The 282613-nt window shown below is 51.1% G+C and overlaps 5 protein-coding genes across 13 annotated transcripts in view; 3 read left to right on the forward strand and 2 right to left on the reverse strand.

The window, feature by feature from the left end:
* The first annotated feature begins 7600 nt into the window (after positions 1–7600).
* On the forward strand, positions 7601–19459 carry CENPS (centromere protein S). The gene is made up of 5 exons (XM_066375039.1): positions 7601–7730; positions 12347–12470; positions 13136–13169; positions 16651–16717; positions 19009–19459. The coding sequence occupies exons 1-5, from the start codon at positions 7677–7679 to the stop codon at positions 19147–19149; spliced, it is 420 nt and encodes a 139-aa protein (XP_066231136.1). The 5' UTR covers positions 7601–7676; the 3' UTR covers positions 19150–19459.
* CORT (cortistatin) lies at positions 7664–23506 on the forward strand. Its single transcript, XM_066375040.1, has 4 exons — positions 7664–7730; positions 16651–16717; positions 21699–21954; positions 23076–23506. The coding sequence occupies exons 3-4, from the start codon at positions 21808–21810 to the stop codon at positions 23295–23297; spliced, it is 369 nt and encodes a 122-aa protein (XP_066231137.1). The 5' UTR covers positions 7664–7730; positions 16651–16717; positions 21699–21807; the 3' UTR covers positions 23298–23506.
* Positions 23507–29774: 6268 nt separating this feature from the next.
* DFFA (DNA fragmentation factor subunit alpha) lies at positions 29775–43147 on the reverse strand. The gene is made up of 6 exons (XM_066375042.1): positions 42955–43147; positions 40375–40536; positions 37973–38115; positions 33807–33996; positions 33435–33586; positions 29775–32698 (listed from the first exon to the last, which is right to left on the reverse strand). The coding sequence occupies exons 1-6, from the start codon at positions 43088–43090 to the stop codon at positions 32480–32482; spliced, it is 1002 nt and encodes a 333-aa protein (XP_066231139.1). The 5' UTR covers positions 43091–43147; the 3' UTR covers positions 29775–32479.
* A 1559-nt stretch (positions 43148–44706) lies between these two features.
* PEX14 (peroxisomal biogenesis factor 14) lies at positions 44707–180290 on the forward strand. Its single transcript, XM_066375043.1, has 9 exons — positions 44707–44797; positions 66820–66867; positions 102544–102628; positions 154814–154942; positions 170267–170358; positions 173541–173643; positions 174745–174842; positions 177508–177599; positions 179095–180290. The coding sequence occupies exons 1-9, from the start codon at positions 44762–44764 to the stop codon at positions 179540–179542; spliced, it is 1131 nt and encodes a 376-aa protein (XP_066231140.1). The 5' UTR covers positions 44707–44761; the 3' UTR covers positions 179543–180290.
* Positions 180291–185813: 5523 nt separating this feature from the next.
* The window catches only part of CASZ1 (castor zinc finger 1), a 150602-nt gene continuing 53802 nt past the window's right edge, over positions 185814–282613 (reverse strand). For 5 of the 9 annotated variants that reach the window (XM_066375046.1, XM_066375047.1, XM_066375048.1 and 2 more), the window contains exons 3-22: positions 253817–253869; positions 241852–241890; positions 213099–213581; positions 209004–209838; positions 207903–207971; positions 206224–206314; positions 205290–205454; positions 204149–204321; positions 203047–203897; positions 200539–200674; positions 200239–200302; positions 198784–198938; positions 198523–198645; positions 197224–197562; positions 195517–195715; positions 194536–194707; positions 192481–192632; positions 192209–192350; positions 191291–191578; positions 185814–189365 (exon numbers count right to left, since the gene is read on the reverse strand). In XM_066375046.1, the coding sequence (XP_066231143.1) occupies positions 188254–189365; positions 191291–191578; positions 192209–192350; positions 192481–192632; positions 194536–194707; positions 195517–195715; positions 197224–197562; positions 198523–198645; positions 198784–198938; positions 200239–200302; positions 200539–200674; positions 203047–203897; positions 204149–204321; positions 205290–205454; positions 206224–206314; positions 207903–207971; positions 209004–209838; positions 213099–213581; positions 241852–241867 (5565 nt within the window). In that variant the 5' untranslated portion in view covers positions 241868–241890; positions 253817–253869 and the 3' untranslated portion in view covers positions 185814–188253. Of the gene's footprint in view, positions 189366–191290; positions 191579–192208; positions 192351–192480; positions 192633–194535; positions 194708–195516; positions 195716–197223; positions 197563–198522; positions 198646–198783; positions 198939–200238; positions 200303–200538; positions 200675–203046; positions 203898–204148; positions 204322–205289; positions 205455–206223; positions 206315–207902; positions 207972–209003; positions 209839–213098; positions 213582–241851; positions 241891–242321; positions 242458–247350; positions 247464–253816; positions 253870–282613 lie in introns of those variants that run through there. The other 4 variants (XM_066375052.1, XM_066375044.1, XM_066375045.1 and 1 more) reach the window with 4 other exon arrangements.

The following is a 282613-nucleotide window of genomic DNA, read 5'->3' on the forward strand; positions in this document are numbered from 1 at the left end:
CTTAACTTTGGGAAGCTTCCCTGAAGGGGGCCTAATAGTGGAGCAGACAGCTTCCATGTCTCTAATCTGGCCTCTGACGCCTTTGAGAACAATGCAGGGGGCAGGAGCCCTGAACTGGGAGGTGACCCTTTCACTCAGTGATCAGCCTGTTAAACTCTCAGCCTGGACGGGACACATAGACCTGCCCCAGTTGCCCCTCCCACCTCACCTGCAAGCTGAAGAGGAACTGAGTCATTGCTCATGATTCAGTATTCTTTTTAAGGGTCGTTAACCTCTGATGCCGTTTTTCTCAATTACCACAGGGACCACTTGCTCTGAGGCGTGCAGATGCCTCAGTGGATGGAGAGGGGTTCTGTCCACTGCCACGTCTGTCCTGTCTGGCCTCACCGCCGCAGGAACAGTCTGGTGGCTGTTCCAGGAAAGGGCCTCCCTCAGCAGGGATTGTAGGCCGCATGCTTTGAGAAGAGTGAGTTCCTTCAAAAAGAAACAACAGAAATGGGAGGCTAGATGTCAAAAGGACCTAACAATCGGGTGGGACCAGAACTTCTGGCCCCTGCTTTCCACTCCAGAAGCTGTGAATGGTTGGCTGGGTTCCAATCCCAGCCCCTCTCCTTACCAGCTCTATAACTTTGGGTGAATTATTTACTATCTTTGGTCTCAGTTTTCTCATTTGTAAAATGGGGATAATCAATGGTCCCTGCCTCCGTAAGGCTACTTTGAGGATTCGCCCAGTAAAACTAGACCAGTGATAAGCACCTCTCTAGGTAGCAGTTAATATGACCATTTCAGGGTGTGCCTGTCCCCGAAGTAGTGATATTTCTGAGAATCAGGAACCAGGTGTTAGGTCACATCAGCCAGAGGTGACTTCACTGCAAACCTGCCCTCCAGAGTTCCCTGGGGGCCTCTGTGCAGTAGCTGTAGGTTAAGACGGGTGGAGGTCAGGAGGCCAGCGCAGCTGAGCCAGCTGGACGCATCCCCATCCTGCTCTCCAGGGAGCCAGCAGAAGCCAGGCTGACTCAGTGGGTTGGGGTCTGGAACTGGCCACACAGCCCGTGTTTCTGACCAGCTCCCAGCTGATGCCGGACGCTGGCCGTCCTACCACAGGGAAGTGCTGGAACAGGGAATCATTCTTTTTGCAAAAAGACACCCGAGCTCAAATCCTAACTCTACTGTCGTCTGGCATTGTCACCTTGGGCAAGTTATTTAAGTCCTCTGAGTTTCCATTTCTTCATCTGGGAAACAGGGTTAATAGCTGCTTCCTTAGGCTAGTGTGACAATAAATGAAGTTCTATAAAGTGCTTTGCACAGCATCTGACACAGTAGGGCTTAATAAACAGAAGCTATTTTCATTGTTACTGTAACAATCCTCTGCCTGGTTCTTGGCAGGGCCACTTTTTTTTTTTTTTTTTTTTTAACTATATATGCTTTTTTGTGACCTTTAAATTTCACATGCTATGACTTTTGAAAAATGTATCCATATCCTAACCAGGTGGTAGCGCAGTGGATAGAGCGTTGGACTGGGATGCGGAAGACCCAGGTTCGAGACCCCAAGGTCGCCAGCTTCAGCGCGGGCTCATCTGGTTTGAGCAAAGCTCACCAGCTTGGACCCAAGGTTGCTGACTTGAGCAAGGGGTTACTCGGTCTGCTGAAGACCCATGGTCAAGGCACATATGAGAAAGCAATCAATGAACAACTAAGGTGTCGCAATGAAAAAACTGATGATTGATGCTTCTCATCTCTCTCTGTTCCTGTCTGTCTGTCCCTATCTATCCCTCTCTCTGACTCTCTCTCTCTCTGTCTCTGTAAAAAGAAAAAAGAAAAACGTATCCATAAAAAAGCTCCCTGCGTTAACTCTGTGCAGCGGCCAGGCCCGCTGATTGGGGACCTGGGCTCTGCGGCCGGTCTGCTGGGGCCCCCATCTACACTCCACCACTGATTTGCTGTGACCTCACACACTGCTTAACCTCAGGTAACCGTAGCTGTCTCACCGAGCCCTTGTGAGGATTCAAATAGCATGCGCCACACTGTGACTACCATGGAGGGTTTACTGCTGACCACCCACCTTCTGCTGAACAGGAGGTAGTCGGACGCTTGTGGAAGTGGATAGAGGTGGACGGAGACGGGTTCCGTCCGTCCACTGCCACGTCCTGCCCAGCCTAACTGCCGCAGGGGCAATCTGGTAGCTGTTCCAGGACAGGGCCTCCCTTAGCAGGAATTGTAGGTCTCATGACGTCAGACACTCCCTTCTGCTCTATGTGGGACACAAAAGATTTGTAAAGACATGGATAAGACAGAACAGACAGGATTTCTCAACAAAGGGACTATAGGCAAAGGACTTGCAGGTGTTACACATTCTTTGAGGCAGACATGGAGCCCATCTCTTCAGGAGGGACAGAGAGCTTCAGAATACGTACACACGGTCAACACATAATGACGATGTTCAGGTCAATGACAGACCACATATATGTCAGTTGTATACTATATAGCCCAGGTGGGTAGTAGGCTGTACCATCTAGGTTTGTGTAGGTGCTTCTGTTATGTTTTCACAATGACAAAAATCACGTAGCAACACATTTCTCAGCGTGTACCCCTCAGCCCTGGGTAGATAGATAGCTCCACCTCACATTACCCCCAGTTTGCAGATGAAGCTCATGGATGTTAAGTAACTTGTCCAAGGTCACATAGCTCCTGAAGTAGAAGTGGAATTTGAACCCCAGCACTCGGGTGCCAAAGCCTATGCACTTAATCATTAGACTGTCTTACTGCTCAGGGGTGCCAGCTTAATCCCAGGGTTGCTAGCTCGATTCCAAGGGTGGTGGCTTGACCCTGAGGTCCCCAGTTCAAGGTGTATAATTCATGTACTCATCTGCATCTTTATTGTAGACCTACTATGTGTCAAGCAAAGCGCCGGGTACCATTTGTCCAGTGGTGAGAGAAGTCAAAAGTCCTGGCCTCATGAACTTGTAAAATACATATAACAACAATAACAGCAACGAATACATATAACAGCTAACGAAGATGGGGTTTTGAATTGGCATTTTACAGTGCAATTTTAGGGAAAATAAATAATGGCTGCTATTGAACTAAATGTGTGTGGTGCACTATTCAGTGCAGCCAAAGAGGATCCAGGAAATCCACAAATGTCCCTGTCTTGTCTATGGTGGGAGCGAGATTAAGAGCATGGGCTCAGAAGCTAGGCTGCTCATCCTCAAATCTGGGCTCTACCACTTCCTAGCAGTTTTACCTCAGGCAAAGTTCTCTCATCTTTGTGACCCCACTCCCTCATATATAAAAGGGGAGGGCTGATAGTCCTTCTTCTGAGAGTCCCCAAGATATAAAATGGACACCTCTAGAACAAAGCCAGGAGCAAGTAAGCACTCAGGGTTAACTGCAATGATCACCCGCGGCAGGGCCGCCTTGTTCCACGGCACAGCTCAGTGCTGACATCTAGTGGCCAGTGTTCATAATTCGCTTTTCATCTGGGAAAAGTACTTTCAATCAATTACACTCATTTTCTGTAATGTTAACACTTCAGCCCTTGGCAATTTTCTTCAGACTCTAAAGTGCGTGGATAGTCTACAAGTGTCACTAGGATAATGTTTTCTCACTCTGGGTAGTAACTTCTCTAAAATGAGATAACATGGGCCTGACCAGGTGGTGGCGCAGTGTATAGAGCCTCGGACTGGGATGCAGAGGACCCAGGTTCGAGACCGAGGTCTCCAGCTTGAGCGCAGCTCATCTGGTTTGAGCAAAAGCCCACCAGCTTGAACCCAAGGTTACTGGCTCCAGCAAGGGGTTGCTCCGTCTGCTGAAGGGCCGCGGTCAAGGCACATATGAGAAAGCAATCAATGAACAACTAAGGTGTTGCAACGCGCAATGAAAAACTAATGATTGATGCTTCTCATCTCTCTCCATTCCTGTCTGTCTGTCCCTGTCTATTCCTCTCTCTGACTCATTGTCTCTGTAAAAAATAATAATAATAATAAAATGAGATAACATGGGAGGCACAAACATAGAAACAGCCTGGGAAATCATTGTAACTATTTCTTGGGCACTTACGTGAGCAATTCAACCTCACAGTGACTCTGTGAGGTTGGTACTATGATTTGCACTTTATGAATGAGGGGACTGGGGACTGAGGACTGCAGAGGTTCTGTGACTTGCTCAAGGTCACAAAGCTTGTGTGGGAAGCTGGGCTCTGAACCCGAGATCTGGCCCTAGGGCCGGAGCTCCTCATTCCATCACCACCCATTCCATCCCTCCCAGCCCACCTTTTATCCTGCTGCAAGCCTGGGATCACCCAACCAGCTTGCCATTGGAGACCAGACAGCTGCCAGGGTTAGGGAGTAGGGTGGGCTACAGGGGGGCAGAGTGGGCCCAGGGGCCATGGACTAGGGAAATACTACCAGAGGTCTGTCGTGTGTGGCACTGAGGACGTCCCAGGAGACTGGACGGTGGCACAATGGATAAAGTGTCAACCGGGGTGCCAGGGGTGCCAGCTTAATCCTAGGGTTGCTGGCTCGATTCCAAGGGTGGTGGCTTGACCCTGAGGTACCCAGTTCAAGCCCCAGTCAGGGTACGTATGAGAAGCAATCAATGGGTGCACCACAACTAGTGAAACAATGAGTTGATGCTTCTCTCCTTCTCCCTTCCTCACTCTCTATATCTCTCTCTCTCAAAAAAAAAAAAAAGAAAAAAAAAGTTTACTACATGCCAGGCAGGTGGTGTCTGAGTGACAGCCCCTACAGTGAGAGTGGACTTCTAAATTTTCAGGAGTACTAAAAACCAGAAGGTAGATAAACTTGGGCTTAAATAAATTATATTAAAAACAAAGGTGATGAATGACCCTTACCAGTGGTGGCACAGAGGATAGTGTCTCAACCTGGGTCGCTGAGGTCCCAGGTGCGGAACCCCAAGATCACTGGCTTGAGCACAGGCTCATCAGCTGGAGTGTGGGGTCTCTAGCTTGAGTGTGGGATCATAGGCATGACCTCATGGTCTCTGGCTTAAACCCAAAGGTTGCTGGCTTGAAACCCAAGGTCACTGGCTTGAAGTCCAAGGTTGCTGGCTTGAACAAGGGGTCACTGGCTCAGTTGAAGCCCCCCAGTCAAGGCAGATATGAGAAGCAATCAATGAACAACTAAAGTGCTGCAACTATGAGTTGATGCCTCTCATCTCTTTCCCTTCTTGTCTGTCTCTCGCTGAAAACAAAAACAAAGATGATGAAAAGTCAAAACTCATCACTTTTTCTTTTTAAATATATATATTTATTTATTATTATTATTATTATTTTTTGTATTTTTCTGAAGCTGGAAACGGGGAGAGACAGTCAGACAGACTCCCGCATGTGCCCGACCGGGATCCACCCGGCACGCCCGCCGGGGCAACACTCTGCCCACCAGGGGGCGATGCTCTGCCCCTCCGGGGCGTCGCTCTGCCGCGACCAGAGCCACTCTAGCACCTGGGGCAGAGGCCAAGGAGCCATCCCGAGCGCCGGGGCTATCTTTGCTCCAATGGAGCCTTGGCTGCGGGAGGGGAAGAGAGAGACAGAGAGGAAGGAGGGGGGCGGGGGGTGGAGAAGCAAATGGGTGTTTCTCCTATGTGCCCTGGCCGGGAATCGAACCTGGGTCCCCCGCACGCCAGGGCGACGCTCTACCACTGAGCCAACCGGCTAGGGCCTAAAAATATTTTTAAATTATTAATTTTAGAGAGGAGAGAGAGAGAAAATGGGGGGAGGAGCAGAAAGCATCAACTCCCATATGTGCCTTGACCAGGCAAGCCCAGAGTTTCGAACCAGCAACTTTAGCATTCCAGGTCGATATTTTATCCACTGTACCGCCACAGGTCAGGCAAAACTCATCATTTTTTAATTATGTTACTACATTGTACATTTTAATCTATATTGTTTTTTTTTTATTTTAAAATTCATTTTAGAGAGAAGAGAGAAAGGGGGAGAGAGAGACAGAGAGGGAGAGAGAGAGGAGAGAGAGACAGAGAGAGAAGGTGGGGAGGACCTGGAAGCATCAACTCCCATATGTGCCTGGACCAGGCAAGCCCAGGGTTTCGAACCGGCGACCTCAGCATTTCCAGGTCGACGCTTTATCCACTGCACCATCACAGGTCAGGCTAATCTATATTCTTGATCTTATTTACATCTATCATGTCTGTATGGTGGATGCAGCATCCCTTCCCAATTCTGAGTTCCATAACTCCACAGTGGTAGGTTGAAATCAGCAATGATGGAAGTATTTACACCAGAGAAATCGGCAAGTGCTACAAATCAGGGTTTGATTTGTTGTTGACTGTCTACTTAAGGATGTCATGGGGAAAGTGTTATTTATACAGATTAGAGTTGAATGTGTACCTTGTCTGGAGCCTTTACACTGTGAATAGCATAAAACATCTAGGCAATATTGTTCCAATACTTGAACACTATTATTTGATTCAGCAAAGAAGCTCCTTGCTCATGTTATTGAGATGTGAGTGAGGCTCCAAAAGAATGAAGTTGGGAAGGTAGAAAAGAGGTTTGGAAGCAGCGACAATCCAAGGTTGAGTTTCATTGTTTCTCTCTACTTCTTAAACATAAAGGGAAATCAGTTGGTTCATATCAAAACTATACTCTTTTGTCAATGGCAATGAGGTGAGCACTTATTCGCTGAACGGGATAGTAATCAAGCCTTTACCCCTGGTCTGATTTTGTGACACTACTGTTGGCGGCCAAATTATAAAAACGGCAGTGGATTTTGCAGGGTACATGGAAGTTAGAGATGTATGGAAGTTACAATAAAGAATGTTGCGGGACCATGGCCGGTGGCACTGTGGCAAGTCCTCCCCGAGCGCTGAGGTTGTCTGCTCAATCCTGGGGGTTGGTTGCCAGCTGGGTGGGGAAGTCATAGGTTGGAGCCCTGGTTAGGGGTATGAGAAACAATCAATGGATGCACGATTAAGTGGAACAACGAATTGATGCTTCTCTCTCTCTCTGTCTCCCTTCTCTCTCAAGTTAAAAAAAGGAATATTGGCCCTGGCCGGTTGGCTCAGTGGTGGAGCATCTGCCTGGCGTGCAGGAGTCCCGGGTTCGATTCCCAGCCAGGGCACACAGGAGAAGCGCCCATCTGCTTCTCCACCCCTCCCCCTCTCCTTCCTCTCTGTCTCTCTCTTCCCCTCCTGCAGCCAAGGTTCCATTGAGGCAAAGTTGGCCCGGGCGCTGAGGATGGCTGCATGGCCTCTGCCTCAGGCACTAGAATGGTTCTGGTTGCAACAGAGCGACGTCCTGGATGGGCAGAGCATCACTCCCTGGTGGGCATGCGGGAGTCTGTCTGCCTTCCCGTATCCAACTTCAGAAAAATACAAAAAAAAAAAAAAAAAGAAAAAGAATATTGCGGAACAATTTTGCACACACACACTCTTTCCCAGCGCTGGTGTTAACCACTGTGCCAGGCACTGAGCTGGGTCTGGGGTCTATAGGGAGTTTGGCAGCCGAGGAGGTGCAGCAGACCAACGACTAAGTCCCTTCCCAGAGAGGCCGCCAGGGGACGCGTGCACGCGCGACGTAGCTTGGTGCTTCGAGCTTTGTCCCTCCGCGCGGCCCGTCGCCCGGCGCCTCGGCGGGAAAATCTGACTGCCGTCGCGGACGCCTTCTTAGTGCATCCGTGGGCGGTTCTGGGTCGGCAGTTGTGATGGAGACGGTGGAAGAGGAAGTTGAGGATCAGGAGCGGTTCTCTTATGAGCAGGTACAGGAAAGCCGCGTCCCGGCCAGGGCTGGGGGAGGACGACGTGGAGTTTCTAGAGAGGAAAACCCCGGAGTCCTTGGCCAGGCCTCGCCTGGGTGTCCGCCGCCCGGGGCCGGAGGGCGCCCGCGCATGCGCCCGCATGGCTGCCGCGCGGGGGGCGCGGAGGGTGGGGGCTGCGAGGCGGTTTCTACGGTAACGCGGGGAGGAGAGAGTCCCCTCGCAGGGCGGCGCGCGCGCGCGCGGGGCTGACCGCCCCGGCTGGCCTTCGGGCCCTGAGACAGCCTCAGTCTCCCTTCTCGGACAGGGTTGTGAGCGAGGGACGTGAGCACTAAGGGATCCGGGCAAAGCGCTTGGCACGTGCCCGGTGCGTGGCCCGAGCCCTGACACTGGCCACTGGAAGCGGCGGCCTCGGGGCTCCGCGCCGTCCGAGGCCAGAGGCCACCCCTTCGGGGGTCGCGTTCGCGTTGCGGCGCCGCAGCTTGAAGGGTGGCGTTGGCTTTGCCAGACCCGGTTTCCTTTTTTTTTCTTCATTATTTCTTTTTAGAGATAGAGAGAGAGGGGTAAAGAGATAGAACAGGGGGAGGAGCAGGAAGCATCAACTCCCATATGTGCCTTGACCAGGCAAGCCCAGGGTTTTGAACCGGTGACCTCAGCATTCCAGGTCCACTGTCACCACAGGTCTTGGTGGCCTGTCAGGCCAGACCCAGTTTCCTTACGGGGAAAGCCGGAGTAGTAAGAATCAGTGGCGGTCGGGCGGCCGTGGGTGGACTCCCTCCCTGTCATCGGCCCCGGGAAGGAGTGCGGAGTGGCGGCGTCCTGAGCACGGCGCCGCAGGGAGGTGCGGGCAGAACCGGCGACCGCCTCCGAGAGGAGTTGCTGAAGGGACACGGGGGTGAGCTCGGTGCGCGGGGGTTTCCTTCCCGCGGAGCAGGAATTTCGGATGCTTTTACTCACCCCTTCCTTTTATTTGGAGAAGCCTCAGGAAAAGTTGCCAGACTAGTGTCCTCCTCACCCAGAGACCCTTCATCTCGTCACTGGCTGTTAACTTTTTGCTGTATTTGCTTTCTTGCTCCTTTTTATCTGAATTACTTAAGAATTAATTGCAAGTATCTTGACATTTCACCTTCACATTTATTTTATTTTATTTTTTTCTGAAGTTGGAAACGGGGAGGCAGTGAGACAGACTCCCCGCATGCGCCCGACCGGGGTCCACCCGGCATGCCCACCAGGGGGCGATGTTCTGTCCCTCTGGGGCGTCGCTCTGTTGCAACCAGAGCCATTATAGCACCTGAGGCAGAGGCCATAGAGCCATCCTCAGCGCCCGGGCCAACTTTGCTCCAGTGGAGCCTTGACTGCTGGAGGGAAGAGAGAGACAGAGAGGAAGGAGAGGGGGAGGGGTGGAGAAGCAGATGGGCGCTTCTCCTGTGTGCCCTGGCCGGGAATCGAATCCGGGACTCCTGCACGCCAGGCTGTGCTCTACCACTGAGCCAACTGGCCAGGGTCACCTTCACATCTTAATACTTTAGTATGCATCTCCCAACAGTAAGGACATGTTCTGATGTAATCTCAGGTATTACACTCAGAAAATTTAATATTAATTAAATTCTGTTATCATTAGATAACATTCCGTTGGTATTCAGATTTCCCCAGTTGTCCCAAAGGTGTTTCTTTTGGTGGTCTTTTAAAAAAAATTTTTTTTAATCGATTTTATAGAGAGAAGGGCAGGGAACAAGAAGTAGATGCTTCACTCTAGCTGATCCTTGGTTGCTTGTTGTATGTGTCTTGATCTGGCAAACCCAAGGTTTTGAACTGGGACCTCAGCATTCCACGTTGGCGCTCTATCCACTGTGCCACCACAGGCCAGGCTAATGGTCTTTTAAAAAAACGTTTCATTTATTGATTGATTTTAGAGAGAGAGAGGGAAAGAGAGACATTGATTTGTTGTCCTGACCAGTGATTAAACCCACAACCTTGTCCCAACTGAGCTACCTTTTTTTTTTTTTTAAGTGAGAGAGATAGAGAGAGGGACAGACAGAAAGGGAGAGAGATGAGAAGCATCATCAACTCTTAGTTGCGGCATTTTAATTGTTCATTGATTGATTTCTCATATGTGCCATGACTGGGGGTTCCAGCTGAGCCAGCGGCCCCGGACTTCAAGCCAGTGACCTTTGGGCTCGAGCCAGCGACCATGGGGTCATGTTTATGAGCCCGCGCTCAAGCCAGTGACTTCCAGGTTTTGAACCTGGGTTTTCAGCATCCGAGGTCTATGGTCTATCCACTGTGCCACTGCTTGGTCAGGCTGAGCTGTCTTTTTGTGGTCTTTTCCCTTCACCCAGGACCCAATCAAGGATCATGCATTGTATTCAGTAGTTCTGTCCCTTTGGTATTCATTCCCTGGAACAGTTTTCCCGCTCTTGTCTTTCATGACACCGATGGTTTTAAAGAGTCCATTCATGGCAAAGGTGTAGTGGGAGAGAAGCTTGTGGAAATGAGGGGTTCTCCTTTCTCTTCGTATTCTGAGACCCTGGTACCAAGCCTGGTTGTCAATAAACAATAAATGCTTACTGATTAAATGAATAAGACCACAAAGATGGGCTGAGAAAATTTTAATTTTATTATTAAAATTATTGGGGTGACATTGGTTAATAAAATTATATGTTTCAAGTGTACAGTTCTATGCTACATCATCTGTATATTGCATTCTGTGCCCACCACCCAAAGTCAGGTCATCTGTCATCATATATTGGACCCCCTTTTTTTTTTTTTTTTTGTATTTTTCTGAAGCTGGAAACGGGGAGAGACAGTCGGACAGACTCCCGCATGCGCCCAACCGGGATCCACCCGGCACGCCCACCAGGGGTGATGCTCTGCCCACCAGGGGGGGGGCGATGCTCTGCCCCTCCGGGGCATTGCTCTGCGGTGACCAGAGCCACTCTAGCGCCTGGGGCAGAGGCCAAGGAGCCATCCCCAGCACCCGGGCCATCTTTGCTCCAATGGAGCCTTGGCTGCGGGAGGGGAAGAGAGAGACAGAGAGGAAGGAGGGGGTGGGGGTGGAGAAGCAAATGGGCGCTTCTCCTATGTGCCCTGGCCGGGAATCGAACCCGGGTCCCCCGCACGCCAGGCCAACGCTCTACCGCTGAGCCAACCGGCCAGGGCGATTGGACCCCCTTTAATACCTCCCCACCTTCCGGGCTGAGAAATTGGAGCCTCATCTGTGCAGTGGTGTGCAGCCTGAGGATCATTCATTCCAGCGGAGCCGTTCTTGGCAGTCAATGGACAGTACGGAACAGAACTGATGGGGTCCTGTCATTGAGTTTACAGTGTAGTGATTTAGCCTCTCCACGTCTGGCACTGAAGAAGGCTCTGAGCCCATTCCAGGGCCTGGGAAGGAGGCGGGACAAAGAAAGCTGCTTGGAGCATTCAGAAGGATCCCTGTCCCATTTTTTCACCCTTGACCCCACCGCACAGATACCTAAAAAAGATACCCCCCCCCCATTTTTTTGATTTGTTGATTGAGTGAGAGAGCAAGAGAGAAACATTGCTCCGTTTCTGTATGTGCCCTGACCAGGAATGGATGGAACCGGCAACCTTTATGTATTGGGATAATGCCCTAACCAACTGAGCTCTCTGGCCAGGGCAACCTTGGAGAGTCTTTATCCCTTCCAGGGCGATGCTCCCTTTGTGTCCTCCGCCCCAAACCTCAGTTTACCTAGTCTTGTGAGGTCTGAGACTAAGGAAGGAAGAGGCCTCACTTACCTACCTGTCCCTGACCCTGGGGTTCTAGACTTGTACTCTTGCAGCTCCCCTGCTGTGAACACTCTCTGTCTTGGGTTCAGCTGTCACCGTGTCCCACCCAGCTGTGGCTCCAGCACAGAGATGGAGCGGACACAAGTTTGTTGCCAGGAGACGGAGAGAGACCTTGGCTTAGCTTGTTTTGCTTCTCTGCCCCTCTGTGTGGGGAAGAGAGGTGTTTTCCAGTATGCAGAGGGTGGCTGAGGAGCTGTGAGGGTCTCTGGGGGGGGGGAGCTAGCCAACCAGCACTCATGTGAGGGTTCCTTGGAGGGAAGCTAGCCAACTAGCACTCAAAGGAGCATCGGACGTGCCCTGGTGAGCCTTTCCGGCCTTGTCTTGAGCACTCATCCTTTGTCACATGCAGGCGTGGGGCTGCAGGGACTTGCAGGGGGGGAGGTGCGGTCCTCTTTCATTTACTTGATTAACCCTTGTCCAGGCAAATAATCCCTGTCTGGTTTTTCGTTGTGTTCCCCAAGCCCCGCCTGTGCCTTGACTCAGTAGGAACTAGGTGTGTGTTTGTAGACTGAGTCAAGTCACGCAGGTACTTTGTAAGTGCCACCTGACTCCTCTCCCCCCTGACCTGCCATAGCAATTCTTTATCTTTACTTGACCTAAATCATAACCATTAACTGGGAAGTAATGTTTCTACAAGTCACAATCCAGAGGGCCTCATTAATTTATTAGTATACTTGAAAAGTCACGGAGCCATTATGCAAAGTGCTGCAGGAATTGGGCTGAGCGGACCCTCTTTTTGGTCTTAGTTCTTTAAGCTGTGAATAGCTCTTACTGCAACCTCCCCAAGCAGTGTTTTGCTTTTGCTTCAGAGGCTGAAGGCTGCCGTCCACTACACTGTGGGCTGTCTTTGTGAGGAGGTCGCCTCGGACCAGGGGGTGCAGTTCAGTAGACAGACCATCGCGGCGATTTCGGAGGTCACGTTCCGACAGTGTGGTATGAAACCCTGGCCTCCCTGCTTGTGTATCAGAGTCCTAAGGCTGATCTTGCCTGGAGGAAACGTGTGGGTGGGTGCTGAGGAGTGTGTCACCACCAGATACAGCGTTACCCTGGACACTGTTCACCAAACAGTTCTTTTCTTTGCTGTCAGATCTGGATATTTTATGAAAGAATCATTTTTTTCTATTATACTAACACTGGGCATTAGCACTTTTATTGTGTTTTAAACTGCCTGGAACATTAGACATTAAATTTTTTATTTCATTGCTTTATAACATTTTTATATTACCCATGGTTTATTTGACAGCTGAGCTTGTGGCATGGATATTTGCTTGACTTCACAGGAAATTAATGACCTCACAAGCCCTAACTTGTAGCAAAATGTGAAGTTAAGGGATCATCTCCAGGAATGAAAGGTGTAGCCACAACTACCAGGAAGCTTGTAATGAAGGGTCAAGGGCGCCAGAAGGACAGGGCAGTTGGAAGGACGAAGAGGTTGCAGTGAATTCATAGGACTATGGCGGCCTGAGGGGCCTCCCCTCGCCTTGTAAAGGGTTTGCTGTATCTCACTACCCACGGTAGAAACTAAGATGTCACTTTTCCTCCTCCCGAAATAAGACCGAGATGAAGGTGACTGAAGCACATTTCTTTTTCTTTTTCAGAGAATTTTGCCAAAGACCTTGAAATGTTTGCAAGGTGAGTAAAGAACTTGATTATCTGCTGCTGTGTCTGTTTACATTCTATTGATTCTCTCCATCTGGTGGGATATTTCAGGAGAGCTGGAGCTATTCATTTTTTTTTTCTTTTTTGTATTTTGTGGAGGCTCCTCTCTCATCACGATTCAACAAGAATATAACATCTGCTGTAATCATATCCATTCAGACTTGATTTGACATTTTTTTGAAGTTTTGCAAGTAGTTTGTTAAGAGAACTGACGTTATTCAGTTCCAGGTTAAAAAGGCACGAATCATGTCTCTAGGACTCTGAATGTGCGCAGCGTGTGTGCTTTTAAGACCATTTCTGCGGGATGGTGTGATGCGAGGGCCTGGTCCCTGCACCCCCGGGAGCTGGGCTGCACTGAGCCCAGCGGTGATTGCTGGCAGGTGGCCGCATAATGACAGCACGAGTCCACGTCCACATCGGGCTCGCATTCGCCACGTTTGTTCAGAGCTAGAGGTGCACTCCTTGAAAAGTGGGCGATTTGCTTTCAGCTGGTAGAGCTTCAGTTTTTACAGGTGATTTATGCTCATCTCTTCAATTAGTCCCTCAGGTAATTGGAAACAATTGCGATGGATTGCTTTTATGAGGCAGTCGGAATGACTAAGGCCTGAAAGGGCTGAAGCTTTCTAATTTGCTGCCACTTCTGACTTGGTGCCAGCCTCTCCCATACCCCATACTTTTCCCACCTTGCTCTTAGCAGCTCTTGGTTTCTAGGGTGAAGATTTGTGAATGAATTAAAGCAGCAGGTTCTCAGAGGGCAGGCTCCAAATCTTTCCTGTTCCTGTGTAGATGAGTCCCTAAAAACTGTTAGCATCTTTGGCCAAAAGGGATGAGATAATATTACGGGATACCAAAAGCTCATAGGGTCTGTTCATTGTTGGTTCAGGCGGTCGCCCCTTATGCGTGGCCTGTTGTCCCCCACCTGTGCTGTGTCTCCTGTGACACACACTGACCACCTTTACTTGCCATTTCTTTCTTTTTTGAAAATATAACTTTTTGTTTGTTTGTTTTTTACAAAGGGAGACACAAAGGTGTAAATGAATAGCAAATGATTATTTGATCTGAATGTAAACTTTTACCACTAAAGAGCAGGGTTTCTCCATGTCAGCACTGTTGCCCTGTGGATGGCACAATCCTTTGCTGTGGTGGGGACTGTTGTGGGCACTGCCAGGTGTTGGTCAGCCTCTCTGGCCTCTGCCTGCAGTGCATGCATGCCCCAGTTGTGACTTCTTTATTAATTTTTTTTTTTTAGATTTTATTTATCCATTTTATTTATTTTTTTATTTTTTTTAAATTTATTTATTTTTGTATTTTTCTGAAGCTGGAAACGGGGATAGACAGTCAGACAGGCTCCCGCTTGCACCCGACTGGGATCCACCCAGCATGCCCACCAGGGGGGATGCTCTGTCCGGGGCGTCGCTCTGCCGTGACCAGAGCCACTCTAGCACCTGGGGCAGAGGCCAAGGAGCCATCCCCAGCGCCTGGGCCATCTTTGCTCCAATGGAGCCTCGCTGCGGGAGGGGAAGAGAGAGATAGAGAGGAAGGAGAGGGGGAGGGGTGGAGAAGCAGATGGGCGCTTCTCCTGTGTGCCCTGGCCGGGAATTGAACCCGGAACTTCTGCACGCCAGGCCGACGCTTTACCACTGAGCCAACCGGCCAGGGCCTATTTATCCATTTTAGAGAGAGGAGACAGAAAGAGACAGAGAGAGAGAAAGGGGGAGGAGCAGAAAACATCAACTCCCATATGTGCCTTAGCTAGGCAAGCCCAGCGTTTTGAACCAGTGACCTCAGCATTCCAGGTCGACGCTTTACCCACTGCGCCACCACAGGTCAGGCCAGTTGTGACTTCTTGTTGCCAGTTCTGTGGTCACTGTGGGAAAAGACAGTGAACATTTTAAAATGCTTCTGCAAAAAATGTTAGAAATAAAAATGGAATTAGAAATACCTAGCATTTTAATTGTTGAGCTTTGAGTTCCTTTGGGTTATTTTTTATTTTTTCATTTATTGATTTTTAGAGTGAGAGGAAGGAGAAGAGAGAGAGAGAGAAAGACAGAAACACTGATCTGTTCCTGTGTGTGCCCTGACCAGGGGTCGAACCTGTAACCTTGGTGTATTGGGTTGATGCTCTAACAAACTGAGCTATCCAGCCAGGGCCCTCGGATTTTTATAATTACATTCAAATGTTGATTTTCTTTCCTTGGTCCTGGGGGAAAGTGGTGTGCAAGTGTCACTTTGTGCATTCCACAAGGCAGGGCATCATCTTCTAGATAAGAGATCCTGTGTGAAGGCTGCTAGCTGCTGTTCTCTGGGGGAGGCGGCGGAGGCCTTCACTCCCTGGGAGGGATGCCACACTTCTGCCCTGTTCGCAGGTGTGCAGAACATCGATCTGTTCCTGTATGTGCCCAGACCGGGGATCGAACCAGCAACCTCTGTGCTGCCAGATGAAGCTCCAACTGACTGAGCTAGCCAGCCCCGGCTATAAATTTTTTTAAAAGATTTTATTTATTGATCTTACACAGAGGAGATTTTACAGAGAAGAAGGGCAGAACAAGAAGTATCAACTCATAGTTGTTTCACTTTAGTTGTCATATGTGCCTTGGCCAGGCAAGCCCAGGGTTTTGAACTGGTGGTCTCAGCGTTCCAGGTCAATGTTCTATCCACTGTGCCATCACAGGCCAGGCAGCTGGGCATAAGTGAATTTGATTAAGATCATTGGGTCTATAATCTTCATACATCAGGATAGTTAACTCTTTCATGGGCCCGCACAAAATTTCTGGTGGACTGATCCGTGGACCAGCAGTTGAAAAACACTGCTCTAACCAACTGAGCTATCTGGCCAGGGCTGTGTGCTTTTTTCTTTAATTCAACAGACTCTTGTTGAGGGAGTGCATTACCGCCTGTTGGGAAGTGGAACATTAGGAGACATCTGCATATAAGCTTCTTCCTCTAAGTTAGCCCTTGGAGAGTATCATCAGGATCTTGGTCTGAGTGAAGCCATGCCTCCTGGACATTCTCTTTATTCTTCTATTTCCTGTATCTTTTAAGCAGAGGTGATCCTTATATTGTAAGACTGCATGGTTTTCTCTTCTCTCTAAAGGTATACAGTGACCTTGCTTTTTCTGTGGTGTTTGCTGTGACCATGGTGACCAGGCAAGTTCCTTTAGAAGGCCTGGTGCCTCTGACTCGTTGCTGTGCTTGTGATCTTTAGGCCCCCTTGGCCCTCAGTGGAGGCGGACAGATGGGCTTCTGCCTTTCTCTCAGTCTCTTTATTTAATTGGTGTCTTGGCTAGTCACTTTATTCATTTTTGTGTCACTGTTGCTTAATAACCTTAATCTGAAAAGATGGGCTATGTAGAGATCCTTGCTAGCCTGAAGTCTGACCATGAACTTTTGTGTTTCATCAAAACTTTAACTGATACCAAACATTTTGGTGAATTGTTTCTGCCCTTTCCTGCAGACATGCGAAAAGAAGCACAATTAACACGGAAGACGTGAAGCTCTTAGCCAGGAGGAGTAATTCACTGGTGAGAGATGAATTTCCTTCTTCGCTCCCCTTTCCCATCAGAATACATTATTCCCAATTAATCACTTGCAACCATGAAGTGATTCCCCAGGGCACCTTGCATTAAAAACGAGAGATGGTTGAACCATTCAGACCTGCCCGTAATTTATAGTCTTTCTTTCATTAAGATGGATCTTGCCAAGCCAATTTGAAATTTTCTAATCAGCACTCTCTGGATTTCATAGTTTGCCTTTTTGTAATATCTTAAAACTTTGGTCCCATGTTTCATTTACAGCATGATGTCAGAGACGGGTCACCGGCTAGAGTGTATAGGGGGAGTTTTATTGTGGCGCCCACAGTCTTCCTGAGAGGCCAGATGTGCAAGGAGTGTCTGTCTGTATCACAGGACGGATAGGAAACAGTCTCAGCTTTTCGGAGGAGTCTAGAAGTCATCTTGACCAAGCCCTCGTTTTACAGGTGATGCTGTGATCATCCCAACCTAGAGGCTGTGGCCGATGGCAGATCTAGGACACCAGTGAGACTTCCTGACTTAGTCTGACCCTAGCAATTAGAATAATTTCTGTTCCTCGCTGTAATGTGAGCCCCACAGGGGCCGGGTTTTTTTTTTTTGTCTCTTCTCTGCTCTATTGGCTGTGCCTAGAATAGCGCTGGGCACACAATAAGTGCTCAATAAGTAATTGTTGAATGAATTTCTATAGCAATTGACCAATTACAGGGGGTTTTTATAGACATTTAACCTATATTATGTAAACCTAACAACCACCCTATGAGAATTTTTTTTAAATAAAAATTCTTTTTACATTTTATTTATTCATTTTTAGTGAGAGAGGAGAAAGAGGGGTGGGAGAGAGAAAAAGAAAGAGAGAGAAAGAGAAGGGGGGAGGAGCTGGAAGCATCAACTCCCATATGTGCTTTGGCCAAGCAAGCCCACAGTTTCGAACCGGTGATCTCAGCACTTCCAGGTTGATGCTTTATCCATTGCGCCACCACAGGTCAGGCAGGGATTTTTAACAACATGACTTATTAGCTAATTTTACAGACCAGGCAACTAGAGTTGGTAACTTTCCAAAGTTAAATTTGAAGCTCTCTGGTTGCCAGTTAAACCTTGACCTTCTAACCCTGAAATAGTGCTGTTTCTACGAGGCTCGTTTTGGCTTTGCTCTTCTAACATCCTTTCTCCAAAGTTTAAGTCAAGGTTAAGGGTGATATGATCCCTAAGTATAATAGCTAAGGTGCTGGCAGTACTGCGTATTGGTGGGAAAAAGAGTTCTCTCTTTGTAAATTCTCTGTCATAACTGTTACTTGGTCAGCCGCGGTGAGCAGTTTCTGCCTTTGGCAAAGGAATAGTCCATGCACATCCTCCTAGAGTATTTTTGTTTTTTTTTTTTGTTTGTTTGTTTGTTTGTTTTTTACAGAGGCAGAGATAGACAGGGACAGACAGACAGAAACGGAGAGAGATGAGAAGCATCAATCATTCGTTTTTCGTTGCGCGTTGCGACTTCTTAGTTGTTCATTGATTGCTTTCTCATATGTGCCTTGACCATGGGCCTTCAGCAGACCGAGTAACCCCTTGCTGGAGCCAGCGACCTTGGGTCCAAGCTGGTGAGCTTTTTTGCTCAAGCCAGATGAACCCGCGCTCAAGCTGGCGACCTCGGGGTCTCGAACCTGGGTCCTTCCGCATCCCAGTCTGACGCTCTATCTACTGCGCCACCACCTGGTCAGGCCTCCTAGAGTATTTTTGAAAAGTTATCTGCTAATTGTGTATTTGTTTACTTCAGAATACTGCTTTTATTTTGGGCTCTTATTTTTTCTCATCTGACAGAAACTTATTAATGAAGACACACAGTTTAATTTGTGACTTTGACAAAATGCTCCCTAAAGGCACGGACCATGTCTTATTTACCTTGTGTCCCTAGTATGTGCTACGTAGTAGTTGCTCAATAATTTTTAGTTGGATAAATTCAAGGGGATAGTGATCAGATTTATACTTTGTAAAGTATATTTGTGATTGGCATGCCTTCTGCAAGCTCCAAAGTTTAATTCATTGATTACTCAGAAAACTCCTTCCTGTTTGGTAGCATATGTGAGCAGCGGTTAGTTGACTTGTAGTTGATTCCAGCTACCAGGAAAAAAATCAAGCTCTAGTTCATTCTAAGGCATGTGACCCAGGCTCTTCCACTCAAATTCTTTGTGTGGGAGTGTTTGGTAAAGGGTGTGGATTTGTTTTTCTCCTAGGCTTACAAGATGGCTTTACCATGAGATAAAAATACAAATTAAAAAAATTTTTTGTAGCAAAAATACATCACGGAGAAAAATGAAGAGATTGCTCAGTTTAACATCGAACGAAAAGCAAAGAAGAAACAGAGGCTAGAGCATGAAAACAAAGATTCAGCGGGGCCGGCAGAGGCTGGTGGAGGGGAGAGTGAGAACTGAGCAGCCCCTGCCCCCCGTGGTGGGGACACAGCCCTCAGCAGATGGAGCCACCGCAGACGCATGTGGCTACGGAGAGGATCTGAAGGGAAAAGTGGGGATTGAAAATAAGGGGGGGGGGGTGGCAGGGAGGCTTTCTGTGCTGTATTCTCCCAAGTCCTTGACTGCAAGAGCTGGAGAACTGGACACTCTTAAGTAAAATATTCCCATGTCTTACTGAAGCATGTGGAAGAGGCTTGTGTTTGAACAGTGTATATGGGAAGTTATGTCTATTGCAGTTAATAAAATTGTGTTCACAGTTAAATGTGGTTAATTTTTTTTCCAAGCAAAAATCATCGTTATTTATTCTTTTTTAATTTTTTATTTATTCATTTTAGAGAGGAGAGGGAGAGACAGAGAGAGAGAGAGAGAGAGAAAGGAGAGACAGAGAGAGAGAGAAGGGGGGAGGAGCTGGAAGCATCAACTCCCATATGTGCCTTGACCAGGCAAGCCCAGGGTTTTGAACCAGCGACCTCAGCATTTCCAGGTGGACGCTTTATCCACTGCGCCACCACAGGTCAGGCTCTTTATTCTTTCATATAGTTTTTCAGGCTGACAATTCCTGAAAGATGAATAACACTATATTTACTTAGTTCTTTTGATAACCAGTGGTTTTAAACCTATGTCACTTGTGATCACCAGATAAAAAGGTTGGTGTTGGGGAATGGTCCTCTTCACTCTGAAAGGTGATGGCCCCTAGAAACACAGCTGATGAGGTTTTCCTCAGGCTGTTCTGTGATTAAACTGCAGCTCTGCCAGGAAGCTGTTTTGCTTGAGAGGGAAACCTGCTCTGTGACAATGCCAGACATGTCAGAGACCTGGACTAGGGGTCTCCAGGGTCCATAGGGAGGAGCTCTTCTTTACACTGTGGGGGGAGTGGGGCTGAGGACATCTCAGGAACAGGTGTAACGTGTATTCCACTTGTGCTGGGCGTTTTATGTGGTCTTCCTGGGTTCGGACGACAGTTCTGTGGGGCAGGCACTGTTCTCTTACCCCCATTTAATAGACGAGGAAACGGCACAGAGTTCAATGAAATGGCAGAGCCAGGATTTTATTCGAGCCCTCACCTAAGAAATGCTGCCCCTGCCTTGAAAACAGCCAGGAACAAGAGAACACAAAGCCTCCCTCAGACGACCCTCCTTGTCACACGTACCGCACTGAAATGGACTGAACTTTCATTTGTGGGGTATGTGCCCTGTCCTTGGTGAGGCCGTCACGGTGCTGTCGGGTGGGTGGCGCGGGTCCTTTGTCCATGTGAGGTGCCGGGAACGTTTAATGAGGCCATCAGATAAAATCTGCAGAACATACTAAGGATATCAGACGCTGGCTGAGCCGCCATGACTTTCTCATCTGCAAATATATCCAAAATTGTAATACCATTTGTGGGGGCGATATTGGGCAACGTGCATTGTGTGAGCCGTGAGTCCTCAGGCCTGGGCGATTTTACCTAGAATCGTGAACGGTCACCCTGTGATGAGACGAAATCTAAGATGGAACTTACCCTGTGAGGGAACGTGAACCAGGCCTTTGCACACCTGAACATGTCACGTTCACGCCTGAAAAGAGCTGTCAGTTTGCTGGCCGCTCTACCTCCACTGAGAACCTGGCCTCTAGTAGGTTTGAGGCAGGCGCTGCCGATGTTGGTAGCTCTCCCAGTTGGGGGCAGAAGGGCTGTGCATTTGTTTGTATGTGTGATTCTGCAAGTGGGACCTGTGAGGAGAAGCCGGGAGGTGGCACAGAGGACGTCCTGGTCTGCACTTAGTGGTGGTGCCATCCTCAGGAGAGGAAGCCCAGGAACTGCACAGGGGCAGGCCCTTCAGTGAGCAGTATGTTTTACACCTGCCACTCACACAAAAGAAACAGTGTTATCCTTCCTCCTTGTGATGCACTCTTCATTTCGGTTTCATTTTTAAAAAGTGCTCGTGTATGACCCACTAGTGAGCATTTTGAGAGACGCTGGACTTGCGCCTGGCTGCTCTGGTGTCAGTGTCCCCCAGGCGACGCGTTAGAATGGCGGGGACCTTGGCTCCTCCCCGCCCCGCAGCAGGATCTGCATTTTCACCTTGGGTTTAGTAAGGCGGTTCGGGTTCACATGGCAGTGAGAAGGCCTGGGCAGCAGAACAGGGCCCACCCAGCCGGGCCGGGGAAAGGTCCCTCCGGACGTCCTCGCGGTGCTGTGAGGCCAGGGGGTGCTCGCAGCGGCTCCCCTTGCCCCCTGCTTTCCTCCGTCCCTAGCAGCTGCCGTCACGCTCTGCCACAGGCAGAGTTTCCGACTGTAAGCTCCCTATTATCCGAGGCTGAATTCGTAACTGAAATCACTGGGTTCGTTGCCATGCTTCCTGCTCTCAATAGGCGTGATTGCAGGGCAGCGGGGCTCCTTCAGAAGCGGTACACACGAACTGCCAAGGAAGAACAGGTCTGCTCAGAACGCAGGCGGAGACCTGCGACTTCAATGAAGGGCTAGGTCCCGTCCAGAAGCGCTTTTGTGGGCCCTGATTGCCCGGATTACACAGGTGTGCAGACAAAAGAACCAGCTGCAGGTGGAGCTAAACCCCCTCCCCGCAAGTCTCCAAAGAAGGGACCCACGTCCACAAAACACTGATTCCAGGGAGGCCGAGAACGATGAGCAACCGCAGAGCCAGCGAGGAGTGCCGGTCCGCCCGCAGGATGCCGCCGCCCCTGCTACTGCTGCTGCTGCTGTTGCTCTCCGGGGCCAGCGCGGCCCTTCCCCTGGAGCGTGGCCTCGGTGGCCACGACAGCCGCAGCGGGGTGAGTAGTCCCCGCCTCGGCCCACTCTCTGGCTGTCTGCCTGGCCTATTTGGCCATGCCTGTGGCCTCCCCAGCATCCCTGTGGCCACGCGAGCAGGACAGGGAACTTCAGAGTGCTCCTTTATAGTGTTCCCATTCCTGTTTTCCTTTCGTTGACCCAGCCTGCGATGTTAGAAAGTTCTGGAACTCGGGTGGAGCTGCTTGCTGGCAGCCTCTGTCTGCCGGTCTTTGAACGTGATGGGGTCGTACCAGTCAGTCTGTTGCTGTGCCATCATGGAGCTCACTGCAGTGCGCCTTACACACGCACTTCTAGCATCCTGATTTGTATACATAGCACGCCTTCTCACTGGCCTGGGTTTCATTGTGAGAACTCGTGACTTCATGAGGTGATTTATCTATTTTTCTTTTTTTTCCATTTTGAAAAAGTTCCAAGAAGAGTACATAAAGTTGACCATTAAAAATGGATTTTTCTCTGAAATTACGAGATGAGTTTCAGACAAGTCATTTATCATCAGATAACTGCTCCTAGAAGCTTTCTAAGGAGTTTGAAAGACCGGAATATAATATCTCAATCTGATCTGTCTTAAGCAATTTGTGAACAGCCGGGAGTAAGACCAGAGATGGGAAAACCCGTGCTCAATTAGCCTGAGCCACCCTGGGGCTTCTTAGCTGCCAGTCACTTATCAGGGAAAATGATAGATCTCCTGACTTTTTTAGACTAAGGACCTCGACAAAGATTATGGGCAAAATTGAGATGCAGAGGTTGCTGGTTCGATCCCCGGTCAGGGCAGATACGGGAACAGATAAATGTTCCTGTCTCTCTCTCTCTCTCTCTCCCCCCCTTCCTCTCTCTAAAATCCATAAAATAAACATTAAAAAAAAAGTTATGGGCAAAATAAACACAGTCTTTTTCCTTCCCTGATTGAAAATTCTCAACTTTTCCTTTTCTCTGATTAGAGCAATGCCATTTAAGGTGTTCCTTTAACTTTCTCATCCTTTGAATGGATGTGTGATTTATTGTTCTGGGGCGTTTTGTTTTGTTTTGTTTTGTTGTTGTTGAAGGAATTAAGGCTGGCTGAACCAGATGGTTGATTTCTTTGTCCTCTGTTTCTCTGTAAAAGCATATGCAGGAAGTGGCAGAAGTAAAGAAAAACAGCTTGTTGCCTTTCCTGGCTTGGTGGTACCAGTGGACCTCCTCCCAGGCCAATGCAGTACCCTTCCCAGGAGGGCAAGCCAGGGGCGTGTCCAAACGGCAGGAAGGCCCGCCCCCTCAGCAGGCCACACGCCCAGATAAAGCGCCCTGCAAGAACTTCTTCTGGAAGACCTTCTCCTCCTGCAAGTAAAACTCGACCTACGAGGACTCTGCAAGGAAATGTAACGAGGGAGCCAAATAAAATGTATAAAGCAGCCGTGACCTTTCTTCTTTATGCAGTTGTCTTCTCTTTCCTGTGTAATTTGAAAAGTATTTTTTGTTTAAACTCGCCACGCCCAACAAGGAGTGTCTTGAGTAATCTGGAATGCAAAGTGAATACTTTTGATAGATGGTTGTGGGTTTTGCTCTATTGTACTCGGGGTGATCACGGGGCTTTCCCTCCGCCTTCATAATGTGCTTGGCAGTTGTCTGGCCTTGTCTTCCCTTCTTTGATTTAAAATAGCTAAAGGCTACATATTTAGGAGTTCAGGATAACATCTTATTTCAGTTTATATTGACATAGATTGTCTAACTTAAAAAATAGTTTCCTACTATTAAAAGCAAGGTGTTAACACTGCTCAAAGAGAAAAATGATTATTCTTCATGATTTGCAAAAATTAAACACAAATGCCATGCTGTTAAACATATCCTGCTGACATGTTCATAAAAGTTATATTCGAACCTGCTGTTACACACACACTAGTTTTTGATTAGTAAGTTAATGATTTGTTAGAATTCTTTTCATGGGTAGGTGCTTCACGTTTATTTCAAATCAAAAGCAGTGAACAGTGTCGTTGCCCAGCTGTATATAGCTTGTCTGCCTCAACTTCCGACCCAAGGACCTGCAGTCATGGGATCCAGACCTTGTTTTGAGACAGGTGCATATGTGTTGATACATATTACATAACTGTTATATTTCCCCATTCCTCAATAATTTCCCACAGACGTGACCGTGAGTGATGGTTTAAACTGCAGTGGTAGTCAACCTGGTCCCTACTGCCCACTAGTGGGCGTTCCAGCTTTCATGGTGGGCAGTAGCAGAGCAACCAAAGTATAAATAAAAAGATAGATTGAGGCCCTGACCGATTGGCTCAGTGGTAGAGCGTCGGCCTGGCGTGCGGAAGTCCCGGGTTCGATTCCCGGCCAGGACACACAGGAGAAGCGCCCATCTGCTTCCCCACCCCTTCCCCTCTCCTTCCTCTCTGTCTCTCTCTTCCCCTCCCGCAGCCGAGGCTCCATTGGAGCAATGATGGCCCAGGTGCTGGGGATGGCTCCTTGGCCTCTGCCCCAGGCGCTAGAGTGGCTCTGGTCGCAACAGAGCAACGCCCCAGAGGGGCAGAGCATCGCCCCTGGTGGGCAGAGCGCTGGTGGGCGTGCCGGGTGGATCCTGGTTGGGCGCATGAGGGAGTCTGTCTGACTGTCTCTCCCCGTTTCCAGCTTCAGAAAAATAAAAAAAAAAAAAAAAAAAAAAAAAAAAGATTGAACTATAGTAAGTTGTTTTATAAAGATTGATTCTGCCAAATTTAGCGAAAATCCGACATAAAGAACTTGGTAAGTAATTATTATTATATGCTTTAACTTGCTGTAACTCTGCTTTATAAATTTTATAAAGTAAAGTTACTTCCCTACTTTATAAATCACCATTACTGTGGAACCAGTGGGCAGTTAGAAAATTTTACTACTAACAGAGATACAAAAGTGGGTGGTAGGTATAAAAAGGTTGACTACCCCTGGTTTAAAGGATGGGGGGAATTCCTATTCTGTGATTTAATGCACAACTCTTGAGCCCCATGTGGACCGGGATTTTCGTCGGCTCAAATGAAGTTAGGAATAAACCAGTCACTTAGTTTCAAAATCTTAATGAGACTTTTGATTCTCCCCCATAACACTGAAATCCTTGCTTGATTATACATGTTTATAACTTCTGAATCACAGATGCTAAAAAGATAACTTGCATGGTGAGGTTTTTAATATTATTTTCAAATTTCTATTTATTGATTTTACAGAGAGGAAGGGAGAGGGAGAGAAACATCACTTTGTTGTTCCACTTATTTATGCATTCATTGGTTGATTCTTGTATGTGCCCTCACCAGGGATTGAACCCGCAACTTTGGTGTAGCGGGACGATGCTCTAACCAACGTGGTGAGGTTTTTAGCTGCTAAACTCAGAGATTCATACCTGGAGTTACGGAAAGTTTCTGAGGGTCAGGCCTAATATTGGGCAAACAGGCAAAGGCCGGCTGGAGGACACTGATACTCTCTTCTCTGGCTCTGGGGCCAGGGTGGCGGATAGTCTCATGGAGTCTGACTGCTGACCGTTCTGTTCTGTTTTCCGCCAAGCTGAGCTCATATCCATAATTACTAGCCGAGTAAAAGGATAATGTGATAGAAGAACCTTCATAGTATCCACATTGCCAAAGACAGCAGCTTTAGGAGACTGGTAATTGGGTCAGCGTGCTGGAGGAAGAGGTCTGCCCGAAAGCGCAGCTAACCTTCAGAACTCGAACACTTTTTCTAGAAGAAAAGCACAGCCATTGTTCAGTTTCGACGGAGGTCACATGTACCCAGTCCTTAAGATTGGGATGTTAAGTTTGAACTAAGTAACATCTGAAGGATAATGAGGCTACACTAATGATTCTGCCAGGCAATCCATCATGTCTCAGCCTACCCTAGTTCGGGGGAATTAATACAATGTTAACCGACATGGACTGCATGTTAGACGAGATTAATATGCTCATGGTTAATAAATTAGAGTAACATGGGTAATTAGGGTAATTTCCTACCATCGGGTTTTTGGTGGACTTTAAAGTCTACCTTTCTATGGAGTTCAATGTCGTCCAGTGTGTAGAGCTGGGATGTCAGCACCTGGACAGCGTCTAATTCATTTTCTTGTGTCTATTTTCAGCACTTAGGATCAGAATAGATCCTTAACTGCTGAGGAAGAATTGTGACAAGCATTCGGCAGAAATCCCTTCCCGCTATTCATATTTCAGGGCTGAGAGCAAACCGTCCCAGGCTGTAGGAAACGGGGCAGTAAGCTCACGGGAGGTAATTAACCACCGGCTAAAGGGATAGACCACATTGAATGGGAGTAGCTTCTTCCGTGGAGATAGGGATTCCATTTTGAACAAGTCAAAGTCAGGAGAGGAAAAGCAGCTTAGGTAATAGAAAGGAAACTTCTGTTTCTAGGCTAGAAAGGAAGAGGCAAAGGACTAGCCGAGCCACCCACTATTTTGTTTTTCTGAACCCTGACAAAAATGCTAATTTAGCCTTTTAGTCCTGTGGTCAAAAATACATGTGTTTGTCTTTTTTTTTTTTTTTTTTATGTATGTGTGACAGAGATAGAGACAGAAAGAGAGAGATGGACAGATGGGGACAGATAGGAAGGGAGAGTGATAAGAAGCATCAATTATTTGTTGTAGCACCTTAGTTGTTCATTGATTGCTTTCTCATATGTGCCTTGACGGGGGGGGGGGGGGCTGCAGCAGACCAAGTGACCCCTTCCTCAAGCCAGCAACCTTGAGCTCAAGCTCGTGAGCCTTGCTCAAACCAGATGAGCCTGCGCTCAAGCTGGCAACCTCAGGGTTTGGAACGTGGGTCCTTTGCATCCCAGTCTGATGCTCCATCTACTGCACCACCGCCTGGTCAAAACACGTGTGTTTGTCTTGTTAAAATAATTACAAACTGGAGAAAAGCTAGAATTTTTTGGTTATAGTTCTTGTAATAGGTACTGGAAAACACTGAGGAAAATCCAGCGTCTTTGCATTAACCTGTTGGTTTACTTTCATGTAATTATGCAAGTGTTACCCAATGTAATTCAAGCAAATACCCAACTTGCAATCTGAAAATTCAGTGTACCTCCTGGGGAATGAGTCTAAGTCCCCTCATTGGAAGCTTTCAAATAGGACGGAGGACCCCACAGTCAGCTGTGTAGAGGATTCAGGCAGTGGATGGTGTTCAGACTAGAACATTTTCAAGGTCCGTAAAAACCTCAAGTAATAAAAAACATGACCATAATAAAAAACATGAACAAAGTAATTTAAGACAAAACTCTACAGATAAAATGTTGAAAAACCCCAAACAAAAAAAAACAACAACAACAAAAAGGAAATTAAATAGCTAACCTATCTGGTTAGCAAAGGCACACTAATAATTCTTGTATTAATGCAGGGTTGTTTTTTTTCTTTTCCCTTTTTGCAGACAACTATTATGTTATTCCCTTCTCTCTGGAAAATGAAAAATCCATTAGTTTTTTCCTTTCGCTTTTACCCAGAAATTAAAGGTTGGTAAGTGGTAATTAGCACAGCTCCTGTCAGAGCCAATTGCCTAATGGGGACCGACATTTGACTTGAGTCGAAAAGAAAGGAATATGGCTAATGTGGAGTTCATCAGTCGCAGCTGCCTTCTCTGCCATTCTTTTCTCCTGCTGGGAGAACAGGCACATGCTCTCGCTCCTATTTTTAGACAGATTGCTGTGCTGCTGCTGTGGTATCTGAGAAGGCCCGGAGGCACCGAGGTGGAGGGAAGGTAATAGTTACCGGGGGCAATGTAATGTGTTTGCAATGGCCCTCACTGCACATTTGTGCTCCAGTTTGTAGACTAAGGTCTTTGTCCTAGAGACCCAGAGATGGGCATGCCTCCTAAGGACACATCCTTACCTTTTTCCCACCCTCATCTCCCTGTTCCCCGGGAAATGAAAGGGACCCACTCTGTCATCTGCTATGCTAGAGGCTGTGCGCCTTCTCACACATCATTTAATTCTTTTAACCTTGGGGCCTTATGCTCACCTTACATTGTTTGGAAACTAAGGTCCCAAAAGGTTAAACTGAGCGTGGGTTGTGTCGCACTCCAAACCCGGGGTACCTTTCCCATCATCCTATGAGCCAAGATGCTTGGTGAGTTTGTTTCAAGTGCAGAATACCAGCAGCCAGGCTAGTCAACTAAAGCTCTGCTGTGTATTTGACAAAAATAATTTAAGAAAAACATTTTTTAATTCAGTGGAGAAAGATGGAGATATTGATAGGCTTGGTGACTAGAGATGGCCTTCTGTAACCTCCTTTTTTTTTTTTAAAAGAGATTTTATTATTTATTTATTTTACAGAGACAGAGAGAGAGTCACAGAGAGGGACAGATAGGGACAGACAGACAGGAACGAAGAGAGATGAGAAACATCAATCATTAGTTTTTCGTTGCGACACCTTAGTTGTTCACTGATTGCTTTCTCATGTGCCTTGACCGCAGGCCTTCAGCAGACCGAGTAACCCCTTGCTTGAGCCAGTGACCTTGGGTCCAAGCTGGTGAGCTTTGCTTAAACCAGATGAGCCCGCACTCAAGCTGGCAATCTCGGGGTCTTGAACCTGGGTCCTCTGCATCCCAGTCCGACGCTCCATCCACTGTGCCACTGCCTAGTCAGGCTGTAGCCTCCTTCTTATCTTGCTAACTGTACAGTGTTTACAAGGCTGACCGACTCCATCCTCTACCAGGACCATGACTACAGTTAGAATATTTTGCAGCCTGAGCTGTGGTGGCACAGTGGATAAAGTGTTGACTTGGAACACTGAGGTTACCGGTTCAAAATCCTGCACTTGTCTGGTCAAGGCACATATGGGAGTTGATGCTTCCTGCTCCTCCCCTCTCTCTCTCTCTCTCTTACACACACACACACACACACACACACTTTCCTCTCTAAAATGAATTAAAAAAATGAAGGAATATTTTGCAATTATGTTGTGGACATAGTTAAGCTTTTTCTGGTGGAAGTTACTCCAACTTATTACTTTGGCATAGCAAAACCAGTGATCTGGATGTAGAATTGACAAGTGTGTGGGCCTAAAAGAAAATACAAGTGGAAGGAGCACTGGAATTAGAACCAGGAGCCATGCCTTTGAGTCCTGGGCCCCCCTACCTGGGACATGAGACAAGTCACTGAACCTGGCTGAGCAAGCTCGGCTCAGGCATGAAATGACATAACTGAGGAGGGACAATAAACGAATGCTTCCTTTCCTCCTCCCCCCCTTTCCCCTCCTCCTCTCTGTCTCTCTAAAAATCAGTCTGTCAATCAATAAAAAAGTAAGCCCTGGCTGGATAGTTCAGTTGGTTGGAGTGTCATGAAGGGCAGAGGTTGCCAGTTTGATCCCCAGTCAGGGCACATACTGGATGATGTTTCTATGTCCTTGCCTCTCTCTAAACATAAATAAAACAATAAAAATAAAATAAAATAAAGTAAAAAAAAGAGGTGATGAGCCCGCCTTGCCCAGCTCACTCAGGTTTGTGAGGTGCCCACGTGGTAGGTGCTAGCACGTAGCAGACCGCAGAGTGCCACGGAGACCCTCAGCTGGCACTGCTGCCCCTTCGGGGGCGTTTTGAAAATGTGTGGGGAAGCTTTTAGCTGTCAGTACCTGAAGGTTGCTTGAAAGAAAATAAAATGGGATAGATGTTATTTTCTTCAGAATGTCACTGAGAGGGGAAATCCCGTTACAGAGGGCAGCGCTGCGTGTGGTATTTGAGTTGACAATCACTACCCGCCCGTGCCTGGCTGACTCTGTCAAATGCCTGGCAATTCAGTGTCTAAGCACAAGCATCTCACATCTCCACAGTGCTGTCCTACAGTGTCCAAACAGAGACATACTGAGATACATGCCATTTTATTAGAAATTATTTTCCTTTTGTTTCTTCTGAAATGTTACATTTGGGGTACTGTATCAGTGCTTTTGAAAGTATTAGTGTATGTAGGTTATTAGCCCTGGCTTTCATTTCAAGATAATTAAGGAGGCATAACAAAATATTCTATTAGATATACACACATCAGCATGGATAAACCTTAAGAAGGTATCCTGAGTAAAAATAAAAACCCAGCTAGTTGCAGTATTTCACCATTTAGAAGAAATTTTAAGACGATTAAGACGCGATCTTGTTCTAGACACAGACTGTATGGTAATCAGTGGAAATCCAAGTCTTGATGTTAAAATGCATCAGAGGGGTTTGCAGACACCCCTCCAGGGGATACTTTTTATGTAAAGCTTTAAAATATTGTTGACAGAATGTGCACACATAGTAAAAGTATAAAAATTTGGTTAGAATAAACAACTTTAGCATAAAGGAAGAAAGGGAGGAATATGAGACCAGATCTGTAATATTTAATTTTTAAAGAACTTCTAAAGCAAATCCTTAACCAGTAGCTCAGTTGGTTAGTGTTGTCTTGATATGCCTAAGTTGAGGGTTCAATTCCTGGTCAGGGCACATACAAGAACCAACCGATGAATGCATAACTAAGTGGAACAACAAATCAGTATTTTTCTCTCTTCCTCCCTTCCTCTCTAAAAAAAAAAAAAAAATCTGGCCCTGGCCGGTTGGCTCAGTGGTAGAGCATCGGCCTGGCGTGCAGGAGTCCCCGGTTCGATTCCCGGCCAGGGCACACAGGAGAAGCGCTCATCTGCTTCTCCACCCCTCTCCTTCTCCTTCTCCTTCCTCTCTGTCTCTCTCTTCCCCTCCCGCAGCCAAGGCTCCATGGAGCAAAGTTTGCCTGGGCTCTTGGGATGGCTCTGTGGCCTCTGCCTCAGGCGCTAGAGTGGCTCTGGTTGCGGCAGACGTCCCAAGATGGGCAGAGCATCGCCCCCTGGTGGGCATGTCGGGTGGATCCCGGTCAGGCGCATGCGGGAGTCTGTCTGACTGCCTCCCCGTTTCCAACTTCGGAAAAAAATACAAAAAAAAAAAAAAAAAAAAAAAAAAAAAAAAAATCTGAAGCAAATACTTTTTCACAGTACCACTTGTTCAATATCGGTGATTTGTTATATAACATTATGCTTCTTCCATTTGCTCTGTACTTTACTGTATAAGTGAAATATTTAATTCTTAAAAGTCTTGTGAACAAAATTTCACAGGCCCACCCTGGCAAGATAGCTTGGTTGGTCAGAGCATCGTCCCAAAGAACAGGTTTGCTGGTTCAATCCCCAGTCAGTGCCCATACAGGAACAGACATGTTCTGTCTCACTCTCTTTCCCTTCCTCTTGATCTAAAATCAATACAATAAACATTAAAAAAAAAATTTCACAGGCAGGCCTGCCAGTATTTTCATCTGGGGACAGAGTGACATGACTGTGACTAAGTATGTTCTAAAGGAGCAATTGAAGACAAAAATAAAGTTGTGTTTTGATGAAAAAAAAAAACTATTAAAAAAGAAATGTCGGGGCTAATGAGTGAGAGTCAGGAGTGTAAGGCATTAGTAGAGGGTGCTGAGCACCCCGAGCCCTCCTGAAAGCCCACGGGAGAAGGAAACGTCTCCTTTCTGTTGTTTTCTGCACCCACCGTGGCCCTAGGACATACTGTTATGTTTGTTTGTTTTTAAAAATTATTTTATTTATTCATTCATTTTAGAGAAGGCAAAGAGAGAGATAGAGAGGGAAGGGGGGGGAGGAGCAGGAAGCATCAACTCCCACAGGTGCCTTGACTGGACAAGCCCAGGGACTTGAACCGGCGACCTCAGCATTTCAGGTCGACACTTGATCCATTGCGCCACCACAGGTCAGGCCTGCTATGTTTCTTTACTTAATAATTATCCAGTAACTTTCCCTCTCTTTTATTTCTTCTATTTTCTAAGCATGCTTTGAAAAAAAAACAAGTAAGTCAATAATAACCCATTCTCTTTTCCCTGCAAGGAGACTGTATTGTAGATTACAAAACCTGAAGAGGGAGTTTGCATGGAAACAGGAGGTGTGCAAACCAGAAGTCTCTGCCTTGTACCCAGAGACTTGGGAGTTGTATCGCATGCAACTGGATTTAATGACTTTCTATACCCCCTGCTGATAAGACATATTAGAAAACTGAAAAGAGTTTCAGATATAATTTCACAATACTGAATTAGATATTAGAAATGGTGAGACCCTCCCTATGTCCCTATGGTCTGCAAACTTAATATGTGCCTTACAACAAACAAAAAAGTTCATTAACTTGAGAAATAAGTTTGTGGCCATGGTCAACACTAGGATGTCACCTCTACCATGATTTGTTTAAATTCTGTCTTTAGAGCAGGATCGAGTCTGAAATACCACAGTTTCCTTCACAATTATTGATACTTTGAAACAGAGAACATAAGAACATGTACTCAAGAGCGGGCAGGATATTACTGGTGCAGCTACATCATTCACAATGGGTGGCAGGGCAGATGCTGAGATCCGGAACAGCTTTGCTGGCGATGGCATGGCGCCAGCCTTCCCGCCTGCCCCGGACAAGGTGCTCTGGGGCAGGGGCAGCGTAGTGTCTGGGTAGCTGGAGAGGCGGAAGGGGTTTATTGATAACAAAAACCGAGGTCACGGGGTTCTCTTTGGCATATGTACACTACAGCTCTGTGGGGTCTTGTCTGGCTCGCTTGGGGTTCTGCAGCTCTTGGGGCAGGGGACTCCTCCGTGCGGAAATGCTCCTGAGAGAATGCAGACTCTGCACCTGCTGGAGGCGCCGGCCCAGCTCCTGACCGCAGGCCTGCTGAACAGTTCCCGTCTTCTCTGTGTCCCAGTTCAGAGCAGCGGCCAGAGCTCTGGGGTCTTCCCTGGTAACCAGCTGCGGTGAGAACGAGACCCACTGAGAAGCCCACCTCTGGTGCCCCCACTGCGCCACGGGCTCCTTTGAGGAGTGAAGGCAGGCGATGCCAGGTTATTCTGTCCCTGTCGAAAGGCCGGGCTTCATATTAAACTGCCACGGGCCTTATCAGACGGCACAGAGAAAGGCTCCTTGGAAAGAAGCGTACTTGGGGCAACTATAAAGTCCTCCACTTACAGGAAGTTTAGCCACGGTCAAGTCAATACAATTTCCTTCCCTTGTAGCTACAATGGGAGGGACTGGGGACAGGGACAAAGATGAATAAGAAGTCGCCCTCACTGTGATGGGTTCTCTCCATCCAGCTTCTAGTTCCCTGGCCTCAGAGCCAGCACACGATGATCCCCTCAAGTGTGCCTGTCACTGTGATAGCTTTTGGGCCTTGACTCCAGCCGCTGACGGGGCCAGAAGCCACGTCAGAAGCTGGAGCCCTGCTCTTCCTCCCCGTTAGGCTCGGTCATTCATTACCCACTTTGGATCAGAACATAACGTCTGATGGTCTGTGCAAGTGCACCTGTTCTGATTTAGATGGCGTGGGATGTTTGCAAATGCTTTGGCTTAAAACAGGCAAATTGGCGGCTAAGACTCAGAATCTGCAGAGGTGAAATAAATCCCACACGGGCCTCTGCAGGGCTATGCTACACCCACACCGCCGGGGGGCGCTGTTCTCTGCCGTTCAGGGTCCCTGGTTCTCGCCCACCTCCAAATCCCGACTAGACAAGCTCAGCTCTGGGGCAGGCTTCTCCCTCAGTACAGCGAGGACCTGGCTTGGAAGGGCCATTTCAGAGGGGCCATCTCCGCTCAGACCCGCGTCGACGGCGTCCCTCTCGTCATTGAAGCCGGCTCTGGAATCTGTAAAGCAGACGTGACATGAGATCAGCACTGCATACACCCACAACCACACACACCACCAGCCATAGGAATCTTGTGGGCAAGACAGGCACATGTCATTCAGGACGCTGGCCACGGTGGCTGTGCCGTTTCTGACTTTGTTACACATCTATCTGGCCCTCTCTCAAGGATAGGCCCCCCCGGCACCGAATCCCTGAGTGACACCAGCTGCGAGGCCTACCTGGCTGCTTGGAAAAGACGCTGCCCTCCTTCTCCAGGGCCTGGAGGTAGAGCTCCAGCAGCTGCCTGGACTGCCGGGCTTCCTCCCGCTGGTCGAGTGCCCGCTGCAGGGTGTCCTGGAGGCCCTGGACTGTGCTGCAGCTCTGGCACAGCTCCCGGGCCAGGTCTGAACAGGGCACATCGATGAGCACCTGACGAACAAACATGGACTTTGAGACACCCAGAGGTCCTTTCCAAGCATGGTGGTCCCTCTCTCAAATCCATCGGTTTCACAGATGCCTTTAATCTAGTTTCCAAAGTCACTCAGAGGCTGCACAAGAGTCAAGAGAGGGGCATGCAGTTTGTTCAGTTTTCCTCTGGTGGAAAACTAGGAAAATGATGCCCTAGAGCAGGGGTAGTCAACCTTTTTATACCTACCGCCCACTTTTGTATCTCTGTCAGTAGTAAAATTTTCTAACCGCCCACTGGTTCCACAGTAATGGTGATTTATAAAGTAGGGAAGTAACTTTATAAAATTTATAAAGCAGAGTTACAGCAAGTTAAAGCATATAATAATAATTACTTACCAAGTACTTTATGTCAGATTTTCGCTAAGTTTGGCAGAATCAATCTTTATAAAACAACTTACTATAGTTCAATCTATCTTTTTATTTATACTTTGGTTGCTCCGCTACCGCCACCATGAAAGCTAGAACGCCTACTAGTGAACGGTAGAGACCAGGTTGACTATCACTGCCCTAGAGCCTCATTAAAAAGTAAGCACAATCCTGATGTTAAAACACCCAACTGTACAGAATACAAAGGAGGTATGTGATTATACAATAAATCAATATGAGGTGGCTTTAAGCAAAAGTTTCTCTATTTTAACCTTAAAAATTTTATTATACATGTTCATAGTTTTAGAAGACTCTATTTTAAAAGATAAACTATACTAAGCTTTTAAATAGCATATCCTATCTTAAATAAGAAATACCACTTATTATACCCTAAATCTGCTGTAAGGATAATGTTAAAATTTTTTTTTTAAATTTATTGACTTAAGCAAGAGAGGGAGAGAGAAGCAGAGAGAGAATATACTCAATTCAATTTGTTGTTCCACTTATTGATTCTTGTATGTGCCCTGATTGGGAATCAAACCTTCAGCCTTGCAGTATCGGGCCAACACTTGAACCAACTGAGCTACCCAGCCAGGGCACCTATAAAGATAATATATATATGTATACACACACACACACACACACACACACACACACACACACGTATTTATTTATTTTTAGCAAGAGAGTGTGTGTGAGATAGAAAGAGAGGGGGAAAGGGACAGATAGGGACAGACGGAAAGGGAGAGAGATGAGAAGCATCAATTCTTTGTTGCTGTGCCTACTTGTTCATTGATTGCTTCTCATATGTGCCTTGATGGGGCTCCACCAGAGTGAGTGACCCCTTGCTCAAACCAGCAACCTTGGGCTCAAGCCAGCAAACTTCGGCTTAAGCCAGCAACCTTCGGCTTCAGCCAGCAACCTTCGGCTTCAAGCCAGTGACCTTTGGGCTCAAGCCAGCAACCATGGGGTCATGTCTATGATCCCATGCTCAAGCCGGCTACCTGCGCTCAAGCTGGTCAGCCCACATTCAAGCCAGATGAACCCATGCTCAAGCCGGTGACCTCAGGGTCTTGAACCTGGGTCGTCAGTATCCCAGTCTGACGCTCTATCTGCTGCGCCACTGCTTGGTCAGACTATAAGATTAATTTTTAAGAAGGCTCATTCTTTTGGCATATACTAGATTAAAAAAAGTCTTCGTAAAAGAAAGATCCAATTGTTCAACTTCTTGGGAAGTTACTAAACTTGCCTCATTTTCATCATCTGTAAAATGGGCTAATACTCATACCTACCTCATAAGGTTTGTACCTCCTGAATTTCTTCCCTTCTCTCATACCTGCTCTTCCTGCCCGCAGTCCTGGCTGTGCTGGTGCCTTTCCTGTACTGTACCTGCGCGGCCAGCCTCGGTAAGTACCCTGTGAGCGTCCTAAACTTCTCTGCGGACCCCAGCTTCAGGGCTTACACTCACTCATATTCTGACGTCCCTTTTTGTAAGGCCCACAGTGCTTCCCTTATTCTAAGGGTACACTGTAATATTGTAGTCTGTTGGGATTGGATGGGATCTCACAACCCCTTCCTGTTTCTTTAAAAAATAAAAATGAAAAAACCCTGAAGCTTGCTCTGGCCTTCCCTGTGCCTGAGACACTCTGTCCACCACTTCCCAAGGCAGGCTCCATCCTGACCTTCAGCTCCCAACTTCATCGTCACCTCCTGGAAACCAGCTACTGTTAAATAATTTTTTAAAAAATTTATTCACTTTAGAGAAGAGAGAGAGAGAGAGAGAGAGAAGGGGGAAGGGGAGGAGCAGGAAGCATCAACTCCCATATGTGCCTTGACCAGGCAAGCCCAGGGTTTTGAACCGGCAACCTCAGTGTTCCAGGTTGATGCTTTATCCACTGCCCACCACAGGTCAGGCACCTGCCACTGTTGATCAACTGTACTCCTACACAGTCTGTGGACGAGCAAGTGTGCAAAAGGACACTGGCATCTAAGTTTTCTCTGTAGTGCTGTCTGGAAGAGACTGATGACAGCCCGAAAGTCTACCAGTGGGGCAGACTCGTTAAACAAACCACGGCACGAGCGTGACCTGGAGACGGCAGTGGTGTGGAAGAACCAGGATGTCTGTTATCTACTGATCCAGATATTCTACAAACACTTCTTTAAAAACACAGTAGATATGCTTCCATCTGTGCAATACAGGGGAGGAGGAGGAAAAATACGTGTGTGTTTGTACATAAAATATGTCTGGACTAGGGGAAACTGACAGGTTGGTTATCTCTAGGAGGGGGAGGCTGGGTGCTGAGGGGTGAGAGCAGACTTTCCTGTATATCTGGCCCCCTCACTCCAAACAGCCCGATTGAGATGTAATTTCCATATCACACAATTCACCCGTACAAAGTGCACAGTTCAGTGGGTTTTAGCATACTCAAGAGTTCTGAGATCATCAGCACAATCATTCTAGAATATTTTCACGACCCCAAAGAAACCCTGTACCTACTGGCAGTCCCTCCCTACTTCCCCCCAAAGCTCCCCACCAACCCGAGCCCGAGGCAACCACTAATCTACTTCCTGTCGCTATAGGTTGGTGTAGTCTGGCCTTTTCATTATAAAGTGCAGTAATAAACTATGTGGCCTTTCGCGTCTGGCTTCTTCCCCTCAGCATAATGTTTTCAAGGTTTACTCATCCACGTTGCAGGGTGTATGAATACTTCATCACTTTTCATGGCTGAATAATATTCCATTAGATGGCTAGATCACATTTATTTATCAGTTGATGGCATTTGGGCTGTGCCCACATTTTGGCTACCTGGATATCCATGTTTCTATACCTCTTGGATTTTTAAACATGTGAATTTATTCATATTATTTATTCAAAATAAGTATATAAGTTATGTTTACAAAATAAGCAGAAGGCCACCTCCTTGAAGGGGACCTTCCGTTTTTGTATTTTTTTTGGAATGGGACCTCCTGCCTCTCCCAAACTGAAGTGGCCATCACTGCCAGCACACTGCTCAGTGTCCCACACTTCTAGTGTGGCCTGCCTCCCTTCATCGAAATTCGACTTTTGTCAGAGCAGAGTCTGTGCTGCCTTGTTCACCACCGGACTCCCCGCATGCAGGGGCATGCCAGACACGGCACAGGGGCTCAATAAATAGTTTTCTGAATAAACACATACTATTTTATCACGACATCATCGGAGACGTGATGCAGGCAGAGAAGCCGGGTTACTGGCTCAAAGTCAGAGCGATGGAGCAGGGAGTTAACGGAGCTACTCCAACTCCACGCTCTCGGCTAGAGCATCCTTGAACCCCAGACCAGGCCAAAGTGGGTCTAGGTCAGGCCAGGGCATCTGTATTTTTTAAAAGCTCCACAGGTGACTCTGAAGCAAGGTGAGGATTGAAAAATTCCTATTCCAGGTGAAAGAATTAGAAAATGAAGAATCTTGGTTGTCATTTAAGAAATATTTAAAAATGAGTAAAAATGAAAGTTATTATGGCAAGACACAGGGCCACCAAGAACCTGCAGAGGCGGCAGAGGCCAGAGGGGTGGCTGCGAGTTACGGAGGGCTCACCTGGAGGTCCTCCTCCGACAGCAGGACGATGCTGGACAGGTCCTCCCTCAGCTGCCTGGCCACGTTCTTCCACTTCAGCCCTGCCGCGCTGTCTGTTTCATCTACATCCACGGACTCCTGGGAAATCCAGGCGGTGCCGCCATCTGACGTACAGGCAGGGGAGAAGGCCCGTCATGTTCAGATAATCCTGAAGAACTGTTTCACCTCCTCTCCCCGTGTACACAGCCGTCTCAGTTGTCGGCACATCCTTCTGGCTGACCATTTAAATTTAGGATAATTCCAATGGACAAGGAAGTACCTTTTCTCAAGGATTTATGGGAAAGCCAATTCCCAACCAGGACCTTATTTTCCCCTCTTCTTCTATCTTTATTTCTGTATGTACTATTTTTTTTTTTTTCGTGAGAGAGAGAGAGGGTGAGAGAGAGAAAGGGAGATGAGAAGCATCAACTTGTAGTTGCAGCACTTTAGTTGGTCATTGATTGCTTTCTTACATGTGCCTTAACTGAGGGCTGCAGCTGAGCCAGTGACCCTTTGCTCAAGCCAGCGACCTTGGGCTCAAGCCAGTGACCTTTGGGCTCAAGGCAGCGACCATGGGGTCATGTCTGATCCCATGCTCAAGCTGGTGAGCCCGCGCTCAAGCAGGATCATCTGTGCTCAAGCCAGCAACCTCGGGGTTTTGAACCTGGGACCTCAGTGTCCCAGGTTGATGCTCTATCCACTGCGCCACAATTGGTCAGGCAACTTTTTTTTTTTCAATTTTTTTTTAAAAAGAGGAAGGAAGAGAGACAGAGAGAGGGAGAAACATCAATTTGTTGTTCCACTTATTCATGCTGTCATTGGTTGATTCTTGTATGTGCCCTGACCGGGGAATGAACCCACAACCTTGGCATGTCAGGACAACACTCTAACCAACCAAGCTACCCAGCCAGGGCCTATAACTACCCTTTATTCTTTTATGGAAAGAAGCTACTTAAACTCGATGTGTGGTCATACTACCCAGGATCCTACCACACTTCCCTTTAGCTTAGTTTTTGTGTCTCTGGGTGTGTTCTGTTTTTGTATATAAAACATTCCTTCAGCCCTGGCCAGTTGGCTCAGTGGTAGAGCGTCGGCCTGGCGTGCAGAAGTCCCGGGTTCGATTCCCGGCCAGGGCACACAGGAGAAGCGCCCATCTGTTTCTCCACCCCCTCTCCTTCCTCTCTGTTTCTCTCTTCCCCTCCCGCAACCAAGGCTCCATTGGAGCAAAGATGGCCCGGGCGCTGGGGATGGCTCCTTGGCCTTTGCCCCAGGCGCTAGAGTGGCTCTGGTTGCAACAGAGCGACGCCCCGGAGGGGCAGAGCATCGCCCCCTGGTGGGCAGAGCGTCGCCCCTGGTGGGCGTGCCAGGTGGATCCCGGTGGGGCGCACGCAGGAGTCTGTCTGACTGTCTCTCCCTGTTTCCAGCTTCAGAAAAATACAAACAAAAAAAACCCCCAAAAAACAAAAAACAAACAAACAAAAAAAAAACATTCCTTCTCTCCAGCACATCTATGCTCATGGTCTTACCCTTGACTGCAAGAGCTGTGGCCACTGCTGTCCCTGGGACTGAGCACAAAGGTAGCTGGATGAGCCACTGCTAAAGGCTTAGTCCTCAATTTAGTGGCATGAGGACCTTCCTTAAGACACTTCTTTAGCTCTTTGATCTGTGCTCATCAATATTAGTTTCCTTTGCATTTCAGGGATGATGGTGACAGGTAACATCAATTGAGCCCTTACTCGGTGACAGATAAGATCTAAATGCTTTCTATCAGTGCTTCTCAACTGGCAGGGATTTTGCCCCCTCACCCCAGAGACATTTGAAGCAGTTTTGGCTGTCACAATTGGGGTGAGGACATACTACTGGCATACACAGAGGGCAGAGGCCAGGGATGCTGCTAAGCTTTCTACAATGCACGGGACTGCCCCACAACAACTCTCCAGCCGAAAATGTCAGTAGTATTGTGAAGAAACCCTCGTTTGACATATACTATGCCTTCTATTCTTATAACAACCCTAGGAGACAAGTACCATAATTGTTATCTCTGTAAGGTAAGGAGAAGTTAGGTAATTTCACCAAGGTCACACAGCTAGCCGACGGCAGAGCCAGGATTCAGATGGGGCAGCCTGATTCTTCCTGTGGTGTTGCTCTCTGCCATGCTGCAGATTAGTTGCCGCCAGTCCGTGAATTATTTGAGAACTGGGCCTATGTCTCATTCATCTCTACCCCTAGACTGAGCACTATACATAGCATACAGAAGGTGCTCATAAACATCTGTTGCATCAATGCTTAAACAGCCAAATAGTAATCAGGTGTCCGAGCAGTGAAATGAATCAAGATGGATGCTGTATTGCACAGATCATTTTAGTCATGGCCAAATTTCTTACCTGAATTGTTGTATGCCCACTTATCATTACCAGCCAATGCCACAAACTTAGTATTAGAAGGTAGGCACAGGAAGTAATCGTCATCATCCACTATGGTGCCATCCTCTGCCAGGACCAGGGTGACTGGTGCCAGGGACTTATCAATGGCCAGGATGTCACAAGCTGAGAGAAAGAAAATAGTTGTCAATTAACAAGTATCCACAGGGATACTACATCTACCCTTTCATTCTCAATTTGTATGCCCCAGAGACTAGCAGAATTCCTGGTAGGAAATAGTAACTACAATTACAACCACAACTTCAGTAGCACTAATGTAACACTTTCATGTGCCTGGTACTATTTTTTTTTCTTTCTTTCTTTCTTTTTTTTTGTGACAGAGAAAGAGAGAGAGACAGAGAAAGGGACAGATAGGCAGGAAAGAAGAGAGATGAGAAGCATCAATTCTTCATTGTGGCACCTTAGTTGTTCATTGACTACTTTCTCATATGTGCCTTGACCAGGGGCTACAGCAGAGCGAGTGACCCTTTGCTCAAGCCAGTGACCTTGGGCTCAAGCCAGCGATGCTGTGCTCAAGCTGGTAAGCCCACACTCAAGTCAGCAACCTTGGGGTTTCGAACCCAGGCCCCCTACGTCCTAATCTGACACTCTATCCACTGTGCCACCGTCTGGTCAGGCCGTGGTACTATTTCAAGTGCTTTTCACATAAAACAGTGGTAGTCAACGTGGTCTCTACCGCCCACTAGTGGGTGTTCCAGCTTTCATGGTGGGCAGTAGCAGAGCAACCAAAGTATAAATAAAAAGATAGACTGAACTATAGTAAGTTGTTTTATAAAGATTTATTCTGCTAAACTTCGTGAAAATCTGACATAAAGTACTTGGTAAGTAATTATTATTATATGCTTTAACTTGCTGTAACTCTGCTTTATAAATTTTATAAAGGAAAGTTACTTCCCTAGTTTTTTTTTTTTTTACTTCCCTACTTTATAAATCACCATTACTGTGGAACTGGTGGGCGGTTAGAAAATTTTACTAACAGAGATACAAAAGTGGGTGATAGGTATAAAAAGGTTGACCACCCCGATATAGAATATTGATTCTCATAACAATCCTAAAAGGCAGGTACTATTTATTGTTTTTCCCATTTTATAGACATCAAACCCAACACTCAGAGAAGTTAAGTAATTTGTCCAAGGTCACACAGTAGCCACATAACTAGGATTTACACCACACAGTCTGACTCCATTCCTTGTAAACAAACACTCTTTCATTCATTTACTCAGGAGTCATCTTAAATTCTTCTGTGTCGAGTGTGAAAAAAAGAAAAAATATAAAGGTAATGTTTTTTGTTCTTTGTAGTATTTTTCTTTGCAGCCTTTGATCACCTATAGGAAAGTATGAAGAAGCAGAGGCTTGTATCAGTAGCTTTTCATCTTTATTATCAGTTGGCAAGAGGCTTTATCTACCTAGGGCAAGTCTGTACCATCCCATTCAGTGATGGCAAAGCCTAACATGCTAATGGGATTAGAGTAAGTAGAGAAGCAGCCAAAAGATGACAAATATCCTCAGGCATGCGGTCTACCATCCAAATAGAACAGCAAGCCTGTATAGCCGGGCTCCAGAGAGCACAGGCACTTCCACAGGCCTCTGTGCCAAGTGCAGCCAGGCAGTGCACTAAAGGGGCACTAATACTTGACCCTAATGCCAAGAAAACATAGGTGAATACAGTACTTACATAGCAAAAGCCATGTCACTAAAGCATTTATAGTGCTTTGGCTGCTCCTGGGTTTCCGAAAGACTTCTGTCTGCTGTCTATTGTGGCTTGATGACCAAGGGGAAGTACTGAACATTGGCACACAGTGACTATGTGCCTGGGGACTGCTCACGCATTTAGCAGGTAGAACCTCTTTGGTTAAACAACCTGTTGCTATGGACTAATAACACTTGTAAATTATTTGCATGTATCCTATCCCCTAAGAGTCCCAACAATCCTGGGAGGCAGGGCTGGAAATACTATATCCACTTTCCCAAGGAGAAAACCGAGGGTAGAGAGATGGTTGGTTACGTACAAGATCAAGCAGCTAGCAACAACATGGGGCCGGGCTCAAAGCTTCTGTCAACTCGGTCACTCAACATGCAGTCTCGTCTGGACCTCCAGAATGGTGGGTAGCAGCTCTCTTTACCGCACAGGTGGCCGCCAGAGCTGGGCGGCGGAAACCTGCCCCAACCCGCCGGGCGTCTAGGACCACTTTAGAGAGCCCGAGGAGAGACAAGACTGCACTAGGCTGGACTGGTCCAAAACCTAAGTGACTTTAGACAAGGCACCTAAGTCGAGTCTGTCTTAAATTTTCACAGTGCTTCCCGTCTACCTTTCCACCATTATGGCTCTCACACGAGATAAGTTAAAGAGCCGGTAAACGCTCCGAAACTTGTCAATCGCTATGACCACGGAAGTCATTTCCGTCCCAAAGCTCAAGAACTCCCTGTATCCCGCGCCGCCACTCCTTCTCCCGCCCTGTCCCAACCCGACATCCTCACTCGACCCTGGGACCTGACCCTCCCAGGCCTGGGTCCCTTGCTGACCCTTGTTCTTCAGATCCTCGAGGCAGGACGCCGCCACGCCGTACTGCTCGCGGCTGTGGTTGCGGCGCAGCACGCACGGCTTTAGAGCCTGGTTTTCGCTGGGTTCCGGAGCCCTGGCGCCCCCAGAAACCTCCATCCTCGTCAGAGCGGGACCTGATTGACTCAAGGAAGTTGGAGAGGCCAGGTGCCGGCGTCTCCCATCCGCGGCATGCCGGGAGATGTAGTTTCCTCTGGAGCAAATCACCCGCAGTACCAAGGCACGCCGGGAGATGTAGTTCTAAAGGACGCTTGCGGCCCCCGGGCCACGCGGGGAGCTGTAGTCTCCGGGTGTAAAGCCACTCGGTTACGAAGCGCAATTTGACCTAGGAGGAGTTTTCTACCTTATATTTAGTAGTTGCATTCCTGCGTTCAGAATGAGGTCAATAGGGATTTATTTTGCATCATGAAAGGTACGCATGCATACTCATTTGAATTGTTAGTAGAGCACTCCTATTTGCATATATAAATGTATAATATTGACACTTAAATAAAAGTCTATCATTGTCTTGTGTCAATTTGTTTTCCCTTTCCAACCAGAAAACATCTGTACGATGTCCCATCTTTCAGGCTGATCTGAAGAAAGGCAATTAAAAAATGTTATGAGTGTAGTTTTTAGTCTTGCTGAAAAGCATAACAGAGAAGCATAGATATTTGCACATTTCCGTTCAATTCTCTCCCACGCTTCAGTTGTGCCAGTTGGGTCGGACGCACACAAAATGCCTAAGGAAATTAAACATTACAGTCGAAAAGAAATCAGAGAGGAAAGTGGAAATACGAACCACATCAATGAGATTGTCCAGAAGCTGCTTTACAGTATATCTGTCCTTGTCTTAATACTGCTACTTACGGGAAAGTCTGTTTTTCCCCCATGAAAACTCAACATTTAAGGTTAATGAAATAAACAAAAATTATCAGAATTGTTCCTTGCTTAAGAAGGGTCCTTTTCCGTAAACAAGAAATAATTGTCAGCCCACGTTCATTCAGGATCAGTCCCATATTTTGTTTATGAAAGGAAAATCTCATAACAAAAAGGTAGCCATTTGAAAGTATTTGGCAGAAGGAACTGTTAATTGAGGCAACACTTCAGTACTCCACAACCAATAAAAAACAAAGAAAACAAAACAAACCTCCATGAACTGAGAATGCCAATGTAGTCAACCCTTTCGTGTAAACTTCATATCAATATTTACATTCTCCTCTTCAAGAAGCCTTCTGCTCTGCGTTCTCCTAATAGACCTGCACACTGTTATCAGACTCCTATCTCCAAGACGCTGTGTGTGTGTGTGTGTGTGTGTGTGTGTGTGTGTGTGTGTGTGTTTGGCCTGAATTTGGGAGCGGGGTTGAGTCTTAGATCTCTTTATTTATAGCGCCTACCAAAATGCCTGGCAATTGTATGCAATCACTAAATAGTTCTGAACTGAACCATTAATTCGTTTCCAAGTTTCTTCACATTCATTCACTGATTAAATATATACTTAGCGAGTCCCTGGGACACGTGTCCAATGCACTGTGGGGATGGGCAGAGATTTAATTCAAAAATAACTATACACATATGAGAATGCAATAAAGGACAGACCTCGGATCTTTCTGTAAAGCAGACATCTGATGAAAATTGTGCGAGGTGACACGGGAGTTCCCCACTCCTTCCCCGGGCACCCCCCCGCCCCATCGACAGGCTCGGTTCCCGCTACTTTAGTCTGGGCAGGAGAGCGAGGGCGCTTGGGAGAAGCCTCGCCCAGCGGCGATAGATTAGTCTGGCCTCAGAAAGATGGCGTCCTCGGAGCAGGCAGAACAGCCGAGCCAGGTGAGGGGAGTGGTACAGCCCCACCAAGGTGGACAGAAGCCCCAGCTGGAGGGGGCGCTCGGTGTGCGGCTGGGACTCGGGTGGGGACTCTGCGGCCCCGAAACCGGGGGCCGGGACCGCTTGCCCTCTCCCGGGCCCCGCCCCTCCGCAGGTCCTCGCCGCCCGGCCCCTTCCCCGGTGACCCCTCTTTGACCACATTCCGGAGCTGGGGCTCGGGGTGCCCGCGGATCGCCCTACCCACCTGCCGGCCCCTGGGGTCTCACTTGAGATTGACCAGGACGGTGGCGGGACCTTTGAGAAGCCCCCAGCCTCGAGCTGAGAGGTCTCCTGCTTGAGGAGAGAAGTGAGAGGCGCGGTGGTTCTGGGCTCTTCCCCCGGGAGGGGGGCTTGACTCCACCAGGGCCCCCCCGTACCCCCCTTCACCCCCACGCCTCGGCCTCCTGCGGTGGCCCCTCGGCGAGCCGCTCCGTCGTTAGTCACCTCTGCGCTTTCCTGGCCAAGTTGAAGGGTCGGACCCTCTCCGTGCATTGGTAGGAGGGGGACTCCATGTGAACAACAGACGCCGCCAAGTTTTCGGCTGAGGTTCCGTAGTTGCTTTCCAGAGTTTGGCTTTCTCTGCCAGGATCTTCGATGTGGCTTTTCAGCCACACAGGTGTAGTCAAACCTCACTCCAGGAAGGGGACCTTGGGGACCAGTGCTCGTGCCTGGAGCCTGCCGTCGGGAAGCAGCGGATGATGAGGTGTCTGGAGGGGTGGTCGTCCAGTGGTGGAGTGGGCTGGGATTGGGAGGGGGGGTGAGCGGTACCTTCCATTTAATGAGTGTGTGCTGTCATGCTGAACACAAATTGCGTTTATTATGTCGTTTAATGCTTATTAGAACCTTTATGAAGTAGAGGCCTTTAACCACCATTTTGCAGAAGTGGATCCTAAGGGTTTGTAACATGCCTTGAGTCATGTGCCTGATTGAGCCTGGATTTAGACCCAGTTGTGTGTGACTCCACTAGTCAGCCAAACATGTTTCGGTTTAGTTGGAATTCGCCAGAGGAAGAAGAAAATGGTTTCAGCCTGGACCTCATCCCTCCTCTCTCATCTTGAAACACCTATGGACTTTTCAGCAGCCTGTTGGCATTTCTCTTCCTTCCTAGGCAGAAGAGCAGCACTTAGGAATTGCACTTAGAGGAGCCATGTGTTCCCCAGACCAGCTTCCCCTTAGCAGAGTGAATGATTCTGAAGGAAGATGTCTGGATTGAAAACATGGGAAATAAGTAGGGCTGATTCTGGCCTTCTCACTGGTGAGAATTCAGGAGTGTGAGGAGTGTTCTGAGTGAAGGGCCGCTCCTTCCTGGCCTCACCCCATTTAGCCTGTTGGAATGCTGAGGTTCCTCAGGGTCTGGGCTTCTCCGAACTGTTGTTAAGTGTTAGGAACGCCCCCAGGCTGGGATTAAAGCATGCCTTCAGTCCCCAGTTCTTGAAGAACATCTATTTGCCAGTGCTGTGAACATTACTAAAAATCTTGCCACTTGGAGCCAGTGTAGTTCTCAGCGGTTTCTTTGGTCCTGGAAATTGCCCTCTCTGAACATGTGGAAAGGGTCTAAGGTCCTTTAAAGGGGCTTGGCCAGCGCTTACGTGGTTTTCAGCTCTGCTTCTCCTTTGCCCTCCTTTCTGAAGCTGGCAGAGATGGGATTGCATCAGAACAGGCTGGCAGCCTGCAGAAAAACTTGAACTCTACATGCCAGGTTCTCTCACTCTCTAACAATAAGCTGTAGAAAAACACTTAAAAAAATTATTGGTTGATTTGAGAGAGAGAGAGAGAGAAAAACATCAACTCATAGTTGCTTTACTTTAGTTGTTCATTGATTGCTGCTTGTATGTGCCTTGACCGAGCAAGGCCAGGGTTTCGAACTGGAGACTTGAGCATTCCAGGTCAATGTTCCATCCACTGCGCCACCACAAGCCAAGCGAAAAGCATGTTCTAAGTGCACTCTTTTTACCAGTTACTTGCCATTTCATTTTTAAGTCCTGATCAACCTGGTTTCCCATTTCTTTAGTCAAAACAGAGTGGAATGGAAAAAGAACTGTGTGGAGAATTCCCCCACACTTGGTTTGTGTGTGAGCTGCATTACACCTGTGGGGCTGAGTTAGTATTCTGTCCATAGAAAGTTTGTGAGTTGGCCTTGTGGCATCAGTATCTCATTTGGAAAGATTAAGGGTGAATAACCAACCCTTTCTTCCTTTAACAGTTAATGTAGAGCAGTGGTTAAAAGAATGGCTTCTGAGCCTATCCCTGCTGACTTAGAATCCCAGCTCCACTATCACCTTCTTAGATAAATTACTTAATTCTCTGCCTTAGATTCTCCATCTGTAACATAGGAATAAAGCTATCTCATGGGGTTGCCCTTGAGGATTGAGTTAGCTCATTTTAGAATAGTGCCCGACATAGTGTCTTATCTATTATTTTCCATTCAGTAAACTCTGCATTTTCATTCACAAGTGATCTAAACCTTTTCTCATGTCCTATTATAATGTTTTGGGGCATGATTTTTCATCTTGTCCACTAAAGTACTTTTATTTGTTCTGGAGTAATTTCTTTGAAATAAAAAAAAACACTCCAAATGCTGGTGTTTATTTTAGCTGTCCTTTGTGACTTTTAGATTTCAGCGACATATTTGCTTTTTCATAATGGTATTGTCATTTTCATCTATCTTCGAGACAGTCTTTTAGAATTGCATTTATTTCTTCATGTCCTTGTTCGGTTTTCCCCATGTTACTGGCTAATCTCTGATCAAAGTCCCATCTAGTCTGTACATGTTACGGCCCATAGGAAGAGGCGAGGGTGTCCCTATTTCCATACTTTCCCACCAGCTTTTCTGTCTTCAGTGGAGAGCAGAGAAGACATGGTTCAACCTGATTGTTTAATGGTTATTGAATGTCGAGTAGTACTGCAGCACTTAGATTTCAAATCTGTTGAGACTCACTGGACTAGTTTAGATTGAAAAGCCACGGGAGCAGGGAAAGGAGAAGAACCTGAGGACGACGTTGTGGAGTGGAATAGCGGGGCCTTGTGTCTGACAGACTGGTTTGAACCCCAGCACTCTAACTGTGGGATTGTTCCTCCACCTCTCTGAGCATCAGTTTTCTCATCTGTCAAATGGAAGTAATAACAGTTACCCTGCAGGGTTGCTCTGAGGGTCGACTGAGATCCCAGATGTTGAGGGCATGTTGTACATACCACGTGCTCAGTGAGAGTCAGTGTTCTCCAGATCTCCACGTGCTGTTTTGGAAGGCTGAAAATTCTTGAATTGCAGCAGTGCAAACAAGAGCTTCCCCCTCAACTTTTTATTTTAAAAAATTTCTAACCTCTAGAAAAGTTGAAAGAATAATACAGAGAACTCCTGTAAAACTCCCATAAAAGCTTCTCCAAGGGACACTGTTTACATTTTGCTGAGTTTGTTTGATCTCAGTTTCCTCTTTTTAAAGGATTTGATAGTCGCAGACATCACAGTATTTCATCCTGTGATACTTCACCTTGTCTTGCATAAGAGTAAGGTTATTCTCATACATAAGCACATCATCATCTCATAAGACATTCGGTGTTGATAAAACATTGCTTAATACAGTCCATGTTCAGATTTTCCCAAGTAAAACATAGTCAAGATCCAGTCAAGAAACAGATTGCACTGATTTATCTCTTTAGTCTGCTTTAATGTAGAATGATTCCCTAACCTTGAAATAGTTTGAAAAGCTTTTACTGAAGTTTAGCATATATCCAGAGAGCACAAATTACTATATACAGTATGTCCAGCTTGGTGAATTGTAACGAGTACCCAGATCAATTAAACAGACATTACTAAGACCTCAGAAGTCCCTCACATTACTATCCAGCACCCAAGGATTGTCCCTATTCTGACTTAAAGTCCATAGATTAATTTTGTCTTTTGGGGGGCTTTATATAAACAAAATTATAAATCGTGTCTGGCTTCACCTGACGCACAGTGGATAGAGCCTTGACCTGGACGCTGAGGTCCCAGTTTTGAAACCCTGAGGTCGCCGGTGGCTTGAGTGCAGGCTCACCAGCTTGAGCACGGACGGGATCGCCAGCTCAAGTATAGGTTCTTAGACATGACCCCATCGTCACTGGCTTGAGCCCAAAGATCGCTGGCTTGAGCAAGGGCTCACTGGCTTAGCTGGAGCCCCTGGGTCAAGGGACGTTTGGGAAAGCAATTAACAAACAACTAAGGTGCTGCAACTACTGGTTGATGCTTCCATCTCCCTCTCTTCCTGTCTTTCTCTCACTTAAAAAAAAGTGTGTCTGGCTTCTTTCACTCATCATTATGTTTATGAGATTATCCCTGTTCAGTGTGCTGCTCTAATAAAGTTATTACATTGAACATATTTGACCATTCATTTGTTATTAACCATTCTGCTCTTTTAAAAAAATTTTTTTATTTTTAAAAAGTATTTTATTTTATTTATTTTATAGAGGCAGCGCAAGAGTCAGAGAGAGGGATAGATAGGGACAGACAGGAACGCAGAGAGATGAGAAGCATCAATTATCAGTTTTTTGTTGTGGCACTTTAGTTGTTCATTGATTGCTTTCTCATATGTGCCTTGACCGTGGGGCTACAATAGACTAAGTTATCCCTTGCTCAAGCCAGAAACCTTGGGTCCAAGCTGGTGAGCTTTGCTCAATCTAGATGAGCCTGCATTCAAGCTGGTGACCTCGGGGTCTTGAACCTAGGTCCTCCGTATCCCAGTCTGACGCTCTATCCACTGCACCACCACGTGGTCAGGCCCATTCTGCTCTTAATGGGCATTTAGGTTGGTTCACCTTTTGGGTTATTGCAATTAGTGCTGCTGTGAAATACTTTACATGCTTTTTTTGTGAACATATGTATGTATTTCTGGTGAATTCATCTGCCTTTTTGTCTTTCATGATCATTGACATTTAGGAGAGCCTGGACAATTTGTTCTGTAGTGTTCTGCTATCTGGATTTGTTTGGTTTGTTTCTGCACGTTTTTTTTTTTTTTAATTTTTATTTATTTATTTTTTACAGAGACAGAGTGAGTCAGAGAGAGGGACAGACAGGGACGGAGAGAGATGAGAAGCATCAATCATCAGTTCTTTATTGCGCGTTGCGACACCTTAGTTGTTCATTGATTGCTTTCTCATATGTGCCTTGACCGCGGGCCTTCAGCAGACCGAGCAATCCCTTGCTGGAGCCAGTGACACTGGGTTCAAGCTGGTGGGCTTTTGCTCAAAGCAGATGAGCCCGCGCTCAAGGTGGCGACCTCGGGGTCTAGAACCTGGGTCCTCTGCATCTCAGTTCGACGCTCTATCCACTGCGCCACCGCCTGGTCAGGCTGTTTCTGCACGTTTTGATCCAGGTTAAACATTTTTTTGTGAGAAGACTGTATAGATGTCATTGTGTCCTTCCCAGTGAATTACATCAGGAGGCATGTGATACCAGTTTGTCCCATTATTGAGGATCATTTTGATTACTTGGTTAAAGTGGTGTCTATCAGATTTCTCCATTGTGAAGAAAACTTTTTCTAATGTAGTCACTTTTTTTTGCAACTTTGCTCATATTTGTAATGCTTTAGATTTAACATAGTATTGAGTCATAAAGTTCTTGTGGCCAAAAAACTTGACTGTGGAATTTCAGTAGGCATGTTGTGGCCATTGTAATGAATGTTGACAAATATGTATACCTGTGTCACCACCACCACAATGAAAAAAATTCCAGTATTCCTAAATGTTCCCTCATGCTGCATTTCAGAAATTCTTGGCCTTTGGCCTCAGGAAATTTGAACTTCTTTTTATCACTATAGATTATAATGTTTTTTTTTTTTTTTTTTTTCTTTTTTCATTTTTCTGAAGCTAGAAATGGGGAGAGACAGTCAGACAGACTCCCGCATGCGCCCGACCGGGATCCACCCGGCACGCCCACCACGGGGCGACGCTCTGCCCACCAGGGGGCGATGCTCTGCCCATCCTGGGCGTCGCCATATTGCGACCAGAGCCACTCTAGCGCCTGGGGCAGAGGCCACAGAGCCATCCCCAGCGCCCGGGCCATCTTTGCTCCAATGGAGCCTTGGCTGCGGGAGGGGAAGAGAGAGACAGAGAGGAAAGTGCGGCGGAGGGGTGGAGAAGCAAATGGGCGCTTCTCCTGTGTGCCCTGGCCGGGAATCGAACCCGGGTCCTCCGCACGCTAGGCCGACGCTCTACCGCTGAGCCAACCGGCCAGGGCAGATTATAATGTTTTTCCTAGACTTTTACATGAATGAATTCATAATGTATGTACTCTTTTGTGTCTCACTTCTTTTGCCCAGAGTAATGTTTGTGAAATGTATACAGTATTGCTGTGTGTGTCAGGAATTCATTACTTTTTATTAGTGAGTTGTATTCCATTGTATAGCTGTACCAACATTGATTAATCTATTCACCAGTTGATGGCCATTTAGATTATATTAACTATTGCTACATTTATTGTCTCAGTTTCTGTGGGTCGGGCTCAGAACACAGTGTAGCTGAGTCTCACTGGCAGCAGTCAGGGTGTCTGCTGGGGCTGTGATCTGCCTGCGGCAGCGGGACAATCTACTGCTAGGTCTTGTGGTTGTGCACAGAATTCAGTTTTTCACGGACTTCACTCTGGGCCTCAGTCTGTTGCCACGTGGGTCTTCAACATGGCTGCATGCTTCCTCATAGCCAGCAAGAGAGAGAATCTCTTAGCAAATTGGACATTATAGTCTAATGTATTGTGACTGTGTTCGTGTAATCACATATGTCCTGTTGCCTTTTCCAGAAGCAAGTCACAGGTACCAACCATACTCAAGGCGATAGAACCAGGGCCTGAATACCAGGAAGTGGGGATCATCAGAGTCATAGTAGAGTCTGTTCCCCACATGATTGTTTCTAATTCGAGGCTACTATAAATATTCATGTGTGTTTGTGAGGGCATATGGTTTCATTTTTCTTGATAAATATCTATGAGTGCAATTGCTGGGTCATGTAGTTGCATGTTTAGCTTTATAATAAATTGCCTAAGTGTTTGCAGTGTTGTGCTAGTTTTCCTTCCCACAAGCTGTGTATGTGAGTTCCAGTTGCTCCGCATTCACAATGATACTTGGTGTTGTCTGCCCTTCCAGTGAGCGTGCAGTGGGTTGTGGTAGGAGTTTACGTTCTGTGATGACTGATATTGTTGAGCATCTTTTCCTGTGCTCACTGGTAAAGGCTGAGGCCCGCTCTTTCCCCAGATGGCTCTCAGCTCCGTCATCATTTGTCAAACAGATTACCTTTTCTGCACGGAATTATCTTGCCACCTTTGTGAAAAATTTAAAACCATTGTATATCCATAGATCAATTTCTGGACTCTGTTTTGTTCCATTTGTCTATACATATGTCTATGCTAATGCAAATTAAATCGTCTTGGAATCAGATAGTGTAAAGACTTCTGACTGTATGCATTTTCTGAGTTGTTTTAGCTTTAGTTTATTGCATGTGTGTATAAATCTTAGAATTGGTTTATTAATTCCTACAAAAAAGCTTAGAATTTCTTTTTTTTTTTTTTTTTGGATTTTTCTGAAGTTAGAAGTGGGGAGGCAGTCAGACACACTCCTGCATGCGCCCGACCGGGATCCACCTGGCATGCCCACTAGGGGGTAATGCTCTGCCCATCAGGAGCGTTGCTCCCTTAATGGTGGGAGCCATTCTAGCGCCTGAGGCGGAGGTCTTAGAGCCGTCCTCAGTGTCCAGGCCAACTTTGCTCCAATGGAGCCTTGGCTGTGGGAGAGGAAGAGAGAGATAGAGAGAAAAGAGAGAGAAGGGTGGAGAAGCAGATGGGCACCTCTCCTGTGTGCCCTGGCCGGGAATCGAACCTGGGACTTCCACATGCCGGGCCAACGCACTACCACTAAGCAAACCAGCCAGGGCCACTTGGTGAAATTTTTATTGAGATTTTGTGGAGTCTGTAGATCAATTTGCAGGAGAATTGACATCTTAACAATGTTGATATTCTAATTCGTTAACATAGCATATGCCTCCATTTAGGCCTGCTTTGATTTTTTCCAAATGTGTGTTTTAGTTTTAAATGTGTAGCTCATGTACGCATTCTATTAAATTTCTCAGGAACTCACATATTTGCAGGTTTTGTATTTATGAATTTTACTTTTTAAATTTCATTTTTAATTGTTCAGTGCTAGTATATAGAAATAAAATCGAGCCCTGGACAAGCAGTTCAGTTGCTTAGAGCATCACCCTGATGCACCAGGGTTGTGAGTTCCATCCTCAGCCAAGGCACGTACAAGAATCAACCCATGACTGCACAACCATGTGGAACAAGTCAGTCTCTCTTTCTCTCTCTCTCTCTCTCCCCCTTTCTCTCTTTCCCTTTCTCTCTCTTTCCCCACCTTCCTTTCTCTTGCTAAAGTCAATAAGTAAAAATTTAAAAACAATACAGCAACAATACAAATATTGATCGACTTACGACCTATGCAACTTATGACCATTCGACTTTACGACCACAATCACTAGCCACGACTACTCTGCATCTGGCAGTGCAAGCGTTGCCCAGCTGGGCGTACGACGGTGCAGACCAGGTTCCAGCAGCACTACCATCTCCGCGTGCACCATTTCAACTGTTATCCCAGACTCAGTAGGGCAGTTTGTGTTTTGTGTCTTGGATATTTTTCATCAAACCCCTCCCAAGATGTCTACCAAGAGGAAATTATCTTTGCAAATATTAAACCAGTTGTACTGGTAATGCAGTGTTTTACTTAAACCTGACAAATGTAAAAATAAGAAACAAAATGGTGTAGAGATGATACAAATGGCATAAAATGAACAAAGAAAATTATGACATATAACAATAATGAAAGAAAATTGTGATAAAATATGACAAAGGTTTTTATAACATCATTTCACAGTACTATATATATAGCCTACTCAACTTACAACCAAATTGTGTTACGACCAGTCTGTAGGAATCAATTGTGTTCGCACTAGCTGTAAGAAGAAATAAAATTGAGTTTTGTATGTTGGCCTTATTCCTGCAACCTGGTTAAACTCATAATTCTAACAGTTTTTGGTTTTTTTTTTTCATTTTTCTGAAGCTGGAAACCAGGAGGCAGTCAGACAGACTCCCGCATGCGCCTGACCGGGATCCACCCGGCATGCCCACCAGGAGGCGATGCTTTGCCCCTCTGGGGCGTCGCTCTGTTGCGTCCAGAGCCATTCTAGCGCCTGAGGCAGAGGCCACAGAGCCATCCCCAGCGCCTGGGCCATTTTTGCTCCAATGGAGCCTCGCTGCGGGAGGGGAAGAGAGAGACAGAGAGGAAGGAGAGGGGGAGGGGTGGAGAAGCAAATGGGCGCCTCTCCTGTGTGCCCTGGCCGGGAATCGAACCTGGGACTCCTGCACGCCAGGCTGACGCTCTACCGCTGAGCCAACCGGCCAGGGCCTCTAACAGTTTTTTTGTAGATTCCATATAATTTCTCTATAGATGACAGTGTTATCTGCAAATAAAGACAGCTTAACTTCTTGCCTTCCAATTTCTCTGCCCTTTATTTTTCTTGCAGTATTTGTACAGTCTAGGGCAGGGGTCCCCAAACTTCTTACACAGGGGGCCAGTTCACTGTCCCTCAGACCGCTGGAGGGCCGCCACATACAGTGCTCCTCTCACTGACCACCAATGAAAGAGGTGCCCCTTCTGGAAGTGCAGCGGGGCCCCAGATAAATGGCCTTGGGGGCTGCATGCGGCCGTAGTTTGGGGACGCCTGGTCTAGGGCTTCTAGTACAGTGTTAAAAGGAACAGTGACAATAGACAGTCTTATCTTGTTCCTCATCTTGGGGGAAATGCACTCGGTCTTTCATATTTACTTCTTGTTTTATTTAAATTTTTAAATTGATTTTATTTATTTATTATTTAGTTTTTAGAGAGAGAGGAAGAGAAAGAGATGAGAAACATCAACTTGTAGCTGTGGCACTTCAGTTGTTCACTGATTGCTACTCCTGAGTGTCTTGACTGGGGTGGGGGTGGGGGCTCCAAATGAGCCAGTGACTTTGGCCTTCGAGCCAGCAATCTTTGGGCTCAGGCCAGTGACCATGGGGTCATGTCTATGATCCCATGCTCAAGCCGGTGACCCCATGCTCTCTGGTGACCTAGCATCCCAGTTTCGAACCTGGGACCTGAGCATCCCAGGTCGACGTTCTATCCACTGTACTACCACTGGTCAGGCATATTGATTTTATTTTCTTGTGGGAGAGACAAAGAGAGTCAGAGAGAGGGACAGATAGAGACAGACAGACAGGAAGGGAGAGAGATGAGAAACATTAATTCTTCGTTGCGGTTCCTTAGTTGTTCATTGATTGATTTCTCATATGTGACTTGACTGGGGGACTACAGCAGACCAAGTGACCCCTTGCTCAAGCCAGCGACCTTGGGTTCAAGCTGGTGAGCCTTGCTCAAACCAGATGAACCCCCGCTCAAGCTGGCAACCTCAGGTTCTTGAACCTGGGTCCTCTACATCCCAGTCCGACGCTCTATCCACTGCGCCACTGCCTGGTCAGGCAGGCATATTGATTGATTTTAGAAAGACAGACAGAGGCGGGGGGGGGGGGGGGAGAGAAAGAGAGAAAGAGAGAGAGAAGCCGTCATTGGTTACTTCCAGTATGTTTCCTGACCAGGGATCGAACCTGCAATTTTGGTGTTTAGGAACAACACTCTATAACCTACAGCAAACCGGTCAGAGCTCAGTCTTTCATATTTAAATATGATGTTAGCTTATAGCTTTTTAAAAATTTTATTTTATTTTTTATTTTTCCGAAGTTTGAAATGGGGAAGCAGTCAGACTCCTGCATGTGCCCAACCGGGATCCACCTGGCATGCTCACCAGGGGGCGATGCTCTGCCCATCTTGGGGCGTAGCTCTGCTGCAATCAGAGCCATTCTAGCCCGGGCAAACTTTGCTCCAATGGAGCCTCGACTGCAGGAGGGGAAGAGAGAGACAGAGTGGAAGGAGAGGGGGAGGGAGGGGTGGAGAAGCAGATAGGCGCTTCTCCTGTGTGCCCTGGCCGGGAATCGAACCTGGGACTCCTGCACGCCAGGCCGACGCTCTACCACTGAGCCAACCAGCCAGGGCCTTATAGCTTTTTTGTAGGTGCCCTTTATCAAGAAGTGGAGATTCAACTTTTAGTTTTCATTTGCTGAGTGTTGTCAGGTGCTCTTTTTGCTCTTTTTTTTTTTTTTTTTTTTTCTGAAGCCGGAAACGGGGAGAGACAGTCAGACAGACTCCCACATGCGCCCGACCGGGATCCACCCGGCACGCCCACCAGGGGGCGACGCTCTGCCCATCAGGGGGCGATGCTCTGCCCCTCCGGGGCGTCGCTCTATCGCGACCAGAGCCACTCTAGCGCCTGGGGCAGAGGCCAAGGAGCCATCCCCAGTGCCCGGGCCATCTTTGCTCCAATGGAGCCTTGGCTGCGGGAGGGGAAGAGAGAGATAGAGAGGAAGGAGGGGGTGGGGGGTGGAGAAGCAAATGGGCGCTTCTCCTATGTGCCCTGGCCGGGAATCGAACCCGGGTCCCCCGCACGCCAGGCCGACGCTCTACCGCTGAGCCACCCGGCCAGGGCAACTCTCTTTTGAATTGAACTTATTGTTTTCCTCCTTTATTCTGTTAATATGATTTGTGAAAGAGAGAGAGATAGAAGGGATAGACAGACAGAAGGGAAGAGAGAGAAGCATCAATTCGTTCCACTTAGTTGTTCCATTTAGGTGTGTACTCACTGATTGCTTCTGTGTGCCCTACCAGGAATCAATCCATGACCTCAGCACGCCAGGTTGATACTTTATCCACTGAGCCACCTGGTTGGTCAGTATTTTGTTAAGGATTTTTACTTTTATGTTTATGAGGGATTGATTTATAATTTTATGTTTTCAATTATTTGTTTTAATTACGTATTTTAAAGTAGATTTAAGGCTATTAAACTTTTTTTCTAGTGTCACTTTGGTATGGGTCTCAAGGAATTTGTTCGTATTATTAAAATTTTTTTTATTTATTGACTAGAGGGAGAGGAAGGGAGGGAGAGAGAGAGACATTGATTTGTTGTTCCACTTATTTATGCAATCATTGGTTGATTCTTGTATGTGTCCTAACTGGGGATAGTACCCACAACCTTGGCATCGGATAACACTCTTACCAACTGAGCTACCTACCCAGGGCTTTGTCCATATTATTTTAGTTGTCAAAGTTGTTTTAAAGTTTTTTGTAGTATTTTCTTAGTCTTTTAAATGTCTGTAGAAATGCAGTTATTTCCCCTTCATTTCTTTTACTTTTATTTTTATTAAGTGTGAGGTGGGGAGGCAGAGAGAGACTTCTGCATGCACCCCAAACGGGTTCCACCCGGCAAGCCCCCTACCAGTCGATTCTTCCCATTTGGGGCTGCTGCTCTGTTGCTTGGCAACCGAGCTATTTTAGCACCTGAAGGAAGGCCATGGAGCCATCCTCAGTGCCTGGGGCCAACTTGCTCAAACCCTTTGAGCCATGGCTATGGGAGGGGAAGAGAGAGAAAGAGGAAGGGAGAGACGTGGAGAAGCAGATGGTTGCTTCTCCTGTGTCCTGACCTGGAATCAAACTCAGGATTTGCACACGCTGGGCTGATGCTCTACTGCTGAGCTGACCGGCCAGGGCTATCCCCTTCATTTCTAATATTGGAAATTAGTGTCCTCAAAAAACGTGCTTTTATTTCATTGATTTTCCTCTGTAATTTTTGTATTATTTCTTTCCTTCTATTTACTTTGGATTTCATTTGCTCTTATTTGTCTATCTTCTATAGTCAGCACTTAAAACTGTCAATTTCCCTATAAGCACTGCTTTAGTTGCATTCCACAATTTCGATATGTTATATTTTCATTTTCATTCAGTTTAGAATGCTTTCTAATTTCTTGTGATTTCTTGTTTGACCCATAGATTCTTTAGAAATCTGTTGTTTAATTTCTAAGTTTTGGGGATTTTTCCAAGTTTTTTTCTGTTATTGATTTCTAGTTCAGTTCTGTTATGGTCAGCGAACATACTCTGTATATATCTTTAACTCTTAAGTTTGACATTTGTTTTGTGGTTCGTTGGTGAATTTTCCTTACAAACTTAAAAATAATGTATATTCTGCTGTCATTGGAGTATACTACAAATGTCAGGCTTTGTTGGTTGATAGTGTTATTTAAGGCTTCTATATCTTTACTGACTTTGATTAAGGAGAGAGGATTATTAATGTCTCCAACTCTAATTGTGGGTTTGTCTATTTATCTCTTTAATTCTGTCTGATTTACCTCACGAAACTCTTATTTTGTGCATACTTGCTCAGGATTATTATGACTTCTTGATTGACTCTTATTTTTGCAATGTCCTTCTTTATCACTAGTAATATCTATTACTTTGAGGTTGTCTGAGATTAATATTGCCACTACAGCTTTCCCATGATTAGTGTGTGCATGATATATCATTTTCATTCTTTGGCTTTTTACTTGTCTATGTCTTTTTCTTTAATGTGGGTTTTTCTTAGCATACAGCTAGGTCTTGCTCCCTCTTCCCCTATCCCCCACACCCAATCTGATCTGACAGTTTCTGCCTTTTTTATTTCTTTTAGTGAGAGGAAGGGAGGCAGAGAGACAGACTCCCACATGTGCCCCCGCTGGGATCCACCCGGCAAGCCCACTGTGGGGCGATGCTTTGCCTAGCTGGGGCATTGTTCTGTTGCAACCTAAGCCATTCTAGTGCCTGAGGCAGAAGCCTTGGAGCCATCCTCAGTGCCCTGGGCCAACTCACTTGAACCAATTGAGCCACAGCTACAGGAGGTGGAGAGAAAGGGGGGAGGAGAGAAGCAGATGGTTGCCTCTCCTCTGTGCCCTGATGGGAATTGAACCCGGGACATCCACATGCGAGGCTGACGCTCTACCACTGAGCCAACCAGCCAGGGCTGTCTTTTAATTAGAATTTTCATTTTTGATGGATTTAGGTCTACCATCTTGCAATTAAAAACATTTTTTTTCTTGATTTTTTTCTTTTGGATTGAATTGTTTTTTAGAATTTCATTTTCTCTCTACTATTGATTTAGCTGTACCTATACATTTTTGGTTGTTTTTTTATTAGTGATTGCTCTAGGTTTATAATGTGTTACTTTAAGTTACTACAGAGTACCTTCAAATGATATTCTACTGATTAACGTACTGTAAGAAACTAACGACAGTGTGCTTGTAGTTCCCCTCCATCCATTATACTGTTAGTGTTGTTGATCTTACTTCCACATGTCATAAACCCCTCAGTACATTTTAAATTATCTTTGTAAAATTAAAAAATATATATTTAAAATATTTTTTATATATACCACTGTATTCATAATTTCTAGCATTGTTCTTTTGTGTAGACCAAGTTTCCATTTGCTATTTTTCTTTTTCCTTCTGCTTTAAGATTTTTTTCTTTTTGACAGAGACAGAGAGAGAGTCAGAGAGAGGGACAGATAAGGACAGACATACAGGAAAGGAGAGAGATGAGAAGCATCAATTCTTCATTGTGGCACCTTAGTTGTCCATTGATTGCTTTTTCATATGTGCCTTGACCTGGGGGCTCCAGGAGACCGAGTGACCCCTTGCTCGAGCCAGCGACCTTGGGTCCAAGCTGGTGAGCCTTGCTCAAACCAGATGAGCCTGTGCTCAAGCTGGCGACCTTGGAGTTTTGAACCTGGGTCTTCTGTGTCCCAGTCCAATGCTCAATATTAGCTGCGCCACCGCCTGGCCAAGCTAAGATTTTTTTTTTTAATGAGATAGACCAGCGGTTCTCCACCTGTGGGTCGCGACCCCGGCAGGGGTCGAATGACTCAATTCATAAAATATGTATTTTCTGATGGCTTTAGGCAACCCCTGTGTTTTGGTTGTTCGACCCCCGCGGGGTCGCGACCCACAGGTGGAGAACCGCTGAGATAGACAGACAGACCGAAGGGAGAGAGATGTGAAGCATCAACTTGTAGCTATAGCACTTTAGTTATTCATGACGGGGTGGAGGGGGCTCCAGCGGAGGCAGTGACCCCTTGCTAAAGCCAGCAACCTTGGGCTTCAAGCGAGTGACTGATGTGATCCCATGCTCAAGCCGGCGACCCCATGCTTAAGTTGGCGACCCAACCCTTAAGCTGGCAACTTCAGGGTTTCGAACCTGGGACCTCAGCGTCCCAGGTTAATCCTCTATCTATTGCGCCACCACCAGTCAGGTATAACACCTGTCTCAATCTTCTTGTCTGCTAATTATTTTTTCTGATTTTTCTTATTATGGCCCCAAGTTTCCTGCTTCTTGACATATGTTGAGTTTTTTTTTTTTTTTGTATTTTTTGTATTTTTCTGAAGCTGGAAATGGGGAGGCAGTCAGACAGACTCCCGCATGCGCCCGACCGGGATCCATCCGGCACGCCCACCAGGGGGCGATGCTCTGCCCATCCGGGGCATCGCTCTGTCGCGACCAGAGCCACTCTAGCGCCTGGGGCAGAGGCCAAGGAGCCATCCCCAGTGCTCGGGCCATCTTTTGCTCCATAATGGAGCGTCAGCTGTGGGAGGGGAAGAGAGAGACAGAGAGGAAGGAGAGGGGGAGGGGTGGAGAAACAGATGGATGCCTCTCCTCTGTGCCCTGGCCGGGAATCGAACCCGGGACTTCTGCACGCCAGGCCGACGCTCTACCACTGAGCCAACCGGCCAGGGCCATATGTTGAGATTTTTGACAAGATGCCAGAGTCTGTGAATTTTACATTGTTGAGGGTCTGGATTTTGCGATCCTAGAATGTTGAGCTTCGTTCTGGTGGCTACTTAAGTTACTTTTGGTTCATTTTGACTTTTTTTTTAAGGTTTTATTTATTGATTTTACAGAGAGAGGAAGGGGGTAGACCAAGAAGCACCAACTCATAGTTGCTTCACTTTAGTTGTTCATTGCTTGCTTGTCGTATGTGCCTTGAGCGGGCAAGCCTAGGGTTTTGAACCCGTGACCTAAGCATTCCAGGTCGACATTCATCTACTGCACCGCCACAGGCCAGATCACTCTGATACTTTCAAGCCTTGTTTTTAAGCTTTTTAGGGTAGATCTTGGGTTGCTCTTGCCTTGGGGATAATCTGACTCCCCTACCACAATGTGGCCTTTCCTGGTACTCGCTGCATGAGTCGTGAGGACACTCCACCCTGTGCTTGGGCCTTGTGAGCCCTGGGAGTGTCCAGGCAGTGTTCAGCTCGCAGTTTCATCCCTCCTTTTTCAGTCCTGCACACTTTCGTTCTTCGCATGCACAGATTTTAATATTCTGCACAGACTTAAGGGAGCCTCTGTGCTGATTTCTGGACCTCTCTTTCTGCATTGCTCTCTCCTCTCTGGGCCTCCATTCTGCAACTTGAGCTGCCTAGGCCTCCCTGAACGCCAACCTGTGTTTCCTCAACTCGGGAGGTGGAGGACCACCCTGCTCTGCTGGGAGCCCCCCCCCCCCCACTCCCCAGCCCTGCCCACTCTCCTTGACCCTGTGTGCCTTTCAGGATGTACAGTCCTGCACTGCCTGCTGTCCAGTGTCTACAGATAGTGCTGCCCTTTATTTAGTTTAGTTTACTCATTGTTTACTGCGAGAAGGTAAATCTGGTCAGTACTGCTGTATCGTAGAGCAGCAGTCTGTTGGTCGGTTTGAGCAGGGCTGTAACACTGCATAACTTCCCTTACCTCATGTGCCCCTGGCTGTCAGGTGCTGGTATTCCCTTTATTCCCACAGACGAGGAAACGGACGTTCAGAGAGGCTGAGCATACCCACAGTCACTCAGTTATTAGTGCCAAAATCCACACACTTGTCACTTTACCAGTGTCTCTAGGAAAATACTTGTTGAACTGAACCTTATTCTTCCCAGTGAAGAACTGTAGGCCAGACTGGCCTAGCAGACTCAGAGTCACACAGTCACTTGGCAGGTGTCGGGTGAGTACTCCTGGACCTTTGACCTGGGTGTCCCTGTGGTTGCTCAGACTGGAGCAGTGTGCGCAGCTGATCTTGGTTGTGTAGCAGGGTCAGTCAGCACGTGGCACACCTTCCGGCTGGGGCAGGTCAGTGCCTGGGCAGCGGGAGTGAGGGCATTCTTGTCTCTATTTACTTGAAAGCATTGCTTTTTCTGCCACTGGGGTTTTTGTGTCTGTCTGTGTGGTTTTTCTTTAAGCAGGCTATGTTTTTGCTCTTCTCTCTTCCTGTTCTCTGCAGTCTGGCCCTAAGTATCCCGGCTGTGATTTGCCTAGAGCAGCCTCTGGTCTGCCAGAAATTTCATGCCGGTCCATGAAAGAGTTACCACCCTGATGCTGTATGAAGATTATAGACCCAGTGATGGTAGTTGAATTTGCTTATGCGTAAGGTGATTAGCACTTTTCAACCTGTATCATGGATGAAAATACTACTGAGGTTGTCTCAAATATCTTTAGAACTTGTAGACTCGTTTGAACAACCTTTTGCACCTGGCAGAGCATTTACATATTATGTGCAATAAATGAAACCATTTGGACAAACTTGGGTGGCATTCAATGCAGCGTGCGTGTGGAGTTCAGTAATCAATAACTAGCTTGTACCATATTGCACTGTTATGTGTGGTAAGATAAAACTTCGGCCCTGGCCAGTTGGCTCAGCGGTAGAGCGTTGGTCTGGTGTGTGGAAGTCCTGGGTTTGATTCCTGGCTAGGGCACACAGGAGAAGTGCTCATCTGCTTCTCCACCCCTCCCCCTCTCCTTCCTCTCTATCTCCCTCTTCCCCTCCTTTAGCCAAGGCTCCATTGGAGCAAAGTTGGCCTGGGCACTGAGGACGGCTCCATGGCCTCAGCCTCAGGCGCTAGAATGACTTCAGTTGCAACAGAGCAACACTCCAGATGGGCAGAGCATCGCCCCCTGGTGGGCATGCCGGGTGGATCCTGGTAGGGCACATGTGGGAGTCTGTCTGACTGCCTCCCTGCTTCTAACTTCGGGGGGAAAAAAGATAAAACTTTATTTGTTGTGTGTTTCTGTTTATGGTCATCTAGGTCACCAGTTCCCAGTTGTTAAAAAGGTTGAAATCCACTGGCCTAGAGCCTCCTTTTAATATCTTTACAATAGACCTCCGCTGTTGTGATGTTTAAAATGTTGCCATTATTACTGGTTTTAATATCATAGACCACTCTGTCAAGATTTTCAGGCGCCTGTTGGAATTTAATTTATAGGGATTTGTCTCAAGCCAGGAAAACAGACTTGACTGTTGAAGGGGATCAATGTAGGGGCAGGTGCTTGAGAAGTGCTGGGCTAAGCTGACCGGTGAGACTGCCAGGCTTGCATGAACTTGAACATCCAACTTGGACGAGCAACTGGGTGCTTAGACTTTGCCTTCTCTGAGGCAGTGCGTGGAACTGTGTGTTGAAGATGGGGGTCTGTCCTCCTCCCCGGCATTGGGAAGCAGAGTGGTCGGGATCCTCTAAGGGAGCCTGTTGGTGGTTTAGATGGACAGTTCTTCATTGCATGTTTTGAAGGATATTTAGCCTCCTAGACCCCTGTCCTCTAAATGGGGAATCCTGGTCACTGTGACAATCAGAAACACCTTCACACATTTTCAAATGCTCCTTGGGGTGATCCCGCTCTGGGGTTGAGAACCATTAGGCCACAGCATTGCATTGAGATAGGCCGGGTTTGTATTAGGCTGTAGGTGAAATGTTCCTGGGAAGGACAAGACACTCGTGTCCTCTGTTTACTTCATTTGGGATTATGTATACAGAGTGGTTCCTTTGTTTTAATTTTTTATATTGAAAAAAATTAAGCATTATTTTAAGAGACAGAAAGGGAGAGAGAGCGAGAGAAATGGAGAGACAAGAAGGGAGATGAGAAGCATCAACTCGTAGTTGCTTTACTTTAGTTGTTCATTGGTTGCTTCTCATATGTGCCTTGACCTGGGGGCTCAAGCCAAGCCTGTGACCCCTTGATAAAGCCAGTGACCATGGGATCATGTTGATTATTCCATGCTCAAGGTGGCGACCCTACACCCAAGTTGGTGAGCCTGCACTTAAGCTGGAGACCTTGGGGCTTCAAACCTCGAACCTAAGCATCCCAGGTAAATGCTCTATCCACTACACCACCACTGGTCAGGCTTAAGCATATTTTTATTGAGTACCAGTGATACTCTAAGTGTTGAAGATTAGCATTCAGTAAAGTATCTACCTTCAAGGTGCTTAAAGTCTAGTGGGGAGAGATAGGTAATAAACTAGTTATCCAATGAAGGACTTCAGATAATTATCAAAGAAATCAGCATGGAGAGTAGTAAGGGCAAAAGCTATTTTGGTCAAGAAACACTTTTCTAAAGGACACTGAGACAAGAAATAAGGACTGGACTATTTTAGATTGCAGATATTTCAACATGTGCAAAATAATTATCTAGTATATAATCAGTATTGGGCAAGTGTCAGATTGGTGAGAAGTCCTCCGTGTAGTCACTGATAAGATCTGATTGACCTCAGACAGCACTGTGAGTTGGAATATGGTTTGGGCAAATGCTTGCTCTGCTCTTCATAACCCCGAGATTGAGTTGGAGGTCTGGCTTTGGTGTACGGGGACCCCAGAGGCTTTGGGCAAGCCAGACCTTGAGGAATTGGGAGAGTGTTGCTGTTTGAAGTTCCTTGGGGGGACATGTACACATACAGATGCTTCGTATACCCTTTGAATAAATATCCTTGCAAGAATATACAAGGAACTAGCATCAGTGATGGGTCCCCTAAGCAAGAAGGAACTGAGTGTCAGGATGAGAGGAAAGTTTCCTGTAAAAATATTTTAATATTTAAGTATCTAAATATATTTTCTAAATGTTTATTGTATTGATTTTAGAGAGAGAGGAAAGGAGAGACAGGAACATCGATTTGTTCCTGTATGTGCCCTGACCAGGGATTGAACCGGCAACCTCTGCGCATCTGCACGATGCTCTAACCAGACATCAATCTGATAGTCACACATGTGAAAGTGCAGTTCTGCTCAGTCCTTGAAGGAGAAGTATAAGCTGTTAGTGTACAGTAGGGAGATTTGAGCCTGTCATGGACGTCAGAGAGGGACTGTTTCCCCAAGGAGGTGACTTAGCTGAGATCTGAAGGACAAGTGAAATTGTCAGGTGGAAAGGAAGGGACACCACGTGCAAAGCCCAGTTGACAGAGGAAGCAAAGGAAAGTGTGTGTGTTGTTGGGGGAGCTGGGGAACGCTGCGCCACACACCTGAGATGTGGTCAGAGTAGATGCAAGGCCGCTCTGAGAAGTCTCTTCTGTATTAGGTTGTAGTTGACTCGGGTGGGCGGTGGCTGGGAGGTGGGATGATCGGATTATCGTTTGGAGATGATGGCCGTTTGCATCGAGGGAAGTGAGTTGGAAAAGAGCCAGCATGGGTGTGGGTGAACTGATTAGGAGGCTGTTGCAATAGTCCAGGCAGGAGATTTTGGAAGGCTTGGACCACAGTGCTGGCCCTGGATGTGGAAAGAAGTGAGTGGACTAATTCCCTGGCTGTTTAGGAAGGGATACTGGCAGGACTTGGTAATGTGTTAGCTCTGGCGAGGGAGGGAGGAGTGTCAAGGATGATTTTGTGGGTTCTAGTTGGCCTATTTTGGTGGAAGGTCCCACTTGCTCAGTATGGGAGTGCTGCAGAAGGACATGTGAGGCAGAGGAAGAGGATCATGGTTCTGCTGTGGACTTAAGTCCAGTGGGAGGCAGGAGGGCAGTTGAATGTGGGACTCAGGGGTCTGGGCTAGAGGTCTAAATGCAGGAGCTTATTGATGCCTGAGCCTTGGGGGGGGGGGGAGGGAAGCGGGCTCACATCTCCCCAGACTTGCCGGTCAGTTTCATGCTGGCTGGCCTGCTTGTCCTGGGACAAGAAGTTCCTGAGATGCGACCTTGGATGAGGTGTAGAGTCTGTCTTCCAGCAGAGTCCTTGCTGCTGTGCTGTGTGCCAGCTGTGTGGTGGCCACGGGGCAGAGTGAAATCTCTGGTGATCCTCTGTGTACTGGATGCTTCCCTTTCCTGCCTTCTCTTCTTTTTCCCAGGAGGCCTGGCACTTGCCATTTTGAACTAGCTGGAAGGAGTGTGGAGGCTGGAGGCTGGCTCCCGAGACCCAAACGTTAGCTGCACTTGTCTGGATATTATCTGTAGATAATTGGAAATTGGCTTGAACATCAGTAACAGCAAACCAATCATAACCCTCTCAAAACTGCTTGTTTTATTATTTTGTAAATTTGTACATTTCCTCTGAGCCTGTCTGTCTCTGTTTCTGTCTCTCCCTGGCCCTTTCTCTGAATTTTGTAAGCTCAGCGAAGGGTTGAAGGCAGATATGAGGGTGTGGAGAGATCCAGAGGAGGAGACAGAACCAGGCAAGGGGACCACAGTACTACCTGCCTGCTGGTTGGTCTGTTTATCTGTCAGCCTGTCACTAGATTATTTTTAAAAAAGGATTTAAGCCTGGATTTTTTTTTTTTTTTTCCTACTGTGGGTTGGCGTCCTCAGTGACTAGTATGGGAACCAGGGCAGATAGTTCTCGCTTCCTGGCTCCAAATACATTCCCAGAGAAAATCCTGAATGTGGGGAACTGGAGCCCCCTTGTGGCTGGATCTGGTTCTCCACTTTGGCTCTGCCTTTGCTGGTCAATGCATTGGGAGGTGGCAGAAAGGAAGTTTTACTCTCACTTAAAGCCTTTCCTCTGGACTTTGCTATTTCTGTGGATATTGTGATGGCCCTTAGCCCCTGCTGCTCAGCAGCTGGTCGTGGGCTCACCGAAGCCAAACTCAGCCTCCTTAAGGTGCTGACAATGAGTCCACACAATCTCTTCGTGTTCACAGGCCACTTAGACTTGTGGGGCTACTTCTTACAGGTAGCCCACCCGGCACACTGCAGCATGAAAAAACAGCGAGAAATATGACAGAAGTTCATGTGTGTTGTCTGGGAGTCGAATGTCTTTGATGTCCATTGGGTGGCGCTGTGATCTTATTTTTGTTTCTGTTTTTGTTTACAGCCAAGCTCTACTCCAGGAAGTGACAATGTGATTCCCCGAGAGCCACTGGTAAGAACCTGGGTTACATGTGTATCATTTTCTAATCGCTAAAATACATAAAATACAGCACGAGTTCCAAGAAACCTTGCAATCTCACAATCTCACCGTTTTATATCAGTAGTGTCCCTTTAGAAATAGGTGTTGTGTGGAGACGAACCCCGTCAGTGGCCTCTGACTTCTGACTTTCTGGTGTCAGGGATTAGTGAGATCTCCTTAGGAAAGCCTTGTTTTATCTGAACTAAAAGCATCCACCCCACTTGGTGATGCCTCACTTGGTTTATTGCTGATCGGTTGTAGTTAGCGGGGTGCCTGAAACTGGGGCGGTTGGGTGGAGCGAGGCTGCTGGGCCTGCCCAGGTTGCTGCCCAGTTGTGTGGAATAGCCACTGTGTGCCCGGGGGGAGCCCTCAGGTAGCCTTTGTAGAACAGGTGAGGGAGGGAGCCCCGTGTTGCTGGTCTGTCGTTAGGTTTGTGGTACTTGTTTCCCACAGTATATCTGCTTATATTACAGGGAAGAGGCCTGTTAGGACCAAAGGTAATTTTTTTTTTTTTTTTTTGGTGACAGAGTCAGAGGGACAGATAGGGACAGACCGACAGGAAGGGAGAGAGATGAGAAGCATCAATTCTTCGTTGAGGCACCTTAATTGTTCATTGATTGTTTTTTTGTTGTTGTTGGTTTTTTTTTGTATTTTTCTCAAGTTGGAAACGAGAAGGCAGTCAGACAGACTCCCGCATGCGCCCAACCAGGATCCACCCGGCATGCCCACCAGGGGGCGATGCTCTGCCCATCTGGGGCGTCGCTCTGCCGCAACCAGAGCCATTCTAGCTCCTGAGGCAGAGGCCACAGAGCCATCCTCAGCGCCCGGGCAAACTTTGCTCCAATGGAGCCTTGGCTGCAGGAGGGGAAGAGAGAGACAGAGAGGAAGGAGAGGGGGAGGGGTGGAGAAGCAGATGGGTGTGCCCTGGTCAGGAATTGAACCCGGGACTCCCGCACGCCAGGCCGACACTCTACCACTGAGCCAACCGGCCAGGGCCCATTGATTGTTTTTATTCTCATATATGCCTTGACGGGGGTGGGGGGTGGGGGGGGGCCTACAGCAGACCGAGTGACTCCTTGCTCGAGCCAGTGACCTTGGGTCCAAGCTGGTGAGCCTTGCTCAAACCAGATGAGCCGGCGCTCAAGCTGGTGACCTCAGGGTCTCGAACCTGGTCCTCCACATCCCAGTCCAATGCTCTATCCACTGTGCCACTGCCTGGTCAGGCCCAAAGGTAATTTTTTGACAAAGTGCTTCTGCTCTGGAGTCTGACCAGAGCACCTGCTGTCTGCCCGTTTCTGTCCTACTTTGCATTTCGGGGCCTGTTGTCAGTCCTGTTGGCTGGGCAGAGAAACCTGTTCTCCGCAGACCAGACATGTATATGGAGGGGCCAGGGTCATCTTGGACTGTTCAGAGCGCCTTCTCCCTTTGAATATAGACAACAGCTTAGGGATGCACTGCCATGCTTTTGTTTCCGCGTGGCCTGGGTTTGGCCTTTTCTTCCCTGTCCTCCCGGCAGGAGCAGGAGGAGGCACTGGGCAGTGCCTCACTAGAGTGAGCCAGTCTGATTCCAGGCTTGCTCTAAGTCTGTCCAGGGCAGAGGGGCGATGGGTTTGGCCGAGCTGCAGAGACCAGGCGGTACGATCTCTGCCAGGACTGTCTCAGGACAGCACCTGCTGTGACCTGGACGTCTCATTCCCCACCCACCCTTGCAGGGCTTCATCTCACGCTTTCCCTGTTGCCTGAGTTCTTCCTCAAGGTCACGGCGGTATGCAAGCCAGGGGGACTTTGCTTCGCCAGCCTCTTACCCAGGGAGCTCATGTGTCTCCCACTGGGCCTGCCACACTGCCCCTCGCGCTGAAGTTGTGGTTGCTTTTGGACTGATGTCCAAATTGAACATGACATCCTCTTCAATCCTTGACTTCCTCAGAGTCTTTTTATACTTTGATGTTCTTACTTAACGGTTGATCACCAGAAGAGTGGCCGGTCCATTTTTGGGGGCACGATTGGACACACTCTGGAAAGTTCTGGTTAGCAGTGAGTCCTAAGCAGTCGGCAGCCTCGCTGTTTCTGGGTACTGGAGCCTGCAGCCCCGCGCTCTGCCGCCGCCTCTGCACACTGCTCTTCCTGCTGTATGCGCAGCTGCTGGTGGGCCGGTTGGGTTTTATTTCTTTCTTTTCTGGGAGGCCCTGAGCAGTCTTCAAACCCTAGCAGCCTGCGATTGTCCAGAGTTCAGACTCATTCTCTCCAGGCCAACTCTACAATTACCTTATATTTAATTAATATTTTTTCTCCTCTTTACATACTTGCTGCATAATTGCTCAGAGGGAAGAAAACACATAGCAGCAATTTATATATATATAAAAAAACAATAATTAAAAAAACCCCCGAAATAAACTCCCATCTCATTTGGGCTGATCCTATGAGTTGGGTAATTAGGGCCCTATTAAAAGGTAGACCCCTCTTTTTTTATTAATTTTTTTATATTAAACTCCCACAGTCTCTCAGTCATGCCCTTATTGCTTTTGGCCAACCATTTGCAGCAGCCTGATTAAATGAGGGCACTAGCCGCGTTATACAGTCTTGTGTGAGCTACTTGTGCCTCTTGGGAATGGCAGTGGGAGGGTGCCAGGCCGAAGAGCCCGCTGAGGGACTGGTGAGGGCTCATGTGGTGGGCTGTGCAGACAGGGCAAGCTGCTCTGAATGGACCGCAGGCCTGTGAGAGGCACAGGATGCTGAGAAGCGATGGGTAGTAGCCCTCACCCGCGGACAGCCCCACAGCGCTCAGGCCGAGTCACCCTCCCGTGGGGTTCCTCCCGTCCAGTAGGCTCTCTGTTCCCGGGTGCCTGGGAGGAACAGACAACTGAAGAATGAAACTAAGCCTTCTTCTCAAGTAATTTGTATATTTCATTTGGGGGAGAAAAGGCATTTGTATACATGAAACAATCAGCAAACAGCACAAGGCTGTATGTAATTTTAGCAAACAGTGCCGAATCGTATATAATTTGGTGTGGCACCGCCTGGCGTGGAGTCTCAGAGAGCCCTCATTATTGAGAGAAGGAAGAGTTGCAGGGGACGTGGGTGCAGGGTGAGGGGTACTCACGGGGGGTTCTAGTGGAGCCTCAAAACAGGGCTTGAGGAATGGGATATTTTGATCCTGAGGGGAACACCCTGCTCTGCTATTTTTGTTTTTAGCTGAGTGTAAAATTCCTTCGTGGGAGCTGCCTGTTCTCTGTAGTCAAAGGGCTAAGCATGGGATGCGAAAGGCAAACACTCTTGTTCTTTGACTCCAGAACTAGATGATGACTTCAGAATAATTTCCCCCCTTATTAAAAAAGCGAGTTCCAACAGAAGAGGTCCTATTAAGTAGTGAGTACAGTGCAAATGGCATTGACAGCGGGTGGGTAGATTGGGACTTCTGCGTTATTGTTTTGGTTTATTTGCTAGAGAAGGAGGATCTGATTTTCATTTCTGTCCTCTCTAGACCATAATATCAGGCTTGTGGTTCTGTACTGAGAAGTATGGTCTTGTTTCAAAACAACGTATTTGTATTTATATCCATCCCGTTGTCTTGATTCTACCCAAGTAGTGACACTGCATGTTACATTCTCTTGCTTCTTCAATTTTTGTCCTTCACCCAGAAAAAACAACCCAGCAACTCTGACTGTATTAGGGGGATAGTTGTTCTATGATGTTGTAGTGTTCCCAGGGTTGGAGATTGGTAGTGAACAGACCAGTCTTTATTTATTTATTTATTTATTTATTTATTTATTTATTTATTCATTTTAGAGAGGAGAGGGAGAGACAGAGAAAGAGAGAGAGAGAGAGAGGACAGAGAGAGAGAGAAGGGGGGAGGAGCTGGAAGCATCAACTCCCATATGTGCCTTGACCAGGCAAGCCCAGGGTTTCGAACTGGGGACCTCAGCATTTCCAGGTCGACGCTTTATCCACTGCGCCACCACAGGTCAGGCAACCAGTCTTGATAAATTCTGTAAACTCCCAGTTGAAATTCTGATTGTTAACGACAAACTCTTTGACAAAGTTAAAACGGCTGGTTACTTTTTCTCCTTTGCTTCTTCACTGAGCTTCTGCCAGGACAAAGAGTTCTGACAGCCTCCCAGACGACTGACCTCCAGCTTCTCCCAGACCTGGTCAAACCCTTCTGTAAATTTCCCATAGACCTGAGTTCTCTCGTCACTCTGTGGACACATACTCAGGCTCACGCCAAGGCTCTGGGTTGGGCTTGCTCCAGCAGAATCAAGTTCCACCTAGATGATAGGACTTGAAGACTGGGTGGACGTTGTCTGCATGGAGTAACTCAGTTTCTGTCTTGCTTGGATACAGAAACTGGGGTTAAGTAACCTTCTGAGAGTCCTTTTAGTCATATGATTTTAGGTTATTTGAAGTAAGCACAAAGTAAGTTTCATTTACATGTCTGCTTGTTTCAACGCAACAAGTTCCTCAATATTCAGCAACACTATTGCTCATCTACTTTATACAATGCTTATGGGTTTTGGCTAAACTAGAATTTCAGCTTTTTGCTCTTTGACACGAAGTTCTTTCTGATGGATGTCTTCTGCCATTTTCTCTGTAGGGTTTATTTTGTTTTTTGTTTTTTTTTATTTCTATCCTTTCCCTGCGTTCATCCATCAAAAGAATGTCACGCTACATGAATGTGTTTTTATAAACGATGATGATAATTTCTACTTCCTCACCTTCCCTGGGTTAATATTTTTGCTATGCTGAATTCCCCAAAATAAGGGTACTCAACAGTTGCAGATCCAGGCTGGGTGTCAGTGTTTGCTGGCTGCGTACAGCAGGGTCCCGGGCCCTCTGGTTTCTCCTGGAGACCAAAGTCGAGACTCCTCCCGGGGTGTCTGCATCAGGTATTTGAACTCAGTCCTCCCGGGCGCTCCTCCAGCGCACACCTGGGCCCCTACTGATTTTCTCTTTAGTTCTTAAGTCAGTTAATCAGAGGCTGGTAATCAGAAGGCTGTAACATCTTGATGGGGTCAGGGAGCTAGTTGGTGAGCTTCTCTTGAGGCATGGCTGTGGCTAGTTGCTGTCCTCTAGAGATCTGCCCTGTAGTCCCTGCAGGTGCCTCCCATGTTTGTGTCTTCTGTGGTTAGAGCACTTCGGTGAACTAGCTGGGGGGCTCACTGTGGCGAGGTGGTTCTCATGTATTTTTTTCCACCAAGACATTTGTGAGGGATGACATTCCTATGCTCAGTGCATTTCTTTGTAATGTGCGTTATACATGTGTGTAGATGTTCATATGTAGAACATGTAACAATTTTTTTTATAAACTTCAAAGCACTTGGAGAAATAAAGTTGATTTTAATATTGTATTGATGAAAGTGTTTTAGAACTTAGGGGCAATGAAACTAGCCATCTAGAGATTTCAGGAAATTGTCAATTTTTTTCTAGGAAAAATAAATAAATATGGCAAATCTAAGGTATTAACCATTATTATTGTTAAAATATTTTTAAAATTTATTTACTGATTTTTAGAGAGAGAGGAAGGAAGAGAGAGAGACAGAAACATCAATTTGTTCCTGTACGTGTCCTGACTAGCAACCTTTGTGTATCAAGACGATACTCTAGCCTGACCAGGCAGTGGCGCAGTGGATAGAGCGTCGGACTGGGATGTGGAAGACCCAGGTTTGAGACCCAGAGGTCGCTGGCTTGAGCAAGGGGTTACTCTGCTGAAGGCCTGCGGTCAAGGCACATATGAGAAAGCAATCAATGAACAACTAAGGTGTTGCAATGGGCAACGAAAAACTAATGATTGATGCTTCTCATCTCTTCGTTCCTGTCTGTCTGTCCCTGTCTGTCCCTCTCTCTGACTCTCTCTCTCTCTGTCTCTAAAAAACAAAAACAAAAACAAAAACCGATACTCTTAACTGAGCTATCTGGCCAGAACTAAGCGTTATTACTTTAAATATCTGTAGTGGTTGATTTCTGTGGGCTGTAGCAGAGTTAAGATTGCTCACATGAGCTTAATTTTCACCTGTTTCTTGTGCAGGGACGTCTCTCTGGCTGTAGGTGACTGGGGATGACACTAGGGATAATTCTCAATCAATCTGCTCTATTTATTTACTTTTTTTTTTTTTTTTTTTTTGTATTTTTCTGAAGCTGAAAACGGGGAGAGACAGTCAGACAGACTCCTGTATGCGCCCGACCGGGATCCACCCGGCACGCCCACCAGGGGTGACGCTCTGCCCACCAGGGGGTGATGCTCTGCCCCTCTGGGGCGTTGCTCTGCCACGACCAGAGCCACTCTAGTGCCTGGGGCAGAGGCCAGGGAGCCATCCCCAGCGCCCGGGCCATCTTTGCTCCAATGGAGCCTTGGCTGCGGGAGGGGAAGAGAGAGACAGAGAGGAAGGAGGAGGGGGGGGTGGAGAAGCAGATGGGCGCTTCTCCTGTGTGCCCTGGCCGGGAATCGAACCCGGGTCCCCTGCACGCCAGGCCGACGCTCGACCGCTGAGCCAGCCGGCCAGGGCCTATTTATTTACTTTTAAAAAGTGAATTATTTGTAGGTTTTAAAAAGTGAATTATCTATAGATTTAACACATGCTGGTGGGCACCTCTCATAGTTGCTGCTGAGAAACTTGGGACTGAAATGTAGTGTAAACAGCGGAGGGTGGGGCTTCTGGTGCAGCTCTGTGCTGATGACCTTGTTTTGTGCCCAGACCCTGGGGGCTGGGCCTGCGGCCTGGCCACCTTTCAGCCCAGAGAGTGAACACCCTTGCTGGGAGGGTGCCCTGATCCTGCCTGCCCTCCAGCTGGGGAGGAAGACCGCTTGGAGCTAAATGCTGGAAAGGGTGAATCTGAGCAAAGCCTCATTCGGCTCTGGGTGGCTTCCCTGTAATCCCTGGGCCACTTACTGATTTTGAAATGACTGCCTCTTCCTACTCGTCCTTCCTATTATGGACTGGGAGGGTTTATTGAGTAGACTAGGCGGTGCCTTTCAAGCTCTTTCCTCTTTCAGGTAAATGAAGAGGTGGTTTATTCAGTTTAAGGTATCCTTTTACAAATAATTATTAGATGAATCGAAACTCTTAGGAGTAATAATTAGAGAAATGGAATTTGAAATAGTTGTTCAGCTTTGTTTATACTTTGGGTTCCTGGCTTTCCTGGTAACACTTAGGTTTGCCGTGGTTCCTGTGATCAGAGGCCCTGACTGTGGGACAAACTGTGTCCCCATTTTGGAGACGTGGGAACTGAGGAAGCGAGCACTTGAGTGCCCTTTCTCCGAGTCACTTTGTGCTGGGGAGCTCAGTCTCCACTCTTGCCACCAGCGCCGCTCTTTTGGGTCCATTTCCCCCCTTTTCTCTCGGAGCCCCGTTAGGAGCCCTGCCTCACCATTGAGCATGGACTGTATATGCTCCCATGTGGGCAGAGGGATGTGCTGAAAGGTTCTTTTGTTTAAAACCGATTATTTGGCCCTGGCCAATTGGCTCAGTGGTAGAGTGTCAGCCCGGCATGTGGAAGTCTGGGTTCAATTCCCGGTCAGGGCACAGAGTAGAAGCCACCATCTGCTTCTCCACCCTCTCCTTCCCCTTCTGCAGCCATGGCTTGATTGGTTCAAGCAAAGTTGGCATTGGGCGCTGAGGATGGCTCCATGGCCTCTTAGGCGCTAAAAAAATGGCTCCATTCCTGAGCAAAGGAGCAAGGGCCTCATATGGGCAGAGCATCGCCCCCTAGTGGGCTTGCCAGGTGCATCCCGGTGCATGCGGGAGTCTTTCTCTGCCTCCCTGCCTCTCACTTAATAAAATAAAATAAAATAAATAAGGTAAAATAAATTATTCCTCTCATTTGAACAAAGTTTCACTTAAAAACATCTTAATTGTGACGTAAAGGATGAACATTCTGTGTGGCAAACTCAGTAACTCTCCCACGAGCCCTCAGTCGGAGGACCACTGAATGTCATGTGCTTTGGACAGCTCTGTACCCTGCGTTTTGCAGGAGAATTTCAATTTAAGACATTTTTGTCCATTGTCAAACCACACAGACTAATTTGGGTTTGAAAATATGATCTTGTAGTTCATCCTACTTCTGCACGGACGAAGCCGCAGGAAGGCCAAGTGGTGCTTGGGGAGAGCTGCCTTCGCCGCCCGCCCTCCCTCCATCTCCCTCTCTTGTACGGTTTGTAGTTAGAACCTGGATTTATGCTTGCTGCTCCACAAATCTCTTGGCCAGTGTACGGTTGTCTGAGCAGGCTAGAGATGGGCGGGCACTGAGTAATTGTTGAGGTAGATCTACCTGGGGCACTCCCCGACACTCAGAGAGGAGCTAGCTCATGGCCCCGGTGGACGGGGCCCCTATACATTGCCCTTGTCCACAAGAAGACATGCTGTCACCTTTGTGCACTGGCTTGGACACTCTGGGTCCGTGGTCACTCCCTTCACCCAGCACTGTCCACCAAGAGGCCTTTCCCTCTGTCTGTGTCTCCTGTGACCCAGTCTGGTCATAGCAAGAAGCTCTTTAGGGACAGGGCCGCTTTTTTTCCAGCCCGGTGGGGAGGAGCCATTAATAGAATCAGGCACGTAAGTTGGTTATTTGTATAAATGATTTGGTTTTTGCACTGTTCACTGAAAATGGATTTTGATGGAGAAGAGGGAAAAGTAAGCAACATTTATTAAACATCTTTTATCCCCTTCCTTATTCTTTTGCTGCATCCTTTTGTCTTGTGTGTACTTTTGAGAGTCATTTCAGATCTCTTGTGCAATGCAGTAAATACATACTTTTAAAAAAGTGTTAAGAGCTTGCATTAAGCACACTCCTCGAAGCAGCCAATGAGCTGTGGTGGCGCTGAGGAACCTGCTGGCCCAAGCCCGGGTGCCCTGGACAGGCCACTCCCTGGCCCGTCATGCCCGGGACAGACCTCAAGATAGTCAGCTTATCCCGAACCTGTATGTTCCAGTTGTATTTGTTAATGATTTAGGCATTTGTACTAAATCTACTATGAACAGGTGAAATGTAAGTAAATGTTAACAGAGGGATCTACAAATACTGTGTTTTATAAACATAAATGTGAAAAGAGTGTTCTGTGAAACTGAGCTGAATGCTTTGGTAAGTGAGTTGCTAGAAAGATCGGTGTCGTTTGAGGTGTGAGCACAAGGACAGTTAAGCTAGGGAAAGATCATAAAAATCTAGATGTATTTGGTACTTTGATTTGCTTTACTAATTTCTTTTAGTCTTGCTTTGCTTTAGAAATTGTCCAGGGTGTGTTATGGGTGGGGTTTATGCAAGAAAGACGTCTGGGAACTTCAGTCTGTGGGCCCACACTCAAAGGAAAGGTCTTGGCTGTACATCAAAAGATTTGCAAATGACTGTACGTTTATAGGTTTTAAGTTAATGTAAAATGTTTAAGGTATGCAGAGGAGGCTCCATTTTTAATGATTCCCTACTTTAACTGATTTTTTTGATTAACTGACCAATTACGGCCGTGATCACAGAGGCCAGGAGGGCGGGTGCTGTATGATATACTGGCCTCTACTGGGTTCTGGGTTTGTGTTATCTGGTTTTATCCTAACAAACTGGTGAGAATTCCTCTTTTCTACGTGCACAGCCAGGAAGTGAGCCCCAGCAGACAGGCCCCTGAGCTGGGAGGTGGCGGGACAGGGATTCCGCCCAGCTGTCTGCACTGCTGCCTCTGCTCAGGACCTCGCAGTGCGTGGGAGAAGGCTCGGGCTCAGGTTGGTGAGGTGCTGCCTGCGGGTCCGCGCTTTCTCTGAAGCTGTTGCCTGCCCGCTCTCCCTACTTGGAGTCTTTTGTATGCATCCTAGCTGTTGAAAAGGCACCTATTAATTTATCACAGGTGATGTGGGCCTCCTCGTTCTTGGAGGCAGCGTCTGCACCCCTGTACCTCACTAATGACAGGTTACGGGATGGAGGCGAGATGATAGGATCTTTCATCTTCTGTCTGTAGAGCAAGCTGCCGTGTCTAGGGGGCAGCAGCTGCCTGTTCTTCCCCCTCCTGCTGGCAGAGGGGAGGCTCCCCAACTGAGCACTTGGCTTTTGACTTGTAGCTTCTGAAGTGGTGCCGTGAAGGTCTGAGGGGTCACCTGAATCCACGAGTCTCTCACATCTGCCCCCAGGCAGACCCTCCCGCTGCATCCTGTCCTGTCCACACCCACAAGGCCCTCTCTGTTGGACTTAAGGCAGCGGAGTTGACTTGCTTTGAAATGAAGAGAATAGAGACGTCTTTAAGAGAGTAAAATCTTTTTGTCAGATCTTGTTGCCATTGATAACCACACTAATAATGTTTAGATGTTTTGAAACTTTCCCCTGTGGGTACGTGTCTTTATTCTGCTGGGAACACTACTGTCATATGGTTGATTACCTGTTTTTCCTGTTGGCACTTCCCTCAGCGCCCCCCTCCCCACCTGCCCAGGCCAAGCTTATAGAGCTTTCTCTTCAGTTCTCAGTGACTCACTCATTTCATAAGTACATTGGGGGGGGGGGGTACTTTGGATTTATCGGGTTTTAGATTTTGGGGCCCAAGACTGACACGTGGCCAACTTGTGCCTTGTGGAAGTGAGTAGCTAGCTCCAGTCCACCCAGAAGCCCGGATTTCACCATGGTCCTGACTCAGCCCTTCTTCCAGTTGTGTGGCTGCAGGCGGGGCGGGGCGGGGCGGGGCGGCTGCCGGGCGGGGCGGGACAGGGCAGGGTAGCTGTGGCCCTGCTGCCACAGTGCAGCTGTGTGAGGGTTATTGAGAATTAACTAAGAATTGTCAGGCCTGGCCCTGCTGTGGAGGAGCTGGCGACCAGTGCATTCTTTGGGGCTTTCTTGGGCTTTGCATTCTTGTGGGCTTTCCTCTGAGGACCCCAGAGCACTGGGCAGGGGGCAGGAGCTTCCATTCGGGCTTCAGGACTGGCTTTCCCTCAAGACAAAGACCTGCCTGTTAACCTCACCTCTCCAGCTCTCTTGCCTTCTCTGTTGTCTTGCTGAAAAATGGCAGTTCATAGATCTGCTCATGAACAGAAGAACTAACTAGAAAGAGTGGCAAATCATATGACAGGGAAGTGGTTTATAACTTCTGTTTATCAAGTGATTATCATCATTATTATTTCTGTTGGATTTTTGAAGAATTCAGCCTGGTCTCCAGGGCCCCATTTATAGGACACTGTTTCTTCCTTTGCAATGCTAGAAATACCTTTCTTTTAGAGAAACCCAGACCTGTCTTGCTCCTGCCTCCCCAGCCTCACTCCCCCCCCCCCAGGCTTGCTGCCCCCTTTCCTGCTCCTTCATTACCTCAGCCGGCAGGTGGGGTATCCCCGCTGACCAGACTGCAGAGCTCCTGGCCTGGGAGGGAGGCTGTGGTGTTTGTTTTTTGCAGTTCCTGGATTTGGTTTAATGTTCAATTGATTTTTTTAATGTATTTAATCATTTTTTTCTTACCTCATAAGGATTAACCTGCACAAACCTCATTTTATCCTAAGTGTGGCTTTGGGAGGAAGGGAGAAGAAAATTGAGTTTCTCTAGCTTATTTTATTCTTTCACTTTTTATTTTCTGAATGGCTTTTCCTGCCGAAGCAGTTCTGTAAAATACAATGTATTTTAGTGGCCATTACTTCCTCATTACTAACTGGTCTCTCCTGCTTCCCTTTGTCTGTAAACTGAGTACAGGGGGCCCGCAGATAATTGGTAGTCTATCACAGACTCGCCAATTATAGATCAACAGGGAAGCAGCCCAGGGGTGCTCTGTGGTTGGCACCGCTGCCCGCCTAGCACATGCGAGTTGCTCTGTATCTGCCATCGGGTTGGGCCTGACCAGCTGGGTCCTTCCCTGGCTTCCACCTTGTCCTCCCCTGTTGCACCGCCCGGGCTCCCTGATTTACAGCTTCCAGCCTCATTTCAGCCCTGGCGCGGCTCTCAGGTCTGTCCGTGTCGTCCTTCTCAGTCCCCACCCCTGCCACGTCCACGGAGTATTAATGTGGAGAGGCTTTGTTTCTGTGTCTTTTTCCTTGCTGTCCCCGGTGCCTGGAATGGTTAGGTGGCAGGCTACAGATAACAGGTTCTCGTGAAACCAGTGGTTTTCTGTACAGTTTTGTCCGCTGAGTCCAAGTGAAGGCAGGCCTTTGTGTCCGTCTCACCCCCCCTTTGAGCCCATATCTGATCTGCGTTCCAGTTTATCTGCGTCGCTCTGGCTTGCAAAGGGGGACGTCGTGTCTCACTGCTGGGCTGTCAGGCTGCTAGGTGCTGAATTAGCAAAGGAGTCTCTGTGCTGTATGATCCTATTTCCAAGTAGAATACATTTTTTTGTTTGTTTATTTTTTAGGCATTCGGCATGTAGACACCTTTTTTAACCCTCTAGGGATGGGCATGCATCCTTATTGCTCAGCTCTTGGCAGGAAGTGGCACTCAGGACATATTTGTAGACCGTGTGCATGTGTGATGAGTGTGTCCTCACTTATGTGGAAGGAAGTGATGAGACAAGGGGCTGGAAGATGCATGTGTGAGTGTGTGTGTGTCTCTGTCCTCATTTACGTAGATGGGGGTGATGAGCGAAGGGGCTGGAGTGCCCAGTTGCTGCCTGCTGGGAACGAGGGTGCCACATTCCCACTGGTGTGCACACTTTCGTGGATGTGTAGTGTATCACTGCCACGTAGGCAACATAAAGCGGGCATTTTATGAAAGGGAACATCTGAGGAAACATTATAGCTGAGACCTTTATAGCCTTTCCATTATTATGGTTTAAATCTTGACAGCCTTTATTCGCAGTGACAGTGGCACCAGCAGAGCGGGAGCTCGCCCCCACCTCCCGTGCTCTCCCCACATCCTGTTCGGTCGCTGTGATAGGCATCGTGCAGGGTGCAGGCAGAGCTGCTTTGCACTTTGTCTAGAAACAGCCCCTTTTGACTCAGAACTTAGAAACTAGATGACTCACCGTTCTATTTGTTTTATTGCAACTGTCATTTCAGAAAGTGCCCTGAAAGCTTTCGACTGGAAATGACAAAGGGACGTTTTTGCTTCTTTTTTATTTCATCTCTTCTTACTTCGAAGCTTTTCTTTCATGTCTCTCTTCTCTCCTCCCCTTTGATAATTATTTTCTCTTTCATTTCTCTCTCTTTCTCTGCCCCTTCATGCCTGCCCTCCACCCTCACATTTGATGGCTATCATGGCATCTGTGGTTGAAGCGGAGGTGCCATCTGATAGAGTGCACACCCTCTGATTTTTGTGTCGGTAGAAGTGGGAATGACTGTGCATGTCAACATTTATCAAATGTCCATTGGCTTCAGCTCCAGAAGCTAATAACTAAGTGCCATGTCAGGTTGGCGCGGCATCTCACTTTTTGTACTGCTGCACTTTGTAAAATTGTGGGTGCATCCCAGCTCTCCCCCACATTTCCGTCTCCTCCCTGGAGTGGTTGCCATGATCGCAGCAGGACTAAGAGCATGAGGATTTCCTAGGATGGGCTGGAGGGCTGATGAGTGCTGGTCTCCCTTATTAAAATGTTGTTTGCCAGGAGAGGGCCTTGGTCATGTATCCTTTTGCTCTCCTAAGATGATATTTAACTGAACTTCCCAAAGTGAAGAGCACCTGCTCAGTCTTCTGGCTTAGATGGGGTGTTGGGATCTAAATTGTGTAGGACTTGAGCTCTCAAACTTTTGGGATCTTCTTTCCCCTGCAGTTTCTGACACTGCGGCACTTGCCTGAGTCACCTGATTGATGACATGAGCATCACTGGGTGTTAAACACCTGGCCGGGGAAGCAGGGACCCTCTGTGGGTTTACCCACAGGATGGCAGACAGATTGTGGAATCGTAATGAAGGGGGGCGCGTCCCTGATGCTCATTTGCTTGGGAGCACAGCGGTCCCAGCGTCCCCTCTGGAGGGCTGGTTGGAAGTTGGCACCGGTGTCAGTGTTGTAGTCCACATTTGTCAAATTCATAATCCAACGGAACTAATTTTAGAAGTAGCTAGTTACAATGAAAAAAAAAAAGAACAGTGATTTTAAATGTATAGGAACTTCGCGTAATCAAACGCTCCTTGTTTTCTTTTTCTTCCTTTCTAAAGGTCTTTGGGGTTTTTTTTGGCCTTTAGAATGAGCCATCCTCTGAATTCTCTTATAATACAACCCCTTTCCTCTGTGTCTCCAAGGAAGGAGAGCATTCCCATGTAGTGAGTAGAGGGAGATACGGTATCGTTGCAATATTTAATAGATTAATGGCTATGAGTTTTAAAAATAGGTTCTATGTATATGTGCTGGGCGGCCTGCAACATAGAATGCCACGTTTTTCACCCACTTGGCTAGATGTCTGGTTCTGACACAACCGCTGTCCCTGCTGCTGGAAAAACAGAAAACCACAAGCTGTTAACTTAATACTCTTCCTTCCTGGGCCGAGGGCGGGGCGAAGGGGGTTCAGCTCCAGGTACTCTCACTCCCCACTGGAGAGGGACGCTCCGTATGCCAGCTGACAGTCTGGACAAGGAGTCTAGTCTCTGGCCGTCTCAGTGAAACCTCAGTGAGGGGTGCCTCCTGGCCTGCTTATGACCTGGGAATTTACCCCTTGGGACAGGGAGAAGCCTGCCAAGTGTCCCTCACAGGCTCCTGTGATGTCTTCTCCCTTCCTGGACAGGGCCTGTTTGAGCACAAGGATCATTTCGTGCTCATAGCCTGTTCAATCCTTGGCTTCTCTGATGAGCTATCCAGCAGGGGTGCCAATTCTTCCATTTAGCTGACTATTATATAGCCCTTAAAAGGGAAGGGTTTATTTTAGCAGGCTGTTATATTGATTGCTATAGGGACGTTTCTATTTTCACTGGCTGCTATATTGACTGGGAAAGGGAAAGGGGCCGTATTGCCGGGAGCTGTCATATTGACTGTTGCAGAAAAGATCTGTATTTAAGCAGTACCAGTGCACTGGGATCTCCCAGGCAGGATATTAATGCTAATTCATCCGCTCACCCCCTGCAGTGAGTGTTATTTGTTTAAATCTGTAGATTCCCACAGCGCGTTTATATCCTCACTAGAGTGAGCTCTGCTCCCTGTAATTATTTAACATTATATGCTGATATAAATTGTAACAGTTAAAGAATGGTAATAAGTAGCCAAAAAAGAAAAGAAAATAGGAAAGAAGGAAACAGGAAAAAACAAAAAAGAAAGGGAGAAAATATACGAAAACACATAAAACGTATACGTATTGTATTTATACATGTGTGCATACAACATGAGAAGTGGCAGATTCTAAACCAGCAACGAGCAACTTCCTTTCTCCCACTCCAAATTGCTTTGTACAGTGCTGCTCAGTCCGCATGGGGTGTACCTGTGCATGTGTGCGCATGTGCATGTGCTCATGTCACCCACCAGAAAGATGGTACTGGTGTGTGCTCTCCTGTGCAGTTTGCACACATGTGCTTAATTATATACTGAGAGTGTGTGCATGTGTGTGTTCCGTGTGGTGGCAGGAAATTTATCCATTAGCCATGCAGCTTCTTGATGAGTAGTAGCTGATACCTGATTTTCTGTGAGCTTCTGTGTTCCTACAGGAGCCCTGGGCCTGAGACCTGTCTCTGGGGAAAGTCAGAGGGAATGCTTAGTTGGGATTAAACTACTAGGCCATTGGGTGTCACTGTCGCTCTATTGGCTGTAGTGAAAGAGGGCTTTCAACTCGAGCTGGGGAAACTGGGTTTCAAAAGAAAGAAGTTTTTCTGCTCAAGTGCGTAGTGCTGTCAGTGTGAGATGTTTGTCTGCATTTTGAGATCCCTTTTAAGCGTAGTTGCGTTGCTGGCTCGTTGTGCTGTGCTCGGCTCTGGCATTCTGATTGTTTTTGAATAGTGTGTGCTGATTTAGGAATCACCTGCATAGCAGACATGAACTTCTGATGAGCAGAAAGTTCCACCTTAAAAATAGAGGTGGCCCAGTGGCTTTCTGGAAACCCATGTAACAGGGAGAGAGGACTTGGGCGGGCACTTTACAGGGAAGGAGGAGAATCTCCTTGCACAGCCTAAACCTGGCCAGCCCCCACCGGCTCCCTGCTGCCTGCTGGCCTCAAGGAGGTGGGCTGGGAGGAGTGTGGAGCCCCGCTGCCAGGGGGCCACTGGTTGAGAGGCGTGGCCGGGCTCCTCCCGCTGGCTGCTCCGGCAGCGTGGAGCCGTGCCAGGCCGCACCACAATTCATACTGTGTCAGTTTAATAAATGCACTACTTAAATTATGAAATTACAAAGGAAAAAAGAGAATGCACTTATTCAGACTCTTAATACATTAAAAATAAGGCATTAAAACTCTGACTTTTTTTTTTTTCTTCCAGAATCAATAATGAACAGGAAGGGTTGTAGACATTAACAGTCATGGACATTCAAACTCTTATACATAAATTATCTTAGAAAAATGCACATAAGACTTGAATAATGTAAATACATTAATGCATTTAATAATTTAAACATTAAAGCGCTAGCAGGAATTTGAGGCAGAGGCTGTTCTGAGGTAAGGGATTGGTCCTAGAACGTGTGTACCCTAGGATCGATGGGTGATTTCCCCTTGAGACAGCGTGGAGAGAGTGCTGGCCGGCCGGCTGGTTGGCCGCTGTGAGCGCCTGTGCCAGGCATCCCTGGCCACTCCTGATCTCAGCTGCCTCCCAACCCCTGCTCTCATGTAGACCGACCTTCGTCCTCAACGTCTGTGTTCTCTCCCATCCTGTCTTCTCATTGTTTGGTAGGGAATTAAATGCTTCCACTTCAAAGAACAATGGAACTTTGAGAATGCCTTGGTTGGAAAACCAAACCAAATGAAAAAATCCTCCACCTCGCTCTGGCTGTTTGTGATTTGGGAACCCGGTGTGGCTCCTTGTATCGGTCAGTCGGGCCCCCAGCCTGGACTGCGGCCCCACGGTCAGTGGGTCCAGGGTGCAGTGTGCTGATGGGTTCAGAGACGGATCTGACAGGAGAGCAGAGCAGGTGGACTCTGGGAGCCTTTGCGTGTTGGGTGTTGAGAAGGCAGGTCATGTGCTAGGAAATGAATGGGACATGCTATGCCGTTCGGCTCAGTGGTCATTGTGAGCCACACATTGATTTGAGGGTTTAGCCATTGGATAGACCGATGTTCCTGTTTCTCCCCTTTTTTCAAAATTGTATTCACAACAGCAGAAGCTCGCTGGAATGTTGAAGGCCCCTTTTCTGGCAGAATATGAATGGCTGAATTGACAGCTTCTTGCAAGAGGGCCCTGGGAAGAACTGAGAAGGAAGGACAGTGCTTCAGGGTTTCATTTGTTAGCCCCAGTGATGTCCCAGCCTCACGTGTAGCCCCGTTCACTGGGGACACCACAGGAAGTGTGCCACTGGGCATAGGGTCGGAGAGCTTTCCCTCTGCCTGTAGAAGTGTGTTTATTTGGTTAGTGGTGCAAATGTGCCCCACTGGGTTTGCTGTGGGGCCGAGGGACCCTTGAGAAGGTGTTATTACCTGGTAGTGACTGAACAAAACCTGTTTTCATTATTGCCGGATCTGTTGGAGTCCTTGACTGCATCTCAGTTCTATTTGAAACTTTACCTGGGGTTGTCTTGACTTGACCCAGGCCTTGTCTGTTCTGGCCTCTGTGGCTTTGTTTGCAACCAGTTCCAGGCCCTGTTGCAGCCAAAGACAGCCTGCTTTCCAGCAAACAGGGTTCTGAGCCAGCCCCAGAACCACTGATGGGAGAGGGGCTGTAGGCCATCTTGACATGCGCACCAGGTGCAGGCCATCCGGGACTGTGCTGCCCAGAGCGGCCAGAAAGAAACCAGTGCTTTAAAAACGGGTGGGCAGGTATTGGTTTAGAGAGGAGTCGTATCAAGAATGGGCACAGACTACCTGGGATCAGACGTCAGCGTTAGTTATTGTCCTTGGGATGTCCTCAGAATCTTCTCCAGACCTGTGAGCAGTGTCTTTATGCTGTGACCCGTTTGCACCTGCTTTACTTTGAAGAGGCCCAGCCTTTTCTGCCAATTTTAGCTCTGCTTTGGGACAGTGTCAGTCCCAGGTCTGTTGTGTTCATTTCTTTTCCAGAGTTTTCAAAGCCCAGGTCGCTCCCTCTGTTGCTTGTCCAGCCTGGAACCGCGCTGTCGGTCCTGCCCTCACGGCCTGCCTCCTCCCGGCAGAGGGAGGAGAGAGAAGTCTGGGGAGCACTCGCACTAGGGTGAACCTAATTCTCTTTGGATTTCGCTGGTCACACCCAGGAAAGCTTCCATCTCTTCCCTTAAGTTCCGAGAAGTGTTTTATGGCCTTAACTGTGTAATAGGCCTGCTCCACACTGGGATACGAGTGAGACGGGGCCTCTGGTGGGAGAGTGCTCATTGCCCCCGGCAGAGTGAGCAGACAGCACTGAGCAGGGGTCAGTGCACCCTGTGCTACAGCCTGTGTGCAGACTCCCTTTGAAGGGAGAGGAGGCAGGTTCATTAATTAAAGGAGCCTGGCTCGAGCGCCCTGTAATTATAGGTGCTAGAAATCTGATTTTTAAGAGGTCTGTGCAGCTGCATTTTGAAAAATGTAGGGAGGCACCAAGAAGTACAGGCTGTGGGCAAGAATGTGGCAGAACCAGATTTGGGAGGTTTAGGTTTTGGCAGAATTCCCCTTCAAATTCGTATTTATTCTTTCTATTTTTCTTTCTTTCTTTTTTTTAATGGGGAAGCTGAAGCTTTGAATTAATTTTTGTTGTTGCTGAAGGCTATGCCCTGTGGCAGAGAGGCTGGTGTTGTCCACGTGTGGAGGGCAGAAAGGGGCTGCTGTAAAGTAGAAAGCGCATAGTTTTTGAGGAAGCCCGGGATATTGTTGGGCCCTCGGGATGCGGTTTTGAAAAACATTAAATGTTTTCTGTCTTGAAATGAGTGAAGGGAGCAGGAAGCAGAAAGTAAGTTTGAACGTAATGTAGGGAGATAAGTCCTGGGCATATGCGGGTCTTGGTCCCCACGCCTCTTCCCAGACAGGGTCTCCTCCCCTCTCATAAATCACCTTGATGTGAACCCAGAGGGGCAGACAGAACATTTCGGACCTTTATGGGAAGTCCTGACCTGTCCCCCTTCTTTTTCTCATTTCCTCAATTATTTGTAGGTTGACCTTTCGCTTTGGGTGCTCTCTCTCTCTCTCTCTCTCTCTCTCTCTCTCTCTCTGTTCTTCTATTTGATTTGTAAGGTTTCTTTTTACTTCTTGACAAAAACCTTTATTTCAGTCCGTGACTGTTTGCAGCTCTGTTAATTAGCCAGGGCTAATTTGGGGTGTGGATAGGAGGGGGAGAGTTAAGACGAGTAGGGGTCCCCTCCTCGCATCCCCCAAGAAGGAAAGGAGAGACTAGTGGTGAGCGGGGCCTCACCACAGACACGTGGGATTGAACACATGGCCGCACCCTGCTGATCGCCGAACCTGATGCCCTATGAGCCTTCTTCCTCCTCAGTGGCTCTGTCCCCTTGGGGTATCACTGCATTATCCCTTTTCACAGCCTGGATTTTCCCCTCCTGCAGGGGATTGCACAGAGCTAAAAAATGACATGTAAATATAAGTATAAATATGTATATATTTTAGGGTAATTGTCTTCTTTCCTTAATTCTTGTATTATGTGTGTGTATTGGGAAATCTACCATAAACTGGGTAGAAGTCTAGGAGAACATCATTTGGTGCATTTACAATATGCAGATTGCAATCCAATTAGATTGAAACCTCTATTTAGCAGAGTGGTTTTGTGAAATAAATAACTTTTGAGGAAGGCCTACCATATATAATAAATACATATTTTTCCTTCAGTTGCTGGCCTGGAGCTTCCTGCCTCCCAGACTCTTGCCCTGAAACGCTGATTCAGAAGCAGGCGGCATCTCTGGGCTCTTTACAGAAGAAGTGCTTCTCCTCTGCTTTCCTGGCACAGGGATTTCATCCTTGATTTACAGTGCTCAGCTTGTTAGCGCCGGCGAAGGGGAGACAGTGTGAAGGTCACGATGTCCGTTCTGTCCTCTCAGAGAGAGTGCGGGGTGTGTGTGTGTGTGTGTGTGTTTCTCTCGTGTGCTTGTGGTCATGGTGGGGTTCAGGTGCTCCCCCTTCTGTCCAAATGGGTTGGTCCGAACTCTTGCTTTTGCCTCTCTGTTTTCTGCCCCCCCCCTACTACGTGTCCTCCAATGGGGTAACCGGTTTGAGAGCCTGATTTAGAATTTCAGGAAGAGAAGCCCGCCACCTAACAGAGAGCTTCCTTTCAATACCCCTGGCTTTCATAATCCCCCTGCCTCAGCCCAGCCGTGACAAACTGACAGATAATTAACAGGGCAGGTCCTCCTATTAGGTGAGTCCCGATGCTGGACGCTGCTCTTGTTTTATGCAGGTCTTTTAGCAGCTCTGTGGATGTGGGTGGTGTTGCTCTAAGTGGTCCTAGCAGAGGGCAGAGTGCTTTGCAAAAAGCAAACAGAATGGTCTTCGGAGGAGAGTGCTTAAAAGGGAGAGAGGGGGCAGCAAGGTACAGCTTGAAAGCACCTGGTGAAAATACTTGGGCTTGCAGGGTTGCGGTCCTGAATACCCCCCGCCCATCTCAGGGAACGGTGATCTGAGTTATAATAGGATGCCTGATTACAAAGAACATTTTGAAGGCCACTTAGTCCCAGGTCGGGCTGTGCATTAGGCGCGCTAATCCTTTGCTGTAACAGTGGCCTGGAATTGCAGAATTGCAGGTACACAGTCTGTTGTGTTTCAGCCTCGGCATTAAATATTTCTATACAGGTGCCACACTGGGTGGCTTTTTTTCCCAGCTACCCAACTTTTCTTCCCCTAGTGGAAAGAAAAATTCGCTGTGAGAGTATTCTCTCTTACTGACTAGTGACTTTTAAAGAGTACGTTTGTACTTATGTGGTCCCTTTTCTCATCTTCATGATTTGAAATATTAACCTGCAGATAAATATAGCAATGTGTAGGGGCTACCCACAGGCTCAGGTCCTTGGGCCTGGCATGTTGGAGCAGAAAGAAATACCTAATTGCATCAAAACCACTCTAAGTTCATGTATGTGGAGCCCATCAAGCTGAAAGCATCCAGACAGCATCTGCTGTTATCAAATCACTCGTGAATCCAGCTAATTAAAATAGAGCTTCATTTTTCTGAACCATTGTTTGGCAGGAATTCGAAACGGGCCTAACCCAATTTCTGCGTGTTTATGAGCCTTTATTATATCAGAGGTACTTTTCTGTAAATGTACAGGGCAGCGCTAAATGAATTGATCCACGCAGTATCACTGTAGACGCACTGTGGACTTGCTAATGATTCCTCCTCCGGCGTGCTGGTTTCCAGACACGTTCTTGAAAGCTTTATGCTCTCCTTTCCCATCCTCTACTCTTTATCCTGCCTTTTTTAAAAAAAATTTATTTATTAAAAATTTTTTTTACTTTTACCTTTGCCATTTTATCTGTGAAAAGAAGGTGTACTTTTTATTTGTTTCCTTCCTTAGTGCAGTTTTCCATCTTTCTTTTTCTTTCCTTCCTCTCTTCCTGTTTTTGCTCATCTTCTAAGGTTAGGCTTTGCCTTTTCTTTCTTTTTTCTTCCCTGCTGTTTTCGGTTGCCTTCAGTACCCTGATGTTTCCCTCTTCTTCTTTCTCCTCCCTTTTGCAGTTTCTGTAGTGCCTTTCTTCTAACCTTCTCCTTCTCTTCTCTCTTCTTTCTTTCTACTGCCTCCCATCTTCCCTAATAAAACGTTCTTACACCTTTGTCTCCACATGCAAATGCAGCTCAGGTGGCCAGTGGGTGCCCGTGGCGCTGGAGGGGGTCTGGCTGTTGGGAGATGATGTCAGCCTGTTTTGCTCCTCTGAATTGCTTGCATGCTTGATTTTAGGTTTTTAAAAGATTTTTTTAAACCACATCTACTCTACTTTATAGCCTAATAATCCTACTTTGAAGATCAAAAGTGTTATATAAATGCTAACTAATTACTCCTTGTAGCACTTTGGTGCGTCTCTGGGTCTCTGGGCTGTAGTAGTTCCATTTTACAGATGAGGAAGCAGAAGTAGGAAAGGTGAGTGCCTCTGGATGGACGTCACTGAGGAAGTGGGTGAGTTACAGTGAGAACCAGGCCATCGTGGGCTTTGAGCCTCGATCACCGCCCCCTGGCAGCTTCCTTTTCTCCTCATGGGAATCATGCATCTCCAAGATGCTATCCACGTACTTCTCTCTTCGTGTACTTTTAGCCTTTTGAAGTTTCATTTGTAGTCTTCAGATGTTAAATGAATTTCTAGGTAATTCCTGGGAAAGAAGGATGCCAAGCCACTTATGGGCTGGTAAAAACCCCGTCCATTACAGGCTCAGAGCAGAGCGCTCACTTTCTGATTCCAGCAGCTTCCAGTAAGTGGGCCTACGTCACACGCTCTGGCCCCAGTGATCAGAGTGTTGTAGGAAGGGCTGCCATATTTGATTGAATTTAGCCATTCTGCAATGACGTGTGTATGAAGTCGTCTCTTGCATTACTGTGGCCTTTATTATTGCTAATGCATTCTGACATTACAGGTGTAGCTTTGGCTCTCCCAGAAAGAGCAAGACTGCTCTTACCAAGCTTAAGAGTGGAATTCATGAAACTGTTATACAGTGAAGCTGGTGTTCACATTTAGTTAATAAGCAGAGTAAGGGAAATGCTTTTATAGGAAAGACAGCCAAGTGGAAGAGGCCTATTGTAATTCCTCACCCAGCATTGTTACAAAAAGTGGATCAGTTAGTATTGTTTTCCTACAGAGAACTAGGACCAATGGATAGAAGCTTCAGGAAAGTAGATTTCAACTCAGTTTAAAGAATTAAAAATGAATCGACAATCTCATAAGGGAATGAGTTTCTCTCTTTATTATAAGCATTCAAGTGGAGGCTCACCAGTTGTTTGTCAAGGTTGGTGAAGAGGGAAGTTCTAGATCACTTGTGGGACCAGAGGGTCTAAGATCCCTTCTGGCTTCTCTCCTTGTGCTCTATTGTAACAGCAAAAGCAGCATTTTTACTTGTTCTGCTTGATTTACAAGTGCCTGGTATACTGTGCAGACCCAGTGAATGCTTAGTAGCGATTCAGTACTTAATCTTTGGCTTCCTGCTTCATAATCTAACTTGAAGAAAAACTGTTCTTGTTCAGTTTAGGGAAACCATCTCTGGCACCTCCTGGAATGAGTCGTTCTGGATAGCCACAATTTCTAGATGGCCATTGATATCTATATGAAAAGGAAACAAAATAACTTTAAAATTGTTGGCTGGGAAGTGCATAAAATGGGTTATATACTGTCTTGCTTTATTAGGCAGAGTATCTGGAATATAGTTTAATCCTGATAATTCAGTATCTTAGATGTCAGTGTTTATACTGTGTTGTAAGTGTAGCTCTGTTTTCAAAACCTGTTGAATTATAAATATGTTGTCTATTTTTCCTGACTCTAAACCACTCCACCTATGCTAAATGACCCCAAACGAAAAAACTTTTTGAGGTTTTTGTTTGCTTTTCACAGATGATTCTCTCTTGACATTTGTTGCTTGGCTTTTTTGCTACTTTGTGGTCTTTGTTCTGCAAGTATCTCTTTAGAAGCTGGCTTGTTTCTCCTTTCTCATTTGCAGTTTTTAATCTTCTGTGATTTGGACACAAGCTACCTAAACTTTATATAAAATAAACAGTAAGTAGTGTGAGTAAAGCTTTGCTGTGTGTATAATATATGGGATTCGTAATTTCTTTTTTGGCAGCAGTGATTGCTTCTCCTTTTCCCTCTCCTTCCTCCTCTCTGTTGGTTTTCTCCTTTTCTGAATTGGGTAAGATTGGAGAGCTGAGTTCCAGAACAAGTGGGTCTTGTCCTTGACCCTCCTTGACCCAAGCCCATGTCCCTGGCCTAAATTTCATAGGCTGCCTCATGGAGTTAACTTAAAAATTCTAAAATGGTATGGCTGGAGGGCCCAGAAAGTCATCTCTTTAAACCCTTATGTTACAGAAACTAAGGAATCTGACGCACAGCAGGCATGTGAGAGGCTGGGTTTCAGGACACATTAGTGTCCAGATTGGACTCAATGTGCAGGTTTCTTGAGACCCAGCCCACTTTCTGCCCTGCCACTCGACCAAGTTCCCTTCCCTGCCAGCTCTGAGCAACACCTATGTGAATGAGGAAATGCAGGATTTGTTTAGGTAAAATCATGGAGAAAAATTCTCTGCTGACTAAGGGCAGGTTCAGAATTAAAGTACATAAATAAAAAAAAAATGCTTGCTTGTTGCGGTGTTTGTCTGTGTTTGCACTAAAGGTTGATATCGATATTGTAGGAGAAGCTTTAATCCTTTCATTCAAATTTACAAGAAATGCTGTTTCCTTTTAGTTTAAAAAAAAACCTCCAAGAGAGCATTTGATTTGAGGAACCAAAAGTCTAGAAAATGTATCCGGGAGTCCTCGTCAATTTGGAACATAATGAAATATAAAAAATACTCAATAAAAGCTCCTTTATTACTTTAACTGTTTAAATGTGGAGTTTTTAGCCATCAGGTTAATGTTTTGGTATCATTTTTTTATTTGATTGTGAGCACTTTTCCAGGTAGCTCTGCCACTCGGGCGCTAATCAGATTCCCACAGATGAATGGTGCTAGCTGCAGCCTGACATCACCGCATTTTTTTGTTTCGACATTATTTTATTTGGTTTTCCTGTAAAAGTTAATAACTCTGTGTCCATGTGTTTAAACAGGCAAGAAGAGAGAGAGAAAGGACAATGAGCAGAAAACGATGACTGATGTCTTGGGAAGCTTTTGCCAAATGGAGGAAACTAGGGGTTTTTGTAATTTTAAAGTACCTCATCCTTGGAGGGGTTGCAAAGCAAGATGCTAATTCACATCATCCTTCAGATAACAAAAAGTGAACTTCTGTGTATCCCAGACAGAGCTGGAAGGAGCTCTGAGTGACCATTGATTTAAGAGGAGGAAGAGGTGGAGGAGCGTGCTCAGAACTGATTAATGGTGAAAATTGCTAAAATTTTGCGTTAATTGCAAGTAAATTACATGCGCGTATTAGAGTCCCATGATTGGTAAGAACATCAGATGCAAGGCATGAGACCCTTCGTTTTAACTTCCCATTAGAGGTAGGGGCCCTGCAGTGAGAGCCTCATGGCCCGGGTGGCTCTGGCGTCTAGTAGGCGTTTGTTGAATCGATTATTTTTAAAAGTATGTTTGCTTATCAGTAGCTGTGGTTGTTAATAGGAACGCTTATGATGTTTAGTGAAAGGTTTCTGAATGGTTCAAAGCCATGATGATTACCATTTGAATCCTCCCCTGTGCTGTGGATTTCCTTGCTGCGCTAAAAATGTCTAAATTGGGGTTTATTAGAAAAGGCGACTGGAGTGCTGTCTCTTGATTTGGCTTCTCTTCTGCATTTACACCTTGGTACTGTGGGCACAGATCTGACAGTGGGTATGTGAATCAGTCCCACAGTAGAAAACGCTGGCTCTTTGATCTGTGTCAGTGGCGTAGCTTCTTGCTGCCGTACCCTGTGTGTAGATAAGTTACTTCGCAGTCATCTGCCGAGGTGCAGCTGACCTGTGTTAAATAACGCTTTCTTAGGAAGTAGAACCTGGCCAACGACTTACTTTGTATGGAGATGAGGTCACCCCAGTTATTGCCAGAGTTGGTCCCGCTGACTTTACAGTCTTGGTAGGTAACGTGTCCTCTCCACTCTTAGGGACTTGTGTGCCTGGTGAGGGGTCTCTTTCCTCCAAGAGGAGCTGATTTCATTTGACTGTTTGACTAGAAAGAGTTCCTAATCTCTGTCAGTTTACTGTAAATTTGAAAATTTTTGAGTCTGCCAGCTTACTCTGTTATGAATCATATACTTCTGGAACTCATACTTTTTATTTTTTTCCTTAAGTCAAAGAAGAGTCTAATAGCAGGGACTAGGACCTGGTGGTCTTCTGTTAGTAGCAGGTCTTATTGTTTACTTTCATGTTTTCCAGTGGGTCTAAAGGTGATTTAAAGGCTACCATATTTGTCATTTTATTAAAAAAAAAATTTTAAATGTGAAATATTTTAAATAAGACACTCTCCAGTTAAGCAATGTCTAGCCAAGAGGTCAAAGCAGTTGCAGGTTAGTTAAAAAGTAGGTGAGCTTAGCCAAAAATCCCCCCCCCCTTTTTTAATTCAGTGAGAGGAGGGGACAGACTTATGCATGCCCTGGACTGTGATCAATCTGGCAAACTCACTAGGGGGCAATGCTCTGCCCATCTAGGGCATTGCTCCATTGCTCAGCAACTGAGCTCTTCTTAGTGCCTGAGGTGAAAGATATGGAGCAATCCTCAGTGCCCTGGGCCAACTTGGGCCAAGTTGCTCCAGTTGAGCCATGGCTGCAGGAGGGAGAGAAAGAGAGAGAGAGAGAGAGAGAAAGAGAAAGAGAGAAAGGTGAGAGGGGGAGGAGAAGCAGATGGGAATTGAACCCGGGTCTTCCACAGGCCAGGTCAACACTCTCCCATTGAGCCAACTGGCCAGAGCCAAAATTCCTCTTTTTATGGTGAAGGGAAGTGTACAAATTAATTTAGTAGGTAAAGAAGGGAATACTACATGCAGACAGGGAAGATCAAGTATAAAAGCAAAGAGGTAAGCAGAATGTATGGTAACCATATGGAAAGGGCTCGACCTTATTTCCTCATTTGTCTTTAGCATAGTACAAGGGAAGGGCTCAAGGTATACTTACTTCTATTTTTAAAAAGTTATCTCATTTTTTTCCACTCTCTGTCATCTGATCATCTGTTTGCTCAATCCAATACACATGTATAGTGGTATCAGAATGGGAGACAGCTTTATAAACTCAGCACAGTGCTTATGTATAGTTCTTTAGTCCTTAGTCTTGTTGTCTCTGCACAGTTTCTAAGTTACTTAGGTAAATTTCTCCCCACTCACTTCAGTGAAGTTATGTCATACATCTGTAACACAGATTCTTTTTTAAGAAATAAATGAACACCCCTATACCCCTTCCCGCCTGCCCCACTTCTGGGAACTACCAATCTGTTCTCTGTATCTCTGAGCTAGTTTTTTGTTTTTGTTTGTTTTAGATTCTACATATAAGAGAGATCCTACGGTATTTGTCTCTGTCTGACTTATTTCACTTAGCATAATGCTCTTGAGGTCCATCCACGGTGTCACAGACAGTAAAATTTCATTCTTTTTTATGGCTGAATATTATTCCATTGTATATATTCCACAATTTTTGTCTGTTCATCTATTGATGTACACTGAGGTTGCTTTCAGATGTTGGCTAGTGTAAATAATGACACATTTGCCATTTTAAATTCTTTTCTTGCTATCTTTTGGATTTGTAATATTTCTTGGCCATGACCATTACTTGTTTTTGTATTTAAATCTATGTTTTAACATTTAGACTTCCTTCAATATTTTCTTTTTTAGGTAGGGTGTCTGGTAGGAGTGCCATTTATTGACTCTTCAAAGGTTTTAGTTTTGTGCTGTATGTGGGGTGACAGTGGACAGAGCTTCTAGGTCAACAGCTTATCTTCCTTGGAACCTAGAAGCCCATCTCATTGCCCTGAGGCCAGGAGGTACTAACATCATGAAGGGTCCCTGCCATGCACCATCTGGTGGCCATCTCTTCAGTGTCTAGCCCCAGTGATGACTTCATGCTTGGAGATTTTCACTGTCCATGACGTAACCTTGCTTTGTCCCCTTCCTAATCACCTCACATCTCAATAGCGCGTGCTGGAGTTTGCCCATCTTTGTCTGGCCCCAACTTCAAAAGAAGGGGGAACTGAAGCCATGTTTCATCTGTTGAGCATCTGAAGGATTTGGAGGGTAGCAGTAACCTTCAGAAACCTGTGGTGGCAGGAAAGGGACTAGGAAGTAGAGACAGCGGTATCATTTAGGAAGGTCCTGGAGACTGTATGCAACATATTTTTAGTGGTGGAGTCACCAGCCACCGTCACTGAGTGAGCTCACAGTTCTCCTAGGGAGCATCTTGGACACTGAGTCATTACATTCCTTTGGAGTGATTCAACTTAACAGCTTGACACCTTCATTAATTTTACAGCACGAAGCCTGGGTTGCCTCTTCTTTAACAGTGCAGGGGAATTAGAGGGATGCAGAATATATCAAACCCAGGGAAATGGGAAGGAGGGGCAGCCATGGAGCTCCTGAAAGACAGTGTGTGAGACACTGAACTCCTGCCTTTTCTTCGTGTCTCCTGGGACCGAGCACCCCATTCTCGCCACGTCTTTGGCACATAAACCCTTTATTTCTGTTCCTGGCACGCCGGCTGAACCTCAGACTTGCAGCCAGCTCATTTGCCTTCTCCGCCGAGGTCACTGCTACCGTGCTCCGTGGATAATGGCATTTTCCTCCTCTTTTCAGTATAGAGGCTATTACAGTTTCTTCTCTAAACAAGACTTCAAACAATTTGCTGCCAGTTGGATTTCAAAGCCAAGGAAAAGGCAAATGTCATCCTTTTTTTCTCCCCTCTTTGGGTTACTGCTTTGTTGGTTGCATCAAGAATTAGAGGGGCTGCTATCTAAATTCAGGTGGGGGTGCATTGGGACGAGGCATTTACATTTGCTTTTCTTTCTCCCTGAAGGAGAAAATCCTTTTCCCTCTCAGCCTTCCCTAAAAGGGAACTTTGATCTTCTCTGCCCAGAAGCGGGGCGTTCATTTCCTCCCCTGCGAGTGTGAGCGCTCCAGCCCTTTCAGGGGTGCAGTTGCGGTGCCTCTGTGGCCATAGCCGGTGCTCAGCTGCCGCAGCTCCCTCCGCGCTGAGGGCTGCGCCGTGGCACCCAGCGTCATTTAGTATGAAACACTACATGTTGGCTTAAATGCTTCTTATTCCTACATACATTTCTGGAAAAACTAGTTTAATAAAATAACCAAACAATGACATTCTATCTGACAAGTCGTTCATGCAATATTTTTAACTGGGACCAAGAAAAACTTAAATGCAGAGACATTTCCCTTGGCAAGGTAGTTTTTGTGCATATGACGCTGCCACTTTTGATAAATGCTTTTACTACGTTTATCAATGTGTGTTAAGAGAGACCAGGGTCAATAATGCTTGCTTTTGGGATTCCCTAAATACAGATTTGCACAATAGACCTTAAAAATACCACATTCTGTCATGTCAACTCTTGTGCCCTTCTCCCAGAGATGATTTTATTTCTTTAATGTGAAAAACAAAAGGACAGAGGAAAGTAAAACAAAGGAAATTAGGGCCCACAGCTTAATTAGTATAGGGCTGTAACCCGGACCAACAATGGGAAGGACACAAGGACAAAAACCAGGAAATTCCAAGTTGAGAGAGAGGCTCTTCCCTTTAACTCCTTGAGCACCAGCCCCAGGCAGCCGCCCCTCACCCCGCTCAGCTCAGCGTCCCCTCAAGTGCAACTCGCTGTCTTTATTTTTCAACTTCTTGCCTTCTGTTGACTTTTCCCTCATCTCCCCCCCCCCTTGATGCAAATAAAACATACCTTCGTGTGTGTGTTAATTGTAGATCACTGGGCTAAAAAGTACCTCTTGATTTTGTAACCCTCAGAGGAGAAAGAGGTAAAAAAAAAAAAAGAATCTTGTCACTGTCATCTGTTCATTTTTAATGAGCAATTTTTAAAAATTGAAAATAAAAGAGGAAAATGAATAGGTGTTGAACCAGCCCGTGATATGTAAATGCCAACTAGTAATTACCTAAAACCTCAATTTTCATTCTGTTTCATCTTGCACAACATTTCATTTTCCCTGAGTGAAAACACTTCATTTGGGCTGTGCGACTTGGACTCGGCGGGGTGGCCGCCCGGCCTGCGCAGCCGCCGCCTCCGGCTAGGGGGCACTTTGGCTCCGCGCTGGGGCTGCAGCACGAGCGCGTGGCCACCTCAAGGTTATTCCCCTCTTGCCATTCCAGCGGCTTTGCGCCGAGCGGCCAGTGGCGCCCCTCCCCCCACCCCACTCGGCTGGTTTCGGGGAGCCTCGTTCCTCCTTGTCCTTGCGGAGGATCGTATTGAATTTTGGCTGACCGAGCCTTCCTCTGCATATTAACTTTCCCCTCTCACCTGCCTGCTAGCCCCTGGCTTCCCCGAGTCACATTTCACACTCCTAGAGCCTTCTGCGGCCCCCTTCCTCCCTTTGACACAGATGTGGAGCACAATGGTTGCCGTTTTGTTTATTGCCTCTTCTTTTTATTCTTTCCTTTCTTTTTGGCGTCTTCGCGGAGAGCTCTTCCCGATTGAGGCTCCCACCCATTTATTTGCTCCACCTGCCACACTTGCAACGATAATTCCCACATTTCTTCTGCACGCCCATAGATTTTCTTTCATTCTGGTTTAGGATATGACACCGTTCAGATGTGTTCGTGGAGCATCTTGGAATGAGGCTGTGGATGGTGCTGCTTCTGGGGTGGCCACCCTCAGCCGTTCCCTTGCTGGAAAGAGCGTGGGGTTGTGAACCACAGATCAGAGAGGATCCTGGATGCAGAACACCAGAATTATGTTGTCCTAGGACCCTGGCTCCGAGAGTGCTTTGCCTGAATCTCAAGGAACACAGCCTCTTTAGTGAGATATATAGCTTCATAATTAGCCCGTTGCATTTTTTTCACGAGTGCTAGCATCAGCGTTCTACGATGTGTTTCTCTGATTAACAGCTGCTTTGCAACTATTTCCTTGTGCCACCGATGACCATATTTGTCATGGAACTCCTGACAGAGTACTGATTTCTTACTAAAATGCAGCATTTCTGTTTGAAGAGGGTTCTCGCATTCTCGGCAATGCCTGGCTTTTAAAGTCAGTCCTTGTTAAAACTCGAGTGTCTTTGGTTTACCGCTTGTTAACAGGATTCTGGGTATCTATCTACTTTAGTGTGCGAGTGGAGAAACCTCTCACAGGCAATTTAATCTTCAGAGCAGCGCAGGTGTAGCGGTGCGGTGTGGGAATGGGCTTTGGGGCCCGCGTATCGGTCATTTTCTTTTGCCCTCTAGTTGTGATCTCTCTGGGTTAAAAGGGATTTGGCTTTTGTTGTTAGTGTCATTAATTTTTGAATATTTTTAATATTTTAAAATGGCTAATGAATGCTCACATTTTAGGAGATAGATGTGTGTGTAGCACTCAGGGGTGCTGGAATTGGTGACATTCCAAATAAGTGTCGCTGGAGACAATGCATCAGGTTTACATGTCAGGTGCAGAGTGCTAAGGCTCCCTCAAACTCCAGGTTCCTTAATAGGTAAGCTCTGTTCTCCCGTCCCCCTCGTGCAGAAAAGGAAGTGTGCATTGTGGAGATGACAGTGTGCAGGTCTTTTGTAGGACAGCAGAGAGCACAGAGGAAGCAGCTCTTCCATGAGGACTGTCAGGAACCTCTTCTCACCAGGGATTACTTATCCTACACAATGCATTTAACAGCACATAGTTCATCGTAGATAGCCCCTGAGTAGACTGTATTCCATTGATTTATACAGTTACAAATCCTGGTCTCTCAAACACAGATCTCTCTCAATTGGCCAATCATCTCAGATGCAAAGGTGTTTTTAACCTGAAGTCCCCTCTTTTTTTCCCCCGGGTTGCTGATAGTTACTCCTATGGCACCATTGCAAAGGTGAGAATTTACTCCTCTTCTTTGTACCTCAGTTTCACCACTAGCTTTAAGTGACAAACAGTGAAGATGATCAGATTTCCCTAAAATCATGGAGTTGATATTGGCAGGGTTTAGTGTGCGTTTTGGGGAGAGGGAGGCAGGGGATAGGAACACAGGAGTAGGGGTGGCGAGAAACTTGGCTTCTGTTTTCTTCTGAGTTTGTCATCTTGATTTTTATGAAACCAGCAACTGGTAACTCGGGGCGCACTCATCAAGAACTCTCCTGGTGCAAGAGGAGGAGGAGTGAAGGCCAGGGCCATGCTTAGCACGGTCTCCGTGGCAAGTGGCTTCAGCAACGGCACCAGGTGCTCTGCGCCAGGATTTCTCCGGCTTGCTGCGCTCCCACAACAGGCGCAGTAAAGTTCCTGTCTCCGTTTTATATCTTTGACATTGAGGCGGAAGATTTGGCCTGAATTTATATAATTATTTGGGCACAAATATAACCCTTGAATAGTCACATTCATCTCCTAATTAGAAAATCAAACGATAATACAGGACAGGCTGCAGGCACCCCACCATTTTTCATCCAACAAAAGCGTGTTGTGTGTGCCGGACCTCTGCGGAGGAAAGAGTCAGTTGAATTGCTTCATGAAGTTAATGAAAAGTGTCCAACAATAGGGGAGCGCAGGATGCACTGTCAGTGTGGTCAGCATGTTAAAACCTTTGCTTTGGGGGCACAGAGTTTTGGGAAATCTATGCATGAATTGTAGGGCTTATAAAATCCTAGGTTGGACAGGTTCTTGTCTCCCTCTTGTAGTGCCAGTTTCTTATGCGGACGGAGGAGGAGAGTAGGGAGTAGCCGAAGAAATTAGTGGCAGGCTAATGTTCACACTTACATGTAGCTGCTTAGCTGGTTCTCTTTCTTATTCAGTACATTATGTTGAGGCTGTTAGTTTGGATGCTTTTATATTTTTGCATCTGGTGTAGTGATATCAATGCTGTTAAATATGTGATTCGCCTGTCGCCTGCATTTTCAGACAAAGATCAAGAGGAACATAAACAAGCCCCAAACACACTTTATGTAGGTGTTTGGCAGTATTATTTTATATGGCTTGAAATTAGTGAATGGAAACTTTAAAAGAAATTGTTCATATTTTTCCAAGTTTGAAGTGTGCCGGGACTTTGTCAAATTCCCGTTAAAATAAATACGTCAATTTCATCTCCCTTCCAAATTCATTTATCTTGCTTTTTTAAAAGGTGTTTTCTACTTTACCTGATGTTTAAATTGGATTCGCTCGTTTATGCTGTTCTTTGCTATATCCCCCACGTTTTTCTTAAATGAATTACTAATGACAGCACACTCCATCATCCCCTCTCTACAGCCACTTTAAGGAAAGCATGGTGATCTAAACCTTTTAACCTATTAAAGATGATTTTTCCCAATTGAATCAGACCCACCACAGGTGTAATAACTAATCATTTAAACTACACCTGCTATTATGTATTTTTAAGCCATTATGCGTGTTGGATAGATGATAATTCATGTTTATTGCATTGTCCGATGGATCCGTTTTGCCTACACTAGGCTGATTAATGTATTTAAAGAAATAAGAGATGCAATTTTTTTTAAAAAAAATTGATGGAATGCGCCAAGCACTGCATTGAGTGCACCATTAAACCCATCAGAACTTTGCTCTCTGACCAGAAATGCATATACCAAGGACTATATTAAAAAAGCAAGGTGAAACCTGTGCATTTTAGTGGTAGGATTCTGTTTTCTTTCTCTGTCATGGAAAATTTTGGAAGGATGAGGGAAAGGTGTATGCTTATGGGTAAGTGAGCGGAGCTGTGCTATTAGCACCTCCTGCCTGGGACCTGCTCGGCCACATTTCCTCCAACACCTGGTCCGCAGACACCTGGTCCACATGCCCCAGCGTGCAGAGGCTGCCGCATGGTGCAAGCGCTCTGATTGTCTTGTGTGGGGAGGTATAGTCCTTTCTCCAGGTGAAGAACAGTTATCCTAGAGCCATCTGAATTGTGCACATTGGCATTGACCCTGTGGGGCTGGTGACTGACTGCCCATTCTCTGTCCAGGGCACGGCACAGGCCTCTCTCCCTTTTGTTTACTCCTTCTTCCTTGGCCGCCTCCCCTTCACACTTCTCCCCTTTCCTGCCTTTTGCCTCCCATTCTGCCCCAGCTCCTCAGCTTCCCCCCTTCCTCTCCCCCTCCTCCTCCCCCTCCCCTTCTCCCTTCCCTTTTCTCTTCCTTCTCTCCCTTCTCTCTCATCCTTTTGCTTTTTTTCTCTTCTTTCTTTCCCCTCTCCCATTCTGTATTTTTTAAAATTTAACTTTATTTATTTATTTTAGAGTTTATTTATTCATTTTAGAGAGAGGGGACAGAGAGAAAGAGAGAGAGAGAGAGAGAGAGAGAGAGAGAGAGAGAGGAGACAGAAGAGAGAAAGGGGGAGGAGCAGAAAGCATCAACTCCCATATGTGCCTTGACCAGGCAAGCCTGGGGTTTCGAACCGGCAACCTCAATGTTCTAGGTCAACACTTTATCCACTGCGCCACTGCAGATCAGGCTCCCATCTCTGTATTAAAGTTCACCTGTTTTGTGGGTATTTGTTTGATTTTTCTTGATGTTGGTGCATCTGAGTGGATCTGGTTGGGGGCTGGAACATTTAGTTTTGGGGTTCTAGACTCTCTCGCAGTGTTCTCTAGTCTAGAACTACTTGGTGATCACTGCAGTTCATGGCAGTGGCTAGTATGTTTGCAGATTATAGCAGTCCCAAGGAACAGCAGGTTTTCTGTCACTCACAGGCCCAAAGCTTAAAAACCGGGGTCCCTGAGTTCATCCTTTAGGGAGAATGTTAGGCCAGCATCCCACGGAAGGACAACAGGGAAAAGATAGAGGAATTGCCCTGGCTTTTTGTTTCTCCTTCTGATTTATCTGCTATCTTTTGTTATCTGAGAAGTCTGGCCCCAAGATTAAATTCATGTAAAATATGAATAGAATATTTGTAATTTTTGTTCCTCTTGCAGTCACAGTGCTTTCTCTTTGCTTTTCTATATAACTGCTACCCTTAGTTTGAAGGATCTTAGAAAACTTCCTTATATTTGGCTCCTTAGAAATTTTTTCCTTTCAACAGCTTACGAGTGAACTGTAGGGCCTGTTGACTTTACCCTGTAACATAAGACTATATTATTATTTTGGTTTTGATGAGATGAATAATGGCAGTCACTTAAAACAGCCTCTCTCCTACCTGGGCAGGTTGCTGTGGCACTAGTGTGTGGGCTGGAGGGCAGACAGGCAGTGTGCAGACAGGCTTAGTGTGTGACGACGGATATGAAGGTGAATGCCTTCAGCACTTCCCCTTTCGTCCGCTACCTGGCTCATTTGTAGGTATGAAGGTTTCCTTAACTGCCATGCCAAGATAGACAGATAATCTGTAAGTCTGTCAGCTTTTAGCCATAAAGTCCCAAACTTTGTCCTTTGAAGGCTCTTCAGCGTCGAAGCGATTGCATGGGAGGGAGCAGTGTGAACGCCTGTGCATGTTGCTGCATGTGTCATCGGCCCAGCCGTTGGTGCCCAGCACTGAGCCAGGCTCTGGAGAGGCAATGTGCTCTCTTCCCCTTGGATGCCCTCAGTGGGTTTGGGGAGGCAGTCTGAGCATAGAGGACAGTGTCATCGTGTCTTCAGTTATGTGGTGCACGCTACAGGCACTGAGGAAGTTGAGAGAGTAGGGGGATGAGAGATAGCATGCTTATTTAGGGAGGGCTTCAAGCATCAAAACAGGCTGTAACAGGGCTGTGCTGGAGGCGTGCAATATTCACACAGGTTCTAGGAAGAGGTCACGGTATGGGCACAGGTGTCATGATGTGGATGCGAGTGGCCAAGAGAGGGCTACCTGCCAAGGGGCTTGAACTGGAAGAACAAGAAATGATTGTTGTAGGTCTTAAAAGCAAGGCTAAAGGTATTAGATTTAACAGAATCAGACACAGGAAGCCAGTGAAGGTGGGTAACTGACAGAGTCTTTTGTGCAGGTATATTTTAAATATGAGAAACAACTGGGTTTAAATGTGACCACACGGTGTGTTTTTTCTATGGAAATCAGATGAGTTTCTAGGATTTTTAATCTTGAAATTCAGACTATTGAAGTTTACTTTTCTCCTCTGTTTTATCTTCCCCACCAGATTGCCACAGCAGTGAAGTTTCTGCAGAATTCCCGTGTCCGCCAGAGCCCACTTGCCACCAGGAGGGCATTCCTTAAGAAGAAAGGTACAGTTTCCCTGTGGCCGTGCATAGTGGCCTGCAGAGAGTGACTGGGGACAGGACAGATGGAAGCCACAGTGTTGACGGGAGGATTTCCTATAGCTGTCCCACTAGTGTGGGGGTGGGTGGGAAGGGTGCCCCCCCAGTGGGGGGGGGCAGATATGCTCCAATTCGGATATTTGACCTCCAGATGTAGGGCCAACAGCTCAGCCCGGGACAGCCTGGCACGGTCAGTGTTCAGCAGCAGAGAGGCTGGTATGATCAGACTTCTGCCTCCTGCTCCGTTCTTCTGGTAAGGACCCGGGCTGCCAGATGACTGCTGTAGGTCAGCTGCGTTAGTAAAGGGTGAGGTTGGAAGAAGTGAAGGAAAACGGGAACGAGATGACTAAACAAGGTCAGGTTAAGGTCAAGCTGGGGTCAGCCTGATTTACAGCTTAAAGTGGTAAATTACTGGTTTTATGGTATTTCTGTAGGCACAGATTAAATGGGTCTTGACAGATTCAATATTGTCTGAAGCAGACAGAATCTGTTCTGGCTTTGTTGAAATTTTGGATATTTTTCTTTTTGTCAAACAATAACCCAAAACAAATAAAAATGAACTCTGACTTTTCATTTTCTTTAGAAAGCTTATACACCATGAGAGAGGGGAGTTTCCTTTCCCCCAAACAGAACTCTTTCCTTTAAGAGCGGGGTGCCAGCCTCAAAATCCTGGGTTTTGAGCTCGAAGTCAGCTGTGGCTAGAAAAGCAGATGGGAGTGGTTTGGTGGCATTTTCTGGTCTGCTCCACGGTCCCCACTGAGGCGACGGCAGGACTGTGGTCCCGGGCTGCACTCTCAGGTTGAGCAGAATAAGCCCAGGTGCTGCCTCCCCAGGCGGTTGTTAGAGGCCGGTCCCTGGGACCGGCTGGCGAGGGTGCTGTGCGCTGCGGCAGCGGCCTGCCTGCCCCCATCCCCGTTCGCAGGAGATTATTAAAATTTGGAGTGCGTTGGCTGGCCTCTCCACTCCACAACCATCATGCCGTAAAGGAGTTTTTCCTTGAAATATGTGTACCTATGGGGAGTAATTAATCATAAAAGCTTGGGGATTTCAGCTCTCTCATCAAAGCGTTGAAGCTGGAGAAAGCTGAGCCTAAAAGCTGTGTTGATTACCCGGGGTAACCTGAGACAAAATCTATGGTTGCCGAGAGATCCTTCGCCCCAGTATATTGTGCAATATTATAACTGCCTGATCTTCTCTTCCACTGACAGTGACCAGTTATTCCTCATTTTCTCTCAAATGCAGCTGGGTTAGAATTTCATTTGCAGAAGGTATTTAGAGCAATTTAGAGACAAATGTCTCTGGTGTTTGCCCGGCACTTCCCCACCGCAGGCTTTGCTGAGCAGTTTTAGTATCAGGAGCTCCATCTAATCTGTTTAATTTTAATAAATCCCTGACTGGGAGAGGGAGAGAGAAAAAGAGAGAGAGAGGAACTCCGGACCAAATAATACTTCTTTTGAGTTAGTCGGCTAATAATTACTGTAGAGAGGAAACTGTTGTGTGCAGTTTTTATTTGTTGCTCCTTCTAGAAAGAAAACACGACTAATTAACTCATCTAAGAGGGAGAGTTTACCCTGTGCCACGCCCTGTTTTAGTCGGGAGCAGTTGAAATCCCTGTCCCCTCTGAGCTTAAATTCTAATGGGGAAGGCAGACAAGTCAGTGAGAAACGAGACACGCGGCATGTGGCGTGGTGGCGTGGCGATTGCCCGGGCCCATGGGTCAAGGGTCGCAGTTGGTGTGGGCATGGATCGTACTTCACACCAGGCGATTAGCTCGTGTCCCTCGGAGAGTGGTACGGGAGCAGAGACCTGAAGGAGATGGGTACTTGTTGACAGAGTGGGCTTAGTTCCTTCTGTGACCCCCCCCCCCCCCGGGCGTTAGCGGTTCTAGGGTTTTAGGCAACCGGAACCTTGAGAGGCGTCCACCTGTCTTCCTCACGAGCTTACCCGTGTTTAAACCCGGGATCTCTGGACTCGGTCACCCATACCACTAGCTTCCAAAACGCTCCTTCGGTCAGTGATGATCCATTTCTGAGGCGAATCCCAGCAGGGTAAGTTCTGGCAAAACCTTTTCTGGGCAGAGAATTCCAAGGTTTGATTGTCACCTGGGGAAGAACCCCTTTGTGGATATGAACTTCACTTTTCAAATTTGCACTTGTTCCCAGGGTCAGGTGGATGTGATCGGGGTAGCTTGGCACCGGCTCTGACAGGACGAGGGGGGAGGGGCCTTTGCAGCGGAGCTAGCATGTGCCCGCCCCTCCCTACTATAAACTGGGAAGGAAGGAGACTTGGTCTTTCAGGGATCGAGGGGTCTTGGGGGCGGGGACCAAGGCTCTGGTCCCCTGACCGTTGGTGTCCCCCCGAAGGGCTCGTTGTGGAGGCGGCTGGGGGTGCTGGCTCTGGGAGAACTTGCAGCTACTGTAGGCTTGGCTTTTCCTAGCAAATGTCACTTCGGGGAATTGCAGAGAAGCACTGCCTTGAATTATAATCTTGACTTTCTTTTTTTTAATAAACATCTCTTTCCTGAAAAGGCAAATCCAATTTTGTTTTTCTTTTAATATTATTTAATATTTAATATAGAAATTGAGGTCCCTGTAGTGCATGTCAGTTCAGTGGGAAATGAGGGTAACTTTAGGCGCATCAGCTGAGTTTGTTTTATTGTGAAACCGCAGCCCAGAGCAGGGGCTGCTTCCTGCTCTGCTGCTGACAGGTTAGATGTGTGCTCTCTGATTTGGGGGGGCTGGGGGGGCAATGGAGAATGGCATAGGAATGGAAGACACATTGGCTTGCAAAGGTCTTTTGTGTTGGTGTTTATTTTTGTTTTTTGGAGATCTCTTTTGGATGCTTTAAAGTCTGAATATGGAGTCATTAATGAGAAACATGAAGTTATTAGAATCATTTATCATTTTCTTTGAAGTTTGTACTGCCATTTTGTGTAATTTACAACATTTTTTTAAATTGGGATTTTTTTTTTTTGATGAAAGAGAAAAGCAGCTGTTCACCTTCAGAGCATTAGAATAAATGCTTTTGTTTCCCCCAACCACGCAGTTCCACAGATGACACATCAGCTGCAGAGTCAGTCCCACATGAAGGGAAGCGGGCCCTGCATGAGATTCAGACCCGCACAGAATCGGTCTGTGAAGAGAAGCACTTCTTGCCAACAGGCATCATATCTGGGCGTAAAGCAGGCTGCAACCCAGGCTGTTAGAGTAGCTTACAAACAGCAGTTGAATCAGTCCAGAAAGTTAGAGGCTTGGTCATTGTCAATAGGCTTATGTTGATCTGACACCCTATCCAACCACGAAATATAGGAGGCAGTCTGCTTCCAAACATGCCTGGCGGGCTGAGCGTCAAGTGGGGAAAAGTAGTCATGCCCGTTTCAGGGGGCAGGGGGTTGAAGGGTAGAGGAGTGGGAGGAACCTCGCACTGTCTGTTAGCTTACTCTGATGGATCTGTTGTAAAGCAGGCTTCTAGAAAGAAGGTGAGCCTCACACACTGTTCTGTATAATCCTGCACAATGGGCCTGGGCGGTGTTGGTGGACAGTTTAGTTTATTGTGCCCTCTCAAGTATATAAGTCAAGGACTGGATTCTCCCTCATCTAATAAATAGTCTGGGGGTGGGGAGGAACACTAAACAAGTAGAACACACCACTATACTTTCTCATTCTCGAAGATGAAACAAGATCTTATCTTTCTTCTGTTCCTGGAAGCAGAACCCCAGTAGCAAAGCCGCCTCCTTGCTGGAAGTGAACTTGAGGAGGAAACCCACGGGCCTCAACCTTGGGAGTCAGGTGGAGGTGAAGGGCTTCTCTCCCTGGAGTATTTTAAGGGGGAGTAAATTCTTACACAGATTTCAATTTAACTCTCTTTTATTACTTTTCTTTTTTATCATTTACGTCCATTTCATGAGGTAGTTTGCATGTCCTTGAATGGAATCTCGTTACCATGAAAGCTTTTTTAGCATTGATTTCATAACAGTCTTAATTTAATAGCTCCGTCATTACTGAGAAGCTCTGGGAGTGGGGCCCTGGCTTTCCAGGTCACTGACCTTTTAATTACAAACCTTGTTCTGATGGCCAGGTTATCGACTGGACAGCTCCCAGCTTGTGCCCCTAGGATGAAAACGAAAATAACTGCGTTTCCTCCCCCATCTCCAGGAAAAAAAAAATGTAACCTCATGTGTTTCTAAAATTAATTTTCTCCTTGAGCCTTACTTTATAATTAATTCTTTAATGTGTCTTAGAGAAGCCAGAAGTCTTGTTATAATGCTGGTTTTTTCCTAGAGCTTGGGTCCAGCAGATAGCTTGGAGGGGGCAGGGCATGGATGGAGATCTTGCCAGCTCCCACCCCGCGCCTGATCGCCTGATCGTGGCCCATTTCCTCGCTGTCCCAAACTCCTGCGGCTGAGCTGGAAGGAACTGCACTGACCCTGCGAGGGGCGGCCTGGCCCTTCTGAGTCTTTGTTAACTTTGTTAGCGAGACGTGGATTGTGGTGTCAAGACTTACATTCATTCCTATCCTGCTGGAGTAATTAACTGAGCCTTGTTTATCATGCACATTTTAAAAAGATGTTCTTGTTCCGAGAAACACAAGGGTTGGATGAGTTTTCTTGTGTCTTGTCTTCTCTGTTATCTCCGTTGACTGGAGGAGACAAGTGCCCCATGTAAGGAATTCTGTGCGGCATGAGCTTGAACTGAATAGGTTCTCTCTCACTGACCGTGAAGAGGGAGAAAACAAGTGGAGGACAGTGGCCCATCGGTTGGGTGACCCGGGTTCAATACTGGAGTTCTTATGTCCTGGGTAGCCCCTCAGGCCTGGGCAAACGGTCACCCCAGCAGTACAGGACTCACTCGGAAGTAAGCACTACCAGAGAGACAGAATAGGTACTGTTTTGGAAGCTGGAGGGAGTAGCCCACGAGCAGTCAGCCCCCAGCTTGCAGTGGAGTGGCATCTTCCTCACACTCTGCCTCAGTTACTGCCCAGCCCTGCCCTGGGGAGGGTCCAGTGCAGAGAGCCTCTGGGGGCCAGCAGGCCATGCCCTGCAGGCAAGGGGGGAGCCGCAGGCTGAGCAGACAGGGCTGTGTGGCAGCCACGTGCTTGTTCCTGAGGATGATTGAACATCCCCATCCATCTGTTGTGAACGGACCATCTTCCTTCCCTGCCAGTCTTGCATCTGCATATCCGTCACCTGCTGTTCTGGACCAGCCCATTCATCACACTGACTGGAGCTCCCCCCATCAATTTTCCCTCTCCCCTTGTTATCCAAACTTGTCTTGAACTCTGCAGATTTTTCTCAGCATCTAGGAGGAGAGCTATAGCAGCTAGACCAGCTGCACGCTGTGGAAATAGGGACGCCATGGCTTCCCCCTTTGGAGGGGGAGCTAATAAAGCTTGCTTCCCAAAGCAGGCTCAGTCAGGCAGGTTCCTACACTTCGCCCCATGGTGGGGGTGAGGTGGGGACAGTGGCACAATTTGGGGGGGAAATAACAAAGCTCTCTGGACTTACCCTGTTGCTTTGAGATTTTCCCCTGAAAATGAAAAATGATTCTTCTTTTCTTAAACTTGTGTACCTGCAACAATATTACAAAGAAAAGCAGAATGACATTGTCATGTACAGCAGTCCCCCCCATCTGCGGTGGGGACATTTCAGGACCCTCAGTGGTTCCTAGAACAGCGGATAGTACAGAACCCTGTGTATATTAGGGTTTTTCCGGTACGGTTACACCTTGTCATTGAAGAAAGCACTTATGGCTTCTCTTTGGCATACCTGAACTGCCAGCACACTACTCTTGTGCTTTTATTATTAGGTGAAATAGGGGTGACTGGAACACGGGCACTGGGGGACCGTGACAGTCAAGTTGATAACTGAGAGGGCTACGAAGGGACTAACGGGCAAGCGTGTACGGCGGGCAGAGGGTGAATAATGCCCTGGTCCCGGCGGAGTGGGAGGGCTTGAGATTTTGTCTTGCTGCTCAGAAGGGTGTATTATTGAAAACTTATGAAGTATTTGTTTCTGGAATTTTTTATTTAATATATTTGGACTGTGGTTGATTGCAGTTAACTAAAATTGCAGAAATTGAAACCATAGGTGTGGGGGGCTACTGTATTAAAGTTTTTCTTATTAACTTTTTGAAAAGGTATGATATGTACATGGCTTCAAAAATTCAAAACGGTAGGCCCTGGCTGGTTGGCTCAGTGGTGGAGCGTCGGCCTGGCGTGCGGAAGTCCCAGGTTCGATTCCCGGCCAGGGCACACAGGAGAAGCGCCCATTTGCTTTTCCACCCCTCCCCCTCTCCTTCCTCTCTGTCTCTCTCTTCCCCTCCCACAGCTGAGGCTCCATTGGAGCAAAGATGGCCCGGGCGCTGGAGATGGCTCCTTGGCCTCTGCCCCAGGCGCTGGAGTGGCTCTGGTCGCGACAGAGCGATGCCCCGGATGGGCAGAGCGTCGCCCCTGGTGGGCGTGCCGGGTGGATCCCGGTCGGGCGCATGCGGGAGTCTGTCTGACTGCCTCCCTGTTTCCAGCTTCAGAAAAATACAAAAAAAAAAAAAAAAATCAAAACGGTAAAAAAAGGATAGACAGTGAAAAATAAGTCATCTCTCGCTGCTCCCCTCCCATTCCTTACCTCTCATTCCAAAGACAGTGTATCCAGATAAAAGCATGTTAGTATTAATTACTCCCCCCACAGAAGCACAAACACTTTTAAAACACAATGGTAGCAGATTTTACACTTTACACTTGACATTGTATCTTGGCAGTCATTCTATATCTATATCACTCTGGTTTGCTCTGTTCTTTTCAGTGACTGCGTAGTATTCCCTTATACCAGGGGTTGGGAACCTTTTTGGCTCAGAGAACCATGAATGCCATATATTTTAAAATGTAATTCTGTAAGAGCTATATAGCGACCTGTGTACCTTATGCATTCTCCAATAAAAATTTGGTGTTGTCCCGGAGGACAGCTGTGGTTGGCTCCAGCCACCTGCAACTCATGAACATGAGTGGTAGGAAGTGAGAATGTTTTATATTTTTAACGTTATTATTATTTTTTTTTTTTTGCATTTTTCTGAAGCTGGAAACGGAGAGACAGACAGACTCCCGCATGCGCCCGACCGGGATCCACCTGGCACGCCCACCATGGGGCGATGCTCTGCCCACCAGGGGGCGATGCTCTGCCCATCCTGGGCGTCGCCATGTTGCAACCAGAGCCACTCTAGCGCCTGGGGCAGAGGCCAAGGAGCCATCCCCAGCGCCCGGGCCATCTTTGCTCCAATGGAGCCTTGGCTGCGGGAGGGGAAGAGAGAGACAGAGAGGAAGGCGCGGCGGAGGGGTGGAGAAGCAAATGGGCGCTTCTCCTGTGTGCCCTGGCTGGGAATCGAACACGTTATTATTATTTTTATTAAAGATTTATCTGTGAGCCAGATGCAGCCATCAAAAGAGCCACATCTGGCTCGCGAGCCATAGGTTCCCGACCCCTGCCTTAAACACATGTCTCGTAGTATTTTTTAACCAGTCTCACATTAGTGAACATACAGGTTGATTCTTGTGTTTTGCTTTTCCAAACAATGCTGTGGTGAAGATTCTTGTACAGGCGTTGTGTTGGCAGTGTGCTTAAATAAAAGCATTCTGTATATGGTGAGTAAGCTAGGGTGTGTGTGTATGTGTGTGTTTATTATTTTTTTTAGGTGAGAGGTAGGGAGATAGTAAGGCAGACTCCCACATGCACTCCAACTGGGATCCACCCGGCAACCTCATCTTGGGCTGATGCTTGAGTACTGAGCTATTTTTAGCACCTGAGGCTGAAGCGCTACAACAGAGATATCCTCAGTGCCTGGACCATGCTCAAACTAATCGGGCCACTAGCTGCAAGAAGGAAAGAGGGAGAGAAAGGGGAGAGTTGGAGGGAAGAAGCAGATGGTTGCTTCTCCTGTGTGCCCTGACTGGGAATCAAACCCAGGACGTCCACATGCTGGGCCATTGCTTTATCCACTTAGCCACTGGTCATGGCCTAGGGTCTATTTTTCTTGTTTAAAATCTCATGAGATTATGTTCTTCCAGAGAGAATATAAAACTGTTTTTTAATATAAACATGACAATAGGTAGAAAGAAATTAATAAGACGAAAAAGACAGCATAGCAAATTATCATTAACATTTAGCACAGATTTGGATTCTGAGAGGACATTCTGGTCATTGGTTAAGTGAAGGATCCTTTTTTTTAAAAGAATCCTTGTTTCTAGAATAATCCTTTTAACCTGTTTTTGAAGGAATATAGGCTCATAAATTTAATTTTTTTTTCTGTCCAAAATCTCAATCTCATATTCACGCATGTTTTATTTTGATATATGTGTAATGCCTTCCTATTTCTTCAGTCTCTTACTCCCCTTTTCTTTGGCCTCACTTCATTTCCTTCGCATATTCTGTTCCAGTCACATTGATCTCTTAGCTTCTTCTTATACAGGCTGGGCAAGTCCCTGCTTTAGAAACGTTGAACTCTTCTCCAAGACCTAAATTTAATTTTTGATACAAAATAAACATTTAAGTAAGTGAAAAGCTTGAGAAACATGCCGATTATGATCTTTCTTAGATGAAGGCTATAGCTTAGTTTTTACTGTCATTGTTGAACATTTTATAGGTCCTAGTCCAAGGGTTAGGTGCTCAGCCTTTATTCAGTGCCTGTTGTGTGCAGAGTGTTAATACTTAGGTAGTTCGTGAAAGAACAACAAAGTGTCTATTGTAAGAGGCTTGTCAGAAGGAGGTGGGAATGGATGCTGAGTGCTTGTCACCCAGACCCATGCATATCCATGAAATACAACCCTATCTCAGCTGGGAGGCAGCAAAGTCAGATGCTGGAGAGACCAAAGTTTCAAGCTCACTAGACTGGGAGCTCCTCTCACTTGTTCCAGCATCCTCTGCGCCCGGCTTAGCCAGCCTCAGCCAGAGACTAATGAACGAGGGAGTGGATGAACGAGTGGCTGGAAATACACTGCTCACAAAAATTAGGGGATATTTCATCACTTCGTATTAATTTTGAAATACCTCCTAATTTTTGTGAGCAGCATAGAAGATATTGGGAGCTCAGCTTGGTTTTTCTAAAGTCTACAATTTATGTATTTGTTCAACTTTAGGGTACACATAAAGTAGTTTCAGGATGGCTGGCCTATATGGCTTTCCTAGTTAGAGGACATTGTTTATATGAAGTTGTTTTTGTCATTAATCTCATCGTATCTGGTGAAAACACTCTTTGCCAAAGTTCCGAAGTTGCTTAGATCAGCACAGCTCAGATTGACCTTGACACTGAGGGAGGCAGTGGGTGGAGGGTCAGAGAAAAGTGGGAAGGGTGTTGTTGGTGAGGGAGCCTCATGCATGGATATAGTGCAGATAGCTGGGTTGGCCTCTGGGGTCTGTGAAAAGAAGAGTTTGGTTGGTGAGCTGGGCCGTGAGGGAGGAGCCAGGGAGTGTGGGGAGTGGAGCTTTCAGAGTCCCAGCCTCTCTGATACAGGAAGGCACCCTAGAAAGAGGTGGGGATGGACGCTGAGTGCTAGAAGAGGAATTGTGGAAGAAAAACGGTTCACAGATTTGCCCCTGAACAGGGTACAGGCTCATTCATATCACAAGCCTGTTTCCTACTGAAGGCTTAACTGGAGATTTTTAAAAACCATTTAGATAGCTCACAAGATGAGGAGAGCATTTCTTTGGCTCCAAAGCATGCTAATAAAAACAAGTCAGCCAAAAGAGAGCTCATGTTTTCAGTTTGGAAGCAGGTGGCGGTGGTTTATTTGTAAATCTAAAGTATTCATTCAACACAGAGCAAATTGTGTGTATATATGAGGAAAGGAGACTTTCTTAGTCAACTACTTTTGTTGTTTTTGAGAAGAGCTGGGCCTCAAATTGTTAACAGAAGCTGTAGTGATGTAACTCCCGTTTGTTCAAGAGATAAATATTGATGTGTTCTGTATCGCCGCTGTTGTTCTGAAATGATTTTAAGAATACTTGTCACTCCTTTCTGGCCTCACTTAGGCCTGGGAGTGTTTCTAATGAGATTTATCTGCTAAGGGCAGGCAGGGGAGTTTTCGCCGAAGGGACTACATGATACGTGGGCTTATTGGAACTGTTGGAAAATGTGGAAGTAGAGTCTTCTGAAATTTAACATATTGTGCAGCATAGGTGATGTCTACTGAAAAATATTGTGTTGATTGCACTGTCATTAGAGAGATTTTAACATATTGGATAGTATTCATTTGCCAGTCCCATGGTTATATTAACATTTTTTTGAGACTGTGCCTTGTAAAAATGAATTTATCTGGTACCGCTGCTGCTGCTGCTGTGTGTGTGTGTGTGTGTGTTAAATACCTATATTTGTAAAGTGTAAGTTAGTGTGCTTTTGTTTTACATTTACTTCTTACTGTAGACTCGCTAGTTGGTCAGTCAACATCCTTACCATCTTTGAATTCTTTGAGGTGAGTCAAGGCAACTCACTAAATGTCCTCAGTAAATAGAAGGAGGGAGTATGCAAGCTTATATTTAACTTGTACTAAGAATTGAACCAACACTACTAATTTTTCCCTTCCAACCTTATACAAACCCGTCTTTGGTTTCTAAAACCGTTCTGGTAGGAGCCACGCTTGTCAGATCTCACCCTTTGCATCAGACTGGGAAGTGCTGTAGTCTCTTACTGTTAATTATTCTTTTTAGTTTTAAAGCCCTTTCAAGTAATCTTCCTGTAGTTAGATTGTTGGGTAGATTGTCTTTAGTGAGTAAAATGGTGGTCTGTAAATTTTGTGTAGATTTTTAGTTTGTTAAATGATTGTGAAGGCTTTCATTCATAAAGTCGAAGTTTATCTTATCCTGGCATTTCAGGGGAAAAATAAATCACAACTCTCTGTGATAAATTAAATATCACAACCACATAAATGTCACCTTTTCAATGAAACCTAAAGTGCATAGGAATGGGACTCTCTCTCACTTTGTTTTTGGCTTCAAGCTGGATCTGTACTCAACCAACAAAACACTTTTCCACGGTGGTAACCCGTGAAGCTGCAGAACAAAAGCGTTCCCTCTCCTGCTTTGTGAGTCACAAACAGAATTGTCAACTCAATTACTCTAATTGCAGAATTGGGGGTATTGGCCCAAAGAACACAGGTTTGAGTTTGAAGAAGAGGCAGTTAGAAAAAGCGGTTTAACTTACAAACAGAGCTGATTTGTACAGAATGTAATGGGAAGAAAAGAAATGTAGAGTTCTATGACGACCTCTTTTGAGTCCACTTATAATATTTACTTACATTTTTTTCAAAGACTCTCCTTCAAACAGTCCTGAGAAGAGGAGACAAAGTACTCAAATTAGAAATAACAGAAAATAGCACTGTTGTTTGGAAGAACTTACTGCTTGATTTTGAAAGATTTTTACTATTCATTCATCAACTCATCAAGTATTTATTGAGTGCATATTTTTTACAAGGCACTGTACTGGCCTTGGGATGAGAATATAATGGTAAATAAAACAGACCGGGTTTTGGAGTAGATACAGATCCCCCCAGAAATGTGAAATGTGCAGAATTATTACAGTTAAGCCAAGTGCTATGACAGAATATTGAGGGGGCTGGGGCAGAGTGGGGTTGGGGGAGGTTTACTATGGGAGGGTTGCTGCAACCAGAGCATAAGGAACAGGAGCATCGGCAGAGGGATGGCCAGCTCGGACACTACGAGGCAGCAGAGGGGCTTGGTCGCTCCAGGAGTCTGTGGTGGGACCGTGGTTGTTGGTGAAAATAAGAGCGACATCTTACCAGCCTCCACCCGGAGATGCCATTGAAAAAGTTCTATTGTGACTTCTGCCCCCTAATCTAGAATTTTTCCTTTCACCAGCGGGCAAGTTCAGCTCCATTCACCAGTGGGGACACAGACGTCCATGCCGTCAGAGGACTTGGTGATGAGACAGTGGAAACTGCACTGACACAGTCACTGTAATTGACAGCAAGGCTGAGATGATTTGATGCAGATGTAATAACCACCCGCATATGTACTTTGCTTTGTAGTTTAAGAGCATTCTCACGTACGTTTGTTCATTTAATCTTCATGGCAACCCAAGTTACTTCCTCAAAAAATGTGCCTGCGAGCATGGAGAGTTAGGGAAAGCCGGTGAATTTGAGGACCACCTCTGTCAGCACTGAGTTCTTGAATTTCCGGGCGTCATCTGCTCCTGGGGCTAGGGCTCTCTCCTTGAAGAATCATGTTATTAGAAATGAAATCTGCAATGACCATATGACCATGGGGGTTATTTCATCCACATCGTTTCATATACGTTCCTATTCTATCTGGAATTATATCTATTCTTATTATATTATATATTCATAGAAGATGCATTTGAATTGAGTTTTATTTAGTTCTGAACGTTTTCTTGCTGCCTTGCAGGAGGGCTGTCACTCAGTGAGCCTGTCCTCAGGTCGGAAGAGGAAGACGTGGGTTTCACAGAGAGTGGCTCTGTTAGTAAACGCTCTTGACTTTGTTGTTCGCATGGAGGGTTTTGTCAGGACAGGAAAGGGTAAACAGGGTGATCTCTGCTCCGTGGAGAGGTCAAATGGTTACATTACACAATCTTCTAGAGCATCTTGCAGCAAATACATGGGTTATATTAAAAATTGCAATCATATCATTTTTTATAGTAAATTGCTGACCTTATGCAGTAGAATCAGCTTTATTGAATTTCGCCAAAAATGCGTTTATAATTCTGCCATACGCACATGATATTCATGTCCTTGCTGTCCATGTGGAAATGTCCCTTTTTATGATATTAGACAAATTAAATTGACTTCCTCCTGAGCCGCTGTGCCTCACCTCTAAGATCCAGTCTCAGGAGTCGAACCTCTGCGGCGCCGAGCTCACCTGCGTCAGCGTGGGTGTCCTCACACGAAGACTGGGGTCTGCCGTGTGAGGAGCCCTGCCCGGCAGCCAGATGGGCGCTGAGGTGACTTCGAGGTGGTTCCCCAGGCGTTAATGCATATCCCGTAAACTGCGGAACGCTGGCTCGGCCTTCCTGTAATTACTCTGTTTGTTTTGAGGAAATGGTAGTATTTGTTTAAAAGGATTTCATAGTAAACTGAGAGTACATGGGTGTAGTTAGTTCTCAGCTAGTCACTTGGGACTATTCACCACAAAAGTTTAATCTTAAACATGTTTTTCTTTGAGTCTCTGTAGCTCTGCTCCTTTCCGGCCCATGTAGAACCGGGAATGTGAAATAATTTCAGTGTCAGTCTAATGAAACCATGATCAGGGAGCTGTAATGCGTATTTAAATGAAACATAAACGTTTTTAAATTATCTGCTTTTGGGAGTTATTGGCTCTGAGTTTGCCACTCCTTTTCACATGTCTGTTATCTGCATACCTCTATCTGTGTTTGTGTGAATTGCTGGTTCCCGGAGTCTCACACACAGAGGCAGTATGATACAGTGGAAATCATCCCTCCATCTGTTCATTCACTAATACTTATTAAGTGTACGTTTCTTTTATGTCCCAATATTTGTGTTGAGCACTGAAAAGACAAAAATGAGATTTAGTGTTAGCAGTTGAGTAGGGGTTCGCGGTATGTAAACAGGTGTAGCGGGGTGATAAACATTAGGGGTGATGTGGGGTGTATGTATGGACAGAGGCCCAGAGGAGGGGCGGGCAGTTCTGTGATAGGTGGGGGGACTGGGTGCGGAAGGGCTATTGTGAGAACGCATTTTCTTAGAGGAGGCTACCTCTATAGGAGTCCTCCAAGAGGGTTAGCTAGCTGTATTTGGGGTTTGGGAAGCAGTGGTGACTTGATTCCGTGCAGGGCTGGAGTAGGAACCTAGTGTCCAAGGCAAGGGATAGTCTGGAGAGATCAGGAAACAGGCTGCTAAGTTGGAGAGGTGGGTGGCGGGCGGGGGCGGGGATGTCAGGCCTCTGTGTGTTTTACTCGAGGGTTTGGCTGTTATGTGGACAGTGGGGAAGCCATTGGAGAGTTTTATGTAGAAGAGCTGTGTCACATTTGCATTTCAGAAGGCACTCCCTGAAGGTAGAGTCACTGCAGTGATTCAGGTGAGAAATGGTGGCTGAGCAAGGGCAGCCGTGGGGTGGAAGTGTGGCCTGGCCAGGTAGAGGGAGGCCGCAGCGGGGGAGGGGGCAGGGGGGGCGAGTGGCTGTGAGGAGTGGAAAGAGGGAGGGGCCTGGTGTTGGGCCTGGGAGCTGGCATGGAGGAGCAGGGGTGGACACAGTGGGGCCAGGAGTCAGAGACAGCGTGGGGGCCATGGAAGGCCTGGAAGGGGAGCCCTGGAGCCCCGTAACGTGGCAGTGAGCAGGCAGGTGTGATGCCAGGGCCAGGATGTGTCGCCCTCAGACATCAGATGTGCAGGCAGGTCTCCGGGCTTTCAGAGCTGCGTCCACAGGGTTGGCTCTGTTCATGCAGACACCGTTAAGTGGTCTCACTGCAATTTGAGGCTCTCGGAAGGAAGAGACAATGCCATTTGTGAAGCAAGCGCTGTTCCATATAGACATGGCTTCTCAGTGAGAAGCCAGTCACTGCTTCCTGATGAAGCCTCATTGTCCTATCTGGGAGAGGGCCCCACTGAATTCGACCATTGTCGGGGGGCTGCTATCCCACCTGCCACTGAAAACTCGTCTTCCAGAAAACTCCCCCTATCACCTGCCCCTTATTTGGTCTTCCCTGAGTTGGCATGTTTATGTCATGTTTGTATGTATTTCCACTGTCTTGTGACAGTTAGCTTTTCTGATGTGGCCTCCATGGGTTTCAGGGGCTCCCTGTAGGATGGTTACAATGACCTGACCCTGCATGTGCCTTTGTATTCTGGTGGCAGATGGTCTTCTCTGACAGTTGATGGGTAAAAACTGTCATGGGGCTAAGGCAGAGAGCCTAGGTCAGACGCTCCAGCCAGAGGAAGGGTGGAGAAGACCTGGATAGAAATTAAACGCCTTCCTGGGAGACCCCAGTACAGACAGCAGTAGGTGACCGTCCTGACCCTGACTTCCAGCTTCCCGGCTTGCCTGTGGAGGCAGAGAGGAGTGTCCCTCGGTTTCGGCCTCAGGCCCCTCCTGGGCTGGTCCAGCTCTGCCCAGGGCCTCACATTGCAGTGGCCAGCCTGGTACAGGTGTGCCTGGGGCAGAAGTCTGTTTTGACAGTGAATTATGATCTGTAGTTTTGAAAAGTACAGAAGTTGTATAGTTGTTTTGAAAAGTATGTTTGCAAGCAAGTTTCCTCTGTCTTACTCAGTTGGCTTTTGCATAGCCTTTCCTCAGAGAACAGCCTCCCTGTTTGATGTGTGGTGGCTTTAAAACACATGCTGGGAACTCTGGACCCCCACTCCCCATACCTGACACCAGGTCTCCCTCCTGTACCCATGTACCAACGTAGTCTCCACTGTTTCTGTCCCAGACTCCCACTGTCACAGTCCACTTTGGTGGCTTTCACCTCTTCCTCCTGGTTTTTTCTTTTTTTTTTTAAGTTAAAACTTTTAAATAATAAATTAGAAAGGTCTTTTAATGAATGGTTTGGACGTTTGGTATTGTTCTCTATTCACTCACTTCTGAACTAACTCTTTAAGATACTGACTTAAAGAGCCTTCCTCCTTCCCCCTTCCCAACATACATAGCAGGGGGAGGATGGGAAAATTATAGAGAAAAACATGTTAAAAATGGCTTTCAATGTAAAACGAGAGGGGGAAGAAATCATTGTTTAAGGAAACCCAGAAAAGCACCTCTCATGGCAGCAATTAAAGGGCTGCATTTAACCTATCAGAGTGTTCTCCATGTGTGAGCGACAAGCCATGGGGCTCTGTGTTTGAAATTAGAGCTCTAACCCTCAGGGAAGGGAATAGTGGAATAATTTGTTTCTGAGGCACGAGAGCAGTGCTGGCTGGCATGAGAGTGTGTGCATGCGCCCCCGCGGTGCGGCCGAGGGGCCCGTGTTTACTGAGAATACCCTGGAGGTTGACGTTTATTAGCACCTGTGTGCTGTCACGAAGAACACAGGCTGCTGTTGCCCGTTCATTAGGTTTCCAGAAGAGTCCGGGCCTCACCTGTGGCCAGGCGTTGCATCATAGCAGTGGAACTTACTTCATTCTGACTCCAGGGACGCACAGGAATAGATTCGAGAGCAGGATGACACAGGGAGAAAAAGACGCAGGGATTAGGGGGAAGAAGAAAGTAGAATAATTCTGAATAATGTGTATGTCTCAGATTCTCCAGGACAAAGCATTCTAACTTAATGGGCTGGCACTCATGAACCCAGGGAGACAGTCCATGGAGCACTGGCCACAGGGGCAGCTTTCAGGCAGCCTTACCCACACGAGAGGGCCCTGCCAGCGTGCACTGCTGTTGGCAGGGTCCCCCTGTGCTGTGACGCAGTGCTGGGATTGCAGGAATGGGGAGGATTCGCAGTGTGTCCCTGCAGGGGCATGACCTTTGCCTTTCTGTCCCCTGGCTGCTGTGTGTGATATTGTCAGTGCCCTGCCCCTCTGGAAGCTGCTTCTCCCTGGGTATCCCCAGAGCTTGGCAGCTGCCATCAGAATTCCACAGGATAGGCTGACATGTGACAGGGGGGAGCATGCACATCTGTCCCTGCACCCTCATTAGGGGACGGGCTCTGGACTGACTGGGTGGAGGTGCTGGCACACGTGCCGTAGGCTCAGTCCCTGTCTGTCTCTGTGTGAGCGTGAAGGGTTTCTATTACACTAATACGGAGCCCTGGGGACAGGGTAGCAGTGTGATCATCGTCCCGTGGAGGCCGGGGCAGTCAGTGTACGCTGCCTTCGTCCTAGGAGAGTGCTGATGAAACCGGGGTCCTGCCTCACCCCTGATGGGGGGAGGGAGGGGATGGTGCTGGCTATTGCTTCTCCTGCTTCATTATTACTGGGTTGCTTGCCTTAGGGGCATTTCATCAAAACTTCTTCAGTTTTGCTTAAGAGCTTTAAAGAGCTGATGAGCCCGATGGAAAATTTTCTGTAATAACTCAGTACAGTGACACATTCACAAATACTGGCTAATTAATCCCAGAGCACTGTGGGACGGCAGAGGGGGTGATAGTGGCATGTGGTTTTTTCCCCATTTTATAGACTGGGAGACTGAGGCACATGGAAGAATCTGACTTGGCCGGGAAATGGGGGGGCAGGTGGGACACAAATCTGGAAGCTGATGTTAGTGCTTTCTCTGCCCTTTGGCTTCTGTTGGAACTGCTGGTCCTACTGTGAAGTCATTTAGAAAATCACCCTGGGTTCTGCCTCTCCTGCCATCCTTTTTTTCCTGCTTTCTACTTGATGCTACATTTGGGCATAGTTCATGTCCAGAAATACAGATCTCTATCACCATTTTTAATTACTGCCTGGTATTCTGCTGAGAGTATATACCATTTAAGCAGTCCCCTTGATGGACATCTAGATTATTTTCATTTTTCACCATTATAACAACTCTTCTTTAATGTCCTTGATAAAGGTGTTTTCTTTTCTGATTACCTTTTTAGGGTAAAAACCTTGGGAGTTGGAAGCCTGGGTTAAGAAAATGGGATTGTTTTCATTTTAATCTGCATTGCTAACCTGCCCTTTAACAGGCTCTGCCAGCTGCCAGTGTCCACAACAGTGGTCAGTGCTCTTGACCTCAAGTTTCAACTCCAGATTGTTAAATCTGTCATCTCTTATGGTTTCTTTTTTGGTGTAGGAACATAGACATATTTACCTCTTTGGTCCTGGCCGGTTACCTCACATAGAGCGTTATCCTGAAATGACAAGGTTGTGGGTTTGATCCCTGGTCAGGTCACACACGAGAAGCAACCAATGAATGCACAGCTAAGGAGAACAACAAACAAAAAACAAATGCTCCTCTCTCTCTCTCTTTCTCTCTATCTCTGTCCCTTCCTCTTTCTCTCTCTCTGAAATCAATAAAAAAAAAATTTCTATTTTTGTTTTATGGTTTTAGTTTTCTTTTATGGAGTTTGTTTTGTTGTTAGTAGAACAACAGGGAATATAACTTTGTTTTCTCTTTGTGACCAACATTTTTTAGCTCCTTTTATGGGACATTTTATTTCCCCCCCCACTGATCTCACATGTCACCTTTAGCACATACGCTATTCTTTTTTGTTATAGTGAGAGGGGGAGGAGAGAGAAGGAGGAAGGGAGGAAGGAAGAGAGATGAGAAGCATCAACTCGAAGTTGCGGCACTTTAGTTGTTCATTGATTGCTTCTAATATGTGCCTTGACCGGGGGGTCTCAAGCCAAGCCAGTGACCCCTTGCTCAAGCCAGTGTCCATGGGGTCATGTCTATGATTCCATGCTCAAGCCAGCAATCCCACACTCAAGCTGGTGAGCCCATGCTCAAGCCAGATGAACTTGTGCTGAAGCTGGTGACCTCAGGGTTTCGAACCTGAGTCCTCAGCTCGATCCACTGTGCCACTACCAGTCAGGCATATACTATCTTCAGTACATTGCTCTGTGATCCAGGCTGTCTGTTCTCATTCTTGATGTACTTATTACTTGTTATACTAATACCACAATGTCTTTATTGTTATAGATTTGTTTTACATTTTATCTGTAAGTTGTACTCTTCTGTTTTTGTTTTAAAGAATATTCCTGGCTTTTTTGGCCCTTGTATACTTCTAAACTCAGTTCAGAATCGCTTCATCACATCTCCTACTTGATCCCACCCCTACCCATGGCCAGTCAAAAATAAAACCCTTTTGGGATTTTGATTATCGTTATATTCAACATAGAAACTGCTTTGGAAAGAATTAGTATCTTTGTAGTATACAGTCTTTCCATCCATGAATGTGGGGTGTCTTTCAAGCAAAATGTTTTTCATTGATAAAGTTTGTTTTTTATACAGTTCTTTCATATACCTACACACTTCCTTTAATTCAAGGTGTTTTTTTTATTAACCATTGTTACTATATGGCCTTTATTTACATTATATGTTCTAATAGATCTTTGTTAACATTTAGGAAAGTTATTGATTTCTGTGTTTAAAATGATCTTATTGTAGTCTTTTTAATAGTACTCATTGTTCTTATTGGTTCTGTTAGGTTTCCTCAGTAGCCTATCATGTGAAAATAACATTTTCCCTTTTCAATGTTCTGTGGCTTTATTATTATTTTGTCTGGACCTTCCAGGACAGGATTAATTAAATCCGTGTGCTCAAGGAGGTAGACTGGTTATGATCTCACTACCTCCTTTTCTTCAAAGCATTAATTTAGAAAATGAAGGGCATAGGAATATGAAAGAAATAATCATAATGATCTCTAGACCGTTGCTGTCCAATGGACTCTTTTTCATCTCTTTTGATCAATATTTATTCTTTGGCCAAAATTGTTTGACATACTCATAACAGCCTTATATTGAAGGCGAAAATCTGTGTTATTTCTGGTTTTTTTCCCCCATACTGAAAAGCTGAGAGACAGTGGACACGACTTCCAGAGTCCCTTGGTCAGTAGATGGATGACTAGAGCATAATGGTTGCAGCCCATATGAGACAGTTTGGGGAAGGACATGGAGGGGCCGGTGGGTCACAGTCAGAGCCGCTGGCGCTGGCCAGCACCGCTGCAACCCCTTACAGATGGGAAACCCGCGGAGACAGGGCACGTTTTTGGCTGAAAGAGTACATAAAGCATGAACACTGTGGGACATCAAAAGTGACTATTCATTCTACAAGAGTAGAGAGACCTTTCTCGCCTCAAGGACAAGCACACTAATGGCAGCTTCTGTGTCGTCCAGCTGCCATTACTCTCACCCCGAGACAGATTATGGTAATGGATGGAACAGTGGGGTCATTTTATTAACTCGGGGCTGGGCAGCGGCAGGTCGGGCACTGTGTCTCCAGCTCACCACTTCTGGTCCCCGCCCCGTGTATCGCCATCGGATGACAAGGCTCAAACTCTGCTTTTAGCTGTCTCTTCCCTCTGCAGAACCTTTGGGTAGTTCTTCATTTCTTACAGGATCCAGTCCTGTCTGCTTGTACTCTTTCCAGCCTGATATTTTTATCTTTTTACTTTGAACAATTTCAAATGCATAGAAAAATTGAATGGTTTTGCCACATTGGCTTTATCTGTCTCTCTTTCTACACAGTCACACACATTCTCACACACACACACTTTTTTCTGACTGTTTAAGTTGCAGGTATGATGATACTTCAACCCTAATTACTTCTGCATGTATCACCTAAAATAGGAAATTCTCTCATATAACATGTTATCATATCTAATAAAATTAGCTGATTCCATTAAATCATCTAATACATATTCCATATTTACCATATTTCCCCATATATAAGATGCGCCTTAATTTGGGGGCCCGAAATTTGGGGAAAAATGTATTACATAAAGTTATTGAACTCAAGTTTTATTCATCGTAAAATTCATACAACTCTTCATCACCGTCAGAACTCCCATCCATTAGCTTGTCCTCATCTGTGTCTGATGACAAATCACTGTCTTCAACAATGAGCACAAAAACAAGTGCGAAAAAGTGGGAAATGCAAGTAAAAAAATCTACATCCACTATATAAAGATGCACCCAGTTTTTAGACCCCAAATTTTTCTAAAACAAGTGCGTCTTATATATGGAGGAATACAGTAAAATTTCTGGTTGCCCCTAAATTTCTTTTGTGGCCTGTAATCAGGACATTTCACTGCTGTCTGTCCTCATCAAGAACTATCCTAAAACAAAACAAAACAAAACAAAACAAAACAAAATGAAACTAAACCTTCTCTTGCCTTTTCTTGTTTTATTGGTCATTGACTTTTTTTTTTTAATAAATAAAATTTTATTTTAATGAGGTGACATCAATAAATCAGGGTACATACATTCAAAGAAAACATTTCCAGGTTATCTTGTCATTTAGTTCTGTTGCATAGCCATCACCCAAAGAGAGATCATCCTCCGTCACCCTCTATCCAGTTTTCTTTGTATCCCTCCCCGTCCCCCTCTCCCTCATTCCCTCCCCCCACCCCCCGTAACCACCACACTCCTGTCTATGTCTCTTAGTCTCGCTTTTATGTCCCACCAATGTATGGAATCCTGCAGTTCTTGTTTTTTTCTGATTCACTTATTTCACTTCGCATAATGTTATCAAGATTCCACCATTCTGCTGTAAGTGATCCGATGTCATCATTTCTTCTAGCTGAATAGTATACCATGGTGTATATGTGCTCCATCTTCTTTATCCAGTCTTCTATTTTTTTTACAGTGATTAAAAGCCTTTAAGCAAACTCTTGGCCAATACAGCAAGAATCCATAAAAGAGTAGTGTCCTTAACATGTTCACCAAGTCCAAGTTGGCCCCATCACCATGCCAAATCCCTGAAAAATGCAACCTAACCACAGTTCAGTCTGTTAGGAGCTGTCACAGGGAGCAGGAGTCCAGGAAAAGTCCACATCCAGGAAAAGTCCACATGGCACTGGAATTGTTGTCACCATTCTATACTTTGCAGCTCATGTCCAAGTCCCAATGATTGGTCATTGACTTTTTTTTTAATAAATTTTTTTTTACTTAACAGCTTTTCTTTTTTTTTTTTTAACAGAGACAGAGAGTCAGAGAGAGGGATAGACAGGGACAGACAGACAGGAATGCAGAGATGAGAAACATCAATCATTACTTTTTCGTTGCGCATTGTGACACCTTAGTTGTTCATTGATTGCTTTCTCATATGTGCCTTGACCGCGGGCCTTTAGCAGACCGAGTAACCCCTTGCTCAAGCCAGTGACCTTGGGTCCAAGCTGGTGAGCTTTTGCTCAAACCAGATGAGCCCGCGCTCAAGCTGGCGACCTTGGAGTCTCGAACCTGGTTCCTCGGCATCCCAGTCCGACGCTCTATCCACTGCGCCACTGCCTGGTCAGGCTCATTGACTTTTTTTGACGTGGTCAAGTCAGCTTTATAGAATATCACACATTGTAGATTTGTCTTGTTGCTTCCTTTTGATAAGAGTAAGATAAAACATTTTTGCAAGAATACTTTATAAGCAATATTGTGTACCTACATATTTTTGCGCTGCGCCAGAAGGCGAGCAATATTAAATTCTTCCTCCGGGTGGGGCTAAGTTGATCATTTGGATAATGAACTGACTACCAGATCACTCCATTGTAAAGGTACATTTCCCTTTCCTAATTAATAAGTAATCTGAGAAGTCCTTCTTTGAGATCATGTTATCTTGTTATTCAACCTTTCATTCAGTGGTTTTAGCATCTGTTGAAGATCCTTGTTTGAACCAACTATTTCTTTGGGATTTTAAAAATTGTAATTTTCTAAATTTTATTTTTTATATAGTACTCTGTAAAGAACTTTCTCACCTACCCTCCTCTCTCTCTTTCTTTCTCTCTCTCTTTTGCTCTCCTTTGCTTTTGGGTATCACTGTATACCAGGGGTCCCCAAACTATGGCCTGTGGGCCGCATGCGGCCCCCTGAGGCCATTTATCCGGCCCCCACCGCACTTCCAGAAGAGGCACCTCTTTCATTGGTGGTCAGTGAGAGGAGCATAGTTCCCATTGAAATACTGGTCAGTTTGTTGATTTAAATTTACTTATTCTTTATTTTCAATATTGTATTTGTTCCCATTTTGTTTTTTTACTTTAAAATAAGATATGTGCAGTGTGCATAGGGATTTGTTCATAGTTTTTTTTATAGTCCGGCCCTCCCAACGGTCTGAGGGACAGTGAACTGGCCCCCTGTGTAAAAAGTTTGGGGACCCCTGCTGTATACTTTTTAGTTCAGAGTGTTATTATCCATTATTGTCATAATTTTTTATTTTTTTGAGACAGATAGGAAGGGAGAGAGATGGGAAGCATCAATTGGTAGTTGCAGCTTCTTAGTTGTTCATTGACTGCTTTCTCATATGTGCCGTGACAGGGGCAACTCCACACTCAAGCTGGCAAGCCTGTGCTCAAGCTGGATGAGCCTGTGCTCAAGCGCGACCTCGGGGTTTAGAACCTGGGACTTCAGTGCCATAGGTCAGTGCTCGATCCACTGTGCCACTACTGGTCAGGTGGTTATCGTCATATTTCTTTTTAATGCTCGCATTGTTCCAAGTTTGGTCAGTTGGTGCTTTTAGATTGGCATTTGAGCCTCTTGCTTTTTGGCACAGATGTCTCAGGTATACCTTGTACTGCCTGTGCCCCAAGCCTGGAATCAGACATTTTCCCAAGGCTTCTCCTAGTGAGGATGGTATTGGAAGCCAGGGCCTGGACACCAGGTGCATGAGCTGCTCCTGGGCTCTCACTGCTCCTCATCTTGTGCATAGAAGCACATGCACACACGTGCACATACAGTCTTGTTTGTATTTATGAACATGATACATGTGTGTATATATATAAATGCAACACAGACTTAACAGGATTGTCCTTACATCTCTTATTTTATATTTATATTTCTGTTTATTACAGTGAAAACCTAGGTTCTTAGTGAGTTTGATAGATTATCATTTACTGAGTCCTGTAATATAAATAAAGCCATTTTTATTTATTTATTTTTTGTATTTTTCCGAAGTTAGAAGCGGGGAGGCAGTCAGACAGACTTCCGCATATGCCCGACCGGGATCCACCCGGCATGTCCACCAGGGGGCAATGCGCTGCCCATCTGGGGTGTTGCTTCATTGTGGCTGGAGCCATTCTAGCGCCTGAGGCCAACTTTGCTCCAGTGGAGCCTTGGCTGCGGAGGGGAAGAGAGTTACAGATAGGTAGGAGAGGGGGAATGGTGGAGAAGCAGATGGGCACTTTTCCTGTGTGCCTGACCAGGAATCGAACCTGGGACTTCCACATGGCGGGGCAATACTCTACCCTGAGCCAACTGGTCAGGGCAAATAAAGCAGTTTTTAAAGTATAAACTAATATTATTGACTATTTTTTTTTTTTTTGTATTTTTCTGAAGCTGGAAACGGGGAGAGACAGTCAGACAGACTCCCACATGCGCCCGACCGGGATCCACCCGGCACGCCCACCATGGGGCGACGCTCTGCCCACCAGGGGGCGATGCTCTGCCCCTCTGGGGCATCGCTCTGCCGTGACCAGAACCACTCTAGCGCCTGGGGCAGAGGCCAAGGAGCCATCCCCAGCGCCCGGGCCATCTTTGCTCCAATGGAGCCTTGGCTGCGGGAGGGGAAGAGAGAGACAGAGAGGAAGGAGGGGGGGGTGGAGAAGCAAATGGGCGCTTCTCCTATGTGCCCTGGCCGGGAATCGAACCCGGGTCCCCCGCACGCCAGGCCGACACTCTACCGCTGAGCCAACCGGCCAGGGCCTTATTGACATTTTTTTGGTAAAGTTTAAGATTTCTTGGTATTCTTTTGTTCTTAGATTAGATCAGTAGTTCCTGAAGTGTGGTCTGTGGAGCCCAGAGGCTCCCTGAAACCCTTTCTGGGAATCCAGAAGATCACAACAATCTTCATAGCCAGGAGTAAGACATTATTTGCCTTCTTCACTGTGTTGACATTTATAGCAATGGTGCAGAAGCCTTGGTAGGTGGAGCCCTGGCCAAGCGGCTCAGCCAATAAAGCATTGTCCTGGTGTGCCCAGGTCACAGGCTTGATCCCTGGTCAAGGTACAAATGAGACTCAGTCAGTGAGTACACACTAAATGGAACAACCGAGTGGAACATGAGTTGATACTTTTCTCCCCCCCCCCATCCCCATCCCTCCATCCCCCCATCCCCCCATCCCCTTCCTCTCACTCTCTCAGATCAGTGGGGGAAAGCCTGGGGAGGATAGAACTCCTGGCTCTCACTGTGTTTTTACTGTGTGCACGTGCAGGGTGTTTTTTAAATTAAATTGAATGGGGTGACATTGCTCCATAAGACCACATAGGTTTCAGTAAACATCTCTATAGAGTTTGAACTATTGATTGCATTGTGTGTCCATCACCCAAAGTCAAATCATTTCCCATCACCGTGTATTTGCCCCACACTTGCAGTTTTCAAAAAGCCCATTTCACTTCAGAGTGACCTTGAGGAAAGAGTAAAAATGCCACTTGAGTATGCGTCTCTGTGATGTCTGTGTGACACAGTAGGAGACATGTGTGAAGTCCTTCTGCTGTGTATGGAAATAACAGTGGCTGTCCTGGGGGTGGTCCTTGTGCGACTGCCTGAGTTTGGACCTGACCTCGCTGCCTTTTCTTTTTTTGTATTTTTCCGAAGCCAGAAACGGGGAGGCAGTCAGACAGACTCCCACATGTGCTCGACCGACTGGGATCCATCCGGCATGCCCACCAGGGGCGATGCTCTGTCCAGCCGGGGCGTCGCTCTGTTGCGACCAGAGCCACTCTAGCGCCTGAGGCAGAGGCCACAGCCATCCTCAGCGCCCGGGCCAACTTTGCTCCAGTGGAGCCTTGGCTGCAGGAGGGGAAGAGAGAGACAGAGAGGAAGGAGAGGGGGAGGGGTGGAGAAGCAGATGGGCGCTTCTCCTGTGTGCCCTGGCCAGGAATGGAACCCGGGACTCCTGCACGCCAGGCCGACACTCTACCACTGAGCCAACCAGCCAGGGCCTGCCTTTTCCTTAAGTACCAGTTTTACTTGAACGAATTGTAGAGAAACTGGGGTACGTCAGGCTTTAGTTTTTGGAAGGCATTTTCTTAGAAACGAGTAAAGTGAGTTTGTTGTTTCAAGAAAACACCATGACAGTGTTTACCATTAATAAAATTTAAACTTTCAAATGAAACTAGAATTGTGGAAAACGTGTCCACCCTCAGAAGCTGAGCTCATGGTGATATTGAATGTGCTTTTTGGATATTGTGTAAGAAGTATGTCAACATTTGGAAGCTCTGTATACCTTACTGAACTGATAGTTCCTAAATTATTAATGCATGATTTAAAAAAAAAATTACACATGAATAAAATATCCATTCAGAGTGCAAGCTAGACCAATGGATTTTAATGGAACAAGATATGAAAGTTCATTGATATGGTTTCAGATACCGCATTGCAACTAATCTTTAAGAAACTACCACATGTCTAGTTTGGCGCAGTTATCACAGAAGAATAGCCACAGTTATCTGAGAAAGCTGTTAAAAGATTCCTTTCTTTTTCCACTACATATGTGTATTAGGCTGTGCTTTCTGTTTGCTTTAACCAAACCAACTCAGCGCAACAGATCGGATGCAGAGCAGATACAGGAATCTATTTGCTTTCTGTTAATTGAGACAGAAAAGAGATTTGCAGAAAAGTTAACATGTGCTACTCTTCTCACTAAATCATTTTTTGTTTTGTTTTGGAAACTAGTTAAATAGAAATGCTTATTATTTTATTATTGTTACTTTTAATGAGTTAAGATTTTAAAATTTCTCAGCTTTGATTTTAATGTAAGTATCAATGTACATTATCCTCACTAACCAGAAGTGTTGTTTGGGATCTTTCATACTTTCTAAGAGTGTAAAGGGGTCTAGACCAAAATGTTTCAAACGCACTGCCCTAGATGGTACAGAGTGCATCTCTGAGTTACTGCAGTCTCCGCAGATGAGGATCGTGACCGCTTCCCCACAAGCCTAGCGCCTTAGAGTGCTCATTCCATTCCCTCTTCCTGCCTTTTGTGTTATTGTGGGATTTCTTTTTTCTTTTTTTGCAGTTTAGTACTACTATACTGCTCACAAAGATTAGGGGATATTTTATTGCTTCATATTCATTTTGAAATATTCCCTAATTTTTGTGAGCAGTATACATAGATTTCAAACCTGACATTTTTATTGTTTTCTCCGGTCACTGTGTATTTGTATTTGTCCTTCCCTTTGTTCCTCATACCTTCCTTCATTCCCGTGCTTCCAGGATGGTCTTCCTTCTGTCCTTCTGTCCGACAGACTCCCTTAGCGTCTCGTTCAGTGCTGCTGTGCCAGTGAGGACTCCTGATTTTGGTGGAAAATTACTTTTTCTTCACTTTTTAAAAGGCTTTTTACATTTTTGAAATAAAGTGATTCTTGTGATAGTGATATTATACTTGTATAACAAGTAATATGTGTTAAGTAAATTGCCGGAGTAGTCCCTTATACCTTTCACCCAGATTCCTGAAATGTTAAGATTTGCTTCATCATATATATTCTCTTTTCCCCACGTCTTCCTCCCTCCCCCACTCGAGCCTGCTCCAGTCCCTCCCCTTTGGCCTTTTCTCTCCCTTCCTCATGTGCGGTACACATACACACACAGGTATGTGTGGGTGAATACAAATCAAGAAAATAATTCGATAAAATCCTATTATGTAATCTGTAGACCTTGTTCAAATTTAGTCAGTCACCCTAATACTGTCTTTTATAACAACAACAAAAAAGTTACTTTTATTTCTATTATTATTATTATTTTTTTTTTTGTATTTTTCTGAAGCTGGAAACGGGGAGAGACAGTCAGACTCCCACATGCGCCCAACCGGGATCCACCCGGCATGCCCACCAGGGGGCGACACTCTGCCCACCAGGGGGCAATGCTCTGCCCCTCCGGGGCGCCGCTCTGCCGCGACCAGAGCCACTCTAGCACCTGGGGCAGAGGCCAAGGAGCCATCCCCAGCGCCCGGGCCATCTTTGCTCCAATGGAGCCTTGGCTGCGGGAGGGGAAGAGAGGGACAGAGAGGAAGGAGGGGGTGGGGGTAGAGAAGCAAACGGACGCTTCTCCTATGTGCCCTGGCCGGGAATCAAACCCGGGTCCCCTGCACGCCAGGCCGACGCTCTACCGCTGAGCCAACCAGCCAGGGCAAAAGTTACTTTTATTTCTAGTCCACAAACTAGTCCATCACCCTGAATTGCTTATGATTGTCATGTCTCTTTAGCCTCCTTTAATTTGGAAGTATTCCTTAGCTTTTTTTGTCCTTTATGACCTTGACATTTTTGTAGGATATATAGGCCATTTTTGTACCCTGTACCTGAACGTGGATTTGTCTGTTTTTTCCTCACAACTAGATTTAGTTCCTGTGTTTTTGGTAGGAATAGCACAGAAGTGATTTTGTGCTTTCCTCAGTGCATCATACCAGGAGACATGGGGCACTGGCTGGACCCGCTGCTGGTGATGTCACTTACTCTGCTGGTTGAGGTGGTACCTCCCATGGTACTCCACCACAGAGTCGTACCTTTCCTTTAGTAATGAATAAGCATCTTTTGAGGAGATACTTTGAGACTATGTAAATATCTTATTTACATCAAGTTTTCCCCACTACTTTTAGCATCCATTAATGGCTCTTAATCAGCTAAGAGGTTTGCTGAATCCTCATAACAGTTGTTTCCTATCATTTACTATGAGGACTTCTGAATAGTGATTTCCTAATCCTTTTACTTTTGAAATATAGTCATGCGCCACATAACAGCATCCCACTCAGTGACGGACCGTGTATCTAACGATGGCTGTCGATTATAATGTAGCCAACAAATTCCCATTGCCTAGTGATGTTGTAGCCCACGGCTTCAGAGGGTTTGCCGAGGACGAGGAGGTCACACAAATCAACAAGTCTGTGGTCAGATGGCGAACACCTGTAGCCTGGTGTGGGCGAGGATGGCATGGAGGGTGACTGAGACTTGTTCCTGAGCAACTGAATTGTTGGAGCCAAACAGGAATGAGTAATCTGAAGAAGACGAGAAGAGGAAACTGCTGGAGAAGAAAAGAAGAACCCCTCCCCCAAAAAAGCATAGTGAAGGGGTTAAAAGAAGCCTCTGCAGACCTCAACAAGACCCAACACCAAAATATTTTCTTTTTTTTTTTTTAATTATTTATTTTTTTATTTTTTACAGAGACAGAATGAGTCAGAGAGGGATAGACAGGGACAGACAGACAGGAACGGAGAGAGATGAGAAGCATCAATCATCAGTCTTTCATTGCGCCTTGCAACACCTTAGTTGTTCATTGATTGCTTTCTCATATGTGCCTTGACCGTGGGCCTTCAGCAGACTGAGTAACCCCTTGCTAGAGCCAGTGACCTTGGGTTCAAGCTGGTGGGCTCTTGCTCAAACCAGATGAGCCCACGCTCAAGCCGGCGACCTCAGGGTCTCGAACCTGGGTCCTCCGCATCCCAGTCTGACGCTCTATCCACTGCGCCACCGCCTGGTCAGGCCAAAATATTTTCTTTTAAAAAAATTTTTTTATTCATTTTAGAGAGAGAGAGGAAGAGGGGGTAGGGAGAGAGAGAAAGGGAGGGAGAGAAAGAGAAACATCAATTTGTTGTTCTACTTATTCATACATTCATTGATTGATTTGTGCATGTGCCCTAGCTGGGGATCGAACCTGCAACCTTGGAGAGTCAGGATGACTAACCAGCTGAGCTACCTGGCCAGAGTCCTGAAAGGTTTTCATTAACAGGGAGGGCTGTTCATGGTGCACTGTCTGCTCACAAGCAGTTCTGTGATGAAAAAAGGAAGAAACCAAGCAAACTGCCATGGACACATATTTTTGGAAAGAGGGACATGTCCTCAGGGACAGCCTCAGGGAGGCCTTCCAGGAATGGCCCAGAAGGAGGCATGGTTAGAGGAGTTGACAGTTCCATGCGTATTTCTCTTGGAAAATTTTTTCTGCTCAGATCATTAATTCACAATAAATAGTGATTCCCCCCCCATGAGTGTTCTCCCCCCCCCCCCCCCCAGCATTCTGTTCTTGTTTCTTGGATGCAACGTCACTTTTTTTTTCTGAGAATATTGTTTCTTTTTCCCTAAATTGTTTTTTCTTAGGTTTTCTTTATGTTTTTGGGACACTGATTTTTTTTAATTTAGTTATTGATTTTAGAGAGGGGGGAGAGAGAGAGAGAGAGAGAGAGAGAGAAGGAGGGAGAGAGGGAGAGGGAGGCAGAGAGGCAGAGAAAAGCAAGGGGAGCGGGAAGCATCAACCCAAAGTTGTTGCCTCTCATATGTGCCCTGATGGGCAAGCCCCCAGCCTTGAACCGGCAACCTCAGCATTCCAGGTCGCCGCTCCATCCACTGCACCACCACAAGCCAGGCTCTGATTTTCATTTTGAGGTTTCCCTCAAACACCTGGTGATCCCTGGCTATCTGTTACTTAAGAGGCCCTAAAAAACTCTTTGGAAGATCTCTGAGCAAGAGTAATTTTTAACATGTTCGTTAATGTCGGATGAGTTAGAATCAGAGCCACGTGTTCAAGCTGCCGTGTCCAGCTGGAAATCTCCTAAAAAGGGACTTTCAAGAGCAATTTTTGACTCTACCAGAATTTTTGCTGTATACGTTGCTTGAGCTAAGATGTAGTTCCATTGTGTGTTCAAGATATTAACAGTAATTGCTTCTGGATGGTGGGCATGGAAGTGATTTTTCTCATCTGGCTCCTTTCACCGTTTCTCCATTAAAACAGTTGTTTCCAATTTTTGACTTTTGCTTTCATAATCAGAAAAATATCAAAAGGAGTGAGTTTTCTTCGTGCTCCTTTCTTCAACAACCATCAGTCTGTGGGGAAATTGAAACAGAACCCAGAGTTCTCAGTTAATTTAGTGCAATCAGGTGGCTGGATACTGGACACAAGTGAAAGAACTTGACTGAGCTGTTTCCTCAGATCCAGAATTTTCCAAAATTAAAGGCTGACAGACCCAACTTGTTAAACTACTTACTCACTAGATTCCATGAAGACAAGAATGCCTTTTCCCGCTCACTGATTTGTCTAACTCCAGCACGATGTCTGAAGTAGGTGCTCTGTAATTATATGTCGATGAGTAAATAAATAACAAAATGTGCCACTGCTCCAAAAAAATGGGACAGGGTTAATCAGATACTCATGTGAAAAATTGGCTTTGACCCTTAGCTCGCAACATACAGAAACGAGAATGGAAATCTGTAAAGCTTCTGGAAGAACACAGGAGAAGATCTTCTTGATCTTGGGTAGGAAAATATTTCTTAATTAGGCTATAAAACCCACTATCATAAAAGGGAAAAAAACCTAAAAACTAAAAACTTCTGTTCATGGAAAGTTAACAGTAAGAAAGTGAAAGGAGAAGCCACACACTGGAAGAAAATGTTCATGATATATGTATCTGACAGAGATCTTGTATTAGAATACATTAAGAGCCTGACCATGGTGGTGCAGTGGATAGAGCGTCGACCCGGAATGCCATGGTTGCTGGTTTGAAGCCCAGGTTTACCAGTTCCATTCCTGGTCAGGGTACATAGGAGAAGCAATCAGTGTACAACTAAGTGGAACAACAAATTGATGCTTCTTTCTCCCTCTCTTCTCCTCTCTTAAAAAAATTAAAAAATAAAAATAAAGTTTAGGGGACGTTTGAATTCATGTAAACACAAATTAAAATCATAAATAGAAAATAAAGTTTAGAACACGTAAAGAAGTTCTACAAATCAATAAGAAAAAAAAGCCAAATAACCTAATTTTAAAAAGCATATGAAAGGCTTGAGCAGGTATTTTTATTAAAGAGCATTTCCAAATGGTTAATGAGCATATAAAAAGATGCCTCGCATCATTATTCATCAGGGTAATATAATTTACTATGAAACCATAGTAAGTCACCGTTATGTACTCACCAGAATTGCTAAAATTAGACTGAGAATACCAAGTGTTGACATGAATGTGGAACAGCTGTAGCCCCCATACATTGTTGGTGGGAGTGCAGCCACTTTGAAAAACTGTTTGTCATTTTCCACTAAAATTAAATATGCATTTGTTTTGTGATCCAGCAATTCCATTACTAGGTATAGACCCAAAAGAAATGAATACATTTATTCATGAAAATACGTGCACAAGAATGTATGTAGTAGGTTTATTTTAAATAGCCAAAACCTGGGGGGGGGGCAGTGTCCATCAACAGAAGAATGGATAATTCGTAGTATAGACATATAATGGAATATCACATAGAAAGAAAAAGGATAAACTACTGGTCTGTGCAACTTCGTGGATGAATCTTAAAGAATTCTCACAAAGAATCTAGATATAGAAGAGCACATACAATTATATAAAGTTCAAGAACATGTAAAACTAGTGTTCATGATCAGAGTCACAGTTACCTGGAGGGAGTGTGAATGGGAAAGGCTGCCTACGGAGTACCGGGCCGTGTTCTGGGTCTCAGTCGGCGTAGTGGTTACAGTACATGCATGTGTACAGATTCTTCCAGCTGAATACTTTAACTATGTATATTATGGCTCAATTTAAAAAAGATCACTGCTCATCTTTATTAGACTGGCAGAAAATTAGATTTAGAACTTTTAAGCCACAATCAGAGGGAAGAAAAGATGATCAGATCAGCAGAGGTCAGGAAAGGGGGCTAAAGGACCCTATAAAACTAGAGGCAGTGAACACAATAAGTATTTATGGAATTAAAAAAAAATTCCATATTAAAAGATGGATCCCAGACTTGGCACAATCGGGAAAAAGCAGAGGCCGGTTCTATGCTGTTTACAGGAGACATACCTAACGCAAGACAACACAGGAAAGCTGAAGACATGGGATGGGCAAGATGTTGAGAACAAACACAAACTGGAAGAAACAATTGGCAGGATTCAAATTAGTCAGATTAGATAATATTAGAAAGAATGTTCAATTCATGCTATTACAAAGTTCTCTCCACCTGCAAGGCAGTAACCATGAAACTATGCACTTAAAAATATTTTGTCAAAGTATACAAAGCAAAAGCTATTAAAAATACAAGAAGAATTTAAACCACTTAGTTGAAGATATTAACATACTTCAGAATTTAATAAACCAAAAGGCAAAAAATAACTGAAATAACTGGATAACATAATTAGTAAATTTGCTTGATATATATATATATATACATATATAGAATTTTGTACACATAAAATAGAATATTCAATTTTTTCAGTATCCATGGTACACTTATAAAAAGTTATATAAATTGACCACAAAGAAAAATTTAAGATTCAGAAAGCAGAAATACACAGAAAGAAAGCCTCCCTTCTCTCTTCATAAGGCATTAAGACTAAAATTTACAATAAGAAGCCCTGTAAGGAAAAATTTGGCTACTTGGAAAATTTTAAACACTTTTCTACAGAACTCTTTTCATCTACTTTGTTGGGATGCTACTGCCATTCTTTGAGCTTCTTGAAATGAGTCCTTAATTTATTTTCTTTCTTATTTTATGTATAGGAATTAGGGGAAAAATGGCAAATATGTAGTACTGATACTCCTTCAAGATAGACTCCTGAAATGAGGAATTATTGAATCACAGGATCTGATCTTTTTTTGCAAAGCAGTAATTTTCAAAATAGTCATACCAGTTTCTTTACCAGGGGCTTGGCTGTGTGTACCTGTCTCAATGTGTCTGGTCACTGAAACACAACCAAACAGCAAAAGGACCGCATTCTCAGGTGGTTTTAATCTGCATTATTTGATTAATAACACAGTCTAACTTTTTAAAGTAATGTTTATTTCTTCTTAGAAATGTTTATTCAATTCTTTATTTTCTACTGAGATATTAGTGCTTTACTTATTGATTTTTAAATGCCCTTTATGTATTAAGAATATTAATTCTTTGTCATGTTTGCAAACATTTTCCCCTTTGTTCCTTGCCTTTTATGTTTTTTAATATATAAAAGTGATTATTTTTACATAATCGAATCTATCAATCTTCTGATATTTTCTCTATTATTTTTATGAAAGAGATTCCTTTCCCATAATTATTAAATAATAATAATTACAGTAACAACAATAGCAACAGCTAACATTTATTGAGGGCTGATTATGTGTCAGGCAGCGAGCTGAGTGTCCTTATTTTATTTAATTACAAAATCCCTATGAGGTAGGTATTTTTTTGTTATCTTCTTGCCTTTGAGAAAAAAATGAGTGAGAGAGGCTTGATAGTTTGTCCACAAATACCAAACCAGTGTGATAAGTTAAATATTCACCTTTTTTAATATTAGTTTTTACAATTTGTGTTTTGATATTTAACTGTTTAATTGGAAATTAATAAAATGATATGAAATGAAACTACTTTCAGACATCACTTTTTCCAAAACTTCCTTCAAATAGACAAGTGATTTTTCCACATTTGTTTGTTATACTTATTATATATTACATTTCAATATATAATGAGGTCTATTTCAAGAATATCTACTGATGTATACACTTAAATTATTTTTATTTATTTACTGATTTTAGAGAGTGAGAGACAGAAACATTAATCTGTTCCTGTATGTGCCCTGACCAGGAATCAAACCTGCAACCTTTGCTTATCGGGATGATGCTCTAACTGAGCTATCCAGCCAGGGAAACCAAACACTCTTACACAAGTACCTTAGTGTTTAATTGCTGTTATCTTTATCATTAATTTAAATATGTACAAGAACAAGGTTCACTTATACTTCTCTTTTAAAAATATTCTGAGTTAGCCTGACCGGTTGTTGGGCAGTGGATAGAGTATCAACCCGGAGTGCCGAGGATTCTGGTTCAAGATCCGAGGTTGCCAACTCAAGCCCCAAAGTGCTGGCTTGAGCTGAGGTTACTGGTTCAATCCCTAGTCATATATGGGAAGTAGTCAGTGATTGCACAACTATATGGAACAACAAGTTAATGCGTCTCTCTCTCTCTCTCTCTTTCTCTCTCTCTCTTTGTCTCTCACCTTTCCTCTCGCTCCATTCCCTCTCTCCCTCTCTGAAAAAAAAAATTCTGAGTTAGGGTCTGGCTTTCAGTAATGACTGAGTATCTTATATCAGCACATTTCCACCAATAACAATATAAATTTTGGACAAAAATATTTTAGAAACATTGTTTGAAGGTGAAGGAGAGCAACCAGAGGCAAGCAGAAATTGAGTGGATTTGATTCTTGAGAGAAGGAACCACTCTGGGTGAAAGCCAACTAACTATATTTCTTCTCCTTAAGACATTCACTAGTTGTTTGGGTTCTCGCAAATATATAGAACTCAAGCAGAAAGCTGCCGTCATATTGGTTTGAGGAACTGCAGGGTGGATTTAGAGCAGGGGTCCCCAAACTTTTTACACAGGGGGCCAGTTCACTGTCCCTCAGACCGTTGGAGGGCCGGACTATAAAAAAAACTATGAACAAATCCCTATGCACACTGCACATATCTTATTTTAAAGTAAAAAACAAAACGGGAACAAATACAATATTTAAAATAAAGAACAAGTAAATTTAAATCAACAAACTGACCAGTGTTTCAATGGGAACTATGCTCCTGTCACTGACCACCAATGAGAGAGGTGCCCCTTCCGGAAGTGTGGTGGGGGCCGGATAAATGGCCTCAGGGGGCCGCAGTTTGGGGACCCCTGATTTAGAGGATGCCAGAGTGACTGGAACGTGAGGATGGATATTCTAAGAAGAGAACCTTGGAGGGAGTAAACCCAAACTCTGCATATAAACACCTCTTAAATTCTAGGCTAGCTCCTGAACTGCCCATGCACTCAGCTGGTGCCACAGAGTCAAGGAGATTTCAGCAGCTACCTTCTCTAGGAAAGACAGAATTTAGAGTTTGAGTCTTATCAAGTTTGAGAGGTCTTGATAAACACTTTGAACTTTTCTTTGAAACCCCAGAAGAACCATCCCTTAGAATAGAAGCAAGTACTGCATCCCAGGACAGTGCCATTTTCTCTAGGACTAAGCACAAAGAAGAAATAAAGCATGAAACTAAGTCGGCCCCAGATCAAGGTGATATGCTAGTAATTTAATGAAACTCAGTTCTTCAGAAGGAGAAAACATAATTGAGAGCTTCTCCAGCCTGTCATCCACAATGTCAAGTATAAAATAAAAACTTACTAGATATGTAAAGATGAAGAAACGGGACCCTGGACTCATACTGAAGCGAAAAGTCAATTAGTAGAAATAGATTTATGGACAAAAAAAGAACTTTAAAATAATATGAAAGATTTTGTGAAAAGAATGTTTATTAAAAAATGGCTGAAAGGATGAGGACCAACTGAAAACAAGATCTGTCACTGAAATTTCACTGGATGGGAATTTCACTGGATTGGACGCAAGGAAGAAAAGATCAGTGATCTTGAATGCAAGTTGATGGAAATCATCCAAAAACAGTATGTAGAGGAAAAAGAGATTGAAAAATTGAACCAGAGCCCCAGTGACGTGTGGCACAAAATCAAGTTGTCTAACATCTGGGTTTTTGCAGTCCCAAAAGTTGAGCAGAATGAGGCAGAAAGAAAATGCTCAAAGAAAAGCTAGCTGAAAGTTTTTTAGTTTTGATTAAAACACCCCTGCCCCTAGCAACCCAGGAAACATGGCCAGCCCAAGTAAAATAAATACATGGAAAATTACATCTAGGTATATTATATTGAGACCGCTGGATACTGAGGACAAAAAGGGAACAGGAATCAGAATGATGGCTGACTTATAGTCAGAAGCCATGGCCCACCAGACAATGGAATGATGTCTTCAAAATGCTGAAGGAAAAAACTGTCAACCTATGTAGAATTCTATACACAGTGAAAAATATTCACCAGTCTTTAAGAAGTAAAGTTATTTTTAGATAGAAGCTCAGAGAAGTTGTGTCAGCAGACGTGCATTATAGTAATTAATTATCAGTGGAAGATCTTCATACAAAAGAGAAAATAATACCAGAAGTTTGAATCCCCAGAAAAAAATAAAGATCACAGGGAATGTTAAATATGTGATAAATATAAATATAAAATACTATTTTAATTTTTAGTCTTAAATTCTGTAAACATCAGTTGTCTGTAGCAGTATTAAGGCATTGTTAGATTTTTAACATATACATATATGCATATGTGGTCAACATTAAAACAGGTCTAAGATCAGAAGGGGATGTAAATTATTATTGCTTAATGAAATGTATTAATATATACAATATAACATATAATCATATTAAGATTCTTAATATGTAAAGTGGTATAATATTCAGAATAGAATCTGATAAATTAAAGGTACATATTATAAGCCCTAGAGTAACCAGTTTTAAAAAAATAGAAGTATATCTCAATGTCTAGGAGAGGAGGCAATGAACTACCAAACATTTCCTATTCTTACATGCTTATGCAAGAAAAGCTCTCTGACCATTTGAGAAAATAATTGGGATCTTTATTGGAAATGTGTGAGATCTTTCAAATTAATTTAAAAAGACTTCCTTTTATTTCAGTACCTTTTTATTTCTCTTTGTAAGGTTTTCTTACAAAGAGATCTAACATACTTTAAGATTATTCATTGTGATTGTTTTGTTTTTTTAAATTTTTAAAAAAAATTTATTTATTTTTTTAGAGAGAGAAAAAAAGGGAGATCAAAGGAAACATTGATTTGCTGTTTCAGTTATTTTATACACTCATTGGTTGATTCTCATATGTGCCCTGACCAGGGATCAAACCCACAGCCTTGGTGTATAGGTATGAAGTTCTAACCCACTGAGTCACCTGGCTAGGGCTAAATTTTTTTATTTTTCAATTACAGTTTACATTCAGTATTACTCTGTATTAGTTTCAGATGTACAGCATAGTGGCTAGAAGATCATGTACTTTACAGGGTGGTCCCCCTGATGTTTCAAGTACCCACCTGGTCCCATACACAGTTATGATATTTTTTACCGTATTCCCTGTCCTGTACTGGCACCCCCTTGACTGTATTGTAATTACCAGTCTGTACTTCTCACTTCTTTTCACCCAGCTCCCCGCCCCCCCTCCCTCTGGCACTGTCTCTGTATCTATAGTCTGTTTCTGTTTTGTTTATTTTGTTCTTTAGATTCCACATATAAGTGAACTCATATGGTATTTTTCTCTGTCTGAAGTCAGATACTAATTTTATATTTCTTGTGGCTACTATGAAATGAATTTCTTTTCATTTTATTTTTTAATTACTTATTGCTTGTGCATAAGAGTGCTACTGAATTAAAAAAATATATATCTAGTTACCTCATTAAACTGTCTTATGAGTATATTGATCTTTCTAAATATATAATCATATTGTTTACAGTCAATTATTTTGTGACCTTCTTTCCAACTCTTGGACATTTTAATTTTATTTCCCGCTTTATTGCATGGGATGGAACTTCAAAAATAATGCTAAGTGTCTGAACAAATACTCTGTGAATGCTCACTACACATTGGTCAGTGTTTTAGGCTTTGGGGATACATCAGTAAATAAGACAAAGAGTAATGTTTAACAAATTAGAAAACCGTACAAAGACGAAAGAAGGGTTACAAAGCAATCGGTGTTTGACAACCAGAGGAGTATTATATAGCTAGTAATCGCTACAGGGAAGTGCTTCTGGCTGGCTGAACAGAGAAAGTTCTGGTAGTGGAAGCACTGACCCGGAACACTGGACAGGGCCTGAGCAGGGCTGGGAGAAACCTGCTGTGATAGTGGAGTATCGGGCAGTGGCTGGAGAAGCGAGGCCTGTCTGGCCGAGGGACAGCCTGGTTTTCCTTAGGACAGGGTGACGACACGGTAGTTGTCTGTGCGCTTACCTCCGGGCTCCTTGGAGATTCTGAAGAGATGTTTCAGGGCAAGGGGGGACTCCGGGTTTTCTCCGTGCTCCACTGGCTCCCCAAACCTGAGCGACGTGACTTTTATGTTTCGTATATTGGGTTTCCATTGATTTTTCTCTGCAGAGTTTTGTTGAACAGCTGCCAGTAATACCCAAGCACTGTCCTAGGCCCTGGGAATACAGCCGTGAATAAACAGCCCCACACCTCTGCCTTCATGGAGCTGACGTTCTGATGGCGGGAGGAGGGCACAGCAGCAAGCAGAATAAGATGTAAGCAGGGTAAGAGCAGTGAAGAGTTCTTAGAAGGTTATAATTTTTAAATGGAATGGTCTGGAAAGGTGCCATTTGAGCAAAAACTTGAAGAAAATGAGGAAGCAAGCCATGCAGGTTTCTGGGGACATAGTTCCAGGAACAGGGAACCACCCATGCGATAGCCTGAAGAGGGAGCCTGGCTGTCAGGTTTGAGGAACAGGAAGGAGGCCGGTGTGGGGCAAGGTGGGTCGCAGGGAGAGAGAGGCCACAGCAGTGACCGGAAGCGGAGTCGTTCAGAGCAGGGTCAATCCGATCCATGCGTAGGCCTCTGGCTCACTTTTAGTAAAACGGGAGCCCTGGGGGGTTGTCAGCAGGGAGGGATAGGGGCTGACTGAGGCTTTCATGGACCACTGTGGCTGCTGCGTTAAGAACGGGGGGGGGGGGGGGGGGAGGGAAGGAATGGACAATTGGAGACCAATAGTCGGAGCTGGGAGACTCATAAGTGGTGAGAATGTTGTTTGAAAGTAAACCCAGTAGAAAATCCTGGGTTGTGGGGTCTGGAGTCTGAAAGAGAAGCTGAAATTAAGGCTGTCTCCAAGGTTTGGGACCTCGGGCCTAGAAAGATGGGCTTGTTCACTGGGCATGGAGCGGTTTGCCGGGGTGAGCTTGGGGGCTCGGTGTCAAACACACTCAGGCTGGGATTTTTACTACACATCCACGTGGAGATGGTGGGCAGATGGGTCAGTACAAACTGAGGTCATAGTTACAGATAGAAATTTAACAATGGTAACGCCTGGATCTTGATCGTTGTACTGTGGTTATGTGTGAGCATGAACGTCCCCCTCCCCCCAGCAAGGAATGAAGACTGAAATATTTAGGAAGAAATGGGTGTCGTGTCTGTAACTTACTCTCAAAACAGTTCAGGGAAAGTTATGTCAATAGGTTGATAGAGAAGAATGAAGAAAAGGTGATCAATTTAACCTTTGAAAAATCTGGTTGAGATATATAAGAATTCTTTGTGCTATTTTTGTGTCTCTTATGTAAGTCTGAAATTACTTCACAATACAGCATTTCTTAAAAGCAAAGAGAAATACCAACATTTCCAGGTGAACAAAATAGAGAGTCCATTGCCAGCTCACCTGCACTAACGGGGTTCTGGCAGAAGGAAGGTGGTCCTCTGTGAACACAGAAACACAGGAGGGGTGGCGGAGCCCAGCAAAGGGCAAGTAGCAGTGAATATCAGCTGTCCATAATAGTGACGTCTTTGTGTGGGATTTCAAATACGCGTGTATCAAAGCGTGTGGCAGTAACACAGAGGTGGGAGGGTGGAGTGAAAGTGTTGTACGTGCTAGAATTGTGGGCAAAGTGCTAAAATTTCTCAGTTCTATGAAACTAGTATGTTAGGGATAGATTGTGGCATCCAGGGTATTGGTTCTCAGACATTTTAGTCTTGGGACTTCACTCTCAAAAATTGAAGAGTCCCCAGTAGGCAGACACCACAGTAATGATGGGTGCTAAAACGAGATGTGGGAATGTGAAGAGAAACAGCCACGGATCTCCTCCAAGCCCTTTTATACTCCGATATGGAAAATTAGTAACTTTACAGTGGAGAACTCCATCAGAAACCACCCTGACTACAAGCTAACACAGGGAAAAACGGAGTGGAAAAGTTGACAAGAAAAGAGGTCATTAAAGAGGTCAAAAAGAAAGCAAATTGTGAGATGAAAGCTATCAACCCCAAAATTTCAGCATCTACAATAAGCGTAAATAGACTACTCTAAAAAGCAAAGTTTGTCAGGATTAGATGAAAAGAAAAGCCCTGAACTCAGTTCAGTGCTGCTTACATCAAACGCACCTTTAATGAAAACACACAGGATGAAAAGTACAGTGATGGGGAGAGACACCGAGCAGACATTAACCCATAGAGACTTGGTTCTGGCACCAGATGGGACAGGCTTAGAAGTGGAGAGATACAGACAGGGTGCGCAGTCCTGAGGAAGGTTGACATTTCTGAGTAAGTGCAGACCTTCAGGACACATACAGCAGAATTGGACAGAACTGAAAGGGGAACTAGACATGTGTGTCATAGTGGGAAGTTTTAAAACATCTTTTTCTATAATTGGTGGTACAGACGGAACATTCTAACAACACTTTACAAACTTACCCTATTTTTATATGGATATAAATATTATATCTGATGATCACTTTATATGGTCACTATGTGGTACACCTAAAACTAGTATAATACTTTATGTCAACTGTAATTGAAAAATGTTTAAAAATTTTAAAATTATAATATATGCACATACATATATACAGCACTGTACCAAATAAATACAGTAAGTGTACAGAAAGGATGTTTAGCTTCATTAGGCATTAGAGAAATGCCAATCAAAATCAAAATGAGTTATCACTTTATACCCGTCAGTATGGCTAACACTGAGGACTTCGCTGCCAGTGTGGAGCAGCTGGGACGGCGTTCACACTGGTGTGAGTGGAAGTCAGTGGAACACTTTGGAGATGTTGACGGTATCTGTGAAAGCTGATATGACACATGCTCCAGATGACCCAGCAACACCCCCTAAATAGATCTGGAAGAACGTGGACAGCAGCAGCACTCTTCATAGATTGTCCCGACTGGAAACAGCTAATGTGTGGTGCATTCTCATCCGATAGGAGAACACCGTGCAGCAGTTAGTAAATGGACCGCGGCTGTGGCGCCAGCTGGGTGAACCTCGCAGGCACAACGGTGAGCCACAGCCGCCCGCCATAAAGATGCTTCCTGCGTTACTCCCTTGTTCGTATGTAGACAGCACATAAGCAAACTTCTCTGTTCTGTTTGACGTTAAGGGGCGACTGGGAGGAGACGTGCCACCTTTTTATCTGGGTGGTAGTTATATGGATGTTCTTCTCTGTGAGAATTCATTCACTGAGCTGTAAACTTAAGGTGTGTGTGCTTCTCTGTATAGTGAACACCAACAAAAGTCTGCTTAGAACTACAGCTTGACACTTTATTTTACCTTTCAGAACAACAGAGATAAAAAGCTTGATAGCATCACGTAGTCAAGGGCGTAGGAGAGAGACACACACAGGGGAGAGTGGGAGTGGAAACAACCTCTAAGGAGAGCAGTTTGTCAGTACTTACCAAAATGAAAACTGCCTGTGTCTGAGCCTGCTCGCAGGGACGCACTGGCACGTGTACAAATGGCACATACACGGATTTGTACTTTAAGGTTTGTCTGTAGCCATAAATGTTCAATGGGGGACAAGGTGAATCAATTACGGTACATCCATTTAATAGAATACTGTACAGCCATTAAATAGAAGGCGAGAACTGTATAGGTACTAATATGGCATGCTAAGATATATTAAAAATAGCAAAGTGTAGACTAGTGTTTCTACTACACTATTATTTGTATAAAAATACACATACTCACACCCATGTATATAGTGTATAAAATAACGTGTTTTATGAGCATAGGAAAGCACTGTTATATACACAGACTGCTTCTAGAAGGTGCAGAAGAAACTACAGCCCCGGTTGCCTCTGGAAGAGTGACTGTAGCTCGGTGGTGAGGGTGGGCAGGAGCTTGACTTTTTACGGTATGCCCTTTTGTACCTTTGCAGTGTATACTGTGGGAATATATCTAGTAAATACTAATTTTTAAAAAAATTGCTAGAAATCTCTTAGGAAGGTATTATGCAGGGGACTTTTGCCTCACGGTAAACCCAGTGAGCCCATTTTTCTTCATATGGAAACAGATTTTTGGTTTAACACCAAATGACACAGCTGGCTTTGTATATAGGTGCCACGAGGTATGGGGGGGATGCCCTGGGGCAGACAGGATGCCCAGACTGCAAGGCATATGGGGACAGGTGAGTTGAGCAGGCAGTGAGTTCGAGCCTGCCTTCCATGGCTCGCGCAGACACCACGCTCCGTGGATGAAGTGGTGGACCCTCCTCGCTGTTTCCTTCTCTCTTTCCTTCTGTACGTTTTAGGCTGAGTTCAGAATAAGTTAAAAATGGTGCAACCCTACTGCTTTCTTTTGTTCTTTTTTAAAAAGTAGCTGAGATCATCTGCTTTTTATTCCTCAGTGTGTCACATGCATTTCCCATGTCATTGGAAATTGTTTGTGCAAACATTTGAATATTACTACATTGTTGAAATATGTCATAACTCATCTAATCATTCCTCTTTGGACAGAGATGTTTTGCTAATTTGCTATTGTTAAAAATGTAGAGATGAACCATCTTTGTACATTATACTATATTACTTTATTATTTCTTACAAGTAATATTGTTGAATCAAAGGGTATGGACATTTAAATTCTTGAGCTAGAGTGCCAAATTATCTTCTAGAAGTTTCTCAGGTTGGACTCCCTTGCTAGCTTTGAGTATTCTTACGCAAACCTCCTCCCCCCTTTTTTTTGTATTTTTCCGAAGTGAGAACTGGAGCAGGGTAGAGGTGGAGGCATAGAGACAGACTCCTGCATGTGCCTGACCGGGATCTACCCAGCATGCCCACCAGGGGGCGATGCTCTGTCCATCTGGGGCATTGCTCCGCTGTAACCAGGGTCATTCTAGCGCCTGAGGTGGAGGCTGTGGAACCATCCTCAGTGTCCAGGCCAACTTTGCTCCAATGGAGCCCTGGCTGCAGAAGGGGAAGAGAGAGATAGAAAGAAGAGGGAAAAGGGTGGAAAAGCAGATGGGCGCTTCTCCTGTGTGCCCTGGCCGGGAATCGAACCTGCATAAGCCATTTTTAATTTGAAAAAATTTAGTCTTACTAACTTGATCAACACATTTGAACGATAGGCTGGAGTCCCTGTCAAGTTGAACAAAGGTCCATAGTATTTCCCTTGTGTCCTGTGGCATCATGGGGAAGAGCCTGGCTGAACCTGCCTGCCTGAATTCATGCCCCGCCCCCTCCCATTCCTCCACCTGCCTGCCCCCTCCCCCTACACCCACACTGGAACCTGAGATAGGCCACTGCTTCCTCATCTGAGAAGTGGGGAGAATCAAGTACCTGCTTCAATGCCTGCTGCCTCCTCTGGCCACGTGGTCAGGTGCTTTTCTTTATTTTCCATATTTTTTGCAGTTGTGCTGTTTTTCTTATCAATAGTGTCATATATTACAGATCATATGTCTATATATTAGATTATAGGTACAGAGTAGAAGAGAGACAGAAGACTCATTCAGCATAGAAAATTGGGGGAAGAGGTCTTAGGAAAGTTGCCCTTTAACAGGAAGGGAAGATGAGGTCTTGGCCCTCACATTGCCTGGCAGAATAGCACTCACATATTTATGGGTTTGTTTGAGCACTAATATGTGTCTCTCTATTAACAAAGCTGACAATAGCAGCCAATACCAGACTCATCCGAGCTATACAAACAGGTGGTGACAAAATAATTCATGTCAGAACATAGCACATTTTAATGTGTTAATATCAGATTAATAGGAGGATTGGCCATTAAAAACTTTAGGAAGTCAATTGAATACCAAATAATAAACCTTCTGATCTCATATTTAAGATTCAAAATGGAAAAGAAAACCCAAGCCAAACACGGGATGTTCATAGATTCAGATTAGTGACCAGAGCATGTTCCTTGGCGCCCTGACTCTGGTGACAAGGGTTTTCGTGAAGGAGCAAAAATCTCCACCTTGATTTGTGTCCTACAGGAGAGTTGTTTCCTAAACCAGGCTGTTTGAAGTAACGGGTGAAACAGTGGATGGCCATCCCTTCCATCCCAAACCGAATGTTTGTTTTGTTGCAGTGATGGAAACATTTCCATTGGTGAAGCAAATATTTAGAGCTGGAAGAAACATTCAGGCAGCCAGGATGTATCAAAATAGAACAGAGGCCTGCCTTAAAACACATTTCTTTTAAAAAGCCACCTTGCACTTGGATGCTGTGGTTCCAGCCACAACGGGTTAAGCGAGAAATTAGAAATTGTGTCTGTGCCGCTCTGACCCCCGCTCCTGGGCACATCTCCATTCCCTTTTCTGTCTTTGATTTTCTCTTCCAGAAAATGGGGTTAACCATTCTAAGTGATTTTGTTGAGGATTAAGGATTTTTTTTTTCTTAGAAATAAACTTATCCTTTTGCATCAGAAAGATATTCCTATGGAACACAGCTTCTAAGACTATACAGGGAAGAGTATGCCCAGTCTGTGGCCCCAGCCACCAGGCCCCCGACATCCATAGCCAGTGTTACTGTTTCTTATCTCCACTGTACGCATGTACACACAGCTGAGAGAGGTGTTTGTATGTGTGTGTACAGAGATTCTTTGAGAAGATTTTTATCATAGAGGCCCTATGTACCCTTTACCTCGTTTCCCCCATGCTCCACATATTCTTTTGTCTTTCTCAGTTTTTGAAGTGATTGATTCTGAGACTTGGTGAATTTAATGTCTCAACTGTGTCCAAGAACAGAGAGAAACAGGCGGGCAGGCTGCTTGTGTGCTCAGCTACCCTCCCTCGCCACAGGAAAAAGAGCCCATGTTGGAATTGGGTCACCATGGGCGGTGGACAAGTCACTGCCCGGCTCTGTGATCCGTGTAAAACAGAAGGGAAGGATAAAGGACAGGAGATAGGCCGGATGAGCTCCGACTTTCCATCCAGGTCTGAATTTCTTTGCTTGTCAGAGGTGACTTTTTTTTTTTTAAAACGAACTTCATTGCCTCTTCTAAAACAGGAGGAAGATTCAAGTATAATTAAAAGTGTTTATTAATTTGGCTTTCTACATGGGCACAACATACCTTTGGCGTGTCTGGCCTTTGGCCTCCAGGTCGCAGGGCTCGCTGATTACCATACCCCTTGGTCTTTAAAGATGGTTTGTTCCCCAGGACTTAGTCCGTGCACTGTGGGCAGGGCCAACTTCCCAGCCTGTTGCCAAGGACCTGGAAGGTTCCACACTGCTGTCAGTGACAGCAGCAACAATATTTGTCATGCTGTTAGTCCTTTGGAATTGATAAGCAAATATCAAAATCACACCTCTTTATTTTTGTTTTTACTTTAGCAAAGAGGGATTAAAAGGGGGGGAACCTTTGAGGCTATATATCTAAAAATAGACGTCATGGTGCTCATTGGAACCCCTCCCAGTCTTTCATGTGAGAGGTCTCAATTTGTGTTCCACAGAGGGGCAGCTCACTTCTGTCTTCTTCACCAGTTATACTACTCCCCGGAGAGGCTCAATAAATTTTATAGGGAAATTTCCTCCTTATGCGGAAGGAGCTACGCTCGCTCAGCGACTGGTGTGACTGAAATAATTTAGGGCTCCAAGGGAGTACGTCTGCCTTGTGCAGTGATGTATCAGAAGTAAATGTCCAAAAAGTTTTGCTTTTGGTTGAGTTGGCCACATCATCGATACCCCTGGGCCCTGGATCCTCTGACTCCAGCCTGTCTGGTTTGGAGTTAAACAGCTCCCCCAAACTTGCATTTCGCTCAGCGCGAAACGGTCCCTCTGCGTGCCCCACTGGCAGTGGCCACCTGCTGGGGTTCTGCGGTGTCACCGCTGACCCGTGAAACCCCAGCCCTCGGACATGGCTGGGTTCTTGCATCTCGAGGCAGAGGTCATGTCCCTGACTCGGGGGAGCAGGCCTGCCTCACGGTGGGACGGGAGCCTGCAAGGTTCGCAGTCCTCAGCCCGCAGCGCAGTATGTTTTGCCCTGGCCTTTTCCTCGGTGATTTATACCAGGAGACATGGCCGGGTGATATCCAGTGTCCTTTCGTCTTTGTGTTTATTTTTCTTGCACGTTGAATGTATTTAAAGGATATATTGTCTTTCTGGTTCACTGGGATAAGGAAGGGATTGGTGCACATTTTAATGAGAGGTCCCCAGCTCCCTGTGTTGAGATGAGAATTATTTTCTTGGTTAGAGATTATTCTTTCTTTTCTTAGGTGGCAGGAGGCAGTGTTCTGCTTCTTTTTGAAATAGCATTTTTCCCTAACGATTTTTAGAAGGATACTGAGAGGACATTTACTTTGAGGACATCATCAGCAACTTTTTCTCCTGTTGTTTGAGCGTCCGTCTTGTTGTTTGAGAGGGACGAGTCTCACCTCTTGTTCTTGAATTTACATATCAATAGCAGGATAGCAACCAGCCTTGTCCTCAAATCAATTTTTATAAAAACTCCTTCATTCCGGCTAATGATAATTTGGAACTAGTTTTCTCAGAAGCTATTTTTTGCTGCTTGGGAATAATCAGCAGAAAAGAAAACATTTGGCTTATTTGCTTATTAATATTTTAACTAAGTGAATTAGACAGATTGGGGGGTTAAGGGGAGGGGATTGGAAAGTGGGTGGGGGAGGCCCCATAAACAAGGTGATATATAATATTTTTTTTGTTCTCCTTTTAAATAAATACCGATCAGCTTTATGTTCAGAGACAATAGGAGCCGTTGGCTTAAATTTGCAGTTTACTGTATTTATGGCTGTAATATCAAGGTGCTGCCGTCGTAATTTCATGCCCCAATGAGAAGAGCAAGGTCGAAGCAAATGCTTCCATCGGCATCTGCTAACACACTAACTCATAAACAAGGCCCGGCTGGATCAGGTGGCACGGAATAATACAGGCTAATGAAATACAGCACAGCTTTCCATTACTGTTAGTTTTTACAGTGTCGTCATTACGTGTAATTTATGTTTAAAAAATTCAATTTTATACAAGGCACTGGGAAATAGGGGTCTACAGGTCATCCAACGACTTTTAGAGGCTCTGAGAGTCCTTATTGTACTCCACTGTGCCAACAAAATGTTAATAAAATAAAATAAAAATACTTTTTTCCCTTTCCCCTCCCCTAACCTTTTCTGAGAGAGTTGATTTTTCTTTTAATTTGGGGAGCATTTTTTGCCAGCCGTCCCCTCTGCCTCCTCTGCTCCCAGCGTGTGCATGGGGAGATAACTAGTGGTTCTGAGAGAGGTGACCCGCTCAGTCTCTGTGAGTGCCGGCTGAGTCACCTGAGTCCTGGGAACAGAGGGACATGATGGGGAGGTGACAGCCAGAGTGGCCGACCTGGGACTGCCGCCCTTCGCCGCTGGCCCCCTGGCCCTGTTCCCTGATGACCCTCAGGCTGAGCTGGAAGGGGCCACCAGCCCTTACCTGGCTTACTTCCCAGCTCCTCTGACCCTGCGGCCATGGTTGTCTGATCTGAAAGGTACAAGAACATGCTCTCTGCTGTCGCCTGTCTCTGCTTCACCTGCACAGGGCCAGCCTGCCGGCAGAGCCCTGCGGGCATTGGAGACACTGGCGAGGTTATGTTCTCTGAGAAGCCCTTGCACACGGCAGCCCTCCAGGGTGCCTGGTCTGAATCCTGAGGAAGGACCCTGTATCCCTGGGGCTCACAGAGCCCCATGTTGGGGTGTGTTTGTATTTTAATAAAACCTTTAGGAAGAGAAAGCGAGTTTGTTTATCTAAGGGATAAATACAAGCAGTGTGACAGCCCCTGAAGCCATTCACCTCAGTTGTCAATAGAATATAGCTCACTTGTGTGTTCTTTTATGAGGATCCCACCCTGGAGAAAGTGTTGGAAAAGGAGCTGGCCGGCTTAGGGCCCCGGGAAAGGGTAGAGGGGGCTGGTTTTGGAAGTAAATTCCAGAGAGCCGGAGATCAAAGGCCGTGCCGACCCAGGGCTGGGGTTTCTTGTGCACTGTGGGGTCTGGGTTGGGAGCTCTTGGCGCTGCAGATCAGGCCGCTGTGGCCTTAAAGGCGAGGTGGTGACGCTGCCTCTCGGAGCCCGCGTCCTGCCGCTCCTGCTCACCACGGACAGGTCTCCGCGAGCACTAGTGAGTCCTGCAGTCACTGGACAGGGCTTCCTTAGTTGTTAGTTTTGCTCCCTATCAGTAATATATTTTAATAGTCAGTGTCACGGATGGGGAAGGGGCTGCCGCTCTTGGAATTGTCAAGCATCAGAGGTGAGGATATGGAAAGAGTTCCTAAATGCACAGTGCTAGTGATATCAGATAATGCACTTGACATCCCAACTAAAGAAATTTTAGGTTTGAAATTGGCTAGTTCTCCCAAAGGCAGCTGCTAAAGGAAGATTTGGCTGAGCGAAAGGAGGGGAGGAGGCTCGCTTGCCACAGACTGTGACACCCTCTGCCCCCTCTCTGCTCCTCTCAGCCCTTGCTCAGTCCCTGGGCGGTTAGATTATTCCTTGCAGATAGCAATCAACTGGAAGGAAGTGTGTGTGTCTAATTTGCATGAGATTATTTAAAACAAAAAAAAAAAAGGTCTGCATTAGTCAGGGTGATGGTAAACAACGCAGAGTGCCTTTTATAATGTAGCCTCTGCCTCAGCTTCCAGAGCCAAATATAATTCACGGACAGTTGGCAATGCCCTTTGTTATTCCTTTTAACCTTTTGGGTTCTGCAAGGTCTCATTCTAAGCCCTGCAGCATTGCTTCCAGGGGTGGGTGGGTTGGACCTGCGGTAGCACCTCACCCTGAATGGCAAGGGTCATTCAGCACCAGGAGTCCAGGACTGGGTAGGTAACCCTTGTGTTCTGAGAGAGATGACCCCCCAGAAAAACTCCCAGATGAGTCACCTGACAGATTCATCTGCAGAGTCCTGAACCTGGTCAGTGCCCCCTAAGCTGGGCATGCCAGAGGACGACGACACTGTGGGAGCCTTGCACCAATCTTTGGGTTTACTTGGGGTTCAACTATCAGAATGAGATGCGGTCACTCTACCCTTGTCATTCGGTGGCATTCAAAAAGTTGTCCAGGTGTCATTTGCAGATAGGACCCAGGTGTTAAGTTCCTGTGCTGTTTGGGTACAGCCCCAAAACAGCACCCATGGGCCCTTGCCTGTGGATAGGGGTGCCCATATGTGGATGGAGGAGGAGATTTTATTTATTCATTTTAGAATTTTAGAGAGAGGAGACAGAGAAGGGGGTGCAGAAAGCATCAACCCCCATATGTATACCTTGACTAGGCAAGCCCCGGGTTTTGAACCGGCGACCTCAGAGGTTTAGTTCTTATCCAAACTTGTTTCATAAGATCAAAGACTTAAGACTTAATTTTGCAGTCCACCCTCTGATATTTTGAGACTATGCTGTAGCAGGAAGTCCCTGGGCTGCATATGGAAGGTCTTGGGTTGTCATCTGGCAGTACCAGGCCCTTGACCAGTATGATGGGAGGCATATTTTTCATCCTCCTTGGGCCTCAGTTTTTTTAATCTGTTAAATGAAAGCAATGACTAGGATAATGGTCCAGGCTCTGAAATTATATTATTCAGTGAGATCATTAAAATGATTTTTTTCTTTTTAAAGAAGAAAAAGGATTCACTTTATGTAACAAAATCAAAATCCTTATCCTCTGGAGGACTAGGGATATCAGAATTCCAGTAATGTAAATGTGAAGCCAATGTAAATTTAGAGCATCAAATGATAATGTCTGTGAAAAACAAGAGCTTGGGAGGATGTGCGGATGCCCTTTAGACCACGGCCTCGCCCGTGAACTCGGCTGCAATAATGCAAGGACCATGTTTTATTAGGAAAATAGGCTCCCTCAAAGCTCAGGGCTAGAGGTCGGAACAACGGGCAGGAAGTCCTGTCCCTTTAACAAGCTCCTGCTCTGCGGGCCGCAGCCCAGCCAGTAACTTACTGTATATTTCCCCAGTGTTAAACATTATCGTACTTGTTTATATTTGAAAGAGCCAAAAGGGAAAATGAGAATGCAACTGAATGCTCCTTTTGGGAAAATTATCCTCATTTGCAGCCAGCGGCTGACAAGGCACACGAACCACCAGGTTTATAATATTCCGTAGTGTACCAGTGGCCATCAGCCCCTGCTGACGTTGCGTGTGCCGCTTTCTTCTCTGATGGCTGATTACGAACTGGTCAGAGCGGTGTCTTTCCTACTAGAACCTTGAAAGGGGCTCCCCTTCCTGTTTAGGAAGAGATGTGTTCTGTTTTTCTGTGGCCCGTCTGTCTGTCCTGCCCCTGCCTGTTCTTGGGAGGTGAGATGATGATAAAGCAACCTGCTGCAGCGAGCTGGGTTTTGGGGGAGGGATATCCCCCATCTCGACCGTGTCCTCAGATTTAGCCTTTGTACTCCTACGGTGCTGAGTGCCAGTAAATAACCCTCTGTGCACCCTGGCAGCCTTTCCATCTGCCCATCAGTCTGCAGCACTTGGATTTCACAGAGATGTGGCCTGCCGGCCTCGGGCCAGCCCACTGTGTGCAGAGATGGGGAGAGCTGCAGTGTCAAATGGGGCCTATCTCCACTGCCCAGTGCAGAGAGAAAGAGACCAGGGCTGGTTAGAACGGGTCAGTGTCCTCCCCGGAAAGTCCGCGGGATGGTCGCAGCCCCCTCAGCTGCCTTGATGTGGGCAGCACTGTGCTTCGGAGTATTAATGCTTTCCACCCAGCAGCCCCTGGGCACCAAGTGTGCGGCACCAGGCTTTGGAAGATGCTGATCCTCAGAACCTCCTGTACTTACTTGATCCCCCCCAGGGGCAGATAGACCATGCTGTGGCCTCTAATGGAGAGCTGCCCACCAGATGTGGAAAAGCTCTGTGTTGCGGCTGGGCTGGGTATTCGGATTCCGGGCACTGCACGGGCGGACCAGAGTGGGCTTTTACAGACCAGCAGTGCCTTGGCCACTCTCAGCGACTAGAACACATTAGCACACACACTGTTACTTCTGAGCTGGCCCCAGGGGACAGTTTTCCTCACACCTATGTGCCTCACTTTGTTCCATTCTTTGGGCTGATTAGTGCCCTCACCTCTTCCCACAGGGCGAATGTCCCCAAGCTGCCTCAGAAAACCTCCCAGCGGTGTGCCTAGTGAACACAGGGTCTCTAGGGGTCTTACACTTGCCTTGATTCCTCCGTGGGCATATCCTCTCCACATGTTGCAGCCACTGCAGATGGCGCCCTGCTATTTCCTGATGTCCCGTGTGCAGTGTGGTTTAGAGTGTCGGGAAGATTAAAAAAGACAAAAAGAAAAACTAGCCAAAGGCGATATAGGCAGCCTGTGATAGGCTCCAGTAATAATCATCTGAAAGTTTGGGCCTGGCCTTGTTTTGATCTGTTTTCTTGTTTTATTTTCTTCTTTACATTCTATATCCCATTCATACTAATCACAGTCAGTCCTGATTTTTCTTTTTATTTCTGCATTTGTCATAAAATAAAGCAAATTATTCCCGTCTTCGGAAACGATCTAGACTAATTAGTCGTCTCACCCAATAATTAGTTTTTTGTTTCCCTGTCTGTTTTCATGCATTATTGTTAGTTTTTTCCCCTCTTTTTTTTAACACCATTACAGATTAAAATGAGCCACATTTGCAGTTGATGGTATCTGTTTTCGGGGGAAGAATGGAGAATTGCAGTAGGGAGCGACTTCAAAAGCAGCAATAAACTCAAGGATAAATTAAGGAAATTGAATGAGCCACATTTGGAAGCAGTGTTGAGGCTAATATTCTGTCGCATAAGGTTAAATTGCAACTGAGAGGGGTTCCAGAGAATCTGAAATCGGGAGGCAGCTTCCAGGGAGGCTCGGCATCTGTGGCTCTCCGGCTCGTCCCAGTGCAGAGTGCGTGGCGGACTGGACAGTGGCGAAGGTGCTCACCTGCAACCCTGTGCTCTTCTTCCCCAGGGCTGACCGACGAAGAGATCGATGTGGCTTTCCAGCAGTCGGGCACCACCGCAGAGGAGCCCTCGTCCTTGGGCCCAGCCACACAGGTGGTTCCTGCCCAGCCCCCTCACCTCATTTCTCAGCCATACAGTAAGTCCCGTGCAACAGCTCCCGCCTGCACCTGGGTTGGGGTCCAGGACTCTGGCCAAGAGCAGCACTCCCATCGCCCAGACTCAGCGAGCTGGGGGAAGCTGGGAGCTGCAGCCAGCAGCCCTCTTTTTCCCCAGAAGAATGTGACACACCGGGATCCTCTTCTAGACAAACTTTGAAGTGTGACAAAGGTTTAAGAAGAGACAAGGGACCAGAATAAATTAGCATATTAATGTGTTGTGTCAACTGTTGTGGTTACAAGCAAGAATCTGTAAAAGTGCTTATTGGTTCAGTTTCCATTTTCCTACCGCAGTGCCTTCACATGTTACTGTTTCATGGAGGAACGACCGCAAACTCCGGGTTCATGAGTGCATTCTCGTTTGCCCACTGAAATAACTTGCCTCCTAATTTATTTTTTAAAGTTAGTATTAGTAGATTTAGACTGCCTCTCTTCCTTTTCTTATTTTCTTTCTTCTTCCTTCCTTCCCTCTATCCTTCCCTCCCTTGTCCTGGCTATACCATGTATATTTATGTATTGGGTCTGTTAGAAAATTTCAGATTAAATGTAAAGGTTCTTTTTTTTTAAGAGAGAGAGAGAGGAAGGGAGAGAGATGAGAAGCATCAACTCATAATTGTGTCACTTTATTGTTCATCGATTCCTTCTCATAGGCGCCTTGACTGGGGGGTTTAAACTAAGCCAGTGACTCCTTGCTCAAGCCAGTGACCTTGGGATGATGTCGGTGGTCTCACACTCAAGCCAGCGACCCCATGCTCAAGCTGATGAGCCTGTGCTCAGCTGGCAACCTCAGGGTCTCAAACCTAGGACCTCAGCATCCCCAGTCTACGCTCTATCCACTGCGCCACCACAAGTCAGGCTAAAGGTCCTTTTTGAATGTAGTGTTTAATTATTATATGAGCCCATGACCTACAGTAGGTTTTGTTGTTTTTAAATAAAAACTCTTTTAGGAATCAGGGTCCTTCAGACTAGTAATAAATGTGCACCTATAACAGAACCCCTTCTTTAAGTCACTTGTGCAAAGTCTAAAAAGGTTAAAAGTTACTCCAAAGCAATGGAAAGTATCCTAGTTTTGTGTCTTTAATGTAACTCAGTCTTGGATCTGTTGTCTTTCAAAATGCCTTTTCTATAATTGTCTTCGTTTTAATTGTCTATCTCAGAAGTTTTATTTTTCCAAAACATGATTTAAAACAGTGTTAGATATCAGATTTTAAAAGGCGTGATTTAAATGCCAGACTTGTTCTGATCCCTACCACGTGGCCTGGCTTTTTCTTGGGGCTCCCTTTGCCCCCCTCTCCCTGGCTCAGCCCAAGCAGGGGAGCGAGAGCTCTGTATAGACTTCAGGGGCCCGGCAGGGGGTGGGATCTCGCATTTCCATGCCTGCTATCTTTAGCTTTCTGGGTAAGGCTGAATGGCAGAGGCCAGGTAGCATAGTCTCAAGGTGCTCTCATCCGAGGTCTCCTTGCTGCGTTCTGTGGCCTCTGAGACCAGAGGAGCTGTGCTGGGTAGTGAGCCTTGTCCTGGGGCTCCCGAGTCAGGAGCAGCCACCTGTCAGCCTGAGGCTTGTCCCTCCTTCCTGGCAAGCATTCCTTCCAGGCATTGCATTTGCTTCCGGTCACTAACCAAACTCAGCAGTGTTTCTTTTCAACCCAAGGCTAAGTCTCCACACTTTTTCTTTAGTTATGTCCCTGGCCCAGCCATTGAATGGGATTTGTTGAGGACAGGCCGAGGCAGCTGGGGTGCAGAAGTTTCTGAGATGCACATCTGTTCTAGTCCAGCTGTTTCCTCTGTGGCTTAATACCAAACAGGTCTGTGGGCTACTTGAAACTTCTTGCTCAGAACAGTGTGTTGGCTGGTCACGGGCCTACTGTGAGTAGCATAAAGGGTTAAACAGACTTTCTGAGAGAAGCAGATGCCCCGGGTGGGGAGGAGCAGCTCAGCCATTTAAATCATCCTCCGTCCAGAGCTTTGAGAAAAAGCATTGCATAGTTAGGTATTTAGGTAGGAGTATTTTTAAGAGTCTCCGAGCCCTAAAAATAAAATACATCTTAGAGACAGACTCCTTCCTGCTCTGACGCTGGTATAAAAACAATGGTAGTGGCAATTTTAAATACAGTACCTGCAGTTTTTAGTTGTTGCCAGCGAATGTCATTCTTCCTGGGCCACTGCCCCGCCCCCTCAGCTCCAGGCTGACTCTACCTCTTCACTTCTGTACTTTTGCCAAGAGGTGTCAAAACTGCTCCAAAAAAAAAAAAAAAGCTTGATTTTGATTAATATAGAGAAAGAAGACTTTGCCTGACTGATAATAAAACTGATAAATGACATTTGAATTACTTGTAGCGGTAATTTATTACATAAAATATCTTTTATTTGACATGCGATTAGTTGCTGGAAGCATCACTCAACCTGACTAGTTTAAACATGCTCTGAAATGAACCCCAGTAAAACCAGGGCTGTCTGCGGCTGGCGTTATGAAATATACTAATCCTGGAGTGAGGGAAAATCTGACTTTAAATATTTAAATGATTAATTGGGTTTATATATATTTTTTTACCTTTCTAACCCCCTTAATTACAAGCAAACTCAGGGGAGTTCCTGAGCTAGGTGTGCAATCTGCATGCTTATCGCTGCAGCATTGTCTCAGTCCTGGGAGGGATTTATGGCCTCCGTTCACGCGCATTCATGCCGGTTCCACATCTGGAGTGCGGGCAGCCCTTCCCTGCTCGTTTCTTGACTCTTTAAGGACATTCTCTCTCTGAGCCTACATCTAGATAAGGAGATGCTCCAGGCTCAGCCCCAGATGCTCACGTCTTGGGGAAGGGTGGCTTTCCCAAGACCACTGCAGGGGGCTCAGTGCTCCCGGACGGCCACCTCTGGACTTTGCGGTCCTCCTGCTTGTGACAGATGTCCCACTTGGTGCCTCTTTTGATATTTCTACTCTTTGGTGAATGTGGTTGAACTTGAGATGTTACGAAGTGCTGGCATCGGCAAAGAGAACATGGAGACCTACCAGAGTGTTTAACTCACCCATGTTTGTTAAGCACCTACTTACTGTATGCTCAGGACACTGTAGTGGGATTCGAAACATGATCTTTAAGGATCCTACCGGCTCTCGGGGAGAGAGAGGACAAACTCTTAAGAAAAAGATAATAGTATAAGGACATTGTGATTTAATGCCAAAATTAATTACGTAGACAAGAAAATTCCGTAAGAATACAGAATAGAAAAAAATGAATGTGGGCTAGAGAAGTCAGGACAGGCTTTGTGAGAGTGGGGAGGCTGGCACCCTGGGGAAGCGTGGTGTTGCTTGGTGTGAGAGGAAGCCGGCGCAGTCAGGGGTGAGGTCGGGGAGAGCCGGCCAGAATCCAAGCGGAAACTGGGCATTGTGAGTTTCTTGGTCCGGTTTCTTCTCGCTCGCCCGCTAAAGCGGGAGTCAGTGCAGTACCTAGCACGGTCCTGAATGGGAAGTCCTGATAAATGCCTGCTTGATTGGTTCATTCCAAGCTGCTGTTTCTTCTTTCCTCCTAGAGAGACTAGAAGCAAGGTAGCTTTGAGATATAGACAAGGCCATTGTGAATTTTGTGGGTAATAATTTTTTCTTAGGCCTTTCAAAGACTGACCTACAGCTTCAGTTATCTCAGAACAGATGTAAATGAGGCTGGGGAAAGGTTTTGACATTTCATTAGAAATTGTGAGAGAGAAAGTGTGTTCTTTCTCAGTTTGTTTCTTTCAGAGCCCATATAGTCTTATAATGTACACTTACCCTTGATTTTCTTAATTCACTGAGCGGCCTTTGTTACTGAGGGCCCGCTATGTGATGTGCCCAGCACTGTGCTAGACCCCTGGGCTGGAAGGGTATTAATAAGGCCTAGCTAGTTGCTCTCTCTCATTGTCCCTCCTGTTGGGTAGGCAGGGCACTTAGTAGGTGTGGCAGTGCCTGTGAGCTCGGCCCAGTTGAGGACAGGGGCACAGACAGGTGATGGACAGCACAGTGTGTTTGCTGGGACTGTGGGGGGTGATTGGCTCAGTGACCAGGCAGGATGGACAAGAGCCTCCAGGCAAAGGCACATGGACATGAAACCAGGTGATGTTCAGAGTAGATAGAGCATGGGTGGGGGTGTCAGAGGAGATGCCCCGAGAGGGGGGCAGAGCTAGGTCATCACCTTGATGGAAGACAGTCAAAAACACATTTGATTTTTACTTTGAAATGTATCATCTAATTATTTTTGAGGCAGCATTACTTATGAGACTCTTTATTCTTAGGCTAATATTAAAATTATTCTTATCATCTGGGCAGATGCAGCAGGGGATCTAGGGAGCCGTCCTGGGGGTCCACATGCCCTCCTGCCAGCTCATTGCGGTTCTCCAGGGTGGGGTCAGCTGCAGCTTCTGCAGGGAGTCTCAAGTGCCCCCAGCCCAGGCAGGATGGAAGCTCCCCTTGGCTCTGTGGGCCCTCTGTTCCCACCACAATACTCTGAAATGCTTATTCACTGTCTTCTCCCTTCAGCTCTGAGTTCCCTGAGTTCAGAGCCTTTTGTTTTGCTTTGTTTTTAAAGCTATGACCCGAGGCTCCGTCTTAGCAGGTGTTCTAGGAATGCTTGTTGAATGGATCAATGGTGATGGAAATGTGCTTCAGAATTGAAGGGCTGTCCAGTAATATTATCACTGGGGCAGCCTTGGGAGCCTGTCAGGAGGCCTGCTGTATGTGGGCCCTGCAGGCTGTGGAAGGGAAGAAGGAAGGAAGCCCGGGGCTGGGGCCCCATCTATGCGCTGTGACTGCGGGGAGCCAGTCCGAGGTGAGGCCTTAAGGAGGAGGCAGGGCTCATGGGCTCTGAGGGTCAGTGCTCAGGCTGACGGAGAGCATCCTTGCGGTCCTTGGGAGAGAGTGCTAGGGCCTGCAGTCGGGGGTGAGGGGTGGTGGTGGTGGTGGTGGTGGTGGTGGTGTGTGTGTGTGTTTCTGGGGTGGTGGTGGGGTGTGTGTGTGTGTATGGCTGACCTTGGAGGTGGCTATAGAGGAAAGGCCCGCGGCTTATTCTCACCACAGGAGGTACTGGGAAGTCTCTCTCTTTTCCCTATCTCCCATTTCCCTCTCTCCCATTTCTCTCTCTGCCAGGTTAGCACAGCTAATCTTACTGTTTGATTACAGAAAAGTTACTGGGTTTTATATGACAAAAAATGTTTCTCTAAGTTTTGAGGGAATGGTATTTTTTCTTCTTTTGTTCATATGACTGGCCTAGAATAGCAGCTTTCCAGGGGCCACTACCCTGTCCATTGTGTTAGCTGTGTGCTACACCCGGTGTGGTCCTGGATAATGCCCTTTGAGAATATTGATGAGGGCAGGTGATACAGGAAAGCACTGAGTGACAACCTTTCCTTAGGCTTCTTAGGCCATGAAAGAGACATTGATGTTGGTGGCAGCTAGGATTATGACTGTGCTGACAATGCAGCCTGTGTTAGTTTTTTAAGATTCTGCAACAAATAACAGAAAACCCAAAATGAAAGTGGCTTAAACAAAATAGGAGAGTATCTCTTGGTTATGTAAACATAGGCAGTCCAGGCTCTAACTGTCAGGGGCCCAGCTCCTGTCATTGCTCTGCGTCCCTGAAACCTGGCTGGTGTCCGTCTTATGCCCCAGTGTGACTGCTCCAGCACCAGCTGTCCCTCTGCTATTCATCCAGCAAGAATAAGGGAGAGAAGGAGCAAACCCCTTTCTAAGGACACTTCCTGGAAATTTCCCGCTCACTTCCTTTTCTCTCCATTGGCTGGAACTCAGTCACATGGCCATACCTGTCTGCAAGGGAGGCTGGGAAATACAGTCCTTGTACTGGTGGAACATGTTCCCCGCTCTTCATATCTCATGACAAGTTTGAGTTAGAATGAACACTAAATTCAGCATAATAGTTACCTCTGGGTGGAGAGGACCACGCAGTGTTGTTTGGAAAGTTTTACCTGGTAAAAGAGTTGGGTCTAGGATTGCTAATTGCATTATCATGCTTTGTAACTTGTGTAAACATTTTATTCTTTTGTATGTATTAAATATCACAGGATGTGTTTTTCAAAGTTGAATTAGAATTCATAGATCTTGTTTCTTTTCCTTGGTCTCAGCTGCTGAGCAGAGAGAACTTAGAACCCACTCTGCTGGGCATTGTGCTCAATCATTGCTGACTTCTTTAGCTCTCTTTTTTAAAAAAAATTCTTAACATATTTTTTTTAAAAATCAGCTTTATTGAGATAAAGTTTACATAAAATGAAATGCACCAATCTTAACTCTATGATATGGGTCTTAACAAGTATGCACTCCCGTGTAGCTGTCAGCACATTGTAAACATTTCCAGTTCCCCACAGGGTTCCCTGGTGCCCTGTTTGCAGCCCGTCCCAGCCCACTCTGGCTCTGGGGCAGCCACTGGTCTGCTCTCTGTTGCTTCTGATTAGACTTATCTTGCCTAGAGTTGGATATAAATGGAATCATACAGTATGTACTCGTTCGTGTCTGTCTGGTTTCTTTCGCTCAGCATAATGTTTTTGAGATTCATCCAAGTTGTTGTGTGGATCAGAAGTTTTTTCCTTTTTATTACTGAGTGGTATATTGCATGGTGTGGATGCACCACAGTTTGTTTATACATTCACCAGTTGATGGGCTTTGGGCTGTTTCCAGCTTTGAGCTATTACGAGTAAAGCTCTTGTGATTATTTGTGTACAAAGCTTTGTATTATTTTTTCTCTTCAGTAAATGCCTAGGAGTGGAATCGCAGGGTCATATGTTAAGTATAAGTTTAACTTTATAAGAATCTGTCAGAATGTTTTCCAAAGTGGTTGCACCGTTTTCATTCCCATCAGCAGATGTGTCATGCCCTCTCGGCAGTTGGTATTGTCAGTCTTTAATGTTAGCAATGATTTTCATGTGTGTGTAGTAGTACCTCATCATGGTTGGAGGTACACTCCTCTGATGACTGCTAATGTTGAGTATCTCTTTATGTGCTTATTGTAATTTGCATATCTTCTTTTGTGAAGTGTCTGTTTCAGTCTTTTGCCTACTTTTAATTTTCTTCATATTGAGTTGGAAGAGTTCTTTAAGTATTCTGGATTCAAGTTCTCATCAAATATATGTATTAGTATTTCCTCCTAGCCAGTGGCTTGCTTTATTTTCCCCCTTAATATTGCCTTTTGAAAAGTTAAAAATTTAAAATTTGACATCCATTTATCTTTTTTTTTTCCTTTACGGTTTATGGTTTTTGTGTATTAAGAAGCCTTTGCTTACTTCAAGGTTGGAAAGATTTTCTCCTGTATTTTCTTCTAGATGTTCCATAGTGTTCGCTTTTATGTTGAGATGTGCTTCATTCTCGGTTAGTTTTGTGTGTGGTGTAAGGTGAAAAGTCAAGGTTTATTTCTCCCTATGTGGATATCCAGTGGGGCAAACATCATATGTTCAAAAGATTCTATTATTCCCATTGAATTACTTGTCTCTTTAGCAAAAATTATTTGTTTTTATATGCATGGGTCTGGGTCTAGACTCTTCTTTTTTAAAAATGATTTTTTTAAACAAAGCTATTGAGCCTGACCAGGTAGGTGGTAGCTCAGTGGATAGTGTCAGCGTGGTACGATGATGACCCTGAGGTCACTGGCTTGAGTGTGGGCTCATTCAGCTTAAGGGCAGGCTCACCAGCTTGAGCATGTGGTCTCCAGCTTGACTTTAGTAACTTTACTAAGTAGCACTACCACAAATCCATTTTAAGGTGCTTTTATGCCCCAAATGACATCCTTTGTGCCTGTTTTACTGTGAATCTCCCCTCCCCCCAGGCAGTCACCAGTCTGTGTCATTATCATATTACCTGTTACGGAAGCACACACTGTGTGACCCTGTGGCCTGCCGCCTTGCCTGGCGCATCATAGTTTTGAGTTTCAGCCACGTTGTAGCTTGTAGCAGTATTTCATCCCTCTTCCTTGCTGAATAGTATTCCTTTGAATGGATGTACTACATTCTGTCTTGCAGCTCACCAGTTGATGGGCATTTAAGCTGTCTGTAGTTCTAGCTAACGGGAATCAAGCTGCTGAGAATATTTGTGTGAAAGTCCTGTGTGGATGGAAGCTTTTATTTCTCTTGAGGTGCTGGGTCATTGGGCAGTTTTATGTTTCTGGATTCCTCTGAATTTTTTTGTCTAATCAGCTTTTTTGAAGTAAAACTTACACACAGTAAGTTAATTATCTTTAAGTATACAGTTTGATGAGTTGGAAGGGTGAGTTGTAACTTATGTAACCAGTACTACAATCACAATATAGAAAATTTCCATCACCCCAGAAACTTTCTCTGTGCCTTTTACATTAGTTCTGTCTCTGGCTTCCAATTCCTGTTAACCAGCAATCTCCTCTTCGTCACTGAAGTTTTGCCTGTTAGAAAATTTCCCATAAATGGAATCATATAACATGTTTTCTTTTGCATTTGGTTTCTTTACAGTCATGCATACGTATATACATACATACAGGACCAACTAGTAAACATTTTAAACTTTGTGAGCTGTATGTATTTCTGTCACAATTCCCCACCCCATTCCATTGTGTGGATATACCACAATTTGTTTATCCATTGACCAGGTTCCATTTGAGGGCTATTAATGAATAATGCTGCCATGAACACACAAATCTTTGTATGCAGCCATGCTTTCCTTTCTCTCAGGTGAGTACCTAGGAGGGGAATGCTTTGGTTATGCCTTAGCTGTATGTTTCGCTTTATAAGAAACAAATCCAAAATGTTTGCACTTTCTAGCAGTAGTGTGTGAGGGTTTCAGTTGTGCTACATCCTTGACAACACTTGGTATTCTCGGTTTCTAAGATTAGCCATTCTAATGTGTATGTTATAGACTCTCATTGTGTTTTTAATTTGTATTTCCCTAATGACTGGTAATGTCAAGCATATTTTCTGGTTCTTATTGGCCATTTCAATCTTTTACCCATTTTTAAAAACAACTCTTTAGACATTATAGTTACAAGTTCTTTATCAAATATATCAAATATATGTTTTGCAGATATTTTCTCCCAGCCTATGGCTTGCCTTTTCATTTTCTGGGTAGTGCCAACCTGGAACTCTGAAGTCGCTGGTTCAAAGCCTTAGGCTTGCTGGTCAAGGCACTTATGACAAGCAACCAGTGGACAGCCAGAGTGAAGCAACTACTTCTCGTCCCTGCCCTCCTCTGTAAAATCAATAAATAAAATCTTAAAAAAAACACACAAAAGTTTAAAATTTTGATAATGTCTATTTTATCAATTTTTTTCTTTCTATGGTTTATGCTTTTGTATCTTTAGATGTCTTTGGCTCCTCCCCCAGGGATGCAAAGATGTCCCCGTTTTTTGTTTTCTTACAGAAACTTTTAGTTTTTGTCTAGGCATACAATCCATTTTGGGTTAATTTTTGTGTGTGGTGTAAGGTGAGGGTTGAGGTCCATTTTCCCCCTATTGGTTTGCGGTTGTCTCCGCATAGCTGTTGCAAAGATCATCCTGTCCTGAAGAATTACCGTGGCCCCTTTGTCAAAAGTCAGTTGACCATATAAGCATGGGTCTATTTCTGACTCTCCTGAATTCATACAATTTAATTAGGGCTCATATTTTTAAATCTATGAGTGAGGACATAGAAATGCCTCAGTGTCCTTCCTGCCTGAAGATGATACCACCGATAGCATCACGGCTCGCGAGGAGTGGGGGAGATTATCTTTCACAGGATGTTCATGGGAAGAGGACTTGGGTTTTCAGATGCGACCACAGTCGGGCTCTCATGCTGCCTCTGCTCACCGGCTGCCTGGGCGCTCCTCGGAGCAGAGCTGTTCTCTTCCTGGTGGCTGCGCTCTGGGCCAGCTTGTCCTTCTGCCCGCGGGCAGCCTCCCTCAGCCCAGCCCATGGCATCCTTCATCTGGCTGCCTGTCTCTCTGTGTCTTTGGCCTGGCCACTATGTAACAAGCACAGATCTGGAAGGTTGGCTTTATTCCAGGACCTCACTGTGGACGAGCCCGTCTCATTAGTTCACGCTCAGGGCGGCCCGCGGGCCAAGCGGATGGGATGGTCAAGGGGCTGGATACACTGCTGTGGGGAGTTGTGCTCCAACCCCAATGAGAGTGCAAGGGCCCACAGGTGGCCCATTTGGTTTCTGCCCGCTTCCCCAGGGACTTGAAGCTTTCTCCCTGTTGCTGCCAGCACCCTGGGGGCCATTTGTCTCAGAGGGTGATTTGGTGGCACTGTCAGCTCTGTATTGACGAATCTTTACTGGATTGTGGGGCCAGGGAGTCCCTGACGTGGTGGTTTTGGGCGCAGCCTGGCTGTGTTGTGTGCACGTGTTCTTACTCGTGTGTGCTTGTTCTCACCTGCCAGGTGAGAATTTCTTGGGAGATGTAAAGGAATAAGTGATGTTGGTTTTGTTGGTGTTCAGTGAGGTTAAGGATCCGGGGGTAGCTTTCTTTCCGTGTCGTGGCTGCTCTGCACCTACTGTGGATTCACCTCGAAACCTCTGAGACCATCAGAGTTCAAGCTGGTTGATGACATCTGTGGAATTTGTTAAGGAAGGTGCCAAGTATCAAGGAGCTCCCTATCCCTCTCCCTGCGACAGCTTGTCCTCTGCTCCTGTTGCAGCCTCAGGCGCAAAGTCCCGGAAATGCTTGGTCATGCAGGATATGGTTCCTGCCACCTTTACCTGTCTCCATCCTTCACGAGACACCAGTGGCGTTGTGTGTCAGGGAAGTACCATGCCGTCTAGCTAGGTGGCCAGTCCTGCCGATTGAAACTGCTGTGGGGAATTTGAATCTGGGTGACAGTAAAAATATCACTGTTCCTTTGTTCTTTAAATCTAGCAGAGCCCTACCACTGTCCATCAGGTGGTCTGTGCGTCACGAGAAGAGAAAGGGGTCTCTGGGAAGCGCATGGCCAGTGCCAGTGGTGTGGAGCCAGGTGCCTTGCCCCGTGTCCGCCTTGTCAGCAGGCATCTGCTTCCAGATTGGGGGCTCGGAGCTCCCAGCAGCTTATTTCATTTCCCTCACTGTCAGCTAGAGCAGGTGTGGCCCCACTTTCTGCCCTTGACTGGGATTCTGGACATTCAGGGGGTGTGGTGACAAGAAAAGGCTTTTGTAATTCCAAGTGGCCACAGGCGCTCTGCTCTCTCCCCCACATGGAGGTCTGTGGGTCCATGGACAGAGTTGGCCCAGGTGCACGTGGGGCAGACTCCTGTGGCCGTCGCTTGGGGTCACGCTGACTGCTCCCTCTGAAAGGCATGCAGTAGATAAGCGTTATCTCACCTTAGCTTTTCTCTTTTTCATTTTGCTACAAGACAGAATTGTATCACACATCTCCAAAACGAGTAAAATGGCATTTCAGCTTCTTGTCTTTATAGACTCTCTGAACTTTAGGAAAGATCATTCTGGTCCCTTTTCATTAATAATGAAAACCAGGTGGCAATAAAATGTTCTTAACGTGAGCATGGCAGGAGCAGGGCGCCGTGTGACAGTGTGGCTGGTGGGGCTACAGGTGGTTCTCAGTGCTGGAGGAGGTCAGCACTCTGGGGAGCTGGGAGTGGCCCCAGCTCTTGGGGCCCCGGCTCTCAGGACCCGGCTCTCGGGACCCCAGCTCTTAGGACCCCGGCTCTGGGGCCATAGTTCTCAGACCCCTGGCTCTCGGGCCCCGGCCGCTGGCCTCTGTTCAGCTTTGGCCGCTCAGGAACCCGAACAAGAGGCTGTGCTTCTCAAGGCCCAAGGCATGGTGTGCTCGCAGGAAAGGAGAACCCAGCCCATTTTGGGTTTGGGTCCAGTTTTTTTTTTCTTTTTTTTCTGAAGCTGGAAACGGGGAGAGACAGTCAGACAGACTCCCGCATGCGCCCCACTGGGATCCACCCGGCACGCCCACCAGGGGGCGACGCTCTGCCCACCAGGGGGCAATGCTCTGCCCCTCCGGGGCGTCGCTCTGCCACGACCAGAGCCACTTCAGCGCCTGGGGCAGAGGCCAAGGAGCCATCCCCAGCGCCCGGGCCATCTTTGCTTCAATGGAGCCTTGGCTGCGGGAGGGGAAGAGAGAGACAGAGATGAAGGAGGGGGGGGTGGAGAAGCAAATGGGCGCTTCTCCTATGTGCCCTGGCCGGGAATCGAACCCGGGTCCCCTGCACGCCAGGCCAACGCTCTACCGCTGAGCCAACCAGCCAGAGCCTGGGTCCAGTTTTAATTGCAGCTGTTTTTTTGTAAGATGTGTAGTCGGTATTTGAGAAATTAGTGGTGGATATAATACTCTGGACAGTGCCCACTTTGAAGATGCTCCCTCAGGATTTTGGCTGTGCAGACGGATGTTCAGGGTGTAGGTGACAGCCCTTCTGAATGGTCACTCTCTTGAAGAGTGGAACATTTGCCCATTGTCTGCACTTTTTCCTCACAAAAGGAACTTGCCCTAGATGTTGGATTTCGCAGCAAAGCCGTCTAAGCAGAGGAGGCCAGGCATGAGGCAAAGGCATGCCTAGGACCCAGAGCCTCTGGTTCAATTTAACAAGTGGCAGTTGCTCCTCTACAGAGCTCCCCGTCTGATGGGTTGTCGCTGCAGGCCAGAGCAGCAGCGCGCCATCTCGCTCCTTTCCAGACGGCTTCTTAGATGAGCCACTGAGTGTCACCACACAACCTTGGAAGGGAGTGAGGAAGTCCTGGCTCACTGTAACCCAGACCTCCAGCCCATAAAAGAATAGATTGATACGTTTATATATATAAAGATGAAAAACACCTGTGGGCCATGAATACCATAAGCAGAGTCAAAAGAAAAATAAAGATTTTTGCAATTCCTGTAATTGGCAGAAGGTTTATTTGTCTCCCTGCTATGTAAAAAGTGCCTCTAAATTGATAAGGAAATGGATCAAGAAATGGAGTATAGAGCATGCACAGGACACTGAAAAGGAGATGCAGTCCTCACTCTAATACAGCCGAGTGGAGTCCTGTTTTCCTGTCCCTGTGTTGCCACCATCTCCGAGGGGGGGCAGGCCCATGATGTCAAGGGGTGGTAAGGACGCCGCGCTCGTGACGTGGCTGGTGGGAACGGGCTGATTCAGCCTCGTGGATAGCAGGTGTGGTGTCTCAGAATTGCAGTTGCGTGTACCTCTGACCCAGCCTCCTACGTATGCATGGTCACTGATGTGCCCGTATGTATTTGCGAGGAGGCGTATGTACACGGTCACTGATGGCACAGCACTGTGGGACAGGAGAGGACTGGAGTCCCCTCAGTGCCCACCGGCAGGGAACTGATTAAGTGGAGTGCTTGAGTAGCTATAGAAAAAAGAAGAACGAGAATGAGAGAAGAGAGAAGGAAAAGAATACATACCTGTGTTGGCTTCTGTGTGGGTAAGAATTCTCGGGCTGGACAAACAAGAAACTTAGTCGCAGCCATTGATGGCGGGAGCCTGTTTGCTGTGGACTGACTGCTACCTCATGTTTAGAGCATACGCTGTGTGTGTACTGCCTATTAGAAAACTGTCAAACCGAAAAAGGGCAGTGCAGGGCTGCTGGGGAGAAACCTGTTGGTTACATTTTGTGCAGGAGACTCTGGGCAGGGCCCTGGGAAACGCATATGGAATCCACAGGCCAGCTGGGTGGAGGGGGACGGTTGTGGTGGCCAGCCAGACGCTTCCAGGCTTTTCTCGTTTAGCGGCTCAGGGAAGAGGGAGCAGCTCCCTCGCCCCCTTGACGGTCTTTGCCACTTGGACCCCCCTTCTGCTGTATGCCAGCAGCAGCCCCTCCTCCCTGTGTGCCCACATCCTGCTACTGAGCTGTAAGAACTGAGCCCCTGCTGTCCCGGTGCCATGAGCCACCAGGATGTGACAGGTGCCCCAGGAGCTGGCGGACCCACGGAGGGCAGGCTGGCAGGCTGCAGCCCAAGGGTGTCTGTCCTAAGGAGCTCGCTCCTTTCTTCACTGTGTTCAGCTGAGTGCAGGGGCGCTCTTCTGGGATTTGAGGAGGCTGTTGCTCTCCTCCTTCCCCTCTCCTTTCCCAGATTCAGCCCCACATCCCAGTGCCTTGCTCAGTGCATGCGTCAGCGGGTGCCTTCTGCATAGCTTCCCATGGCGCTGTGATCCGAGTCCGCAGACCGCAGACGATTGGGTTTCCACTGACGGTTCTGGGAACAGTGACCCTTGCCGCCGCCCCTCCCCCCATAGACCCCTATAGAGGAGGCAGAGAGCCATGCTGGGTAGCCTGGACATGGCAGCTCCAGGTGGACACTGGACATGGAGACAACATGCTCTTCTGTGCCCCTCACAGCATTCCTGGGGCAGCAGGTCAGTTACGGACCTGGAAGCACTTTGTTCTAATGCATGGGGACAGTCGTGCAGCAGAAAACTCTCCTGTCCTCTTGTGACACCATGCTCGTGGGGCGCTTGCGTGTGACTGATTTGAAGAGCACTGGCCAGGAGCCCGCTCCTTCATGAGGACTGACTGCTCATTTCTGGGGTTTCGCTAGGACAGCAGCACATGGTCCTCCTGGGACAGCTAGCTTATCCTGGTTCCAGCCTCTCTAGCCTTTGTGGGCCCTAGAGGTAGCTTTTTCTCTGCTTTCTTCTCACCTGTAACCTGCCCTCGGGGCTACCCCATCTTGCTCTCCAGGGGGCCTGCTGTGAGTGTCTTTGCGGGACCTTGGCCTTGCCCACCCCGCCCCTCTCCTGCCCAGCTTGCCCTCCGCTGCTCCCCAGGCTGACGGGGCCTCTCTCTGCTCTTGGAGCTGGCTTGGCCACGGTAGCCCTCCCCGGTCGGCCAGGCCCAGGTGCTCTCAGTCCACACTGCTGCCTGCTGTCCTTTGAGCACAGGTCAGCCTGCCTTTGCAGTCGCTCATGCCCAGCCTGGAGTTAGCTGTTCTGTCATCTGTTCACCGTCTCCTCTTCTTCGGCTTGGTGAGAGAGAAAAGACTCTGCCTTCCTCCTGTGCCTCCACTGTCCACCCCCCCTTCTTCAGCGGCTCCTCGCTTATTCCTGCCTGTAGCAGGGCACGTGGACATGCATTCATGCACACCCAAGTGTGTTTATGTCAGTCTCACTGGGTCCTTCTGCCTTGTTGGTGGACACCATGCCCTCGGTCTTCAGATTGCCTTTGCCTCTGGACTCCCCAGCAGGCTTTAGCTCACTGGAGACGCCCGCAGCATTGAGGCAGGTGGTTCTGAGAACCTGGAAAGAGGAGGGAGATGCAGCTGGGTTCGTGTCCCTGTGGTCACGCTGTCTCTTGTTGTTGGAGTTGCTAGTCCTTTGAGATGAGGACACTGTGCTCTCCCTGGCCCTGGGGAAGGACACGCGTGCCTCTGCTCCTGACGTGCCTTTTCTCCCAGCCTCAGGCCCTGCGGGTTCCCGATGGAGAGATTACAGTGCCTTGGCCATCATCATGGCAGGAATTGCATTCGGCTTCCACCAGCTCTACAAGGTAGGTTCACCCTTCCCGCAGCTGCATCAGCCTTCAGCCCCACCCTCTCGCTCCTGAGCTTTACCAGATGGGGGCTCCTAGCCCTGGGGGGCCACGGCCGGAGCAGGGCCATGTGCAGAGGAAGAGTGTCCTGATAGACATGCTGGAGGTTCAAGTCCAGGCCCGCCTGGACTGGTGCGCTTAGTAGTTGTACACCACACCTCATCCACTGGCCTTGGCATCTTCCCTCAGCATCCCTGCTCCACAGGGTGACGGACCCATTGATCTGTGAGCCGTGTCAAGTATTTAGAACAGTGCCCAACAAGTGCTGAGAGACAGTGACACGGTGGTTAAGAGCATGGACATGGAGCCTATGTGATAGATATGTGACCACAGACTCAGTGGTCTCATCTGTAAAATGGGATAACAGAACATCTCTCATGAGGCTGTTGTGATGCTCAGAGGTGCTGCTTTGCAGAGTGCTTTATATGCTGTGTTTCTCCCTTGGTATCTAAAACCAGCTTGAACATCTTAGTGTGACCATTTGTGTGTGTGTGTGTGTGTGTGTGTGTGTGTGTGTGTGTGATAGAGACAGAGACAGAGTAGAGAGAGGGACAGACAGGGACAGACAGACAGCAAGGGAGAGAGATGAGAAACATCAGTTCTTCATTGTGGCTTCTTAGTTGTTCATTGATTGATTTCTCATATGTGCCTTGACCGTGGGCCTTCAGCAGACCGAGTGACCCCTTGCTCGAGCTAGCGACCTTGGGTCCAAGCTGGTGAGCTCTGTTCAAACCAGATGAGCCCGAGCTCAAGCCGGTGACCTCAGGGTCTCAAACCTGGGTCCTCCGCATCCCAGTCCAATGCTCTATCCACTGTGCTACCACCTGGTCAGGCAGTGTGACCATATTTATGGGATATACTTTTTGTCTTCTATAGATTGTGTTGGTATCCATGTAAATCTAGGATTTTCCCCAATTTCACAGCCCTTGGGGTTCAGAGGTCACAGCTAACAATAGAGCTGCAGGCCTGAGTGAGCATTCCCCTCCTTGACACCTGATGCTTCCCAAAGACGGGCTTTGGTTTGAAGCAGATGAGTCTTTTCGAGAAGATGCAGAGCGGGGTGGGTCCTCAGAGACAAAGGGCCAAGCTGTGGCCAGAGGACTCGCTCTCTCCTGGTCCTCTCCTGGCCGCCTGCTACCCAGCCCCTGATCTGGAGATTTATTTATTTATTTATTTTTAAAAGAATCTGCATGAACACCCAGGTTCACTGTTGTAATTTTTTAGCACATGAAACATGTTGTCAGCATTGCATTCTGGGATTCTTAATTTTTGACTCAGTACAAAAGCTAATGACCAAGTTGTAGCAGGATACACTTTTTTTAGTGTAACATCTATTCTTGGAGTTGGAGATTGCTGTGTCAGTAATCCAGAAGCCAAATGTTCTGTGTCCTGGAACGCCCCCCTACACACACACATACACCCGATGCCTCCCTGTCCCTTATGTGCGGAGAGCCTCTTTCCAACCGCTCACTGCATACAAGCACCAAGAACTAAATGCTTACAGGAATGTCCCGGCCGTGCTCAGAGGCCCTGCGCTGTCACGGGCTGCCTGCGGACGGCTGTGAGCTGATGGAAACGGGAAGCAAACTCAGTTGTTTGCACGCAGCTCTGATCTTTCTGCTTTTAAAAAGAGAGAGACATTGAACGATCAGTCACAGTGGTGACGAGAGAATTTCTAAAACATCTGCTAATAGTTTCTTTAAATTAAAAATAAAAGGAGAGGTAAGCTGTCATCTTGTTGGATAAATATTTAAAGATTTAGACCAGGGCAGTGTCCTTTCCCTTGGTGTTTCTGATCTCAGAAATGGAATTTTTAGTTCATTACATGTATAAGAATTTCTGGGCGTTTACACTTAGGAAATTTTCATCTTGGAGCATAAGGCTACATTTGATGAGTTTCAGCTCAGTCGTAGTCGTGGGCAATAACTCACACAGTGGTTGGAAAGCACTTTGCAAAATAGAAAATGCTTCTACACGTATGCTAAATAACGATCTCCACTTAGGAGCCGCCCTTGAAATGCATCTCCCACCAACCCCTGTGAGAGACTTCCTTTTCCTCCTCAGTTCAGAACCTGTAATGGAGAAGTCCCTGTCTGGTGTCCTATCTGGGGCCCAAGTGGAGTATGAACCAAAGTTCTGCTTGGTCACATGGGCCAGTGTCCCCACCTGCTGACCTGCACACGCTGCCTTGTGAGGCCACTGCAGTTGGTGGGAGTCTCATGCTTGGAGTGGGCGGGGCACACGTCCTTTCAGCCAGCTCTCCCGGTGGCCACCCACTGCCCCTCTGAGCTGGCAGCAGTCACCGGCCCCATCCCACTGGCCTTCTTCCTGAAAGTTTTGCGACCTCCTCCTCCCAGTCCGGCCTCCCACCTTCGGGGCCTGTGGTTGGCTGCCCCTATCCCCTGTGGTCAGTTTCTCCAGATTCTGCCCCTTCTTCTCCCTTCTGGCCCCAAGTCTCAGTTCTGGGGGAACTTGACTGCATTTGACTCATAACTGGAGGACATTTGTTTTGAGGAAAGCATTGTTTAGAAAAAGACTGCAGTGAACGGGCAGGCCTCGGGGTCCCCAGGTATTATTGCTCCTGGTAGGACCAAAGGCCCAGACACCTGTGATGGTTCTCACCTGGCTTCTCAAGTCATTATTTAGTTATTTAATTCTACTCATCTGTTTCTGACTGGGTAATCATTCATATGGTTCAAAATGTGAAAGGTTCAGGAAAGTGTAAAAAGCTCCTCCCCCACTCCTCCCTGGAGGCCACTAACAGTGTCACTCTCCTGTGTAACCTTTTATATTTCTACCTTACAACCTTTAAAGTAGAATTTTAAGTAGTTTTGTTATGGAAATAGTACAAACAACACCATAAAGAAAACTAAAAGAACCAAAAAGTTTTTCATACGAATAAATCAAATTGACTTGACTCGTCCTTTCCTATTCCTCGGTCCTTGTCCTTACTTAGACAGCAGCTTGACGTGGTTGCGATCGCGGTATCATAACTTTGGAATATCTTGTTCATGGATGGTGTTCGCTTCGAGAGGTTCCAGAACCTGGGGGTGACAGAGGGCAAGTGGGTCTACAGAACGGGGGATCATTGGACAGTAATCCAGCTCCGGCCCGTCCCTCCCGCCCCCCTCTTCCTGCAGAAGTACCTGCGCCCCCTGATCGCGGGCGGCCAGGAGGACAGGAAGCAGCTGGAGAGGATGGAGGCGAGTCTGGCGGAGCTGAGTGGCAGCATGGCGCAGACAGGTAAAGATTAATGACTCCATCAGCCACCCCTCGGAGCCTTCGCAAGCGGCCCCTCCCCAGGCCTCCCCGCGCCCTCCGTCTCCACTTTATGTGGTGACTTCATTTATCTGCTCTGAGAATCTGTTCACATTTGCAAATGAAGCCGCCGTCATTTCGGTTTAATTTGAAATTGCTTGTTTACTGTCGGCGCGGCCTCAATTAATTATGTTTTTACGGAAAGGCTCCCAACCTCAGAATATTAATAAGGGGAATAAAATGACAGCCTTTCTAAGGGCTGTAAAGTTCATTTTTAATTTCTGCTTCTATGAGGTTTTCAGGGGGGTTTTCAGAGATTTCCCCCCTTCCCTCTAAGAATTCATCGCGGGGTCAAGAGAGGCTGTAATTACTGCGGCTCCCAGGACCCGGCCACCTCCTCTGTCATCGACTCCGTGGAGCTTGTGTTCGTTACCCAGTGCCCCAATGATGGCCTAGATTAGCTGGGACCTGTCGCGCTAGTGGTGGCTTTTCTCCTTGATAAACTTGTTTACTAGATGGAGGCTCTGAGTCTTAAAACTCAGGCACGTTAGAGCCACTGTCCCAGGCAGCCCCCAGAGTGGTGGTCCCAAGTTCCCTCGTACCCCCCCCCCCCACACACACACAAAAGGCCACGTGACTCTAGGAGCTCCGGCACCTCGGAGCTGGGTGGGGAGGGCAGGGAGGAGCAGGGGACGGGATTTGCAGTGTTTCACGGTTCCTGGGAGGGGGCCGAGCTGCCTCTCTCCGAGGCCTGGGGACTCTGCGTGAGCTCCACAAGGACACAGTGAGGCGGGAGATGAGGGATGGGACATTACAGAAGTTGGAGAGCCAAGCAAATCATCAGCAGATATAATTAGAGGGGAGAGGTTTTGGACGGATATACTGTTGACCACGGACAACTACACAATAGAAAGATGAAGTGGAAAGACTGGAGGGTAGATGCAGTGCAGGTAGATCACCCCGGGTGCAGATAAATTATCTGGGCTGCGGGCCGGGGGTGTCTGCAGATAAATTGGATGCTGCAGCTTAAGGTGTGTGGACCTGTGTGTATCACTTAACAGAGATGCCACTGCTCTTCTCTCCCAGTGACTCAGTTACAGGTGACTTTAGCCTCTGTCCAGGAGCTGCTGATTCAGCAGCAACAGAAAGTCCAGGAGCTCACCCATGAACTGGCCACAGCCAAGGTACGGTCCTGACCCTCCGGTCTCTCCCGTCTGTGTGGCAGGCTCTCATGCTTGTCCTCTCTGGCCAGTTCACTGCATACTGTGGGGTCTGACTTGGTCTTTCCTCACGCTGGCAGCAGGGCTCACACTGCACTTGTAGAGACAGGAGGCACTCGGCGTTGAAGGCCGTCCTATCTCCCTGTCACCTCCTGATGGAGGAAGGGAAAGCAACTCTGCCTGAGCCCCCCAACCCCAGGGTAACACCTGCCCCACATCTGGGGGTGGACAGTATAGACACAGAACAGTCTCCGCCTGCGAGGTAGGTCACAGGTCACAGTTGCCAAGGCACTGGGGCAAACCCTGTGGTAATGCCCAGGTTCTCAAAGCCCAGGTCTAGGGGTCAGGTAACCCCAATGGCCTGGAGTGCCCACTGGGATCGACTATGGTGGTTTCCCTGTCTCACTTCCAGAATCTGAGGCTGTCTTAATAACATCAGACCCTGGGTCTTGGTTTCCTCATCTGTGAAGTGGAGCAGTAATGGTACCTCCTCCTTGACATGCTTATAACGGTCCCCAGCTGCAGTCAGCTCCCAGGGTTGCAGGCTTCTGGCCTGGGTCTGTGGGTGTGTGACGGTCATTCCTGGGGCATTGTCTGTGACAGATAGGGCCCAGAGGACAGTGGTCCAGTGACTCTAGGATGCTCGCTGTCTTCCCTGCTCTATCCCTGACCCCGTGCTGCTTTCTGGCTGCTTCCCCCCCCCCCATGCTATCCTGCTCCGCAGGGTTCTCTCTGAGGGAGGCCCTACCCCAGGCACAACTGTGTCAAGCAGCACTCAGATCTTTTGCATTTAAAAAACCAGCAATATGGGAAGCTTACCATTTCCCATTGGATCTGGGGTGCCTCCTGTGAAGAGGTCCCCAGAATCCCCTCCTCAGACACCCCCACCAGAGGGGCTGCCTGCACTTCTTCCTCAGGTGCCGGGTGGCCACCTCCAGTCACCGGGTGCACGCCCAGGGGCGGGTGGCCCATAAAACCCCCTGAAGGCCGGCTGTGGCCCTGCCCCACTCGCTGCTATTATCTTCTGGAGCGGTGGCCTGCCAGTGGCCAGGAGCCATTCCGGAAATTGGAAAACTGTTTTCAGACCTTAACCATTGAGATTAAGACCACATGTTGCGTTTTAAGAGGGGAGGGTGCCCAGGGTTATGCTTGGTGCTTGAGAGCCACTCGAGCTTCTCGTGCCTTCTCTCATCTGTCCTGGTTCTGCCTGGTGCCAACACAGCCTCGCCGGTTCCGTGCCTGAGCCCATGTGTGAAGGCCGGCTATCCCATACACCAGAGACTCGGAGCTGTGTTTTCTCAGCTGTAATATAAGTTTTTATATCTGGCTTCCAAGCTCCTACTGCAGCGTTGTAAAAAATTAAAAAGAAGAGCATTAAGTAATTAAAAAACCTACATAAAACTGAAGGCTGGGAGTTTCTACAACTGTTTTTTTTTTTTTAAAGAGACTGGCTAAAAAGCCCCAGATGTCAGATTTTATTTCTAAATCCTGGCATCTGGCACCATATGCGTTTGGAAATTTGAGTCCTTTGTCGGCCGGTGAGTGGAAATTGCTCCCTTGTTAATGGGCTGCTGCAGCTTTCAAGGTTTCAGAGAAGCCAGAACAGTGGCTCCCGGGCCTGTGCTGTCTGGTGGTCTGGAGCTGCCCCAGGGAGTGTGCGGCGGTGGCGTCTGCGTGCTCCCGCCCCCAGACCGCCCTGTCCGCGGCCCTCTGAGGGGCTTCTCCTGCAGAGGTTGCAGGGTGCTGCACGTCCCCATCCCATGTCAGAGCCAAAGCCAGCTGCAGGGGCAGCCAGGACCCCCTCGCCCAGCCCCCCCCCCCCCCGCATTCTCTTGGACTTAGCACTGGGGGTTCTGTGTCAGGACAGGGTGGTGTTGTCAGGGACGCAGGGGCCTGCACTTGACACAACCTCAAAGTGGCCTCCAGCCCGGATGACACAGGCCCACACGCCTGAGGCCACCACACCTGGACTTGGTCCATAAACACTTCATAAGCAGCTTGGCCACTCAGGGGACCCATTTCGGGGACCACCGAGTTCCTCGTCCCCCTTCATCCCAACCATCTTTGCCAGAGAATGGCAGTTCTCTGAAGTTCCTATGGAAACCAGGTCAGGTTCAGAGGGGAGAGGATGGTGCTTGTCAGAGTTACTGTGTCTGTTCCTCATGGGCCCCCCTGGGGGAAGGAATTGGAGTTAAGTCCTAGGATGGCTTTTTTCTCTTTGCTGAGTCTTCAGAGTCATCCCCCAAGGACTTCTGTGTGCATCTCCCAATGATATGGACCCTCTGGTCGCTGCGTCATTTTATTTTATGTAACCAGAGTACCATTACTACACCTGAATACATGTCACGATTCCTTAATATTGTCAGCCAAACAAAGTTGTAGGAACATTTTTTTTTTTTTGTTACATTTGTTTTAAAGGCAGCATCATTTAAATAGACCCAGACAGGCAGACCGTTGCATGCACAGTGGCAGAACCTTCCCGGGGTCTCCAGGCTGGTGCACAGGAGACAGAGCGCCCCAGTTCGCCCAGGGTTCCTGAAGCCCATCCCCTCCTGCCACCCACCCCCTGAGCATGCCGTGGGCCTGAGGTGGACCCATGCTGACCCTGCTCCCTGCGTTTGACTTTCAGGCAACCACGTCCACCAACTGGATTCTGGAGTCCCAGAATATCAATGAGCTCAAGTCGGAAATTAACTCCTTGAAAGGGCTTCTTTTGAATCGGTAGGAGAGGAGGGGGCTTCTGTTCCGCTCTCAGCCCAGGGCTGGGGAGGGGGCTCGTGGGTCGGGCCAGCTGGTGGGAGGGGGTGCATCTTCCCAGGGGGTCCCGACTGAGCTGCATGGTTCAGGAGTTGAGTGTGGGAATCTCAAGCATCTACTTTCCCTCCCCAGGAGGCCCCCTTTTGTCCCCCTCCAGGGTGACAGTCTAGGTGCCCATAAGAGTTTTGAAGTGTGAACAGTTCCTCGGCCTCATCAAGACCTGGTCGAGGAAAGCAGGACCTTGAGCAGAGAACGTCCCCTCCCCTCCAGACAGGGCCACCTCCTCCTTGTCTTGTCCCGGAGAAGGTCCCCAGAGAGGGCTGGGTCCCTAGTTTGAAGGGTCCTACGATTCAAGGCAGGGGCAGCCCCAGCCCTAGCCTTGCTCTTCCTCTGCCCCCTCTGCAGTGACAGCACCCTCACTGAGCCCCACAGGCAGGGCATTGTCACCCATACCGCCCTCAATGGCTTGCCTGGTCCCTGACCTGCAGGGCACCCAGGGCGGCCTGGTGTGGGCTTCGTGGCCCCACCGGCCCAGGGTTGGCAGGTGCCGTGTATGTTCATTCAGGGTCACAGATGGCGCCCCAAGCAGAGGACCCAGCTGTCCCAGTCACCTACTTCCAGGCCTTCCCTGGAGGAAAGAACGGGTCTTTGAGAGAGGGCTGACTGAGCTCAGGGTTGTCATTAGGGGGACCCTCTGTGTGTCTGAACCTCATAGACAAGAGCCCCTAAGGCCAGGGGACAGAGGGTAGGCGCTGGCTAACCGTGGAGCCAAGAAAACTGCCCACGGGATTTCTCCCCAGCGTTCGTGACGCTGGTGAACGCTGAGTTCTTGGCTGGTGGGGTCTGAGGAAGAAGAGCTGTGCCAGGGGACGTCGGGCAGCTGGGGGGAGCGGGCCTTCGTCTGCTTGGCTCAGGTGGAGATGGGCTGCCTGCCCTATGGCTGATTTCCAAGCCATTGCCGAGAGGCCCTGACCACCCAGGTCCCTCCTGGAATTGGCTTTGGTCTGGGCTGGCTGCTGGCCGAGGGGCCCAGGGCGGGGAAACTGAGGTAGAGAACCAACTTCCCTGCAAAATGTTGAGCTCAGAGGTCTTCTTAGCGCTGCCCTCTGGCTTGGACATCTCTGACCCAGAGCACCCCTGTCCTGCAGTGCCATAGACAAGTCACCCCGTTTTCTGGCCCAGTTGGGTTCCCAGTCTGGCTTCCCACCATCACCTGCTCCTTTCCCGGGGCATGGCAGGCTCCCAGGGGGCTGTCGGCAGCTGTGAGGAGGGCTGAGGCAGTGCTGAGTGGGCAGGGTGCCCTGCGAGCAGTCTAGGACACCTCTGGCTTCGTCTTGGGGGCTCTACCCTCCAAGGAGCCTTGTTTCTGGGGCGGGGGGTAGAGTACAGCCACCTGAGCCCATTCCTGTCCCCGCTGAGCCATGGGAGCTCCTGACCCTGCCCTCCCCCCCTCTGCCAGGAGGCAGTTCCCACCATCACCGTCAGCCCCGAAGATACCCTCCTGGCAGATCCCGGTCAAGTCGCCATCGCCCTCCAGCCCTGCAGCCGGGAACCACCACAGCAGCAGCGACATCTCACCAGTCAGCAACGAGTCAGCAGCAGCCTCTCCCGTGAAGGAGGGCCACAGCCCCGAGGGCTCCACCGCCGCCTACCACCTGCTGGGCCCCCAGGAGGAGAGCGAGGGGGTGGTGGACGTCAAGGGCCAGGTGCGGATGGAGGTGCAGGGCGAGGAGGAGAAGCGGGAGGATGAGGAGGATGAGGAGGACGAGGACATGAGCCACGTGGACGAGGAGGACCGCCTGGGGGTCCAGCGGGAGGACCGCCGGGGCGGGGACGGGCAGATCAATGAGCAGGTGGAGAAGCTGCGGCGGCCCGAGGGGGCCAGCAACGAGAGCGAGCGGGACTAGCGCGGTGCCCGCACTGGGGCGGCCGGGCACCTTGAGCCAGGTGGGGTGCAGGCAGGGCATGGGGCTGCAGGAGGCCCGGCCCACCTGGTCCTGTCGTGGCAGGCTGCACTTCTGTCACCCAGCCCCTCACCGGCCACCTCCGCTCAGCCCCGGACAGGCAGCCTGGACCTTGTTCTCGTGTCAGGCTAAGGGCCCAAACTCTGCGCTCAAGGGCCCCTCAGCCTGGTCCCCTAGGCCAGTGTCTGGTCCAGGGAGTGTCTGCTGAGCGTCCTAGCTAACCTAACACCATGCATGACAAGAGGTAGTTCACCCCTGACCCTCCGGGGAGGAGCCATGTGGACCAGGTGTCTGCGGGCTGCCGCCTCCTGCCCCGTGGCTCCTCCCTTTGCTTCTTGCCAGGGGCCAAGGGCTCTTGTGTGTCCCCACGGCTCTTCCTCTGGCTGAGGGCCCCGCCCCCCGGCTGCACAGCCGGTCCTGCCTGCCTGATGCCTTCAGCCTCACCGTGCCCGTCGTCATCCCAAACAATGAGATCACACTGCACTTCTGACCTCCCTGCCTTCTGTCGCAGCTCAGCTGCGGCCCCCACGGAGCGACGTGGCTGTCACCTTCACGTAGGAGCCAGGCATCAGGCCTTCCTGTCTGTCCCTCCCATCCAGAAGCACATGTTCATCTGCGTGACCAGGTGTAGGCTCTGAGTATAAGATACGGCTGTATATAATTGTAATAAATATGAGTTGCCACTATTTAATTCCTGCCTGTGGCTCCCTGTCTGCTCTCGGTACCCGGTGCCTGGGATGTGGGTCTCGGCTGTGGCTGCGCCAGGTGTGCCCTGGGGAGGACCCAGAGGGGAGGCTGGGGCTGAGCCTGACAGGTGTCTCCGCAGCTCACCCAGAGCCTGGAGGGTGTCCTCCTCACCCCAGTGTCTGTCGAAGGGCGACACTCTGATCCAGGAGGAGAAGGGACCGCACGTTACTGTATATAGACCTGATGTGAAGTGTGATGAGCTCTCCTTCCTTAAATGGATGAATGTGCTCCCAGGAGAGTGCGTCTCGCTCTCTCTTCCTCCCCCGTCTCCTCTCCCTCTCGCCCTCCCTGTCTCCCTTTAACCTTCACACAGCATTGCACTAAACCCAGGAAAACAGCGCAAGGCGCTCCTTGCGAGGCATGCTCTGTGCCCTGAAGCCGCAGTGCTGGGGTGGGCGCGGGGCAGAGGGCACAGGCACGTCTGGGTGCCCTGTGTAGACACAGGCTTTGGGGACAGTGCAGGGACCGCGCTGGCCGCCGTGGAGGTGGAGCTCTGCAGCGGGTACGTACCCCTCCTGATGCACTGGCTGCCACTGCTGGGCCCGGGGCTGGTTTTGCTCAGAAACATTTCACCTCCTGCTTAGGCCCCTTTTTAGGCTTCCGGGCTGAGTCCCCTCCCTCCGGCAGCAAACCCCTTTCTGACTCTGGCCCAGGGGCCCCGCAGAGGTCGTGGCAAGGCAGCTTGAGCCTCTTCCCCGTGCCCCTGGCCTGGTTCCTCAGGTTTTGTCCTTGGTGCTCACAACCTCACGTGACATCCCTGCAGTCTGCTTTCCCACCACGTGCTGCCCGGAGACTGGCGGAGCCCGTCTCGAGTCACCTCTGCTTCTGCGCCATCCCCAGAGGAGTGAAGGTGCTGGGTCCCCTGGGCTGCCATACCAGCCTCTAGTGGATGAGGACCCCCCCAGCGTCTGGGAGCCAGCCGGGCGAGTAGACCAGAGATGGACGGGCAGGCAGGGGTCTGGAGGCTGGTCTGAGCCCCCTCATCTCCACGGGGGCGAGCCTTGGGGGCAGAGGCGGAGTTTCCGCCCTCTGAGCCCTGCTCCTGAGTCGGTGGTCATGGGGGTCTCCCCCTTTAGCTTGGTGGCTATTTATCCTCGTCTCTTCATTTTCTAGAGGGTCGTCCTGCAGTGGGACCGATGGGGTGACCAGAGGCAGATGGCCCGGGCTGGAGACAGAGCTGTGGGTAGTGCAGCCGGAGCACCCACGATGGCCAGAGGCTGCCCTGGGGCCGCAGTCCTGGTCCTGGGGGTGGGGCCGGGGCCTCAGGGCGCATTTTCTCCCATCCCGAGGGCGGGGTGGGGGTGGGGGGGCACAGGCTGGCAGAGCCCTGGGGCTCCCGCAGAGAAACCTGGGCTGAGGCCTTTGGCCCCGCGGGTCCTGAGCACAGATGTTGGCTTTTGAGGACAGAGCCTGGCCTGAGTTCAGGAAGAAAAAACCCCTCCCCAAAACTGCGTGAGTGCTGCCTAATAAAGGCAGCCGCTGGACGGAGGGAAAACAGCCCTTTGAAAAAAAGCCTTTCATTAGAAAAATAATGCATTTCATCCAAATAAGGTAAAAATATTTGGAATGGGGCAGAAGTGAGCAGCAGGCAGCGCCTGTCAGGCCCTTTCTGGAAGGGAGAGATTATTATATTCAATTACAACGTATTTTTGTGGTGTCTTTCAGGAAAGCACTCGCCCAGGGCTGAGAGCAGGGAGGCGGCTGGCCCCCTCCTGGCCCTGGGTCCCCCACCACCAGTCCCATCCTCCCTCGTGTCTGCGATGCCCCTGGCAGGTGGGCTGCCAGGGCACACTGGGCGCATCCCAGGGCTGCCCCTCACTGCTCTGCGGTTGGCCTTTCTCAGCAGAGGGTCCTGGGACCTCCGGGCTGGGACGGTGAGCACCCTGCCTGGGGGAGGCAGGACGCTGAATTTATCAGTGTCTATTCTCCTGTGGACATCCATCTTAGACATTTAAAGGGAACAGTAAAATCTCCCTTCCATTTCCACGGTTCACAGGTACGGTGCTCTTGGGCTCACTCACTGTCTGTGTCTCTTTCTAAATAAAAATGGGAACTTCTCTTCAGTGTTGTGTGACTTGTTTGCCTCACTAAAGTGAGTCCTGTGTCCCTGGGGACTCACACCAGGTGGGAATGGGAGGCTCTCTTGAGACTCCTCCTGGCCTGCGATGCCCAGCCAGGACCCTGTGGTGCTGGTCCTCTGGCCTGGGCCTGAACCTCCCTCTCCTCTGATGGTTGCCCCTGTCCTGCCCCGGCCCCTGACCCAGAGTTCTAGGAGGAAGGGCAGGCAGGAGACATTTTCTGCTGGGCCTGACAACCTGATCCTCAGGAGTTTACTTAATCTTAGTGTTTCTTGGTCTGTTTGTTTAAAATTGTTTCTGCCAAGGCATCTGGAGAAGAGATTTGGAGGCTCCAGCCAGAGCGGGCACAAAGGTGCCAGCGCAGTCCTGCAGGTGGGGTGACTTCAGCCTCAGGTGCAGTGCACACCTGAGTCCCGGCTGGCCCCTCCCTTCCCTGGCCGCCTCTCTGGCCTGTGCTTTTCCTCCTGCACAGATGTTCCCCGCCCCAGGACCCCCACGTCCTGCCAGGGGCAGCGATTAGACAGACCTCTCCAGGGTGGGCTGGAGTGTGACTGTCACCTGCACACACGAGCTGCCCCCCCCCCCCCGCCCTCCACGCACTCCTGCCCCAGCCCCAGGCTCTGTAATAGAAGGCTCAAAATCTCCAGCACCATTGGTGCCCTTCTAAATCGTGAAGAGTTTACTTTCATCAGGCACTTGGAGTCGATGCCCTTCTAGAACAAGAGAGAGCTTCTATTACAATTTCATACGGAGATTGTGCAAAGCCTTTCCCTGCTCCTAGGCAAGTCCTGCGGAGTCCTTCTTTACAGTTCTCAGTACATCTTGGAAACTTGGTGCCCAGTGCCGCAGCCCGGGGGTCGGCAGAGCCAGGATGCCTCAGAGACCCCAGAGCAAACAGGGCCTCTGGGGGACTGGGCAGGGCAAGGGGCTGGTTGGAGGTCTTTGAGGGGAAAAAGCCACCCAAGGCTGGGGGTCTTTCCCAGGGGCTGGGAGGCGGGCACACAGCAGGAGAAATGGGGTCAGGTTGCTCCAGCGGCCTTGTGTGGGGCGGCTCCTACTGTTCATCCCCTTCGAGGTTCCCGGGACTGCTGCCTGCCCTGCTCCCTGGAGACCTGACCCTCTCCTTGGGGTAGCAGCACTCCATCCCCCGGCCTTGGGCCGAGGCTGCCTGTGGGACCAGGGCCCCTCTCGTGAGGGTGGGTGGACAGCTGCCGTTGCCCTGGTGGCCGGGCATGCCGGCTCCCGAGCCCAGGGAAGGGGCTGCCCTGTGGCCTCTGATCCAGGTGGGCTGGGGCAAGGCTTCCATGGGTGACTTGGCTGTTAGTGGCACCAAAGCCCTGCCAGGTCTGTGGGAGGTGGGCAGGTTGCCGCGCTCAGTTTGAGCCTGTGCAGCTGGTTCTGGCTCTGGCTCTTTCCAGGAGGTTACAGAAAGCTTGAATTTGCCCCAGTTTGGGTGTAGGAGCATCACACCACCACAGCTAATTAAATCCCAGAATGAAAACATGTTTTACTGCATTTCCTACTGAGTCCAACAAGCCGCAGGGAGTGCTGTGGGGCCTGCGCCCACTCCGCACCCTTCGGGTGGGGCACCCATACCAGCTGCAGGCCCCCCCTCAGCTGGGGGACACGGGCTCAGTGGGCACAAACTCCTGTGTGTGGGGAGGGGCACTTCTCGTCTGGGGCAGTGTCTGTGAGTCAGGACAGTGGGCAGGCCCTTGACCCCCTGAGACATTTCTGAGGGGTGCCTGGGACCCGTTGCCCCCTTTCCTGGCTGGGCCCATGGCCCTGCAATAGTGCCTGGGCTCTGGCTTGTCCTGAGTCTCACTTGGAAGCTGGCTCTGCCTGTACACCGTGTGTGGTCTGAGGTCTACCTGGGTCCAGAGGACCTGGGGGCAGCTGTGGAGGAGCAGTTTGGGGGAGGTCTGCCCTGAGTGCCTATCTTTCCACCCCTGGTCCCCAGGGGTCCTCGAGAGACAGCTGAAGCCCCTGGGAGCTGCACCCCCAAGCCTCTGTGGGCCCTGCCCCACTACCCCCCACTGCAGCGCCCAGAAGGAGCCCTGTGGTTGCACCACCCACCCACCCACGCACCCACTCAGCTGAGGTCCGGGCTTGGCTCCCTGCCTCCCTGCAGGCCCCTTGGGAGGGCTGCTCAGCCCACCGGGGCCCTGTGAAAGCTCCAATAATGGTTTTAATTTGTTGAACTTGTGTTTTATCCCATAAATTAGTCACTGTTTTATTTAACAGAATCGAGATATCCACAAACAATAGGCGAGTTCCAACTTGAACATTTTAATAAGACAGAAAAAAGTATATATTTTCACGTCTGTTACAAACATATTTATGTAAATAGCCTGTGGGCCGCGTTCCAGCAGGAAAGAAGGGAAGGGCCCTGCGCTGGGCTGGAGGAGGCGAGCTTCCTTGGTGAACGATCGAGCGATTGAGCGGGGCGCTGGGCCTCCGAGCGGGGCGGGGCCGAGGGGTGTGAGGAAGAGGCAGCCCCTGACCGGGTGCTAGCCAGGGTGGGAGGGCGGCGGACATCCCCTCCTCAGGACACCGTGCAGGGTTATTGCTGTGGGATGTCCTCAGTGGAAGAACGGGTGGGCCCCACACATGTCCCCTCCCCAGGCCCTGGGACGTCCACCCCCCTGGAAGGAGGTCAGCTCAGGACAAGGCCAGCAGGGATGGTGCTGATGATGAAGTTTCATGAGAAGCAGGCCACCATTCAGAAGTGTCAGGGCCAGTGAGGTGTGAGGCCTGCACTCTGGGCAGGGCCCCGCGGGAGTGCTCCCACTACCCAAACTTCTGGGGGCACCCCCGGCCACGGTGCTACCAGAGCCAGAGCCTCAGGCCATAGGCCGGTGGTTATGGACCTAGAACCGGCCCCACTCGGGCTCTGCCTCCGCGTGCTCCAGGCAGAAGCCCAGCCAGCATCCGGATTGGATCCGGGAACGCACCGCTCCCGGCCCAGGCAGGTCCCTGCAGGAAGGAGGAAGAAGCTGAGGGAGGAGACGGAGAGATGACCCTGCCAAGTGCCTGCCCAGCAGCCCTGGCGGACAGAGGGGGGCTGGCCAAGCTGGGGGTGCTTGGGAGCTCCTGGGGCCCATGGGGCCTTTGCCGAAGGCCTGGAGGCCCGAGGCTTCCATGTCAATAGCCTCTGCCCGCAGGCAGGCCCTGAGTCTCCTACAGGGCCTTCAGGCAGGGTGGAGGGAAGGGGCCACCCTCCAGATACACCAGGTCCAAGTGCCCCCCCCCCCCCGCCCCAGCCACCTGGGAGAACTTGGCCTGATCCCGCAATTGGTCTTCCCCCTTCACTGCCAGGGTTGCAGGGTCACCGCCAGCTGCTTGGGGCTGACTTGAAAAGATAAAAGATAACTTGATAAGATTTTTTTTCCAGTTTTTATTGAGTGAAAATGTCAAACCTTGCATCAGTCATGCAAAAAAAAAAAAAATCAAATAAATAAAACACATATATTAAATTTCTAATAGCACTAAATTCAAGTGGAAAAATATTCAGTTCTTAATAACCAGGTGCCGAGGAGACCAGATTCAAGTAATCAGAGCGCACGCTGTTCAGTTCGGTTCTCACGTTCTGCAGTTTCCATCTCAAAACCTCTCTATATATCTCTATATATCTATATATGTATATACATATAGATATATACACACATGTGTGCATACATATTATTTTATATTTATATATATACACATACATAGTTATAAAACATTAAAAAGAGCATTGGTGGATCAAGCATTGTTTTCCCCACAGAAAGAAAATAAAAACAAAAATTACACATTAAAATTCAAAATGAGCTAGCAATGGCTTATAGTCCTAGTGTGCAATATGAAGGTTACAAAAGGCTAGACTTCGCACTGTCGGCGTCTTCTCTTTTTTTTTATTTTTAAAATTTTGTTTGATTTTGCTACATTGAAAAATGTTTCTTTTTTTCCTTTACAAAACTCCTTCCACAGACTCACCGGTTCTGTGGTCAGGGCACAAGGTCTGGGCGAATGCTCAGCAGCAGCACGTGGTGCCCACGGAACTCAGGAGGCTCTGGGGGGGGGGGGCTGTTTTAGAAACGTCTTTCCTGCTGAATCAGCTCCACTCCCATCTGACCCCTCCTCCCTCCCTGCTCCCTCTCCAGTTCAGATGGTCCTGGCTTTCTGGCTGTGGGCAGCCAAGAGGACAAAAAAAAAAAAAGAAAGAAAAGAAAAAGAAAAAGGAAACCACCGCCCCCAGTTGGGTAGGACTCCCCTTAAAGACCTATAGTGAGGTGGCCCTGGATGACAGGACCTCCCCTAGACTTGCTCTCTTCCTGTGGCCAGAGTCTCAGGGTCCAACCTGAGACCAGCTGGTGGCCTGGTGGAGAGAAGGTGAACAGCAGGGGCCATGGGCTGCCTACCCTGGGTCCCTGTCACTCTCACAGCACTGGCCAGGGGTGTGCCTATCATGTGTGGCCCTGCTCTGGACTTGGTGACCTACCTCATCATCTCCAGGAAAGGGGGGGATGTTTTGAAAAGGGAACCAAATCTGGGTGGGTGACACCAACAAAGAAGCATCCCAAACAATAGAATAAACTGGGGTGGGGGGTGGGGGGGGAAGCCCTTTAAAGCCACACGCATAACCAAGAGGAAAACTCAAATGTTAAATTAACTACAAACTTTTATCAACAGTAATAGTCCTTTTCTCTCGCCTCTACAAAATTCAAGTTAAACGTTGGAATCACGCAGCTCCCGTCAGTGCTCGTGTGAAGACAGCGGCCTTGAGACTGGTAAGGCCTCTAAAGTACGCGCGAAACCAACCCCGTGAGTGACCGCACTCGGTTTCCAACCTCAGGGCTGGCGGGAGGCAGGTCTGTGCCCTCTCCTCCGCACTGCTTTTTAAAAATGTTTTGTTCTATGTAGAATAATAACCTTGACAGGAAAAATACTGTACAACTTTCTCGCATTTTATCCACTTTGAATATGAAAGCCCCAAACAGTCGCATCTTTCCTGTTCCCACCACCTGGGGTGGTCGAGACCCGGTTGGGCTCCACACCCCAGCCCAGCTCTCCCGTTCCCACCCAGCTCTCCCGTTCGTGAGGGAACATGGCCTCCTTTCACCGGGCAGTCACCAGGTCGGCCCAGGGGCGCCCCTGCCAGCCCCAGCCCTTGGGGCGATGCGGAGCCAGGCTCTGCGGGGGGGGGGGGGGGGGGGCGAGTGGCCGCGGAACTCCCGGCCCTGAGGACGCCATGCGGTTTCCTCCGCGGTCCTTGTTAGTGTCACGTGCTGCCTCCTCCTGCCCCGCCCCCCCGGGCCAGGAGGGAGGGGGCCCCAGGTGTGTGAACGGGCCCCCGCCTCCGGTGGTTAGGGGTGGGGGTCCCAGCGCGCCCCCCAGCGCCCGTCCCCGTCCTGAGCAATGAGGGATCCCACCGGTGTGGGCGTGGGGCCTGGGGTCCGGCCGCGGGGAGGGTCGCCTGGGGCAGCTGCTCTGGGTTTGTGCCCACCTCGCCCTCGGGGACCCCAGCTCCCCTCTCCCAGCCCGGACAAGAGCACCTTCTATTTCCCTGAAGAAGATCCCCGAAACGCAGCTAGAGCGGGGCGCCCAGGCGCGGGGCGACCCCGGAGCACCAGAGGGGCCCGCCTCTGCCCTGAGACGGACTCGGGGTCCGCAAGCACCGGCGGGCGGCGGGGGCCGAGCCCGGGGCGCCCAGCCGCTGGAGCCGCGACGACATCTAGCTCTGTACAGAGGGAAGCCTGACATATAAATACCACTTCTTACAAAATTAGTAACAACGACGATGAACGGAGGGGCGCGCTCCCGGGCAGCTGGCCCAGCGCTCCCCCGCGGCTAGGGCGAGGCTGGGGCCGGCGCGGAGGGCGCGGGGGCGCCCACAGCCACTGGCTCCGGGCTCCGCGCCCCCGGCCCCGCCTCGGGCAGCGACTCCTCTGAGTCGGTGCGCAGGTCCTCCTCCTCCTCCTCCTCATCGTCCTCGTCCTCGTCGTCGTCATCGTCGTCCTCGTCCTCTTCGTCGTCGTCCTCATCCTCATCCGCCTCCTCCTCATTCAGCTCCAACTCCTCCTCCTCGTCCTCCTGCGACGACTCCCCAGGCGCGGGGCCGGGCGCGGGCGCCCTGGGGCTGTCGTGGGGCCCAGGGCCATCAGGAGGGCCAGGGTCCCCCGCATCGCCCAACCCCAGCCCCAGGCTCGCGGCAGCCGTCTGCAAGAAGAGCAGAGAGCCCCCAGGCTCAGTGCCCAGCGAAAGCGAGCTGTCCAGACCCCCAGTGGCCGGGCCGGGCGCGGGGCCCTCGGCGCTGGGCTCGCCTCGCTCCTGCTTCTCGTGCTTGCGCTTGTGCGAGTCCATCTGGGACATGCCCACGACCGTGTGGCGGCAACCGGGGTAGGTGCAGTGGAAGTGCGAGCACTTGAGCTTGTACTTGCAGTCGGGCACGGCACAGTCGGCGCTTGAGCTGAACTGGCAGAAGCCGGCCGCGCTGATCACGTCCTGCTTGCCATGGTGCTTGCGGTGTGCCGTGACCTTGGTGCTGTCGGTGCAGCGGAAGCGGCAGCGCAGGCAGTGGAAGTGGGTGCTGGTGCCCGAGAAGGGGCAGTCGGCAAAGTGGCAGCTGAGCGAGGCCTTGAAGCGCTTGAAGTCGTCCAGCACGAGGTTGTCCACGCGGTCATGGTGCTGCGCGTGCTTGTACATGTGCGTGCGCCCACAGAACTTGTAGCCGCAGTTTTCACGCGTGCAGTGGTAGTGGGTGACCTTGAGCGAGAACTGGCAGGCCGCATCCTTGCAGTCCTCGTAGAGGTCAAAGCGCCGGAAGCCCTCCAGCATCATGCCCTCGTCCAGCATCTTGCGGGAGGAGGCTGTCTTGCGCCGCTTCCCGAAGGGCGACATATCCTCAATGATCCAGAAGCGCTTTTTCGCCCCTGAGGCTGTCGGCATGGAGATGGTGTTCCCTGGGGAGGGGCAAGGGAGGTCAGTGCCCCCGTGGGCACCGTCCCAGGGTCTCCCTCCCACTCCCACCCATGACACATACACACACGCAGGGTCCCTGAACCTGGCAGCATGGTGGCCAGAGGGAAGCATTTAGGGACAACTCGTCTTTTGTGGCTGTGGGGGTTGGTGACTCTCCCGCTACACCCGCCCCCCCTTCCCTGCCCAGGATAGCCAGGGAGCCCCAGGCTTCCCCTGTGTCATCCATGTCTGCAGAATGACCACACAGGCATCTGCCCGGGGTGGCAGAGGGAGCAGCTCTGGGGGAGATGGTGGCTGCTTCCTGGCCAGTTTGGGTGGGAAGTGAGGACACGTCCTGGCGCTAATTGAAGCTGAAGGGGGAATCTAGGTCGGCAGAGTGTAATTACCCAAGTTGGATGAGGGCCAAGACACCATCACACGCGGGCCTCTAATGAGGGACAGGCCGGCTCCCTCTCTGCCAGCTAACCGGCTTCCCTGGGGCCCGCCTGTCTGCTCATGGGACCAGGCTACTTTCAAAAGGGGCGCCAAGTGCCCTGGGCTCTCTGGGGCTGTAACTCCTTGCCCTGAGGAGCACGGTCTTCTGCTTGGTACCAGAAGGTTCTTTAGGGTCTTGTTGTGTTTTTCTGTCCCCAGTGAGCCAGGAGAGGGCAGTTTTGCTGAGGGGCTGGGTTAGAGCAGGGGCTTAGGCAGCGGATGGGTGCCTATCTGTGCCCGCCCTCCCAGCCCCAACTACTTCCCTGGACTAGGATGGCCCATTGCCAGGGCTGTCCAATCAATGGTGGCTGTGCTTCTGGGGGGGGGGGGACACACACAATGACCCTGAGAGCTGCAGGGTGAGGGGAGAACCCCCAGGCCGCACAGTTGGGGGGAGGGCTGGCAGACCTGGCACTCCCTGCCCCACACTGCGGAAACAACAGAGAAGCCCTCAGGCCTAGCCCTACCCAGAGCGGGGGGTGGGCATCCTCCAGGCGCTTCCCACATGGCTGACCTGCTCGATCTCCGTGAACCTGCCTAGGACGCCAGCCTCCATGGCGCCACCCTGCCACACAGTCCACTTGGGACCCAGTCACCCGCCCTTGGCATGTGAAGAGAAACCAAGGATGGCAATGAGGTGGGGGTCCCTGGCAGGGGGCAGGGGAGGGCCTGGGGCCTGGAGATCAGGTGGGTCTGAGGTCAGAGGGCTCCATCTGGTTATGCCAGAGCTGTCCATGGGCTAAATCCCACCAGGGGGGCCCCAGCCCTGCTCTCTGCCTCAGCCCTGAGCCTGGCACAGTGCCTGGCTCTCAGGTAGAATGTGTGGCAAGGATGAATAGAGGGAGGGACAGAGCCACGTGGGAACTACACCATGGACAGGGGAGGGCAGGTCCCATCAAGCGGGGCAGCAGACATTGGGTGGCACCTCTGCCATTTAGTACACGGGGGCCTGGGCCACAGATGCTCCCTCTTCCTGCTTGGCTACAGGGTGGGGTTCAGGCTGGTGGCAGGACCCCCGAACTGGGCAGGTCCCAGGCACTGACAACCTGCCCAAGAACACCTCTGCCTCCCTTGGGTCAGACCCCAAGTGCGCTCCCAAGAACAGAAGGGGCAAGCTTCGGCCTGGCTGCCAGGATCTAGGGGCAGGGCAGGCACTGCCACCGGCAGGCCTCTGGCCAGTTGCCGAGATGGGGCGAACCCTGGGGGGCACTGGTGGTGACACTGTGGCCTGCCCCATGCTGAGCAGAAGCTGAGAGGAACAAACCCTGGGTGACAGACCAGGCTCTCTGATTGCAAGGATGCTGGGCTGTGAGGGGCCGAGGGTGGCCCCGTTCTTGGCCCGACAGGCCACAGAAAAGGGTCCGGTCCTGGCCCCCAGCCTCAGGGTTTGGCTGGGGCAACAGACACCGGCGAGGAGGCATGTGTGAGTTACCTGCAGCATCCTGAACTAGGGGGACGTCACTTTTTATTGGAGTTGGAGTGGCAGTGACAGGCGGGCTGCTGATGGGGTGGGCCAGGCCCCGGGTGGCTCCGAGAGTGGCACTGAGCAGAGAGTATGAGAGACAGGGTGGAGAGAAGAGGCATGGGAGGGCGGGGAGGGGCGCCCGGAGCACGGCCGGGGCAAAGGATGGGGTCAGCGGGGGCGGTGGAGCCACGCGGGCAGCCTGGTCGCCGGCGGCAGCAGGAGGAGGAAGAGGAGGAGGAGGAGGAGCCGGGCAGCCTGGAGAGAGTGGAGAAAAGCAGAAACAAAACAAAACAAAACAAAAAACAAAGAAGAAACAAACAAAAAAGAACCAAAATGAGAAACCCAATGGTAGAAGCAAGTATGATATGAAAACACGTGGACAGATGAGCGGAGAGGTACTAGGAACAGAGGGCAGAGTGGCAGGAGACAGAGGGGGAGGGAGGCGGGGCACGGAGGGGTCACACGGGGGTTGGCGAGGGCCTGCAGCAGAGCCCTGCCCGGGGGACCCTGCTCTAGGGCCCAAGGACCGTGCAGGGGACAAAGGCAGAAGAGCCAGACGGGGCGGGACAGGCGCCTGCTCATTGGATGGGGGCTGTGCTGCTATACTCCACAGCTCTGAGAGGACAAGCCTGGGTCCTCCCCGGGAAGGTGGGCAGGATGGCAGAGGTAGCCTCTACGACCCACGTCCCAGGCCAGCTGGCTCGGCCGCAGACTGGCCTGTCTTCCTTCGAGACCACTTGACTGCGAACCTCCTGTCCTAAAACGGGCCCGGCAGCGCTGGCCTTGGGCGGGGGGCCTGGTGCAGGCTGGAAGCTCTCCGGCCTGCTCTGTGCCTTCCTGCCCTGCCCACGCCTGCTGTTCCCTGGCCCCCGGCTGCCCGCTCACCTGCTGCTGTGCTCTCGTTGCCCACGGGGGTGCTGGAGCAGCTTCGGTCCATGGTGGACGACTCAGAGGACATGGCGCCCGGGCTGCAGCCGGTGTAATCCATGTACTCATCTGTCTCAGTGTCCAGCAGGCTCGGGGGGCCCTGGAAGGAAGCAGGGGTCCCTGAGGAAGCTGGGCTGCGGGCTGTGCTGCCCCCAGAGGACAGGCTGCCGATCTGGGCGGGCACGGCCAGCACCTGGAGACAGGAGTGGGACCCTTGGCCGAGCTCTCACCTGGGAGGAGGGCACCCGGTCGAAGTTCTTCCCCAGCATCCTGCGCATGTGCTTGCGGGCGTGGGAGGTCATCTGGTGTTTGAGGAGGAAGGAGAACTGGCAGCCCTCCCGGATGCAGTGGAAGTGGCTGTTCACCTGGTTGTACTTGCAGCCTGTGGACACAGCCCCCTCGGCCATGAGCCTCCCAGCCGACCAAGGCTCAGCGCATCTATTGCGTGTCAGACACTGTTCTGGGCCGGGGGATGTGTGGCCAAGGCAGATACCATCTGGAGAAAGGGCATTTCCCCCATGGTGACATTCCTAGGAGGAGGGCTGGTACCCCACACCACCCTCAGGAAATCCTAGGCCACCTGTCTGTCCAAAGCCTGGGCCTCCCTTCCAGCCATCCTAGAGGCATGTGACAATGGCAGGCTGGCCCCCATCCCCTGCCCCAAACCCTGAGTGGTCCATGGATCCAGAGCGAAGGACCCTAATGACCAGGCCACTGGGCTAGCCACTTCCTAGCAAGCCACCTGTCTCCACATCTCTGGGGTCCTGGGTGCTGCCTGACCCCAGACCTCGTTTAGATGGCTGCCAGCCGGCTGGCCCCCTGCCCCACCCCCTCCCACCTCTGCTTTGCTCTGGGCTGAGAACAAACAGAACTGGCAGGCGGAATTGAAACAGTATCAGCCGTGGGCAGGTGAAGGCCTGTCCGTTGCCATGGCGCCTGCGCAGGCCAGGTGTCTTATATCATCCCCCAGCTTTGTTTGGCCCCAGCTACCACCCCAAACACCCAAAGTTGAGTAAATAACAGCAACTACAGAATACCCTGACACCTGTAAACCGAGCCCAGGAACAGCAGAGGCCACTGAGTGTTGACATCTGTTGCCATGGTTACCAACCCTCTCCCCGGCCATGAATTCTGTTTGAATTAATACTTGGAGGGAAGGTTTGTTCCTTCTCTTTTCTGCCAGTTGACTCTGAGTACCTTCCCCTGCCCCTATTGGAAGGCCAGCCTGCAGCAGGGAGCGCCCCCGCCCCCGGGTGCTCCCCCAGGACCCTGTAGCCATGCCCCCCTGAGTCACAAAACGGGTTGCCTACAGTGCAGGTGTCTCTGTCCAGCCTGCCTGGCTACCACCTGCCCTCCAGCCTCCAGTCCCTTCTTGGGCAGACGGTTGTCCTTCATGCGCAGGCCTGCAAGCAGCAGGCTCCATCCTGAGGCAGGAGGGGAGGCCCCGCCCTCTGCCTGCTGGTCCTGGAGCCCCTCCCCACAGGCACCTGCAGGGCAAGCTCTGGGAGGCTCTGTTCTGGGGCTGGGGGACAGCTTCCTTACTGGGGGCCCAGCTCTTAGCAGCAGCCTTAACTCCAAGGCATCTGCTGCCAAGCTAGGGGCCGTGTGTGGCCTCCTCTTCCAAGTGGCCAATTTGCTCTGGTTCACCCCAAGTCAGAGAGGCTCTGGGCTTAGCTCATCATGTACATGCCTGTCCCACAAGGTCCTCAGTACTGAGCACAGTGCTGGCCACAGTAGATGACAAAAAATCCTTAGCTGCCGCTGCCACCACCCACCCCAAAACCTCCTACAATGGCCCAGAGCCCGGCCCATGGCTGCTCCTCAGTAACTGTCTGCTGAATGAATGGACCAACAACCAAATACACTGCAATGCATTTGGGACAAAACTCTCATACTTCAAGCCATGGAAAAAGATCCCAGGACAGGGGACTTCAGGGGCTCCTGACCCACACTCACTGGAAAGCCCTCTTGAAGAGGAAAGAGAACCAAGCTGAGGCTGGCACACCTTGGTGTGCCCCCCCCCCCGAGTTTCCCCAAACTGGGGGCCCGGCTCCAAGTCCCCCGCACCCCTTTTCATGGGCTCTCGGGTACTGACTGTTTTCCCAGTTTGACAAGGCCAGGCCTGTAATAGCTGGGACATTTTAAACAAAACACGGAGCCTGATATGCTGGGGACGGAGGCAGGTGCTAAGAGAAGTGACCCAGACTATCATGGCCCCAGGGGCCAGAGCCACACAGCCCTGCCGCCTACTGGAAGTCCCTGTCCCCAGCCCTGGCCTTCAGTACCTAGCCGGCCGCACTCCTCACGCTTGGTGAAATACTTGAACCCGTTGGCCGCCCGCCGCTCGGCTTTCTCGTGCTTCTTTATGTGCCACGGCAGCTTGGTGGTGATGTTGGTCACAAAGTAGCAGCCGGTGCGGAGACAGTGGTAGTGCCCGCGCATCCGGAACTCGCAGTGCTGCAGGGAGGGGGAGGGGGAGGGCCAGGAGTGTCAGGACCAGGTAGGCAGTTTCCGTGAGCTCCCACCTGCTCTGGGCCTCTGGGCTGTGGCAGCCCCCTGGCATATGTCTGCTTCCGTGCTCCGAATCAGAAAACACAACCAGGTGAAGACCTTTCATATGTTAACAAGCAGTATGTCCCTTTGGTCATTTGACTAAACCATCCTCCCTGGTATTGTTGCCATCAGTCTCTAGACCCACGCCCAGTGCAGACATCACTAATCCATCCCAGCACTCTTCTCTTTATGCTCCCACCTAGGCAGACATGACTAATATATATCCTCACACTTCTCTGTGTATCTAGATCTAGAGCCAGACTCCTCAGTGTGCTCACTATAAAGGACGTAGGCCTTTATGCTAAATCTGATCTTTCCTTTCTGTCTGGGGCAAAGACAGTTCAATCTCTTTCTGTGTCCAAGGTGCCTATTTTAAAATCTAGGCCTTTGGGGAAAGGGAGCCTCGCTAGTCCCAGGAGACAGAATGATGCCAAGGACAGAGTGGCTGCCCAGCATCTAGTCACCACCAATGGTTAGGATGAAATGACAGACTTCACCAACTGAGCACCGATCTGAGCCCCTGCCCAGGGCCTGCAGGGCCCAGGGGCAGACAGAGTCCTTTCCAGAGTCTGGAGGAGGCCAATTCAAAGAAGGTGTGAGAAACAGAATCTCTGCCAGGAGGAGCTGGTCCTGGGGCAGCACTGCCCTGCTCCCTGCCCCTCCCTGCCACCCCCCCCCCCCCCCCCCCGGCCGCCCCAACCCCCAGCGCTGACCTGGTTGGGGCAGAGACACTGCAGGGAGTAGTAAGCAAACTGGTCTCGCACGTTCACCAGGTTGTTGTTGGGGTTGATGTGGTCCAGGCAGTGGGACTCGGCCTTGCCGGAGGTTTTGCAGACGTACTTGCAGTTCCCAAAGAGACAGTGGAAGTGGAACTTATTGGCATACTTGCAGTCCGTTGCGAGGCAAGGATCGCTGGAATGAAACCACAGCCCAGAAAGTTATTGGCGTCCCCTGTGCCCTCCCCGCGATACCCTGACGTTTGCTTGTGTTGAGTTCTGCTTCCCAGTCCCTGATGGTGCCATCAAGAGGAATGGCCCCCGCCCCGGACTGCCCTCCTGATCAATAGGATGATTCAGCTTGAGGAGACTACAGATCCCAGCATGCATTCCTGCCTGCTTTTTGGAGCTCTGATGGTGCATAAGGGATTCCAGTATGCAGGCTGCCCAGAGCATTGCATGCTGGGACACGTAGTTTCCAGGGCCACACCTCAGGATTCTAGATAAGGATGTCTGCAATAACTTCTTGGATATGAAAATGAGGGATGGCGCAGCCAGCCCTGGCGGGATGCCAGCAAGGTCTGACTGACATGGCATGGGCACAGCCCTGGATGTGGCTGACAGACAGGGTGCAGATGGGTGGGGAGCCCTACCAGGAGCTTTGCTACCACAGGGCCTTGGCTAGTGGGAATGTGTGTCTGGTGTCAGGTCCTACTCAGAGCCACAACTGCCAGGGTTCCCAGGGTCAGTTCGGGGCTTGGGGTGTCCACCCACTCACAGAAGCTCACAAGCTAGCGAAGTAGCAGGGCTGGCGGGGGCGGGCGGCGTGCTGGGCCGAGCCCTCGTGGCTGGCTGGCCCTGTGAGCGGCAGCCCCTGCCCCAGATGCCTGCTGCCTGGGCTGCAGACAGGCATGGAGGGTGCTGCACCTCACATCGGGCCGGGGCGGGGGAACTCTGACCAAGCCTGGAAAACTCAAAGGGCTGCAGCTCTGGGGAGGCGAATGGGGGCAGAGGACGGGGAGGGGGGAGAGGCGTGCAGGTCCCCTTCCATGCAGTGGGCCCGGCCCCAGGTGCTCAAAGAGGGAGGACAGCTGCCACTCAGGTGGTGTTATGTTCACATCCAATTTATTACTTTTTATTGAGAACAGGAAGCCGCACACATATGATACAGAGTCACCGTTCTCGCCGCAAGTAGCCACCACCAGCCAGTGAGGAAGGTCTCTTCCAGCCCTAAGAGCTCAGACCACTGTGCAGGTAGATGTGGGCTTGGATGGGGGCCTAGCCCCTTCACCCCAACCCCTGACTCCCTTGCCCTGCAGAGACTCAGCCGTGGATGTGAGCCACAGAGGAGACCAACAAGGCGGCCCGGAGGGAGGGAGACGCAGCCTTCCTTGCAGGCACGGACTGCCACTCCTGGCCCACCTTGGTCACTCCTTTGCAGTGTTGCCACCGGCCCTCTGGAACCGTGACCACTCCCACCACCGCCTCCCCCCACCCTGGCCACCTGCTCTGGGAACAGGCAGAGAGGTCAGACAGCAGCATCTTTGGCTAGAAGGACAATGTCTGATGACCGTATCCCAGAAGGCTGAGGACAGCCAGGGCTTACTGCAGGCCAGGGAGCAGGGCCTCCTCGCTACTCCCTGCCAGCACCTACTCCCGAGACACGCGGGGGACACAGGACTCCCGGCTCATCGAGGGACTCACTTCTCCTGGAACTGGAGGAATCCGGGTTTGACCTGGGGCTTGGCGTTTTCGAGAGAAGTCGTTGCCAAGGGCGAAGTGGGCAGGTGAGGCACTGACGCTGGAATCTGAGGCATCTGGGGTATGGTGGAAGCCAGCTGCTTCCAGGCGAGCAGGGTGGGGGTGGAGGGCACCGCGGCCAGGCTGGGAGTGGGCCCCTCCAGAGCGGAAACCGTGGCCGTGGTGACGGGAGGCGTTGCAGGGGACGAAGGGGCCACGGAAGGTTTGGTCTCGGAGGCCGAGGCTGGGAAGGCGGCCTCTGTGTTTCCTTTCACAGCTCCTCCCTCTGTCCGGAAGTGGAAGCTGCAAGAGGCGGAAGGGGGTGGCTCAGGTGGGGAGTGGAGGGGGCCCTGAGCAGGTGAGCGCTCCCCTGCCAGGAAGGCCTGGGTATCCTAGGTCCTGCCCATCTGCCTTCAAAGCCCAGGGCCCAGTGTGCTCATCTCGTCCCCAGCGCCGGTTACCACCAGCAGGGAAGGACTGAGAGAGGACTGTGTCCTCCAGTCCTGCACTTTGCTCAGTCCCAACTGCACCTCCTTCCTACTTGTGACCTTCCCGATGCGTCTGGCCCTAGCTCCTTCCTCCATGGTGGTGGTGGTGTTGGGGGGGGGGGGGAGGACAGGACAGCAGGCCCTGGCTCATGAAACCCGTCTTTCCAGAGCCTGCTCCAAAATGTAAAGGCAGGTCTCAGTATCACAGTCAGCTCCTCTGCAGACCCACAGCAGGGGCTGCCTCTCAGAGAGCCCTGTCCGGGCTTAGGAAGCAGGGACGATCTGTTTTAAATGTTTGTAAGTTCCAGGTCCAATCGCAACAAACGGCTGGGCTTGCTGCTTTTCAGCTCAATGCTCAATGGGTTTTATAAGTTAATTTCATTCTTTATAGGTCAAAGAGAATCTTACAAACACAATGCTTTGGCTTGGAAAAGTGGAGGCCGCGGGCCCCTGCCTGGCTCAGGGCTGGGTCTCTGCAGCCGGCTCTGGAGGGAGCGCCCGCGGGAGGGCTGCTGGCTGCGCTGGGCCTGGGTGCTCTCGCTCGAGGACCTGGCCGGGGCCGAGCAGGTGAAAGGACGGGGAAGGCTGCCTGTCTAGGGCAGTACCTTCTAAGAAGAAGCCATCTAAGCTTCTAGGATCTGGTGGGAAATGAGCACAAGTCTGGTTTGGAAGGCAAGGAGAGGTCTGTGCAGCCTCCAGCCCGAACCAGCCCGGAGCTGAGCAGGGATAAACGGGGCTGAGTTTAAACGGCCCCTTCCCAGGCCCCCCAACTCACTTGGCATGCTTGATGGCCCCATCCAGGGTGCTGAAAAGCGCGCCGCACTCCTCCACCACGCAGTGGAAGTGGGCCTTGTGCAGGAAGTCGCACTGGGCGTTGCAGAAGTCCTTGGTACCAAACCTGACCAGAGGAGCCGGCTGGTTAGAGGAGGCGCCGGGGCTCTGGCGAGGCCGGGCTGCGAGGTGCTGCTGGGCGCCGACCAGCAGGACGTGTGGGCACAGCCCCCCCCTCCCCGGGCTCTCCCGGCCAGCCCCTCACCTGCGCAGGTACACCTTCCAGGGTTCTGACGGCCTCTCCGGAACCAGCGCCTTCGTGGCCTTGCCCAGGAAGGGCGAGGACTCTGCGGCCGGGTGCCCCTCTGCTTCCGCCTTGATGTGCAATAGGCTGCCAAGGTTGGGGTTGCCCTGAGACATCTGTGAGGAGGACAGGGGCCATGCGTGGGGCTGGGGGACCTCAGGACACAGATCGGGCTGCCCTGGGAGCAGCCCCGGCTCTGGGCCACTTGGGCCTGTCACCATGACCCAAAGCACAGCAGTGCTGGCAGCAGGAGAGCAGTCCTTGCCCTGAGGGGCTCTGGCCACAGAAAAGCCCTCTCTGAGCAGACGGATGTGCGCCGGCTCCGCGGAGACACCAGGGCTCCTGCACACAACCCCGTGCGGCTGGGGGCCCTCGCTCAGGCCAAGGCTGAGACGAGAGGCTCATCAGGGTGTACCCTCTAGGCTGTCTCTCCCCGGACTCCCTGGCTCCTTTCCTGCCAGGTTCTCAAAAGCAGTGCAGGAGGAGGAGGGGTGAGGGACCCCTACGACTTCCTTGAGAATGAGAGGAGGCACACAAAGGAGCAGGGGTGGGGGGGAGGAGAGAGGCTCATGGGGTCAGAGGGAGACAGCTGGATGCCCGGCCAGGAGGTGGAAGGGGGGGCGGCCACAGAGAGGCAAGGCCAAGGCTCCGGCAGGAAGGGACGGGGGGTGCAGGGGGCAGCGGCCTAAGGAGGAAAAAGGAGAGAACAGCAAGCAGAAGAGGGTGGGAAGGAAGAGGCACCAGGTGCTGGGCAGAGGGCAGAGGGCAGAGGGCAGAGGGCAGCGGGAGGCTCCTTCCCTGTCAAAGGCCCCCACCCCGTGAAGTCCAGCCCAGGCCCGGCTCCCTCTCAACAGTCACTTGTGTACAGTAACCAAATTAATCTTGCTGTAGTCAAATTTATCATGTGAAGGGGGAAAATATATTTGAGATGATGTATAATTTACAAAGACCCTGCATTATTTAAAATAAATATTCAGGAGCGACCTCAGTGGAAGGCGTCCGAGACTATTACTCAACCCGAAAAGTGGAAATTGATGCTTTGCTCCCACTTCGGCCCCCCGCCCCCCACCCCTTTTTTTAAACAAACAAAAAATATATAAACTAAATAAATAACATTAATAACTAACGGTGAAAGAAGTTAGAGGGCTCTGGAAAAGCTTTCGGAGCCTTCCATCTGAAGGGAAAAAAAGGGTGTCAGAGGCTGGAATATATTTCTTCAGCCAGTTCATTAAATTAATTTGTAAGCAGTGGCTCTGAAATTATATCCGATGAAAAATGGCCTCAAAATTTAAATGGTACAAACTCATCTTATTAGAGGCAAAACATTAAAAAACAAACACATCCCCCCCCACCCCCCAGCGCAGCTTTAATTTCTCTGGGTGGGGGAACGGGAGGCGTGTGATGGATGGTTCTTACCTTATTCATAAGCGAGGATAAAAGAGATGAATTTGCCGGGACTGCGTGGCCATTTGATTCATTACTAGAACACACAAACCAAGGGGCTTTAGCTCAGACGTACGTGGGACGGAGCCCGGGGCCTCAGCCCTCCCAGCCTGGCCCTGGGGCTGTGGCCAGCCTGTTCTATCTGCCTGGGCAGGGGGGATGACCCCTTGCCCGGAGGGCTTGGCCCCTGTCCCCTGTGGGGTCTAGCTCCGAGGGTGCCGTGCCCCGAGCCTCCTGCAGGGGTGCAGAGCAGGAGGCCCGGCCTCGCCTCACCTGGGCTCCTTCACAGTCAGGTCTAAACTGCGGTCCTGGGAGGCCTCATGGGGCCCGGGGGCACCAGCGTTCTCACCGGGCTCCTGCTTCACCGGGGCAGGGGGAAACCTGGCAGGGGCGGCTTGCTGCCCACTTCCTACACGGGAGTGGAGGGAAGATGGCGTTAGAGGGGCTGCGGGCTTCCTATGGGCACAAACCGGAACCCCCGAAGGGGAGGGCAGTGGGCAGGGTGGCCGGGGGCCCCTGGGCTGCTGGTCAGCGCTTCTCCCCACTGACGTGATTGCCTGTGACGTTCGCCCCTGTGTGGCAATTCTTCAAGTGATAATTATTGCAAAATTATGTCAAAGTTGTCCAGGCTCAGGGCCTCCTGGATGAGAAGGGCGGGAGACTAGGGAGGGGGCTGGGACGGGCGTGGGGGCCCTTCATGTCCCCCACCGACTGTCACAGTCAATTTGTGGGGCTGCCGCTTAGGCTTTTATTAAAGACTCTGTTAACGCTGAGGGAAAGTGGCAGATCTAGACTGGGAACGGCGCCCCCTCCGCAGGTCCCCATCCCACTGTTGCCGAGGCGACGGTCCTGCCTTCCACTGAGCATGCCCAGGAGGGGCATCTGCTGGGTCAGGGCTATGGAAGCTGACAGCCAATCAGAGCAGTTCAAACTATGTGACCTCGCCCGTCAAGCTGTCCAGGACAGGGACATGCAACTGGGCTGGCTGGGGCCGGGTGGGAGCTGTCGGGGTGTGGGCGTGGGGGCAGAGGACATGGAAGGCCTAGCAGAGTAGGGGCAAAAGAAGTTGCTGACAGGGACGTGTCCACCGAGGCTTCCTCCATGATCCCCAAGTGACTGAAATATTAATCTGCCCCCAGGCATTGCAGCTGACAGAGAGCTGCTTCACAGACAGCAAGTGGCATTTTATTAAAAAATAAAGGAAAACGAGCCCTCTTCCTCTGGCTTGACCTTTCTTTTGGGGAAAGGAGATTTTTCTCTTGAAAAGGAAGTGCTTGACTGTCTGGCCACTGAGCCCCATGTGGCCTCAGAGGGGCTCCACCCCAGCTTGCGGGCACCTGGCCAGAGAGGCGTGGCCCTGGGCAGTCCCCGATGTCCCTCCCAGGAATGTAAGATGGGCCGCAAGCTGCCAGGTAACAGGAGCATCCCACTGGGGACATGATAGTTTTCAGAACTCAGAGTGTCCACATTCCAGCAGCTCTCCAGTCACTCGCCCAAGGTCCCCAGGGAAAGAGGGCCCAGCCTCGCTGCTGCCGAGCACTGGCGGCCCTCCCTGGGAGGTCTGGGCCACAGGGACCCACAGTCACAGCTGGTCTCGAGACAGTCTCGTGGGGAAGCAGGGCGTGCGGGCTCAGGAGCCAGGCTGGTGAGGTCCGAGTCTCAACTTGGCCACCTTCTAGCTATGTGCCTGGGAAAGACTATCCCCACACTGTTCCATCAGCTCCACAAGGCGGGCTTTTGTCTGTCTTCTTCCCTGACGTGTCCCTAGCACCCACTTGGTGCCGGGCCCTCAGCGAGCACCAGCGGTGGTCGGATGAATGCAGTGAGCTATGCCCCAGACCTGAGCCAACTCTTCTCACAGATTTGACTCATGCTAACTACACGGAGATGGGGGACATGGGCAAGGAGCAAGGACAATGGAGGAGCCAAGAAATGCCAGAGGAAAAAAAAGCAGAAACCATTTTAAAAGAGCAGAAAACCTGAGGGAAAGGAGGACCGCTTCCTACGGTGAGCCAGTAGCAAGGGGACAGGGGTATGACTGGCTCCACATCCTGCCCCTCACGTGGGAACGAATGGCGTGACTAAACTTAGAAGACATTCCAACTGAATCTGGTTCCTTGGTCACACTAGCCAAGTTTAAGCCCTCAGGAGCCACAGGTGACTTGCGGCTATCATGCCGGACAGTACAGAAGAGCACATGTCCGTTGTGGCAGAAAGTTCTACTGGACAGGATCGGCCGAGAGGGGGAGCCTGGGAAGGGTGTGCTCAACCTTGAGGGGGCTGTCCCAGCACGAATCTCCCCGAGTGTTCCTGAAGGGCGGCCACCCGCCACTGGGCTGGACTTGTGTCTCCCCCACGTCACCTGGAAGAAGCCCTAAGGAAACTGGGGCTCTCGGGCCGTTCCCATCAGGGGCTGAACTGGGGACTCGGCAGGGTGAGAAGACCAGGGAGGGGGCAGCGAGCGGTGGCTCAGGACGCCCAGGCACGCCATGCCGTCAGGGTCACTGCCCCCGCCTCACAGATGAGACAGAAGCAAGAGCTGCTTGGAGGGAGGAGGGGGGCAGGTCAGAACGAGGAGCCCCAGAGAGGAAATAAACAGGATGGAGGCAGAGATGAGGCAGAGAGGGGGGTCTGAGGGGCAAGAGACTCGGCTGCAGGGAGTAGGAAGATGCCTCTGCCAAACACCCCACCCCCACTTGGCTCTGCAACCCCAGGCCGAGGCTGGGGAGCTCCTGCAGTCTGCAAGGTGCTTGCTTCCTGGGCAGGGCCCGGCCTGCTCACCTGGATCAAAGGTGGCAGAGGGCTTGAGGGCGGCCGCGGCCAGCCTGGCCATCATGGGCGAGATGAGGCCCTTGCTTGCGGAGATCCTCTCCATGAGGGAGGCGGGGGGCACCGAGACAGAGGTGGCAGCTGCAGGGGCCGAGTCACCAGCTCCCGAGGCGGCCAGAGCGGGCGCATCAGGGGTTGCGGAGGCTGCTGCCCCAGATGACATGGCTCCCATTAGGCTGGGGGTGCCCACAGGCAGGGAGGCGCTCCCCCGGCCCGGAAGGATGGGGAAGTAGGAGGCAGCGGTGGGCAGGCCTGAGTTGGAGAGGGCCAGTGCCAGAGGGATGGAGCCGGGCAGGCCCTGGGACAGCAGCCCGGAGATCTTGCTGTTGGGAGGCTTGGTGGCGCTGGCCACGGCCTCAGCGGTGGCTGTGGCAGCGGCGGCAGCGGCCAGGGAGGCGGAGGACTGCTGGCTGGTGGGGGAGGCGCTCAGGCTGGAGTTCTTGCTGCTCAGGGCAGAGAAGTCCACCAGGTCATCGTTGCTGGACTCCTCGTGCTCGGTGTCCTTGGCGCCCAGCAGCGAGGGCGGCAGGCCCAACACGCCGGAGGAGCGGATGTGCCGGCGCTCGTGCTTGCGCTTGTGCGAGGTCATCTGGCTGGTGGAGGTGAAGGTGAAGCCGCAGCCGGCGCGGATGCAGTGGAAGTGGTTGGTGGCCTTGCTGTACACGCAGCCCTCGTACTTGCACTCTTCGTACTTGTAGAACTTCTTGAAGCCGTCTTTGGCATAGGCGTCATCCTTGATGTGGTAGCTCTTGTGCTTCTCGATGTCACACTTGTTCTTGAAGGTGAATGTGCAGCCAGGGCGCCTGGATGGGACATTGGGAGCCTGTCACGGGGTCTTGTGGGGCCAGGGGGAGGCCCTGCCCTGTTCCTACCGGGGCCCAGGAGGTCTGGGCCTCCCATGAACGACCAGGCTGGACCCTGGGGCGGGGCCTCTGAGCAGCCCTCTACCCCTGTTCCTGCTCCCTTGAGCACACAGAGCCCTTGAGCACACCGACCCTTGGACCTGGTTCCCAAGCCTTCCATCCCTCCCCCGGCCAGAAAGCCTCCCAGTCACCTGCAGTGGAAGTGTGTGGTCTTCTGCCCATAGAACTGGCAGTCGGCCGTGCCGCAGTCCTCGGTGGCTCGGAAGCGCTGGAAGCCGTCGTTGATGAGCTGGGTGTTCTTCTTGTGGAAGTTCTCGTGCGTCATCACGTCCGACGTGCTGGTGTACACCTTGTTACAGCCCACCTACAGGGCCAGAACAGCGGTCAGGCGAGCAGAGGCCGGGCACCACTGGGCCCATGTCAGAGGGGCTGTTCTGATGGACGCAGCTGGGGCCTCGGGGCCTCAGACCACTGACCCCCCACCCCTCTCCTCAGGGGAGCTTTGCACCTGTAAACACCCAGCTGGGGGATCGAGAAGGCTAACTTAGAAACCACAGTAGAAAACCTCCCTGCCTATGCTGAGGGTCAGGCTGTCTTCAGGGACCCAGGACACAGCCCGGCATAGGCATGAGAGCCCGGTCTTTTAGGAAGTGGTCTGGAGTCCCAGTTTGTGGCACTACCTCTAAAGCCTCCAAGGCTGGGCAGGGCTGAACCCTGGGGTCTGGCGGTCACCTTTAGCCCAGGGACTCACTTAGTGGATGGTTCCTGGCACAGGGCCCTCCCCACCCACCTCAGCGGGGCCAAGGCAGGCAATGTTGCCATATTGAGTAAAAACCAGTGGAATCCGAACACTCCTGAAGGCCGTGCCGTGCCAATGTCTGCACCATCTCAGAGCCCGGGGAGCGAGCCCCCCTCTCGTCCCGGCCCAGGTTGTTTCACGGAGGCCATAACAACCCCAGCAAATACTGGGGGAGGCACAGCAGCTGCTATGTGCAACCCAAAGTCGCTCCCCCTGGACCTGACACCTTGAAAAAGCCCAGACTCTGTGTGGCATTAAAACAAAGAATTAAACAAAAACCTCCTCAGGAACCGTTTTGCGATGCTGCTCTTGGTGTTAAAGCCTGAAAAATGTCGGTCTGTATAAACAGCTCGCTGAATTTCACCCACACCAAGTATGGCCATGGGGAAGGCCCCGCCCTGGCCCACCAGCCGCTGCCCAGGCCAGCCCTGGACGCCCGTGCCTGCTGTCCTGCCCGCCCTCCGCCTCCGCCTCCGGGTCGGGGAGGCAGCCCTGCCTCCGGGGGGGGGGGCGGGGCTGGGGGGGGAGGGCACCTGCATGCAGTGGTAGTGGGTGCTCTTCCCGTTGAGGTGGCAGCCGTGGTAGTAGACGCTGCAGTCGTCCAGCGGGCTGAAGCGCATGAAGCCGTGCTGCAGCGAGTTGTCCCGCTTCTTGTGCATGTTGTAGTGCCGGATCACGTCCTGCTTGCTCGTGAACCTCTGTGGGAGAGCGCCGCGGGGGCCAGAGCGCCGCGTGGGCCAGAGCGCTCGGCCCGCTGCTGGCCCGGGCCCCTCAGGCCGCCCTACAAGTAACCCTCAGCTCGGGGCCGAGGCAGCCCGGGCTGCCCCAAGGCAGGCCCACTGCACCTTGGAGGGAACAAGTTCCAGAACCACAGACGCTCCCCTGACCCCCCCCCCCACTCCCAGTAGTCATGCCCAGGAGCAGAGAGAATGAACTGGGGCACGTCCTTCAGGTAGGGGCTCTGATGGTGACAACACAACTCACTTTGCTTGGGGCCACCTATGGGCCATGCCGGGCTGGGCTCCCTGGCGAGACAGGGAGCAGCCCCTGTGCCGACTGCCCACACTCCCCTCACTTTCACTAGCTCTGCACTCACCAGAGGGAGGCTCTGAATAGAAGTCACAATCTGCCTGAGCCTCAGTGTCATCACCTAGAAAATGGGTCAGTGACACCAATCCCTTACGGACATTGGGAAGCTCAGTTAGATAAGGCATCTAGGCTATCCGGCAGTCCTTGGTTCACGGTAGACTCAAGGAATGGAAACCTGAGTCACCGCCAGGATGCAGATGGCTCTAGGTCCTGCTAGAAGCCTTGTGGGCACAGGGTTCTGGGAACGTGGACAGGCTGGTAGTTTTTCTGGGCTTTTTGCCTGCCCGACTTCAGTTCGGGCGGCCCAAGGAGGACTGAGCCCCCGTCCCACCCCTGAGAAGGCCCTGCGAGCAGGCCGGGTTGCCCAAGGGGCATTACCTGGAAGTTGCACTCAGGGTCGAGGCAGTGGTAGTGTTCGCGGTACTGGTAGGCGCAGTGCATGTGGCCGCAGTGCTGACTGCCAGAGAACCTGCGGGAGGAGGGGCAGGCTCAGGCCTCTCTGCGTGCCAGTCCAGTTAGGACTCCTTCAGGGCTCTTGGCCTAAGCAGCCACGAAGAGTCTATGCTTATGCCCCAGAGAGGTGCCCTGGGCCCTGTGTGGGGCTTTGGAGGGGCAGAGGGTGGTCTCCAGGCATGACATTGTAGAGGCCTGATAAGGCCAGGACAGGTGACCGAGCTCACCAGGAAGCCTGCAGCCACTGAGCTGCTGAGCTGCAGGCCGGCCCCATGGGCCCTGGGCGGTGGCACAGAGCCACAGAGGCTTGACACTGGAGTGAGGAAGAAGGAGCTGGGGGCGGCAAGCCAAAAGTCAGAGCAGAGACGGGGAAAGAGACCCGGGTGGGCTGAGGTGGTGAAGGCCGGGGTCCTCAAGGTGGCCCAACTGCCTTTCCTACAGGTGCTGCCCACCGCTCCACACTGGGCCAGGTGCTGGGGACACCGGCTGAGCCAGCCCAGGGCGCTGCTGCCGGGAGATGTTACCGGGCTCTCTCTGTCTTGGGCTTTCCTGACACTTGAAACAGTGCTGAGTTATGAATATTTAAAGCCTAGCATCTGTCTGGTTTCCCGAGGCAGGGAGCTCACTCTCCGGCCCGTGCAGACGCCAGGAGCCCCAGCTGCCTGGCCGCGGCCCACCTCCCAGAAAACCCCGCGCCCGCCAGGGCCCTGGTGCCGCCCAGGGCTGCCGGGCGTGGCTCTCACGGCCTCGGGGACGGCCACCCTGTGGAGAGTGTGCTGTGGCCACTGCGGAGAGGGTGGCCGCTCAGCCGGCCCGCCCGGCCAGGACGGCTGGGACTGTGGGAGAGAAGGAGTGAGAGGAAACCCCTTGTAGAGGGGAGAAACCACTCGCACATAAATATTTAAGCTGAAGCTGCCAAAAGGGCCATCTGCAGAGGCCCTAATAATAATGATGATGATGATGATAATAATAATAATAATAATAAAGAGCGGAGCAAAGCTGCAGAGACAGAGAGGGACAGGGAGGTGGGGATGCAGGGAGGGTTGGGCAGAACCTGGAAGGTCAGCGGGAGACAGCCTTGGGGGCGCGACCCCTGCAGGCACTGCCTGCCAGGCACTGGCCGCCATGGGCCTGGTTTGGGGGGAACCTGCTGAGGTGAAGGTTCTTTACCTGCCAATTCTGCTGTCTTACAGGTGTAAAGGGGCAGGTCGGGAGTCAGGGGTGAGGGTCAAGGCCTGGCCCAGGGAGCACTGAGGCCACACCCCCTTCTCATTGCAGCCAGTCCATAGGGGCCCACACTCCCCCAGGGCCCCATGTGAGCTGTGGGGGGCGGCCTGCGCTCACCTGTGGCCGGGCCTTGCCACTGGGCCCCTTTAGGTACCCCGTCCTGCCTGGGGTGCACACTGCTCAGGGGCGTGGGGCCCAGACCCCAGCGAGGGGGCGGTCCCTGGGGGAGCTTGTGGGCAGGAGTGTGTGGGGATGGGAAGGCAACAGGCACCTTGGCACCAGCGGTCAGATGGACGTATGGTCCCATCGTCCTCAGGCATTCCTGGTGCCCCCCCACCCACCTTCTCTCCGTGTCAGTCTCCTCCCCAGGGGCCTACCTGGCAATATATTTCTGGTAAATGTTTACATCTTCGGTGACAGCTGGTTTATCTGTGGGCAATCCGTTCCTGGCGAGAGACACACAGGGCACAGGTGATTAGCGGGCAGGGGCGGCCTCATGCCCTGGGAGTGCGTGGGGCCAGCTCTCTGCCCTGCGGTCCTGGCCCTTGTCTCCCTGGCTGTGTGGAGCTCTGAGGCCCTCAGTGTGGGATGGAGCGGGGCCACTGGCAGAAGTGCAGTGTCGCTGCAGTGAGTCCAGCAAGGGGTCTTGGGCTGGCAGGGCTAGAGGGCTCCACCTTGGGCACGGGTCTGGCCTTGGAGCAGAAGCCCTGGCAGCTGGGGCCTGACCCCCCTCCCGCCCCAGAAGTCAGGAACTGCTGGCTGAGGAGGGGTAGCAGGCATCATTGGGAAGACCCTGGGGGAGGGGGCAAGAGAGCAGCACCAAGCAAGTGTGGCTGGGTGGTCGTAAAAGCGCCCCCAGCCAGAGGCCAGCTCTGCTCCCAAGCTCGTGGCCCCATCTCCTGGGGAGAGGCTCATTCAGCCCCAGAAGATCTGCAAACAACCATTTCACCATTGCCTAGGGGTTGGCACCAAGTGTGTCCGCCCCTGCTCCAGCCTCCTACCTTCCTTCCCTCGCTGCCTCCCCATGACCCAGGCTCTGGACCCGGGAGCCACGACCACCAGCGTGGACTCTAGAACCCTCAATGCAGAGCCTGTGTCTGGCCTTGGTGGTGGCAGGCAGGGAGAACCTGTCACAAGCAAACAGAGTGACAGTAGTCACTAACAGTGCTACATGTGTTAGCAGATGAGCACACGTACAGAAGTACCCAGCTGCGTGAGCGAGTGTATACAGCAGGATGTGTCATGTGTAGGTCCCTGAAATGGGTGGGAGCAATCAGGCGGACCCAGGGACAAGTACATATGTGCATGTGTGCACCCATGCATGTGCGGAATCACGTGTGTGAGAATCCGAGCGTGTATGGCTGCGGGTGCACAGCAGATGCGCATACGGTGTGAGTGTGTGTTCACAAACATGAGCTTCGAAGGCAGGGCAAGGGGCCTCTGGCGGGGGCTGGCCGCAGGGGCGGGGCGTGCCTTACTTGACAGTGGAGACGGTGCCCGTGGTGATCGAGTCTGTTTTGGAGAAGGTCGACTTCAGGTACTCGGGAGTGTTGAAGGGCAGGGAGGCAGGCGGCTCGGGGCCCGGCCCAGCGGCGCTGGGTGCACTGGGCACACTGGCGAGGGGAGCAGGAGCCAGGCTGGGCGTGGGTGGAACCTTGGCAGGGCCCGGCTTCTGGATGGCCCGGACGTCGTACTTGGAGGGGCGGCCCACCTTGCCGGTCTTGAAGGCGATGGCCCCGCCCATGTCGGGGCTGCCCTCCCCGGGTTTGAAGAGGTGCAAGTACTTGACATTCTCCAGGTCGTACTTAGATGGCTTCTTGTAGGTGCTCCCGTTCTGAGGTCGCAGGTTCTCGCCCGTCTTCAGTTTCTGGATGAAGAAGTCGTACTTGGAGGCACGGGCCACCAGGCCCTGCATGGGGACGCTGCTGTGTGAGGGCAGGGGTAGGATGGTGGCCTTTGTCTCCAGGTGGGCCGTGTTGCTGGGCAGCCGCAGTCCAGGCAGGGGGCCCACGGCCTCCTTGCCGGCTCGTTCCTCGGCCTTGGTGCTGTGGGCCGGCCAGGAGAGCTGCTCACCGGCCTTGAGCTTGCGGATGTATTCCTCGTACTTGGAGAAGCGTGCCCGCTTGCTGAGGGCGTCCTCCGAGGTGGGCAGCATGGAAGAGGAGGCCGCTTCGGGCGTGGGGCCCGCGTGGAGCTTGTCGAAGCTGATCTTCCTAGCCAGCTCGTCCCTGGTGTTCTGGTCGTCGTAGCCAAACATGCCAAGGAACTCGGTCATGGTGGAGGCCGCGTAGTCCCGCAGGGAGGAGGCCTCTCCTATGGTGGGGAGGATGGGCAGTCACCTCTGGGAGGGAGCAGGGAGCCCAGGGACAGCAGCCCCCCCCCACCAAGTACATGAGCCCCCACCCACGGAGGGAAGGGGCCAGCGTGGGGAAGGGGCGGAGTGGGACATGATCTATGGACATTTGGCTCACTTGTTAGGTTTTACGACTCTTAAATTAATTTGTTTAAAAAAAAAGTAATTAATACTGGGGTAAAATAAAACGAGTTCATCAATGCCAGGAAAATCAATTTCCTAAATGTTCTGGCCGATGGCTTTTCAGTACATTAAACAAAGTTTCATAAATGTCTCCGCTCTCTCGTCTTGGTCTAATATGAAAGAGAAGTTATTTTACTGGAAGTAAGGCCAGGCCCAAACCGGCCTCCAGGGATGGGGGTGAGGACAGGAGCCAGGGACAGGTAGGCTGCGGGAGCTCCTGTGGGTGGGGTTCGGGGCTGGCCTGGCAGAGTCTGCCTGGAGGACCCTTCCTGCTCCCCACAAATGGACACATAGGTACCCTATCCCTGGGAGGATCGGGCCTTGTGGCCCCTCTTCCAAGAACCCCAAATTACTAGTGGTCCCAGGCAGCAGGGCTGCGGAGGGCAGAGAGCGGCCTCCGTGCGCACTTGGAGTCACTCAGGGCCCCCACCGCAGCCACGACCTAGGAATACTTCAAACCTCCCGTCACCCTCTGGTCACTTGTGCTCATTCATGCACAAGGGTGGGCCACCCTGAGGAGGGTCAGGGCCAGGGAGACTGGTCCCGCTGGCCCAGGGCAGCAGGCCTGAGTGGAACCCATCTTTCTGCCCCCCCGCCCCCCGCCCCGTCCATGCCAGGGTTCACTGAGAACCCTGGAGCAACCTCCCCACAGGGAAACACGTGTGCACACACACAGTCAAGCTCACGTCTAGGCAACCTGCCGACTCTACAGACGCACACGGACACAGCACCTGAACCCCATGCCCAGCTTTCCAAGGCCAGTCTCAGGACGGTGGGAGGTGAGGTGACCCGACTCCTCGGGGTCTCTCTCTGGAAACACCTCCTTCCACACACAACCTTCCACCCCAGTGGACGTGTGACTCCTCAGCACACAGAAGACGCTCCTTCCTGTACAGAACACTAGCTGAACACCTACTATGTGCCCCACCCTGAATCAGGCCCCGGGAGAGGTGTGTGTTCTTTCTACACCTGTCAGAGCCAGCATACCCGGGCACACTCAAGAGGGGCAGGACCTCAGTCAGGGGGGAAGATGTGGCCAAAGACAGAGTGGGTGGCGCAGGACTCCGGCAGGGCAGCGGATAGGGGGTCTCCCCCTGACCCCCACCCCAACCTGCCAGGTCTGGAATCCTCAGACCTCACCTAGAGGTGGTCTCATTCAGCTAGACTGGGCTTGGGCACAAGAGAGAGCCCAGCAGGATGTGGAGAGGCTCCGAGCTTCCAGGGGTGGGTGGGGAGAGAGTCCTAGGGAGACTGGACCCCACTAGGTGCGAAGAGGACAGTCATTGGCAGTCCATGGCACCTGAGGTGGGCCCAGTGGCTCAAAGAGCCAACCGACAGCTGTCCTCTGGGGGTGGGGTGGGGCCATGGCCTGTGGGCCGGGCCGCTGTCCTGACCTTAAGCTACAGGGTGCTTGGGGCCCAGCCCCAGAGGAGTGGGCTCTCACTGTCAGATTCAGTGGCTCAGGGACCAGGGAAAGGGGCTAAAAATAGCTGGAGGCAGCTGAGCCCTCACTATATATGGCAGAGAAACAGAAGGCCTTGAAGGGCAGGCGGCTTAGAGCAGGGAGGGGGACAGGCAGGGGTCCTGGGGGCAGCTCCCAGGCCTGCACACCCCAGGCCAAGGGCCCGAAGGAGGCAGCATAAGGGCCAAGCCCACGGTGGGTAACCACGAGGGTTCCGGCTCCAGCAGGCTCTCTCAGGGCCCAGGGCTGAGCAGACCTTCCCAGGTGTCACGTGAAGTCTCACTGGGCCTCCAACCAGAGGGGTGAGGCTGGGGGTCAGGAGGCCACCCTATCTCCTGGCATCTCTGCTCCCCACTCCCCGCAGGAGAGGAGGCAGGAGGGAGTCCAGGGCAGAGGTGGGTGAGCGCAGAGCCGGGGATGGGAGGGGCCGGGGCTCCGGAGGGACAGTGGCCCTTGTCCCCGCCCCTCCCCTCTCCTCAGGCCCAGCGCAATCACCTTGTGTCTGGGAACCGCAAGGGCTTTTCCTATCAGAGGAAACTGAAGGTCACACTTTTCCTCATTGATCTTGCAATGTTTGTTAATTACTCTGTCACTGATGTGGCGAAGGATAATTAAACAGCTCTGTTTATATCTTATATGCATAATTATGTGGCTGCGCAGGGCTCCCCGCGCGGGGAAGGAGATGCGCCCCTCACTGCAGGGGGAAGGGGACCAGGGAGCAGGCAGGGGAGGCTCAGCCAGCGGCCTGGGAAGGAAGCTGGGGAGCTGAGAAAAGACCCCAAATCTTGGCATTTCAGTCCTAGGGGTGTCCCCTTCCCACTCGGGACCTCAGCCCTCTCTCCCCAGAGCAGAAGGAGCTCAGGGGTGCCCTGAGTCTGAGGACAAGGAGACACCAGAGAAGCTGGGCCTTCGCCACCTCGTGGGAAAGAGGTCAGCCAGAGGACCGTGTCCGGGGCAGGCGGGTGTAACGGGATCTTTGGTCAGGGCCACCCTGTGGCCCTGTGCCCTGCCCAAGAGGTCCTGCTAAGGATAGCCAGGATCCCTGAGAAGGAGGTGGGTGGTGAGACAGCGGGAAAGACATCAGGGAGGAGATGTGGCAGGAAGGGAGGACAGGCCTGTCCCAGGACCACTAGGAGGGAAACAGCCTCTGTGACAGCCAGCTTGTGTGGTACCATCTCCGCCACAGGCTCCTCCCTCCACTGTGTGTAGCTGTCCGTCTGTCTGCCTCCACCGGGTGTGTCTGTCTACCCACCTATCCCCTCCTTCCATTACTTCCTGAAGACCCACTGTGTGCTCAGCAGCCCCCACCCCCAGACCTGCTCTCACACTTGGAAAGCTGCCTTTTCAGATCCTTCCCTTCTTACCCCCAGTGTTCCCCCTGCCCCCTGCCCACATCCCCATCCTGGTCACTAGCGTGGCCCCAGCCCACGTCCTCAGAGTCCTCGCTGGGTCGGAACAAGGTGCCAATAATCGGAACAAGAGTGCAGGAAGCGGGCATGTTCCATGGATACAACCCTCCTTCCCCACTGGGCCTGCTCACCAGGTTACATCCTGTCCAGGGCCTCAGACACCCACCTGTGGCGTGCTTGGCACTGGGGCCGCTGTCGTCCTTGGAGGCGGCCCTGTCTATGTCCTTGTCCTCTGCCACGCTGCTGTCCTTGGGGAGCTCCTCGCTGTGGTCCTCCTCGTCGCTGCAGCCCTGGGGCTGCACCATGTAGACGCCCTCGGGCGGCAGCTCCAGGCCCTCGCGGGCGGGCCGCGCCAGCACGGGCGCAGGCTCGTCACTGTACTCCCCGTTGACCCACTTTTCAATCACCGCCCGCCTCTTGTCTTCTTCACTGCGTGGGGCCCGGGCCGCCTCCGCCTCGGGGGCGCCACGCTCTTTGTCCTGAGGCCTCAGGGGGCCGCCCTCTGGGTGGGTGCCGACTTCCACCCCCTTCTCCACCACTACCTGGCGGCTCAGCTTGGCGCAGATGGCGTTGAGCTTCAGGCCGCCTTTGCGCTTGGCTGCCATCGCGGGCTTGCCCGTGGCCGGGTCGGTGCACCGGGTGCCTTCAGCTGCGGAGATGGAGAGAGAGGTCAGAGGCACGCGGGCCAGGCCTTGGCCACCCACCTCCACATCCCCCGAGCTGGACGTCTTCCCAGTCATGACTCCGTCACCCTGCCCCGAGACCGCCTGGCGCATGTCCCAACCCCTCACTAGACCGTGACCTCTGGGGGGCCACGCTTGCCCACTGCTCTGTCCCACAGCCTGGCACCAAGCGAGCACGTACTAGCTGGTTCAAGGAGTATTTTGTAAACAAATGAACAAATGAATGAAGCACTCGTCAAACACAAGGGGTAGTCTTCTTTCCAGCGCCTGGTTCCTAGAAGCATTTCCTACACTGTTTGGCCCCAGGTACCTCCTCTGAGAGGCAGTCCGGCCAGGCTCCAGGTAGCATACAGGCTGAGGGGCTGGTCGTGGGGCAAAGCTGGTGTGTGACAACAGCCTGACCCGCCTGTGCGCGTCCACGCTACCACGCGGCCCGCTGGGAGAAGACGGCTGAGAGCCAGTGAGCAGAGCGGCTGCCTCCTGCCTTCCCGCCCCGCAGCATGCGGTTGGCACCTGTTCTCACCTGAGCGTTGCCCTGGCAGCGCCCTGCCTGGCCCGCTGCTCCCTGGGCCCCACCTGATGCCAGCCGCTGCTCACTGGAGAGCCGTAAGCTCTCCATTTCTCCAGCCTTCCTTGTCAGGGTCCTCCCGGCCTCCTCAAAGACCCTCTCTGTCTCCTCCAGGCATCTTCTATCTCCTCCCCCTTCTCCAGGCCTCAACCGGGGCAGCCCAAGGACAGAGCTCTTCACAGCCCCTCTGAGTGCCACTTGTACTGGCCTGAGGCCCCTACTAGGCCTTCTCCGCCTCAGCCACCTCCTGCAGCCCCGGGAGGCCTGGCCAGTGTGGAGAAGCCGCCGCCTCAGCTGTGGGAGGCCATAGGTGCAGTGCCTGATCCCCGACCGGGACGGGCCGGTGCAGACACGGGGACCCTGATGAGGCTGCCTGAGTGCCACCACCTCCCTTATGCCGCTGGGTGGGCTGCCGCGGTCCTAGGTGGCACATGGCAAGCCCACTCTGCGACAGCCTGGGGCCTGCCACCAAGGCCCGCAAGGGGAGACACACACGTATCTGTGTTGATTGGTGCAGCTGTCTGCCTGTCTGCCTATCTGTCCGTCCATCCATTTAGGGAGCTACTCCTAACTGTGCGTCCCTGTGGTGGAGCCAGGGGCAGGGAGGGCAGTGCCGCGACAGAGACTGTGCGCAGGGAGCCCCACCGAAGCTTCTCAACTGCAGGACTCCCTCACACGTCCCCCAACAGGAGCGGGCACGTCCAAGTCTCCACAGAGGTCAGATGTTAAGTGAGAAGAGGAGCCCTGCTCTCCAGTCCACAGTTAGAAGAGGCTTCGCCATAATGGATCAACATCCTAAGACCCCCCCACACCTGGAAGCCCACTGAGAGACACAGACAGGGATGGCCATACCTGTGCCTGCCCACAGGTAGACTTGGCTTGTACACATGGAGAGTCGTCCCCAGTGACACAGACCACACCCAGTGACCTCAGAGCCTTGCCTTGAAGCTAACTGCCCATGTGTGGCCTCACTTGGCCCAGAGTGGCCCAGTGACCCCAGCCCAGCCTAGCCCAGCGTCAGGCAAGGGTCAACTTAGCCCAGTCCAGTCATCCCAGGCCTATGGCCCTGGCTCTGCCGGGCTCCACCCTTGCCCGAGCCAGATGCCCGCTCTACCCATGTTGGTCCACATCTCCAAGTTCGTGCAGCCCACACCCAAGGCTCCAAGCACTGACATGGGGCTCCTTCTCGAAGCCCAGGGATGGGGCCCCTAATCACACATCTCACCCAACCGCCGGGCCAGCCGCCAGGCTCCGTGACACCGAGTTTCCTCCAGCCGGCCTACGGAGAGCAGAACAAGCCCCACCTGGCCCCCTCTGTCCCCTGCCCTGGTGGGGAAGGGAAGGGTGGGAGTGGGGACGCCTGCTCTATTTTTACTGGGAGGTAAGCAGCCAAGTGTGCATGGCAGACGGCAAATGAATCTATAAATATTTATCCCAAGGAAGAGGGAAGCAGAAGCTCCCAGGCTGCACTTGCTGCTGGTGACACCCCCTCCCCGGGCCCCCACCCATCCTGGAGCCTCCCGGCACTTGGGCCCACCCAAGCCCAGCCCACCCTCTCCTGATCTCGGCCGTGTGCCTGGCGTGGTCCCCCCTGGGCCCCGACAAGCTGTGATGCAGCTGTGTACCCTGAGCCCACCCCCAGCCTGCAGGCCCCTTTGTTCTACCTACATCACCTACACCTGCCCTCCAGCTGCTGCTCTGCCCCAGCCCACCTGCCTTCCAGATGTTGCCCTCCCTCTGACTCTACTTCTGGTCCCAGGGGTGGAGGTGAAGAAGGCACGTGGGCCTGGGGCGCAGGGCAGGAGGCAGGCTGTCCTCAGTAAGTGGGAATGCGTGCAAGGCCGGGACGGCCGAGGGGGTGTGCAAGAGCTGCGGCCCAAGCTGCCTGCCAGCCTTGCGGAAATATCGGGGGCCTGCCCACCCCATGGGGCCTTTCTCCCCTCCCTTGTCCATCGGGGCCTGGGACCTGCAGACTACCCCCCTTGTGGTCTGACCCCAGGCTCCTGTCCATGTAAACATTCCCTGACTTTCTTCCCTAAAATATAAACGCTGTGGCCAGGCCTCAATGGGAGGAAGCCATCCGTCCCCGGCCTGTCACTGCCCCTTTCATCTCCGTCCCACCACCAGCCTGCCCGCTGCTCTATTTACACTGGACACTTCCTCTGGGAACAATACTGCCCAGGAGGCAGGCTTGGGCTGGCGGGTGGAAGGCGGGGGGACTCCCATGCTGCGTACCCGGGGACGGGTGCCCCCGATGAGGTAAGGGGCAGGGCAGCTGGGGCGGGCCCGGCCAGGCCTGGGAAAGGAGCAGGGCCGGCACCTGCACACAGGCAGGCATGGCGGGCTCTCCCAGCCTCTAGCCTCTGGCCCAGGGGCTCTGAGACAGCTGGGGTGACCCCTGGGAGGTGGCACTGTACCTGGTTCTGGCTTGGCCCCTGGGGTCAGGCAGCCATGAGTTAGTTCATCGCCTGGTCCTGCCCCTTGCTCGCTCTGGGCCCCAGGCAAGCTTGCTCCCGCTGACAGGGCTGCAGGACTGCACGGTGAGAGGGGCCTGTCTGTGCCAAGCACAGAGCCTGGCCAGCAAGGGCCGGGGAGAAGGCGGCTGAGTCCTGGGAGGGCACCGACAGGTGTGGTGCCACACCTCGGCACAACACCCCAAGGCCAGGAAACCGCACCTGGCCAGAGGGGGAGGGGAGGAAGGAGAGGCTGGAGGGCTGGGCTGGGGGCCCATGGCCCTCTCAGGAACCAACAGTCCCTCTCTGGCTCCCAGGGAAAGAACCTTCCCTTTCAGCACTCCAAAGTCAACAGGCTCCTAGCAGGCAGCTCTCATCTCGGACCCGAGTGGGCCCGGCTCGGGGTGGGGGAAAGAAGGGGCAGGACTGGACCATCCATGCCCCGTTCCCGGCCCTATCCCATGATGCCTCGTCAGGAGCCAGTACAGCCGGTGCCGCCACTGTTCCATTCAAAAGGGGAGGAAACTGATCCTGAAGCCACGAGATGGCCCTTGAGTCGGAGTTCACGAAGGCCAGGGCGGCCAGGGGCTGGGGCCACCACGGTGTCCCCTTTCAGGCCACAGGTGGGCTCTAGGAAATCGTCGCCTCCTCGCCCCCCACTCCCGGTTCCCACAACACAAATCCCCCTAAAGTGTTAACAGCGATGGGTAAAATGGTGCAGCAGATTGCTACAATAAATAATTTACTGATATTTATAAATATTCAAATCAGCCAGCTTCAGAAATCGAATGAAGGGAGGGCCTCAGGAGAAGGGCCTGTGATGGCAGGCATCTCATCCCCCCCTCCGAAGGCTGGGGAAGGCCAGGGCTCTTGTCAGTTCTGGGGGGCGGGGGGCAGAGTGGCTCCTGTGGCTGCAGCTGGGCCTCTCATCCCCGATCGATCGATCGCTGGGGACTAAGGTGCGGGCTGGGGGTGGGGGGTGGCCGACACGGCTGCCCCTCCTCGCCTGGTCGGGGCGGGCCTTCCCCTGCCCTGACGCAAGGGGATCAGAGGCTCCGGTGCCCATGGCTCCGGTCTCAGAACCTGCGTGTCCCGCCTTGGGGGGAGCAGTCCCCAGGGGCTGGGCAGACCTGGCAGCCCCTCCTCACCCGTGAGTAATGCGTTTCGAGGCTGGGCGGCCTGTCAGCGACCAGGCTCTGGGTGCTTTATGGGCTCTGCCCGGTGGCTCTGAACTCCCTGGTAGGAAATAAAGTTCTCCCTCTGCGTCCCTTCTAAACATTTCACTCAGTGGAAACGGTGTTTAAGAAAAATGAGGACATATTTCTTCCTAAGGATGCAGTGTCCCCTTTGGGCGGCCTAATGCCCGCTGTATATCAGGAGGTGGTGAGGCAGGGGCCGGACACCCGTCACCTGGGGTGGGGGTGCTCCAGGGCCCACCTGCCTGTCAGGCACTGCGGGGTCACTCTGGTGGCTCTCCCGGGCTATGCCACCTATAGGGAGGCAGTGGCTGGCACCCCCTGAGCACCTCCCTGGTGCAGGGGACAGTGCTGGGCACTTTAGAGTGTCAGCTCAGTGATCCCCGATATCCCCACAAGGCCACTGTCCTGTCCCCATTTCCAGATGAAGAAGCAGAGCCCGCAAAGTTGATAACTGCCCGCGGTGACCTAGCGTTAGTGCTGCAGTTGGATTACTACCACCGAGCTCGGACGTCCAAGGTCGCGGTCTGAATTCTCCCCACCCCTACCCACACACACCTGCTACAGCCTTCCATTCAGAGGTGCGTTCAACATACTCTCTGAGCTCCTTCTACAGATCAGGCCCTGGGCTGGGTGCTGAGGGTACGAGGTGAGCGAGACAGGCCGTCGTCCTGCCCCTGCGAGAACAACTGTTCAATTCAGATGAGGGGCAGACCTTCAAGTCATGGCGAGTAAAACCGCCGTGCTGAAAAGTTTAGGGGCCACAGGAGCCAGGGGTGTGGGAAACAAGGAAGGATTCCTAGAGGCAGCGACCCCACTCCCTGCTCCCCCGCAGGCTTCCTGAGTGGCTCCACACTCCCTCCCAGCTCTCTCCCCTCCCCAGCATACAGCCATCTCCATCTTAACAGTCCCCTCCCCATCTTCTCCAGCTGTGGCCCCCTCTCCCAAACAGAACCTGTCCCCTAGGGGAGGGGTGTCCTGCCCTCTTGGGCCCAAACCCACCCCCACCTGGGAACAGGAGGGCCTCCCAGCTTCTGGGGATGGGAGGAGTGGTCACTGTTTCCCCACAGGGCTCTCAGCCAAGTGCCCTGGTCCCCAACAACTCCAAGCTGTTGGGGGGGGCCTGCCGCGCCCTACTTGCCCCCCTTTGTTTATTTATTTATTATGATTTTTTTAGTCCAGTTAAAAGGTTTACTATCCAGACGCGTCTAAGTGGCCTCACTTAGCGTAAGTAACTCTATAAATCAGGGGAACTGTTAGCATCCACCGCACAGGCTGGCTATCAATCTCCCCCAGGTCACAGCCAAACAGGAAGGGGAGAAAAAAAAGAGTTACCACCCAGGGGAGATTTAAAACACACACATGGCGCGCACACACACGGGCCATGTGCGCGTGCACACACTTGGGCGTCTCTGCGTTTGTGCAATCACATTAGAGTCACATGTGCACATACAGAGCAGCCCAGAAACTGGCAATGCCACACGTGGGCACCACGACGGAGCAGACACGGTTCCTGCAGCCCGACGGGGACACGGAGCCTGAGGGTGGGTCTCCGGGGGGACTGGCTCTCTGTGCCCAATCTGCCCGGCCCAGGCAAGTGGCTCTGAAGAGCCGTGGAGGGAGAGGCTCTGCTTGGTCTTGGCTGGGTCCCTGTCCGTGGCCCCTGCCTCTGCCAAGTCCTAAGGGACCAGGCTTTCCCCTTTTTGTGTGCACAAGGTAAGCAGGAAGATGAGGCCAAGGAGAGGGGCAGGGAGGCTGTCAGCTGCGGGCCGCTGCAACGGGGCGTGCTGTTGTCCCAGCCCTTCCCACCTGCCTAAGGCTGGGCACCCCCTAGACGCAGCCCAGGTCTCAACAGGGCAGCACCGTCCAAAGGAGTGACCGGCTTCCATGCTGAGAACGACAGGATCAAGGGAGCCAGGGAGAGGCGGGGGCCTGGGGCGACCTCTCCACAGTGGCCGCGGCAAAGCCCTGACTTTTCACTGAAGCAGGTGTGGCGGCCGGACGCGCGCAGAGCCTGGACGTGGGCTCCCACCGCATCCCCAGAGGGGTCTCGGTGGAAGACCCCATTAGCAACCGGAGTGGGGAGGCCACTCCCAGGCACCCTCGGCCTCTCCTGGCATCCCTTCTGGGTCCTGAGGGCGAGAGGGCAGGCAGCCCGAGGGGGGCAGCCCCCCGGGCCCACCTCCTCTCCCACCTCGCCCCCGAGGCCACCCCGCTCACCCACTGCCTGCCCGCTGCGTCTCCCATGAACTCTATTTCTCTTTCCTCTCTGAAAACAACTGAGCTGTAAATACTGTTTAACCTTCTCTCCCCCTCCCCCCCACCCCCTCCCCTCCGCACTATAAAAACACAAATATGCCATAACTCAGCCGGCCAGGCCGCCCAGCCTCCAACATGCCCCGCGCCCGGGCCTCTCAGGAAGGTCATTACAAACGACTTTCCGATTCACTGCTCCTGAAATAATTTTGTGTATTAAAACCTGAATCTGCACTTTCTGGGGCCGAAAGCCTCGCTTAATTATGGCGGGTGTCCTTGGGACGGACAGTGATCCTTCACTCGCCAGCCAGCCCGCGCACAGCCCTCCGCCCGCCCGCCCCCCTCCCTGGGCCCAATCTGTTTTCAAAGTGTGTCTGTCCTTTATTAAATTGTTTTCTTTTCCACATTATCAGTTGCCATGGAGACCTCATCTCTCGGATTATTTGAATTTCATTATATCTATTGATTTGGGAGCATTTCATCTTTTTTATTGTTTTTCTGTCAATTTTCAAAACGAATAACCATCTAATTTGCGTCAGCGCTGATTATGTTTGTCCCTCAATAGAGGTCGGCAGCTGCGCTGGGGAAACAAATCAATGAAAAACCATCATAAAACTCCCCACTCCAGTCTCCAGGATGTGTGGGTGACATTCCACGCCTGCGAGAGACACACTCATCAGCTCCAAGTTCGGCGACGGCGGCACCGGCGGCGGCTCTGCTCCGCGTCCGCCTCCTCTGGCCTTAATATTTAATTTTGCGATTTGGGGCATTAGTGGTGTTTTTATTAGTGCGTGTGCACGCGAGTGTTTGGTCGTGGGCCGACTGTCCTGTTCATTTGTGGGCGAGGCGGGGGAACCCCCGAGGAGGGCAGGGAGGACAGCACCCCCCGGGGGGTGCGGTGGGAAGTGGAGAGAAGGGGGAAAGCCCCAAGGAGGGGAGGGGAGGGGAGGGGAGGGGACAGGCCGGGGTGGGGGGCCACAATGAGGGGCTGGAACGTGGTGGGGGGGACACACACATGCGCAGAAGTGGGACGGAGCGGCGAAGGGGAGGAAAAGAGGGAATTCAAATTGCTTACTTTGTTGGTTTTTTTTAAATAATTTATGCAATTTTAAGCATTTATGTATAAATTTTTTAATAAGCCACCCTGGAGCAGGGTGGCCATTAACATCCCAACGTCCTTCTGTCCAATGGGCAGGCGGAGAGGATCAATTTCTGAGAGTACTTCCCTTTTTTATGACATGATAAAATGCTTTTAAAGCAACTTACACAAATATGGAAATTTTTTTTTCTTTTTTTTCCCGTCCCCTCTCCCTTCCCCTAACAGCCTCCTCACCCACCCACGGGGGGGGGGGGGGCGGGGGGGTGTGTGTGTGTGCGCACACTCACACACTTGTGCTCACGGTCCCTCTCCTGGTGGGGTGGGGGGCAGCGGGGGCTGGCAGGGAGACAGCCCCAGTTCTAACTGGAACTGGCCGCCCGTCCTTCTAACAAGGGCATAAACTTTCATTACCCATGCACGCAGTCAAAGACAATTTAGGGAAACGCACTGCTCGGAAAAGGAAAACCTCAGCGATTCCTGGCCCGCACTGCTGCCGTCCGGGGGCTCTGGCCTCCAGCGCCAAGGAGCCCAGGCCCTGGACCTCGGGCCCCGTGGGCAGGAGGCAGGGAGGAGGAGCCCAGGCCCTGGACCTCGGGCCCCGCGGGCCCTCGTGCGAGGCCAGCACAGAGGGAGAGGAGAGACCGGATGTGTGGGCGCAAGGGTCTTCACCTCGGCTAGCCAGGCGCGCCCTGGCGGGTGGGGGGTGGGCACCTGGTTGTGCCCCCCTCACAGCCCTTCCCTGAGCCCGCTGGGCGTGGGCCCTTCAGGGCAAGCACAGGGCTCTCCACTTCTGCTGCCCAGCACCGGCCCAGGGCAGAGGCTCGGCTGCGTGGATGGAAGGACAGACAGAGGGACTGAGCGCAGACAGAGCAGGGAAGCGGGGCCCAGAGGCCTGAGGTCCCCTCAGGGACCCGCCCGAGCAGGGAAGAGGCTCTCTCCAGGTGTCACCCTCTCTGGAAGCAGGTCTGGGGCAGGAATGCCTGTGGGTGGAGAGGGTTGGGGTAACCAGAACAAGAGGGGGTGGCCCGGACAGACCACCCCTACCCTGGCCCCAGGCTCTACCTCCCGGAGACGAGCCAGGCCTTGTGAGAAAGACAACAAGTGGCCCGTGCCCAGACTTGGAGACAGCCCTTACTTCCATGTGCCTTTCACCTTGCAGCCCCTCCTCCTGAGGGAGAACAGGGCGGGGGGCTCGGGGGTGCACTCTGCCCGTGGTCTGAGAGGGAGGACACCGCTTCCCAGCAGTGGGCCCAGAGCCCTCCCCCACCCGGCTACTGCTGGACAGTTTCCAGCCCCCCGAGAGGACGCGAGAGCACTTGGCTTCCCAACGACACGCGCCACCGTGGGACACTTGGCCCCCTCTTACAGCTTGCCCCTTTATGCCAGTTCCATCTCTGCCCTGGGCCTCCGTGTGCTCACGTGAAACAGGGTTGCTGAAGGGATGACGCAGGTGATATGCCTGGCACAGAGCCGTGCCGTGCCTGGTGGCTGCCACCAGACTGGATGGGCACTGTGAGCAGGGTCCCCACCTCCGGGGCGGGAAGGGCTGCTTCCTCCTCGGCCCGCCAGGGCCTCGAGTCCCGGTTCGCGCGGCCCTGCCTCTGCCTAGGCACCTGATGGCCCTGGTGTCCTCCTGCTTCCCCAGCTCCCAAGTCCCCACATCCCCCTTGGCCTTCCCCTGCCTAGGCCATCCAGGCCCTACGACCCTCTCACCCTGGACCGCTGAGCGTCTCTCAGGAGGCGTCCCACCTTCGGGGAGAGCCTGACCCTGGGCCGCCCAGGAAGGGCCGCACCAACCCGGTGTTCGGCAGTGAGGAAGCACCCTGGTGTGTCCAGGCCACCCCCAGCCTTCAGCGGGGACTCGAGGGGAGCAGGGCTGTGCCCACCTTCCTCCTCTTCTGTGCTCAGACCCCCCTCCCCACAACTATCATTAAAATAACAAGTTTCTGTTACAATCTAAACATTCCCACATCGCATAAAGGGTTATATTACACCCGAGTCACTCCCGGGCCCGTGTTTGCACAGAAAAGCTCACGGCAGGTCCCCCCTCCTGACGAAGTGACTTATTAAAGTTTAAACAGTAATTAACAGAACAATAAAAATAAAGGGATGTTTGGGGAGTCATAGCGCACACAGGGTTTTTGGCAGTGCCAGCAGTTTCTCTGTGCCCTGCGCTGGCAGCAAAATGCGACTGGGAAGCCAGGGGGGACAGAGGCCGGGCCACTGCCAGGGCCGGGCTGGGCAGACGTCAGGCCTAAAGGGTGAGGGACTGAGGCCGGAGGTGAGGGGGGGAAGTGAGGGGTCTGGAAGGTCCATTCGGGGTCTGCACGAGGCTGCTAGCCTGGGGTCTGCAGTGGCAGAGCGGGCACCGCGCGCAGGAGAGGGGGTCTGACACCAGCAGGCCGTCTGCCAAGCCGGCTCCAGAAGCTCTGTCTGCGGTGCCAGAGCCCAGCCTGGCCCCGGGCACTTCCGGGAGCCCAGTGCCTCCCCTCCATCACATCCAGCCAAGTCCAGCGCGGTCCTGGGGGGGGGGGGGAGTGTCAGGTACCGTGCACTGCGGCTTCGTCAGACCCTGCAGTTTATGATTCCCGGGGCTGGACCCCAGCTACTCCGGGCTTGTCTCCCAGTCGGTCAGGTACCTCTCCCTGCTCCTGTGGCCGGGGTGATGCAGCAGCACCTACCGAGAGCTCTCCTGAAGCCTCGGCCCCTACTGAGCATGAGTACAGACTCAGGGGAAAGGCCCCACAGAAAGGGAGGAAGCACCCGGCCTGCTGGGCCAGCGTGGGCCCCCATGGCTGGGATCCTCCTTTGCAGAGGTTCTCAGGGAGATGGGCACAGGGGGCTGGCCAGAGGCCAGGACACCCCCTGGGCAGGCAGGCCCAGCCACTGGCCAGGACACCCCCTGGGCAGGCAGGCCCAGCCAGTCACCCTTCAGTTCTCCCTGCCCAGGGTTCCACTGAGAGGCCCAGACACCTGGCTGGTGTGTGTGTGTGGGGGGGGGAGGCGCAGAGCCAGGGAGGAGCCTCAGAGAGAGGCAGGGCCCCCCCTGGAGGAGGCCAGCTTGCCTGGGGGGCTGGGGAAAAGGGAACAGCAGGAACCCTTGGTGGCCACCATACATGTGTGCTATCTCATGCCAGTCAGGTAATGGAGAACAAGGTACTGCTGGGCTGGCCCTGGACTCGACAGGTCCCCAAGCTGTCCTCTCACTTCTCCACCCCCCCCTCCTGTCCCCTCCCCCCGGGCCGTCTGTCACAGGCTAAGTTGAGGGGAAGGATGCTCTCCCACGGATGTTCTCTGACCTTACAACCCCAGAGCCCGTGACCAATTTGGCCGCCCTACCCTGCCCACTGACCATATCTGCCCTGCTCTCTCTCTTCACTACGTAGCACTCATTTCCAAAAGCGGGTTTTCAGTATGGGATCCCCAACTCAGGTTCTTCCCACATGGCAGAGCAAAGGGCTGACCTGTGGACACCATGAGGACCATGAGAACACTCTACAGCCTCCTCCTGGCCTTCTCTGTCTCCCTCTGTGCCTTAATGTGCAACCTGCCTGGGCCTGCTGCAGCCTCTGTCCACCTTGGCACCTGCCTTTGACAGCCTGGACAGGCACCAAGCCCAGAAGCCAGTCCCTGGCCCAGGGCAAGCCGCCCGCCGGGTCCCTGGCACAGGCTCCCATGCTGGTTCCTCCACATCACAGCCCCAGGGGCTGATGTGAGCAGCTGCGAGCCACACGTGGAGGTGAGATGCTGGGTGGAGGCCAGAGACGCTTTCTAACCGCATGTCTCCTGAGATCTGGCCCTGGCTGGGCCCCCATGGTGCCTGGCCATCCCACTGCCTCTCACCAAGGCCCTTGCAGACACAGCCAGCAAGGGACACAGCAGAGTACAGTGCCCCGGTGACCTCAGGGCCACCTGGGCTCCAGGCACAAGAACTTTGCCCTGAAGATGTGAATAGGAGCCAGCTGATTCCCCCCAACCTCACCCCACTCACCTCCTCTGGGGTGGAGCTCTGTGTGGCTCCACCCCCTGCCCCACAGTGAGTGACACATGTCAGAGCCCAGGCAGAGAGATCAACAAGGGGGCAGGCAAATGCTACCCAAGCCCCAGCCGCTCTGCTTAGGAGCCAGGCTGGCAAGAACAAGAGGCACTTGACCCCCCTCGCCGCTGGAGGAAGCCGACTGAGTCACCCAGTGCCCATGCTGGTGGAGTGGGGCATGGAAGGCACACTCAGGGTTAGGAGAAGGGCTGGCGGAAGGCAAGGCTCTGAGGAGGGCTATAGGGACAGAGGGCCTTCTAAGAGGGACGCTCCAAGCTGGGCAAGCTGTGATCAGGTAGCTCATCCTCATCAGCTCTGTTTCTAGAACTCTCCACCTTCTCCCTGGCCCCAGGGGCATGGCAAGGAGCTCTGGCTGGACAAGGAGCTAGCTCCCCAGGGTGGTGGCTGTCCTGGCAAAGGCTGTGCTAGATTTGCATTGAACTTTGGAACCAGAAGGGGTCTGAGGCCCGAGAGGCTGAGCAACTCGTCGAAAGCCCAGGCCACTCACTCACTCGTCAAACCCGGAGACCCAGTTCCCGAGCTGGGTCCTCTCATGGCCAGCAGATCAAACTGCAACACGTTTGTGTTTTGCAGGGGAACTTTCTGCAGCCTGGGGAGACCACTCCAGGGCCCACCAGCCCCCAATACTACAAGAGTTCTCTGCTGGCTAGGCTTCAAGCCTTCCACTGGCCCAAAGGGACCCAGAGGGCTCCAAACCAGCACGTCTGGGATGCGGGGTCTGGAACTCCGACTCTTCAGCTCTCCAAGGGAAGCAGGGTGGTCTGGCTGTCTGCAGCCTGGCTTACCCCCTATACATGGGTAGGACACATGGGTGGGCGGTCACGAGAGAAAGAGAGCCCCGGGTCAGGGGGAGGGGGCTTCCTCTTGCAGGGACTTGTGTGGGGTGCTCTGGAGGGGAAACAGGGCAGGCACCATTCTGGGATCAGAGCAAGGGCCTGGGGGAGAGAGGTCCCCGAGGGCGAAGGTGGGGATGGCAGCACGGGGCAGCGAGGTGCTCTGGGTGACGCTGGCCAGCCGGCAACCCACCCTCCCTACAGCCCATCTCCATCTACAACCCCCTTGCTGAGGCCGGCAACGAGGACATGAGGGGACTCATTTAGGAGTATTTTTAAAACTGTGGCCCTGGTGGCGGGGTTTAGCAGTTGTCAGCCATCTGGAGTACGGAATTACTGTCACCTCTCTGATCCTATAGTCCCTAAACCCAAAGCTGGTTACAGCGTGCAGGGGGGGGGGGGGCGGGAGGCAGCAGGTGGGTGGCGGGGGGCCCTGTGTTGGGGAGGCACCCACCGGCCTGGGGAAGCACCTTCCCTTGCCCTCGGAGGGGGCCTGCGGCCCGGGGAGGGGCCTGCAGAGCCCGGTGTCCTCTGTGCCCACTCGGGCTCCCCCACCCCCTCACGCACGCTCACTCCCTCGGCCGCGCCGGCTCGCGCAGGGGCCGTCAGGTAAATTAGATCTGAAAGCTGACAATTTCTGACCATATTTCCTTGATTATTTCAAACAAATGCACAGCAGCCGCTGTAAGGAGATTAAAGTGACATAAACGTCCCGAGTGGGAGGGGGGAGGGCAGAGGATTCAGGTCACCCCCATCCGTCCCCCGCCTGACAGACGCTATATCGCTATCCAATCCAATAAAAAATCCCCCCCTTTTGCTTTAATTAATTTTACAGCTAGCTTGCTTAATTACTTTCAATCAAAATCCTCCTGCCATCGCAAAATTAGAGATGGTTGAGCTCCATTAGCCTAAATTCTTCATTTCCATATAGAAAAGAGGCTGTCTGCATAGCCAGCCTGGGCCCCTGGCAGGACAGACGCCCGTCTGTCCGCCTGCTGCCAGCCAGCCCACTCCTGGCTTCCATGCCACGCTGTCTCTGGCCTGCACGTCCCCCATCACGCTCCTCCACCACCGCTCCCTGGGCTGAGGGAGTGGAGGTCCAGGAGGGGTACACTCTACCCCCCAACTCTCCGCAAGATGCGTGCAGGGACTGCAGAGCCGGGCTGGACCGCCAGGGCCGGCTGCTGCTCTTGGCAAATGTTACGGCCAATCCTGGGGTCCTGGCTCCCTGCTAAAGGGCCCCTGCGGCTCCCCCGACACAGCCCAGGCCCCTGGGTGCCCAAACCTGGAGCACACAGTTCTCCCAGGCTCTCTGCCTCATCCCTGCTCCGGAAGCAGAGCTCCCAGCCACACAGGAGCCCTTCCAGCCGTGGACTTTGGCTGTGGTCAGGATAGACCCCAAGAGCCAACGTCATCCAGGGTCCCCTCTCTGCTGTTTCCTGCCTGCAGTTCTTGCTCACTATCAGAGGGATGTGGCTATCCCCACAGACTCTGGTGTTTGGGGGGGGGGGCTCCTGGCCCTCCCATATATCCCTGGTTCCCAGACTGCAACAGCTGCTCCTCCACCCCCAGCCTGGGCCGGTGGGTGCTGGGCTCTGTCCACATCCTGTGCTTTCCCCCACCCCCCATCCCAGTTCCCTTCTCCTCCCCTCCACCTGCCTCACCCTCATAGCCCCCAGCCCCAACTCCGGAAGCTCCACTTCATGTTTTCCAGGCTACAGCCCTGAGAGTCACCGCAGGGTCCAGCCCAACCTGGGCACCAGCTGATTAAGGATCTGCAACAGGATGTGGGGATTACAGGAAAACCTGGCTGTGGACCTACAGGGGCAGAGGGCCAAGTCCTGGCTCCGGACGCCCCTCCCCTTTCGGCACGCCCCTCCCTCCCAGCTGCCAAGTGCCTAGGAGGGCTGAGCCTCTGGGTCCATCCTAGGGTCTTCACTGGGCTCTGGGAAGTGGATACAAGGGGTCACATTATGGGACCCCAGGCTAAGTCTGGGAGAAAGGCAGGACCAAGATGGAACGAGGAAGGGTAATTAAGGCTGAAACCTGCCCCAGCTCCTTCATGGGGACAGGGAGCCCACCCCGCTCCTCCTTCTCAGAGAACTGGTATGGAGGTAGAGTGTCCTGCGTCTGACTTCTGGGCAAAGGCACTGCACGGTGGGGAAGGACGCACTCTAAGCTCGGCCAGGCCCTTCCAGGCAGCGGGCCTTCCAGCCTCCCTATCGCTATGGCCGAGTGACCCCGGGATGTGAGGTCAGCTCTGGGCTTGGTGAAGAAGCTGAAACTGGACCTATGGAGCCTATCTCTCTGGACACCAGGGCCCCACGGGGCAGTCTGCAGGCTCCTTGCTGGTCTGCTGTAACGGTTAACACAAGTCCTCCTCTTCCTGGGCCGGTTAAGTGTCTCAAGTACATCCCAAGCATCTACTAACACTGCCCCCACTGGCCCCAGAGACCCAAGGGGAATGGTGTCAGGTGTCAGGGAGCTCAGAGTGTCATGGGGAAGACAGAGCAGCCCCAGAGTGTCCCACACACCCGTGAGGGCACAGAAGGGAGGCCAGCTGTGAGCGCCAGAGAGGCTTCCCGAGTCCAGGCCCGGGCTGGCGCACCAGGGAAGGAGGGCGGCGAGCAGACGTACAGACATGCTGCCCACCGCAGCATGCTCTCCTGGGCTCCGCTCCTCTCGCAGCTCTGCATCCAGGCAGGTCTACAGCCTTTCTCCTGCCCCCTTCAGCAAGTCATCAGTGGAGGGAACTAGATGGCAGAAAAGGCAGGAGTAGTCCCCGGTCCCTGGTGGCACTTTCTGACTTCCTGATCATTCTCCATTCCCCTGTGGCAGGGCTGAGCCACATTCCTGCTCAGCCTCTGCCCCCCATGCCAGGCACAGATGGCTTAGGTTGGTAGAAAGGCAGCTAGCTGGAAGAACAAGTTCTGGGCCACTTACCCACAGCCCAAAGGGGCACAGCCACAGTGAGGTGGCACAACTCACCACCCATCTCTGGCCTGCCAGCCAGCACCTGTGGAACGGGGAGCACCTGCCTCCTCTGACTCAGGGCCTGGCTCCCCTCCTCTCTTGTGCATCCTTCAGGGGTCCCAACTGAAATGTTGCTTCCTCCAGGAAGCTCTCCAAGATGATCACATGCTGCAGGGCCCCCTTCCTCCCTCCGCCCTCTCACTGTGCCCTGCTCCATGTGGTAGCACTTCTGTAACAACGTGTTTAATCACCTCTCCATCGCACTAGACCGTAGGATCTGTGGGACGGGACCGCTGTTTTAGCACAGCGCCTGACCCAATAAATATTTACTGAATGAATACAGAAAACTAAGTGCTTCTCAAGTTCATTTGGGGAAGAGCTGGGATCCGGTGGGTGGTGGTGGTGGTGGTGTGTGTGGGGGAGTGCGGCCTGACTTCTAGACCAAGCCCTGTGGAGCTCCAGGAACCGTCCGTGCCTCCCTGAGGGGGACTGAGGCGGCAGCCCCTTCCCCTGTGTCTCTGACCCTCTTGGAGCTTTACGCTCACCTCCAAATGCCCTTCTCAGGGCTCTGCCAGCAGAACAAAGGAGGCCCCAGTTGTTCCAACGTTTCTCTGGGAGAGGAACAACTGTTAGCAGCCAGGCCCTTTCTGAATAAATCCAGCAACTGTTTGCAGCGCTGGGCAACTTTCTCTCCCCCTCCCGTCTCCTTCCCAAAAAGGAGAAAAGGAAATTGAAAAGAAAAAAAAAAGTGGGGAAAATCCCATCCGAAGCCCCAGGATCTCCCAACACCCGCATCAAGTCTGTCTGAAAATGTTATTTAACACAAAGAGGGCACAGGGACAGCCACCTGCTACTGCAGACAACTGGGACAGCCGCAGCAAAGGGTGAGGCTGTGAGATCAGGACCCAAAAAAAGGAGGTGAGGGAGTGAAGGATGGGGGGGGGCATGTTGGGATGAGAGAGGATGAGAGAGACAGAGAGAGACAGAGAGAGAGAGAGACAGAGAGAGAGAGAGACAGAGAGAAGGGGCAAGAGGAAAGATCAGAGAAAGGGGAGAGAAGAGGGGAGGGCAGTGGAGCACCTGGCCCTCTCTGCAGGGAAGACTCCGGGGGTGAGGGGAGGGAGAGGCGGGAGACCCGCTGGGACACCAGCAACCGAGAGCCCAGGCTGAATGGGGAGGTAGGAGTTTTCCAGGGGGCGGTGGATACAGTGGGGGCGGGGCAGGCGAAGAAGGGAAGGAGAAGTAGACTGGGGAAGAGGGAGAGAGGTCTATTAAAAACCTCTCAGTGCATAACACAAAATGTCAGGGTTTATAGCTTCATTCTTGGCATTGCCGGGACTGAGAACCCTGCACAGAAATGTCACCGCTTGTCATGTTTAATCACCTGCTGTTTGTTAACACCTTCCCTGCAAGGAGCCTGTCTCAATCTGCCCCTGGGCCCCCAAGGGACCCGGAAACAGAAAACATCCCCGTCTCCTTCCCAGGAGTCTCTAGGGAGGACCTCCGTTTGCCATCCACCTGAAGGCCTCCCAGGAGCTCCAAAAGGACCCTTTTCCTATCCTGCAAAAGGACCCACGTGATCCTAGCAAGGGGCTGTGACCTCTAGCCGGGAAGGGTGCATTTGGAGAGGCTGATCGCCTTTCTCCTGCTCCTTCTATCTCTCCAAGGCTGTCTGTCCGCTGTCTAGTCCCCTCCTCCGGTCCCCACCCTGGGGATAGGAGAAGTAAAGGAGGCTCCCTCAGATCCCTGTCGCCTGGAATTCACCAGTCCGTCTGCTTGGACAGCAACTGCCACAGAACATCGCCACCGATCTCAGCCAAAAGGTCAAGAAGCGATGCCACACGACACCTCACATTCAAAGCCTCCATCCTTCCAGTGACAACCCCGGATCACGCCATTTGCGGTTCTGGCTTGGCTCGCTCGCTCTGAGCAGGCCTTGCCGGGTTGTTTAGACTGGGAGTTCTCAGCCCTACTGCCCTGTAATTCCTTCCTCTGCGGGGTAGGTATGGGGTGGGAGGGTGGACTAGACCACTGCAGCAATGCCAGCCTTCCCAAGAACATCTGGCTGTCCCCCATCTCTGGAAGCACAGTGTGGTCAACACCAGGAAGAGCTGGCTTCTCACGCAGAGGACACCTGGGCGAACCCAATACAGCCCCCGGGCTCAACCCCCGTGCCGGGGACAGCTGTCGGCACAGCAGCAAGCTTCTCCTGTCCGGTTCCCAAGCTAGCCCCATGCCTCCTAGCAGCGACGAAGGTCCGTGGTGAGCTGAGCAGCAAGGGTCGCCCAGAGAACCAGGGGCAAGCTCCTGACCTTCCCTTCCAGCAAATCCTATGCTTTACCCAGACACATCCCTGCCCAACGTGCACCTGCAAACCCGTCCGTCTCCCAGAGTTCACTTTTAGATGGTCCTCCTGAAGAGCCCTACGTCTAGTGCATTCATGTCCATTTCACCGGCGACGGGTCGGAAGTCTCCCACTCACCCTTCCCTGCAAACAGATGGGCGTGTGCCCCTTGTGCAGGAGATGGGCAACAGGAGTGAATGCCTTCAGCGGAGTCTTCCTCCAAAAGCTCTAGATGCATCTGCGTCAACAACTGCATTTCAGCTTGCAGGGAAGGCCCGGGGATGTGTCCACATGTTACAGTAGGGTACATAGGGGGCCCAGAGACTCAGCCCAGGAAGCACAGTCAACGTGCAGGACGGGAAAGGTCCTCACCTCAACACCGCCACTGGGATGGTCTTGGGGAAGCCCCTCTGCCCCAGGGGAAGGAAGCCTCGCTCTGCACCTATCTCCCTGCATCTGGGAACAAACCCATCAGTGTCTGAGGACCTCTGGCATCCCCACCTGTCAAACAGAACGGCTCCCTGTGTCTTTCTCCAAGGGAACTGACGGGGAGAAACAGGGTACTAGATGTGGCACGCCGTGAACCCCTCAGAAGGAAGGCCTGAGGTAAACTCTTTGGGGTTCTGTTGTTGCCCACTTGCACGGTGTACATACATGTCCTCTAGGTGGGGGGCGGGGGCTGGGGGTGAGGAGGAGAGGGGGTCGCAGCGGTGAGTCCTATGCCTGGCAGAGCTTTTCAGGCAGGCCCTGTCGTGCCTGGGGAGGCGTGTGTGCACACCCACTTGAGTTCACACACACCTTGTGGAACGCAACAGCCCACAGAGCATGTCCTGCTTAGTGCTGGATGGTTGTAGGTGGAGCCAGCTGTAGGTGACCCTTTCTGGACATAGACTACTGGAGTTCATGAAGGGTTTGGGCTCTCCAGGACCCTGAGGGACGGGCATGTCCATCAGCCCATCCTCCTGCCTCAACAGACTAAGGAGGTGGGGTGTGTGGGGGCCTTTCCAGTCCTGGGCGAAACAAGGTGGCTGGTCACCTCGTTGCTAACTACCTGGTATGACAGTTGGAAACTGCTCCCGCAGCCCCCCCTTCTTGGGTTTCAAGAGACGTGACCCGTCCCCTGGGAGAACTGACCACACAAGCCTCCTCAGGCCCAAGGCAGGCCTCTCTCACTGGGGGGCTCGGAAGAGCTGGTCCCTGTCACCGAGAGAGACCCTCAGCACACATGGAACACGTCCTGCCAACTCACCAGGCCGCGGTGGAGCCAGGAGCGGGGCCCGGCCCCAGATTTGGGGGAGCCCCCGGTCTAGAGCTGTTTTGCCTGAGTCACTTGGACTCACCAGATGAACACAGCCTCCCCGCCAGGCCCCAGCTATAATCCTTCCATTAATTTACTATTGGATGGAAAATTACTCCTCACCCAGGAATTTAAGTTTTCATCTTAGTTTAAGTTAGATTCTTAAAGCAATTACCAAGGCATCTGGTGATGACGTCACCGTGGCGGCCGGGCCCTGGAGGGGAGAAGGGCAGTCCTGAGGCTGCACAGACCCCTGGTCCCCGAGGGGAGCACCCAGAGAACGGGGGGCCCCAAACACCTGTCCTGGGCCCTGGGAGGGAAGCAGAGGGTACACTGTCGTCTCTGATATTTGCTGTTGGTGGAAAAAACTCCTTTCTAGCACCACCTGCCCCGTGAACTTACTGGTGACAGTTGTTGAAAAGCCTCGGCAGCTGGTGCCGCGGGAGCATTTTCTATTTTTAATTGTTTGATCAGAATATTAACTCATCTAGGCCCATTCCCAAGACACGCTTCCCAGCCAAAGGGTTTCCCCATTTCCCAGACCTTCCTCTCCTTCTCTCTCTCTTGTCAGAAGTCGACTTTGAAATGAGTGATTGGCGACACAGACCTCCGTGAGGGCGCAAAGGAGCAGTGCACTGGAGAGAAAGAGGGAGCCCCCCCCATCCTCTGGGTGAGGGGCCCCCGTGCGGACCTCTGCTCTCTCCTCTCTGACCGCTGAGGGACAGGCTAGCTCAAGGACCCAAAGCCACTGCCCCTTCGACCTGACCCCCACTTTCCTGGTGAGACTCACCACGTCCTCCCCCTGCTGTGCTGCCCCACTGAACCAGTCTGCTCACTTGACAACTTTGAGGGCCAAGCAGAGGTGCCGGGGACACTCAGGAAGCCCCCAGAGAAGGGGTACAGGGAGGGAGGCACGTGCGCCTTGGCTCAGACGGTCTGGCAAGGGGCTGACTTTCCTGTGAGCTACCATTTCCGAGGGAACAGGCAGGCAGCGTCTCTGTGGAGCCCCCAGAGAACCTGCCAGCGGCTCCTTTAGCCCAGCCCACCAGCGAGAAAGTCACACAACCCAGCCCCAGATAAGTGTCACTCAAGCTGGAGACGGACCACACTGCTGGGAAGAGACTGCCGGGAACAAACCCAACCCCTTGACGCCCTCGCCTCATCCTAGGAAGGCTTCCCACCCAGCACAGGGGCCACCTGGCCTCCTCTCCCCCTTCATGTCTCTGTCCCCAACTCCCCCCCGCCCCCCCCTCCCAGCCATGCTCTTCCCTCTCAAGGTCACAGGGCTGTCCACACCAGGAATATTTACTCACCAGACTGGCCCTGTTAGCAACACTCACCACAAATATGCTTTCTGATAAAGTTGGCAGAAAAAGTTCTAGAGCTGAAAACAATGTCAGAAAGCACCCCCACCCCCACCAAGTGAGAGTGAGGAGCGGCCTGCACGCGCGTCACCCGGGCAGCAGGCAGGCGTCGGGGGGGGGAGGCTGCTGTCACTCTTGCTCTCACTTTCCTCCTTCCTGTTTTACTTCCCAACATATAGCCTGTTGCCAGGGGTGCAAGGGCTGGGGATGGTCCTAAGCTAGTAGTATTAAGTCTTGGACCCCAGAGGGCACAGCCCAGAAGTGGGGGCGTGGGGACAGGTCCTCTGCCAGCTCCGGCCAGGCACTCTCTCACTCTCTCGTTCTCTCTCTCTCTCTCTCTCTCTCTCTCTCTCTCTCTCTCTCGGTGGCCTCTGGAGGACAGGCCTGGCGGCCTCCCCGGGCTGTCTCACCTCACTGAGCCCCCTCCCCACTGCCTGCCCTCCCTCTGCGCGCATGGGCTTTAATGTTTTTATTACCTGTTTGACTCGCTGCCTTATTGCTTCTCCCCTTAATGGGGCCGTAACCGTGGAAACGAGGAATAAACGGCCACCAGAAAATGAGATGATTAAACAGGTCACCCTGGCAAAACAAACTCAGCCAAGGAACCTCTGGGGGTGGGGGAGGTAGGCTTCCTCCCCCCCCCCCCCCCACACACACGGCCAGAAGGCTTGGACCAGATCCAGGACCAGCGACCCTATCCCTAGAATTGGGGCATGGACAGTGGGGCGCCCCCTGCTGGGCAGTAGGGTACCTGCCCAGTCCTTCCCCAAGGTTCCCTAGTCCCCCAGGAAAGCCCTGATCTGGAAGGAGCTGAAAATCACAGCCAAGGAGAAGTGCACGAAGTTTCAGAAGTCTTTCCCTGCTGGCTTCCTGGATGCCTCTCGTCTTCTCACTGTGTCAGAGTCCCAGGCCCCAGTGCATGTCCTATTCCCAACCAGCATATTCCCTTCCTGGGTCCCCTTAGTTCATGGAGAACGCCCTGCAGAAAAGGCCGACACAGGCCCAGGCTCAATTCGGGAAGGTTTCCTCTAGGAATCCCTGGTCTTTGGAGTCACAGAAATTGTCTGTTCCCCTCCTCCATCCCTTTTCCCCAAAGCCAGGCAGGGCCCTCTGCCAAGAAAGGGCCCTTTGGCCCTGAGGAAGGGGTCTCAGCAGCCAAGAGCCCATGGTGCTCACTGAGACTATGGGGCCGGGAGGGCCCTCAGGGGGCAGCCCGTGGGAAGGGTTAAGAACAGACTCCACAGCCTGTTCTGGAGTAGCCAAAACGCCACGCCAGGGGGGCTCTGCCCTGGCATTATGGGGCGCATCCTCTCTCTGGAACTGGGTCTACTAAACCGGAGGGGTCCCGGGACTGGAAGCAGGACCTACAGAGGATGGACAGGCTGCAGTGAAGTCTGCTTGGGGGGAGATGGAGATGGACGAGGATGTAGGGAGAGTCCCAGGCCACCCACTGGGCACTGCCTCCTGCCTCCCACAGGCCAAGTCTGACCTCACACCCTGATCCTCCCAGTCCTGAGCCATGGTCATGCTTAGTAGACAATTCAGGGCCCCCATCCAACCATCCAATGTCTATCTTGATCTTTACGCCCCTTGCCCCTTCATGCCCTCCCGAATCCCAGCCCCACTCCTTCCTGTAAATCAGGCTATAGAAAGCCCTCCGAGGAGCTAAAACCCAGCCCCCGAGGGGACTGGCCAAAGCTTCCTGTCTGCCTCCTCCCGCCCCCACTAAGAAGTGGGCAGGCCCTTGGCGAAGAGGCATATCAATCAATCAATTCCACCAGCACTAAGAGTGGGAAGGCGCTAGACCAACCCGGCACCCAGCACTGCGAGGAGATGTCCATACAGGGCCAACTCGCACGGCCACCATGATGCGCTGCAGTAGCTGGAGAAAGCAGGGTCCTGGCCTTGGCCTCCTGGGGCCGGAGTGCAGACGTCCGAGTGCCGCCCTGACACACCAATGTCACGGGCATGACCAGATCCTCAGTGGAGCAGGTCCCCAGCCGGCCTCGTATCTCTGTCCAGGGCCAACTAGGTGTGAGGCTGTACAGAGCAGGGGACGAGGAAGGCAGGCAGGAGGGCCTGGCTCTGGGGAACTGGGGCGCCCGGGCAGTAAGAACAGAAAACTGCGGTTGCACAATGGGAAGCAAGAGCTATGCTCTCAGGGCGGGGGAGGAGTACAGGACGAGAGAGAGAGAGAGAGAGAGAGAGAGAGAGGGAAAGAAGCAGCTGGGTGAAGTCTAGAAGGTGTGGGTGGTTCAGGGAACATCGCCTGCTGATCTCCATCATCCCCAACAACTCCCTGCCTTTAGCAAGTTCAAAGGCCACTCCTTCACAAAGCTCCCTGGGTTCTCTGCCTCTGCGCTCCGCTGCCCTGTGTGACACACCTGTCTCCCCCCACCACACAGGCCCCCCACACCTGGGAAGGACCTGGCGGCCTTTATTTCTTAGCTCCTACAGAGGGTGGTCCCAAATGCTTACTGAACTGTAGACCTCACTGTGCGAACGCCCCCCCCCCCCCCATGAAATGTCCCGAGGAGGGGTTGTGAAGATGCTTCCCTGCAGGCGGGCAGCGAGAGGGGCGGGTGTCAGACCACCCAGTTGCCACCCTTCACAATCAAGCCCAGCGAAGCAGGCTCAGCGCTCTCCTCTGCACACTGGGGCCCTCCACCTCCCTAGCCCCTTCCTCCTCCTGCTGTACCCAGGCCCAGCTACCCCAGAGCAGCTGCTGCTTGCCTTGGGGACCCACAGGCTGTAATTACTACAGAGCAACTTCCTTCCCCCTGAAGATGAGGAGAAGGAAAAGGAGGAGGAGGAGGAGGGAGGGGAGGAGGGGGGAGGAGCCACAGCCAGGGTGGTCAGCGCAGGGCGGTTGGTCAGCATTGAAGAGGAAGCCTTGGGGCTAGGGGGTGGAGGGTAGGGTGAGAGAAATAGCCGGAACCTTCTAAGAATGGCAGGCCAACCAGAGGAGGCTGGTTGAGGACGCAAGCGCATCCCTAGCCCCGCATGGTCTAGGAAGAGAAGTCAGGGTCCAGGCGCCTTCCTGGGCTCCACCCAATCCCCTGCCCGGGGACTTGATCCAGGAGCCCTGCCCGGGGCTTTCACGAGGAGGTGCTGCTGCCGTGACTCAACCCTCCAAAGGTGCCTCCGTTTATTTTATTTTTCCATCATAAAAACCCAAGCTGCAACTCAGCCAGATTTTCTGGCCATGGGGGATGGGGGAGCACGGGAGTGACAGTGAGGCCTGCGGAGAGGTCGAGCACTGGCCCCAGTGCCCTTCTCGGAGAGCAGAGTTAACGGGTTTCCCTGGCTGGTCCCTATAGGGAGACAGGGCCTGGGGCGGGCCCCCCAGAGATCCTTTCAGTCTGGCCCTCGTAGCCCTGCCTCTGCCTCCTGGAGGAGGGAGGTAGCTACGTCAGGCCTTTCATCTTCAGGTTCGCTCTGACGTCTTAGAACGAGTTCCAGGGTTGGTTCAAGGGGCCACTTCACAGTCCAGAGCTGCCTGTCTCAAATGCTTTCTCCCAAAGGGAAGGTCCAAAAGGATATGCTTCTCACCTCAGCCACTCAACCCCTCCCACAAGACCGCCCCATTGGATCCTCCTGGTAAAATCAAGTTGGGAATCACAGAGCCAGAGATCTCAAAAGGTCACCTGATGCTCAAGTCCCTCCAGCTATCACAGCCAGCCTCTGTGGTGAATGGTACCAGGAAACGCGCTGCTTCCGAGAGAGCCCATTCTGTCCTCGGCTCTGACTGCTCCTTCTTGCCAAGATGGCACCAAAGCACCTACCCCCTGCAACAGACTGGCAAAACCGGTGCCCAACCTGACTGCAGGGATCGGCCCCAGCTCAGACTGGTTGAGTGGGTGTACCTGGCCAAGTAAAGGCTTGAGGAAGGAAACCGAGGGCAGCCTGCTCTGCCCCAAATGCGCCCTGGAATCTCTTCCTCCAGACCCAACACAAGAACCTTCCCCATCCCCAGGACTCACAGGGCCTGAGGTGGAACCAGAGCCAGCAACGTTCCTAGAAGCCTCCACTCCTGGCTAGGTGCTGCCTTGAGCAGGAGGCTCACAGAAATCCGAGAGTCTGTGGTGGGCTGACACTCAGGGTGGTGGTGGAGGGGGGGGGGCGCTGAGCAGGGCACGCAGACGCTGGGCGGGAAACCCCGAGCTCTCGGCCCCCTGGGATCAGACACCACCCAGAAGAAGTCATCTGCAGCCTTTCTTCTACCTTGAGACTGTGTGCCCTTGCAGCACATGGCTACTAGGAAATTCCACTCCAAGAACCAGGAGGCTGAGCCAGCCCGGCTTAGCCCCCTTGACCCCATCCTTCCTGGCCTCCTCAAGAGCTAAGGCCAGGGCCAGGACACAAGGGGGAAGCTGTGTGCGGTGCAAGGGGGACTCGGCCTGGAGTCCCGGCAGAGCCCCATCCAGGGAAAAGGCAGCAGGCCTGGCTCAGCAAGCGACACCCATTCCTCCCACTGACTCACCTGGATAACAACACAGCTGTAGCCCGGCCGTGGTGCCCAGGGGGCAGTGCAGCCCCTGAGCCGCTCCCACTGCAGCCCCTAGCCATCCCTTTGAACTTGCCTATTGGGCCCTTTACCTGTCAGAGCCTACCCTGGATCCTCTGATGGACAGCTCTAACCCTGAACAGCTCCTCCCCTTCTTCTCAAGTTCTCCCTAGGGAGAGTAGGCCAATTATAACCAGATCCCAGAAAATCAAGGGCAAGCTCCTCTTCAAAGCTCTACTGCGGTTTCGCAGACACTTTCACCGGGCCTCCCGTTTTGTCCAGGGCCTAGGAACCAGCCTAGTGGGGCCTAATCCTGGGGAGCTTCCCAACTGCAGGAAGGATTTACCTGTGTCTGAAAGCTTCCTCCTGCCTCCCTTCCCCCTCCCCCAGGGAAATCACTCTAAAAGGGCCTAATGGAACTCTGTCCTCCTCTCTTCCTCTCTCCTCCCACCCTCCCTCTCTTTTTCTTTCCTTTTTTTTTTTTTATTAGCATTTGTGGAATTTATTCCCAAACTCTCCTAATCTTCCGTACACAACCATTTGATTTGCATAACCCAACCCCCTCTCATAAAAACTGGCTGCTAGTTTAATTAAAAAATGTAAATTTGCTGTCATCTCGGGGCCTGGTGAATTAGGACGACATCGGCATTTTTTATTGCTAAAGACGTCCAGATTGATCCAGCCCTTGGCTGAACTGTGGTGGGGGAAAAGGGATCGACACGGTCCCTCAGGGTCTTGAGATCCTGCTGTCCCCTCTTTACAAACCTTGATTCTCCCACTAGTGAATTACTTATAGCTGGAGTGCTCCAGGACCTAGACCCGTCCGAGGCTGGAGGCGAGGTCAACCCACAGTCCAATGCTTATTGGGTCCCGGGTGCCAGAAGCCTTTTGGGTACTGTGCTTGAGAGGCCCTGGGTGGTGGTGGCCCATAATCCCACAAAAGAAGAGAGTCCCCTCACCGCACCAGCAATGAGCCCTGGCCATAAATGTGCACCCTGACCCTAGCTGTGCCCAGGATACATTCCAGAGGTGGAGGGACAGTGACCATGGAGTTAGCCAGAGATGGCTCAAAGGGGATCTCAGACTTTCCACCTGCTTCCTTCTTCTTCTTCTTCTTTTTTTTTTTTTTTTGTAAAGAGGAAAAAAAGTATTTTTCTTCTGAAGTTCTGAGATTAAGTGAAACTTCCAAGTTCAAAGAAAAGGCTGAGATGGTATCACCAGATGACTCCTCCAAGAAATAGTCAGAACTTTGACCCCCTGGACCTCTCCTCACTGAGTGGCCAGAGTCCAGGCCTGGGTCCTGCTGAGAGTGCCCCGCTCCAGCTATGAGAGGGGCCGGCTGATCTCAGGGCCCTTCCAGCTTCCAGGAAAAGTTTCCGGAGCCGTGCCATGGAGTGCTGGAAGAAGTGAGTCTCCCTAAGGGCCAAGAGAGATGCTAAGAGAGGTTCTGCCACTCGCAAACCCAGGAGGCTCTCTCCCTAGTTGGGGCCACCCTGCAGAAGGGCTCTGGAGTCATGGCCCCACAGCAGACTGGGAGGGACTGGTTGGTGGTGTAAAGCAGAAGGATGGACGCCAGCTCCAGTTGGCACCCAGGTTAGAAGAAGAAATACCAAGAAGGCCCCGCCTTCCAGCTGAGTAATGCTTGGGTCTCATGTGCCCGCCTACAAGCAGAGGCTGCCTGCCCCAGGTAGGGGGCGGTGCCCATCCCTAAGGTCTGCTTCTTATAGGGATGGGTGGGGGCCCCATTTCCGAAGAAAGGGGGTGGGGCCTGAGAGGAAGGTGATGAGAGACCTGATTAGAGGTGGGGGCTGGCTGCTTCTCTGTGGGAGTGGAGGGAAGGGAGGGGTAGGGAAGGGCAGGGTGGCAGCAGAGGCCTTAGAAACCTTCACCACTTTGCCCAGCAGGGGGTGTCACACCCTTCCTGGGCACAAAGGTCCCTCAGGACCTCCACATCAGATACACCAAGATCACACCTGGCTAGACATAGTTTTAACACTGTAAAGGACACATACTACCGCCCCCCCCAGGGCCACCGGCACATATCCCCTTCCCAAAGTCAGCCACCACGTCACCCACCCTCCGGCCCCCAAGTGCTGCACTTCTGTCCTCTGCCCAATCCCCTTTGACCTAAGTAAGGTCAAATGTCAGCTCATGGGTACCAAGGGACAATGCTATGAACTTGGGCCCATTATAAACAACTCTAATAGCCACCGATACCACTTATCCTTCTATATATGAAACAAAAAGGTTCAGAGATCAATCTCAATGAATTATCAGCCTGTTTATTATTGACTTCTTTCAAAAACATTTAGAAAGAAGTCAGCTGCTTTTGTCAGCCTAGGATCTGAGGGTCCTGGTCAAAATCTGGTTTCAAAACAGAGAGCCTAGGGAAAGCCTGAGCATCTATGATAAAACTTCACTCTGGACTTCAGCTGGAATCCCAGATGGAAGAGAAGAGAAATATCAAATAATACTAGATTAAAACCAATAAAACACCCAAATCTCTGGATAAACTCGGCCCCAGGCCAGCACCATGCTATCCGGAACCCTATCCTAGATGCGATACTAGGTCCCCCAAAACCCAGATGTCCAAATTTAGTAGTTTGTTTGGTCTACCCCTCCCAGGGGTGGGGGCTAAAAAGGGGGGATGGGAGAGAGTCCTGGGCCCAACACTTTGAACTGATAACAGCCGCCTCATCCCACGGATTCTCAGGTGAAAAATACTCATTAGCCATAATAAGCAGCTTGATCATCCGACACAGCCTTGTCCCAAATAAATTAAATTCCTTTACCTTGAGACAGTCGCCCCGAAACCAGACTAACCACCTTTCCCAACAGGACGCTGCTTTCAAAAACTAAACCACCCCCCACTAAAAAAATAAAAACACACACCCCACAGCCAGACACACAGAGATCTTTGCAGGGGGGGGGAAACACAGAAAATACACGGAGCCATTCAAAAAACATGGAAAACAAAAACCCCCACAAAAAACCCCTAAATCCTCTCTCCGGGTGCCCCCCCAGCTCCCTCCCCTCCTCGTTCTTTCATAATGACAAGCATCAAATTAGTCATAGTCACTAAGCAAGTAACAAATAATAATAATATCATCCGAAGCCTCGCAATCTAGAAACCAGGGCGAGAAGCGCGGCGACACTAGACCCTGTCCTGGCCAGCCCCCGCCCCCTGCCCCCAGCCCAGCTGCTACCTCATTGGGCTAAAAATAATAACTTCCGTAAAAGAACCGAAAGAAAAGTGAAAGAGCCGCCCCTGGTTCCCACCGGCCGGTACCTGTACCAAGATCCATTCTCCTCTCTTTGGTCCCAAACTCTTCGAAGATCGCCGAAAAAAGAAGAGGGAAGAAAAAAAAAATCTGTTTAGTCTCTCGGAGTTCTCCCCACTCCACACCCCCTCGCTCCCCTCCGCTCGCCGCGCCCCCCATCGAGGGGCGGACAAGTCCCCGGGGCTGGGGGGAAAATGCGAAGGGGGCCCCCGGAGGGAGAGCGAAACTTTCCCTCCCTCCCCTCTCGCTCTCACGCTTCGGCATGGCACACGCAGAGCAGCTTCGCTCTGCTCTTGAGTTTATTAAACTAAAAGAGAAACTATTTATAGACGCGGCACGGGTCGGGGGGTCCGGCCGGCCAGCGAAGCCGAGGGGCGCGCCCGCCCTCCCGGCCTGGCTCCCGCCGCCCCCGCCCCGCGCGGGGGTCGGAGCCCCGCGGCGCGCCCCCGGCCCTCCCCCGCCCCACTCGGGTACTCACCATAGTCGGAGAGTCGAAAGCCGAATTCACTTAAATAATCAACTTTCATAATACTTAATTAATGCCTAATTGCAACTGATTACTCCCCGAATAACAAGTTGTTTTAAAGCCCTGATGTCATTGCTCCTGACGGTAACACTCAGGGTAACAGTTTGGCAGGAGGGAGCGGGCGGGCGGGAGCGGCCGGGGGCGCTGCCAGGCGCCGAGGTGATTGGCAGGGAGGCCGCGGCACCGCCTCTTCGGGGCCCGGTCCGCGCCGCCCCGGCAGGTGAAAGAGCATAGCTCAGCCCGCGCGCGCGCTCGCGCTCGCGCACCCGCCCGCCTGCCGGGATGCCCGAGTGAATGGGCTCGCGCTCGCCCGCCCCGCGCCCGCTTTCCGCGCGCCCGCGCCCTGCGCTCGCTGCCTCGCACGCGCCGGCTCCCTCTGGTGCGCGCGGAGCCTCCGCGCACCGGCTTGGTGGCCACCCTTATTGGTTCAGTGATTCTTCAGACCTCAGACTTCGGGAGGAGGGAGGCGGGACTCGGCGGGGACACGGCGGGAGGGGGTTCACGGGAGGGGGCTCGGCGGACGGTGCTCGCGCCCCCGCGCCAACTCAGGCCGGACGCCAGCGGGCGCGCGCTCGCACGCTCCCCTCTGCGCTCGGGCTCGGCGAGCGCGACCCGACGGAGGCGGCGCGCGGACTCGCTCCCAGGCGCGGGGCGGCCCGCGGCTCGCGCCACGCGCGGCCGCGCAAACTTTTCCGCGCGGGCGGGAGCAGTGTGAGCGCCGCGGGGTCCAGCTGCTGCGCCGCGCGTCCTCGTGCTCCTCTTCGCGCGCCCCGCGGACTCGGGGTGCCGTGGGTTTGGTTTCCCCCTCGGACCCGAACATCACGTTGGTGGTACTGCTTTTGTAGTTGGAAGAAGCAAAGACTCCGGGACGGTGGGACTGGGTGTGGCGGCCAACATGCGCGTCGGCCAGCCTCGGGCGGCTCCGCACACTGCTCAGGCTCTCTCCAGACTCCAGGAGTGCGGGGACCCCCGGGCTTCCACCGCTTCGGTTGGGCTTTACTTTTAAAATGGGCACTGGCTCTCTCCGCATCCGGGCCGAACCGGGCTGCTGCACAGCCGTCTTCTTGGGCCTCTCTCCTCCCCCTGCCATGAAGTTCAGCCCCCAGCTCTGCAGCTGGGACTCCAGGGGCCAGTACCTCCTTCCCCTCTCTCCCAGCCAGGGCAGAAGCTTTTCTCTCTTCTCAGGGCGCTTGGGTTCCTTCCCGTCCTGTTGCCTCGGCCGCTCTGCCCCAAGAAGGGCCCTGGCAGCGAGGGCACAGGCACCCCTCAACCAAGGAGCCAGCGTCCTACCACCTGTGCCTCTGTCCACTCTTTGCCCCTCCTCTTTTTGTCTCCGAGAGAGTACATTGGTGGGGTCTCTGGCATGGCCCCCCAAATCCCTGCTGTAGCCAGAGAAGTTGAGATTCTTTACATTTTAGTCACCCAAGTTACTCATTGGGCCTGGGGCTCTCAAAGAAGGAGGCAGCGAGGCAAGCAGGCGTGTGGGCAGTTGTGCTAGTGAAGTGCCTGGACCTCACTGTCACCAGCTCTCCCTCTGTCCCTTCTGCGTCTACCCTGCTGTCTTCCTTCCCTCTCCTGTTTCAGGGGAGGCCACAGTGCCTTCAGTAAGGGGAGGAGAACAGGACCCCGGCTCTCTCTGGTCTTTGGATCGCATTCAGCAAGATGGCACTGGCCTATTTTTGCAATATTTCTAATTTGCAAAGCAAGGAGCCCAGGGAGGCCTTGGGGCAAAGAAGTCAGGGAGTTAACAATCTACTCTTTCTCCTACTTTCCCTTATTTTTCTTTTCTTGGATTGCTCTTTCGTTTCAAATGGCCTCACAAGGAGGTTAGCATCCCTCACCTACTTCATTGTCCTCCTTGATGACTTCTTGGCATTCCCGGTTGTTGTCACACAACCCTCCACCCTTCAGGCCTGCCCCATCCCTATGTAGGAACAGTTGGTGGAGGCCCAGAAGCTTTACCGAGTGTCCCCTGGTTCTAACACTCTGAATGAGGGAGCAGAGCTCCTTAAACAAACCAAGCCACATGCTACCAAGAGGATCGTGTAACCGCTGACACAGGGCAGCCAAGCAGAGAGGACCGTGAGCTCCCCATGCAGGATCTCAGACAGGGTCTCTGTGTCCAGGACTCCTGGGGTCCACACATGCCTCTTGACTGTTCCTACACATGACTTCCCAAACTTTGGGTTGTAACAAAGGTCAATCCCAAACTCCAATCCTGAGTGTCTGTTTCCCCATCTGGGCGACTAGAATGCAGAAGGAAGCCTGAAGACCTAGAGGCAAAAGAAGGGCAATTTCTGGGTGCATTTGAAGGAGTCTGCACGTATGGGGAGCTCCCTGTATATGTGACCCACAAGGCCTGCTGGATCCTTCTGAAGTCCTTCTGAGCTTCTGCTGGTGGTGGTCAGGGCCTGGAATGACATGCCTTCCAGTTTCTGAGGCAAGGCCAACACTGTCTGTACGATGACTTTGAGGGTTCTGGTGCACAAGAACTGGAGAGGAATGGCTGAAGGGACAGAGCTAAGAGAGTTGGAAGGAAGGCCGAGCAGGCAGGGCCAGCTGGAGGGACCTGCCAAGTGCAGCCAGTGGTGGAGGGAGGTGTGGGCTGCCCGTAGAGCCTCTGCCAACGTGCTGCCACCATCAGCTACTACAGGTTTAAAAGGTACTGTCCGAAGGCGAGGGCCTTTCCTGGAGAACAGCGAGAGAGGCACAGAAAATGAGGCCATCTTGGTGTGTTTTGACTTGAGAAGGTCTAAGAAGAAGGCTGAGGCTTTGAGGTTTTGGGACTGAGTCAGAAGCCACAGGATAAGGGGTCCCAGGTTTCTCTGTCTCTACTTCTCTTTGGAAGAGGAGAGGCCCAGAACTCTGCCCTTTATGGCCCATTTCTGACTTGAGAACCCTGATGTGGTAACACCTCCTTAGACCCTGAGGCCAGGCCATAGTGAAGACGTTTGTGCCTGGGACTTGGGGGACCAAAAGTCCGGTGCCACAATCTCTCCCAGTCCCGAGGCCCTGGGCCCAGAGCCACCAGCTCCTCCTTACATACTTTACCCCCAAGAGAAAAAGTGGAGACCTGACGAGCAGTCCCCCCCCACCGCCCTGGGCCCCTCACACAGTGCAGGGGGAACTGTGGGCTCTGCTCTCCCCAGGCAAGCTTCCATCGCTGGCTCCCAGTCCCCTGGCACCCCCAGTTTGCCCACTCATTCTCTCTCCCTCCCGAGCCTGGGGCCTTCTCACTCACCAGCCTGTTTACACACCAGGTATCTCATGCTTTATCTGCTCTCATTTTGAATTTGTAACTTTCACATAAACTTGAACAAAGCTCCTTTTGTTCCTGCACCCCACCCCAGGATCCCAATAAACTGGTTCCCTCCAAGGCGACTGGGCCAGGGCACAGAAGCCTTCGCCAAAAGGACTGTGTGTGCATGTGAACAAGCATGTTCGCACCTGCGAGGGAGTCCGTGTGTTTGTGTGTGAGTGCACTGCCCAGGCTGATGGAGGGAGGGTGTTTGGGAGAGCGAGCGAGCAAATTGTGGACATGGTGGGGACGGAAGGCAGAGCCCAGACACCACAGCACGGGCACAGGGCAGTCTGCCAGGGCACGAGAGGTGGTAGCCACGGAACATGGGTGTCAGGGCTGGGGGGGTAAACAGGGACAGAAGAAACAAAGGGCAGAGAGGAGCGGCAGGGCGGGCGGCGGAGCGAGGGGCCGGGGCTGGGCTCGAGCTAAGTGTAAGGCAGATAGATACAGGGATCGCATTATGGCGGTCCCGGGGCTGGCACAGCCGCACGCTTGGCCCCGTAATCCTGTTAGCCAGCAATCTCCATTCCGAAAGAGCTTCATTTCTTTGTGAATATTTGTAAACTAGATATCTAATGGAAAATTATAGGAAAATTATAGTGAAATTCATGACGGAGAAATCCGATTATCCCTAATTCAATTATGCCATCTTAGCCCACACAGCACATTTCCCATTTTTTTCCCATAAATACCGATGCCAGGGGTCCCGGTAATCAAATAAAATTGAAAATCATCTTCCCATTAAATTCAATTAGCCGCAATTTCTAAAGCCTATCAGAGATTTTAATTACTAAATTATAAAATTCTCCAATGCTAAATTGAAACCAAAAAAATTGCACATCCTTATATTTCATAGAAAAGAAAAGGGCCAGCAAAATCCTTGAAAAATGCCCTTCTCTCTGTGCCCAGCTCCAAAGCAGGTGCCCCACCTGGAGGTACCGCACATCACTGCCTACTTGCCCAGCTGGGGATGAGCTTACTGGGCAGAGGACCGGACCCTGTCGGGGGGGACTGGGGGCTGAGGCATATTAATTTAGCAGAGGAGCAGACCACGCCAAGCCCATGAAGCTTAGGGCTGGGCTGGCCTCCGGAGAGGACCTGCCTCCCTTACTGGCGTCCTGACTGCTGAGAAGCCCTCCACTCTGTCCCTGACCGAGAAGGCTGTAATTGCCACCGTCTTGGCCCTTGGACGGGGCTCAGGCTCAGGTCACAGCTTGGCCTCAGGGCTCTGCATGGTTCTAGGGCAGCAGACCAGAGGCAGCTAGCTTCTTACCCAAGCGCCAGCTCTCTAACCACCCTGCCAGCCCCCAGACGGCCCGGGGCTGGGTCAGAGGTAGGACGACGGAAAGGAGCCTGGTGTCAAGGGTAGACAGATATCCTGGGGACAGTTCCACGGCCCTGAGGCTTCTCCAGAGCATTCCCAAGGGTCATGGGTCCTAGAAGAAGAGTCCCACCCTCCTAGGAAAAGAGCTAAAGATTGACATGGTCCAGATCTGGCCTCTCCCTATACTTCTAGCTCATTCCTTCTGGGGAGCCAACAACCCTGAACTGACCAGAAGGCCTATCCCTGCCCCACGGGAGAGCGCATGCTTTCACCCCATCTAGCTTTAGGGAAGTGCTGGCCACAACCCCCAACGGGAGCCCTTCCTCTCTCACCCCTCCCCCACCCAGACCACTTACCCTGCTCTAAAGGCTGCTCTACCAGTCAGAAGAGCCTGGGGAGGAAGCATCAGTGGTGGCATACAGTGACCCCAGGGCTGAAACCCCAAGTGGGCGGCTGGGTGGGCAGCGGCTGGGTCCGGCGGTTTCGGGGCAGCCAGCAGTCGAGTTGCGGCAGCCCAGCACCCAGGGAGCAGGTTTAATTTGCCAGGCAGTCAGGAGTGCCAGCAAGGGGAGGCACCCGCAAACAAAACAAAAACAAAAAAGTTAATTATCTTTGGCTTTTTCTTAATAAATATCCAAACTGGCCCGGCCGGATCCTCCGCTTTGGAGGGAGAGAGAAGGAGGAAAAAACCCCAAACCAAATCCAACAGACACTCATTCTCTCCTGTCTACCTTTCCCTTTGTCTCTTGCCCTTGTATTTATCTCTTATCAGAGGCAGTAAGTTTCACATTAATTTCCAAATTTTGCAAGTGCTAGAGAGTGTGCTCAAAAGCTTTGGGGGAAGAAAGAAACAATTTGGGGTGGGAAGAGGAGGGTGTGAAGAAAGAGGCAGGTAGGTGGGAAGGAGAGGGTGAGAAGGAACAGGACAGCAGCGAAGGAGGGAGTGAAAGATGGAAGGAGAGACGGAGAGCGTATGATTCAGGGAACCAAGGGAGCCGCGTTGCCCCTGTGGGCACGGCCCACAGCCTGTGGCCCCAGCCTGGGCAGGGACCTGCTCTGGAATGTTGTGTTGGCATTTTATTCCAGTCACAATTATCGGCTACGGGAGATATAGAGATTTCTCATTTTAAAATTCTGAAACTACCAGGTCTCCCTGGCCACTTCAGCTGCCCTGCTGCCCCCGCTGGTTTCTGTGCCGACCCTCCCTGCCTGCCACTTGGCCGGGGAAGAGGAGGTCCGAGGGGAGGGAAGCTGACTGTCCTTCTGAGGGGTGTGAGGTTTTTCTGTCTGTATGGAATCACAAGTGTGCCTGGGAAGAGAGGTGTGTGTTGCCACCTGGGCCTACGTGTTCGGATGGTGCTCATACACGCCTGAGCCCATGCTATTGCAAACCTGTGTCATGGCATGTGCATTGCAAGGCGTGGGAGGGGGGGCGGGGGGCAGCTGGGACATTGGGCAGTCCCGCACAGAGCAGTGGCTCTGGAGACCCACTCCCTCGGTTCAAATCCCAGCTCTGTCACTCACTGGCTGTGCAACCTTAATCAAGTCCGGGATCCTCTCTGAGCCTCCACATTCTCAGTATCGGAGGGAATAATAATTGGTGACTACTGCCTAAGGTCGGGGGTCGAGGGGAATGGGGAGTGACTGCTAATCTCTGGGTGATGGGAACATTCTCAAGTAAGATAGTGGTGATGGTTGCACAACTTTGTGAATTGTACATTTGCATGTAAATTATATCTCAATAAAAGCGATTATTAAAAAAATAAGTGGGGACCAAAGGGGGAATAACAACAGCACTTACTGCGTCGACTTGTCGTAAGGGCACAGTACAGAGCCTGGCACAGGGTAAGCACTCAATGAGGATTATTGATTAGTGACTCATGTTGGTCTGGGCGGATGGGTTGGCCTAGGGCCTGGGCTGGTGTCCATGAAAGTATACTGCTGGGTGCTTACAAACGTCTACCTGGGCCCCTGGTGCCCAGCCAGCAGGCTGTCAAGCAGCTGAGCTGCCCCTGTACTTGTTCGGGGCTCCTGGGCGGCTGCTCCCTGGCAGGGATAGGAGAGTGTATGCCCTCCTCCTGCCTCCCGGCCCGGGTCCCGGGAGAGGAGGCTGCCCACTGTGGCAGGCGGACTGACGTTCACTCTCTCCATCTCACAGAGCACTCATATTTTCCGTGTGCAGCAGACCGTGAATTCACCTTCATACTAGTTACAGGGTTATTTAGCTTCTCCTGATACTGACAATCACCAAACTTTAATTCGCTGCTTGTCTTCTCCCTGCTGTGCCCTCTGCCCACCCCCCAGATCCCTGGGAGACGATGGGAAGGACCTCGCCCGGCCTCCTCTTGCCAAAGCTTACCCTGCGGAGTGATGGAGTGATGGCGGGGCGTGGGGCGGTGGTCAGATGGAGAAGATGACGGGCAGAGTGCGGGGAGAGAGACCAGTGCGGGAGAGTGGAAGTACCGGGGCTAGGGGACCTTCCGTCCTGCTCCTCGGGCCTGACACTAATGTATTCAACCCGACATCCGGCCTGTTGTGAATGAAGACTCGGCAGACAGAGCTGCTTGTCTGAGGGCCGGCAGCCCCAGCCAGGACCTACGGGCCAGGACTCGCTGAGCTCCCAGGACCCGGCAGCTGGCATGGACCGGCTCCTTCGCCTTCTGCTAGATGAGCAAGTGGCCCTCAGGGAACTGACCAGAGGGAGCTCATTCTTACCAAGCAGAGAAGCCAGCTCTCATTCTTTCCCGCCTCCCCCCGCCAGGGTCCTGCCAGGCTGAACCGTCTGCCCTGCAGAGGATTCTCTGCAGACTGCTGCCCTGTCACTGTGCCACACCTCTCCCACCTTGATGATGGTAGGTGGGTCTGTTCAGAGCTCCTCCCAAATCAGATGGGGAACAGAGACTCTGAGACATCTGCCACCAAGCACCCAAATCACAATCCCACGACCAGAGCAGGAGACAGGGCCCGAACTGGGCGTCCGAGGGCCTGCGCCCTTGCCCGCTGGGGAAGGCTGCCGCTGCCCTGCGCCCATAGCCGGCCCCAGCAGGAACTTGGTCTCTCTCTCCCTTTGGCTTCAGCAGGTCCCCTTCTTTCTGTCTCCCCTGTGCTTCCACACCCTTTCCCAGGGGTGGGTCCAGCTTCCAGAAGGTCCCCTGGCCCAGTTGGCTCAGGGGCCAGGCAAACCAGAGAGCTCAGACTCCTCCTCTTCCTAGCCACTCCCCACCTCCTGATGACCACCCTCTTTCCCCCAAAGCCTCCCAGGTGAGGGAGGGAGCTACAGTTTGTTCTGAGGACCATTTGGTGGGTGGAGCCAGGGGACTCTTATACCCCAAATCCAAGCTGGGGCCATCAGCCACTCATCAGGCAGAGTCCCAGAAGCAGGGTGCCGAGCTGAGAGGACTCATGAAGACCACAGTCCTGGCGAGGACCTGGGCTGGGGAGCTTGGATAAAGCAGAGGCCGGGTGCAGGGCGGGGGTAGGGGCAGAGCCAGCAGGGGAGAGGCAGGGAAATCCACGGAGGGATCAAGCTGTATCTCTGCTTCCTTCCGGCCTCATCCGACTGCCCCGCCCCTGCTGGCCAGGCCATGAGGGAAGTGGCCTCGATGGCCTGGGCAAGAAAGATGTCAACGGGACTGATGGCAGAGATGGGAGAAGGGGTTTGTTGACTGCAAACTGTCCATTATGGCTCAGATTATAAGCATATTGCACAGGGCTCTCTGCACGATGCCGAGGAAATCCAATACGCTGAAAGGTTAATGCAATCAATTAGGGTGACAAGGAAGTAAAGTAAAGCCTTCGGAGTAGATGAAAAGGAGAGAGAGAGAGAGAGTGAAAGAGAGAGAGGGAGAAAGAGAGAGAGAGAGAGCGCCATGGAGTTGGGCTGTAGCAGTATGGGTGGAGGGAAGGCGAGGAGGAAGAGAGACCAGTGGGATGCACAGAGAAGGCTGGAGGGGAGAGAGGGGTGTAAGAAGGCCAGGAGCCCATGAAAAGAGGGGAGCAAAGGAGGCAGCAGCAGAAGCGCCAGGAGAGGGCGGCCAGCGGCCTGTACCAGGACACAGCTCCCGTCTCAGACCTCTGACCGCGGCACAGCTTCATTCTCTCCCCCCACATCCTCTCTCCCTGCCGGCCTTGCCTTGGGGGGGTGGGGCTGGCTCCCACAGGAGCTCACAGCACCAGCGATGTGTCAGAGCAGCCTTGGTCTCCGCCCCTGAGCAGAGCAAGGGCCCACCATGCAGCCTCCTGCTTCCCTCTGGGAGCAGCAGCACCCGAACACAACCTGCACGGCTCCCCCCAGCCCTCAGCCCCGAGCTCCTGACAGAGAGAGAGAGACCGTCAGGACCCCTTCTACAGACGGAGAAACTGATGCCCAGAGAGGTTAGGCAGCGTCCCAGGCCCTGGCAGCAGCCGTGGAGGACCCAGGTGGACCTGAGATCCCCGCCCACTCCTAGCAGAACGACGGAGGAGTTAGGGGCTTCACCTTCTCCAAGACGTCAGACTGGGAGGTCTGGGGACAGGGGTGGGGACCTCCATGGAGAGGAGGACGGAAGGCTTGAGAAGGCCCCAGGCTAGACACTGTCAGCTACACTAACTCACTTATTTGTCTCAATAACTCTGCAAAGTAGATACTCTGTTCACCTTTCAGAAGAGGACAAGGAGGATCTGAGAATTTGCTAACGGCTACAGGGGGTGCCGGGAGCAGGAGCTCTGAAGAAACAGTGGCTGTTGAGGAGAGGACAAGCGAGGACTCCTCGGTGGGTAGGACTGGGCAGAGGATGAGGCCCCACAGAGGAGAAAGAGAGAGAGAGAGAAAGAAAGAGGGTGGCCCCCATCGATAGGGCTGCAAGCAGCCTACAACCTCAGGACAGGGCTCTCAGACAGCTGCCCGGCCCCTTGGAGCAACCCCACAAAAGAAGAGAACCAAGAGCACAGGGCAGAATGATGGCTGCACAACATTGTGAAAGTTCTCAATGCCAGGGAACTGTACACTTTAAACATTGTTACAATGTTAAATTTCATGTTTTGTATATTACCACTTACAAAGAGAGAGAGAGAGAGGGAGGGAGCAGAAGGCAGGAGCCAGCAAGCTTTTTCTGTTAAGGGCCAGATGGTAAATATTTTAGGCTTTGCAGGCAAACATCCTCGGTTGTAGCTACTGACTCTGCCATTGTCGAGTGAAAGCAGCCAATACAGAAAACGAGTGGGCGTGGCTGTGTGCCAATAAAACTTTATTCACAAAAGCAGCCAGTGGACCACATTTGGCCTGAGGGCTATATATATTTTGCCAAGTCTTGCTCCAGAGAATGGAAACACTTAGGGCTGACTTTGAGGACCAGGGATGCCAGGCTCTGCCCCACTGTCTGGAGGACAGAAGTATCCAGTCTGGACCTTACCAAGAAGTAGAGGGAGGGGACGGGCAGAAGCCTCAGGAGAAAGCCAGGTTGTCATTATCAGGAGGGGACGGAGAAAAGGAAGGGAACAAGAGCAAGTGCCGGCATGGAAAAAGAGATGTCCAGGACCCCGTCCATTCGCCCCAGCTCCCATCATCCCATGAGCCTTTCACTGTGCTGCGGATTCTCAGGGATGGTATCCTGGGGAAGAGCCTTGCAAGCTCCCAACATTCTAGGCGTCTCGATGCCATGAGAGAGGTGTGAGGCCGTAGCAAAGTAAGAGAGGAGGACGGAGTGGAGCAGTGGGCTGGGCTGGGCTGGCCAGCAGGGACGCCAGGGGAGAGGAAGGCGAGGGGAGAGGCCTGGGGAGCAGAGCTGTAACCAGGGTGGTGCTGGTGGCAAAGGGAGGAATCCATGGGCCCCAGCGAGAGTGCAGGGCGCGGGCCGGGCCTGCCCTACACTGGCCGCCTCTGATCACGTTTGCAGGGCCACTGCCCGCCGGCACAGACAATGCTTGGGGAGCCTTTGAAGTCCGAAAGGGATGCCGCGGTGGGAGCCTCTCCAATCGCTTCCCTTCCCCCGTCCTCTGGGGGGGGAGGGGGCCAGCAGGACAAAACCCGGAGCTGGTCGCAGCCGGCCCAAACGCGGGAGACAAAGGGAAAACAAACAGGTTTGGAGCCAGGCGCACGGTGCCTTGTCTGTCCCCCGCCCCGCGGAGCAGGGATGATGGATGGCCGCAGCCAGCCAGCTCGCCTGCCGGGCAGGCCCCGCTATTTACATAACACTGGCGTTCCACCGGTCACCTCTGACATGGCACTGCCTGGGGCCTAAGGCCCGGTGGCCCCCGAGGTTCCTGGAGCCACTCGGGGTCTGAGGCAGCCTGTGAAGGCCCAGCCATGCCTGGGGAGCCCTGGGCCTGGCGAAGGGGCAAGACAGTAACCTCTCCGGGCTCAGGGCCTGGGCCTCCTCCCTGCCAGCCTCTCGTGGAGGAAGGAGGAGGCCTCTGGGGGCCGGCAGCCTCCACGGACAGCGAGGCTCCCCACGCACGAGGTACAAGCAGAGCTTCCAGGGAGAGCCGGCAGCTGGCCCCACGGCAGGCAGACTGAGCTGTGCCTGGTACCACTGGGCGGGCGAGCCCTGGCACGACAGATGCCCCGTGGCCCCAAGCTGCCTTGAACATATTCTGTGCCCAAAGTCTGCAATCCAGGTGTCCCCAGCCCACTTCCAGTTTAGGAGCCAAGGTGAGACGTTCCTACTGAGGCCACCTTTCCCACCACGTTCCAGTGGGCAGTACAGCTCCAGTTCTCGGTCTTCATCGTCCCAACCCTTCCTGGACGCTTGGCATGACCAGCCCCAGCCCAGGGGGCCACTTCATAGGCCAGAGCTCCCCAGTGGGGAAAGGACACAGGACCGGGCAAGGGGGCTCAGGCCTTACCTCGTAGGGGGTCCTACAGGCTCCTCCTTTGCAGCAGGGGGCGTCACTTCATCCTGAGGAGGGAGAGAGAGGAACCGTGAGCCTTGCGAAGCGGGCCGCCTGCCACTCTGCTGGAGGCCCAAGGGCTCCCGCCACCTCTGGGCCTCGGGGCTAATGCTCTAGGGCTGGCCAAGGGAGTCGAGAATTCAGATGCACTGAGCGGGCACCGATTTTGTCCCATTTAAGTATATGCCAACCAAAATTTGAAAAAGTTCAGGACGCGGCAGGGGCTGATCGTGGTGGAAATACGGTCCTCGGGAAACCCTGACCAGAGACCAGAGGCAGAGGTGGGAGTGTGTGGGTGGAGGTGCTCCTGTGAGCTACAAGCCGAGTGTCGGGGCCTGGGGACAATGACAGAATCCAGCAGCACCCACTCCTTTACTCTCTTTCCCCAGCCCCTGAAAATAAAGGTGACAGGTGCTAAGCTGTTCACTACAGCCAAGTGGGTGACCTAGAGGGTCCAGAGTGAGCCAGGGGCCACGGCACCTGAGAAGCCTCAACTCCCGGGAACAGGCTGCTGATAGCACCTTCCACCCTGGGGTCCTATCCATGAGTCACAGCAACCCACCATGCAGCCCACAGGAGAGGGTCAACGGCGCAACACTGTCGGTCTTTGCTCAACTCACTACGTACTCGGCCCAGCTCGCCAGACTCGGGCCCTCCTCCTTGGAGTGAGTTTGGGAGCCATGGTCAAACGGGACAGACTCCCTATGTGAATAGAAAACCCAAGGAGCCCTCTGCCTGCTGACCTGGGACTCCCTGCTCTGGCCTGTGCCAGGTCCTGCCAATCCCAGCCCCACCCCCTGGCCTCCGAACTCGACCCACATTAAGAAAGCGTTTTCTCTTTATTGTGTTTTTTCCTCCCCAATCCCTCCTTTGTGGCTTATCAATGATGCAAGAGGAATAACACCAATTTCCTTAGGCTGTGTAATCCCCAAATCAGATTGGGGGATTGAGAGAGGTGAGGTGACCTTGTACAGGGCTCCCGGAATGCCACCCAACCCTGCTGACCGCCCGCCCTTCTCAGGCCATCTTTAGACAGATAATATTAATTGTACTTGACACGTTCTCCTAAGGAGGAACGGGTCCCTCTGCCAGCTTTTGCTGCCTTTGCCGAGCTGCCCGGGCAGAGGGTGCACAGCAGGAAGAGCCCTCTGTGCTAGCTAGACACAGGGCCCTGGTGGGCATCAAGCAGAAGGGGAGGGTGGCCCCTTGGGCCTCTGACACCCACCCATCTAACCCAGATGGTGAGAAGCTGGGGGGTCTGCAGAGAACTGGGCTGACCTAGATAGGGGGCAGCAGAGAGAAGGGGGGGCCAAGGTGGAAGGGGGCAGAGGTCAGAAGAGTGGATAAAGGAGGAAGTAGGAGAGGAGAGCTGGAGGAAGTGGGGACCCCACAGGGCGGGGCCATGGGGCCAGGGCTGGAGCCCCTGGGCTCCCCTGAGCAGGGCCAGGCAGGCCTGGCTGTCAGAGCGCACACCCTACCAGCCAGCCCAGGGACCCCGCAGACGGCCGCGCTGTCCTGTCCGTCCCAGACTTGCCCGCCTGAGATCTCTCCGGGCGCTTGGGCCAGCCTCCCTTGAACCCCCAAAGCCCCCCAACTCCACAACTCCAGTATCTCCCTTCTTCCACCTTTTTCTCCCCTCCCATTCTCCCCGGCAACTGTGCATTTATTAATTCATGAGGCACTAATTAGTTCTTTGTTTAATTTTGTGTTAAACAGACTGACCGGAATGATAACGACTTGCAGCGCAGTGTTGCCGTCCCCAACCAACCCTGTTTTCTGACAACAAGGGAGCGCGGGGGACCGGAGCGCTGAACCCAAATCCCCCAGCAGTTGCACTTCATTAAGTCAAAATGTGACAAGAAGCTTAGAGAGCAACTTGCAGATCTGATCACACAGAACAATCGGAGAGGAAACTTTCTAGGAGTCGGTCGGGGAGGAGGAGGGACAGGGAGGGGCGGAGGTAGATGTTTCTGTGTGTGCAGACCAGGACGAGTTGAACAACTGGGGTTCCATCCCTCACCTGACCCCCACCCCTGCCCCCCTGCGCCGGGCAGGTGGCCTGGCTGATGGGAGGAGCAGAAAGGTTGTATCCGTCTATCCGGGTGGGATCTGGGACACTGGGTGTGTTCTAGAACCCCAGTGGGGACCTGAGAAGTTCAACTTCATCTCTGGATTCTTGCCTGGGCATCTTCTCCTGTCTCTTTCTCTCTGCCTCTCACTGTTCCTGCTGTCTGGTGGCGGCCTGTGTGAGTGAGTGACAGCACACACCCAGGGCTGGGCAAAGCATCAGAAAGACGCTGTGGTTAAGGAAGGATTCTGTAAGGCCAGGAGACAGGTACAGAGCAGGAAAATGCACAGGATTGCCAGAGACTCAACACTTAGAAAGGCTGAAGTTAAGCACATCCTCACTGGCTAAGAAAGAGAAGGAACATGCTCAGGAATCAGAACCAACATATCCATTCTCTGCCAGTTGTCCATCCACCCACCCATCCATCCATCTATCCACCACCCATCCAACATCGTCCACCATCCATCCATCCACCACCCATCCATCCGCCACCCACCTACCCATCCACCAGCCACCCATCCATCCATCCACCACCCATCCATCCATCCACCATCCATCCACCATCATCCATCCATCCACCATCCATCCACCATCCATCCATCCACCATCCACTCATCCACCACATATCCATCCACCACCCATCCATCCACTCATCCATCCATCCATCCATCATCCATCCATCCATCCACCCATCCACTCATCCATCCATCCATCCATCCATCCACCATCCATCCATGTTCTTTATTCTAAGTACTCTGACCATAAAAACGAGGACCAAGAGGTTGAGTTCTTCACAGAGGCACATGGAAAATTAGAACCTGAACCAGGCGCTGGAGCAGTCAGGCTGTGGTGGCTGTGGGCGGGCAGCTGAGCCAACAACAACAGCCTGTGACCACTGCCTTCTGTCCATGTAAAAAAGCAGGATGCCCACCCCCGACATGTCCAGCTGCTAACCCCCTCTGTTCATGGCGTGAATGAGGACAGGTGAGGTCGAAGTCAAGCCCTGCCCCAGTGTAGAGGCAGGACGCCGCCTTCCTTGGACCTGGTCCTCGTCCCCCAAGTTGTGCAGCGTCTTGCATATGGACAAGAACGTGAGCCCGCTCATGTGCGAAGATCCTGTTGCCTTCTTCCCATTGGTCGCTGCACCTGCCCAGGTGGGGCCTGACCTTCCCTCTGAGAGCCCGTCCAGGCAGCCCATGGTCCAAGGAAGAGTCTGCTGGCCGGCCTTGCCCGTGCCTTCCCCTGGCCGGGCCTGAAGCACGGGGGTCTCTCACCCCAGCCTGGAAGCCCTGCGCTGGCTTCTGTTAATTTGCTGTTAGGCTGCCTAAGCAAACCAATTAAAACTAATCATTAATTATAAAAGAGAGCAAGAAGAGAGCAGAGAGGGTGAAAGACGGAGATGGGAAGGAGGAAGAGGGAAAGTGGGATGGAGAGAGAAGACCCAGGGAGCTGAAGGTGGGGAGTCATGGGCCTGGGAGCTGGGCGGGACCAAAGGTTTCCCCTGCCCAAGAGGTGCTGGAGTGCAGGGAGGGCGGGAAGGCGGGCAAGGATGGCGGAGAGGGGGCTGCCACAGGCCAGGGGGAGGAGGGAAGGCCAGGAGAGGCGGGCAGGGGCAGAGGGAAGGGTGGACAAGCTGCTGGGACCAGCGTACCAGGACCCGAAGTGGCCTCATCCATGTGCAGTCCCTTCTGGCTGGAGCGACCAACTCCCCAGGACTCGGCTTCTGAGAGTCTCACCCCTGGCTCCTGGGCTCCATATTTATGAGGCTCGGCTGATTATGCAGCACGGAGCCAGGCTCCTCGTCCCTGCTGCCCCTACCTGCTCCCAGCCCTCGCTGGCCACGGAGGCCCGGGACAGCTGTCGGGCTGCCATCTACCCCCTCACGCTGTCTCCTGCCCCCGCCCCCACCCGCACACACCCTCTCCCTGGTCGGGCCCTTTCACAGGGCTGAGGCCATGTCAGCCCGGCAGCCTGAGGAGGGGGGCAGCACAGACAACAAGGGGCAGCGTCATGGAAACGGGCACTTTCCCCCAGAAATATTCTGTTTGGCCTCCTTCCTGCATTGAGGAGCTGTCAGAAGCCTGAGGGAGAGCCACACCACCCCGGGGCCAGGCGTGACAAAACCTATTTTCTGCCTCAAATTTGATTGATTAAAAAACTTTTTAGGAAAACCATGTTAAAAGAGTGAAAAAAGAGAGAGAGGGGAGAGAGAGAGAGAGAGACAGAGAGAGGGAGAGGGAGGGAGGGAGAAACAGAGGGGAGCAGAAAGACAGAGAGAATAGACCCACACCCAGGGGAGAAGGGCCCAGGAGAAAGGCCACAGGCAGGGGCAGAGCGGTCTCCCTGGCAATGCCGCCAGGGAATGCGTGTCAGCGGGACAGCCACAGCACAACCAGGCAAAACAGAAAGGTCAAAAGAGGCCTGAAACTTTTACACAGCGGTTAGCGGGACAATGAGGGGCGAGGGGCCGCGCAGTCCAGCAGGTGCCGGATCCGGGCGGGGCGGTGGCCATGGTGGGTCGCCTGTCTCAGCCTGGGGACAGGAGCAGGCCGGTGGCAGGTGCGGGTGGCCGCCAGCACCAGAAGTTGAGCCGGACCCTGGATTGGCTCTGGGAGTTCCCAGAGTCCAGGCTGGGGTTTGGCCAGCGTCCTGAAGAATCTGTCCAGGGTCAAGAGGGAGGCTCTAGTCATTTGGGGACAGGAATGGGGCTTTCCCACCTCGGTCTCTCAAGCCCTGGCTCAGGGAACATTTTTCAATGAACAAATAAATAAGGTGGGAGGCACTTAGCTGACCCCACCCTGCAGTGGGGGGAACCTTTGCTGGTTCAATACCAGCCTCGGGCCTCACGCTCTCTTTCCTCCCCATCGCAGACCTGCGGGACCTGGCCTTCCATTCCTCCGCTGGGTGCTGTGCTGCATGGTCCACTGTGTGGTCCCATTACAGAAACAGACAGACCTGGCCTGACCTGGACGGGATGGGAGACCCTGCTTACTTTCTTGGGGCTCCTTCCAGGAGAAGAGGCAGCTTCCCCACCCCTCCTGAGACCCCACAGGAAGAAGAAACTCCTTCACTTCCCAGAAGGTAGGGGTGCCTCGGCCCTACCCAGCAGGACCCGTCCTCTCCCCAGGAATAGGGGTCCAGGTTGGCGGCCAAGTTTGTTCTCTCTCTGTCTGAGGTCAAAAGTCAGGGAGAGGAGTGGTTCTGGCCAAGGAATCAGCAAGGTTTCTCCAGGGTGCCGGATTGGCAGAGCATCCAATCTGGGCTCTGCCAGCTCAGGGCTCAATTCAGCTGAGGCAGTGCCTCGCTGGACACACAGGTACATTCTGCAGACAGACGCACAGAAATAGGACACCACTCCAAACCTTGCCGCAGCCCTCTGCCAGGTAAACTGACCCTCGGTCTCTCCCCGTCCCTGCTCCACAGCGATCATCAGGTATTGCTGGAGCCCATTACTGCACGCCTGACACTGTGCTAGGCACGAGGAAGACAAGGTGTGCGGCAGATGGGAGGAAGGACAGAGGCGGTGAGCCTGGGGTTGGCAGCCTGACTCTGCCACGTACCGCCACGTGACCTGCTGGGGCAGCCTGCTTCATGTCTCTCAGCCTCAGCCTCTTCAGCTGAGACATGGGGATGCAAGAGTCCCCGCCGCAAACATAGTTCCTTCGGTACCTATTTCTTCAGCACCCACTGTATGCCAGAAGCCGTCCCAAACCCGGAGCCCCGAGGGAGAGGAAAGACAGCCCTCAGGGAGCCTCCGTTCTCGTGCTGTCGGGAAGAGTCCCTGAACCAGTGCTCCGCACTATGGTCTGGCACATGGGAAGTGCTCAACACCTGTTGCCTGCTGTCAGCTTTCAGGGTGCCTGCCTCTCAGAAGCCAGGGAGAGGTCCAGTGCTCCCACTTCTAGGTACACACCCAAGAGAATGGAAAACAGGAACTCAAACAAAAACGTGTACGTTAATGTTCGCAGCAGCTCTATTCGCCATAGCCAAAGGGTGGACCCAACCCAGAGGTCTGTCCACTAACCGACGACCGGATCACAACATGTGGCATGACTGTACAAAGGAGTTATGATTCATCCATTAAAAAAAGAATGAAATTCTCACAGATGCGACAATCAGGATGAACCTTGAAAACATTTATGCTCGGTGGGAGGAGTGTCTCATATTGTACAGTTCTGTTTCTATGAACTATCCCGTAGAAGCAAATCTGCAGAGACAGAGAGTTGATGAGTGGTTGTCAGGGGCCAGGGGAGGGGGCATGAGCAGTGACTTTTCAGGGGTCTAGAGTGTCTGGGGTGATGAAAAAGTTCTGGGAATTGGATATTGGTAATGGTTGCACAACATTGTAACTGTCCCTAATGCCACTAACTTGTACAGTTTCAAATGGTTACAATGGTAAAGTTTGTTGTGTGAAATTTATGCAATTTACCCACTAGAGTCTAATGATGAAGAAAGGGCGCAGCAGGAAGAGAGGGGAAGGCTCTTCCCAAGCGTCAGCCCAGCAGGGGGGCGGGAAGGTGAATCACCCCAATCTCGGGTGGGTCCTCTTTCCCTCCTGTCCTCCAGAACGCATCCACTACTGCCCGACGTGTGCCTAGGCCTCCACAAGACCTTGCAAGGAAAAGACAATATAAGGATGGCTGGGATGACTCCAGTGATGGGCCTCCCCTTAGGACATGTCACTCAAGTGCCTATGATGATTCTGTATCCCTAGTACTACAGGTCCCCTGAGCGCGTACACACGCGTACACACACACACACACACACACACACACACACACACACACACACACTGCATCTCCTCCCACGTGTGGGTCCCAACACACACGGCCCAGCCCATCCGTCTCTGCCAGGCTCCCAGATAAATCCTGCTTCTGCCCAGCATCCGGGGGCGACAAGCTGCCCTCCGGATGCAGAAGGAGGGTCTGAGTCAGTGACTGTTCCACCGCAGGGCTCTAGGGCTCCCCAAGCTTGGGGAGTTCCACCTGGCAGGGAAATCCTAGGATAACCAGAGCCAGGCCCTGGGGGCGGTCCCCCAATCCTCACTCCGCCCACCCGCCTGCTCCTGAATGCTGCGCACACAGAAACCCTTGCCTTGGCCCCGGAACTGTCAGGAGATCAACAAACAAAAGCTGCTTCTTGACAGGGAGTCATTTATATTTTAGCTTCGTTCCATTATCCTAACGAACCCTTCATCAGCAGATGCAATATTAACAGCAGAAAATCAGCTCATTACATCTGGGGGGATTTCATCAAGACGGCAATCATGTATGCAGCTCCCCAAACCTGTGAGAGGCCAGTGTGGCTGTTATTTATTTATTTTGTTACTTATTTATTTAATTTTAGGGGGTTCTTTCCACATAATTGCACCGCACCTCAGATCTTTAATAAATAATTTGTAGGTCCTGCACCGCCGACAGCTTTGCTTTCTGCCACGGGAGCCTGAGTTAGCCAAAATATTTACCAATATTTAAAAGTCGTTAGAATCAGGAGGGAAATGGGGCGGGGGTACTTCATTCTTCTAGAAGCAGCCAGGCGTGGGGCATCGGTGCCTGGCCTTCACGCCAGCCCTTCTACCCTGTCTCTTGGTCTGAGGGAAGCTGTCTAGACTGGAAGTTTCTGGTGGGCAGGCCCACATCGCTTCTCTGGACTCACTTAGTTTGATTTTAATTTTATTTTTTTTTCTTATTTTCCAAGTGAGAGGAGGGGAGATAGAGAGACAGACTTCCGCATGTGCCCCTACTGGGGTTCACCCGGCAAGCCCCCTGCATCTGAGGCCATGCTTGCAACTGAGCTATTTTTAGCACCTGAGGTGAAGGCTCCATGGAGCCATCCTCAGTGCCCGGGACCAATGCGCTCCATCCAGCTGTGGACTCACTTACTTTGAACAAGGGATTCCCAGGGGCTCTGATAGAGGGGCACGGCTATCCCTAAGGATCACTGTGGGCTTCTCACAGCTGAAGAGGCTGGCTGCTGGACAGGACCTACTGGGTGCAGTGGCAGAAACTTTCCTGGGCCTGAGCTAGGCCATTCTTTAGCTACGGGGGGTGGGGGTACTCCCTGGGTCCACCCAAGGCTGGGGGACTTGGCAAAGGAGATCTTCCTGGGCTCCAGCCAGCCCTGGTTCCACAGCGGCTGAGCCTGAAGAAAAGTCTGACCCATTTCTCTCAACCTCTCAAAGTCATGCCTCTAACTTCAGAGGAAAAGAGAGTTCAGCCGGTCCAGAAGGCAAACGTGTCCCATTTTATAGATGCGAAAACTGAGGCTCAACGAACTCCAGCTCTCTTCCCCAGGCCACCCAGCCAAGAAAAGGCACAGAACCAGGACTGGCACTTGAAGTGGCTCTGCTGTTCCACTGCATTCTCTGCGCTGGGCCTGAGCCTTGCAGTGACACAGCCCGGGCTTCCGAAGGCTCCTGGCTCCGACCTCCAGGCCCAAGTGGCCACTGGGGCCGACAGCCACCCCCTGCCACCAGCCCTGGGCTGGCCATGCTTTCACAGGTTTTTCCCAGCGGGGTCTGGATGTCTGCCCAGCCAGGAATGTGCTCCCAGGATGTCAATTCTAATCTCCCCAGCGCTCTGACAGAATTAAGCTCCAGTTTGTCCGACAACATCCCAAAGTTTCAGAAATCCAGGGCAGTCTCTCTAATCAGGCTGCAGGACAAAGGTCTGGCCTGACCCTGTCACTTCCATTTACTCCTCCTGTCTGTCTCGCGTGCATGGCTGCGGCCTTTCTGCGGCTTCCTCCACCCACGGCCCTTCCCGGCCGCCTCCGCCCCCTCTCCTCCCCAGGCTCCCCGTTTCTCCACCCGCATTTCCCCTCTTGTAGCAGCCGGACTAATCCCGCCACTCTGTCTGAATTTCTGTGAGAGGACCAGCAGCCAGCCCTAGGCCTGCTGGCCTCACCTTAGCCGGGGCTCCCTCTGCTTCCCGGCCAGCCAGCTGCTGCGGAGCGCACGGGCTCAGCCCCCAAGGGGGTGCTCAGCGCGGAGGCGCTCTCACACTCAGCTTCCCCTTGTCTTTGGTCAGCCTGACTCGGGGCTACCCTGTAAGTGTCCCTGTAGCATCCCCGAGCCTCGCCCAGCCTCTTTGAGTGGTCAGCTTGTGGGCCCCGGAAAGTCGTGTTTGGGGACACACATGTGGGTGGAGACCCCACCTCCTCAAGCAATCCTTCAAGGTGCCAGAAAGAACACTGGCGGAGGACAGCAGCGGCAGCAGCCCTGAAACTGGGAGAGGCAGGGCTCGGGGTGAGGACCTCCAGCCCATTCCTCTGCCGGACGGTGGCCATTGGGAGGGGACGCAGAGCCCAGGAGCTGCCCAGCATGGCCAGGAGACGTGCCTTACGCAGCCAGATAGAGGACAGCCCCTGAGGGCCCAATAGAAGCAGAGATGCCTCTTCCTCCACCCCCTGACACCCAGCCCCCTCCTCCCGCACACGCTGGACCCAGAGCCCTGATACATGCCTCGGCTCCCAGGGGAAGTCAGACGCACAAGCTGGTTGGAAGAGGCAGAACCTTGACAACTCAGAGAGGCGTGGGTGGGGACCACGCTTAGCTCTGGTCTGCTCATGTCTGAAGGTTCCTGGGGAGCAGCAGGCAAAGGGAGGGGAGTGTGGACGGTCAAGAGGATACCGAGTGCTCTGCATGGGGGCCTGGGCGCCGACCAGAAGACCGGATGAGGGGACAAGGCTCCCCAGAGAAAGCAGGGCAGGGAGGTGCGTATGGGGTGCAGAGAGAAGGCTCAAGGAGAAAGAAACAAATGTCGCTTTGCCCTTTTGCTGACCCCCCCAGGAGGCGCATGACATCTAGAATGGTCCAGGATAGGGGGGCTCCCCAAGAACCACCCAACTGGCAGGGAGCTGCCCAGCTGGAATGCCATAGGCAGGCAGGGCCATGCCACCGTCCCTAGCTTCCCCTGTGATCTGGGCGGAGACCTCACCCTGTCCTACACTGGCACAAGCCCCCCCCTGCCCACCTTCCTCGGCCACGTGGCAAGGAGTGGGGACCCCCGTTCTCAGAGTGGCAGTGACGAGCAACTCCTCACTCCCTGACAGTCTCTCCTGCATTCTGCCCGACAGCCCCATTCCCACGGCCGTGGCACAGACAGCCCTGCAGCCTGTGGATTCACCTGGAGACCCGGGTGGGCCGGCGGAGGGACAGGAGCAGGAGGAGACAGAAGCCACCAAGAGGACTGCGCGTCTCTTGAACCAGCCCTTCGTCTGAGAGAGTAAAAATAATGACAGTATTTTTTACCTAATGCCAGAAAATTCCACAGAGGCCTCCTGCAGAAAGGAAAGCCGGCCTGGCTCTCAGGGCTCTGGGGGGGGCTGCAGTGTCCACCACCCTCCGCTCCTGCCCCCCTGCAATGCTGCTGCCCCCGAAACTTCCAACTTTGCTTCTCTGCCCTTCCGTCTGCCTCACCTTGCCTTCCTTGCTGTGCGGGGTGTTGGCGAGACGTTGGTTTTTTTTCTTTTTTGCAATTTATCAGCAGATTGTGTGGAGCTGAGTGGTGTGAGCCTCACCCTGCTAAATAAAGCTTTGGTATTTCTGATAAAGCCATCAAATTCCTTATCACACTGACACAAAGTGCATTTAAAGAGACAGACACCCCGTCCCTCCCTCCCCACCAGCCCCGGCTCCCTCCACTCAGTTCAGATTTCCAGCTACTTGAGCCTTTGTGGATCAGACACCAAATACGGCTGCTGAGGATGTGACGGGGCGGCGAGGGGAGCCGGGAGAGGCCGCGGCCCTGGCCGACCCCCACCCACCCATGCGGCTGGCACCCTGACCAGGGACTCGGGCCCACAGGGAGTAGCGTGTACTTCCTGCCCCAACTCTGGGACCAGAAGAGAGCTATCAATAGACACGTCCTGCAACAAGGGATGTCCTCATAAACAGAACAATCCTGTGTTAGGACAACAGCCGGCAGCTGGAGGAAGAGTGGCCCTTGGGCCGCCGGGCCTGCGAGGCCGCTCAGTCTCCGCGAGTGTGCCCGGTTGCTTCGGCCACAGTGCTACCAGGGGTGTGGCAAGGACAGGGCCAAGAGGTTGACCAGGTTTCACTTCAGGCTTTCCTGAAGGCTCAGCTCAGCCCCTGGTTCCTTACACAGCCCTGGGAGGTCGACAGAACTGTCACCCCATGTGACAGCAGACTGCCTTTGGCCCAGGTTGGCTGACAGCTCTGCTGAAGGAAAGATAGACACCTTTCCCCTAATGGAACTGCCAAGGGCACCCCCAGGACGAGCTCCTGCCCACCTACCCACTTACACCCCGGCAGACAGGCCCTCCTGCCTCCTGCTGTCCCCCCACCTCTCCACACCCAGCTCGGTGGCCGGGCCCTGCGCCCACACACACCCTGTTGGTTGAGGAATCGAATTTATTATTTTTAATTATTTTGATTTATCAAAGCAGCAGCTACAATCATATTAAACCCACTTGGCTTCTTGGCATTTTACAGAGACAGCTGCTGCTGGACTCCCCCAGACTTCATAAAATGCCCGGCCCGTCCACCTGCTCCCCGAGGAGGGCACCTGAGGCCCCTTCTCCACGAACCCCAAGTTTGAGGGCCACTAGACCCCCCCTGCCTGCCCTGCCTTGTGGCAGAAGTCACTGAGGAACAGACGGTGAGAATGGAACAAGCTGGTGCTGTAGGAAGCATCACCTCCAACCCCAGCCTGGAGAGCCTTCCAGAGTCCTGACCCACTGGGGGGTAGAGTAGATCCAAGCATTCCCCCCGACACACACACACCTGGCATTTTCGGGGCCTACACTATCCCAGGCCTGTGACTGGCCACTCAACATAGACGAGCCGAATTGCCCCCCTCAGACCCCTGCCCCCAGAAGGAGTCCTTGTCCCCTTTGTGCTAGGGAGACAGTGTGGTGCAGAGAAGGGAGCTGCCCAGCTCATAAAAACAGCCAGGCCGGGATTGAAACTGATTCCCATTGAACAAAAAAGGCCCTGTTGTTGTTTTTTCTTGACCACACTTCACTGCCTTCCCCTCGGAGGCAGGAGCAGTGTTCCTGTGGAAGAAGGTGAAGAGGAGGGACCCTGAGGTGCAAGGTGAGGTGCCAGGGCTGCACGAATGAAACGTTCAGAATCCGGGCACTGGGAAGAAGAGGTCAGAGCAAGGCAGCACGGTGGGGCAGGCAGCACCAAACCAACAGGTGCCCACGGCACGGAGGGGCTGGCCCACCCGAAGGGCACGGCCACACGGCGTGGATAGGTGAGCTGGGCCCCGCCCTCGGGCACAGCCCAGTCCCTAGGAGCCCAGCGGTCCGCGGCACAGGGGGGTCAGAGCAGGCAGGGTAGCGAGGAACCGGGCACTGCACAACTCAAAGCAAAACTGCACAAGAAGAACACAGGGGGTTCTGGTAGGGCTGGGAGGGGCCCCGCCCTAGTGGAGGCAGCTCTTCACCCCTCAGGGGAAGGCAAATCTTAGGACCATGGGCAAGGCCTCTCAGGGCGAGAGGATGCAGTGGTCCAGGAAGATCAAGGGCTCTGACTTCACGCACAGAAATTACAGTTAGCTGCCATCAGATGGGGAGCCAGACCCCCGCCTGCCCCCCCTGCACTTCCTGGAGGCCTCGCCGCCCAGCATGAAGAGCGCGGCTCTGGCTGCAGGTTCTGATCTCTGATGGGCACCAATGGGCATGTTATCTGGCCTCTCTGAGGTTGAGTTTCCTTATCTATCCAATGTGTGCAATGATAGGGCCTATCTCAGAAGGCCGTGGTCAGGATTCAGGGAGACCATGACTGCAGAGCTCTTCGCAAAGTGTCTACACATTTCCTACGTGCAAGAAGTGGTAGCAGTCATCGTCGTCATCACCGCCATCATCGTCACCTAAGGACCTCCCCAACCAGGATACAGCAACGGGGATCGTGACTGCGGGGCTGGGGACAGGGCAGACGGGGAAGCAAGTGTTGCTGACCAGCCCCACGGCTGGGCTCCCCTTGGAGCCGGGGCTGGGGGTGGGGGCAGGGGGCTCAGAAATGTCTAGAGGAGGCGGCCCCCCGTGCTTGCCCAGCAAACTGACTAAAGCAGCCAACAAGGACTCAGAATTTAAAGCAGGAGGGGGACACCAGGGTGACTTGCGGCCGTCACGTTCGCCTATCAAAAACTGTACATTCACTCTGCTTTCCACTGGGGACTCATGCCCTAATATGGGCCCAGCAGCTTTCTGGGTTATTTCGAGTGTGTGTGATAATGACTCCAGGCTTTGCTTCTGCTGCCCCCAGAAAACTTTCCATCTGGGGAGAGGGAGGATGGTTGGCAAAGAATGAGAAGGGCATAGGGAAGCCCAAGGTCAGAGAGTACGCAGTGAGTATGCACAGATGGGTAAGCCAAGGGGCAGGGAAGAGCAGGAGGCTGGAGGAGGCGGCTGACCCGGGGGGCCAAGGTGGGAGAGGGAGGCTAGCGAGCTGGGGACTCCGAGGACCACTGCCCTTGCCTGCAGCCCACTGCCCTGGGAAAATGCAGCCAGCAGGACAGCAGTCGGGCCTGCAGCCTGCCTCCTCACCTACAGTTTCGGTGGGGATCCTTTTTGCACAGGGGCCAAGCTGGGCTCCTGGGCCTTGGGCAACTAACTACTGGATGCCTGGGGGCCCCTGGGCTCCCGGACTTATTTACATATTAATGAGCTTCTACCCAGTGCGTGGCCCATCAACTCCAGGCTGCACAGGGTTAACTCCAGATGGAGAGGCTGGCGGGCTCTGCCTTCACTCTACCTCCATTTCTACTGCTCCCATCACCTACCTCCCCACCCCCTGATCTTAGGAAAAAAAAAAACCCATCAAAATAACTATTTTATGTCTCCAAATATGCAGATCATTTTCTTTAATGAAAGATGCTTGACGTCTCCGATCCAATTAATATGCAAATGCAGGAGAGGATTTATTTGTGACATTCTGTCTGGGTGAGAGAAAACAAAAAAGGCCTGTTAACCAAAACACTAATTGCTGTGACTGATTGTCACATATCATCATTTTCATAGGATCTCCTCCATTCCCAGCTCTCAGGGAGCTCAGAACCAGGACTCATTCACTCAGGCATCAAGGAGAAACAGGGCAACCAGCTACCTGTCGTCCCTCCGCACCAGACCCGTGTCAGGGTCAACGAGGGTACAGGCTCCCGCCGGCCTGGGTCCCATGGGATCCGTTGCCAATCGCCTACAGAACTTTGCCAGTCCGCCTCCCTTCCTGCACCACCCTTCTCCACGTGGGCGCAGACCCACAGACCAGAGAAGGGAGGCTGTCGCCCCCGGGTCCAACCCGCTGCGGGGGGGCCACCGCCACACCCCTTCCTGCCTCGCTGCGTCACAACTGATTTTGGGTCTCCTGCTCCTGCCTGCGAGGAAGCAGAGGCCTGTCCCCGCTCAGAGGAAGGACAGGGAGCCTCTCTGGGTCCCCTCGCTCACCGCACGCCCGCCACCCTTTTCGCCTCGTCTCTCAATTTTCACGCTGTATCCGGCACCTCGCGGTCCTCATGGCACTCGGTGAGAGAAGCCACCTGGTGAAACTGAGGCTCGGCATGGCATCCTCTCCTCAAGACGACACAGGGAGTCTACAGGAATGTTTGAAGATTTCCAGGCACCCCCTGCAGCTAGGCAGACAGCTGCTTGTGGACGCCCCCCCCCCCATGCCCCTGTCACCAATGAACTGGGCTGGTTCCCTGTCACAGCCTCATCTCCTGAGCAACTCAGACCCTTCCATATGACCATGAGACTTCACTGAGGGAGAGCAGGGAGGGGAGCGAGTGCTGACAGGCACCCCCATTCCCCGAGGCCGAGGGGGGAACAGAGAGAGACACGTCTTACTGAAGGTACACTGGGGAAAGGGAAGGAGGGCTCTGGATGCCACACGGTTCCCAATTCAAGGACACGGAGCGGAAGATGTGCTAAAGCAGCCTTCTTCCCCACCAAGGGACCGGCAGACAAGGGGAGGCTCCAGGGCGCAGACCTGGGGCCCCCACAGCTTGGAAGGCTGACCTCTTACCATTGCAGAGCAAACGTTCACAGCGCCCAAAGGAGGCCTCTTCTACCTTCCTGTCTCTTCCCTACAATTCACCTACTTCCTAAGGACATTGAAAACGGGGGGTTTGCTAAGCCAGAGTGGTCAATGCCAAAGAGCCCCGAGGGTCCCTGAGCCCCCCCATGGGGCACAGTGAGGAGTTCCGGTTGAGCCCCAGACACTGAGGGTCAGCGGAGCAGTAACCATCGTGTGGGCACCTAGATGGGCACCTACCGAAATCGGCTCAGGGCTCCGAGGCTGCCCCTAGTGGGCGACGGTGGTGGAACAGAGACGCATCCCAGTTGACTCCCGCCTCAGACGTCCCCTTCTCCTGCCCTGGCCCAGCGGCCTCCCTGGGGCGACTCCGCCATGGGCCTCCGGGAAGAGCTGGCGCCAGGGCAGCATGGGGCAGACACTCTCCCCCCCAGAAGACCTGCCCCCGCACCCCAGGAACAGGCTCAACGGGATGCCATGCGGGGGAGCTTGGAAGCCTTCCGGGAAGAGCGCAGCCCTGGCACTGGTCCCGTCAGGAAGGAGGTGAGCTGGGTCTGCCACTCTGTCTGCTGCTCACCTGACTCGCGCCCACGGCGGCTAAGCACCAATGGGGTGTGCGTGGGTGCAGACGGGAGGCACACATCATGGCGCCAGGAGCCAAAGGGGGAAGGTGGGCGGCTGGGGAGTGGCAGCAGGTTGGCCGGTCAGCTGAAGGGTTGCTCTGGCTGTAAACCGAGGTGTGAAGGCCCCACCCACCCGTGTGGGATGAGATGGAGGGTCCTCGTCGAACACTGAGCGCGTCTTACTTGGCCCAGAAGCGCCCACTTCTCCCTGACTCTGCCGCCACCATTAGCTGAATGAGAGGGGACAGGCCTTGCTTCTCCTTAGCTTATGCCCACGCTGTGGGCGCTCCCTGGCATAGCTTATGGAACGCTGGGGTTCAGGGAACATCAATATGGTCTCACGGCGCCATGATTTTGAGCCCCTTTAAAACCAACTCATCTGTATATTAAAACCTCCCATAAAACAAAGGGTTGTAAGTGGTTGTGGCTCTGAGCAGTCTATTAAAGCCACATGCCTGCGCCCCACCCACCGCCCCACCCTTCCCTTGGTGCCCAGCCTGGGGGCAGCACATGCCCGGCCAGCCGGACGTGGCCGCCCGTGGTGTGGAAGGAGTGATGAGCAAGGTTGGGTCAGACTAGATCAGCTCCTGGCGCTGGGTGGAGAGGCCCTGTGCTTTATAGGCGCCATTGTCACAGCTCAGTGGGAAGGCCTGGACCCCAGGGCACCAAACGGCCAGCTCCCCCTTGCCCTCGTCTTCCTTGGCCCTGTCTCCCACTTTCTCTTCCCTGAGGCACGGAGCCCTCCAGGCGCGGATGTCTAAACAACTTGCCTGATTGTTGACTCCCCCCTAATTCCCGTGTGCAACCTGGCTACTCCCGCAGTCAGCTCACTCGGGCTGGCTCAGGGGGCCGCCTCGATTCAGTACTGCCTTAGCATTAGGCACCCCAACCCCAAAGCCCTCCTTCCCCGGGAACTTGGCATCCTTCCGAAGTTCACACCACGCTGGCGTGGGCCAACCCCAAACTCACACCCACCCCTAGCTTCTGCCCGAGTCCCCCAGATCACTCAGGTTCCTGCTGAGTGCAAGTCTAGAGTCTGTTTCCCTGATCCGGACCTCGGAACTCTTACAGCATGGGGCACTTTCAGAGAGGGGGAAGAGTCCCCCCATCTTTGCTGAAAGAGGTGTACAGTCACCACCATGCCAGCTTTGAAAATATGCCAGGGTGCAGCCCACAGGTTTAGGGCAAAGGCCACGTGGCGAGAGCCGGACTGTAAGGAACCAGCAAATCTCTTCCCATAGCCCCTTCCCCTTCCCCAGCACCAAGAACCTTTCTGAGGAAATCAAAGTGAACACAACTGTTACCAAGTCACTACTAAAATATTTACCAGCCTGGCGAAACGCCGAAGGTGCTTGGCACCGAGTGTTTGCTTATTTACAAGGCTGTTTTAAAGGGTAGAAAGCAAAATAAGGTAACCTGAGCTAGGAAACCGAGTGGCCAGGTGGTACCTCCCAGCTGTCAGCTGTCCCGGGCACACGGGCTCTGGAACAGCACTGGTGGTGAAGATTCCCCCAGAATGGGTTGGAAAAGCAGACAGACAGGCTTTGGAGCTCCAGGGTAACCCCACCAGCAGGGGTGGGGGCTCGGGCAGTGGGGGCAAAGACAGCCGTCCAGTTAGAGGGGCTTCTCCCCCAGCCCCAACCACCGGGCACGGCACAAGCCCCCATATTGCTCTAGGCTTCTGCATCCTCCCTCAGAGGGGCGACGGCGGGGACAGGGTGCCTTATCCGGGTGGGGGGGCCCTGGTTGAGAGAGGGGAAGCACAGAGGAAGGCAGGCGGTGGGGGCCCCCAGAGCTGACATAAGGGGGACATACGGGGACCTGAGGGAGAAAACACACTCAAGTTTCTTCTTCTTCCTCTTTCTTTGAAGTTCCCTTGTGGTTTGAATTTAATTTTGATTTTCTCAACTTTAGCAGATTGAAGTTGAAATAACCTACAAATTACTTAATGTGTTGTAAATCTGGGGGAATTCAGGAGTAATGGGGACCACATGTCGGCTGGGAGGAAGGCCACAGAGGGCTGAGCGAAGGCAGCCCTCTCGCAAACACGCAGGTGGCTGTTCCAGACAGGGACACTGGATGCCTGTGTCCCCTGGAAGGAGCGGTGGGGGGGGGGGAGCAGCTGGGCTCCCTTAGGGTGGGGGTAAGATTCCCAAGCTGGCCAGGGAGCCCTGGATGGACACAGCAAGAACCTATTAAGACCTTGGACTGACCAAGTCACCGACTGGGGCAGCCTGGTGACCGTGGACAGGGGGCTGCCAAGTAGGCCGGGTGCCAGGCGCCTGCCAGGGCCCTCAGCGGTGCCAACACCACTCGGCTGGCCCTGCTCCCCTCTGGCCTCACGCTGCATGTGTGTGGCTGTCAGCTGAGCTCCCCCCTCCCGCCCTCCCTCTTCAGCAGATTTCTCTCAAGTACTAAGCCATATGGTTCCAGTTAAGCTCCATATTTCTCCTTGTCGATTGAAGAGACACACTTTCCTCTTTGCCAGACAGTTTGCAGATTGCTCTGTTGGCTCAATTTCTTATTGGATTTCTCAAAAAACCTGACATTTTAAATTAATTTACAGCCACAACAAAAAGAGTTCAGAATTTTAATGGTGTTGTAAGTAATTTTTAGGTAATCCACTCCAGATTTTGATATTAACCTTTGAAACCAGAGTTCATTCAGCTACTATGTTACAATACCCAGTCAGATTCCAGGCCTGGGGGAGGCCGGGCTGGGGTGGGAGGCAGAAGCAGGGTGCTGGGGAGCCCTTTCTGCCAGGAAACCCCTGGGGAGGGGCGCCCAGGGAATCCTGGACCGGTGAGTGGCAGAGTGACAACGGGATGGCGAGGGAGGGGATGGCAGGGAGCCCGTAAGACAGCAGGGCAGGTGTTAGAGAGTAAATATGGGGGCGAGGGGGCCTGTGGAACGTTTTAGAAGGGCCAGCCAGAGTCAGCAGGGGGCAGTAGGCTCAGGGTCCCTCGGCAGCAAGAGCAGGGCTCGTGGCAGGCAAGCAAGAGGCTCCCCCTCAGTGCACCAGGAAATAATAATGACAACAGTAATAATAATGATGACAGCTAACATTTGCTGAGCACTGACTGTATGGAAGGCAGTGTACGAAGTGCTTACATTATCTCCCTGACTCCTCGAAACCACCTCTGGAGTAGCTACGATCACTACGACGGCCACTCCTACTAGTGCTTAGTGTTTATTGAGGGCTGACCAAGTCCCAGGCGGGGTGAAGGAAGCCCTTTATCTCCACACACGACCGACCGACCTGTCATTCAACAGTGACAGAGAGCCGCGAAGGGGGACACATTGGTCACACTCACATTTTACTGGGGAGGGAATGAGACTCTGAGTGGTGAAGTCAGGCCTCCCCTGTGTCGCAGCTGCTGACCAACGGCCAGGGCGCTGTGTCCCCGTCTTTCTCTGGCGCACCCCACACCCCGCTTCTCCTTTCACAACGTGCCACACATGTATCTCTCTCTCCCTCCCTCTCTCTCTCTCTCTCTCTCTCTCTCTCTCTCTCTCTCTCTCTCTCCCTCTCTCTCTCTCTCTCCTTCTGCTGGGGCTGGAGAGAGGCGGTGAGGAGGTGTGGCCCTCCAGGCTGGGGCCTGCCTAGGATGCACCCCTTCCCTGAGCTGCCGCGGCCGGGCCGAAGGCCGCACGCCAATCAGGACAGAGGAAACTCTGGGCATGGGGAGCGTAGCCCTCGCCAGCGTCTTTACTAGGCTCTGGCACTGAGCAGCCCCTGCCTGGGTACGGTGCCAGCTTACTACACCAGCAGATTGTTAGCATTCCTTTCCTGCAGGAGCTTCCCAGGGCTCCCAGGAAAGGAGATGCAGAGACGGGGCCCCGGCCAAGGCCTCCCCGGTCCCTGGGGGGGGGGGGTCATTGCTCCAGCAGGGATCCAGGATTCTGAAAGGAGGCCAGAGGGAGTCTGGGCAGCAGCTGCCCCGAAACCGGGGCGCATCTTCTGTGGCCTTCTCCTTGCCTTGAAAATGGTTCAGGGGGTGGGTCAGCCCCTGCCAAACCCACCGAGATGTCATATAAATAGCATGGGGCCTGGGGTCTGCTTCCCACCATCAAAGCTAGGACAACAGAGAGAGCTGGGGGCCAGTAGGGGCCCGGGAGGGCTACCGGAAAGGTTTCAGCTCACTCACATTGGAAGTGAGCAGAGAGCCCCAGAGCATGTGTGTGAGAAGGACTAAGGACGGAAGGGGAAGGCAGGCAGAGAGGGGAGCCTGGAAGCCGAGGTCAAGCCCGTGGCCTGTAGGGAGGGCGGCGTGGACAAGCCTCGTGCAGGAGAAGTGAGGAGGCAATGGGAGAGCTGGGCAGAGGTAAGAAGGGCCCTAGGCAGCTCCAGGCCTGGGTGAGGCTGATGACTAGAGTGTCAGAGGAGCGACTGCAAAGCCACGAGGCCCATGCTCCTCCAGCCCAGCCCACAGCCTTTAATAGAGGAACTTGCCCTGGAACCCCAGGCTCTGGCCGGGTCATCCGTCCGTCCATTTGCTCACAGCTCTTCCAGGCTGGTGTAGGATCTTGGACGTCCAGAACAAACCTAGCCTCCCATGAGCTCAGACTCGAGAATTCCAGCCCTTGTATCCCCAGGGACCTGGGGATTCGTCATGGCCCAGAGGTGTCCAAACCGATACCAAGCCGAGGCCCACTCTCTTGAAAGATTCTGTCCGCTAGTTCTCCTTCCTTGCTTCCCCTGGGGACCCACGTCAGAGTCCTAGACTCCACCAGTGTGCTAGGAACCATGATGGCAACTTCTGTCCTCTCACCATTTCCGTGGAGAAAAGGGGTCTGAGCTCTTGCTGTCAGGGTGCCCGCAGCCCTAACAAGTGAAGGCTAGGACGAGAAGCTGACCTTTGCCTCCTTCCTGATCAGAGTCCTCAGAAGGGCCAGGAGGCAGCTGCCAGGGCTACCTGCTGCCCGTGCCCAGACCACGCCCGTGCCCAGACTGTGCAGACCTCGGAACCTGTGGAGCCCCTGGCTGGTGGCCAGACAGCACGTATTAGTGTCAGGGGGCAAGGTGGGGGAGAATTCAGGCGTTCCATGCTCCCGGCACCATGCCAACACATGGAAGGTTGAGCTCACCCCTGGCGGGATGCCACGTGCCCAGGGAGTGGGCATCTGCTGGCACGGCATTGTAGAAAGGACGAGGGGTCCTACCACCTCCTGTCACCCTGGGCTTCCCCTGACACATCGCAGGGTAGGTCTGACCCTTCCCCGAATGACAGTGAGTTTGGGGGCCCTCAAATATCCCCTTGGCGCCATGCCCACCACATACCATGGGCCATCCCCACTGGCACCGGGCCGCACATGGAAGGACTCAGACACTCTCCTGGACTCCAGCCAGGTTCCGAGTAGCTCTCCCCGCTGGCTTGAGGCCACAAACTGGGCATCTCTGGGTTTGGGCCCATGGTCCCGTCTATTCACCACAGTGACCCCGAGGACTGACCTCCTTCCCACTCTGCCCACAGATGACCATATTCTGTCATTTTATAGACATGGGAAAACCCCAGAAGCCTCCGTAAAACAAGTTGCAACGTAGAAACTACAAGTAAAAACTAAAAATGAATGTCCTTCCCCTCCTTCCCATCACTGGGACAAGCCCGATAAAATGATGAAACTTTCATTTGTGTTCCAATGGAGAGAGCCAGCCCTAGAAACTTCCTGAACTGTTTCCCTCCGCAGTTGTCTACCGGCCTCTCACTCTCCTTCCAACTCTTTCTTTTCTTGGCTTTTCAAATTATTATTTTTAATTTTATTATTTTATTTTTTATTTCTCCCTCTTGGTCAGGTTAAAGCGCTCCTGAGGGGTGATTGACGGGGGTTGCCATGGAGACCCTGGCTTGAAAAAAAGCCTCCTTAGTTGCCAACTCTGTGTGTTGTTGTTTTACAACTGTGACCGACCGTCACATGAGAGGGGGGACAGCTGGGGGCCGGGCAGCACAAAGGGGAATGGCTTTTTAATGGAGTGCCTGGCCAGGGCTTGAAGACTCAATAAAGAGTTGCTGGTGAGTCCCCTCGCTGGGCCTGGCCCAGCGCACGGGGGCCGGAGGCCCTTTGTTCCTTGGCCACTGGGATGGGAAAGTTGGGAAAACCAGCCGCTGAGAGGTGAAAACAAGAGGCCTTCCCCCACCGCTCACCGACAGCTATTTTCCCCTACTCTCAGGGTGCCCGATGGAGGGGACAAAACCCAGTGTCTTGGACAGGCCGCCGTGCTGGGGGAGGTGGCTGGGAGCAGCTGGGGGGAGGGGAGGGGGAAGCAGGAGGCGGAGAGGGGCCAGCAGGCCGGCCTCTGGCTTCTGCCCCCACCACGGCCCTCAGCATGAAGGCAGGTGGCGGATGGGAAACTGGGCCACCACAGGCGGGCAGGGGGCATGGAGCGGAGGCCGAAGACAGGCCTGTGCCTGATGGGACGCCAGGGGGCTGCGTGCTGGAGGGTTTTCTGGGGGACGATGGGAGTGTAAGCGCGGCTCACCCAGGGGCCAGGAGAATGCTGGCATCCACAGCCTGGGCTGCTGGGGGTGGGGGTGGGGGTCCCTCTCACAGGCTGCCCACGAGGAGCCCACTGCTGCCTCGCCTCACAGAAGCTCCAGGCGGGCCCTGACCCCACGCAGAGGCCAGGGCAGCCCGGAAGAGGTGCTGGATCAGGCCAAGCACCTAGCCCTTTCCAAGAGCAAAGAGCACATGCCAGAGCAAAGCACTTCAGCCCTGACCTGAGCAAGACCCAGAGAGATACAGAGAGACGGGGACGGGGACAGGGGCATGGATGCAGGGAGGGAGAGAGGGTGGGGTGGCGTAGGGTAGCAGTTCTCAAAGTGCAGTCAGCAGGCCTCTGGGAGATCCTGAGACCCTTTCAGGATAATACTAAGCTGCTATTTGCCTTTTTCACTGTAATGACGTTGGCACTGACATGTGCAGAAGCCACAGCGAGTAAAACCCTAGCCCAAATCACAGCCGTGCCCAGGCAGTCATGCGTTCTTCACTGCCCTGTGCTTCCAGTTAAAAAAAAAAAAAAGCCATATTCACTTAAGAATGTCCTTGATGAAGCTATAAAAAATTGTTAATTTTTGTGAAAACTTGCCCCTTGAATGTGTGTCTTTTGAGTACCCCGAGCAACGAAAAGGAAAGTGCATGAGGCGCACTCACGCTGCGTCCCGGAGTCCAGCGCCCGTCACGAGGAACCGGACTCGTGTGGCTGGGCCAGGAGTGGAACCGGCTGCCTTTTTCATAGAAAAACCTGCCATTTTCACTTGCAAGAGCAACTGACAGACAAACTATGATTTCTTTTCCCCCAGATTGGAGTATTTGGCAGACATCGTCTCAAAAGTGAACAAAAACTGTCACTTCGAGGAGTAAAAAGAAACTGGTGATGTTTGTTGCCAGTGATAAAATCTGAGCTTTTCAGGGAAAATAAGACTTTCGGGAAAATATCTACCACGGTGACTCTGACAGCATCCGAACACTTAACACCTTTTTCTGATGGGACCGGTGATGACACTAAAGGAACGTCATTAAAAAACAAACAAACCATAGAATTGAAATGTGTCAACGTTTGGAAAACCTAAATCCCTCCATGTACCGGTATGTTTCAGATAACATATGCGTGAGGTCACCAGACCACACATCAGACAGGTTCATTCAAACTCCAGATGGACCTGTGGGCTTTCATGTGACGGAGTTCAGCGATGGGCTCTCAGACCCCACGTTGCAGCGAACCTTAGAGAACACCCACCTGCCGAGTTTTAGTGTAGTATCGAAGAAGACTCTCCACAGCTCTCCGCAAAGCCTTTCAAACAGTCTTCCCTGTTGCAACTACACATCTGTGGGAAGTTGGATTCCTTCACAGACCAACCAAGTCGGCCTGTCAGCCGGCGCTGAACGCCATAGGCAGATGGGAAAGTCCAGTCCGTTGAGTCAGATGTCACAGAAACTTGCAAAAATGCAAAGCTAAGCCCCTCTTCTCTCCAAAACTGTTTTTGGAAAATACGGTTGCATAAAAACACGTTCTTAATGTTAACAAGTAAGGGGTTCATCGCTGTTCTTAAAGGAATTAGTAAGTAAGTGTTACAAAAAAATTTCTGTTTTAACTTCTAATATGGTAACTATCGATAGAGGTACCCACCCAAGCCTAAGCACGCTGGGGTCAGGAATACTTTTAAGTAAGAGGGTAGAGGGGTGCTGAGACCAACGTGTTGGAGAACCACTGGCCCAGGGCAGCAGGACAGAGAGAAAGAGGGGCTATGTTGTTGGGTTTTGTGGGGCGCGGCTCAGTGGGGACAAGTCTGTGCCCACAGAGGGCCTTGGACTTGGTGAGGCCCTGCCTGACGAGCACCACCAGGACATTTGAGGAGAATGAGACATCACATGGGTGGTAAGAGGTACAACCTTGGGCAGAACGGTGACCTGGAAGTGCAAAGGTGCTGGCAGGGTGAGACGGCACTGGTAAGTATTCCAGGAACCACTCAGGGGCCCTGAGTGACCAGAGGGAGGGAGAGAGGAGGCGGTCACTTCCGCTAGGGCTACAGCAGGGCCTGGCCTGTGTGTGTGTGTGTGTTGGGGGGGGGCAGCCAGGGATACTCTGCAATAACACGGCCCCGGGGACCCGCTGCTCAGTCAGAATGTAGAGAGGAGCAGGCAGAGGGGGTGCCCAAGAATTTAGAACAGAACAGGGATTCTTGCCACCAGTGTGCAATTCACAGGATGCCCTGGGCCCCTTCCCAGGGACGTGTTAATTACCTTCCCCCTCTGGTCCCCGTGGGTAACCAAGCTGGAAATGAGCAAAGGCTGCTACAGCTCGCTTTGCTGTGTTCTGCCCAGGAAAACCAATGGTCCTGGGCTCCAAGCTTGGTTCTAGTGCAGGGATGTGGAATTTTCCAGGAAAACTTCAAAATCATCACTGAAAGGGGAAGACATCTGACAACTGATCTTGAAGAGGAGAACGGGAAGAAAAAAGGCAGCCCAGGTTTCTCCCAGGATGCCTTGAACGCAGGGGCCTGGGGACGTCAAGGCTCAAGCTACTAGTGTTTATCGCACACCCAAAGTCACCAGGACACTGCCCAAACTTGACCTGGGGCCCCAGGTCATCCCACCTCCTGGGATTTCAAGTCCGTGGACCCACAGGCCGTGTGGCTTCAGCTGTGAGCGGCAGCTGAGAGGAGCCTATGTATCTCCAACCAGCCAATCATCTACGTCCAGCATCCCTAACAGCTGATACCCTGGGCAGAGGCTCAAGGTGCAGCCCCCTTTCAGACACACCTGCATGCTTATCTAGCCCGCAGACCACACATGACATGCTCGGGCCTATCAGGGGTGATGATGGCAGGAAGCCCTCCACCCTCACAGGTCTCTGCTCTCAGAGAAGTAACCGGGCAACTGCAGCTCGGGGGGACAGGCACTATGACTACAACGCTGTGGGAACACGGGGGAGAGCCCTAACTCTGGATCAGGCAACCCAGGAAGGTTTCTGGGAGGAGGTGGCACCTGGAGAACCTGCTCAGAAGAGACAGTAGGCAGTAGGAACCTGGGCTCCAGCAACAGACTTGGGTGTGAATTCCACTTTTTAGCTCTGTGATCCCAAGCCTTGGCCCCTCCTCTATAATTCGCAGATGATATTAGAACCTGCCTCATAGGGTCACTAAGGGATGAAGTGAAACAAGGTAGGAAAAGGGCGTGACACAGGGCTTGGCAAATACTAAGCACTTAATAAATGTTAACTGCTATATTTGTAACCGTGCACGGCCCTATTCTCACCCACGACGGGTGCAGCCTGGTCAGACCCCCCAGTGTGGGCCATACCAGGCACCACCCCAGCCCGAAGCAGGAGCAATGATAGACCCCTAGCCCTGTCGGCCTCTGACCTGACCGTCCCCACACAGCAGGCACATATGGGGAGGGAGCAGACAACCCCAGGGCCCCATCGAGCAGATGACAGGCAGAGGTGGCGGCGGCCCACCTCTCCTGGGTCTGCGGAGTGTTGAGTATGACTCAGTGCTGATCTTAAGAAGTGTATCTTCCAGCACAGAAACTCCAAGTCACCTGCCTGGGAAGAAGCAGGGGGAAAAAATCCCATGACCATGCCCTCCCCTGGAAAAAAAAAAATTCTAGCAAACAAAATACGACATCTTTTTATTTTGTTTTTTTTTTCGGTAATTATACTAAAGATGAAAAACTCATAATAAACATCTCCCAGTCCCCACCTGCTAACAGTAATTATAATAGACTCAACAATAAATGGTGAAGCAGGGCAAAGCTGCATCTCGGGGAATTCTCTAGGGCATGTGGATTAGCTCGGAAAGCCTGAATGATTAAAATACACTAATTAAAATTTTGTGTTCCTTGGTAACTCGTCTGCCTGGGCCCCTGGTGTTGGCAAAATGGGAATTAACGTGACAAAAGCAACACAGAGGGTTTTTGTTTTAAATAAAGAAAAAGAGAGAGAGAGAGAGAGAGAGAGAGAGAGAGAGAAGGGAAGATCTATATAAACAAGTTAGACACCAGGAAAGAGGAAAGATGAGGTAGGTTTGCTCTCTTTTTCTAACTGGAGCACCGAAATGCCTGGGACAGGAAAGTGTAAGGGAGCGGGAGGTCCTGGCCCTGGAGGGGAATCCCTCTGCTTATCCTGAGGTCCTGCTGGAGGGGGGGGCAGGGAGTGAAAGGGTCCAGGGGTCACTGTTTTAAAAACAACTAGTGGAGAGAAGAGAGTGGGAGGGAGAGAAGTGGGGGCCGCAGGCACCCACCCAATCCCGCAATGGCATTCTTCTAGGGCGGGCCACATACCCACGACGACTCCCTACCCCACCCCAGTGGAACCCTGGGAGGACGCAAGGGAGCTTCTACCCCATTGCCGTTGCACAAAAGAAATTGAACACTTTTGAGTTGCCCTTAGCAACCTAATTGCATCAGTACATTGCACACAGGAGCCAAAGTAACTGAATTTTGATGAAAAGACGGCGGTAATTTACGGCATCACAAAATTAGTTGTCATGGCGACGGGTTAATTACATCTCAAATTAACAATGCAAGTGTGGTGAAATTAAATATAAATCATATTTTCTGCATAAATTATAGGGGTTGATTAGACCGGGGCTCTGGGAGAGGGAAAGGTTGAGCCGCCACGGGCCCCAAGCTGCATTCTGAGCTGACGAGAGAGGTGCCTGCAAACGCGGGCGCGGATGGGGAGCCCTTAGAGAGGACAGGGGACCGGTGGAGTCAGGCGCCAGGGCTGCGGGGGCTGCCTCCCTCTGCTCCCGCTGCCGCTCGCAGGCTCAGCCGGCTCCACGCAGCGCCAGAGCGCTGTCCCCAAAGTTTGCTTCTGTTTGGATCAAACTTTGGCTGGGGGAGGGGGTGGGTGGGCAGGAAGGAGGGACGCTGGAGCGTCTTAGCTGAGCGCCAGGGACAGAAGTTCTATCTGCACCCACCCCAGATGACAGTTCCCAGTTTCTGTGCCTTGGGCCCTTTAGAGGACCTGCCACAGATGGTGGGCTTCACCTCGCTCTCTGCAGTTAAAAGGGGTCAAATGATTTCCTAGTCACAGGCATCTGTCTACCAGGGGGCAGGTCTTGTGCCACCGACAGGCTAACGGCACATGGCTGAGCGGGTAGCGTGTGTTGTCGGTGCCCGGGGTATCCGGAGGCAGCAGCTTCTGACCACGGGCAGTGGCAGGCACATCTGAGGGAAGAATGGGCTTTTCCAGCTGGCTCTGGTCAGGCAGCTACACTACTGAGGTCACTCCCTCCTAACTAGGGACAGGGCAGTGGGGTCCTGCCTTCCTTAAATGGAGGAAGAACTGCAGAGAGTTCAAAGCAGAAGGGACCCCAAAGACCACTGTCTCCATCTCTTCAGGGCCTCTGCCTAGCAATATGCTACCCAAGTCTTGGGAATACTGAAGGAGGCCCTGCTGGGAAGTGGACGGTGCCCCCACGTGCCCATGCCCGGGCCCCACCCACCTGTCGCTGATGGGTGACCCTGGGAGCACCTCTAGGCCACCTCGTGCTCCCGGACCACATTCAGCTTGGGCTTCCCCAGAATGCCCAGTCGATAGGTACTTCAGACTAGTGCCTCTCTCCTTCCATTCCTGGCCCCATTTCTCAGGTTCTGGAAAACACAAAGTCCAACTCTGCCCCTACAGATGAAAGCCCCATTTGCTACCTGGAAAAAGGGATCACAAGGTGATAAAGCAGGAGCCCCAAACTATAGTGAGCAGCAAATCCCTGGAGAAGCTCATTAACCTGGGGAGTCCTCAGGCCCTGGCTCCAGAGAGTCTGATTCTGGACCTGGAGGGACCCAGAACCTGCGTTTTTGACTCACTCTACCAGGGAATCTGATACAGGCGGTCCCAGGCTCACACTGAGGAAGCACCCGCAGCACTGTTAATGATCCCATTTTGCAGATGTGGAAACTGAGTCCTAGAGTGGTTAAGTCATTTTCGAAGACCGGGCAGGGCTGAGATTCAAAGCCACCTCTGGGGATTGTTACCCATTCCATGTAATGCCCCTTCTCAAGGCTGTGTCAGGCACCATGCCCGGCCATGCGGGGATACAGGGACCGATAAACCGCAAGCTTGTCCTTAACCAGGACATGGTCGAGTGGGGGCACAGAGCATCAGGCAAACAGCCATGGCCCAACGTGTCCAATCCCTCACGCGAGGACAGGCACATGGGAGCACAGGCGCTGTGGCGGGGACAAAGGGAAGGCAGGAGCCAACATGCGCTGGGCCAGCCAGCCCGGGGAGGAGGAGCTCCTCTGCGGTCGCTGGGACAGGCTGAGCACCCAGCAGGGCCGTGCCACACTTCACCTGGCCCAGGTGGGAGGAATTTCCTGAAAGGCTTCTGCAGAGAGCTGGGGCGAAGGAAGGAAGAGAAGGCCGTTGGCGGTCCCCCTGACCACGGATGTGCATGTGCAGCTCATGAATATTTCAGTGGCCATTTATTTATCCCTGCACCACCCAGCTGCTGGGGCCACAGACCCAAAGTGGATAAATATAGCCACTGGGCGATCAATGAGGCATCCGCTCCCCCCCCCACCCCCCAGCCACATCCATTAGGCCCCTCGTTCCCACAACC

This window comes from Saccopteryx leptura, chromosome 3 (genome assembly GCF_036850995.1).
Source record: "Saccopteryx leptura isolate mSacLep1 chromosome 3, mSacLep1_pri_phased_curated, whole genome shotgun sequence".
Classification (NCBI taxonomy): Eukaryota; Metazoa; Chordata; class Mammalia; order Chiroptera; family Emballonuridae; genus Saccopteryx; species Saccopteryx leptura.

Coding starts and splice junctions, on each gene's coding strand:
- PEX14 (XM_066375043.1), top strand. CDS start 44,762: ATGGCGTCCTCGGAGCAGGCAGAACAGCCGAGCCAG. Junction 44,798..66,819: donor AGGCAGAACAGCCGAGCCAG/GTGAGGGGAGTG, acceptor TTTTGTTTACAG/CCAAGCTCTACTCCAGGAAG. Junction 102,629..154,813: donor GGCATTCCTTAAGAAGAAAG/GTACAGTTTCCC, acceptor CTTCTTCCCCAG/GGCTGACCGACGAAGAGATC.
- DFFA (XM_066375042.1), bottom strand. CDS start 43,090: ATGGAGGTTTCTGGGGGCGCCAGGGCTCCGGAACCCAGCGAAAACCAG. Junction 33,997..37,972: donor TGTCGGAGGAGGACCTCCAG/GTGAGCCCTCCG, acceptor TTTGTTCGTCAG/GTGCTCATCGATGTGCCCTG. Junction 32,699..33,434: donor TGTCTAGTCGGGATTTGGAG/GTGGGCGAGAAC, acceptor TTCTCACCGCAG/CTGGTTACCAGGGAAGACCC.
- CENPS (XM_066375039.1), top strand. CDS start 7,677: ATGGAGACGGTGGAAGAGGAAGTTGAGGATCAGGAGCGGTTCTCTTAT. Junction 13,170..16,650: donor GACCTTGAAATGTTTGCAAG/GTGAGTAAAGAA, acceptor CCTTTCCTGCAG/ACATGCGAAAAGAAGCACAA. Junction 16,718..19,008: donor CCAGGAGGAGTAATTCACTG/GTGAGAGATGAA, acceptor AATTTTTTGTAG/CAAAAATACATCACGGAGAA.
- CORT (XM_066375040.1), top strand. CDS start 21,808: ATGAGCAACCGCAGAGCCAGCGAGGAGTGCCGGTCCGCCCGCAGGATG. Junction 21,955..23,075: donor GCCACGACAGCCGCAGCGGG/GTGAGTAGTCCC, acceptor TCTCTGTAAAAG/CATATGCAGGAAGTGGCAGA.